Raw genomic sequence first — 263,266 nt, 5'->3', positions numbered from 1 at the left:
CATTTTATAAGGCCTGGCAGTCTTTCATCACCCACGCTGGATAACAGACTGTGGGTGTAATTATGTCTGGATGTGAATGCTGCTGAAACATGCATTAAAACTGACGACAGTATATCAGTTGCAAACAATTATAGGTATTTACAGTGACGTTATCCTTAATGTACAGGACAAATTATTTATCGTAGTAAAATTGCCATTTGACATTTACTAGTAACCAGCTGCATAAAAGCCTTTTTGTGTAGGAGTTCAGGTGTGCTCTTTATTCTCAATGATTTACGAGTAAAACAGAGTGAAAAGTATAATAGTGACTTTGCAGTCCGATAAACTGCAGAAGGTGGACATCTGTTTTGGAAAACTAAAAAAAAAAAAAGTATAAAGTCATTTTCTAATGTTCCTTTGATTACTTTCCAATGTAGCTGGCTCGAAAAATGAAACTGAAATGAGTTCTGTTTAAGATTATACCGAATGTTTAGCAGCAGGATGTTGTTGGGCTGTTGAATCTCTCATCTCGGTTCATCACAGTTTGGATTGGAGTTGTTTTGAAGAAGGTGATTGAGTTTCTTTTCATCCAAACACAGCTGCTGTCAGATAGGCGTCTCCGTTTTCTTCAACTCAAAACTTGAAGAAGAATTCCACAGATGACTCCCACCATCAAACCCCTGCTGCTCACCTTTGCCGTACAGGTTATTAAACCACAGCTCATGTGTGGAACAATTGATTCTCTGTCTCCCGTCGAGGTTGTAGTTGTGGTACGGCTTTGTAGAACAAGTTGCTCATCTGTCTTGGGCATGTCTAGTTGTCTCTCTGTCTAGCTTTATGTTTGCAGGGGTTGTACAGTCAGAACAGCTGCTGCAACTGTCTGGGAGGCAATACTGTGCAGGTTCTTCATGTAAGATGTTAAGATTGACAGGAGTGGGAAGGATTGGTTGCTAGATGTAGATTCATGTTGGCTTTGATTCATGGTAACAGAGCCATCAGTCATTGCTTCATATGCTAATAGTTGGATGTCTGAGTTTGGAAACTCCTCAGACGAAGTGAGAGCACTGGCTAATAACTGGGTGGTGCTGAGGTTTGATGATGGGTTCAGTTGGCACGAGCTACATCTGAGCTTCACAAATTCACACATACAGAATTCATTTTGAACACTTGCAGGGAATCACATTTATTACCTTTTTATTACAAAATAAAGAACAATTAAATGTTACTTGGGTTATGAGCTCTTACTTAATATTTATCTCATTAATTGTCAAACTGGTTAATTTCAAATGCATTTATTACAAAGGCTTGTGAAATACTTCGGGGTAAATACCATTAAAATAACACAGATGTCTCCAATTTATTAAAAACATAACTGTACCATTGTATATGCAAATAAAACTACTGCTAATACATTACAAAGATAAGTGTTCACTGCAGGTAGTGCAGGGTTTAAATTGGATTATATTATGTTGAAATGTTTCTAATATTTTGTCCACAACTATAGTTAGTTAAGTTTTACTTATGATGGGGACTGAATACTTAATACAGAGGATTTATATGGACCCCACGTGTGTCCAAAGATCTTTAAAATCCAAAACCCTGCTGTTAAATTAATAATACAGTCCTGAAAGCCCTTTGTAACAGAGACCTTTTTGTGTCACTGAGTTACTCAAGTATTTGTTCTACAAGAGGAAAACCAAGTACATGTTGTCTTGTCGGTTTAGTTGTTCCAGTGTCTCTGGAACATATGTCTTCTGTTTTAACGACTACCTGTTATGGACGCCACATGTCATTTAAATACACGTGCACGATACAAAATTAAATGCACGACCAGGTGTAAAAACGCCGTAAAAAATGACGCAACTACATAACGCATAACTGAGAAAACAAAACATACAGTTGTAACAGCGTGTTTGCACCAGCAGGGGACGACGTTAGGTCACGTTACCTTCCGATTATTTCACGTTAATGTTACCTTCGAAATAAAGGTGTACAAACTGTTACTGGCATTTTTAGAACATTTTCCGAAATGGGCGTGAAACAGACGTGAAACATTCATTTTGAAGAGCTTGCTGGATTTCATTTTGTGTTCGTCATTACCGGAAGACCGTCTTGTCAGTCAAGATTTTTATTTTGAAGGTCCTTATAGGATGTGCTTGACTCGATACCGGAAACGAAGGTTGACTGTGAAGGAGCGGTAAAGAGGAAGAAGAGGAACTTGCTAGCTGGCTAACTACCTTAGCATTTTTCTGGTTTTAGCGTCTTGATAATGGCGCCTTTAGACCTGGATAAGTACGTTGAAATAGCAAGACACTGCAAATATCTGCCGGAAAATGATCTAAAGGTGAGTTAAAGTAACTGGAAGGTGCGTTAATATCAGTGGAAGCTAACGCTGTGATACTAGGTTAAGTTTGTTCAACAAGCGTGGCTAGTAACTTATTTATTAACGTTACTCGTATGTAGGATTGTTGTTCCTTTATTACATTTTACCAGCGTCACAGATCATGGCGATCATCGGCTAAGTTAACGAAAGAAACGAAACGAGAAGATGTTAGTGTGGACATGAAAGTTACTCTATGCTACGAGCTAGCGTTAGCAGGTAAATGTTCCCAACGAGACACGGCAGCGCAAACCGAACAGGTATCAGCTAGTTTCATCGGCAGTTTAAATCAGTACATCGTTTCTCACCAGAGTCACTAAGAGTATTATAAACTTCAAATGTGTGTCGCTCAAATATCATTTAAAGCAGTGCTTCCCAACCTTGGGGGTCGGGACCCCCAGCAGGGGCCGCTCGATTAATCAAAGGGGTCGCGAGATTATAGGCCAGGATATAGTACAGTGGGGAAAAAAACATTCTGGAAACATAAAAATTGTTGGGGGTTTTTTAAGCTTTCTTCTGATTTTTGCTTTTCTTCTTTTGGATTTCTATTTGGTAAATGAATAATTGTTTTAGTCATATTAAAGCAAAAATGGGGGAAAAAAAGATGGTTTCAACTTCTCAACTGTGGTGATTTATGGCTTTTCTTTGTGGAACATGATGATACACTGAATATCTTTGGGCTTTGGACTGTAAGATCAAACCAGACATTTGAAGATGTAACTTTGGACTGTGGGGAACTTAAACGTAAACGATATTTTTCAGCATTTTCTGACATTTTATGGACAGAATGATTAACCAGTGAATCAAGTCAATCGTCAGTAACTTTACTGGTATACAATGCAACATGTGAAGACTTTGCTTTATTTTAAGGGGTCACAGGCCAAAAATGTTCGGAACCAATGAGTTAAAGGATAACTAGCATGAAAACACTTGTTTATGAGAGCAACAATACGTGTGTTGAACCCAGAATCTGACAAACAAGCCTTAGAATTATATCTGTCATTTCATCCTCCTCTCCAACCTGGCTGTGTCTGTGAGCATCTCATCCAGCAGTTTGCAGTTATATTTGGACTTTCTCTATTACTTTCCTGTGCATTTTATCTGTCACACTATAGTGCAGTTTGTTGGCTTCATATTTCTGCAACAGGTGTAAATTAATTTGTTTATCTACATACTTTGTTTATCTCCTGACCCACTGTGAGACCCCCACTGGTATTGAGACTTCCTGTTAAGAACTATAAATGATCTTTGTAGCACTTTGACTTCAGGTGGGCAAGTTTTTCTGAGTTAATACTTCCAACGATTATGAAAACAAACAAGATAATTGAGATAAAACTATTATTGTTTTGCAATGATGCTCTAGTTTTGTCTTGTGTGCCGCCTCATTAACAATACATACAAGGAAGTGCTGTAGTATTGATTTAGGACCAGTTTAGGATGAGGGGAGGACGTTTCTCTTTGTTGCCATGAAACAATCAGAAAATAACATTTTATTTATCTGACTCAGGCTTTGCTCTCGCCAGCACCGCTCCCTCTCTTTATTCACTCTCTGGCTCGCTCGACCACCGCTGTCTCTCTCTCTCTTTCTCTCGCCCTTTCTAAAATGAGTCAGAAAGCTGAACTTTAATTTAATGTTAGCAAACATTAGCAGTTGTCAGTAGGTTGTTGCAGAGCACTCCAACATATTCTAATTGATTTTGGTCTAATTTATTTTTATTTATTAGTGTGTGTGTGTGTGTGTGTGTGTGTGTGTGTATTTTATTTATCTCAATTTTACATTTATTTCTTTTGTTATTCAATTTAATTATATTTAAAGTTAAAGGAAATCCACTGTTAAACAGTTTTAAAGTTCAATAGATGCATGATGTTTCCAAAGTCAATGAGTAATGGTGTTAACTTTAATATAGACATAAACATTTTCTGAATACAGTGTCTCAGTTATGAGCATTATATGATAGTAAACTGAATGTCTTTTGATTTTTGATTGATGATGAGATAAAAAGGAATTTTGTGATGTCGCTTTGGGTTTTGACATTTTTATAGATAAACCGATGAATTGAGAAACTACTTGTCAGATTAATCGATAATGAAGAATAAATAAGCATTTCAGCCCTGATATAGAATGAATCTCGCTGATCATCTGGAGTTTTGAAACCTCTGTAGCTCCTACCTGTGCATCCAGCAGTTTCCATGTCAGAGTTAAACAACAGTAGTTTAATATTGAAAAGCTATCATTAATTTGAAACCATGGAGTACAACAGCTGATCAGTCAGCGTGATTCTGTAATGTAAGACCATGAAGAGTGACCTTTGTCATGTTTTTTTTTTTTTTTTTTTTTCAGAGATTATGTGATTATGTTTGTGATTTACTGCTGGAAGAATCCAATGTTCAGCCAGTCTCTACTCCAGTTACTGTTTGTGGAGATATCCATGGTCAGGTAAGCATGTCCTCTAACCGTCTATCTAAATTACTCACTTGGAAAAAAAAAATTCTGATTTGATTTTGCACATAATTTGCTTTATTGTTCTTTTCAATGGCTAATCTAGCATCTGATCAACAGTTGAAAATGAGTCTTGTGGCTAACACTGGCACATTTACAATGATTGTAATTAATGTGCATTATACCTGTAAAAACAGCCTAAGCAGATATCAGATACTTGCAATTATATTCAGCTCTTCTTAACCTTCTATCATCTAAAACACAATCCATGTAAAACACAAAATGAGTTTATTTTTATTACATGTCTAATACTGTGGTTGTTATGAACAATCATAGTCATGAATTCAAGAATAAATGAGCTGTCTTTCATTTTCTTTCTAGTTTTATGATCTTTGCGAGCTCTTCAGAACTGGAGGCCAAGTTCCAGACACAAATTACATTTTCATGGTAAGTTAGTTTTCTATCAATCATTCAACCTCCATGTTGAAAAAAACATCTGAACTCTGTCTTTCCTTTTGAATAATGACATTTTAGAGATATCATTTACACAGATATTATGATGATCGTCTTTAACTTTAACCCTAAAACATACATAGCATTGTATCCTGAGTTAACCTGTGAATTCCAGTTTTGTTGTCAAAACGCTAACACCGCACTGAATCTGTCTCTGTTTCAGTCCAATTTTACATATAAGCATGTTTCCACGTGTTGGGGAGCACTACTGCATATGTGTAAAAAGTAGTGTAAAGACTTTAGTGTTTCCAGAGGGAACTGTTTGAAATCTGATGAATTGCCTCAAGTGATGTCACTTGAGTAAGCGTGGGCTGAGGTTACCATCTCTGCTCTAGCTTGCTGCTCCCGGCTACGTTAGGGGCTACAAGCGTTAACACACCAGAATCTGCACAGTCGAGTGAATCGAGTCGAGGTGCATTGTGGGTAATGATGGTGATAGGTGGTTTTGACAAGGATGAAGATTGCCCAGAATAAAAACAAAAGGATATCTCTGGTTCCGCTGCACTGATTTGGATCTTTTTTTTTTTTTTTTTTTTTTTTTTTAAATACTGTCCATCTCAAGTCTGAAAGTGTTACAGGAGAGTGATGCTAAATCAGAGTCCTGAAGAGATGTGTTTTGAATGGATTTAGGGAGGATCTTGGCGGTCTCTGATGGTCTTTTCCTTCTCTTTTAGGGAGATTTTGTAGACCGAGGATATTATAGCTTGGAGACATTTACACATCTGCTAGCTTTAAAAGCGAAGTGGCCGGATCGTATCACGCTCCTACGAGGAAACCACGAGAGCAGGCAAATAACACAAGTGTACGGCTTTTACGGTAGGTGACACGTGATTCTCCGTCTACTATTTTACGTATGCAAATTTGTTCAGCTTTCATATTTCACAAGCTCATCCAACCACATCGCCATGTATGTTCTGCTTATTTTTAGACGAGTGCCAAACAAAATATGGAAACGCAAATGCCTGGCGGTATTGCACAAAAGTGTTTGACATGCTAACTGTGGCAGCTGTAAGTGCATTTATGGTTCTTTATGTTCTTTTTTTTTTAATTTATGGTTCACATTGGTAACATGATAACATTTGGCCGTTGGGCCTTTTTTTAATTGTCACATAGTGTGAATCTTTAATCGTAAGTAAACGTGGATAAATTCTCCCCTAAAGCAATAATTCAGAGGTCTTCACTCTGTATTGAAGACTCTTGAATTGAACTCAGACTGCTGAAGCCTCATATGAGCTTCACATCCATTTTTTAAAAATGAAAGCACATTTGAATGGGATCTTTATGAAGAGGAGGAATGATTACTGAGAGGAAAACCTCTTTCAGTGTTCATACGGACACCTGACTGCTATTTTAAGACACACTTGAAAAATTGTGAACCTGTCCTTTTTAATCAATAAAAACACATTTTCTTACTTACCTCTAGTTGTATCTAGTTATTTATCTTTAGACATTTTCAGTATCATCTACATCTGTTAGAAAAAGGGGTTTCAGCTGTGCTTTGAGCTAAATGCTAACATCTGCATTTTAGCATGCTCACAGTTACAACGCTAGTCTGTTTAGCAGGTATTATTTTTTTTACCATCTTAGCGTAGTATCTTAACATGCTAACATTTGCTAATTAACACTAAATACAAAATACAGCTGATGGGAATGTCATTAGTTTTGCAGGTATTTGGTCATAAACCAAACTAGAACAATTTGGACAAACAAATCCTGACCTGATGATGGCGCTAAATGAAAGGTCGGGGGAACAAAGTTTTTAAAATTCATCCTATGGGGACATAAATGACTCAACCAAAATTTCATGGTCAACCTCATGGTGGTGCTGGTCAGGGAATCACCAAAGTCAGTAGGAATCATCCTCTGTAGACAAGGAATGTGTGTACAATATTTGATTGCAATCCATTCAATATTTGGTGAGACATTTCAGTCTGGACCAAAGTGGTGAATGACCAACCAACATGGTCGTTCATTTAGCCAGGCCGCTAGCATGACCAAAAAGAGCCCCACAGACACAGCGCAGTTCATCATGGTGGCAACATTAGTAGCAGAACTCATTCAGGTGAGAATCTGCGTTAGATTTAAAGTGATGAAACAATGCCTGATAGTTAGTCAGCTAATAACAGGACTGTACTCCCACACTCACTGAGTAGTAGATACTGTAATCTGAGCAGTTGTTATTTACAGGGGGGAGCCTCTGCCATGCTGCCATGTCACTGATCTCCCCAAGTAATGTACAGTATGCAGTAATGCAGTATGCACCTACACATGAGCTGATATCAACAGAATCATTAAGTTTCCCCAGTGTATCATCTGATATCCTTATTTTAAGTACAATTTGTATAATCGTTGTTGTTGCTGAGCATTTAGACTCAGGTCATTTTATTGCTGAGATATTTTCAGAACTACCTGATTTTCTAATGCCATCTTTTTTATTTTTGAATTTCCAGTTGATAGATGAGCAGGTCCTGTGTGTTCACGGTGGTCTTTCACCCGACATCAAGACTTTGGACCAAATCCGCACTATCGAACGCAACCAAGAGATTCCCCACAAGGGGGCCTTCTGTGATCTGGTGTGGTCAGATCCAGAGGACGTGGACACCTGGGCTATCAGTCCTCGAGGTGCAGGCTGGCTGTTTGGTTCCAAGGTTACCAATGAGGTAAGTAACGTTTATTTTCATTATCAGTGAATCAACTGATTATGTTTTCGATTAATCAATTATTTGTGCTTTATCTAAAATATCTGAAAATTGTGAAAAAATTGCATCACAAGTACGCAGAGCTCATAGTAACTTTTCAACATGTCTTGTTTTGTCCGACCAACAGTCAAAACTCAAAGATATTCGGTTTATCATCACAGAAGAGTCTGACGCCCAGAAAATAATCCCCTTTTGGGAAGCTGGAACCAATGGATTATTGCTTAAATAATTGCTTAAATGAATATAGGGCTGCAACTAACAATTATTTTCATTATTGATTAATCTGCAGATGATTTTCATGATCAATCTTTTAATCATTTTGTGCATAAAATGTCAGAAAATAGTGAAAAATGTTGATTTGTCCAACCAACAGTCAACGATATTCACTTTACAGTCATGTATGACAAAGAAAGCATTAGATAATCACATTTGAGGAGTTAAAACCAGCAATTATTTGGCATTTTTGCTTAAAATGAATGAAAGGATTATTCTATTGTCAAAATAGTTGCAGATTAATTTTCTGTCGACCAAGTGATTGATCAACAAATCATTGCAGTTCTAGAAGTAAGTTGTATCCTCAACATTTGAAACTGAGCGGAAACTTCAGTTGTATGAAATTAATGCTCATACCTCCTTTTTGTTTTAGTTTGTTCACATCAACAACCTGAAGCTCATCTGCCGTGCACATCAGCTGGTTCACGAAGGCTACAAGTTCATGTTTGACGAGAAGCTGGTGACCGTGTGGTCAGCGCCCAACTACTGCTACCGCTGCGGGAACATCGCGTCCATCATGGTCTTCAAGGACGTGAACAGACGAGAGCCCAAGCTGTTCCGCGCCGTCCCCGACTCCGAGCGCGTCATACCTCCCCGAACAACCACTCCCTACTTCCTCTAATGACAAGAGCCAGCTCTCTCTCTCTTTTCTCTCCACCTTGTCAAACTTATTTATATGCAACATATTTTGAGAAAGTCACAAGAGTAACATCCCTTTCAGGTCTACAGTATCTTGAATAGGGTTTCTTCCAAAGCTACTGTATGTTTGCACCACACTCACTTTGTTCTGTCATAACAAAAAGAAATCCTCCTCTACCCCTGATGAGAAAATTATACTTATTTCTTCATGAATTTCTTCATATTTTAAATAAGGAAAATGTTAAATTTTGATGTCAGGCATTACTGAAGCACATTAAACATTTAAACTGGGTGCTGACTGCCAATAATACATGTTCAAATAAAGTGATATATCATTTTTTCCTTTAAGTATCAGTATACCAGTTTGGTCTTGTTGCCTTTTGAGAGACTAGTTTGCTTCTTCTCAGTGTGAAAATAAACTTGTTGAATTAGGAAGTAAATTGAGCTGTAAGTTACACCTCAGACCCATTGTATAAAGACTGTTAGCTGCTGAGCCCACCATACAGTGTCCTGTCTTAAATGCTGGTTTCATTTCAACTCAGTCTCTTTTTTTTAATTTATTGTTTTAAAAAAAGTTCTGTATCCTGTCAGCTCAAGTCAAGTCAATTTTATTTACATGGCACCAAATCATAACAGAAGTTATCTCAGGGCACTTCTCATATAGAGCAGGTATAGACCGTACTCTGTACAGACTCAACATTGCCCCATGAGCAGCACTTGGCAACAGTGGCGAGGAAAAGCCCCCTTTAACGTGAAGAAACTTCGAGCAGAACTGAGCTCTAGGTCGGTGGCCATCTGCCTTGACCAGTTGGGTTGAGAGAGAAGGAGGGAGGGAGCATATCACGATGCAAGTTCTACATAGATATGTATAGTAATAATAATAAGACTAATAATGATAATTGTAGCAGTGGGTGGCTTGCAATCACAGATTCTACAGAGAGAGAAGATGCCGAGTTAGTAACATGCATTAATGGGACGTGAATGAGTACAAATGGAGAGGGAGTGGAGGAGAGAGGAGCTCAATGCATCATGGCAAGTCTCCCGGCAGTCTAGGCCTATAGCAGCATAACTAGTTGGTCTAAGGCAAGCCTGGGCCAGCCCTAACTATAAGCTTTATCAAAACAGGAAAGTTTTACGTCTACTCTTAGACGTAGAGAAGGTGTCTGTCTCCTGAACCCAAACTGGAAGATGGTTCCACAGGACAGGAGCCTGATAGCTGAAGGTTCTGCCTCCCATTCTACTTTTGGAGACTCTAGGAACCACAAGTAAGTCTCCAGCCTGGGAGTGTAGTGTTGTAGTGGGTTAATAGAGTACTATGAGCTCTTTAAAATATGATGGTGCCTGACCATTAAGGGCTTTGTTGGTGAGGAGAAGTATTTTAAATTCAATTCTGGATTATACAGGGAGCCAATGCAAAAAAGCTAATATGGAAGCACACATAAGGTATTTTTTGTTATGACAAACATCCACAAGTGTCTTAAACTAGCAATGAATTTTGCAGTTTCTTTTCACTGTCTCTCTGACTAATTTGATAGATTGATGACTTGTTGCTGAAACAGTTCTGTGTACCTACATGTATGTAATAGGCTTTCAAAAGCAATATGAGTTACATTTTAAAGAAAACAAATCACACAGTGAAAGTGCATTTTCTTGATTAGCTCAGCTCAGTAGTTGTGTATGAAGCAGCGAACATTGCTATTTGACATTGTTCCCCTGTTTTGTAATTTGAATAAAACATTCATTAAGTCTGTGAACTAAATTTTTTTAAAAATGTTGTTACAACCAATGTAAAATGTGGGATAACATGGTTACAATGAACAGGATATGTTAGAGAGATCCATGCTTCATGTTTTGAACTGAACTAAATATCAACAAGTGGGTGTTCAGGGACTGCTTAAAGTGGAATTCAGGATAAGCTGGTGACTGTCAACATGAGGTGAGAGGCTGGAATACCTAAGAGTTACCTCAGTAGATTTAAAGCAGAATCCATTGAGATAATTGCAAGTGGTCCACTTTGTGTACACATATACACAATAAAAGTTTGGACACATCTGCTCATTCAAGGGCTTTTCTTTATTTTCAGTATTTTCTACATTGTAGAGCATACTGAAGACATCAAAACTGAAATAACACATGGAATAATGTAAACACAATAGTGTTAAACCAAAATGTATTTCATATTTTAGATTCCTCAAAGTAGCCACATGATGAGCATATGTTGGCTGCTTTTCCTTCACTCTGCGGTCCAATTCATCCCAAACCATCTCAGTTGGGTTTAGGTCAGATAATATGTAGTGGTAGCCATGCTGGTTAAGTGTGCCTTGAATTCTAAATTAATCTCCAACAGTGTCACACCTCCTCCTCCATTCTTTATGGTGGGATCCACACATGCAGATACCATCTGTTCACCTATTCTTCATCTCACAAAGACACAGCAGCTGGAACCAAAAATCTCACATCTGGACTCGTTAGACCAAAGCACAAATTTCCACTGGTCTAACGTCCATTCCTTGTGTTTCTTGGCCCAAACAATTCTCTTCTCATTTGTCTCCCTCAGTTGATCTGCAGCAATTCGGCCACAAAGGCCTGATTCGCACAGTGTCCTCTGAACAGTTGATGTTGAGATGCGTCTGCTACTTGAACTTTGGGAAGCATTGATGTCGGCTCTAATCTGAGGTGCCATTAACTGGCGATTTATGATGCTGGTAACTCTAATAAACTTAACTTCTTCAGCAGAGGTAACCCTTGGTCTTCCTTTCCTGGGATGGTCCTCATGAGAGCCAGTTTCATCACGGTGTTTGATGGTTTTTGTTGCTGTACCTAAAGAAATTTCAAAGTTCTTGAACTTTTCTGGATTGCCTGACCTTCATGTCGTAAAGTAATGATGGACTGTCATTTGTCTTTACTTAGCTTGACAGTTCTTGCCATAATATGGATTACTACAGTAGTGGAATAGGGCTATTTGCTGTATACCAACACTACCTCAGCACAATACAAGTGATGGTCTGTAACGCATTAAGAAGGCAAGAAATTCTACCACTTAACTTTTGACAAGGCACACCTGTTAATGGAAAACCATTCCAGGTAACAACCTCATGAAGCTGGTTGAGATATTGCCAAGAGTGTGCAAAGCTGTCATCAAGGCAAACAGGGGCTAATTTGAGGGATCTAAAATGTGAAACACTTTGTTGTTTACTACACGATTCCATATATGTTATTTCATAGTTTTGATGTCTTCAGTATTGTTCTACAATGTAGGAAATAGTAAAAATATCTGTGTCTTTTGACCTGACCTTTGGCACTGTAGACCGCACACCTGCAGTACATTACTTAGTCCTATTACATAACTTTGTCACTGCTTTGCTGCTCTTATCTTTATTTTAGAGATTTTACCTTTTACTTCTAAAGAAAAGGCTTGGCACATGGCAACAAGTGGATCTTAACATCATTTCAGGGTCACAACGGAAGTTGACATTTCAAGACATGGTGTAGAAAATAAACAATAAAAAAACATGCATTAAAGAGGGGGCCCAGTTAACAATGACATAAAATGAGAGGGTAAACAATCCCATATACAGGGGATTCTTAGCCATGAAAGAAATCTAGACACACACATCATCTTTTTCTAAATATTTGTCTAGAAAAAAATGTTCCAAGCTACATTTTAGTCTACTGGGTACTGACTGCTTAAGCTTTAGCTACTTTCCAGTGTCCTAGTAATAGACATGTTGCCCCTTTACAGTCATTTTGTCAATTTCAGGTTCATTTTTGTCTCATGAGAGACAAATGATTTGATCTGACCTTTAATTCCCAAGCTCTTACTTTTCACAGACTTCACCATCACATCTTTACATTCTAAAAGTTCATATATGACTCAACATTTAGTGAGTCCATGGTTGCAAAGCTAAATGCACCAGGCAGAAGCTTAATGCGATGCATCATGGGACCTTTTTTTAAACCAGGATAGTTTCACTGAGGTGAAAGAGTCTCCTCCTCAGAAACACTGTGCTTTACACTCAAATAGCCTTGCTCAAAGGCACCTCAACTGCAGTAATGAGTTAGGTGATAAGTGCAGCTATTTTATTACCAGCATAAAAGATGTAACTACTTCAAAAGTAAATAATATCAATGATGTAAATAACTATATCCCTTTTTTATTAATAGTTAAAAATACAGTAGTTGGATAGGGATAGTCTATGGTTCTACTAAACACTGATAGATCCCCTCTAGACATGTTTTCAGACATAAAAAATACTGGACTGGTTTGACGTTTTGTGTAAATGCCTGTGTGCAGGTTGACTCACAGGTCGATCTCTAAACACTTCACTCATAGAGACTGAGGATAATCTTCCAGGTTTTGTTGTTAAAAATGTGTGGAAACAATTACAGAGTTTAAAAAAACCCCTGCATTGCAGAACCTATCCAAGGTCTTTAGGGCGGCCCTTCATATTCGGGCAGTGACATGCAGTTCACTACTAATGGAGGGAGAGCATCATTTCCAATGAGCCGTGTCCTTGACAAAATCTGAGATCAGATCATCTGAGACAGGCTGAAGGTGCGGGGTGGAAGACACCTCAGCAGTCATGGCAAGACTGAGGGGAGAGGCTGAGGGGAGAGGTCTTAAGGTCACTGCCAAGTGAAGTGCGGGAGTTTTCCCTCCCTAACAGTGTCAGCTGAGACTCAAGGATGGCAGGAGGAGGGCATGGGGGGGGGGGGGGGGGGGGGGGGGGGGCTGTTGTCCTTTGCTACTCCAAGCCTTGGGAGTTTGGAGGCTGTGAAGGGAAGGCATTGCACGCAGCTGCCGTGAAGGTCAGAAACATTAGAGCTCTGCAGGACATCAGGGAGCATCAGTGGCAGGACACTCTGAGAGGGCAGACTATGGAAAGGTTTAGGTGGGGGCTTTAAAAGAACAGGGGATGTTTGGTGGAGGGTGCTTCATGAAGCCCTAGTGACTAATTTTCCTCTGTCCAAAATAGATAAGAATGTGGGAAATTGCTGTCCTTTCTGCAAATTTCCTGAGACTGTGTGGGTGTGTATGCAAACATGTGCGGTGCGGGTGAGGGGTGTGTGTGCATGTGTTTGAGGCGTGATTGGTGGATGGCTTAAAGGGTGTCTGTGAGGTGTGATTTTGGTTTATGTTACTTTCTCTCAATGGGTAGGAGCTATACCTGGTGTTATTTTTAAGTGCCTTGGTTTTTATTAAAGGGCATTAAAAGTCTCTCTATCTCTATCTCTCTCAACTCTGTCTTTTCAAACACCAACGTCAAATCCTGCATAGTATACCTTTTATGTAATAGAATAATAATTGTTCTAATCCACACTCCAATCCAGAAGGTGGCAGTAATGCAGCTGAAAGTTGTTCGCAAACCGCCATTAAACAATAAGAGAAGAAGAAGTAGCAAAAGACGCTTTTATTTTGAAAATGTTGACCCAGAAGTAGCTAGCCAGTTGTAGTGGAACGGAGCCAGCAGCTGTCCTCACCTCCTCACCTCCTCACCCTGCCTCCCACTGCCTCCCGCTGCCTCCCAAGCCTCTGTGCCTGCTACGGGACAACAGCCTTTCATACGGAGTAACATTAGGCTTCAGCAGGTTGCTGGAGGACAGGCTCAGCAGACAACGGTCCGGGTGTCAGTCACGCAGTGAGATGCCAAGAAAGGCGCCGCTTCACCGACACAGCTCGTCGTGGCTTTTGCACTGATTTGTGAGAAGCATCTCTGTGGTTCTCTGTCCTGTTCACCATCAACGTTATCCGGCTGGCGAGGTAGGAACAAATGTGAATTACACAAGCAAGGGAGGTTCAAACTGATGTAAGTTAACCAGGCGGTGTAACTGACACATATTACTGGTTATCGTCGTCAGCGTTTGTTGTCCAGGTGTTTATTTAGTTGTGACGTTAATGGAGTCGTGTCCTGACTTTAATTGAACGATGTTGGGGATGATGGAAGGCTGATATAACGTTAGATACAGAGCATTAGCCATGTCATAGCTTACGGCTAAATTAGGCTTGGTCCCATTAGTGGCTAGTTTGGTAGATTAATGTTACCTCGAGGGCATCACTGTCACAGTAGTTTACATTACACGTTCAGTATGGATATTAAATAATAAACAATTCACAACTAGCAACCATTGACCGAGTCCTTGTTATTTTCTGCACATTTGTTGTGACATGCTTTTCTTCATTAAGAAGTATTTCATGTATGTGTCCTGTCTCGCCGTGCACGGCTCATTGTAGTTTCTTTCTCCAATCGTTGCGTCCGCAGACGTCCCGTCATGTTCACGTCAAAAACCGCGGCGGCGTGAGCTCTTTTCTCGTAAACTGAATGAGAGCTGTGGGATGTGAAGTGTTCAGTCCTGCAAGGAAAATACCTGCATATTTTTTTTATCATCTTAGAACAATATGTCCGAGGCGAGAAGCGTTTATTGAGGTATAGCTACAGTATATCAGACCCTAATGAAGGATAACAGGATATACGCATGCTGGAGGTTTTATAGTAGTGCATTGGTTGGAGATAGTACTCGGGATGTACAGCAGCTGAGGTGATCCTGCAGGCTTTCTCTGGCGACACTAACAGCCTCCCACCATCATACATAAATAGGCACACACATCTCCTAAAGCTAGTCATGATACAGTCAGTCACTCATGAGGCAGAATAAACATTTTACTGGCTGCAAATGGTTCTAATAAAGTTAGTATTTAGGTGAAAAATGTGACCTGACTGTGTGCTGCCTTGACCTGATTGCACCATCTTAGCGTACTGGAGGTTGCAGTCACTGTGAAAATGAAATCTGGGACAGCCCAGGTCAACCTAAAAAAGGTGACCATGTGACGCATTTCCTCCATAGTTTCTTATTTCTATTCATATGTAAGTAGGGCACCTGTAAGACACTCTGCAACCAGCGACGTCTACTTAGATATCAGTAGTCTCTTCTCACTAATTGAAATGCATGTCTTATTTAACTTGAACATATCAGTCGTTCACATTGGTACAGATTTGCTGTGTTTGCTGCATGTTGTACTATTTTTAACCATTTATAACTAACCAGTAATTGTTTTTTTAATGCAGTACCCCCCACAGTCTATATACACTATTTCTGTTTTGTTTTTTTTGGTAATCAGGTGTGAAAAGTCACTGTCATGACTGGAGCTGAGACTGAGGATGATATTCCATTAGGCGAAAGGAAGACTGTCACAGATTTCTGCTATCTCCTGGACAAGTCCAAACAACTCTTCAATGGGCTAAGGTCAGCTTTTGTTGTATTTAATCTGCTCTGCTGTGTTGCTTCTTTTTGTAATCAAGCATTAGGGCTGTGAGATATGATATATATCATGTGATGATAGAAAAATGTATACTGTTTCATCCCAGTCTTTACGGCAATATTTTTCATCATTTGGAGTCTGTTCATCTTTTGTGCAGATTACATTAATAAATGACTCTTCTTAGCTTTTTACTCACAACGCTTTTATTTCACTTAAAGTAATGAATGTAGTTGTTATCAACTTGCGTACCTCACCTGATTCACTGTTTCTCCTCTGCTCCGTTGTGTGTGCAGCACACACATGGAGAGCTCATCTCCACCTGTGGTGAAACACAGAGCAGAGGAGAGCAGCGTTACCATAAATGACAGCAAAACGCAGTAGAGACTATGTTATTTATGTTATTTAACAAATTTATGTGCACTCGTTTCATTTCAGCTCAATAAGAGTCTCTACTGCGTTTTGCTCTCAGTTATTGTCGCGCTACTCTCCTCTACTCTCTGTGTATCACCTCTGTGAACACAGCGCAGCAGAGGAGAGACAGTGAACCAGGTTTAGTTCTCAAGTTGATGATAACTACTGTCATTACCTTACTGTAAGTGCAATAAAAGCTTTGCAAGTAGAAAGCCAAGAAGAGAAATTTATTCCATGCAAAAGATGCACCAGGGGGGTGTATCTAAAATTCTAGCCCAGTACTCTGAGGAAGTACATTCATATATGATAACTCTGCAGCACACAATTTATGTCTAGTGCCCCTGGAGGAAGTAGTGTGTCCATTATATAAGGGTGTGGAGGTTGGGAAGGTGGATGGATGTGTAAAACTGAGATTTAAGCTGAGCTCAGAGAAAATTCAAGTGCATTCCTTTCGTTCAGTCACTTGCTGAATCTCGTGCGGTCCCTGGCCTCTTGTTATCTTATATGAAAATATGTCATTCCTGTGCAGTGAGCTATACAGATTTTAAATTTGGGAAATGGTATCGGAGAGGTTCTCAGTATCTGCAGATACCCCGAGATTACGTGCCAGAATAAACATCAGGAGAAGATAATTAGGGTATCCTCTTAAAGGGGACATATTCTGCTTTTTGAAATTTTCTTTTATTTATATCCTGTTATGATGTTGTTAAACGTGGTCAAAGTTTTCCAAAACTTGAGGTATGTAGAAATGCTCCCTGCAAGTCAAAAGTCAGGCCTTCAACCTGCTCTGAAAGCTTAGTTTGTAATGTTTTTTCTGCCTTGCTGACGAGCTGACATCAGCTCGTTGCACATGCCCATAACTGTCGTTCCGTAGCCTTGGTTGTTAAGGTTGTTGCTATGGTTTTTCCATGTGTTGTTTCCGTTGTCCAGTAGGGCCGGGCGATATGACCAAAATCTCATATCCCGATATAGGTCATTTCATATCCTGATAACGATACCTATCATGATATAGCACATTTTAATTCAATGTATGAATAGTTGGTCCGTCCTTCCGCCTCCGTGTGTGCTTTTATATAGCATGCAGGTGTTCCAGATGCGTGATGAAGATCAGACTGATCAGAGCTGTAAACTCTGCCATGAGGGAGGACAAAGACGTCACTAGGACGAGGGGAGGACATTTCTCTTTGTTTGACAACATAAAAAATTAAGTTAGACTTTTCTGTTGGCTTCCCGACTCATTTTAAAAAAGACGAGAGAAAAAGAGAGAGAGCAGCTGCGGGTCATGTGAGCTAGAGAGTGAATGAAGAGAGGGAGCGCCGGTAGCGAGAAAGCCGGTGAATCAGATCAATAAAACATTATTTTCCAATTGTTTCAGAGCGGTTACTTCTAAAGCACAAACACGCCCACACCCCTCCGCTCAACACCGCGGCTATAGCAGAGACTCTCACACACTGAGCTCAAATTAACAGAGTGCACATAAATTAAGTAAATAACATAAATAAAGACAGTCTCTACTGCGTTTTGCTGTCATTTATGGTTGCTGTCTCGCTGTTACTTTGCTCTTTCTCACCGCGGCGGGTCTGAGCCTTCCGTGTGCGTGTGAAGCGCAGCGGAGGAGACTGACAGCGGTGGAGAGTTGTCGACAGCTTCGGCTCAAACTTGTACGGATCTTTTATGAGAAGTTGACATTTTGAGTAAAGAACAAGAAAAAGTAGTGAAATCCCAATACTACAGTTAGTTTCATAGTTTGTTGACGTACCCTCTGGAGTTGGCAGAAGCCTCCTGAGGGACAGCTTCCAAGAGCTGGCCAATCGGCACAGAGTGAGCTCATCAGGAGGGGCGGGGCCTCAAAGAGACAGGAGCTAAATGGCTGAACTGAGGGGCCGCATAAAGGGCCAGTATGAGTTAAATAAGGAGTTTTTTTAATGTAAATCATGCAAAGATATTCCAGTAGAGCTCCAGAATATAAATATAGACCTGGAAATGTGCAACTACAATGTACAGATATTGTAAAATGAATTGACTTTAATATGTTGTCATTGAACATAATACAGGGTTTGGCAATGATAGTTTTTGAAAGAACCTCTGCATGTAGAACTCAAACTTTCCTCATCCCCTTTGTCTGTCTTTTATGAGGAGCAGGAACCATTTATTAATGTGTGTTCCCACCAAAGCACCCATCTAATCCTGTATCTGCTTGTGACGTTTTGTTGTGAGATGATAAATATCCACACAGTGGAATTTAATCTCCCATCTTTATTGGCTTTAGTGGCACTTTCTTCCTCAGGCAGAACTGTTAATAAACATAACAGCATGTACGCCTGCTTCACTGACATTCTGCCAGCTTCTATTTATGGCAGATATTTGACTACTTTCCTGATCTGGAAATTGAAACCTTTTTCTTTTTTTTCTTTTTTTTCTCCTTGTGATTATGTAATTGAAGCAATTACCAGCTGAACATCACTGACCTATTTATATTAATAGGCTAATTGTGAATGGTTGTAGATTAACCGATGCTCCACTATCACAGTTATATACTGTCATCTTTATTTATTTTTTTTGTCACTCAGAATTTTTTATCGGCGAGACATTTTCAATATTAAATAATAGCAGTAACAAAAATGTCAACAGTTTGAGAGATATATTTCTGTCAGTCACCCATAAGTCCACTTTCCCATTTTCTTCCAGTTCCGTCTTGTAGTGTCAAAACATGTGGTGTCTCCATCAAGAAGATTTCTTCAAAAATGACAAGTTGTTGGTCCTGAGTCAAGGAAGCTACTTTTCCCTACTTTCTTGTAATCACCTGTAATACCTGCTATTAATGGCATTTTAACAACATATCTATGGTTTCCTAGTACAGTTCTTCAGAGTGAAATATCTAGAGGGCTACAACCAATGATTGGGCTATATTCATTATCGATCTTCTGATTATTTTCTCAATTGACTTATTGAGAAAACACATTAAAAAAAAAAGGGATAGGGTTAGACCAACAATCCAAAACCAAAATAATTCAGTTTACTATAATAAAGGACAAGGAGAAGCAGCAAACTGTCACGTTTAAAAAGCTGGAACAAATATTCACCTGAAAAGGGACTTAGACTATAATTTGATTATCAAAATAGTTGTTGATTCATTTTCTGACTATCGACGAATGGATAAATCAGATAATCATCTCAGCTCTAGCGATCCATATAAAAGAATCCACACTCTCTCCAAAATATCTGATGTCTATTTAACTGCTTGCATTTTATCCAGAGAATGTCCCTCCATATCTGTGAACTGGTGTACAGTATGTTTCATTTCTTTATGGTAGTAAACTCTTAGTTGCAGGTATCCAAAACAGGAGTGCTGTTTTTTTTCCTTTTTCTGCCCATCGATCTGGTTTAAACTTACTATCAAAAGCTTTCCATTGGAATACATTTTATCCTTCTGTATCTTAGACACTGTTAGTATTTTGAACCACAAACATGCACAGTTGAACACTGGCTTCAACAAATTCATTTGGTACTGTAACCTACTGACATATCTATGTAAAGTAAATGCTTGACTGCTGCTGTCAGTAATATACTCGTAATGAGATTCTCAGTTTTCAGTGTTGCAAACATTTTACTGATACACATCAACATCAGTTTAGTCATTAGCAGGAGTGCTACTGTGAAAACACTTGTATCATGTCTTCTGTGGCTCTGGAGGAGGTCTATAGAAGATCAGAAAACAGTGAAAACGCCCATCATGATTTCCTAGAGTCATCACATGTCTTGTTTTGTCCGAAGTCCAAAGAGAATCCATTTACTATAATGTAAGAAGACAAAAGGAGCACATTTTCACATTTAAGAACTCAGAACCATCACATTTTTGGCATTTTTTGCTTGAAAATTGACTTATGCGATTATTCTATTATTAAAATATATAAAAGGTTAAATTAAAGGTGATTTAGTATCACAAATAATAACCTTACCTGCCAGCATTTCTTTTGTAAATAATTGCTTTCCTCATTTAGTAATTTTTGTTTCAAGTCCAGTCCAACATATTACAGAATTTAAACTTGATTTAGAAATATAAATAAGATATTAAAAAACACTAATAGGTTTTATTTTCCCACCTACTTCTAAGTTAATTTTTTTTTCTTTGTGTCAGTCTGTTTCATATGTCAGGGATATATTAAATACATAATTTAATAAACTATTAAAATTCCAGTGAATCTACCATATACGTGCACATCATTGTGATCTCTCAGAATTTCCATTCATCGGTGATATGAAGAGCTGCCTCACCTGCTGAGAGAGCAGTAGGTTGTGAGGATGTGATCATAGAATGCAGGAGACACCTTGTCTTTGTTAAATCGATGGCATTAGGAAACCTAAAATCTCAATATCATTGTTCTTCTTCAGTTCAAATTTTTGAAAAAATGCTGCTGCTGGCACTGATTCCAGCACTGAAAACAAATAAATAACAGATTTGCCTCAAAACTGAAACTGCATCAATCTTCTTAAGACTACTCAGGTGGTTCCTACCTGAATCTAGCAGGATGTTTTATATTTGAATTCTAGATCAAATCCTCAGGTTGACTCTTGTGTGTTAAATGATCTTGAATGTTTTTGTTCTGATATGGTTCCCGTGAAAATCACAATACGCTCAGAAAGACTGTAGAGTGCAAACAGACAGACCGGCCATCTGGAGTAGCAGTTTTCCTGCTGAGCTAGTGAACCTGTCATCTGGTGAGCCAACAGGATAACACCGACAACACTGACAGAGAAACAGAAAAGCGTCAGGCCCGGAGCTTGATTGATAGATGAATGCACGAAACGATAAATCGATTTAGACAGACAAACACCCACTCCTGGTACGTCGTGTTTGTTATGATCTCAGCTGAGTGACACATCGGGTTTGTGGTGAATTAGTCAGAAGTGATGCTGCGTTCTGGTCGTGTTTGTATCACCGACAGAACGGCACGATCATCAGCTCAAAGCACCCGTTTTTAAAGGGCTCACACACTCAGAGCCATGTGAAATGATTTTTAGCGTTCACACTGAGTATTCTGACTGGCCTTACAGGGCCTGACTGATACTGGATTTTTTGGACAGATGCCATCACCAATATTAGGGAGTACAAAAAATTCCGATATCAATATATTTGCAGATAATCTTGTTTATACTGTATATATACATAAACGCACATTTTTTGCAATGATCTCTCAAATGTGGTTATCAAACACTTGTGACAGAGGTATGATATTTTACAGTTTAGTCAGTGTACTGAAACAGTAAGCTTCACTGGGAATTTCATAATTATAAATAACTATAAATAAAAAAACCCACTAACATGTACGTATATATTAACCTTGAGTTAAACAAAAGGATCAAATATATACAAAATGCTGCCTATATAACTTTAAACTGAAAATATCGACTGATCAATATATCGGACGAGCTCTATGGCTTACATTTGAATCCCATGTGTTGCAGCAAAACAAGCACTGCAACCCGAAATAAAAAAATCCAGCTGGCTGTTGCATCTTCTCCTGTCCTTCTACTGTTACAGTCATGAAATGTGATAGATGAATGGATTCATCAGATCAGATGCCGCCTGGCAACTACTCAGTAATGGTATGGTCTTTTGTAGTACATTAAAGGACGGGTCAACAGTCAGGTGTCCATATGAACGGTGAAATAGGTTTTTTCCTTGCTGTAATCATTCCTCCTGTTCCTCCCCACTTTACCCTTTAAATGTGACATTATAAGTATATTATGAAGGGATCTTCTAATGGTCAGCATGAACAGGAGGAATGATTACAGCAAGAAAAACATGTTCATGTTCAATGTTCATTTGGGCTCCTTTAATACTATGAATTCATGCAAAAAAAATTAGGGCTTTGTAAAGATAACATGGTTAAATGAAATAAGGATTTCTATTTATTATTGGAAGACAGGAATTCATAGATACCAGGACAGTAAATATTTATTGTCCCATACTATTTTCTTTTTTTTCTTTTTAAAATTTGCTAACGAGAATTTCTGTATTTCTTTGTATACCAAAATCCTGTTTTTACAAAATTCTCACATAGAGATATTATGATTTAAAAAAAACATTTAACAAAGTGGGCACCATGAGTAAAGTTTTTATCACATGATTTTGAATACTTCAGCTGACACTGAAGTGTAGAAGTCTTAATTTGGATATGTTTTTGAGGTCTGTTTTAATGTCACTACTGTGTAGAGTAATCTCCTGGTCATAAAGAAAAGTGACTGAATTGTTGACTACTAGTGTAAAGGACCAAAAGGTCAAGGCTCTTCCTTGGATGTTCCAAAGTCATTCACCGGTATCATGTGTAGAAAAGTCTGAAAACTCTCCTCACCCACAGGAACTAAAGCACCATGAATGCAAACAACTGTATTTCCTGAAATTAATTGCAGGCTGTATTTGACATTTTCTTATCTCTCCTCTGTCTGTTGTGCTCTTTGCTGCAGAGACCTTCCTCAGTATGGACACAAGCAGTGGCAGTCCTACTTTGGACGGACATTTGATGTCTACACTAAGCTGTGGAAATTTCAGCAGCAGCACAGGTTATTTCCATCTCTTACTATTGTAATAGTTCAAAGTGTTTGCAAAGTCAGAATGGATGGATGAAGAATGCTGTGTTTCTGTGAAGTGAAGGGTGGCCATTCGGAGTTGAATCAATTTGTTTGAATGAGCTTTGAGACATATACAGTGCTCACAGTTTTGCCCAAAGACAGATGTACATGTAATAGGTGTTTACCAGATGTTCTGTCACTGCCAGGTGTTAAATGACATCATTGTCTGGTGTTCAGTGTTATAATTTCTTATTTATTGACAGGCAGGTTCTGGACAGTCGCTACGGGCTGAAGAGATGGCAAATTGGGGAAGTAGCATCCAAAATTGGACAGCTTTACTACCACTACTAGTAAGTCACACTGTGTCTCAGCTGCATGCATCACGGTCTCACTGTTCAAATAGTTTTTGATATTAGAGAAAAGGCCAGAATACTTCTGCAAATAGTTAAGGCTCTAACTATAAATCATTCTACAACTTTTGGTCACGATATAATTTCTGAGATAATAGAGTTTGCCTGCAAGTGGGGCAGCTTGAGGGTGTATGAACAAAAATACATTACCTTAATTTAAAGGACCAGTGTGTAAGATTTAGTGGCATCTATCAGAAAGGCAGAAATGGAATATGATATTCATAAGTATGTGCATTAGTGTATAATCACCTGAAAGTAAGAATCATTGTGTTTTTGTTACCTTAGAACGAGCCCTTTATATCTACATAGGGAGATATAAGCCCACCATGTTGTACCGCTATGTTTCTACAGTAGCCCAGAACGGACAAACCAAACATTGACTCTAGAGAAGGCCTTTTGCGTTTTCGCGAGTTTCGTGGCCACTGTAGACTCTTCTACACACTTGGAAGGAGAGGGTGAGGGGGGTATATTCATTTGGGTGCAATCTGCAACCTCACCACTAGATGCCACTAAATCTTACACACTGGTCCTTTAATAACGAAATTATTATTATTATTAAATGAATTCTCATCGATGTATAAAATTCAAACAAATATTCAAAAACAAGAGTTATGGCACAAATAATTAAAGTTAATTTGAATGCACGACTAACTGATTAGATGTATTCACATTTGCGCACACAAGCGCAGATGAAATGTGCTCCGCAGAGACAGTAATACACTTTGTATTTTCTAATCTTTATTGACAGCCTTCGTACCTCAGAAACAAGTTACCTGAATGAGGCCTTTTCATTCTACTCAGCCATCCGTCAGCGATCCTACTACTTTCAGGTCAACAAAGAGGACAGGTAAGTTCCAAAAACACTTCTTAAAAAATGTTCTTAAAATATTGTTAGTTGCTGCTAACTACTGTAGTTGCCTTTACTTGGCATATAATAAATCGTATGGACATTCCATTTTGTTAAAGCTGCATTAATCGATTTGTTTTTACTACTTGTGCAGAGTGGAAGAAGCTGTAAACACAATATTATCACCTTTTAAAGTTGATATGTGTACATATCAGCTTCCTGCTGCTGCTGCTGGAAACAAGGTTGATCAGAGTTTGTGGGCCAGAAAACCAAAATAATAAGCTGAAAGACACTGAAAGGCCTCTCTGTGATCCCTTTCATATCTGACATAGTAATTGAATCTATTGTTAATATAAAAATATTGATCAGTGCAGCTTTAACCTTCTGACAGGTAACTAACTAACTAAATGAATGAAATGCATCAGTGAAGTTAGCTGCTGCAGACCTACATACAGGGCGCCATTTGTGAAAAAATCAGATGTTATTCATGAAAATAAATCAGAGCCACAGTGGGCCTATATAGACTATGAAGCATATTAGACTTTTTTCTTGCAGGTGTTCCAGTAACATTTATAAAATAATTATGAGCTTTAATAAAATAATTAAGAAACTTGAACTTGACCACTGCATTCGCAGAAATATTTTAATCTGTAAAAAAAAAAAAAAATCATCAAGTAGTGCAATATTTTCACTCTCAGTGATGTGATGTCAAGTTCACGTCTTGTCTTTCCTCATGCAGACACATAGATCGTACACAACAAAACAAAAGGTTAAATGCTAATTTAAAATACCAGAATGAAATCCCTCAACGCTCCTTTCAGTACTGTGGATAGCACCACTTGGCCAGACGTGCCAATACACTTAAAGTCATTCTTGCAAGTCCCTGTTTAATTCAGCTCTATGCACAGCGCGAGGCGAACTTCAATATTAAATACAAAATAATCACAACATGCAGTAGCACAATGTGCCGTCATTATAAAAATAAAAAGGCTACAGTATGTACCTACCTGTCAGACTAAGAAAACAGTCTGCTTCGATGATGGACTTCTGTCTTTATTTATGCTTTCCTGTGGAGGGGTCATTTGCGGCGTCTCGCTCCTCTTTTACCCACATCTCTGCAAATCTGCAAGTAGGGAAGGAGGCGACCCCTGACCTCCATTTACTGCATCATCACATAGCCTAGACGCCATGTCATCTCTACTGTCACGCAAGCGCTGACAGTGGAAGTCCAGTACTGACTTTATTGTCGTTGCACTATAGACTTTACTTAGATTTTTTTTCAAAGTAGCCTAGTTTTATTTTAGATATTTTTATATGGTCTATGGGTGAACATCTAGAAAAAATTGTGAACTCCTCATATATTCTGCTGTTTTAAAAATGAAGCCAAACAACACTTTTCTTGTTCCAAAGATTATGAATATGTTCAACAAATTTCAAGTCTAGGGTATTTCTTAAAATTTCTCAACCACAGACAACAACCAGTCGTATGTAAAAACACAAATTGTAATCCTCAGATTGATGAGTGAACCATAAGCTGTTATGCCTTAATGAACAAAGCTTGAAATGTGACTGTACTTTACTGTGGATTTGTTTTACCTCACAAGTTCTTATCTTCTCTCATCTTCTGTTAGGCCAGAATTAGTAGTGAAGAAGCTTCGATATTATGCTCGCTACATAGTCGTCTGTTTACTGCTCAACAAGATGGACCTAGTCAAAGTTTTGGTGAAGGTATGGAAGCAAAATTTTATGACTTGTATCATAAACACCATCCCCGCCCCTGTGTACCCCATGTAGCATTCATAGCATTCATTTCAATGTCACACTATTGGATATGGAGACACCTGGGATTCCTGTAAGAAGATTATGCTGAAATTACACACTGGAAAGGATTTTCACCGTTTCTCAAACACTCTCAACTTACAGTTATTAAGGGACCTGGTGGAGGACGCTCTCTCCGTCTCGGTTGTATAACACTTGCACTACTCATGAGCCAAGCAGCTCTGTATGACATGAGACAGCAGGTCCTTGCACAGAGGGAGGTGTCATGAACAGCCACAGAGTAGCTGCTTCTGCCAGCCAGGGCATGAACGGCCAGTGAGGAGTGATTCAAATTAGGTAAACAATTCCTCCATAATCCTGAGGCGAGTACAGGAAATGTATTCTCTGAAAAGATGTAACGGTAACACAACAGCTAACACGCAACAAGAACTGGCTCACTGCAAAAACTTTCCAGATAGAACTCTTATGTAAGAATTTGACAAGAAGACAATCACTAATCATCATCATATTGCATCATCACTGTCAGCTGTGGACTCCAACAGTAGAAAGTAGTGTATACACAGTGAAAATTCGTACCATTACACCCCTAACCTGTATGGATGCATCTACTGTCAGTGGTGTGTTCCAGTCTTTCTACAAACACGACTGCCTTTGCAATCTGTGCCCAGATCTGATTTACTATATCTTCCATTTCCTGTGCAGGGAATTGCCCCGGACAGCAGATCTGCACCTAAAATCTGAACCCTGCATTGTTCCACAGTATGGATTAGTCTACCTGCATGTGCAAATGATGGGAACACAGCTGCCCTTGATCACAGATGAAGGCCACCATGGTCATATTGTCCTTCCTCACAGTACATGATGGCCTCAGGAAATGGAAGAAAATGTTTTAGCATTGAGAAGACTGCTGATAGCAATAAATAGTTAATATGTGCATTTTTGAGATGGCATAGTCCTGGCCTTTTAGGCCAGATAGCTTTGGTATCAAGAGCTCTGATGAATGTTGCAACAAGAGCCTGAGCACTGCGGCTGTTCAGAGATGCTCACATGGGAGGTTTGGGTTGGACCTGAAAGGCACCTGGGTGAAAGTCTGACTAGAAGGCAGCTGCACCATGGCCTGCATCTTACCTGGAAGACAGAGCTGCTTGGCTTTATTCTCATGCTTCTTGGAAAAACTTGAATGTCCAAAATATCCTGCTTTTCCTTAGCGGAGAAGTGGGTCAGTTAGACCAGCCTGGCCCAAGACCACCTGGTTACAGTGCTGGACACACAAACAAATATTGGTACTTTGTAATGGTAATCTCACTAGTGGCTATGAGAACAGACACCTGATAGATCATATACAGTACATATACAACATCGAGCCCCAGCGTCAAAACGCCTGTTTGTCGTTACTCTGAAAATCCGTGATGTATCCCATAGTCCCAAATGCTTCCTTTTAAAAAAAATAGGATATTTGGGCTAATAATGTTGTACTCTCTGTAAATGTAATAAAGAAAAACATTTTGAAAGGGAGCATTTGACAGTGTTGCAAGTCCCTAGGATGCAGGAAGTATCCACAATTTTTTGGACTCAGCACCTGGACATGAAAGATGTGTGTGTTCTGCACACTGATTGAATGAAGGGGAACATTCTTGCTTAAAGTGACTACATATAACTTTTGAATGAAGATGAAACACATTTGTTGTATAAATTGCTTTAATTTGAATGGAGGTTTGAATTAACAATGGGGAAATCAGTGATTGTGTTATAACTTAGCCACCTAGCCATCTCCATCATTGGTACACCTTGGTTTTTTTTATCCGTCTTTTGTTCATCAGCAGTCTTTTCACAATTCTTACAAATGAAGCCCATATGATGCCACGTAATAACACAGAGACACAAACAGCTGGATAAGAGAATCCAGGCAGCTGGAAGTGATTGGTGACACTGGCTTCAGGAGGAAAACTAAAACTTCGTTTCAGTTTCCCAGTTTCCCCTTTCAGAATACTGGAGGAAGTTGGCCGTCATCCTGTAATGTGCATGAGACCTTCTTTTATAAATCAGTAGTCTGAAAAAAGTGTTTGTATACTTGTAAATATGCATCTTCCTACCTGTCTGCTACCTGCAGGAGTTATCTGAGGAAATCGAAGATTACACCCAGCGATTCAACACAGAGGACCAATTGGAATGGAACCTAGTGCTACAGGAAGTTGCAGCTTTTGTAGAGGTAATACACTCTCCAAAAATAAAGTAACTCAGAACGTTAACTGTTTGTTTTATTACCCAACATGCATATTACAAAATGGTTTTATTCGATGTGTCCCATAACTGTGTAGTCTGTGGCTGGGTAAGACAAAAATTCTAACATTAGTGCAACTTTTCACCTTTCTGGAAAGACAGCCAGGTAAATAAAGAAGTTCCTTTTTGTGAGTTGTCTGCTGACTGGTGTTTCTCTCCATTTGTACAACAGGCTGACCCAGTGGTCGTACTGAATGACAACAATTCTGTCGTCGTCACCAGCAACCGGCTGCAGGAGGGAAGTGTGCCTCCCCTGGAACAAGGCATGGTGGTTGGGCAGCTCGTCCTTGCAGATGCACTAATCATCGGCAACTGTAACAACCAGGTTTTAACCCACTAATTCTAATTTACAGTTCCTAACACTTCAAACACATAGACACAGTTGTTTATCTGGTTGGAGAAAAACCTATGATGTTGGAGAAAGGAAAAAAAAAAAAACCCTGAACGCTTTTCACTTTAGAACAGTGTCAGTTTTACCTGCAGCTCTGTCGTGCTTATTGCTGATATTTTCACTACTGTACTACAGTATGGGTGAAGTACTGTATGTCAGTTGTGTAAACCAACTTTTGATAGATGGTGCATGCCATGTACCGCTCCTCAAACTGTAACCCACTGTTTCTAACCACAGCCAGTAGTATTGTGACAGCTGCCGTTCATTAACAAAATAACAACAATAAAGATAGAGCCAATGGGTCTCATGCAAGAACCACTCACACGAATACATTCATTCATCTGTTACAGGTACGAGTGATTGAAGTGAACTTGAGGTATGAAGGAAATTCACAAGTGTTCCAGGCCTGATGCACTAATCACACACAGATGGTCTGCAGTTCTCAACAGGAGTAAAAGTTCCTGTTTGACTCAAAGGACTGGTGTGTTGTTTGTTTTTTTCAGGATTTAGTGGCATCTAGCAGTGAGGTTGCAGATTGCAACCAAATGAATACCCCTCACCATCCCCTTCCAAGCATGTAGGAGAACCTACGGTGGTCACAAAAAACACAAAAGGTCCTCTCTAGAGACAGTGTTTGGTTTGTCCGTTCTGGGCTACTGTAGAAACATCATGTTTTCATGGCATTATCAGTGTGATGTTAACTACATCATGGCTGCTGATTTAACTAAGCACCTGACATCCTCATCACATCTGACAGAGGAAGACCACCTGTAACACTCGTCAGGTTAAAGTAAGAAACATACAACAAGTTTGTGTAGTTAAGAGAGTTTGATAAATTTGACATAGAACAATGGTACGAGCAAACCTTGCAGAGAGGTTTAGGATAACGATATAAAACGTTCTTGCAGTAGACCTGTTGTTTAATTGTCAGCTACTTCTCGATCCACTGTCTGACGCACAGATCTGCATTTCCACTCTGGTCATAACACTAACACAACACTATGGGGAAGGGAAGTGTTCACCTACATTTTCAAGACATTGCTTCTACCAGAGCAGAATCTTCATTCATATCTTCACTGACTGATTTTTCTAATAAAAATAATGATACATACAGGATATGAATTGTCTGAGGTAGGAACCCTACTACTAAAGGGCAGCTCTATCACTTCCCCTCCCTGTAAATCTTTACAAAGCAATATGATGAGAAAGCAAAGGTCACCATATAGTTGTAGTATAATACACATTTTATGGAGCACACTGCACATTTAGCTTTTGCGACACTTTTCTAAGGATGCTTCTCATTTGTCTTAAATGTCTCCTTGTTTTCCTGACCAGCGTCTTTATGCATCCCACATGAGATGCATAATGTAAAATAGATGTTGATTATTAGTCTTAAAAAGGACTGACAAGCATCTGCACATACTAAATTAACCCTGTATTCATCCTGCACAGTTTGTACATTGACCTCCCTTCTCAGGCACTGCATGTACATGAGCCACTTCTACATATAATAATTATTTGCACCAGCATTGATAGATATTTTGCTTTTTAGCTCATCATTTGATAGTCTATGTTATAATTAGAGTGCCTGATTACATGTAGAAATAATTTATCAGCCTAAAGGGGGAAAATGGAAGTGATGAAGTGAATTCTGGTTCATATTAAAATAGTGACTGATTTATAGTGTCGCATGTGAGAAAATGTGTTTACGGATCAAAGACTGCATGTCAAAGACTTGTCTGCTCTTCCTGACTATGAACCAAAGATGCAGGCTTTCATTAAAGGAGAATCTTCATGAATGATGGGACACAGAAACAATATGAAAGTTGTTTTGTTAGTCATCCTAAAGTTACTACACATCCACTTGGGAATAAAATGATCCCAGAGTCTGTCATTTGTCTGGGTATAAAACGATGATGTCCTGATCATCTGTCTGATAAAAGACTTCCTCAAAGAACTTTGTCGCGTATCCTCACCCAACCCTCTTCAATCCTCCATCCTCAATCCCCCTGAGCAATAAAAAGGGGTTTTTTGAGACGTCCTTAATTATGGTGGACCAGATTGATTTCCAGGTCAGTCAAGGAGCAAGCAGACATGAAGTAAGGCAAATGTGAAGCACCAAGCACTCACAACATGAACCAGAAACTTGTTTGATGTCGGCCCTTCAGTTATTTTTGGGGAGGCAGTGGAGGTAAAGTGCATGTAAACCACATCTGTGTGTGTTTTCAGGCTGTGTTATAATGCAGGCAGTTTACAGAATACATATCATTCAAACAACCATCATCACACATTTACATTTGTAAGGAAATTTCAAGAAAGGTCATTCATGTTTGAGAAAGTGGTAAAGTCCCACTTTTTTAGCTGACAGTAGCTCTGTGTCCATGGAAGTGTATAGTTTATTCCCCTGACACACATTCAGGTGTTACGGAGATGTTATCTCACCCTCTCTGCTCTCTGTGTGTCTGATCTGAGGCGTCTGTACTGTATAACACCTCATCTCCTGTTGGGAGGTGCAGTGCCCCCTGCTGGCTGTAAAACCACACTGACGTAAAAATAAAATCCCTGTTTCAACTAATTCTGAGAGGATTTTTACTGCCTTTTTTTTCTCTTAGTTTTTAGCCCTGATTTGTCTTTGAATGCAGTAAACTATTGTTTTTAGCCTTCAAACTAATTTTTTGTGTTGTAAAAAACACCATGACACTGCCTAAAATCCACAAATCTCTTAATAATAAGTTGAGTCTTGCTTTCTTCCTTTTTTTTCAGGTGAAGTTCAGCGAGTTAACCATCGACATGTTCCGCATGCTTCAAGCTCTGGAGAGGGAACCCGTCAACCTGGCCACACAGACTTCTAAACAAGGAACGCTGGTGAGTTTCAGTGTGTTGTTGTTTTTCTCATGTGAATCCTCTTTTTCATTTTAGTATTTGAATGTCAAAACTCAGAGCAGAATATTCTCACCATGGCAACAGTAAACATGTTGTGTCTCATAAATAATGCAGTCTCTCTCAGGACCAGTCGGTAGCAAATGCCTGTATGTCACCTTGTTTTAGTCCGTGATAGCAGACCTGTAATTAGCTATAACTGAGTGCATCGTTCCCTCCAGAGTTGCATCATTCCCCGCTGGAGTCTGACTAATCAACAAATGAACACATAACTGCATGGATACCCTCCTAGAGACAGTGGTGGAAGAAGTACTCATCCTTTATAAGTAAAAGTAGAAATACCACAATGTAAAAATACTCCATTACAAGTAAAAGTCCCGCTTAAGTAAAAATAGAAGTAGTATTAACAAGTAAATTTACTCAAAGTATTAAAAGTAAAAGTACCTGTTTTGCAGAAAACTGGGCTGTGACTACAAATATGTTTAATGAAGTACATTAATAATACTGATGAATAAGTGCATAAGCAGCATTTTGTTGTCATTATTGGATCTTCAGGACTTAATAAGAGTCACCAGATAAATCTGAGCGACTGTCAGATGATAGTTTGTGTTGGAAAGAAGAAGAAAGTTCTGATACATTTGGACTCATTTTCCAGACCTTTTCTCTCATCTTTGTGTTTTTGTGAAATATTTCAGTTTTCCCTCTCTGGGTTTTATTAATTTGAAACGAAGTTAAAAGGGGCTAACAACTCATAGACATCTGAAACAGGACAAACAGACACAACTACAAACTGATTTCATGTGAAGTTCGGGGACCGCTGTAAAGTAATTAAAGCAGTCAGATAAATGTAGTGGAGTAGAAAGTACAAAGTAGCAGAAAATTCAAAACTTAAGTACAGTACTTGAGTAAATGTACTTAGTTGGTTTCCACTGCTGCCGAGAGGACTGATTAGCCTGTTGTACATCAAATAAACTTGAAAATATGAAGGATAATTATTTGAAATGTTTCTCCACAGGAGCCCAATGAGAAGCCAGCTAAAAGAGAAAACCCTCACAAGTATCTGCTCTACAAGCCAACATTCAGCCAGCTTTTTACTTTCTTGTCTGCCTCTTTTAAGGTCAGTACTGACTTCAATCTTAACCTCTCCCGGTTAAATGTCACTTAAGTTAATAGTTTATTATTAGACATGCAAAGTTGTCAAGATATGTCACCTTCAAGTATTACACACACTGCTGCGTTACATTGTTACTGATTGATTCTCAGCTTTCCTCTGCCGTTTTTATGTAAACATCCAAACATTGTTTTAATGGTAAGATACATGAGCTGGGAGGTCATCCTGTCTTAAGGGTCAAGTTATTTACTGACTAGGGGAGATTTGAACTATTGGGCACCCATATTTGGATAGGTTATCTTCTGCATCCCTAGCCATGAGCTATTTTTAGTCATTTCATTTGAGCCTTTCAAGTATATGTTGCACTCATATCATAGTCATATCATATATCATAGATATAGTGGTATTACTTAGCTACATTATCTTTTATTTTTCATTGCTTTAATTTCTAGGAATTGCCTGCAAACAGCGTTCTGCTCGTCTACCTGTCAGCTACTGGAGTCTTCCCTGCTGGACATTCAGATTATGAAGGTAAAATGACATTTATTAGAACAGAGTCTACCACTGTTGTTCCACCAATCAAAAGTATGTATATATATTAATATTATATTATTATACATTTACAAATTAGAAGGCGTACATGTGCATTGTTTACATTTTAGTGTACATCTGAGCACAGCATTCAGCCTCCGAGACTATGTACACACTGAAAACACTGTTAACATGTGAAAACATTTTCAAGTTGTTTTTGTAAAACTTCCCATCATACAATTGAACCAGCATGAAATAGTGATTTGATGTGGGCTCATAAGTTTCTGCCAGATGGCCTCTGACTGCATGTGAGCAGGCTGACGTCCGTGTTTTTGAGTTTTTTGGTGTGAAAAATGCCACCTTAGTGTGGACTGAAAGCCAAAACAGACTGAAAAAAAACTAAAGTCAGATCAGAAACATTTTGTTTGTTAGTGTCAAGTCATTTGTCAAAGCAATCTGTAAAACCACAATCTAAAAAAGAATGTTCTTCATCAAGTTGGATGTAGTGACCTCATCATGTGTTAAAAGCATACACACATCATGTAGAGTTACAACGATCTACATGTCACAATCTGTCTTTTCAAGTTGAAGCAATGAAGCTTTTATCTGTGGGTGTTTCTGATAGGACCATATGATTTTGGAGGAGTTCTCACGAATACGAATCGAGACGTGGTGAATGGAGAGACGGTGCAGAAGAGGAATCAGGCCCAGAAAGAAATGCACTGGTGAGAAACTAACTCATCATGTCTGATGTCATCAAATGTTCAGTTAACTTTTTTAGGAAAAGCTAAAGTTCAGATTAGTAACTCTAACTGTGTGCACAACCTGAGAAACTACTCATATATCTTCTTTCCCAGCAAGCTCACCATGAGTTTACTGGGATATAAATGGAGCTTCCTGACACTGAATAATGCTTACAATGTTGCAGCCTTCATCCTGGAGACTTGTTCCCTTTCACCCGGAAGCCACTATTTGTCATTGTGGATTCTTCAAACAGCACAGCCTACAAGGTACCTGAACACGTGTATTTCTTTGAAAAAAAATATCTGTATCATGTGATCACTCTAAGAATGTATATTCTCATTCATATAACCTTTTCTGTCTTTTGCTTATGTTAATAGAATTTCACAAATCTGTTTGGCCAGCCTCTGGTGTGCCTACTATCACCTACTGTATATCCCAAGAGTGTACAAGGTGTGTGTCACTCTACAACAACAAATCATTACAGCAAAAGTCTCTTTGTTGGTTGTGGTCTTTCATGAGATTTGTTGATGATAAGAAAAATCTAGAATATTACCTTAAAGTAAATGAAATGTTTTTACTGGTTTATGTATTTTTGTGATGTACTCAGATCACGGTATTTATGTGACCAGATAAAATGTGTCGTATGTTCTGACCGTGTGTCTTCTTACCTGTTCAGATCAGTCTCAGCGTGGGAGTCTCTTCACTCTGTTCCTCTACAGCCCACTCTTGGCTTTCTCCTCTGTGTGCGGATTAAACAACGTGCGGCGAGGACTGTGGGAGAGGGCTCAAGAATTCCTTTGCAAAGTCTACCATGACATCGGCCAGATGATAACTCGATCACGGACCATAGGTAGCATACAGTATCTCTGATCCATTCTTTTATGTCTGCTAGTATATTATGAAGAGTATGACATTAGACTGGACTGTGGATCATTTGTTTTCATGCATGTTTTAACATTTTTTTTTTAGCCATGCTAGCAGTACAGCTCCAGGTACGGCAATGTCAGTCAGTCAGTCCAGCAGCACTTGAATCCAGACTGAAATATCTCAACAACTATTAGATGGATGGATATGAAATTTGGTTCACACATTAAACTTCCTTAGAGGATGAATAGTAAGAACTTTGATCTCCTGACTTTTTATCTGGCGCCATCATCTGGTCAAAATCTCATTTTGTCCACTCCTGTAGTTTATAACCAAATATCTCTAGAACTAATGACATTCCCATCAACCTCAGCTGTGCTTTGTGGTTAATGCTAATTAGCAAATATTAGCAAGCTAACATGCTAAACCAACAGGGTGAACATGGTAAATACATATGCATGCTAGCATCGTCATTGTGAGCATGTTGATGCATGCTGATGGTAGCGTTTAGCTCAAGTACAGCCTCACTCAGTCTTTTTTCTGGAACTGATAGCTCTGAAATGGTATTGGATGGTTGTATAGACATTAGTCTGTAAAACCGTCACTACTTCAGTCTTCATAGTACTGGTTTTGTTAGAGCAACTATTCAAACCAGTGAAAATCCTCACTTTTGAGAAGCTGAAAGCAGTGAATGTTTGTTATTTTTGCTTGACAAATGATTTAAGTGTAAATGATTATCAAAAATGTCATCTCCTTGTCTCAGCACTTATTGTATCTGGCTTTCTTCACAGATCAAGCCTTTTTGCAATTCTTCGGTGACGAGTTCCTTCGGCTGCTGCTGATCCGTTTCGTTTTCTGCTCAGCTGCACTGAGACTGCATAAACTCTTCCGGGTAAGTCACTGCCGCTGAAGTTACCCCAAAGAAGTTGCATTGTTTATTTAAATGCCAAAAATGCAATGCATGGTACGGTAAGAATAGGGTCTGTCCCAGTACCCACAGTCTGGAGCACTTAAGTCACGTTCATGCACCATTAGGTACGCAGGAAAGTGTGTCCCTGCAAAATGCCAACACACAGTACACTTAAACCGACGCACACTCATCCTAACACCACTTCAGAGCATCTATTTAGAGCTAAGTGCATCCCACAGTACATCACAATCTACTGCACGTCATTGTTAATACACCTATACGCTGGTTTGCTGATCCACATCACATGCAGATAGAAGCTGATAATTCCAAGGTCATGAAGTGTGCAAATACGATGGTGCAAATGTATCTCAGTTAATGGCAGCCAGTAATAATGGAAAAACATGTCTGCTAGTCTCTAGTGTTTGTTGTGATATTCATATATATTTAATGTCGTGCTTGCAGGAGGCGCGGAGCTTCCCAGAGTCGTACCCTGAGCTCCCCAAACAAGACACAGTGGAGAGCAGCGTTTTACAGAAGCATATATTGGAGCTGGCCACCATGCTGGACGTGCAGAGCCTATTTTGGGATGATTCACTGGAGGCCTACTAACATCTCCGCACAGGGCGAAAATGGCAAAACGTGTACATACAGACACATAGGACTCAACTGCCACAGCCCTTGCAGTTGCTTTTCTTTTTTTTTTTTTTTTTTTTTTTTCTTTTTTACAGGTAATCCAATAACTGATTCACACATACAAATTCATGTCCTGCATTTAACTGTTACTTGTGCAAAATGTAGTGCAACATCAAAATGTTCACATAGGTAAGTCAGAGTTTAATATAGTGTAAATTCCCCCCATTTTTGAGTCTCAGCGGCTTGCATCGTGAGTTTAACCATCATATAAGACATAACCAACCGATAAGAGGCTATGAATAACTCTTCCACTCACCATTCCCCATTCAAACGCAAAAGTTTAAAACTGCAGCCAGTAACTTCACTCCTCGTGTCAGATAATTGTGAAGTTGGTTGTCTTGGTGGTGTTTTTTTTTTTTAAGTAATATTTACCATTGTTTATTAGAATGAAGGTTGTGTAAGCCTCAAGGATAGAGAATATGAACCTGGGCTTCTTCCAGGTGTGACTTTATCTATCTGCATGAAGGCAAAGCGTGGTGGGTGGTGCTGAACTAATCCCTTCACTGCATCAGTAAATGTTAAAAACAGTTACAATGTTGGAATTTGAAAGATTTCACCAAAAAATATAATTACTGGTCTGGATTTTTGTATTTGCCCAACAGCTGAACTTGTAGCAGGCAGAGGTTGCATGAGGTTTGTTCTGCGAGTTCTGTTGCTTGCTGTAGGCCATAATTAGTTGTAAAAATATCACACTCCTTCATGTCATCAACCAGCAATCCACTTAACACCTTTTAATCATACATCATTCAAAAAAGCCATGTGTGTTTTGAAAGTGGTATTTATCCCTTTTTGATATCACTGTGCTGTATTTGCATGCAAAAAGGCAAAGAAATGTATCTGTTTAGTTTTTATCCACATAAGTATGGCCTCCACCTTCAAGGGTACAAAAGAAATCCTTCTATAAAAGGGTTTCAGGTTTTAAAGTGGCATGCCATAGGGAGGTAAATGGAGCCAGTGCATGTGTTGAATTACTCAAAAGCTTGCATGGGCCTGTGCATTTGTAGTTGAGTCACCAAATGAAGACAATCTAGGTTGAGATTAGAGGAGATGACTTAAAGAAAAGGTATGCACACCATTTTTTTTTTCCACTAACATGCACCATTCAGCATATTACTTACATGACTATCCAAATCACCTGTGTAACCTTACGATGTCAAGATTATCATGTGACCTGCCAGTTGAGTAGCTTGAATAGAAAACCATTGGCAGCGTTACTCATCTTCCTGCAGTCATGTTATTTTCCAAACATGTCTGTTACATTGATTTGACTCTTCTGCCGTTCACCTTCAAGAATACAGATTTGTCAGTCAGTGGAACCACAAAACACAAAAAGAGAGGAAGCCTGAGTGGAGACGAGTAGGGATGAGCAAGTAGCAACCACCATGGCTAACTTTAACTGTGGAAAATTGCAACTGTGACCTTTGTGGATTTTTATTTGCTTTGTGTCTTGAGATAGAACTTGAAGATTTTTTTTTTTTTTTTTTTAACTTTTTTACTTTCACACGTACTGACCCAAACACTGGAGGCTTGACAGAGTGCCTTTCATTGGTGCGCTCCAAAAACCCGACCAGCACAGTGCCAGTTTGATTATCAGCCAGTAGAGATTCAGTGCTGCCTGCACTCCATTTAAGTGTTCCTACATAACAAGCAGCGCTCCCACACAGCCAAATGGAGCTCAGTCATTGTGAATTGAAACTCAGAATAACCTTCTAGCACGACCGCCAAGACTGAGGTGTGGCCCAGAAACATAATGTTGGGAAGCTGGGAAAGGTTTAAATACGAGACAACCAGTCTCGCTTGTGAAACAGAAGCACATGGTTGTTTTGTACTACTCAGTTGTAATGGGAGTATACTGGCAGCTTAACGCTTGAGTGGTCTGAGACTTCTTGTAGCCATCATCTTGTGGTTGTTAGAGGAGCTGCAGCTGTATGCTCTTCATCATGAGGTCATGGTGGTTGCTAATGCAAGCAAGAACACTTGAGATACTTAGAAAATGATCGTAGTGTGTAGGTAGTTTAGATTTTCTGATTCAAAGTGGATCACAGAAAGCATCATATTGTCTAAACCGACTACCTGAGTAACTGTTCTTGTGACTGAAGTATAGCGGTCAAAGACACATCCCATGATGCCTTGGGCTCTATATGGCCCAGTACCCTAATCATCTTTTTTCCTTCTTTCTCTCTCAGTGGATTCTGTCTCCACTTTCAGTTCTCAAATAGCAACACATTACAGAGCATTTGAGCCTAACTTTCAGATAGCATGAGCGCTATCCTAGCTAGCACTTGCAGAGACATGGTCTAAGTACTTTTTCATTTGCTTCATATATTGTTTTTTGTCTTTTACGTGGTGTGTTATTGTCTGCTGAGTTTCTCTGTATGCATGTAGGCAGCATCCAAACATTGTGGCATCTCACTCCTGCTCACCTGATCGCAAGTCTGTTTGAGTCTTGTTCTGCAGTAGAAAGTAGCATTTCAGAAGACTTCAGTAGTCTGCTGTCACCCTGGTGCCAAAATTAAATTCCCCGCGCAATCTCACAGGATACATATTCATCTCCACACTCATCACGGCTGATAGCGGAATTGTTATCAAATTGCTGATTTGCTGAAAAGTAGATTTCTAAAGATTTTGATACTCAAATACTTTTGTCCAAAATAAGGTATCTCCAGAACTGCTGACCAAACATTGCTGTCCATGGTTCCCAAACAATGAACACTAAAACTCCCTTGACCAAAATATTAGCTTGGCACACGTCTCACAATCTAACAAGCACATTGCCATGACATTGACTCTAGCTCAAACAATAAGGCGAGCATTATTCTGTATTTGGCTTTTTTTTGTTGTTGTTGTTTGTTGTTTTTTTTCTTAAATCCATGAAAAGACCAATGCATTAGTCCATATCTCTTCCTCCCTGGTTTGTCTCTACCCTGCCGGTCTGACAAGCCAAGGAGGAAATAGTGCATTTGTTGGGGACTATTTTCAGCGGTGGATTAATCCACATTTGGTGCTCTAGTGAGTATTTCTGGCAGCAGGAGGGTGTGTGTAGGATAAAGACAAAATAAACTACAGTGTGTGTTCATGGTAGTGAAGGAACATGTCACCCAGTGCATCAGTGTGTGGTGTCATTGATGTGATTTCAGTAGTTTTTGGACAACAATGGAGCTCTACGGCACAGAGGAATAAGATATATCAGGCTTTGACACAGTTGCCGTTGGGGATTTATTTTTGGCACCAGCAGAGAGGAGTGATCGCACAGGCACATTGTAGCGATGCTGATAGAAACCAGCTGACAGTTAACTGCCCTCGACCAAAATCATAAAATGATGCAGTGATACAGGAAGTAACCTAGCCGGCTGGTGGAAATTAAGACTTTTGAATTGACATTAATTATAAGAACACTATTTTTTAGTGTTTATTATATTTATTGATAATGTTAGAGCGTGTACAGATGATGTAAAGCGATGTTTCAGCACAGATGTGTTTGTTCAGTATTTAGTAAGTCTATCAAAATGTGTAATTGAAATATGAAGTGAACAACGAGAAAGAGCGAACCAATAACGTTAACGTGGCCAGTTTGTTCTTTGGCCGTTTTTTCTAATGATGTAACATTCCAACTTTTCAAGGACTTGAAGAGATGCAGAGGAAAACTAACCGCTGTTTTCTCCATTTTACATTTGTCTGGGAAAGTGAGACGTTTCTACATTTTCCTCTATTTTCATTGTAATATCAGCCACTACATTCCCTTGTGTTGACAGTTATGATGATTAAGATATTATAGGCTTGCACTTTATGAAGTTAAATATTGTTATGATCTTGTTTGTTGTGCTTTTAGGGGGAAGAAAAAAAAAAAAAGAGAAAAATCCTTCCATGCTATTGTTGTTCATGCCAGCCCTTCACACTGGTGACCTTTTTTTTACAAAGAGTGTGAAGTCAAGAGCGATTTCAAACATTTTCCAATCGGAACTTTTCATCCGCTGTCACTTTTTTAACGGCATCTGCCTGAAATGTGTCAAAACATGTTGGCTGATTTTTTTTAAACGTGTTGAATAGGCAACTTTAACATGTTAGTTTATGTGTGTCAAAGAATTAGAAAAAAAAATGTGTTTTATAGCCAGTGGTGCTCTAAAACGATGCTGTCAGTTGGGGATTGAAACACCAGTCATGTTTTGTTTTTTTTTTTGTTTTTTTTACTTTACAAAGGAATATCAGCAAAAAAAAAAAAAAGAAGTGAAGAAATTGTATTGATTTAAAATGTCAAATATTGCATGTTAACAAGTTGGTATGTTAAGTCTCAGAAACTCATGTTTATATGTTCATAACATGTTATTGTACGGTGTTTTCCTGAGTCTATAAAAAGAGCAAATATTGTGGCCTAATGGCACAAAATAAGCATTATGTAATGGAAAATATACACAATCAGTGTGGTGACACTGTAATCAGCTAGATAAAGAATTGAAGACATTAGATCACTTTTAGCTTCTTTTAAGAGCGTTTGCTGTAGTGATGGCTTCTGTGCTTCATATTTTAAACCAGACCAGACCATGAAGATGACCAGTTCATTCATTATGCAGCACCAGTGGGATCATTAGCGTCAAAAAAAAAAAAAAAAAGAGTACCATTTGAATTAGCTTGAAACAGGATTATGCATCAGACAGTTTTGTGAATATTTGCTTTTCATTTTATTTTGAAAATTTCACATAAGCTACCCTGCAGCATATGAAGCATGGTGCAATAGTGTAAAACTGATTGTGATGATGAATGGCATTTCCTGCTTCACCTAATCTGATTGGTGTATCAGAGTAGATTGTTATGGAGCCCTGCAGTCCTGGAAGCTGATAAGCTTTTTTTTTTCTATCACAAGATCTTTGCACTAATTCTTGAACACACAAGATAACTTGTGCAAACCTAGATATTAACTTATGCGAGCAAGAGAACAACATGTTAACATAACTTAAAAAACTTGTGTAAACAAGGTACTAACCTTTGCAAACACGATAATGTGCAAACCAGAGATTAACGTCTGCGAACAAGATATTAAGTTGTGAAAATTTGTATAAACAAGACACTTGTTTGTGCAGACAGGATATTTATTGGTCCCAAGGAGATATTAACAAGACATAGATATATATATGATAACTTGTGCAAACAAAATATTAACTGGTGCAAACAAGATATTGTGTGAAAAAGATGAGATCATAAGCTGTCTAAACATGATGCTGTACATTTTGCAAACTAGATAATAACTTGTGCACATAAAATAGTAATTAGTGCACACATGATCTTTTTGATAGTCTGAAGTGACTATTACATGTTAGAATCTGTGGCTGATCTACAGGAGCACGCTGTGTTCATATTAATATGGGATTATAAAGCTTTATGCAGGGTGGACACTGCTTCTCTGCTGTCATTGCCTTTTATTGAAATAGTTTACAAACTGCTGAGTGTCTCGGAAGTGATGCATATGTTGTAACCAGATTCAGCCTTATTGGATAAAACCTTGATTTGAAACTTTTTGGGGTATAACAATACACCCGCTGTTTAATGCATGCATCTACTGTAAAACAATACACAAATATTTTTGCAGTCCTGGACCCATACTGAGGTCTTTTCCTTATTTCTGTGAATAACTGTTAAATTTGGATAAATATAGATGATGTGATGTACTTTCCTAGCAGAAAATGCTTTAAGCATTTTATCACAGTCCCACAGAATCAACGGTTTCTTTTCTAAAGCTGCCGTTTTGCAACATTTCTACAGAGAAAAGGTGCAGAAGAAGTGATTAACCAGCATGATAGAAACTAGCAAAAGGGGAGGATTTGAAGGCTGGTGAAACCAAATCAGTGCTCGCCCTGCATAACCAGTGTTAGAATCCACCAGAGCAGATTAAATAAACTTGACATGGACGCACAAGCACAAATGGCCACTGTTCTACGTAATGGACCCACATCTATAGAGAAGCATGTTGAGCACGCCTCTCGGGAACACATCTTAAATAACTGCCGTCTGATCAATCTTGTTTTCTCCCCCCTCAGTTCTCCAGGGGTCATTTCTACTTTTTTATACTTATAAAAATGTCCAAAAGATGGGTGCAGCCCTCATTTATAGCAACACGTGTGACTTTGCTTGTTGTGATTTTCAGTCAGTGTCAAACTGTCAGTTGTATTTTGAATATTTCAGTTTAGAAAAAAAAAAAAAATGCACAGATGATAATGTCTGTAAGCAGCATGTTTGTTTAGAATAGGAAGTGCCAAAGACTGGTGTACTCTCACTTTCCCATCCTAACCATGACTGAGATCAATTATTGTATCAGATGTTTTTTTTTTTTTTTTTCCTTCTGTGTGTTGCCAGATGGAGCCAATAAAAGATAAAAGAAAATTTGGTATCATGAAAGGACCATTAAGTGTCTTTATTGTGGGACTGGGAAGGATGTTTAAATGCACTGCTTTGTTTCCCATCACTTTGCCAAGACAAGTTCAAACCTTTTTAGCAATCAAAATCAAACCATATACAGTAGAGTCCAAAAGTCTCTGTGTATGGTACTACTGTATATGGTAGTGTAATTGAATTATCAGCTTTATCTCTTACTCACTGTTTGTTAGGAGAGTGGATGATCTGGTGCATTCAATTGCACTCTTAGGCAGACACTGTCAAAATATGTGTACTGTATAAAGGGTATGTTTAGAACAATCTTGTGAGCAGTATCATTCATAGTTTGGACTTTTATCTGACTTATTGTAGTGAACTCTTAATTAGTTAAGTAGTGTATTCAGCTGATTTTTTTCCCTCAAACTTCTGACCTCTAAAACAATCCAGTGTTTGTGATCTAAATGAGGTCTATGTGTCTGTCATGGATATAACATCTGTATCAGCTGTTCCTTTAGTAAAGACCATAAAGGTTTTGGACAACTGACTAAACAGGTTCACACGACACTACGCATTTAGTTTACTTCATCTGCTAATTTGTCATAACTAAGGATTATTGTGTTGCTTGTTCTTTCATTGGTTGGTGCAGTGTTTGATTTGCCAAATACAATGCTTGGACTTTTTATTTATTTTATATTATCAATTTTCATGTGACAATGATGAAGACAGAAATCAGTGAAGTACAGAGATGAAATCTTATGACTCCGTTCCTGTACCAACATACCAATAGATGGCAACATGATACATGGATTCACTGGGGGTAAAAATATTACATCACAGAACAAACAGTTCTGCTATACTGGAACATTACCTAACCTCGGGTTTGTCTGTGTGTAGGTTTTTAGTAATTTGATTAAATACACACTCATGTGCACCATGTAAACACAATATTCAAAAAGAAAAGGAGAAAACTGACACAACAGTGTTAATATCAGTATCATCGCACCGCTAAAATGCTCTCCAATAATCTTCAATAAATACTACCAATCAGTCTTCTGTCCTTTTCATTTACATGGAACAGTTTGATCTACTTTGATCATTTGTATTTTGAAGGTTCTTACCGGACGTGTCGCTATGTGACTGTGTCTGCTTTGACCATGGTGGAGTTGTGTTGACTGCCCTCCAGTAGTCACAGTGAGGAACTACAACTTCACATTCTTCAGTAGGGAATGAGACACATTATCCTCAGTGTTTTTATTTTTCTCTTTTCTCTTTCTCATATTGTGTTCTGTCTCCTTTCTCCTCTGTTGTCTTCTGTGTGTGATGAACTGTCTTGTGTGTGAAGTGCTTTATAAATAGAGTTGAATTAGTTAATAATAATGATAATAATAATAATAATAATAATAATAATAATAATAATAATAATAATACATTTAATTTGTACCGCACTTTTCATTCATAGTGAAACTCAAAGTGCTGCAGCATTAATAACAACATAAAGAAAATAGTAATAAGAGTTAAGATGAAAAAGCCTTCCTCTACTATAAGTACTATGTTTTTCTTTCTTTCTTTCTTTCTTTTTTGGACATGATATTAATGATATTGTGGTTTTAAATAATTTTATTTTAAAGGTTTTCACCAGAATAGTTATAGGCATGTTGTTTCTGACTTGATGCCGGCTGTTGGTCATGTACTCTGCGGTAAACAAAACGACTTCAAATTATATTCTCAGGTTTCCGTTGTTAAATGTGCTTTACTGGATATTCCCGAACAAGATTTGCAGTTATTTAAAGCCATTTAACAACAGCCTTTCATCAGCCGATATTTCCCATTCGATGCATTTTAAGGGGACGATGTACGTTCAAGAGAGGATTAAATCTTCACATACTGAGTATCTTTGATACTTGCCGCAGTTTGGGGTTGTGCAGAGTGTTGCTAAGGAACGTTAGAAATTCGGCTCTTGTCCAATCACTGCTGGAGAAAGATATCACGTGCTTTAAACTGACCAACTAGAGAGCGGTCAGCGTCATTACCTGATGAAGTTTATCCAAGCTTCTGCTGTATCAGAGTTTCTATGTTAACCGAGCTGCTTATTTTGCGTGCATAACAGCAAACGCTGCTTTGCTAATGAAATATATTTTCAAGTCTTGACGAGTATAAATCGGTTTCTCATATGGTAAGACTTAGAAGTTGTTAGTTAATTGCATTGGGTATCCTCCGAGGTTGTCAAGGTTAGCTGATAAGCTAAGGCTAATGTATACTTTTAGCTAAGCTACATTGACTTTGTATATATATGTGTCCTTTTCATTATAAGACTGACTCAGCCACCACACGCAACAAAAACATTGCCGAATTCTACATGATACGAATTCACTACATGTGTTTTAAGTAAGAATTCATAGCTCTGATTATTTGTGTAGAAGTTGGCAACTCAATTTAATTTAGTTTTATTGGTAACTGTTAATGGGATTAACTAGTGTTTGCAACTACATTTATTCTACTTTATCCTCATAGTTTTTAATTATTATATTCCACATTATTCTACTCCAAAGTGATGAAACAGGTCAGAAACGCCATTCTATTTTTCACCATTTTGCTTTGTTTTGTTTAATTCACAGAGTTTGCCTGTAAGAGTCTGGACATTTAGGTAGAAGAAGAAGATAGAAGAATAGTAGAAGATAGAAGATATATTTGAGAGATAACTGTGTAACTGTGTAGATGCAGATTTACTTCATTACCTCTTGACATGATGGCATTTACACAGTTACACAGTTATCTCTCAAATATACACCAGTAGTCGTACATTTTTGTACCATGGAGATGTTAACCACTTTATCTTGAAGGAAAAGCTGAAATGTGTTGCAATCAAATTAATCTCAAATATAATATTATATGTTGTAATTTGGCCTGTCATGAGCGGAGCACTGAGCTAAACACTGATGTCTATTTTAGATTCTGATGGGAATGATTACATTGGTTGGAGACACTAATGACTCTATTTGTAACATTCTACAGAGGAAAGCAATGAGAACCCGCTCAAGTTCACCTCCAATTCATGTGCACGTCAATGATGACACACCAGTCCATGTGCATGTGAAGAGCCAGAGGACCAGTCCTGCCAGGACACCTAAGGTTAGACGTTTACAGATATTTGGACTGTGTGTCATAGTGATGTCTTTCATTATCTGCGCCTGGCGTAAGGCTGTAGGGTAGCATGTTGTTTGGTCGTGTGTGTCTGTGTGTGTATATGTCAGCAGCTAATCTCACATACTACTGGACTCATCAGCCTAATATTTATTGTGCACATTTCTAACTATATGCTCAAGGACCTCTAGTGGTTGTGGTGATTCACAATTTTTGAAAAACCTTTTTTATAACGCCGATCCGTATGAGCTTATTGTAAAGCTTAAAGGGGACCTATTATGCATTTTCTTATTTTCAGTGATATATATAATGTTACAATGTTGGATGTTCATATTAAACATGGCCAAAGTGTCAAATAATGTGGTAAACATATGTAGTAGTAATCCCTGTGAGCAAAAAGCACCGGCTCCAGACTGCTCTGAATGCTTGGTTTCCAGCGGTTTTGTCTACTTTCAGCCCAAGCTGATGTCAGCTTGTGATGAATTTCTTTATATGATCATCTGCACAGTGTGCAAGTTCACTGCTCTGCTCCACTAACATTATGGCATTTTTCCATTTCCATTCAGAAAGATGGCCAATCAGAACAGAGTGGGCTCATCATGAGGGGGGCCTTAAAGAGACAGGAACTAAAACTGCCTGTTAGAGACTGAGGCTGAACTGTGGGGCTGCATAAAGGGCCAGTATGAGATAAACCAGGAGTTTTATGAACTGTGAATCATGCAAAAGCTATTCAAGTGGAGTCCCAGAATAAAAATATAGAGCTGGAAATGAGCATAATAGGTCTTCTTTAGACTTTTGTCTTTTCAACAGTCCTCGCCATTTTATGATATGCATTGCAACATAGCAAAAGGAATTTCTGGCAATTGGTTAGGCTACAAACAAGTCTTACTTAGTCTGTTAAAGGCCACATTTTGGCCTGTCGTGGCTCAAATACTGATATCCATAGAAAAGTTTGGTCTCATCTTGAACCGGAGCATCTACTGATTAATTCCTTACCTGATATGTTATGATCCATTAAAGTTAGGCATGATATGAGATGAATAAATCCCTGTCTTTGTTATCTTCACCACCATCTTGACTGTAAACACCTGGCAGAGATCTTCTCTCTCTCTCTCTCTCTCTTTTAGTTTTTACTGTTTTCATGAATTCATTTTTCATTTTAAATGTGCACCTTTTGAAGACGTGTGCCTTCTTGATCTTTTGTCCTTGATTTTTAAAAAAATTCTTGATCAATCAATCAGTCATTATTGAATCTTATTCCACATAGTCCATAGTATACACACCATATGATGGAGATATTATGAGCAGCATAGACAAGCCTGACAGTAAGCAATGACATGCTGCTGAACACAATCTGTGTTTTAAAGGGGAAGACCAAGGTCGACAAAGGAAACCTCCGTCCTGCAGCCAAAGTCAAAACTAGAGCGCCATGGATTCCTCCAGGGAAGGCTCCCGGGATACGGGATGGGTTATACAAGTGGGAGGTAACACTCTATCCTCCATGATGATTTTTAAAAGTTTTTGTCTCTGCATTGTGAAAGAACTGATCCAGTCAAAGATGTATTGTTACTGAGAGTTTATTTTGCACAAAGGGGCCAACGCATCGCCTTGAGATCACACCATCATTCCCTGAACCAGAGCTTGAACATCCCCAGAGTGCACTGCGTTTGGCTGACCTCACATCAGAGGAAGAGGAAGGGCTGCACGGACGGATCAGCCAGTATGAGAGGAAGATTGACAGCTTACTGACCGAAGTCAGCTCTCTGAAGAATGAGGTCAGTTTGTCCTTCCTTATCAGGTCCCTGTTTATCGTTTCTGTAAAGGTGCAAAGTGCTTCACACATGTCAAAACAGTGAAATAGCAAATGATTGGTGCAATGCAAAAAAGAGGTTGATTCATACTGATGACCCCAAGCTGATCCAAAGAGTTCAAAGAGACAGGACTCAAAAAGACCACGTAACCCTTTTTAACAGACATTTAAAAGAAGTTACTGATATAGCAGATGAATTTGAACAGGAGAGCAATTCAGAGTTTGGGGGTCCTTATTGCAAACGCACAATGTTCTAGTTGTAGTCTAGACTGGGGGACACTATCAGAGATATGTTGCAGAGTAGGAATTGTTAGAGCAATCAGAACTCATTTCCATGTACATATTAGCACTGTCTGCCACATTTACAGTCTTTTTAGCATCAAATTAGCTCTTTGTGTTTCCCTGTTGAGCTGCAGTGGAAGTATAGTAACAAATGTTAAAAGATACAACTGAAGCTTCATATTAGCTTCAGTTAATGTTTAAATACATTTTTGCACAGAAGGAGGACTGTGGATTTTGTCCTCCATCACTTCCATTGTAAGGTCATTATGAAGGGATCTTCTAATAGTCAGTATGAACAGGAAGGAATGATTACAGCAAGAAAAACATGTTTCAATGTTCATTTGGGCTCCAGACTTGAAAAATTGTGAACCCGTCCTTTAATGGTAATAATATGATCCTGACAGCTGTAATAATGCTGAGGTATCACTCCTGTCATGAAGTGTCCATAAGACTGTTTTGACAATTTTACACATGGTCATTATTTTTATCGTTTTGATAGATTTCATTCAAATACTCAATATTTAGGAGCTCATTATCACTACTCCATGATGTCATTTTATGGAGTGAAGGTACAGAAAGAGCTTTTCTGATTGAATCCAAATGTCTGGACTTCCTCAAACTTCACATGTGTGCAGTGGTGAAGCACACGATTTTCCCATGTGAACTCCAGGCAGAACCATTCAGAAAAATACAGTGAGATGGATTACAGGATCAACATGTCAGCTTTGATTGAATCCATTTGTAAACGACTGAGATTTGAAGTCTTGTCTCTCTACATCTACTTGATGTGTGAACAGTGAGCGCTTCAGACACATCAGAGTTTGTATGACTGTAGTAACACACTGTATGTGTGTGTGTCTGTCCACATCTTTGTGTATGCAGGTAGAACTGCGGAAGAAGGAGCAGCTGCTAGAACGTCAGTCAGAGCAGCTGAGTGTCTCCCAGCGGGTGATCGCAGAGCAGGAGGAGGAGCTGGCTGAGGTGACCAAAGAGCTGGAGGAGACTGAGCGGGAAAACTCACGACTACGCCAATCCATGGAGAAGATGCTGGAGGACACAGACTACAGCAGGCAAATATCATACTGAACACTTTCACTTTTACACTATGTGAAGTCTTCTTCTTCTTCTTCTTCTTCTTCATCTTCTTTCTTCTTCATCATCTTATTCTTCTTCATTGTCTTCATTTTCTTCTTCTTTCTTCTTATTCTTCTTCTTCATCTTATTCTTCTTCATTGTCTTCATTTTCTTCTTCTTTCTTCTTATTCTTCTTCTTCATCTTATTCCTCTTCATTGTCTTCGTTTTCTTCTTCTTCTTCATCATCTTATCCTTCTTCATTGTCTTTGTTTTCTTCTTCTTCTTCTTCTTCTTCATCATCTTATCCTTCTTCGTTGTCTTTGTTTTCTTCTTCTTCTTCTTCTTCTTCTTCTTCTTCACCTTATTCTTCTTCATTGTCTTTGTTTTCTTCTTCTTCTTCTTCTTCTTCTTCTTCTTCTTCTTCTTCACCTTATTCTTCTTCATTGTCTTTGTTTTCTTCTTCTTCTCCCTCTCACTTTTATCTTCTTCTCAGTTATTGCCAGTGAGACAGCCAGGGTGCAGAGTTTAGGACAGAGTTGATCTCACCTTAACAAATCACACTCAGGCTCCCAGGACTCATGCTGAAAGTTCAGCTGGCACTGAAAACACTCCTAAAAACTGAGAGATAATGATGAAGACTTTCAGCAGGAGGAGGAGGGACGACTCCTGGCTAGGAGAGAGTGTGACTTTGCTGTTTTACCACATTCTTAGCTGCTGATAATTGTGGTTTGAAGTATTAGATAAGGGTTAAATTGTAAATTCGGGACATTTTCACAGTCTGAAGATTAGGGCCATTCTTGAGATGATTGATAAATACAGCACTGGACTTTTAAAAAAACAAACACTCATCGGAAATAGTGAGAATATTTGTCTGCTTTGCAGTCCGACAGGCCTTTTTTTAGCCACGTTTTTTTAAGAAATTGTATTACATCTGGCATACAGAATAAACAAATCCTGAGTGAATCCAGGGTTAAAATGTTCCAGATAAAGAACAGCTGCTCTGTCTGATGCTCCCCCCCCCGTGGGAAGAAGAATAGAAATTAGATTCTGTTTCTCCAGTGCCTGAAGGCAGATCTGATGTCATTGCTCTTCTTTAATGCTGTCCTCTATTGCAGGGTTATTATTCTGATCTGACAAAATCTCAAAACAACAACACAGCCCAGCAGTCTACTGAAGACATTTCACATACGATTTCTGTAAAAACTCAATAACAGCATCCATGTATTATATATTCATGTGGAGCTAATATTCAGTCAGAAGTGTGTGTTCACTGGTTGTAACTGTCTTTTCTTGCAGACTAGAGAGGGACAGTGTGCTACAAGACAAAGATACTCTGCTCAGGAAATTGATGGAGGCTGAGGTGGATGGGACGGCAGCTGCCAAGCAGGTGTCAGCTCTGCGAGAATCTGTGTCTAAATTGGCCGGCACTAGTGGCAGCGTGAGTATTAGCTCAGTATCCACGGCCATCAATTGTTCACGGGACTATTTTCAGACATTATGAGATTGTCTTGAAATGTTTGTTTCTTGGGTACACATGACTTTGCTCCTCTCTGTCTTTGCTGGTGAAGAGGCTGTCGGGCTCTGACTCATCAGTCTTGGCCCGTCAGAAGGAGCTGTTGCTGCAGAAACTGGAGACATTCGAGGCTACAAACAGAACTCTGCGGCTCCTTCTCCGAGAGCAGCACGGGTCCCAGGTACTGTGTGTGTTGGCAGGGGAACCGCCTTAGAATGAATCTCCAAAACACTTGCTGTGTCTCACTTTCATGCTACATACTAATTGTGTATACTTGTGTTTTTTGCAGTTAAATACTATCAGGAAATGATGCAAAACTTTTGTGGAGTCAATGTTACTTTAGATTTTGTCCAGTTGTGAGCAGCTCCTCCATTTTCTTTGTGCATTTACTTTGTGCAAAATATTGTCAACAACAGCACACTCAGAGGCTTTTTAGTTTGCAAACCAGCTGTTGAGAATATTCTTAATTTCGTCACTTTCCTGTGTTAACACACTCCATAACCTGCTTAGAATCAGTGTGTAGTCTGGATTTAATAAACAGCTCCTGTCACATCTGCTAATAAACCAGAGAGTCACATGTTGAACTGGTTACACAGATTACACTCTGGTCAAATTGTGATTTGGGTGTCTGTAGCAAGTCTTTGCAAGGTGAGTGTCTGTCCATGTTGCATATGCATTTAAGGGAGACTCGTGCAAAGTGTAGTCATGTTAACAATATGTATTGCACTGGGTCTGATAAGGTCATGCTATTTGTGATGGTCAGTTTTGCTGCAAAATCTCAGCCTCTGAAGACAGTTAGGATTTACACAAGCTGTTAGGAAGGTTGTGGTGGAAAATGAAACATGACTTGAATGTTATTACACAGAAATCTCAACAATATCACATACAGAGTAGACGCACCACAAAAATATCCATGTCATTTATCTGTATCTAGAAATAGATCAACTAACAGAAATATTGAATTCTATGTATCTAACACCAATTCTTAAAAAGCAGGAACACAATATGTGATTATTTGCAGCAAACAAATGGGATGTGGAGCTGTGGTTTGAGCTAGGAGATCACTATCTTTTATAAAATATTTACACTGACTGTTGGACTGCAGTTACCTCAGCTGTATCTATACCATCACCACCTCCACCTGCTGCACTGCTGCAGCCTCACCCTCTATCTCCACTGGTTGACTTACTGGTATCATTTTTATAAGCAATAGTTCATCTCAGCTGGAATGGAACGATGGAAGAAGTACATTTTGAAATGAAGACAGCTATATTATCACGTCTTTATGATCTTGACATTGTCTCAGATTCATCTGTGAGCTCTGCGTCATTCTACAAACACAGCTGCTAACTTTAATTCAGTTTGAGCTGTGTCATTGTTTTAGTAAAGTATTAAAGGAATTTGAAGGCTTTACATGTTGAAGCTCACTTGTCACGTTCAGTCCCTATATCAATTGATTTTATGACATCAATTGATATCATGATGTGCTAGATTGTAATTAAACTGAGAAAGTTTATATAGATGAAATAGCTTGACAGCAATGACTGTTTATAGCTGATAGTGAACTAAACACCTGACAAATCAAGATACTTCATTACACTGCAAAAAGACAACAATCCAACTCAACACAAAGCCGTCCTGCTCATTTATATACAACATTGCCTGCAATACAAGCAGAGATGTTAAAGGGATAATCATCATGTTATACACAGCAGAGAAATGCCTCTGACAAATGTATATTGCCTCATGGTATGTATTGTTATGTTGCCTTTCCCTGCTCCTTAAATAGTTGTCTTGGTTCTTCAGCAGCGATATTAAATATATAAGCAGAGTCACTAACTTCATGTGTGTTGTTTTTAACAGATGGAGTCAATGCGTCTGTCAGAGCAGAAGGATGCATTACTCAAGACTCTGGCAGATACAGAGGCAGAGAATGCTGTGAGTTGAACAGAAGCCTCAAATTTTTATTTCATTTAATTAGCCTAAATTATTTTTTGTTTCTATTTTTCTCTCACAGACAAGCTAATACCTATCAGAAGTTGGATTTACATTCTTTTACATGTTTTTTTCATCTCATCATGGAAAGCACGCTGAGTTCTCTCTGTTTATGAGATGTGCTGTATAAACAAAGCTTGCCTTGCTTTTCCTTTCACAGCATCTTATGGTGAAACTTCAAGAGAAAGAGAAAGAGGTTAATCAGCTCGGCAGACTTTTAGATACTGAAAAGGTACTGTGAGCACAGCTTTCACTATTTATGATGTGTTCTATTATAAATACAACTCTGTGCAGCCTGTCTCAAACAGGGATCCAAAACACAGAAATATCTTACTGAGGCATTTCATCTTTCACTCAAAGCACAATACATATGTGTTACTAATGTAAATTCTGCTGGATTTTGTGACCTGCAGGACAATGCAAAGAGCACAGCAGATTTATCCAAGACTCTGGAGTCAACAAGAGCACATTTACAAGGACAGCTCCGCAGCAAAGAAGCTGAGAACAACCGGCTGGCTGTGCAGATAAAGGTCTGTCATGCCATCATGTCTAATTATCTATTGTTGCTTGTGGTGACTCTATTATAGTTGAACATGAAGATGAACATAGGTGATGAAGTTTGAATGACACTTTACTGCAGTCAGATGTAATTGTTGTGCCTGCAGTCACACTGGGAGTCATTCAGTGCCAGTCTGCCTCTTGTTTATCTAGTCAGATACTCTAAGAGTGAAACCGGTTCTTTTGTCCTTTCCACTGGTTCAGAACCTGGAGCGAGCAGCCAACCAGCAGAAGGTGGAGATGGATCATCTGACAGAGCAGCTGATGAGACTGAAGGAGCAGTCCGGTTCAGACCGAGAGGCTCTGAAACGAGCCACGCGGGCCCAGAAACAGAGAGCTGAACGTAGCGAGGACACCGCAGGCCAGCTGAGCGAGCAGCTGCTGGACATGGTAGGCCTCTGTCACAGAGCAGGTAGACTGTTCTACTAAAGACACAGGCATCCTACATTCATATAGTCTTATTCAGTAGTTCTCTTATTCATTTTTAAAGAAAGCGTCAATCCTTGTCTTGTCACATACACCCACCCTTATTCTGCACTGGTGTCTGTAACAGAATCAAACAAAAACGATCCACCATGACAGTTTTTTATTTCTTGCAACAGGAGAAGCAGATGTCAGATGCACTATTAGCAGCTGAGACCTGGGAAAGTCGCCATGCACAAGAAGTGAGAGAGAAAAGTAAACTGGAGATTGAACTGTCTATGTTGAACAGGTAACTACAGATTCTGTCCTTCTGTCCAGACACCTGTGAACAACAGCAGTAGTCACAGCTGAAAGACAGTTGATCACTTCCATTAGCTTTTTTTGAGGTTTGTGGAAAAAAAAATAGAATGTTAAAATCAGTCCAAATAGTGCACCATCAACATTATATTTCATTCTACTAGGTCTGTAACTATTATTTTCATTGTCAAAGTTGCTACTAAGATTTCAAGAGCAAGCTATCTTTCTGTAATGTGATGCAGCCGTGTAGCGGAGCTGACTGAGCAGCTGCATGGCGCAGAGGATAAAGGGCGAGCAGAGAGAGAATCCCTGTTGGATCACCTGCATGGACTGACCACACAGAGTACTGCTGCCAAACTGGAGAACCAGTCTCTGAAGGTGAAACACCCAACCACCCACAGAAAGCTTTCATTCACTTTACAGTGACAACACATTCATTAAATGTTAACCTGGCCTCCTCCCAATCACAATTTGTTCATATTTACATCTTACATAATGTCCTTCCTATCCCTATTTTTTACTCTAACAGACTTAGACTGACTTATATTACATTAGGAGGATGGACTGTCCTGTTAATTTCATAACTAATGACGCATCATGTGAAACTGTGTGTCAGGCTACAGCATCTGCAGTGGAGGAGAAGCTGGCCTTGTCTCAGTCAGAGCTCCAGCACGTCAAAGCCTCCATCAAGCAATATGAAAGCCTGCTGGAAAGCTATAAGATCCAGGTATGTGAAGCAGACTGTGCTACCAGGGGGTACAGAGATCGTGATAGTACAGGAGACGCTGTTGATGTCCATGTAAAAGTCTGAAACCAGTTCTTCCCTCCGTCGACTGTTTCTGTACAGGTCGGGAAAACCCGGGCTGAGGCAGATGAGTACTGTGCTCGGCTGGCTCAGGCGGAGCAGGAGGCTCAGGCGGTGCAAAGGGAGCTGGAGCAGGAGATAGAGCAAGTGCGCAGGCAGCTGCTGGAGCGGCTGGCGGAGCTGGAGCCTCTTCCTGAAGCCTTGCGACGCTCCGAACTCCAGCTGCAGGAGGCTCAGGAGAGGGAGCGCAGCCAGGAGAGACGCAGCATGGAGCTCAGCTCAACCCTGACTGATCTCCGCATGAAGGTCACAACAGTCCTGTGCATGATGTTCAAAATAGCATCACAAAATAATTTAAATTCCAAGTTAACCTCAGATATTACCACAGCCATTTAGAGAAAACAGTAAGGCCACTGCAAACACTGGCCTCTGCACCATGCATCACATCAATCCTGCTAGAATCTATAGTCAGAGCACATTTATGTTCAATTACTTTTAGCAAGTGCACAGTAGCAGCACCAAAAAGGAAACCAAATACAGTCAGAGCCGTTCGATAAAGGACTTGTTTTATATTGTTTAAGGTGGAGACTCAGGGCAGCCAAACGGAGCTTCTCAGGCAGAAGAACAAGGTGCTGCTGGAGGAGAACAGACAGCTCCAGCAGCAAGTGGAGATTCTGGAAAGGTCCGTACCTCACCGACAGCCTCTCTGCTGGCTTCGACACTTTGTACAGACTATACAGCACATCCTTTATTTAATGATCAGCAACTTGTTTGATGAAAATTCAAAAGCTTCACTATTTAGCATCATCAAGGTCTTACAATTTAGCCAACCAAGTTTTAGGTGGATCTGGTTAACCTGATAGGAGAAGTTAGTAAAAGTAAGGGGTCTATAACTTCCTGTTGCCAGTAGGTGTTGCTATTACTATGATTCAATATTGTCCTCTACATGTCTTCAGACCAGGACTCTTATCAGACATGTGATATTTGGGAAAGATCTGACGATCTGTCAAGTAACAGTTTGTTTTTTCATGTGGAAACATTGAAATTCGCTGCATCACCATAGCAATGGCTTTCAATGAAAACTCACAAGCTTCACAATATAGCATCATTAAGGTCTTAAGGCTTTTCTAATCAAATTTGAGGTGGATCTGGTTAACCTGCAAGGCAGGGATTGTAAAAGTACAGCACCTGCAACGTCCTGCTGCCCGTAGGTGGCGCTATGACGATGACTCAATATTGAAATGTAGATGTGTTCAGGCCTGGACTCTTATTAAGCATGAGAAACTAGGGACAGATCGGACAATGTACATTTGAGTTACAAAAACTTTCTGTTTCGTGGCGAAACATCAAAATTTGATGTGTTGCCACAGCAACAGCGTTCCATGAACACTCAAGAGCGTAATAACTTTGCATCACAAAGGTCTTTAGGTGACATCCACCAAATTTGAAGTCGCTCTGGCTAATTCTCTAGGAAAAGTTTGTTATCATGCCTGTAAATGGGAAAAACATTGCACAGTAAATTCAAAATGGCTGACTTCCTGTTAGGTTTAGGGTATGGCTCCAGGAGGCTGTTTTGTAAGTCTGGATATGTTACATCTGCCTACCAGATTTCAGTCATCTATGGCAAATTTAAAGGTGGGGGGTTTGACTTTGAAAATTGTTAGGAGGCGCTATCGAGCCAACTTGCCATGCCCAAGACATCCATTTTCACCACGTCTGATGTCTGTGCCAAGTCTCATGAGTTTTCGAGCCACTCAAGCATCTCGTCTTTATGATTGAGTTCGGCAAATAACTATCATAATAATAATCCTTAGAATAACAATATCAGTTCACTGGTTGACAGTTAAACTAACTGTCTGTTTTTGTGCCATCTTACAGAAAGCTCGAGGAGGTTGGCGGTCAGAACAGTGACCTGCTGGCAGTCATCGCCAAACGGGAAGAGACCGTCCACGGCAATCAGCTCCGACTGGAAGAAAAAACAAGGGAATGTTCTTTGCTGAGCCGAAAGCTAGAAGAGGCTCTGGATGATGCTCGCCAACAGGTCTGAACCCAGCAACAGCTGGAACATGTTAAACATCAATCATACAAAAGTGTGCACTCTTAGATTGGCATTAGGTTTGCTAACGCAGAGCTTCGTTGGTAAAAAAACACAAAGTTGTCTGGCAAAAATGCTGAACCTGAGCTCTTGTATTTTCTTTAATGTAGTGCTATTTTCCATCTGAACTCAACGGCTACTGCAGTGTGGGTGTTAAGTGCTGTATGTAAATATAAGTGTGCATGTCTTGATGTGCATGTTGTTAGGGATATATATCATTGTCACCCATTAATTAAGTCCAATATGTCATACTTTCTCCAGATGTCTGCAACCGTAGAACGTGCTACAACCAAAGAACGCTCCACCCAGTCCAAGATAGAGGACCTAGAGACCCAGCTCAGCAGGACTACCTCAGAAATCAACCAACTACGACGCAGCAAAGAGGAGGTAAAGGCCCATCAACACTTCGCACAAAGGTTTTGTGTGTGTATAAGCTGTTTGTAGATCTGTAATCGGTGTATTTATGATGGTCAGGTGGAGCGGCGGTACCAGAGCAGACTGCAGGATATGAAGGATCGCCTGGAGCAGTCAGACAGCACCAACCGCAGCCTGCAGAACTACGTCCAGTTCCTCAAAGCCTCCTACGCCAATGTGTTTGGGGACTCGGCTCTAAGCAGCTCACTGCGCGCCCCCTCACCCATCTAACAACCTGTCCATCAGACGTTGAAATATATATATATATATATATATATATATATATATATATATATGTATATACGCACACATTCCAAAACAGTATGGTGAATTGTGCCTGTTACATTTAGCCTCGCTAACATGAGCTGGAGGCTGTAAGGATGACGATGTCACCCAGTTAACTGGTTGCTTGTTTCATTCCACTTTGAACCAGTTGGGTGAAGAGACACAACATCAGTGCATCACCAGTGAGGATCCTGTAAACTTTACAGGAACAATTAACCTTCACAGTATAACGGTTCACTGGGACTGAATTGGTAGACTATAACATATGTCATTAGGATAAAAAAAACAAAATTTTAAACTGAGACTCTTTTTGATTGTAGCTTTTCAAACTGAATGTTGTCTCTTCATGAATGTAATATTATATCTTGAAGTCAGTTTGCATTTTACATGCCAAACACAACGGAAATGGCAATTTTCTAAAAGAATTATACTACACACTATATTTGTACTACTATATACTAAAATTATTGTTTTGTTTTTTTACAATTATACAACTTTGTAACCAAGCCATCCATGACACATTATGTGCTTAAATGCATCTGTGCTCTTTGATTGTATGGAGCTGAAAACATTGGTGCTATCTCTGTCCTTTGGCTGGTTCAAGACAGTGTCAAAACAATGATTTTGGGTTTACAGTCTGACATATTGCATTAGATGAATCAATAGTTGTTGCTCCTATTTTTTTTCCAGAACTGTTTCATAGAGAGTATTTAATAACTGAATAATTTATATCCACTATGGGTAACTTAAAAGCAATAAAACAGTGTTTCCCACCTCAGTCACACTGACTGAAGATTAATGGTGAACGTGTCACTTTGTCATATGTTTAACAGGATACAAACCAACATACCATTTCTTCTTGTTGCTCTATCGACTCTTTGTTGTCAAGGCTTACAGCTGTCAATCAAAAAATCCTACTTAACTTATCTGTTGTCCCATAGCAGCTGTTCAATTATTCACAGTCTCCTCGCAACAGTGAGTCTCTGGTGTGTTCAGCTTAAGCAGGAAACTTAAAACTGAATTGGACAATAAATAGAACTATAAGATGAACCGTCTCCCGTTTATATGCACAACACAGAGGTGTGATTACATTTAAAAATGTACATTTTTAGATTCCATTAAGAGAAGGCAGTTACATATGGAAATTACTCAGGCTAAGGAATGTATCCACCAGTATGTAACAGCTCATGCACAGATGATGTCTTGTTTGAGGTCCTTGTGGTAGTCAGCTGATGGAGAAGCTGCTGAGGCAATTCCCACAGACAGCACTGATGGTTACAGAGAGAACCAATGTGAGCTGAACACACACTTTGCAGTGTTATAAACTGGTACTCACTGAAAGTCTGTTTACTGATACAGCGATGATATTTTGTGCATCAACAATATGCCAGAGCCTGTAGGGATGGGAGCACAGTTTCTGATCTGAGTGAAATGAAGACGCCCAGTCCTGCATTGCCCTGCACTAATTTTATAAGGCTTGACCAGCCTAATAAATGAGCAGCAAGCCTATCATAACTCCTTCAGTCCACTGACTGTACATAAATACCTGTCTCTGTACACAGTCGATGCTTCAGTCCTGTGATATTTGTATTTGTCTTACAGTGTATTCCTGTACAGTAGGGTGTAAGTATGCTTCAACATCAGAACATTTTGATAATGCAGCCCTCCGTCATTCAGCTCTCATTACTCAGTGAGTGCTGATCTCTACCAAATAATGCTGCTTCTACTAAGCATTATAATAATATGATCCTTTGTCAACTGAAGTAACAAATATGATCACATTTTGTGTTGAGCTTGTTGTGGACGCCCAGTGTTTCGGGTCCTTTCGGCATTGTTCGGTTCTTTCCGTACAGCTGCAGAAAATTACGTCACATTAGGTTAAAAAAAAAGCAGCCTCCCATCCTTCGTCGTCGATCCGCCTGGACAGCTACCACTTCGTAAGCTCTTTCGAAAAACAGACCGAGGTAATAAAAATGCTTACATTTTTTATTGAGTTTACACTATTAAAACAGATACACGACACAATGTGGACCGTGTTCTGATGATTCAATTAGTCTTCCCGGGCTGATATGGATTCGCTAGCTTGGTGGCTAACGTTAGCTAGCTGCAAGCATTCCTTTTGTTGGTGATATTTACTGTTCGGTTCGTGGCATTAAAGCGAATAACGGTAGAAGAAGTCAGTTTGTCCCTAAAGCTGTCAGAGAGTTAGATCGATATTATCTAAATAATAACATTAGCCACCCTACCAAATGACATTAGCTTGCAGCGACACCCACCGACCTGCGTTGCCTTCATACAAATGTTTAACATTCATAAGTCGATATATTTAACGATACGCTTTTCGTTTGGAAAAGGTTATAATATTACTTGTTAAGTTAAAACTGTTCAGCGACGTATCCCAGGAGTTTATCATAAGCAGCTGTCTGCTAGCTTTGTCTGTTAGTTTGCTCTGCAAATTTGCAGTAATAAAACATGATTCAGCGATATTTACTGAAATAAGTCTTCCGTCACTGTTTGTACATTGTGTGTTTTGAATCAATGAATCAAATAGCACTGGAATAAACATATCAAGGTTATGTAGGCGGCTGCATGAGCAGTCGGCCTTGACTGAATGGGAGCCGCCCAGTACAGCTAGATACCTTTGGACATATGCGGCCCCAGCTGTCAGTCCTCTTGTTACCCTGCATTTATTTAAATACGCAGAGTGTCACGGTTTATCATTCACACACATCCTCTGGCGGACTGATACATAATTTACAAATGCGTAAGCAGATTGTCAGACGGCTTTGTCAAATGTATTGTCATTAGCTACATGTTTTAATGAGTTGAACAAAGGATATGAAGACACCCTGGTATTCAACAAAGCATGACGGATCATAGTGCACATAAAGATAGAGTGTCGTTTGCATGAAGACGGCTGTGGACAGTAATAACAGCATGTCGCTATCTCACGACTGACTGCTCCAGCAACTGGCTTTGTCAGGGTGGTGCAAAGTTCCTCACATACCAGTTACCCCCTCCCCCCTATGCTATGACATATCTATGCTTCCAAGAATTTAAATGTGTTAAATTTTATAGCTCAGAAATATCCCATAGTTCTTTACTTAGGCTATGAACTCATTCAGTGGTCATACAGTTTCTTAAAGGAAAAAAAGTTATAGTTCAGAAACTTTGGATTAAACTTTACTTATGTTTATTATATTTAGTCTACATTTTGCCAGTCTGCATTCACTATTTGATGTATCAGTGTTGCATATTTGTGGGTCATGACCTTTTAGAGCAGATGTGTTTGAAGCAGTCTTTGCATTTGATAGGAAGTGGAGTGATTGGCTTTAAGATATGAGTATATATTCATCTGTCTGTCCATTCAGTCACATGTCTTAGTCAGGCTCATGGTCGCACTGCTGTGTTAGATTTATGTTATATTCGTTATTTGGCTGTTACACCCACCTTAAATGTAACAAGCCCCCTGCCAGTTCAATGTAAAATGGCAGCAACAAAGTATAGGAGAGAATTATGGACTCACACAGTAATTAATTAGTATTTTCTGAGTTCAGCCAAGCAGTTCTGTTTATTACACCATTATTATGCTTTAAAATCATGTGGGGCAAAAGTTGATGAGCTGATGATTTTGTCTTGTCATTAGATTAGACAAAGATTGTATTGTATGATAGTTTGGCAGCAGTCAGTGCAAACTCCTGGGTGATGAAAGGGTTTTGTCCACCTGTCAGACCCTCAAGTTGTGACCTTTTGCTGGCGTTGTTGGACGGCATCGGGTGAGCGCTGGAGACTGACCTGATGTTGCTGTGATACAGGAACATGGAGGCAAAATGGGACAGGTCTTTGAGCTGCACTTGCCTAAAATACTCCCCAGATATTCTCAAGACAAATGATATGTCCCTCCAGGCTGCCCCATTTTAATTGGGTTGTATTATGATCAGCACTTGAATACATGTCATATAAATATTGTTCTCCATCTTAAAACTGACAGACAGCATGATTATTGAAAAGAAATGTTTGACTCTGAACAACTGAGGTGCTTTTTACACATGCTTATGCAGACACATAGTTGAGTGTGCCTAGTTACAGTAGGGCACATGGCTGCAACGAACCATTATTTTCATTATCAATTGATCTGTTGATTGTTTTTGACTTAATAGATGAGTTGTTTGTCCATATAATGTCAGAAAATGCCCAAAATGACGTCCTCAACTGCTTGTTTTGTCCCAATCAACAGTCCCAAACCTAAAGATATTCAGTTTACTGTTACACAAACCAGAAAATAGTCACATCTGAGAAAGTTCAATCAGAAGAGAGAAAGAATTTGGACATTTTTTATTAGAGAACAATTCCAAACAATTAATCAATTATCAAAATAGTTGTCAATTAATTTAATAGTTGGCAACTAATAGATGAATCATTTACAGTAAAAACACAAGCTCATCCCATTATTTGGCAGAATACCTGGACATGGGCATCAGTTAGCAGTGCTTCCAGCCAGTGTTTGTAATGCAGGATAAACCCATCTCAACATTTAGTCTAATGTATGAGATTATTGATGGTGCTAGAAAGCTATTTAAGTAGGGCGGGGTGTATTGTTTGTGCAGGGTCAGCTCTGCAGTCATTCGTCATTGACCTCTTTGTTTTATCGTTGGTGTAATATTAATAACTTCTATCATTTGAAGATGACTAGACAACAGTCGACCTTGCCGTATGTGCTACAATGAATCAAAACCTTTTTGTATTTCTCTTCTCCAAACTCCCTCTCACCCTGTCAAGTTTCACCTAACCTGCTACAGCCTGCAAATTGTCTTTTTTTTTGCTGTAACAGTGGTGTGACCGCCATGACCCAAATAGAAAATAGGCCTCGGTGTCTCCAGGGCTGTCAGGTTTGGTGCTGGGCCTGTTAACTCATTGTCATTCTACTGCTGGCACAGACTACTTTCCAGACATTTTGTGTGGAAGAGTCTGGTTCTTTCCATCTCAAATGTACCATGATCTCTGCGTTGCATTGCTTCCTGAAACATTATCATAATGAACTTCCTGTGAAAGCATCTTCTTATTCTGACTACTCATCGCCTCTCACTGATTGTGCCATCAATGTTATGCCCTGTAGCCAGCATACACAGATACGCAACATGGCGACGTTTACTAAACCCAAACTCAAGGTAACCACCGTGTTTGTCTCACTAACTGCGTGCTTGTGTGTGTGTGTCTGTGTGTCTTTCGGGCTATACAGGGAAGAAGATTCGAGAGAGGTGTAGGGCAGCGGTGATGTTGTTTTGCTGAGTAAAGGGATGAGGGGGCGGGGGGTGGTGGGGGGGTGGGGGAGAGGGAGAGAGAGAGGGAGGGGTAGGAGCAGGGAGAGACGCATGGGCTGGGCTACATCTTGGCTTGCTCTTTTGTACAGCACAGTCACTGCAGGTGCAATGCGTCTGTCTGTGCCGTGGAGTAGATAAGACTTTGCTTCTTCAATCACTAATTATACTTTTTAAGGATTGAACAGCAGACAGCGTACAGGCTGGCGCACACTATGACTTCGCCACAGATGTAGCCTTCTGATCAGCCAAGAGACATACAAGAAAACCTGAGGATCCAGGCTAGAAAAAAATCTTGACGTGTGTATGCATTTGCTTTTTTGCATTATTTGTCTTCTTTTCATCCTGTCAAACTGTCAGCTCAGTATGTAAAATGCAGTGTTTGATTTCATTTGAATGTCACAGTTTGGTTTGGTAAGTGGCTGGTGATCTGAATTGTGCATGCATCTGTGTGTGTGTGTGTGTGTGTGTGTGTGTGTTTCTGTTGCCCTTGGCTCACACTGAGCCAGGACTGTCCTGCTCAGTATGGAATAACAGTCATTAGTGGACTTATTATACTGCATGCCTTTTGTTGCTGTGACATTCTTTGCATGGAAGTGATGTGCAGTCATACGTACCTCGCTGATTCAAGCATTTCAAAGTTGGACACAGTGATCAGTCCTTCAGGAAACACCGAAGATAGTTTGTATATTCCTTGATGCCTGCTAGTTATCAGCCTGATTTGAGTAATGAGAGGCTAGTTTAACTGACTGGACAGGAGCTTCAGTCGGCCCTCTCAGGCCAGTAAAAATGGCTGCTCTCATTATACTAGTTCTGTAACACCTTTTTACTCTTCATATAAATTCAATTTTAGCTATCAATGTCACATTTTGAAGACTTGTGGTTGGTTGCTAAAGTGTAGTTGAAGTTGTACATCACTTATCGATCTGTTTGATTTGTGATAATTCTTTGGGTGAGGCTACTTCCATAAACTCATTGAGTAGTAAACGGCCACGCTGTAAAGCAAAGGGAATGACAGTCAGCTGCAGGTTGTACAAAGTTCAGTTTGAGGAAAAGGGAGAGCCGTGTTGTTGCTGTTACATCATCGTCTTCATCCTACTCTCTCTCTCTCTCATGAGACTCTCCCATTTCCTGCAAATTCCTTTAGCTTCCATCCTCCCAGTATGGCGTCAGTGTGATTCCCTATTCAAAGCAGATGGTTCACCATAGTAACTGGGAGTTGCTAAGTGAATGACTTCATCCACTCCTCTGTGGACTTCTGATCATGACAGAAGACAATCTATTTATCTAATGGAGTAATGCTGTATTCTCAGAGAGAGTCTTAATGTCAGGGTGTAGCCTTGCTTCATGCACAGCAACACCCAATATTACTTTACACATACAGTGCTTAGCTAACAAAGCTGAGTGAATGTAGTTTAGCTTAAACATGGATTCAGTTTGGTCTATCAGGACATGTGGGATTTATCCTTTTGGGCCAGCTGACCTCTTCTGACTAATGTTCCCTGAGCTGTTGTTTAAGTTAAAGTAGCTTCACGAACTCTTAGAGACCCTGAAGGTTGTTTTGTATCAGTGTAGCAGTTTGTCGTACATCATTGTTTTACCAGGAAGGAAGCATAGACCTTGGTAGAGGCTTTCTAATGTATAATCCAGGTGCTGTTTTATGTGGGCAGTCATTTTGTTGGGAGTGAATCGATCTGTTGCCCTCCATTCATCCACCCACACACACACACAGGCATGTCTTATCTCTTTTTTTTTTCTCTTAGCACTTAGACGCAGCATGAGATCTACACAGCACCTCTAAAAATATATTTCTGTGCAGTAGCTCTTTGAGAAAAGCCTGATTTGTTGCACAGAAATGATAAAAAAAAAATTCATAATTCATTGTTTTAATACAGATTATTCTAATCATGTAATGGGATAAGAAGGATTTTATTTTTTTAAGAGCAAGAGTAAACTGAGAAATTAGACCAGAAATACACAATTACTGCTTTCCTTGAGCAAAACCAGTATTGCAACATTATTTAAACAGAATTAACATCCTCCCTTATGCTTTTTCTGAATTGCTGCATTATATTTGAGTGTTGTATCAGGGGTATATGCCACTTATAAAACAGCATGACACTACCACTACCACTTCACATCAGCTGATGCTTTCTAACACTGGTATGTGTTTAGTAGATATGACCCTTGCTGTTTCTGTGCCTGTTAAAAGTAGATAATTGAACTTTGAGAGTCACACGCAGCAAACGTCGTTTCAAAGTTCCAACTCGGCATTAAAATTTAAACATGCCTGGAAGAAATGGAAGAAAGGGTAATATGACCACAACCATCAGTGGAAGAGAAGCGCGCTGTACAGCTGGCTGCTATCAGAGTGTGTGTGGGTGTTTTGCTGGAGAGGCAGCACAGAGGTGCAGAGAGGGAACGCTGTTATCTACTGATACAAGATGGGAGGAAGGGCTATCAGCAGTTGCAGCGCTGTATTTCAGGGGCGTCAGAGAGCTGTGACGTTAGTTTTGCCTCGTTTTCCACTATATTCAAGTCCAGTTTATTCCATTCTGATTGATATCAGACTATATGAAACCAAATAATAATAATTAAGTTAATAATATGATAAAATAATGTTCCATCAGCTTATAAGGTAACTTGTCCTCTTGAAAGACTCAAGATTCAAAAAAGGGGCAAGTTTGCTTTACAGACAGTAGTTCAACACAAATGCATACATCATACACAACACAGCACAATCCATATCTCCTACACTGTCATCATGAATTATAGGAAGAAGAAAGACACCATGACATCCAAGGTTATAATGTATTTAAGACACCAATAGCAGATGGAACGAAGGATAATCTGTATCTATCAGACATGCTTGTAAAAATGTGCTGTGTCATTGCAATTTTAACACAGTGCGCCCTGGATGGCATCAGATGACTTAGATTTTGTCATGTGACAGTACTGAGAGGGTTTTTTTTTTCAGCTTTTATGATTTTTATTGGCACATTTCAGCGAAGCAACCACTACAGTTCTGTGTAGTTATAAACAGCTGCCTCTGAGCCTTTCTGCAGATTTCAGTCCAGTATCATCTTCTGTTGCACCTGACAGTGTAACATCACCTACTGTAGGCTATGATATTTTCTATATATGTATGTGACTGTCACAGGTGTTCCTTGATTGGCTTCCATCGAAATCATGGAGCGCTTTGCTTTAGAAAGATGTTTAGAGCATCTAACTTCATGTCAAACTACAGCACAGCTCTATTAACACGTCACTGGCAGCTGTATTCATATTTTCTAAATGTTTCAGGTCCTCTAATATGACTACTGACACTGCTAAATGTGTTATGTTTTTGTCTGCTTGATGAGAATTGATGCAACAATGTGTGAAATCTTTCTTTGTAGTCTGTGATGACTTTTTTTGCTAATGAAGCTTGTCCACAAATAGAGCAGAACAGGTCGTCTTATATGGCAATTTTAGGGGCACAGATTATGTTAATGATCAAATCTCATGAACAGGTGACATTCATCAAGCTGAAACAAGTGATTTATGACAAATTTTAAATTTGAGCAAACCTCACAGAAAAAAGTAAGAGAACTTTAGGATAAGAATACAAAATTTTCTTGCATGAGGCCCAATTTCTAACTACACTACTATGCAGATGATCTACCGCTATATATGTTTAGAATGAGTAGAAACTGTACTGGGAAGGTGATTGTAAAACATTGTGATGTCTAATTAAGCATGATTCTTAGTAAAAACTTTCCCAGGACAAAACACAAATTATTTATAACTGCTCAAGACTCCAACTTCATACATGGTCACCTTTTGAAAATGCCCCATGTGTCGTTAGAGTTGGGGTATGCAGGTTCAAGGCAGATACAGAACATACTTGATATTTCTGACATCTGATGATTTTGTCAGTCTGACCTATTAAATTGTAGCTATTTATGTCACCAGTCATCTACCTGAGTGTTACTAAGTCTTATTTGCTATAATTTTTAATTTAGTAAGTAATTGAGACCAGTAAAGTAACTCTCTGTCCTTATTTTCAGCCAGGTAGTAAATGGGGCAAATGGGGTTTTTGCATGTGGGGTGAACACAACTTGTAACCCTGTGCTGTTAAAGTTAGAATGAGAGTCAGTTAGATTTGTTTGTCCCCTTTTACTGACATCACTGTGTAGAATGAGGCGGAGGTCAGTTAAATCCCTCAGATGATTTAAGCTCTCTGTGAACTGGGGCAAGTTAGGAGATGGGGGAGGGGTGTTAGCTACCATTCTGGTCACTTTTTCAGGCAGTGGGTTGATGCCACTAATCGGCTTTACTGTATACACAGTGATGCTACGTTGTTGTTGTTTGTTTGATTGTGTGTTTATTTCAGTTTCAACTGCAACATGCATTAGGTGAATAATGTAGACTGAGCTCATATGATTTATTAAGACTTGAAACAAACTGGACTTAACAGAGAAGGAAGATACTTGCTCATTAACTTTACAGTATGTGCAGGCTCACCGGGATGCTTGCATGTCTGGAAAGCTAATGGTGCCTCTGGGGACCAAAGCATCTCTGTCCTCTGGCTCTGGTTTAAAAGCCAACTGCAACTGCACTGCTGACACCACTAATCCTCCCATTGAGCACAGACATGGACCAGTGGACTGTCTCACATCAGTCCATCTCTTTTTGTCTCACTGTCTGCAACATCAACAAAAACCCACGTACAAATCTACATTTAGGCCTGACAGACTGCAACCCCCCCACCCCCTCGCCCCACCATCACCCTGCACTCAGCTATTCTGCTTGGAGTTTGATTGACCTTGGGTTACGTAGACAGATCAATGTCTGTCTATGTCTTCCTGTTTGTGTGTAGCACACAAACAGAGAAGACACAATCTGGCAAAACCATCAATAGTCCCACTTTGATTAGTGTCACTGATAATCACTTTTGTTTTGAATTTCTGAATGGGTTCATCTCTTGTACTGGCTTTGCTTTTATCGATTCTGAGAAACTAGAACAACTGGTTTGGATGTCAGCTCACGACCGTGGTTTGTCATGATTCAACGGGGGCTGCTAACTAGACATTATCCACAGTTTGAGGCTACACTGGTCTGGGCCAGAGGCACAGAGGACAGAGAAGCTGACTGCAGCGATCCCATTGTTTAGTGAAGCCTGGTTACTGTTCGCATGCATGTGGAATTTCCGCCCCCACCCCCGTTTGGCATTTCAGTATTTCAGCTGCTAGCCCCTTGGTTGCTCAGCTTGAGACAGGATGGGGGAGGGTGGTGGTTGTTTACGCAAACAGCCTTGACTTTTATATCCTATATCAGGGCTTCTCAAAAGTCTGGACCGAACGGCAAGTCAGTCTGGACCCAGCCCATGCCTCATGTTAAGAGTGCAATACATTATGAAGAGTAAATAGAGTATAAATATTCTATTGCTGCCGAGTTCATGCATTAACGTTGCACCCCCCGACCTCTGACATTGAATAAAAATCAGTTGCGGACCTTTGAGTAATAAGTTTGAGAACCCTTGTCCTATATTATACTCAAATAGAGTAGAGTAGCTATCGTAACAGTAGTTGTTTGTTTAGCCAGTGTTATCAATATCTGGGTGGCCTGAGAAGGTAACTTTTTTTTTCAATGACTTTTCTGCACAAATATGTCCTGTTCTGGATGTAATTGAAACTGACGTAATAGAAAACAATTTAATGCTGTGATACATGTTACTTATAAGTCTTATCTATGGTGTGTTTTTCCCAGAAAATGGACACCGCAGGGGCCAAAGTGCTGGAGACAGCAGAAGACATCCAGGAGCGCCGGCAGCAGGTGCTGGACCGCTACCGGCGTTTCAAGGACCTGTCGATTATGCGCCGGCAGAAGCTGGAGGACTCTTACCGCTTTCAGTTCTTCCGCCGTGACGCAGATGAGTTGGAGAAGTGGATCCAGGAGAAGCTGCAGATCGCCTCTGATGAGAACTACAAGGACCCCTCCAACCTGCAGGTTTGACAGCCTGGTTTCATTGTCTCTCTATGTATTCGAACCCTGCCAGACTGTTAGGTTGCCATTGGTACTGACCCCAGAATTCATAGTTGACAAGGTAGATAAGCTTTTGCTCATCTGTGTTTTGATGGTTTTGTAAGTCACTAGTCATATGCTCTGACTACAGCAGACTTGGTCATGATTTCTATATATTTTTAGGAGTTTATATATCTTATATGTCTGTTTTCTACTCCACAGGGTAAGCTGCAGAAACATCAGGCCTTTGAAGCTGAAGTTCAGGCCAACTCTGGGGCCATTGTCAAACTGGACGACACAGGAAACCTCATGATCACCGAGGGCCACTTCGCCTCTGAGACCATCCGAGTAAGACACATAATGTTGAACATGCTGTGTATTTATGGTGGGCTGGACTGTTAGATTGCATTATTATGGACAAACAGAAACTTCCAGGCACATTGAAACATGCAGATAAACCTCACCTAGTTTTGTTCCCTGGATATCTTGTTCCCTGTTAACCCCTTCCAACCAATTCAGTCCTACACGCCTTACCGGACACAACGGAGACCCATAGTTACAAGTCTCAATATGGCTGAGTATATAAAAGTAGGTGTTGAACTGCGGTGGATAACACGACGACTCTTGAGTGCAGTGAAAATTCTTCCACTTCCACCCTTTTTTCAGCCAGCTTTCCCCTTTTTTCATTCTGTTGTTAGGAAATGAACTAATATTTTTTATTGCATGTAGTGTGTTTCATACGGGAGTTACTTAGTATAGTAAGTATTTGTAAAACTTAAAAAGAAATCAAGTAAAGATTCAGAGGAGATTTATAATTGAACACAGAAGGGAAAAAAGTTATTTGGTAATATGTTGGATTAGAGATGTTTGCCTACTAGTCTTTTACCTTTTTTTACTTATTTTCACATTTCCTTTGAGCTTCCTCTCACCACCAACAAAAAAATTCCTCTCTCCTGTGCACTAGACTCGTCTGGAGGAGCTGCATCGCCTGTGGGACCTCTTGCTGCAGAGGACCAAGGAGAAGGGCATGCGTCTGCTGCAGGCCCAGAAACTGGTTCAGTACCTGCGTGAATGTGAAGATGCTCTGGACTGGATCAGTGATAAGGTAAGACTGGCACTGACCAAATTTTACAAAACAAGAAAAATGAAAAAATATTGGTGCCAGAGTGAACAAATAAATATTTTTATTTGTAATACTTATTTTTGTATTTGATAATTGAAAGTTACATCTTTCAGTTTTCTTCTGGCCATTTGTTAGAATATAGGAAGTAGTGTTTCTGTGTTTGTTCTTAAGCTTCTCTAACAGAAAAGGTGCCTGTATTTAGCTGTCCTCATTAAAAGGAAATGATCATTGGAATGAGAAGCTAAAAAGCTGGCCTGAGGCTTAATGTACCAATTAATTTGAATGAGGAATGAGTACAAGACTATTTTGGCAGGTAGCAAAACAACCAAAGGAGAACACTTAACTTCACCAGTAACTAATAAAGAAAACTAAGCAACTTAAAATTCAGTGCAAGGTCAGTGCACAAAGAATCTTGAAGTTGTGAGATTATCCAGTTCAGTTGGTAGTAGGAGGGATTAAAAGATGCCTGTTGCTCAAATATTACTCAAAGTTTATTATGTAGTGGTCCCAACTGTTGATGACCTTCTTCAAACCTTGTAAATTAAACACAATGGTTTATATGCCATTTTCTTCTTTAACCACATAAAAGCATAAAACTTTGTCTTGGAGTGTTCATGTTGTTGGTCCATGTCCACCTATAGGAGGCCATGGCCACCTCAGAGGAGCTGGGTCAGGACCTGGAGCATGTGGAGCTTCTGCAGAAGAAGTTTGAGGAGTTCCAGACAGACCTGGCAGCCCATGAGGAGCGCGTCAATGAGGTGAACCAGCTTGCAGCCAAGCTGATACAGGAAACCCACCCTGAGGCTGAGCTGATAGTTCGCAAGCAGGACGAGGTCAATGCCGCTTGGCAGCGCCTGAAGGGTCTGGCCCAGGCGAGGCAGGGCAAGCTGTTTGGAGCTGCTGAGGTGCAGCGCTTCAACAGGTAAACAGAATCAGAGCAACATCTGGACAGCTTTCACATTTTACATATGTATCAGTTAAAATATGGATGTTTTTTTTCTCTTTACTGATTTTGACAGTAAGTGATTGTGTATTGACAGTGTAAATATAAATCTGTTTGTTTGATTCTAACAACAGGGATGTGGATGAGACCATCAGTTGGATCAAGGAGAAGGAGCAGCTGATGGCCTCAGATGACTTTGGCCGTGACCTGGCCAGTGTGCAGGCTCTCCTGCGCAAACACGAGGGTCTGGAGAGAGACCTGGCTGCCCTGGAAGATAAGGCAAGAGGATGCTTTACAGATTATCCACACATATACAGAACAATCATAAAGTTACATAAAACTTGAAATTCTAACTTCTTATTTTCTCCTCCTCTTCTTTCAATCAGGTTAACACACTGGGCGGTGATGCAGAGCGTCTACAGCAAACACATCCCCAAAACGCCTCCCAGATCCACCTGAAGAAGGATGAACTCATCACCAACTGGGAGCAGATTCGCACTCTGGCTGCTGAGCGTCACGCTCGCCTGAACGACTCCTACCGGTAAAATACCAGACACTGCTTGGATAAACTGTCAGAAGTACTGCTATTTATTCATTATTTATGTATGAAATTATCAGGTGTTGAGGGCACACATTCTCTAAAGCAGTCTGAGACTTGGGAGGTTACATAAACAACTAATAGCTGTAGGATTTCACTTCTTTATCTGGTGATTTACTCAAAATGGAAACTTATTGACAGTATACAAGGCTTGTGGTGTTACATCAAAGAGCCACTCTGTTAAACATCTCTCCACAGAAGTCTGCTCACTCCTGCCCTCTTGTGACAATATCTTTCAGGCTGCAGCGTTTCACTGCAGACTTCAGGGATCTAACCAGCTGGGTGACAGAGATGAAGGCCCTGATCAACGCTGATGAACTGGCCAATGACGTAGCTGGAGCTGAGGCTCTGCTAGACCGCCACCAGGAGCATAAGGTAAATTCACCATGAAAACCATATTAGCTTTGACCTTTTTGAAAAGCTGAATACAAAATGAAATGCAACATGTACTTGACATTTGTGTTGAATAAGCAATGTAAGGTTGGTAAGTGTGTGTCTTCTGTGCTACACAGGGAGAGATTGATGCTCATGAGGACAGCTTCAGAGCCACTGATGAAGCTGGCCAGGCTCTGCTCAATACAGGACACTACGCCTCTGACGAGGTCAAGGAAAAGGTAGGACTGTCAGAGCTTTCAGATAGAGCTTTGTTTCTTTAGTGTAATGTTATCTTGCTGTATGGACACCATGTGCCATGTTTAAAATGTGTGTGTTGTGTGTAGCTGGGCATCCTTTCTGAGGAGAAGGAGTCTCTGCTGGAGTTGTGGGAGGTTCGCAGGCAGCAATATGAGCAGTGCATGGACCTGCAGCTCTTCTACAGAGATACTGAGCAAGTTGACAACTGGATGAGCAAACAAGAGGTAACCAACTAACATCAAGACCTCTCTTCAGGCTAGTAGATGTGATTTGTCAGTTTCTAATGTTGTCTGTTCACTGTATAGGCTTTCCTCCTGAATGAAGATCTTGGAGACTCCCTGGACAGTGTGGAGGCACTGCTGAAGAAACATGAGGACTTTGAGAAGTCACTCAGTGCCCAAGAAGAGAAGATCACTGTAAGTTACACTAGTTATCTACAAGAATATTTTTCAAGCTGTACAGTCACAGCCAGATTTGACTCTTTTCCTTCGTTTAACTTCCTTTCCTTGTACATCTCCAGGCCCTTGATGAGTTTGCTACCAAATTAATCCAGAACAATCACTATGCCAAAGAGGATGTGGCCACCCGCAGAGATGCTGTAAGTGCAGTACCTTAAATCATACTAGTTCTGACTGCTACAGCAGCTAGCATGATTTTGTTATTTCTTTCAGTGGAACTAAAAACATCTTCTTTTCCTGTGCACATCTCTAGCTGCTCAGCCGCCGCAACGCCCTGCACGAGCGCGCTCAGTCCCGTCGTGCTGCCTTGGAGGACTCTTTCCACCTGCAGCAGTTCTTCAGGGACTCAGACGAGCTCAAGAGCTGGATCAACGAGAAGATGAAGACTGCCACTGATGAGGCTTACAAGGTAGTTCATCAAAGAGTTTGAGATCTTGTTGTGCAGAGATGTGTCCTCCATTTTGAAATGTGTTTGTTCATCTATGCTCAGTGTTTCTGATTTCCCCATCCTCTAATCTGTGCTCCTCTGCTCTCCTCACAACAGGACCCCTCCAACCTGCAGGGCAAGGTGCAGAAACACCAGGCCTTCGAAGCGGAGCTGTCGGCTAACCAGAGCCGCATCGATGCCCTGCAGAAGTCTGGCCAGGAGCTGCTGGATGGGAAGCACTATGCCTCTGATGAGGTGGCTGGTCGCATGGAGGAGGTCAGCTCTCAGTGGAAGAAACTGCTGGAGGCCACTGATCTCAAAGGTACCAACTAAAAAAAAAAAGCAAACTGAAGACACTGTTGATGCAAAATGGATAAATTACAGAGTACAAATGTGAAGTTACTACTCAATATCAGTGTAGGATAAAGATTTCCTACTATTTTATCATAGGCATCAAGCTCCGTGAGGCCAACCAGCAGCAGCAGTTCAACAGGAACGTAGAGGACATTGAGCTGTGGCTGTATGAGGTTGAGGGTCACCTGGCTTCAGATGACTATGGAAAAGACCTGACCAGTGTCCAGAACCTGCAGAAGAAACATGCCCTGCTGGAGGCTGACGTGGCTGCTCACCAGGTACCCGACACTACCAGACAACCTTCATGAAGGCGTGCCTGAAACTAATGGATGCTTGTTGATGTTTTGTACACCGAAGTGTAATAGTAAATCCTTACGTGAATGTCTTCTCAGGACCGAATTGACGGCATAACAATCCAGGCTCGCCAGTTCCAAGAGGCTGGACACTTTGATGCAGACAACATCCGCAAGAAACAGGAGGCTTTGGTGGTTCGTTACGAAGGTCTGCGCGAGCCCATGGCTGCACGCAAGCAGAAACTGTCCGACTCTCTTCGGCTCCAGCAGCTGTTCAGAGACGTAGAGGATGAGGAGACTTGGATCCGTGAGAAAGAGCCCATCGCTGCCTCTACTAACAGAGGTAAAACTCAGGCCACTATATTGTACAAACTAGGCTCCAGTTTTTGCTCATGTGAAGAAAACACAGAAAGGAAGCAAAGATGAAGAATGTTTCTCTTGGTATCTTCCCCAGGCAAAGATCTGATTGGTGTCCAGAACCTACTGAAGAAGCACCAGGCCCTGCAGGCTGAGATCACCGGTCATGAGCCTCGCATTAAAGCCGTCACCCAGAAAGGAGAGGCCATGGTGGAGGAAGGTATATATTTAAATTCCTAAACCCTGTTTGCTATCTTAAATGAGATGATTGTGATATTAAGCAAGTGAACATTACATACCAACATCCATGTGTGGTTCTCAGGGCACTTTGCTGGTGAGGATGTGAAATCTAAGCTGGGTGAACTACATGGACGCTGGGACACGCTGAAGGCCAAGGCCTCCCAGAGGAGACAAGACCTGGAGGACTCTCTACAGGCTCAGCAGTACTTTGCCGATGCCAACGAGGCTGAGTCTTGGATGAGGGAGAAGGAGCCCATCGTTGGAAGCACAGACTACGGCAAAGACGAGGACTCTGCTGAGGTAGACGTTACATTTATTGCACAAACCTCTCTGTGACATATGCAGTTGTGCTGAATAGTTTGTCTTCTACAGGCTCTGCTGAAGAAGCACGAAGCCCTGATGTCTGACCTGAGTGCGTACGGCAGCAGCATCCAGGCCTTGAAGGAACAGGCCCAGTCCTGCAGGGTAAAACCTCAATCCTTCTTCACACCTCAACCCTGCACATATGCTTAGATCCACGAGAGGGGTTTTACTGAGTCATACAGCTCTGAATTCTAGATCTAGAATCAAATTATCTTTTGTTTAAGCAGAGAGTATAAATCAGTGACACATACTGTTTCATTGCAGCAACAAGTGGCACCAACTGATGATGAGACCGGGAAGGAGCTGGTCCTGGCTCTGTATGACTACCAGGAGAAGAGCCCCCGTGAAGTTACCATGAAGAAGGGCGACATCCTCACCCTGCTCAACAGCACCAACAAGGTACAGATAAAACCAGACTAAACTGACCTGACATTCAGCATGGAGAAGTGTAGCTCAAGCTGTTGAGGGTTAATGTTAGGGATGACATTGATTAGAGGAGACTGATTTTTCAGACTTTGATACACACAATACTTGTTCATAGTAACAGTTCAAGAAAAATGTAGAATATTGCCAGCTTCATCCTTTGAATTTTGCCACAGGAAACAGCCACACAGGAACTTTGCCTAAATAAAATACAGTCTAACATTAGCAAACTGATGGTTTAAATCAGAAGATATCTCATTAAAGAATAAGTAAGACTCTGACAAGAGTTTTTGATACTCATTACACACACTACAGAAAAACTATCTGATGTTAGATACCCAGTCCTATATAAATCGAAGCTCAATCCATTCTTGTATCATCAAGAACAGCTGCACTGTACACATTTTTAACAACAATTAACTAAAGATCAATTAAATAACATCACTTGATGATATTACTTTCTTTCCATCTGCTGCAGGACTGGTGGAAGGTGGAGGTCAATGATCGCCAGGGCTTTGTTCCTGCTGCTTATGTGAAGAAACTGGACCCCACCCAGTCCTCTTCCAGGGAAAACCTGCTGGATGAACACGGCAGCATCGCACTGCGCCAAGACCAGATCGACAATCAGTAAGAAAGCCACTCCACCTCCTCAGTTTACAACTGAACGTACTTAACTAACTCATCTCTCCTTTTCAACTAGATTTATTTAACTATTCCTCCTAAGTGCTCTGTTTTTAAAACTTTCTTTTTTTTAACTTCCTTTACAACTCTAACTAATGACCTTGCCCGTGGCCTCTTTCTCTGTCTCCTCTGCTATCCTTGCTCTACTTAACAACTAAATCTCGCTGTGCATTCGCCTCGCCTTGCCATCGTGCAGGCTTGTTACCAAGGAGGCCTGCAGCGTGTCTGTGCGCATGAAGCAGGTGGAAGAGCTGTGAGTAGGAACCCGTGTCCCTCTGCGTGTTCTTGTGATCGTGATAAACCGCTAAACATCATCAACAGTTTTACATCCTTTCCCCACCCCAAAACTCTGAAAAAAAAAAAAAACCCATGTTCTGTGACACTGCATCTACTTCACCCTCGTCTTCTATTCAGCACAGGGATAGAAGTAACTTTGATGTAAACCCTCCACATCCTTTTCATCCCAGACTGGATGTTCATTTATCATTTTCCTCTTTTTTTTTTTTTTACTGTCTGAAATTCTGTCTTATGTATCACGGGCCATAAAGTGCCATGTCATAAGATGTCCTGTTCTGCACATATTGGACTCTGATTCATTTTAGTGATAGGTTTACCTCATATTCCAAGGCTCAAGTGCTAGTCAGAGAAATTAGCTCATACATTGGCCTGGTAACATTTGTTCAACCTATTCTGTAGAAGCACCTATAGATAAACCATGTAGGTTATAATAGTTGATGTATAGTGACTTCTCAGGGCTTTCCCTAGGAAATTGGTTAGCTTAAGTGGTAATCTGTCATGATTAATTACTTATCAATGTAGTTATTAGATGGCAGATTTGTGTGATGTGGCGCCACTGTGTGTTTTCTCTGAAGGCTCGAAGATCTCCTTCAGATATGTTTTGGGGACATATAAAATACTCTGCTTTGAACAATAATTTATGTCTGATGTAGCTTTTTTCCATCTGTTCATTTTCCCCTTCTTTAAAAAACCAGAAACTATGAATATGTAAATATTAGTCATTTTATAAGATGTCCCCTACTTCACTGTAAAGTCCATTATTGGCTCCAAACTAGTTGTGATTTGACAAAATCATGTCATACATACATGTGTTAAACTCAAACAAGCTGTACATACATTATTCTGCACAGTGAAGCTCAAACATCCAACAACTAGCAAAATTTATTTGAGTGGAGGGGCTTTAATATTTCACAAAAATATATTGATTTCTTCTGATGTTAGCAGAGACAGTGTTAGCATCAGGCTAGGTGGAACGCTTCCATTTTGAACACTGAGGGGAACCCTGCTTCTGCTTGCAAGGCATGTGTGGTCACAGTTGGGCATCACATCAACATACACTTATAACAGTGTTTGGCTGGACCCCAAACCTGCCTGGAAAAATATTTCTAATTATTGTTTAGGGACTGTGAAATAAGTTTTAGACCAGATTCCCTCATTCAAAAATACAGGTGATTTCAGTGACTGGTTAACAAAAATAATGTTTAATGTATTAGAGCTTATAACACAAAAAGCTTGAAAAATGTTATAAATGTCAATTGACTAATGGATTCAGCCCTGCAGGAGTGAGTTTGTTGTTTTGATCTTGAGATCAGTTTTTAGCAGAGAAATATGATCACAAAGAAAAATTTAAAGGAGCAGATTCTGTAAAAAATGACTCACTTTTAATCTGTAGAGAAGGACCAGAGTATGAAAGGACACATTAAATGATTTGATGGTTGCAACTTGTGAGTAAAAGCTGGTTCATGCTGTTCATTCAAAGTGTTCATGGAATAATCGTTTTCGACCATCATTTAAAAGTCATTTTTTTTACATTTAAAATTCATAAAGCTCATAAATCAGTTACACAGCAAGGCTTCCTTCTCATGTTCTATGTGTGTAATCTCTCGACACCCAGCATGTCAGTGTTTCTCCAGTGACTAACTCTTCCAGCGGTTCCCTAACGTGATGCTTCCTGTTACCTCCTTTTTCAAGATACGGCACCCTGTTAGAGCTGGGAGAGAAACGCAAGGACATGCTGGAGAAGAGCTGCAAGAAGTTCATGTTGTTCAGGGAGGCCAACGAGCTGCAGCAATGGATCAATGAGAAGGAGGGCGCCCTCACTAACGAAGAGATGGGCTCTGACCTGGAGCAGGTCGAGGTCCTGCAGAAGAAGTTTGACGACTTCCAGAAGGTAATGTCTCTCAATCTCACATTCCTGTAGACTCAGTGCGCCAATGTGGCTCCAATACTCCCCATATTTAGCATTCATAAGCAGTGTATAAACATTGAATAAATGGTTTATAACACACTGTAATGTAGTGCTTATAGTCTGTAGTATATAGTGCTTATAAATGTTAAATAGAGGGACTTACAGTTAAGTGTTACCATGTCATTTGATTGAAATTGGCTGAACTAGCTGTACATTTTGGTCCATTGTTATACAAAACCCAATCAGTAGAATTGATTGTATTCTTTAGTCATAACCAGTTTGTATGTATGGAACATGATCATTAGCTTCCAACTGGTGTTTCCTAACTGGTACTTGGATGTTCCAACACATGTTTCTGCTTGTTTCTCCTGAATTACATTTCAAGCTGCTGTGTGTATTGTTGAGATTGTTTGTACATGATCTAGATCATGTCTCACATAAAGCCTCTGATGTTCTTCTTTTTTTTTTTTTTTTGCACTCCAGGACCTGAAGGCCAACGAGTCTCGTCTGAGGGACATCAACAAAGTGGCGTCTGAGCTGGAGTCTGAAGGCCTCATGGCTGAGGAGGCCCCCATGATGCAGGCTCAGGTCAGTTCCTCCTCACTGGATCTGTCGGATCACACATATGAGCCATCTTTCATGTTTCAGCTACAATTTAATGTTGATCCTGTTTTTTTTTCCATTTGCAGCAACAAGAGCTGCTTGGCTCTGCTCCTGGCAAGGTTGTAAGCATTTCTCTCATTTCTATAACATTATGCATGATGTTTAAGAAACAGTTCTAACGTCACAACAGTGTCATTTATTCATACCAACATCACGCCTTTGTTTTTGTTTTTTTTAATAGGATGAAGCTGATTCCAAGACTGCATCTCCATGGAAGGTAAACTTCATCTAACACTGTTTAATCTGTTTCCAGAATATTCATCCAAACATTTTTTGTAAAATGTATCAACTGCAAAGACTTGACAGCCTGTCAGTCTTGATCTGATACTGTAACTGTGCATGCCTGTTCAGCATTGGGTTTGACACTGGTGTGTGTGGAATTAACTGAAATCATGCCCAATAATGTCATAATGTTATGTTACTGGCATGGGGCGTAATGTTACATGTCCTCATGGAATATGATTAGACATTGACGAGACGGCCTGGGAGTCTTTTTATATCCCTTGAATGTTAAATGACGTCTCAAGATGTCTTAATCGTTTACAAATCTCTTGTTTGATTCATCATAATCCAGTGTTGGTCGGTCGGGTCTGCTATAGTCATGGTTGCAGTGCTTACAATGTCCTGACTGGTGTAAAGTCTTGGTAGAAGACCAAGACCAACCCTGAGAGTTTCCATAACACTTGACTGGTGTGGTGTTTTTCTGTTTTTGTCCTTCCTTTTTCCCTCCTCCTTCCTTCCATGTTATTTTTTTCACCTTCAACTGTAGAATATACGCTTGGCTGTTCAAACAACGGCTAACTTTAATACTATCAAGGTAAGATTAACTAGTCCACCCTCGACCTCATTTTGAATCGTTCCTCCTCTTGATCCAGTGTCGTGCATCGTGATCAGAAAACTAACCCCATCGTCCGTCATGGTTTCCTTTTTGATGTCACATGATCTGTCTCTGCCTGTCCTCTGAAACCTGACTCTAGAGTTTGGAGTGTTCAGTCTTATTCGGTTCCATCCAGTTTCCCGCAGCTTTTGTCCGTCCTGTTATTGTCCCTCGGTTGCTGTATGTAGTATGAATGATTGCCGGCATACTACATGAGTCCTCAGCATCTTTTAGTAGATCCTGAATATTTTCTTTGTTCTTGTGCTGTGTGATGTTCTTCCCATGCATCCATCTGTTGCAACTCTCCCTCATCATCCAGCTTCCTTTGTTTGTCCATGACTGTCTGTGTCCATCAAACAGACATCAAGCACAAACTTTGCAAATACACTCACATATATTACATTATATTTGCATGGTTAGAAGTCAAATATGTTTATTTAGTGTTCCTCCAAGTTTATCTGACATTGATGCCATTTAATCCCAATTTCTCTACACATTTATAATCTTACACATGTGTATTGATCACTCGAGCCCCTCTTTGATTGAGGGTGTCTTTAGTTCACAAATAATCGCACATTTTAACGCCAAAATTAGAACACACAAGCAGAAGGAATGAGCAAATTCTGTGAAGAGTGTAGAGTGCTGGTTTAATACTGATTTCATGTACAGGAGCTGAATAATCGCTGGCGGTCCCTGCAGCAGCTGGCTGAAGAAAGGAGCAACATGCTGGGCAGTGCCCACGAGGTGCAGAGGTTCCACAGGTAGGAAAACACACATGTAGTATCTGCAACATTACCTAGTGGTTTTTGGAAGGTCTGATTCAAAGCTCACTCTCATCTGTGACAGTTATTAAAGCATTACAATTCAAATATAGGTAAGAATGGTGGAGTGATGCTGGAAACCAGCAACAGCCATGACAGTCAAAAAAAAAACTAATAACCAAATCTACATTTGGATTTGAGAGAATTTAAAGCTGACATAGTTACAAGTTAGCCTGGTTGCAGCCCTCAGTGATTCAAACAGGTCTGTTGTTCTCATGGACAGCTGCTAGCTGGAGGAAACAATTGACCAATCAGAGGTTTGTACGTGAGATTACAAATGGGGACATCATCTTCCTACATCCTTGAAAAATAGCATCAGGTTAGATCAGACCATTAGACACTTTAAATACCTGGTCATACCAGAGCAGGAAGAATGGAAACCTTATCCTGACTAGTAATAGAAACTGGCATAGACACTTGAAGTGTTGAATACATTGTTTGTGTTGTGATGTTTTGCAGAAAGGAAAGAAACACTGATAAAGTGTGAAATCCTCGGTCCTTCTCACAGCTTACTCGCACACAAGAACACGTTCTTATCACTGTTGATCACAGAGTGATTTGAGCAAAGTTGTCTTTCTCCTCAGGGATGCTGATGAAACTAAAGAGTGGATTGAGGAGAAGAACCAGGCCCTCAACACTGACAACTACGGTCACGACTTGGCCAGTGTCCAAGCTCTGCAGCGCAAACATGAAGGCTTTGAGAGAGACCTGGCGGCCCTGGGTGACAAGGTCAGATTGGCTTTTAGTCATTTATATGAGATTTTAGCTGATCTACAACCAAATCTCTAGCAAAAATGTTTATCTGATGAAGCTGTTGCTAATTTTTTCTAATCCTTGCCTAGGTGAACTCCCTTGGGGAGACAGCGGAGCGTCTGATCCAGTCCCACCCTGAAGCGGTGGACGACATCCAGGAGAAATGCACTGAGCTGAACACTGCCTGGAGCAGCCTGGTGGGACGTGCCGACCAACGCAAAGACAAGCTTGGCAACTCTCACGACCTGCAGCGCTTCCTCTCTGACTTCAGGTGAGACGAGAACTGCCACCGGATGTCACTGGGTTAGATTTGTTGTTCAGTTGAAGAACTGGATTGAAAGTGAGGTGTAGCTATTTAGGAAAATACCACAGTGAGTCAAATAGATGCAGTTAAGATGTGTGTAGTGAACAATGTGGTATGAACTGTAACTCTTCATCTGTACACAGAGATCTGATGTCCTGGATCAATGGAATTCGAGGACTGGTGTCCTCAGAGGAGCTGGCCAAAGATGTGACCGGAGCCGAGGCCCTTCTGGAAAGACACCAGGTACTGAATTCCTTCCCTCTGTTATATGATGTACAGTACTGTAAACGTCAGCACAAGTTAGTGCACATCTAAACACTCCCCACCCATCTTTCTTTCCTTGTCCATCTTTCCAGGAACACCGCACTGAGATCGACGCTCGTGCTGGTACCTTCCAGGCCTTTGAACAGTTCGGTCAGCAGCTGCTAGCACGAGGCCACTATGCCAGTCCCGAGATTCAGCAGAAACTGGAGGCTCTAGACCGTGAGCGTGCCGACCTGGAGAAGGCCTGGGTGCAGCGCCGCATGATGTTGGACCAGTGCCTTGAGCTCCAGGTAATGAAGTGCTAAGCCATGAGATGACCAGTTAGAAACGGTTATTACATAGTCACTGACAGCTGCCCGTGTCTCTCCACAGCTCTTCAACAGGGACTGTGAACAGGCTGAGAACTGGATGGCAGCTCGTGAAGCCTTCCTGGCCAGTGACGACAAGGGAGACTCCCTGGACAGCGTGGAGGCCCTCATCAAGAAACACGAAGACTTTGATAAAGCCATTAACGTGCAGGTCAGTGAGATGTTTCAGAGCTCAGTGAAAGCTTTGAAAACTGATGGCTGGCGGTGTTCTGTGAATTATTAAATGTTTGCCTTGCTGTACAGGAGGAGAAGATTGCTGCTCTGCAGTCCTTTGCTGACCAGCTGATTGGAGCTGATCATTACGCCAAACCTGAGATCTTCAATCGCCGCAACGAAGTGCTCGACAGGTAAGAAACGTTTGCATATTTAAACTACATATGCTTGTGTTTGAGCTTTCTTTTAAACGCTACACTATGATTTTTGAAAGGTGGCGTCGACTGAAGGCCCAGATGATCGAAAAGCGTTCTAAACTGGGTGAATCCCAGACCCTGCAGCAGTTCAGCCGGGATGTGGACGAGATAGAAGCCTGGATCAGCGAAAAGCTGCAGACTGCAACTGATGAGTCCTACAAGGACCCGACCAACATCCAGGTACACGTTTGTCTTCTCCTAGCATGGACCTAACCTACACAATTTAATAGCAGTGCAGTTAATGTGAAAGCAGTGCATGGGATCCCTCCAGAAGTGTGATCCAGTGAATAGAAAAGACCCTTTCTTCGCAGTTTCTTTGTCTGAGAAATATTCGAAGAAAAGTTCAGGGAAAAGAAGTTAAGAGAATATAAATTCTCACAAATTGTAACCCTGTAAGTGGTTAAACCAAAAGATAACAAAGTGTCATCCTAAATTAAAACTGCTAATCTGTTTTGTCTTGTTATATTGACGATAACTCTTCTTTAATTGTGTGAAATCCCTCCCTGTGTCCTGTCTGAAGTGAGACTGAATTTTTCTCTCACTGTCTTTATTTTTTTATAGCTGTCCAAGCTGCTGGTAAGTTTGAGTAGTGTGTCAGCTAACTAACAACCGAGCAGGTTATCCTCCATGTGTCCACGTCCTTGCTGTGTGTCTAGATACGACGTAGAACAAGCATTCCGTCCATCTTGAGTTTGTCCCTCATCAGCACTGTTGAGTGCCAGCTTCTTTTCCACTTGGGTTTTAATTTAGTTCATTTAAAAAAAAAAAAGAAAAAATATTTTTATCATTTCTGTGTTCATGTTTGTATTTTATTCTAGGTTTGTTTTTGTCATCGAAGGCTACTAGTTGTTGGGTGTGGCTTCCATTTTTATTTTTTTAATTCTGGTGGGGTCATCTTGAAAATTGCTTCAGATGTTTAATTCCTTCATTAATTCTACAGGCAAAACAAATCAAATTTACCTTGAAATGAAACTGAGAAGACTTCATATTTCTAATGATAGTGGTGTGGAGCTGAAACAGAAGCAGTCCTTGCTCCTTAATTGAATCGGATGTAAAAAGACAATATTTACTTGAGCCAGCTGAGAGGGAAGAAGAAATATAAATAGATACAAACATGAAGCAACTTTTGAAGTGACTCTTCCTTCAGTAAGTTTTCTCAAAGTCAGCTGTGTTGCAGATGTTTCCATTTTGTGTTCTTCATTCGTTTGTCATGTGTCTGTCCATGTCCAACACATTGTCTGCCATAGTCGGCGTCCTGTGTTCAATTTTTAATGTTTTTTAATATATAATTTTCAGCTACAAACACAAAATTTTTTACACACATTAATATAAGCCTCAGAATGCTTAAGATAAAAGGTTGATGAAAAAGCTTGACATTCATTTCAGCTTTTGCACTGAATGTAAGTATGAGAGCTTTGCTAGTTTTGCAGTCTTAATTGACGTCTCTCAATTGAAGAAGGGTTGTGAACATGTGCGCCATAGAGCGGGAGGTTCTCATGCTGTGTCCGTATTCCCTCCTGCTTCTGTCAGAGTAAACACCAGAAGCATCAGGCGTTCGAGGCCGAGCTGCACGCCAACGCAGACCGAATCCGCGGGGTCATCGATACCGGTAACGCCCTGATCCAGAGAGGAGCCTGTGCTGGCAGCGAGGATGCGGTCAAGGTATACTCATCATGTCTGTATACTGTGTTTGAGTTAGAATAGAATACAAGTTTATTATTTCCACTAAAATATCTAGAATATTGACAGACTTATCCTTTAATGGGGTTCTAATAAAAATGAGTAAGGCAGCATGGGATAATAATCTTATAACCAATCCTATGGTAATAGGCTATAGGTAAGAGAGATGTTCTTATATGATGGTAATGATTTATACATTTGAAATGTTAGTTTTCTGTTGATGGATCGTGCTTCTTGATTTTATTGAAAATGAAGAGGCCTTCTAGCTTTCTACAATGTATGTGTGAGAACATTATCGTAACTGCAGCAGTGTTGTGAAGTGAAAACAACTTTATTCAAACGGGACTTTTCTGTTTCTCAGGTGCGCCTCAACGCTCTGGATGAACAGTGGCAGTTCCTCGTCAACAAATCTGCAGAAAAGAGCCAGAAACTGAAAGAAGCCAACAAGCAGCAGAACTTCAATACGGGCATCAAGGACTTTGACTTCTGGCTCTCTGAGGTGACGATCTCCATGCCAGATAGAAACACAGATACACAGATGATCACAATCATCTCAAAGACTGACACATGTTGTTGTTTCTCAGGTGGAAGCCCTTCTCGCCTCTGAGGATTATGGTAAAGATCTGGCATCAGTCAACAACCTTCTGAAGAAACACCAGCTGCTGGAGGCTGATATTTCTGCCCATGAGGTACGCAGCTCGTTATCACACGAATAACTCCGCATGGGGTCAGCTGCAACACCGGAGTACATTTGTCAATTTTCAACTCACTGTCACAAATGACAGAATACATAGCAAGGCAAAAGGTCTAGTTGGTAACAAAAAAAGAGTTAGAAGTAAAACAAGGAAATCTATTCAGTTGTGACAAGACCCTCTGACCCCGCTCTTCCTCCCTGCAGGATCGTCTGAAGGATCTGAACGGCCAGGCTGACAGCCTGATGGCCAGCAACGCCTTCGACACCTCGCAGGTGAAGGACAAGCGCGATGCCGTCAACGGCCGCTTCACCAAGATCAAGAGCATGGCAGCCGGCCGCCGCGCTAAACTCAACGAGTCCCACCGCCTGCATCAGTTCTTCAGGGACCTGGATGATGAAGAGTCTTGGATCAAGTAAGAGAGCTCCCTCGGTTCATGAAGGGAATCAATAGTGGAGATGAACGTCTATATTTATCTCTCTGTCTTTATTTATGGCAAGACACTTAAAAGTACACATTTGTGCTCTGACCTCACACAGAGAAAAGAAATTGCTTGTGAGTTCGGAAGACTACGGACGTGATTTGACAGGAGTACAGAATCTGAGGAAGAAACACAAGAGGCTGGAGGCCGAGCTGGGAGCCCATGAGCCGGCCATTCAGGTACAGGAGTCATCTGTTCATCATATATAGCCTTTTGTAGATTATGTCAGACGGTCTAATTGTAACCGAATAATTCAACATTTTGGAAAATGTATTTACTTTCATTCTGAAAGTTAGATGAGAAGTGTGTGAAATCAGGACGTGGTTAGCTTAGTGTAGCATAAAGACTGGGAGCAGGGAGAAATAGGTACTAAAAGACTTTACTGTTGGAAGATACTCACTTGATTTGACTTACTCTGACTGCTGAAGCCTTATATTAACTGACCAGTATGAACAGGAGGAATAATTACAGCAAGCTAAACCTGCTTTGTGAACCTCAAGGTGATGGTAGGTGTATTTTTCCACTTTTGACAGAGCCAAGCTAGCTGTTTCCCCCCTGCTTCCAGTCCTTATGCTAAGCTAGGTTATGTGACACAGACACACAGTATCAATCTTATCACAGCAGAGAAAGAAAGAAAGGACATTTCCCTAAATGATGAACCGCCAATACTTCACATGTCTCATTTGAGGCAGCTATCAGAGCTCTAAATAGATTATACAAATGCTGATTATACTGGTATATGTCCTGCAAACCCGTCTGTAAATGAAATGACGATACAATAGCATTTTATTACTCTGACTTTGATATGCAGTGATCAGATCTTTGTTCTGTGTGCTCTCAGTCGGTGCTGGACACTGGGAAGAAGCTGTCTGATGACAACACCATCGGTCAGGAGGAGATCCAGCAGAGGCTTGCCCAGTTTGTCGACCACTGGAAGGAACTCAAAGACTTATCTGGAGCAAGGTAAGCCTGCTGTGATACACACTCAGTCTGCCAGACAGGTGCAGCCCAGGACACAAGCACACAGATAGAAACAGGAGTGTAAATGTGTATGTTTGCTTCCAGGGGACAGAGACTGGAGGAGTCGCTGGAGTACCAGCAGTTTGTGGCGAACGTGGAAGAAGAAGAAGCTTGGATTAATGAGAAGTTGAATCTAGTGGGAAGCGAAGACTATGGAGACACACTGGCTGCTGTGCAGGTGCTTTGCCGTTGCAGACAACAGAACTCTACATTCCATTACATAAAATCAGTGTTTTTAGACCGTAGTAAGTGATGATGAGTTTCAAGAAAACCTGTCTTCCCCTCAGGGCTTGCTGAAAAAACATGAAGCATTCGAGACCGACTTCACCGTGCACAGAGACAGAGTCAACGATGTGTGCGCTAACGGAGAGGAGCTTATCAAGAAGGTACCAACTCTCTAGCATGAAGAGAAACGTTTTTGTCAAAGCGGTGAAACAATCATCTACGTCCATTTGTGCAGAATGTCAACAGAATCAAAGCATTGAAACGATCTGTATGCTTCCAACAGAACAACCATCACGTGGACAACATCAGTGCCAAGATGTCGGCCCTGCGAGGTAAAGTGTCTGAGCTGGAGAGGGCAGCAGCTCAGAGGAAGGCCAAGCTGGATGAAAACTCAGCATTCCTGCAGTTCAACTGGAAGGCTGACGTGGTGGAGTCCTGGATCGGTATGAATACATTAAGACCTCCGTCCTCATTTTCAGTACAAGCAGTCTCAGTCCAAAACAAGACATCGACAAATGCCACATACCTCATACATACCTTCAGTCCTCCACAGACTAAAATCTTACTGCTACAATATATTCACTCCAAAGAATACATACATACTGTAAGGGTTTTGTATTTTTATTTGAAGCAAATGGTGATGTAATTAATGCTTAATAAAAACTACTAGGGTGGCTTTTCAACTCTTTGGTCATTGAGAAATATCTAAACCTCTGGATGTGCTTTGTGTTTAGGTGAGAAAGAGAACAGCCTGAAGACTGATGACTACGGCAGAGACTTGTCCTCTGTGCAGACCCTGCTCACCAAGCAGGTACTGCCTCCTCCTAAACACTGTTCTACATTACCTCTGTATACTGTTACTCTCTCCACTGACTGTCTTTTTCTCTCTGTGTCTGTTCGCAGGAGACATTTGATGCCGGTCTCCAGGCCTTCCAGCAGGAGGGCATCACCAACATCACGGCTCTCAAAGACCAGCTGCTGGCTGCCAAGCACGTCCAATCGAAAGCCATCGAAGCTCGTCATGCTGCCTTGATGAAGCGCTGGAACCAGCTGCTGTCCAACTCAGCCGCTCGCAAGAAGAAGCTTCTGGAGGCTCAAGAGCACTTCAGAAAGGTAAAGAGGCCTGAGGAGGGTCTTGTGTTGATGGGGTATTTTTGTTTAAAACTCTGATATGATAGAGTCCAACATACGAGCTAACATACAACTGAATCAAAGCATTTTCAGTAAATTGAACCTGTTTTTAAGGATCACATCTTCTCTCCACTCACCCCAGGTTGAGGACTTGTTCCTGACATTCGCCAAGAAGGCGTCGGCTTTCAACAGTTGGTTTGAGAACGCAGAGGAGGATCTGACGGACCCTGTGAGGTGCAACTCTCTGGAGGAGATCAGGGCGCTGCGTGAAGCCCACGAGGCCTTCCGCTCCTCGCTGAGCTCTGCTCAGGCAGACTTCAACCAGCTAGCCGAACTGGACCAGCAGATCAAGAGCTACCAGGTGGTGTCTAACCCCTACACCTGGTTCACCATGGAGGCCCTGGAGGAGACCTGGAGGAACCTGCAGAAGATCATCAAGGTCGCCACATTGAAGATTATATATACATAGTCTGCTAGTGTGCTCCTTCACTTTCAACTGTGAACCAGACACACCTTTCTGCCCCCAGCCAACATACAACATGTTCTGTCTGTCTGTAGGAGCGAGAGCTGGAGCTGCAGAAGGAGCAGAGGAGGCAGGAGGAAAACGACAAGTTGCGTCAGGAGTTTGCACAGCACGCCAACGCTTTCCACCAGTGGCTGCAGGAGACCAGGTAGAGGATGGCGTTCTTCCAGCTGAGGCTTTATAAGCCTGGGTTGAGGTTTTACAGTCTGTCAGCTCTGCTTTCAAACAGTTAGAACATTAAGAACAATCATTTCAGCCCAGGTGCTCAGCATGAATATTGTGTTTTGAAAATGAAAACATCTAAGTTGCACCATGGTCTGTAGCTGCATGCACGCTGTGTTTTTAGCACACTGCTGTTCACTGAATAAGTCCTGATGCAGATGTGTGGCGGTGTTCTCTGCAGTGTTTGTGTGTCTGTAAAGCCCTGGCCCTGGTCACACCAGTGTTTCACACATAGACTGTAAAAAACATGGACATAGTCACCACAACATCACCCATTGGTTTATGAACTGCTGTTTTGAAGCCTCGAGTTTAGTAATTTGACCGTCGCCATGTTTGATTTTTGGAGCCAGAAGTGACTATATGTGACTTTAATTGCGATAGTACTAATGCTAATGCTAATTTCCGCTAGTGAAAACCTAAAACCTTAAAACAAAATGTACTTACTGAAAAAACTGAACAGCCGACTCCTTAGAAGACTTTTTAGGCGACCAAAATGTTGCAATTAACTTTCATGAACTGAAAACACACTGAGATAGCAGCAGCTATGCCTATACTGTGTGAATCTGGGGTTACACCATGGTTACATTACGTTATCAACGTTGCCCTAGTAGCGACTTATCAATCACAAGGTACCATTTTCTCATTTTTCTCATAGATTTCCATACAATCTGACTTATTTTTGCAACCAGTGCAGTCGCCCCCTGCTGGCCATTAGAGACAATGCAGGTTTAAGTCACTTCCGCATTGGCTTCACTTTTCAAATAGGGAGCTACCTGCTTCGTTTCAAACTCGAACATTTTGTTGTAAATTCAGTTCATTCTAATGGAATCAGTGGATTTCCTACCAGAGTGAAGAATCCGCACAAGTTTTTTGCTTGAAGTTCAACTTCTGTGAACTTTGACAGGTAAATTTGAATTTCATCTCGACTAGAGATGAAGGGACGGAGAGTCAGAGACATGCTCACAAACTGTTGTACACTGAAGTAAAGGAACAGTAATGCAATTGCTGCGGTCAGTTGCTGCAGATCTTCTAACTCAACGGAACATTTCAAAAATGCAAAATGAATGAAGGTGACTTCCTGGTGTGACCACAGCTTAAGCTCAGCACAAAGCATGCTCAGTGTCTTCTCACAGTAGAACACAGCTCGTTCCACACCAGGGTTTCAGCTTGTTGTTGTGTTGTTTGCAGTGAGCACTGTGTCGTTGCCTCATGTTGTTAACATGTTGTTTTCTCTCTCTCTCTGTCCCTCCCCTTTCTCCTCTCGACTGCTTCCTCGCTGATGCTTGGGATTACTCTAATCAGGACATATCTGCTGGATGGGTTAATATCACTTTTTCTCTTTACATGTCTGAGTGTATGATCAAATGTGTGTGCTTGTGAAAAGTGTGCAGGTTATGATGATGAAAACAGATGTGTGATCTCACAGGTGGGTGTTTTTTAAATGATCAAGCTTTGTAGGACCAGTTAAAACCATGTGTTGACTATTCTCCCTTGATGTAGATGATGTTATTCCCTGTTTTCCCTCCATTTTTTTGTCTGCTGTTTAATCTCTGGTCCTCCCTCCTCCTCCCCCCCACCCTCTCTTTGAATAGCATAGCCTATCGACGGGTTATCTGTGTCTATCAGTACCAAGTTGCTGATGATCTGTCTGGAAGGTCAACCTCTCTCAAGCCTCGTTCTGGTTTCTTTTGTTTTTTCCTGACCCATGCAGTGCCCTCAGGGCCGTGTGATCTCATGCACTGTAGTCTAAAAGACACCATGTGGAGCTCTGGTGTGCTCAGTACCATCCTGCTGTACTAACCTCCACTCAGTCCTCCAACACAACCCACCCACCAGGCTTCAGTCAGCACCCTTTCAGCCAGTGGACTGGCTATTTGTCACCTTGTTTACTGAGTGTACTGCAGGGATGGAAACCGCAACTTATTGGCTTCTCTTGTACACAGACACACAGAGAGAAGTAGTATTTTTTTATGCAGCTTTTAGTGCATTTTCCTGCATGTGTGCAGTGACTTCAGGGTGCACTCGCCATGCATCTTCTGACTCATGTACATGTACCAATGCTCTGCTGCAGTTTCCAGTCCTGTGTGCAGTAGCCCTAACCCTTGCATGGTTTGGGTTACCAGTAGATTTCTGGCATGAATGCAGTTCCACTCTGTGGCAGTTAAGACTGCATCACTGTCAAATGAAGATAATTTAGTTACTATATTCACATGCCAAATGATACACCCGAGAACCAATTAATTTCACACTTCCAAACACTATACTAGAGCTGCCGCGGTATTGATTTCTTCCTTATCACACAAATTATTAGCAAAGCCATTCATACCGTTGCAGTAACCGCCATTAAAAAAAAACATTTAAACCTCCTTCAACACATCATTCTTTATGTCAAGCCTGAGAGAATAACTAATGTCCTGTAATCACTTGAGCCGCTCACTCAGCGGTGATCAGCTCGACTCATGATACGATAGCGTTAACACAGTAATGCAGTAACCGCAGCAGCTCTACACTATACAAGAGCTAACCGTAGTTAATACAGGTGTCACTGGAAACACTGGATGTTGTAGAGAATGTAAGTATTCCTAATACCAGTGTGTGTGTATGTGAGTGTGAGTGAGTTGTAGTGGTTTTCCAGAACTGTGCTGCTTCCTTTCTAACAGCAGTTTCTGTTGGCGTCAGGTCATGTATGGTGGAAGAGTCTGGCACACTGGAGTCCCAGTTGGAGGCCACCAAGGTAAATATGAATGTTAACACTGCTGCTAGAGGTGAGCGTCTGGACTCGAACATAGCACAAGCAAATCAAAAATGTGTGTGTGTGTGTGTGTGTGTGTGTAGCGTAAGCACCAGGAGATCCGGGCCATGCGCAGCCAGCTGAAGAAGATTGAAGACTTGGGTGCAGCTATGGAGGAAGCATTGATCTTAGACAACAAGTACACAGAGCACAGTACAGTGGGCCTGGCCCAGCAGTGGGACCAACTGGACCAGCTGGGAATGAGGATGCAGCACAACTTGGAGCAACAGATACAGGCCAGGTACACATTAACACACTTAATAGTTACGTGATGTTGGCAGAGTTGGTCTGGAACACTTTAATCTCATGTTTGTCCCTCTTCCTCTCTCAGGAACACCACTGGAGTGACAGAGGAGGCTCTGAAGGAGTTCAGCATGATGTTCAAGTAAGTGGTTTTCACCAGACTTCAGCTTGAGATGTTTGCGTGTCCCATCACATCCTCATCTACGACTGTTTATTTGCAGGCACTTCGACAAGGAGAAGTCCGGTCGTCTGAACCACCAGGAGTTCAAGTCGTGTCTGCGCTCGCTGGGTTACGACCTGCCCATGGTGGAAGAAGGCGAACCCGATCCTGAGTTTGAATCCATACTCGACACTGTGGATCCCAACAGGTTTGTCACATAGTTTAAAACATTACACTGAGTGTGTTTACATGCGTTAAAGTAGCCAGTTTACTCCAAGAAACGGACAACACGGCTAACATGCACTGTAGTAACCAGATAACGCAGAGGTGTTCAGCACAGGCGTATATTACAAACCTGGTAACCAGGAGAAATGCAGGAGAAGTCTAGCTGGTGAAATCAGATGTTTTGTTAAGATGACATGTAAGACATCACCTAACTGGAGAAAGCTGACTGCAACCTGCTTACTTGAGTGCATATTAACACACTGATAATGTGTAAATTTGAACAGCTGACTAACTGTGAGGAATCTTTTGCAGGGATGGCAACGTGTCGTTGCAGGAGTACATGGCGTTCATGATCAGCCGCGAGACAGAGAACGTCAAGTCCAGCGAGGAGATAGAGAGCGCCTTCAGAGCTCTCAGCACCGAGAACAAACCCTACGTGACTAAAGAAGAGCTCTATCAGGTCCGATGTGTTCCCTGCTCACTGTCTGGTTTGTGTTTCAATGTGAAATCTGCATGTAGGTCTAACTGTTACCTTCTTTCTTTCAGAACCTGACCAAGGAGCAGGCGGACTACTGCCTCTCACACATGAAGCCCTACCTCGACAGCAAGGGCCGCGAGCTGCCATCAGCTTTCGACTTTGTCGAATTCACCCGCTCGCTCTTCGTCAACTGATCCCTCGCCCACCAGTGACCAATCGGGATGCGTTTTTCCCCACACACACACTTTAACACGAACACACGGCTGAAACTGCATGACTGTGACACTGGGAATACTCACTAATAACAACTATCTGTACTATTTATCTTGCTCTACCCTTAACTCTGTGTGCTTCTCATGATAGCATAGTGGATCTGTCTGCATTTGAATGTGATTGTTTTAGCTGTTTTAGCTTGTGCTTTCGATGAATTTAAGAACCTAATAGTAACAATAATGTTGGAACACCTTAACAACTGCAGTGTGCTTTAATAAACGCTACTGGTTAGAACTGGAAACCTCTACTGTTTTTATTTCACTTCCACAATAAATATCAAACAATCTCTAAGATTTTTTTTTTTTACAAAACAGTCCAATGCTGTAGTCCATGGTAATATGTCTCATTCTGCCACTTGATTGGCTATCTGCTCCAGCTGGCTGCTCTCTCTGGGGCTCTGCTCCGTCAAATAGGTGCTCAGCTGCCAGATGCCAACTGTCCCATCTGTTCTCCCCACTGCCAGCAGATGAGGGTTCTGACAGTTGAAGGACAAACACGTTGCAGCCTGGCCGGCCCCTCCCTGGTCGATGGTGGCTGCTGGCCTCAGGGACCTGTGGCCTAGGTCGAATATCTGCACCTCACCTAAAGAGAGAGACAAACACATCTGTCTGACGCCCACAAGTGCTGCTCTATTTACATGAGATGTTGGAAATGCTGTGAGTGATGGACACATCGACGTCCTGACCCCTAGCGACTGCAATTTAGTGACCCTTTTCCCAAAATCAAGACTGATCTAAGCTCTGATCTGCTTACAATAGAATGGCATTAAGATCATCTTAGCTTTAAGATGGTCTTGAGAAATGGGGCCCAGATCTACCTCCTGATCAGAATCTGATTTGGGACATGTGTAAATCCAGTTTTGATGCTGTACCTTGTCCAGTGGCTGCAGCAAAAAGCAGCGGTCTGGTTGGAGACCACTGCACCTGGAAGATGTAGGAGTCTGAGACCCTGAGAGACAGCAGCGGGTTGGCCTGCAGCAGAGAGTGGAGGTGGGCCACGCCGTCAGTCCCTGCACTCACAAACAGGTTCCTGTAAACAGAACGACATCAGTGCTGAGTCATCACACCTCACATAGCTGCTGATCACATCTGGATTGATCACATGTTTGGGGTCACAGTGGGCTGAGTCTTCACCTGTGGAAAGGTGAGCAGTGTATGGAGTGGACAGGGCCGCTGAGAGGTCTGAATGAGAAGACGGCCGGGGCTCTCAGTGTCACACTCTGGCCTTCAGAGGACACTACCGCGGCTGGCGTTTGGGAGGAGAAGGAGCATCTGAGCAGCAGGCCGCCCTCAGAGCCCACCAGGAAGGTGTCAGAGTCCCAGGGAGACAGAGCCAGAGAAGTGACGCCCACGGTGCTGCTGCCTCGAGCCTACAAGCAACACAAACCTACAAGTGTCACTTTGTACCTCCAGTCAACACAAAGGAGCAGTTTAGGAACCATTTGAAGATTATAGAAAATGTACTTGTTTGGGTTTTTTGGGGTTTACCTACTTAATCTTCAATCAATCATATCTGTGCTTTGTTGTGTAAAATGTCAACTCTTCAGGCGCTATCAAATTTTTAGGATGCATTTATCAAAGAACAACCATCTTTATTCCCTCACTGTTCACTGCGACAGTAAGTGACCTGTGTGTACGAGCAGAATGACCCTCCATCCAACTGAACACACACAGGTGTGAAGTAGCCGTAATAAAGACAGTGAATATACAACTGTCAGGAAGAACCACACCTGAATGTCTACACTGATGCTGCAACTAACGTTTATTTTCATTCTGCATAAATCTGTAGATTATTTGCTTGATTAATCGATTAGTTGTTTTGTCCATAAAATGGTGAAACATGTTGGTCACTCTTTCCCAAAACCCAACATGACCAACAATCCACAAGCCAAAGATATTCAGTTTAGTGTCATAGACGACTAAAGAGACCAGAAAATATTCACATTTAACAAGCTGGAATCAGAGAATTTTGTCATTTATTTCTTTAAAAAGAAAATCGCTCAAAACGTTTCATCAGTTATCAAAATAGTTGGTGATTAATTTTCTGTGGATCGACTAATCATTGCAGCTCTGGACAATCCATTCATTGTTTAGATATTTCAGTCTGGATCAAAGGACAGAGCGACATCTCCATGCTGCTAGCATCCAGTATATTACCGTCTCTGAAACTGTGCCATCATACTCTGCCTAATTTACTGGCCTTTTGTTCCTTGAAGCTTCATTTCAGTAAACTATGTGGATTAGTGCCCGATCACTCCCTGGAGAGTTCTGTAGATATTATAAGCTTCATCTTTTCCACACTGACACTGGATGAATTCCACAATGTGTCAGCGTTCTGTCATCCTGAGCCTCACCTTGTAGCTGCTGCTGCTGCTGCTGTGTGGAACCTGCTGTCGCACCAAAGCGTAGGCTGCATTCAGGACGAGCCTGCCCTGGTCCGAGTCCACCGTCCACAGCAGCACCCTTCCCCCTGAGCTGGCACTCAGCACCCCAAACTCTCCTCTCTTCTGCAGGGGCACCCAGGCAACCTACACACACACACACACACACACACACACACACACACTAATTAATTAATTGACTAATCATTGCAGTTCTACCGATTGGGATATCAGTAGTGGAGCATGCTGATTGGATAATAGAGCATCAGTGGAAAGATGGACGGGCAGATTGTGTGCACTCACCTGATAAACAGGCTCTCTGTGGCTGTCTGCAGACATCCCAGTCTGGGCCAGCACAGGGTCCTGAGTCCGACTAGTATCCCAGAGCACCACCTCTCCACTGTACAGACCCCCTGCAGCCACAGCACACACACACACACACACACACACACACGATGTGGTATTTAAATACATGTGATGAACAATTCAATCACAACAGGTCCAGCAGCAGATAACAAGCAAGATCAAATCCATTCCCACCAAATGCACCATCCATAATATATATAAATCTCAATGTAAATACGTTGAAAGCATCCAGAAACAGGCTGTTATCGGCTCCGTGACGTGAGGCCGCAGACCGGTGGCGTACCTGCGATGAGGGCGGGCTGTTTGGGGTGACAGCACAGAGCGGTGACTGCGGTGGGAACATCTATGACCAGATCAGCTTGTTTGGGGTTCAGGCCTCGACGGTCCAGGTTCCACGTGCAAACATACGACTTGTCAGTGCTCCAGTCACCGTCATCTATCCTGTTGAGCCAAAACACACGGTTTTTTTTTTATCTCGTGTGAACTACACCGAGCGCATGATGACTACAGGAAAGCTACTCAAACAGAGAAGTGAGCCACCAACATACCGACCATAAGCGCAGGCGATAACTGAACCTGTACAACTCCAGGACACGCTGGTTACATGAAGATCTCTCTCTTGTGCGCTGGGATGTTGAAGGCGATGGAGGCATGAAACCTGCAAACATAACAGAGCAGTCTAACGTTATATAATATATAACAGACAAACACCTCCGCTTCTTACAGTATGTTTAATTTGTTGATCCTGCTTACCAGTTGACTATGATCCTCCCAGTTCACCTGGAACCAGTCGAAGGCATGACTCCTGGCGTTTCTCACCAACTCTCTGATGACGGCGTCCTCAACCCGCTGCAGGAAGTCCTTGAGGCCGGGTGGTTCTGGCTCATCGTGGTGTTGTTGGAGGAGCTGCTCTGTGGCCTGGTCCTGTGGCTCCGTCTGAGTACAGCTGCTGGTGGTGGACACAGTCTGGACCTCTGCCTCAGTGCTGTGAACCGCCCTGGTCTGACAGCCTCTCTGAAATACAAATAAGTTGCATCCCACATGTATTATATTCAAGTCTAAAAATACAAGACACAGCAACAGTGTTTGGTAGCTTTTTGTTTTCTGTCAAAGCAGTTAGTTTAGAAGCTAACAGCTGACGTTGTAACAATTAATGGCCGTTTACCTTGTACTGGTTTTCAAGCTGACACTAATTATTTTGTCATTCTTTAGCAAGCTACAGGTTGTTCTCCTGCAGTGTAAAGCTACTTGGTATTTTTCAAGTTTGTCTTAAAACAATAGTCAGGTGCTCGTATTAACATTGAAACATGTTTTTCATGTTGTAATCATTCCTCCTGTTCATATTGATCATAAGAGTAATGTGATGGGTGACCACAGTCCTCCTTCTGTGCAAAAATGTATTCAAAAGTTTATCTGAAGCTGATATGAAGCTTCAGCGTCCAAATGAGTCAAATCAAGTAGATATCTTTCAATGTTACAGTCTTTTTAGTGCCAAAGTTCCTCTTTTTGTTACTATACTTCCACTGCAGCTCAACAGGGAAACACTGTCTGAAGAAACCCAAAGAGGGAATTTGATGCTAAAAAGACTGTAAATGTGTCAGATATCCACTTGATATGATTAACTCTGATGACTGACTGATGAAGACTCATCAACTTTTAAATGAGGACACACTGTGGATTTTGGCCTCCATCACTTACACTGAAAACACATTTGAAGGGGATTTTTAATAGTCAGTATGAACAGGAGGGATCATTACAGTGAGGAAAACCTCTTTCACTGTTCATATGGACACCTGACTGTTGTTTTAAGACCCACTTGAAAAAATGTGAACCTGTCCTTTAATACATCCCACGATACAATAACGTTAGCTCCATCTCTGAGCGCATCTCCTGTGGTTAGCTAATTTACACTTCTGAGGAACACCTGAATGTAACAGCGTGTAAACAAATGTTAGCTTCTTTCGGGCTAACTAACGTTACCATAGGACAATGTTGTTTCTGAACTGTATGAAATATTCGGTAGCTATAACAACAAGTATATTGTCAGTCACGTTAACAAAGCACTTTGGGAGTGTTGCTCATACATACCGACTCCTGCGTGGACTGCTGAGACTTCCTCCACAGTGAGGGAACACTGACTGAGTCCAGAGCTTCGTCAGTAAACATGCTAATGAGTCTGGTTTACCCGGGCAAAAGGGAGAAAGGTTAACATTATCCACCTAAACTAACTGAGACGATGGCTTTTGGTATGTTTTTGTGATGTTAGCTGTTTTTCACTGCAGGAGCCATTTTCTACAAAGCGGACGTTACCTTGGTTACGGAGAGAGGATACCCAGAAACAAGAGAGAAATCCCGCGTTTACTTCCGTTTCCGCTTTATTCCAGGTTTGAAATCCTAGCTCTCTAAAAAAAAATTGTGTTTTAATGTGAAGCCGCTGCTGTACAGTATTTATATGAAACAACTATTTAAAGTTAATAACACATAAATATCTGTCTCCCCCATATGTTCAAGTTGTAGCTAATATGCTGTCATACTGTATATGATGGACGCATCTGTACTTCCTGTAGAGGCCCGTCCGTCTCTCCTCAGTATTAAACTCTAACATGCACAAACTGGCGTTTAAACCGTACTAAATGTCCTATGCTCTGTATGTCTCTAGAATTATTGGGATATTTACCACGTTTTATTCTAGTCAGTTTTCTCAAACAGTATTATTCTGTCATTGCTCTCCGTTTTTTTAGTCCTTGCCGGAGCGCAGAGGTCAAATGGTGGTTACTGCGGTAATGTGTTTGCTGTAGTTGAGCTGTTCTCTGCTGACACTATTTTTGAATTTTCTCTACTGTCTCTGTGGATGTATTATAAGATCTTATTACATCCAGGATTGTCTCTCAAACACAATGTAAAAGCAGGAAAGGCCTGGTCGGGATGGTGGCAGCCAAACACTTTTCTCCAAGTGTCACTTCATGTGAGAGATGTCTGACACCTATTGGTGGGAGAACTACATGACAAATGTTCATTTGTAGAAGATTAAAGAGGTTGTTTTTTTAGGTTAACAGAGATACAGAGTCACTGCTGCAGGTAGAGGGTAGTTTACTGACAATAAGCTCTGTGATAGCAGGAATCATTTCCCCAAATCCTCTACTATGTTGTGCAGAAAGATGAGCTACTTCCATAATGTAACATTCACCTGTAGAGCCTGTTACTATCCTATCAACATACACTAAGAGCCACTGTGTATCATCTTAGTGAGCCATGTAATTGCTGTTGTTTGGACCCCAATGAGAAAGGCACATACATGTCAACAAAGACAATTGACACACTGCACAGGGTCATTTTTAACTGTCTGAACAAATAAAATACCTGTCTGTTTTATCATTTATCTTTTAGTTATATGATTAAGTTCACTGTGTGACATTTCAGGTGTGTAACCAGCTAACCTCTGGACGGACACAGAAGTGATCAGCATGTGAAAAGAAAAACTATAGCGCCAAATTAGAAAATACCCAAATACGATCAAACTACTCCAAACATCATGTATACATTTATTTATTGTAACAAAGCAACTGGTACACTTAATTTAATGTGAACAGGTTTCCAGTGGAACAGGAGATTCTACAGAGATCTTTTTTTCCTCCTCCTCTCTCCCATCTCAAAATGTTAAGCCAAGCTCAAAATTAGATTTTTAGGCTGTTTTTTTTATAAAAAAATGTACATTTCAAACTTTGTTGTGGGTGCCTGAAAAACAACATAATGAAAATTTATTTAACAGAACTCCAGAGTCGGTGTCAACCCCCGCTGCCCTACCACACCCTCCCCATTAAACTGTGTACAATTAACCACTGTCTTACCAAGATACATGAATATCCCAAAAACATTTACAACAGTTGAAAGGAACAAGCTGGTGCTTTCAATCAGTTCCATTTCTACAATAAGTCACAAAGGAAAATGCAACTTCTAATAAGCCTTAGTACCCCCCAACCACTGGATATATTATAATATACATTTATATATATAAAAGTGGCTAAGGATGCTATGATTAAGTTATCACTGCACCATGGCTTATTTTTTATTGAACTCACAACTTCAACAGAAACTGTAACTTCATATCTTACATAGAAATTGCTATTGTACGTATTTTAAATCTACGTAGGATGACGTGCAGAATGCTACAAATTTTTTTTATTCTTTTGCATGTCTTTGGGAGATGTAGATAAACAATGACAGGTGAGACTTCCAGAGAGCCACCGACACCCCCACTGCACCCGATGTAGACCTGCTGTGTACAGTTGTATGCAAAAGTTTGGGCACCCCTTGACAAATAACATATTTTGGTCTTTTTTTTCCATTTAAAAGATGTAAATAGTCTCTCTAGGATATGGAGAAAAACACAACGTCATCAGCAAACATGAATGCATAGTTAGTTTTTATCTCATAAATTGAACAAAAGTTATTTAAAAAAAAAAATAAAAAAACTGACATGTATAAGTTTGGGCACCTTAAGAGTTCTGAAGTATCTGATTCTTTTTACAAGGTCTCAGATCTTGATCAGCTGGTTAGGCCTGAGGCATGTCAACAATTGTCATTAGGAAATGTCAGCTGATGCCAATGTCAGAGCTTTACAAATACTCTGACTCATCAAGTCTTGTGTGAACACTCAGCAACCAGGACTTCCTCTAAACAGCTGTGTGAGACTGTAATGAAAGATATTGACATCCACAATACAGAGGAAGGCTACAAGACAGCACAGTGTTGTCAGCTTGCAGTTTCCACAGTGTGAAATGTAATTAAGAGATGGTAGTTTAGGGCAACTGTGGAGATCAAGATGAGATCTGGAAGACCAAGAAAACTCTCAGAGAGGACTGCTCATGTACTGGTCAGAAAATCAAAACCCCCATTTGACTGCAAAAATCCTGCAGCAAGATTTAGCAGACACAGGAGCGGCGGTGCACTGTTCCACCGTGCAGCGATGCTCGGTGCACAAACAAGACCTTCATGGAGGAGTCAGTAGAAGAAAACCTTACCTGTGTCCTCATCATAAAATCCAACGTCAGAAAAGTATGAAAAGGAACATCTACAGAAGCCTGACGTGTTTTGGAAACAAGTTCTGCAGACCGATGAAGTTAAAAAAAGAATTCTTTGGCCACAGTCAGCAAAGGTATGTTTAGAGAAAAACAGGAGCAGCATTTCATGAAAAGAAAATCTTGCCAACTGTTAAGCATGGGGGTGGATCTATCATGCTTCAGGGTTGTGTTGCAGCCAGAGGTGCAGGAAACACTGCACAGGTCCAGGGAGGAATGGATTCCACTAAATGCCAGCAAATTCTGGAGGCAAAAATCCAACCGACTGTAAAAAAAGAAAAAAAAAAAAAAATGCTGAAGCTGAAAAGAGGACGGCTTCTACAACAGGATGATGATCCTAAACATACCTCGAAATCCACGTGGACTACCTCAAGAGACGCAAACGGTTTAGGTATATCAGCTCAGGGGACTGAGATACACATTTCTATTACAGATGAGACAGACTGGTCCAAAAACATGGCCGCCATCAACCAAAATATCTTTGCAAGTGGCGGGGCTTAGAGAATATTGGTCATAACTCATTAACCATTTGTCCAATCATCATAAATGTTGGTAAATAACAGTCTGTCATTGGGAACAGGTCTAGCAAAGCATTTGGAGCCTGACCCATAGGGGGCGCCACAAATGTCTATCTGAAAACCCGGTGCACAGAACCTCACCAAAATTAGGGTGCACGCTCTGAAGACAATTATTAACCAAAATCTGAAGCACCATATTGATTGGTGCAAGTGGGCGTGGCCTATCACATATTTGCTCATAACTCAAGATGCCTTTGAGCAATCCTGACTAAACTCACTGGAGACATCCTGCACTAGCTCCTGAACACACTCACACAAAGATTCATTCACATCGGATGAAGGGAGGACAAATAGTGGAACTTTGAGTGTGCAATTCTTGAAATACTGCAGGCTTTGTGATGATGAAACAAGTGTGTGATTGGTCTCACTCCTCCTTCAAACAGAATCAAACTAGCTGAGGACACTTTACTCATGTTTGTGCAGCCTGAAACCTGCTTTCATTTGGGCTGATTGAGCTGCTTCCTCCTGTTGAGCACAAAAAGCTTTGGACCCATGAATTGCCATTTGCAGCTATATTTATTTTTGTTCAATTCATGACATAAAAAGTAACTATGCATTAATGTTTGCTGAAAATACTGTTTTAAGTTCCATATCCTAGAGAGCCTGTGTTTACATCTTTTCAATTAAAAAACTAAAAAAAAAAAAAACAAACAAACAAACAAATATGTTATTTGTCAAGGGGTGCCCAAACTTTTGCATACAACTGTATGGAGCTGGTCTTGAGACATGGCATTATGGACAGGCTGTGGCTGCAGAGGAAGAGGACGGACAGGCTGACGACACACAGGGAAAAAAAAAAAAGTTTTGTTTTTGTTTTTTTTTTTACAAAATCCCCCTCCCCAAAACAAACAAAATATTTTGCTCCCATGGGTTGTAGGATGATCACGAAGGGAGGACTGGGAAAAGATGTTGGCTGAAACGTTTAATCGTCCTCACCATCATCCTGAAAGAAAAAATAAAGATTTCACTGATTGTTCCAAGAAAACGTTTCAGAAGTCCTTTGAGTTACCATTGAAATGTCGAAGTCTTCTATTGGACAGAATGTTTTCATTAGGGCCTGACCCATACTGAATTTATGAGGCCAATACCGATATTAGAAAGTAAAAAAATTCTGATATCAATATAACGGTCAACAATCTTATATATATATATATACACAGAATATAATGCATGTTTTTTGCAATGATCCCTAAAATGTTGTTATCAAACACTTGTGACAAAGATATGTCATGGAGACAGAATATTTACAGTGTAACAATAAACTTTATTGTATAAAATGACATCAGTGCACTTCAAATAAAAAACATGTGCGTATGTATTAAACTTGAGTTAAGAAAAAGGATCAAATATACATAAAATGCTGCCTATATAACTAATTTTATATATTTATATAAATATGCACATATCAGACAACATATATGCCGATACTGATATATCTGCGGTAGTCAAATATCGGCCAATAATATCGGCCGATCGATATATCGGTCAGGCTCAAGTTGTCACTGATTACAGTCACTAGTTCAACACTACAGAGAATGGCAAGAAAGTTGCTTTGTGATCAGCTCTGTCCTTACCTCTCCATCTTCTCCATCACCATCCTCATCTTCATCTTCACCTTCTTCTTCCTCCCCCTCGTCAATATCTTCCAGACCCTCCTCTTCATCGTCGTCGTCATCACCGTCACCTTCCTCGTCCTCCATGTCGGGGACCTTGGTAACATTTAGACATTAACCACCTGGTACTGGTTTCTTGAGTGTAAAGTGACAGTAGAAGAAAACATTGTGACCAAGATGCTGGTCGGTTCTTCTCTGGTAGACTATGTTATGGAGGTTCTGTTTCTAAATGACATCACACTTCAATGTTTTGGCATTTCTGTGCTGCAAGCTCTTGTTACTTCAGCCAACATATATCTACATTGATACATAGACTCACCAAACACTTTATTAATGCTATCCTATACAACAGCTCTGCCATAAATTATACTTTTACCAAGCGCATACACTTTCAGATTTTGTTGACATTGTCAGAATGGTGATAATTCTACTTGATGTTTATTACTGAGGTCGTAGTGGGTGCTGGTGGTGTAACTGGAGTCATGTATGTTTATGAGTGGATGAAACATTAGGAACACTTCTCAATATAATACAACATGAAAGCTTCCTCAGAGAGAGCTCCTCATTCCTGTCTATCTTTCTGACCTTAATACAACATCACAAGGAATTTAGCAAACTCAACCAACCCTGCTGTGCCTACTTTGGGATGTGAGCTGCCGGTTCATAAAGTACCGCCATGTGATTGGTTGGAAACAGCTTTGTTCCTGTGATGTGGTTGGTTGTTTCGACATTGTCAACCAATGTTACTTCAATATATTGAGGAAATTCTCTGTCTCAATCAGTGTTTATATCACTGTCCTAACATATAACAATAATAAAGGTTGCATGGTAACTGATGAACCATCGCCATGACAATGAAGCAACTTTCATGTGAACTTAAAAACAACATTAAAAAAATGTAAGTGTGTGTCAGAAGTGTGATTGGAGGGCCAGTGTGTGGCCAGCTCAGAGTGAAGTTAAGACTAAAAGGAGAGCGAGGTGAAAGTGATCATCCTACCAGGTAGTACTGCAGCGGGTTGGGCCAGATGTCGTCTTTGATCACTTCTCCCAGCTCGTCAGCTCCTGCATCCGAGTGGTCAGTAAACCAGGTGAAGAAGCTCTCTGGCTCCTCATGCTGCCTTTTCTTCCCGGCTTTGTTTGGCGTCTGGCCTGTGCGCTTTGTCAGGTCCTGAGGAGGAAAACGTGTTCAGAGAAAAAGAAGTGTAAGCAAACAGAAACAAGAAGAAAACCCAACGGGGAGATGAGAGAGAGGCAGTAAAAAGTTTTCTCACTCCTTACATTAATGTGTTGTAGTATTAAATACGTCAGTAAATCTTTCATCAAACCAACATACAACCCAAAGAAAAAAAAAAACAAACCAACCTTTCCAGCTTTCCATTTGATTTCAGTCGATTTGGAAACTGGATCTCCGCTCTCATTTACATTAAACTCTTTGGAGAGGGCTTTGTTCTCAAAGTACGGATTCTCATCAAAATACTGGAAAAAAAAAAAAGGACATCTGAGTCAATTTCCATCAGCGTACGGCCGTTAAGAATGTACGACGACAAAGTGGACATGACTACTCACAAAATCTATTCTATATCCTGACTTGATATCCTCGAACTCGGTGACCTCCACCCTCGACAAGTAATGAAGTGCTTCCTCGTCTTCCTCCCCCAGAAGAGCTGAAACTACATGTCGCCGTGCAAAACACAAGCACAAGACTGTTAGCTGCTGATCCCACACTTCTCTGTGTCCAATGTCAACATGTACAAATAATGTCACATTTAAAAGCAGTAAATACAACAAGACAATTACTCTTTACTCCACTGATGATCATTTGTGTTATAAGCAAAGTTTGTTCTTTACAGAGTCATGCACATGCAGACATAACAACAACAAAACAGTAACTTACCTTGTGGATGGTTGACGAATGTTGTGACCCAGAAGTTGGGGATTTTGGCTATGAGTTCTGATCGCTTCTGAAAGAATGGCTGGCGTAATTTGTTGTACTTCTGCTCTACTTTTAAAATTTCTTCACTTGCCTGTTCATTCAGTCTGAGGAGGCAAAAACACACGAGTAAGAAAACTTTCTCCACACATACACACATTTACCATAGCTTAAAAAGACCAAACTCACCTGTCAATTTCATTCTGTACTTCATCAATGTGTTCGATTGCTTCCTGTTGCTCTTTTTCTGAAAAGGAAAAAGAAACTTAGGGATCTTGGAACGAACGCCGCATACTCCTGCCACCAATAACAAATATGGCTGACTCAAGTTACTAGGTAACTGAGGTTACTGTAATCTAAGGCTGAGGGATTCTGATTAAAAATAATAAATAATGTGACAGAACAAAGGTATGCAAAAAACCACATGAATTTAATTGATGCTTGTTGCATCCTGGACATCCTTATATTATTAACAGGAATTGTGACCTTTCCTTCATCCGTTCTCTTGCAGCAACTATTAAGGTGTGGCTCACAAAGCAAATATACACTGTCCACCACACTCTCATCCAACCATTGTCAGAAAAACTAATCTCAGCCTCACACAGACATGTTTAATCATATGATTAATGACGCAGCTGCTGTTTATTTATGTGAATACCACATTTTTCACTGCAAGTGTGATGAATGGAATTAAATGTCTTCTGACTAATACAGTTTATAGTTGCTGCGAGGGAAAACGAAAGTCAGTAGTACTGAAGGATTAACAGCAGCACTTCATTTACTTGCTTCTACTCAAGTTCTGCTTATTTTAAACATTGAATATGTTTTATTAATCTTGTCTTGGTTTTCAACACTATCTTGCTTTCATCTATTTTGAAGTCATGTTTACAATTTCTTGACATGAAATGCACTCACAAAATGCAATCATGTGCAATGAATCTATTTCAAAACGAGCACAGAAAAAAAGTTTTGCTGCCGTCTTCTGAAGCATGATAAATAAACTGACTTTTTTAATGACTATAATCACATTTCTCATTATCAGATTTTTTTTAAAACTGTCAATGTCGGTACAGACGTCAGGCATCCATCAGCAATTCGGGACACATTTAAACAACCAAAACTTAACTTTGCAAAAACATCACCCTTTAAAGGTTAAACGATCCCCCAAGTAATTCATCACAATGTTTAACGTACATTTTAGCGATTGCAGACGAACTCTTTTCTCGGTCATTTCTCCACAGTACACACGGTGTGTTTAATAGTGTGTGTTTGTGTGTGTGTGTGTGGTGGATCCAGGCAGACAGACCCTCTGCCTCCTGCAGTCTGGAGCTTCCTGTTGCTGCTAAAGGCGGCCTGGTTTGAATGAGACGCTGTCCGCTTCACGCTGATAATTACACACTCCGAGGTCCTCCAGAGCTTATTTACGCATTATAAACACACATTAACATTCGTAATGCCACCAAATAGCGATGCTTCAACTGTATGAGCGAATAAAAAGTGGTTGTTTACATTTTGTCCAGCTACTAACTCGCACACTAAAGCCAAGCTAGCACGCATGGTTATTAAAGTTATTATCATTATTCGAGTTATCAGTGCTCGGCCTCTCCTGGCTGCTGGGACTCTGAATACAGTCAATGTTGCACTAACGTCAGCTACTAATGTCGAAAACAACCGTTTAGGAAGCTCCGGACACAAACGTGTTGTAAAGGAAACGCTCAGCTGCACGCGTTTTCATCAATACCACTCAAAAACAAACCTCCCACATGTGGCTGAATGAACAACAATCACGCAAAATGCAGGCTGTGCAGCACAAAAACCGGCCTCCTTCATGTGAACTACTAGCTAGTGTAAGCTAATGTAGCTAATGTTAACCACTCACGTTGACTAAACAGTTAGCACATGCTAGCATGCTACATCACTGTACAGTCCTACAAGGCTAAATTAAACTCCATACACACATGTATCATTTGAACTCAGCAGTCCACTGAAAATAACAAAATGACGAAAAACAAATGAAAATGGCGTTGTGCGGGATAACCGCCATTCCTTCACGTTACCGGAGGTCTCGTCCGCTCCGTCGTGATTTGAATTCTCCTTTCTGCTGACTTTCGCCGATGAAGCCGACATGGTTATCGTTTGCCGTGAGTCTTTAGACCAGATGTATATCCCGGGTGGTTTCTAACTCTTCTCTGGAGGATAAAAGTTTCTTCCACCTTACAGAGTGCGTGTTTCTCGGAGCCCACGATGAGGAGGACTGATGTTTCCCTCGGCGGCGCTCGGTCGGTGAACACATTTATGGTGCTCTGCTGCCGCCAGCTGGCTGGAGTGCGACACAACAGGCAGGACATTAAACTCCTCTTCAGCGCGCTAGTTATTAGAGACGGCAGGTTCGACTCTTTTCACTCACTAAAGAGAATCGAGTTTTCGAGTCATTCGAGTCACCGAGTTAGTCACCCAAAGCCCGGAGAATCTAACACTCCTCCACTGATTACAGCCTGCAACCCGGGCCCTGACTAGTTCAAATAAATACATCTCATGAAATATTTCTCTTGGAGAATGTTGGTGATTTGAATAGAGGTGTCTGATGGTTCAAACTTTTCACCCTCCTCTCATTTTCACCTCTACCCATCATACTTTTTGCACTTTTGAAAGGCAGAGTTGTTCAGGTTTTGTGTTATCTATGATGGAAGGAGTGAAGGTGTATATGTGTGGTGATGCTATGGAGACCTTTGGGACCCCATGGGTGGTTAATTCGTGGTCACTGGGGAGGCCTGAATTACTTCACTCATGCGGATATATATGTACTCAATTCTAATGCAGTGAGTCTGCTAATCAGAAATTGCAGACTGTTGAATTTCATGATTGATCAATCAGAATCAAGTAGTAGTACATTACTTAAAAAGGACAAATTAAACTTCATGGACAGCTGACGGTGGCAAAGAACTTGTGGGTGAGTGATTTGTGCTGAGTCAGACCTTCAGCTCTGAGCTGGGAGAGCGAGTACTGAGTTGAAACAAATGCCAGAGTGGTTGCTTTTCTCACAGGTCTAGGTTAATACAGTAATTCACTTGATACATCTCCACAAATACAGTTACATTACAGTTGTCTTCATAGTTCCCACTAGCTAGCTAGCAAGTAGGAGGGGGCAGTGAACAAGTTAGTGGAGACAAAGACTTGTCACTCAGTAAAAAGAGTCTTTCTTTTCAAACGATTCGTTCATGACTCACACATCACTACTGGTTCTGTACTTTGCTTGTCCATCCAGGACAACTACATATTCAGTAAACTAAGTGTTATACTTACAAAAAAATAATTTGCAAGCATAGTCACATTTTCAAACAATTTCCATACATTTATCCCTTTTCTTCAATTTAACATTTTCCTGTTCAGAATTAATGTAATTATTCATTGTTCTTGTTGAATGAAGAATTTCCAAAAGATCCAAATGGGTCAAAACTGTTCCCATTGCACTTAATTACAAGCTATATGACCATGCTACAGTATCACATAGCATTTCTGTATTTATTTTAGGAAACTAGCTGTTAATATAAATGTAAAGCTGACACATGATACCTACTATGTGTATGTAAAGTAGCATGTCATTTTTTTTTTTTACCAAATATCATTATTTTGTGTGGGTACACTGAGAGCTACTAAACATTAGTCAATCTCCCTGTATGTGTAAAGATACCTGGCCAGTAAAGATGATTCTGATTCTGTATGGGTTGTGGCAAACTGCAGTGTCCATATACAGTCAATTGAAATGTCAAGATCATTATTACAAAGTATAATCGCTGGCCAAACAATACCAAATCAAATACACAGTGTGCGGCCAACACTGCAACATTTTTCCTGTCGTATTCAAGCCTCCAGTCTATGCAAAATCCAAACCCTCCCCTTTACCACACCCATGTATGGGTGTCTTTTACTGTTGCTCACTGGTTCTCTCTAGCAAGCCTCAGGAATCATTTTTCTTGCTTACAGCTTTGGGTTCACATTCATGATTTATACATTTACAGATTTTTTTTGAACTCATGATATGTTTTTTACTTTTACACTAAGCTGGACTTGATTTGATGCTGTATTATCTGATACAATAGCAAAACACACTGTTTTTTCTAGTCAGGGCTAGTCAGTTTTCATTCTTCAACAGAACCAGCTCTATTGTAATACTGACTCTATTCCCTGTAGTGTAAGTAGATTAACTGGCAGCAAGGCAGCATCACATGTTTTGTTTTGTTTTTTCTAGCCTTTCATATTTAACTGATGTTTGAAATGTTGAGACTAACAAACTTTTAAGTATAACTATATTACATCATAGCCATATCCTATTACAAGGAGAAAGTGAGCTGCATATTCAGAACTTTCACTGGTGTCTTCATTAGCCACAGTAGGCTGTGTAGTGTTCACATGCTACTGGTACAAATCAAAATAAAAAGCTGAGAACACTTAAATCACCAACAAAGTCAAGTTGGTGGGCGGCTGGTATTCCTGGTGAAACCTTGTGACAGCGTGCTGATATGTTGTGTAGTTTACCTTTATTTCTACTCTATTTAACTCTATTTAACCTTTAGCTCAACTCAACTGTTATTGTTGTACTGTTATTCGGTTTCTTGTTGGTTTTTTTTTAACCCAGTCGTTTTTCTTCTTAGCTGTTCATAGAAACAGGACAACACTCAAAACCATGTTTACATAAAGTGCAGAGACTCTGCCAGTACTGTAACCTCATGGAGAAAAAGATGAGAGCACACTTTTTATTTACATGACATGCCCAAGGTACAACAAGAATTAGACACAATTTCCATCACCACCCACTCTGAGTGTGTGTGTCTTGGCGAAATGACAGGCAGCTGGACAAGTAACTTTTCACATGTGAAAAGGAGTCTCTGTCAGCCACCACAGACTGCAGCAACAGATTATGTTAAAAAACCAATTAATGGCTCTGACAGAAGTTTCAATTCTAGTTCATTTTTAAAACTTTATTTATGTATACTCATAACTACAACAGAAAGACGAAGGGGTGGTCTTTACATAACACATTAACAGAAATGAATGTTATTTAAAGAGAAGATTATGTTAATCTAGCTACTTTTTGTTTTCAATAATGATTAAGTTAAATAAATGTGTGGATATGGTATTTCGCCAGTCTAAATTTTAAATTAATTAATTGTGTTTCTCTCTGTTTGTTTCTCTGAGGGCTGTAGGCTAGACCCAAAACAAAAACCTAACGTAAGTGCAGTCTTCCTCACAAGGAGTACGTGCAGGTGTATTGAATACTTGAATGTGATTGGTTCCTGAGGAGTATTTGTCATTAACCGACTGCCAATCAATCCTGCCGCCGTGTCCTGACGTCAGCTTTACGTTAAGCCCCAGTTTAACTCAATTCAAATTTCAGGCAGATTTGTTTCCAGTATGAACACAAGTACACCTGCATGGAGAGCTCGTGAGCAGCCGTAGCAGACTTTGACTGTCACCTGCCGCCGTCAGGTTACCTGCTCTCGTGTCGTTCCTCTTGGAGCTGTTTCCTGCTTTCTGGCCCGAAGAAGACCGATAAAAAAACAGCCACCATGTCAGGTTTAACGCTACAGGTAAATTTAATGTCACTGCTTGTCTCATTCGTCGAATGCAGTTTCGTTGTTTCGGGGACATTAGAAGAACTCTTTCCCTGACGTTTAGGTTATTTAAATAAGCTCTTTGGTGGACAGTCACACTGGATTTTCCTGTTTGTCTTGTTTGGTTTTCTTCAGAGTTCCTCTGTCATTGTGGCAGTCAGACACATATAACGTCCAGCCCCTTGTTTACTGGTTAGTTTCTTAAAGAAAACATGTTCATAATAGTTATGTTATCTACCGGACATAACTTTAAAAGTTCTTCCAGAATCGTTTAACGCTAGTGAGTTTGTTATTTGAGCTAACATCCAGTCCCAAAAGGCGTTTATTTCAATAGCTACCTCACATTTGGAATCTTTTTTGTGTTGTGTTGTTGAAAGAAGATGGATTGCTTTAGAAACGTTTTAAACCATAGGTTGATATGTTATGAAAATAAGTCCTTTTTTATTATTAAAAGAATACAGCCTGTAGTCTAATTCAAACAAATCATTTTAGAGCTAAGGCGGCATCCATTGGTCACTTGATATAAATACATTCTGGTTTCACTGTCTTTAATGGAATCCAGACTTTACAGCACTTCCTAGAACCAAAACAGGTCTGCTTGTTTTGATTGGTGGGATGTGTCCTTTTGTTAATACAGTAGCTAGATAACACTCATAGAAATGAATAAATACCAGTGATACCAAACACAAAGGACAGCTCACCTGCTGCCTACCTGCTGTCATTTAGCTAACGCCTAAGCCACTAACATAGTAGCAAAGTAATGATCTAGTAGTTAGTGTAGGGTGATAATTGTTTAGGTATTTGGCTTTGTATCCAGTGGTGGAGTAGATGTACAGTAAAGGCTTAAAAGCTGACCTAAACTAATATGAAACAAATTCAGTAATTTTGTCATAAAATGTTCCTATAAAGCTTTTTTTCATGTAACCGAATTCAGTTTAGTTTTTTGATTAATCGAAAAACTTTTTATTCACTTAAGTGTCAGACAATAGAAAAACATGCCCAACATCATTTTATAAAGTCTAAAGTGATGTCAACACATTTCTTGTTTTGTCTGATCAACAGTCCAAATGTTTGGAAGATATTAACAAAAAAAAGCCAAAAAAATGCTTTTAGGATCTACTATCAATTTCATTTTGAGGAAGATGTGAAGAGTTTACTTATAATGTGAATTTACTTACAATAAGTCATAATTTACTTGGAGCTATCTATCTATTTCATTTTTCAGATTCAATCAAAAGCTAATCTGTAAATACCTTTTACATGCAGATTACATACAATTTAAGGGCAAAGTAACTTCAGTCTGTTCTTCTATGAATATTTTGACAAGGACAAATATCTTAAAAACTTATTAGGGCTTATCATAATAGGCTAATAAGTTCAGTTTGCTAGCCTGTGTAGGTCTCTTTGGAGTGTGCTGGTCTTCTATAATCCAAAGACATGCAAGAAAGCTGAACTGGAAACTAGAAACTAGTCATTCAGTAGGTGTGAATGTGTCTGTGTGTGTGTTAGCCCTGTGGTCGACAGGCAACATGTTGAGAGTGTAGGATGCCTCTTACCAATGCATGCTGGGATAGACACCAGCCCCACATTACCTGATCAAGACAAGGGGTTTAAAAAATGGATACAAGAATGTGCTGCTTCTCGCACTCACAAATGTCACCTGGGTTGAGGAAGGGTGCAGCTACTGTCAAGAGTCACTGTGTAATTATATGAAGGCGTTAGTGCAGTACAACAGGTAAGGCTGTCACTCAAACCAAACTCTCACTTTAGCAAAGTTTACTGAAATTTGAACTGTGCGACTAGCTGCTCAGTGTAGATATAGTTTTGGTTTTGTCCTTCTCTTAAATCTCTGCTTCCAGCCCGATTTAATGCACCGAAAACCAAAGAAATCAGTGTGTCACTCCAGGACGGTGGTTTGACAGTGATGTAAGACACAAAATGAACTAAAAGAATTTATCTTGTAGAGCTGAAACAATGAGTTGATTAGCCAATCAAAAACAACTTCCATAAATGACAGATATTCTGTGGTACGAGCTTCTAAAATGTGAAGGTTTGCTGCTTTTGAATGAAAGATTTTTGGGTTTTGGACTGTTGGTTGTAGAACTGCAACTAAAGATTGTTTTCATAACCGGTTTATCTGTTGTTTATTTTCTGGATTGATTGATTAATTGTTTGCTCTATAGAACACCAGAAAACAGTGAAAAATGCCCATCAAAGTTTCCCAGAGCTCACTGTGACGTCTTCAAATGTTTTTTTTTTGTTTGTTTTTTTGTCTAACCAACAGTTCTAACCCCAAAAATATCTAATTTATTGTCATAAGACAAGGAAAAGCTGCACATGTTCACATTTTAGAAGCTGGAACCATCAAGTTTGGCATATTTGCTTGAGAAATGACATTAACAATTAATTAATTATGAGGGTAGTTGCAAACTTATTTAATCAATACATCGACTAATTGTTGCAGTTCTAGTTCTAATTGAACAAAACAAGACATTTGAAAACCGCACATTGAACACCCAGAACATAAGCATTTTTAGTTGGAAACTAAACAATTACTCAAAAAAAAACAACAACCCAACAGATGAATGGATAATGAAAATAATCATGAGTTGCAGCCCTACTCTTGACACAGCTGCTGGTTTCCTGACACTGAGAGGATGCTTATTTATGAATGAAATGACTGCTGTAATAGTTCCACTGGGATTAATGAGGTATGCTATCCAGAAAGCTCAGCTGATCTGTAGCCACAAGAGGGAAGCATTGTGTCATTTATTGTTGTTGATGCATTGTTGGTTTGACTGTCACAGGTTGGTTGAACTTAACAGTCAGGTATCCATATGAACAGTGAAAGAGGTTTTCCTCGTTGTAATCATTCCTCCTGTTCATACTGACTGTTAAAAGATCCTTCAAATGTGCTTTCAATGTAAGTGATGGAGGCCAAAATCCACAGTGTGTCCACACAGTCATTTAAAAGTTGATGTGAAGCTTATATGAGGCTTCAGTAGTCTGAGTTAGTCATATCAAGTGGATATCTGACACATATACAGTCTTTTTAGCATCAAATTAAAAATAACAAGGTCAGTGATTGAAGCTGTTGTTGTGTTGTTTCCTTCAGAACGGCTGCCTGCAGGGGCTTGATGAAGGGGATATTCTTGACCCACAGTTTCAGCAGCGATTGGAAGATGCCCGTACTCTGCTCAGGCAGGAGATCCAGCGAGAGCTGAAGATCAAGGAGGCTGCTGAGAGGCTGCGACGGGCAGTCACCAATCGCAAGAGCGCGGCCGACGTGGAAGGCCAACTCAAGGCCTCGAGCCGCAAGCTGGAGAAGTTGCACTGGGAACTACAGGAGCTCAACGCCAGGTCTATGGCCACAGAGAAGGACAACACCACAGGTAGCTGAAATACAATGCTTGTGTTGTTGTCTGATAAAAGTGTCCTGAATTTATTGCCTGGGGAAAAGCAGATGTAAAATCTGTGGCACTGGTTTGTTGGACACATATAGGTGGAAAGACAGGCAGCAAGACAATGTCCTCCAATGTCAGAAAATACTTTCTCTCCAGACGTGCACAACATATGTCAAAACATCTTGGCATCACATGTTGTTTAGTTGCTCTTCATGCAGACCAGATGAAATGTGTCTGTGACTCATTTACATCTGTAGTCTTTATTAATGTTCCACTGAAGATGAAAAAACGCAGTGGATCAAAGTGTTTTCCGCCCCTAACAGTGATTTGGGACAGGCTTAGTAAATATCACTGATAGTCTTGGAGAACCTACTGTAGATCCTCATTTATTAATAAATACATTCATAAAGTTATATAACAGTATTTATCATATGCCTGCTGTAAAATGCTTGAAACCAGGGTTTTTCTATTGTTTTTTTCCTGCTATTTGAGTGTTTTGTAGTGTCTTATAAACTACTCTAGCACTGATGAGCCACTTCTGTCTCTAATTATGCATCTAGGCTGGATTATAAGTAGCAGCCTTGGTAAATTGTAATCCATCTACCTTGCATTTGTAAATTTATATCTAGGTCCATATTTACTGCCTCTTCATTTTCCAAGTGGCATCAACAGTAGTGTGAATCAGCAACAAGTAGTAGACTGGTTTCTTACCAGGCAATTATATCTAACATCCCTATTTATTTGAACTCTCTAACTCTGGCAAAGATGTGTCTTTTGTGGTAAACCAGATGTTTATTCTCTCCCCTAAGAATAGCATGCAGGTACACAATAGTGAGGCAGTGTTCACATTGAGAAGCAAGCAACAACAACCAACAGTTTCAACATTCTCTTCCCCACCTCGGCTTGTTTTTGATCCTAGATGGACACGAGTGTACCTAAAGCTTATACCATAGGTTTAGTTAGTTTAAAGGACAGGTCCACAAAAGTTAATCTGAAGCTAAAATAAAGCGTTATGAGTTAAATCAAGTAGATATGTTTCAATGTTACAGTCTTTTTAGTGCCAAAGTTCCTCTTTTTGTCACTATACTTCCACCACAGCTCAACAGGTAAACACTGCCAGAGGAAACACAAAGAGGGAATTTGATACTAAAAAGACTGTAAATGTGTCAGATATCCACTTGATATGACTAACTCAGACTACTGAAGCAAACATTTGAAGGATCTTTTAACAGTCAGTATGAACAGGAGGAATCATTACAGTGAGGAAAACCTCTTTCACTGTTCATATGGACACCTGACTGTTGTTTTGACACACTTGAAGAATTGTGAACCTGTCCTTTTAAAACCACTATGTGTTGAATTTGAACATTTTTGGACGTTAGCGTCTCCCAGTGGTAGTTTCAAAAAAAGACACCATGGCAGAGAGCAATGCACACCCTGGGATTGAGTTGGGATACAAAAAATGTACGCCATCAATGCTACACAGTGTCTTCAACCAGTTATTCAACTTTCACCAATCAATCACCACTAATGAAAGAGAATTATTTCCCAAGATATCCAAATCCTTACTCATATTATTATTTTTACGCAGGCTGCTCGGAAGAAGAAGACAACCTGTCACCAGAATCGTGCCAGTGGGAAGAGATCACATCACCACTGGCAGGGCGAGTCAGAACCCTGAAGAAACAGCTCACCATGGAAACCAAAGTCAAACAGGGTGCTGAGAACATCATCCAGACCTACAACAACAGTTCAGTCAAGGTAAACACACACACATACATCAGTGACTTGACGGTGACTCAAGTGGTGAATTGCTAGCAGCAGCAGACAGCATCTCTGATGTGTAAGGAGGGACAGGAATGGACTGCAGAGAGTGTACTTGGGGACACAGCAGCTCCTCAGGGGGGAGGATGGTACTAGCATGAGATCAGGCCTTTGTCTGCTTACTTTACATCCTGAACTCCATTGCTATTTCATTTTATCTTTTCATCTTTTAATTTCTTTATAATTTTGTCTCTATCCTTTTGTGTTGTGTAAATGTATTATGCTACATTCTTATTTAAGTTTATGTGAAGCATAATTAAGTGTAAAATGTGGTAATTGTGTGTATTGATATAAAGAATGCTGCCTGAGGAAGCACATTGAGCTTGAAACACAACACCTAACACATCTGTATTCTCAGTATCTTATGTTTATATTTCTTTGTTGCTTCTCTCTTGGTCTGTTGGAAGTCCTGTATTTTACATAGATAATTGTATGTATTAATAAGTCATTCAAAGTATAGAAAACAGAATTTACAGCCATGCTAGTAGCTCTGTGAGGCTACATGTTCACACTGATAATGCTAGCATGTTCACCATGGTAAACAGGTATTTGGTCAAAAAACCAAGTACTGGACACAATCTCATTTATAGCACCAGATGAAAAGTAAGGAGATCAAAGTTACAATTCCTCATGTGAACCAAATTTCACAGCTATCCCTCCGATAGTTGGAGATATTTCAATAAAGAAGTCAAACGCTGACCTCATGGTGGCACCAGAGGAAAAGTCAGAGAATAACCAAAATCATAAGACTTCATCATGTAGGAACCCTGAATGTTTAAACCAAATTTTTGTGCCAATCTATTGAGGAAATGTTGAGCTTAAGTGAAAGTGTACAGCATAAGTGAAAGTTTTGACTCGCTGGTGGTCTTAACTCGTCCATTTTATTTTACAGGACAGGAAGATGCTGTCTTCAGCCCAGCAGATGGTGCAGGACAGCCGCACTAAGATTGAGCTGCTCCGCATGCAGATTATCAAAGTCAGTCAAGCCAAAGACGGGGAACGAGATGGTATACATGGTAAATCGCCCTGGCCTTATAATCTCCATCAGTACACTCTATAAAACACACGTTATCTGTCTGCTGCATTGATTTTCTTTTGCATTGTGAGTCTGAAAATGTTATATGAGTGCAGAATACTCTTTTCTGTGATTACAATTCATGAAAGCTAATTGGACCACAAAATGACACATCTGACAGCATTTAAGAAAATCATGAAATGGATATAATGCAGGAACTGGAATATAAAACAGCATGAGTTCATTCATTGAGGTCAAGTACAATATAAATATGCAATAGCTGAGATGAGATCCAGAGGTCTAGCTCTGTCAGACCTCTTGGCTAACCTGCTGATGATGTTCCCTCAGGTCATCCTTTGGAGTTGATCAGTCCTCTGGAGCTGCGGGTGGCTGAACTCATGCACCACATGAAGATTGAATCAGCCGTAGCAGAAGGCGCCAAAAATGTGGTGAGACAGTTGAGTGGGCGTAAGATCCAGGACCGCCGCATACTTGCAGAGGTGGGTACCAGCTGGAAAGTCCTCAGTTACACCAGCTGTTAGTCTGTGACCTGAGATCAGGTCACCTCTGTGTCTGCATACAGGGAAACATCAGCTGCAGCTAACAAAATCATACAAGAGTCATGATTGTTTAGAGACTAAACGGTATAAATGTTTCTAGGGACTCTTTATCTGCCATGTTGATTTTAAGAATTATTGAGAGAAAAAAAAACAACCTGGCAGATGTATCTTAGAGTGAGATTAATGGGTTAGCTGGATATCTGTGGGCTTAACTCAGCCTTTCATGTGAACAGTGTTCATCAGATGAAGTTTGTCTTTGTTATATCTTATTTTACTGTAAGTGCACTTGACAGATACAGTAGGTGAAATTTACAAGTAGTCTAGACTCTAGATTGTAGTCTAGACTTGTAAAAAAAACTGCTATGTGTCTCTGAAGAACAAATCTGGTTGTTGGAGTGCTTCTTGCATGCAGCTTGGTGTCTTTTACTAGAAAGTAATCCACTGTAAGTATAAATAAATTACAGTCTTACATTACTTTTACGTTTTTATGTGCATCACATATTCAGAATGGTTTGTTCACCATCAGGAAAATGTTGCGCTCTATACTACTGAACATACTGAAAATATCAAACACATATAATTCCCACAATGGTTCATAGCTTTACCCTTACTTTTGATTTTTCTATCCTATCCTTTTAAACATTTCACTTCTTTAAATATCACTTTTTGTTGCCACCATTACCTAATTTCCCCCACTGGTATCACTGTTTCATGTCATGCCACATTAAGCACTTCACTCTTGGTTCTGCTGATGTAGTTTGTCATTAAAAATGATATTCATGTGAACGTGCTCAGAGCTGTATAGGAAACTCAGTCAGTTGATAACCAGCTTCATGATACCGGTTATCCAGGATCACCAATGTTGGGCTCAGTGAAGCCAGCTGACCCAAAGAGAGCCTGACTCAGTTAAACTTACAGGCCACTAGTTAACTTTTATGTAACCAGGATGATCTCTACAGATCCAAATTTTTTTGTCAACTGAGTCCTGCCAAAAGTTTATTTTTGCTAACATTAAATGAAGTCCCCACCAGCTTATATACTCAGTGTATAATGTGTGGATGTAATAAATGCTAAAGGTCTGATTAGGATGTGAATGTGAATTTTTGTGGAAGGTATATTCATATACAGGTTGACTCACCATCCTTTTAGTGATATGCATGTTGTGTTAATAGATATCTTCCACTCTGAGGAAATAATGTTGTGTGTCCTTCAGGCCCAGGCACGAATGCAAGAGTCGTCTCAGAAGGTGGATCTGTTACGTCTCTCTCTGGAAAGACGTTTGAACGAGCTGCCTCAGGACCATCCCAAACACACTGCCATTAAAGAGGAACTACTGTTGAGAACCTCGCCTACCTATGGCACACCAAAGAAGCAACCTCCGTCTTCTTCCTCCTTCTTCAAACCAGCTAGTTTAACAGGTAGCCACCAACATATTTCAATATGTATTCATTTAATTTCCTTGCTGAATAACTTCTCATCTGACCTCATCTTTTTATTTGATTGCAATAAATGTTTTCCGTTAAATTTGAGTATTTTCTCAAGACTGAATCGGTTACCTCTCCTCAGGGCGGTTAGAAGTATGTTTGATGGGCTGCCAAGACCTGTTGGAGTCTGTTCCGGGCCGTGGTCGTGTGACCAGTGTCTCAGCTACTCCTGGAAGCCTGTCAGATGGAAAGTCTCTGAAGGTGAGAGCGGGACTCTCAGGACGTAATGCCAACGGCAAGACAACCAAGGCTGATGACCTGTCCTGTAAGTGTCCAACTAACTGCCCCTCATTTTACTTCCCTTTGTGTAGATCATTTGTCTGCTTGTTAGTATGTTTGTGTTTTGCATGAATTCCTGTAGATGGATTTACAATGAATTTACAAGTCTACAGCTGTAGTTTCAGGATGGACGGTAGGGGAGGTGGGGGTGGTGGCACAATGGAACTTGGGGTTGTTCAACCTGACAAAACACACAAAAAATCTTATATTAACTTAGCAAATAACAGATTATAATGAAATTGGTCCACATGTCTAACAAAGGAATTAAAAATGAGGCTTAAAGCTTTGTGTTATTGACACTAACAATATATTGGAACACTGACAAATGTGTTTTCATAGAAGAAGTTATGATTGTTGACAATTATAATACATTCATAAACACTTAACCTGTCCTTATATCTGCTTATAACTACATGATAGTGTGTTATAATGTAGATGTTTGTATACTGTGTATAAATGCTAAATACTGTCTATTTAACACTGTCTATTTAAAATATCCACACAGCCTGTTACAACCTCAACTAGTATGTTAGTTTCTGTCTGTATTATTTTTGAACTTGAGTATTTTTGTGTCTCAGCTGAGATAAGCGCCGTGCTGAAGGTGGACAACATGATAGTGGGACGCACTCACTGGAGACAGCTGGGGAAAGAAGCCTGGGGCCAGAGCTTCAGCATTGAACTGGAACGGGTCAGTGGCTTTCACTTCAGCAAGCAACTCAAATTACAACACAACACTTACTCCACTAACCTGCTTTTGGGAAGACATGAAAACATCCTCATTATTGAGCTACTGTCTCTCGACGAAATGAGGGAAATAATAATAATAATAAAAATATTCCTCTCTCTAGGCACTAATGCCTCTACATGAGTTAGTATCTTAATTACTAACAAACAACATTTTATTCACTGTGTTAGATGTTATCACAGATAAACAGGGTCATGATGTTGCTTTGGAGAATTGAAGAATGAAAGGCTCATTTGAGTAATCTGTATGCATAAAATGTGACAAAAGCTGCCTTTTGTCATCATTATTTGTCATGTGAATAATTAATAATTGTATAATTATGTCATGTGTTAGTACACTGATGTACTGCATTATTGCTTTTGGGTGGTGATGCCTCTGTGAATCACTACCAGCTGACAGACTCCTGTGTCTTGCTTTTAAAGAATTACTGAAGATGGTCATTGACTCATATGTGGCACATAATTAATATATTCTCTGCTTAAGCTTTAACCATAATTTATATTGTGCAGCAAAATGCTTCATTTTGCAAATCTGTTTGATTAATACTGACTATAAGCTATTTTCAAAAATATTAGCAGTATTCTAACAGAAACAAGAACATTGAATTCATCCAGATGAGTGGGATGACTTTAATCTAACATTATAATGAAGCTACTACAAATAGTGCAAAACATCAGTATCAATATATTGCAATATCACTGGATGCTGAGAAAGCATTTTACAGGATTGAATGGATACATGAGTTAAAACCCAGAAGGCAGCAAAGCACTGTATAATGAACCAGTCTCAACAACTACTCTCAACTGCTTTCAGCTCAACCGTTACACTAGACAAGGGTGTCTCTTGTCTGTGTCGATGTTCATATCTGGCTCGGTGCTGTCGGCATACAATTATATGCTGCTCATAGACTAGAAACAGATGTTACAGGTGTTCCAGTAGCTTTGCTGAGTTCCATTAAGGACAATCCTTTTATCTGCAGAGGTGTTGATGATGAACATCCTTCCAAGGTTGAGTTTTTGTTTGTCTGGACCGTCCGCTTGTCCTCTTTTTGACTATTTGAATGAAGAGAAATATATTTAATATTGAATGTGATATATATAAATCAGTATTAGTATTAATGTCATTTTTAGTGATGGTGGCTGTTTTTTTTCCAGATTGAGTCTAGTTTTAATGTAGTAATCAAATTGAACTGAACACTCATTTGACAGTAGATTTCTTGTCTTGCTGGCTGCACTGTATCAGTGTAGTTTGCTGTTGTCTCTTGGTTCAACTAAAAACTGTTAATGCCTTTTTAGCCAGATTATTTATCCCAGAATCTCTGTCGCCTCTAATGGTGAACATCTGTTAGCAACTCAACAACAATAACAGAGCTGTGACTCCTCATCACTCTGTGAGTCAGAATGACTAAAGTATGTCTTTGATACTCTGTCAAACTTGTTCTCCCCACATGTAATCCCACTGCTAATCCTTTGACATTTGCTCTAATCTGGTTTTACCCGTACAAGCCCAGCAGCACTCAAGCTCTCTTTTGAAGTCACTGATTTTGTACAAACAGGTCAGTTTACATTAGATGCTAGGAGCACAGAGTTTGAAACACTTGGGCGTTTGCTAGACACAGAGGTGGATTGCTAAATTTCTGACTCTCAAAATATTTCTCAGGCTGGTGTCATTTTTATTTTGTTTATTGTTATTTATATTATTTTATTTTTACTATTTTTCTCAAGTGTTCCAGTGAGTGAAATCCCATCATTTGTACATCAGACAAATTTGTCTATTACCTCTTTTTAGTAATTTGAGAGATGAAGCCATTCTGCCACAGCAATCCAGTTTCAAAATAAAAATGTATTGAAATATAAAATGATGAACATGTATGAATATTTGTAATGTGTGTGTTGATCCAGTCCAGGGAGCTGGAAATTGCTGTGTACTGGAGAGACTGGCGAGCGTTAAGTGGGGTGAAGTTCCTGCGGCTGGAGGATTTCCTGGATAATCGGAGACACGGCATGTGTCTGCAGCTGGAGCCTCAGGGCATCCTCTTCATTGAGGTTCTCACTCTCATATCTAACCTCTCAACAGTTTAATTACTGCATGACACCTGCATCTCTTTCTAATCAAACTACACTTAAAATCATCACCAAGCAAATCCTAAATAATAAACAATACAATTTTACAGCTGGGCTTTTAACACAGTGTGCTGAATCATAATGCACTCCTCTGTTTGTTTCCAGGTGACGTTTATCAATCCTGTCATTGAACGGCGCTCCAAGCTCCAGAGGCAGAGAAGAATTTTCCCTAAAGAAAAAGGTAGTGACAGCAGACATTTCTTCAGATGTTATCTTCTTGTTGATAGAAATTGTATTATCAGAATTTGCCAAGTTGTATCAGTCTCTAACTGTCAATTGATTCATTAACAGAAGAGCTATTGCTGTGTAGACATACATCAGTTCATATTATGAAGATGATAAATGACACAGATTAAAGATGGAGGTTGTGTCTAATTTGTATTTGACATTATGAAAAGGACATTAAATCACACACATCTACAAAAATGGCAAAGACATTACAAAACCCAAGACTTATTTCCATTGTGGTGCTTGATGTACAGAGAGAAACACCTGACTGTTGTTTTATGACAGACTTGTCCTGTCCTTTAAGCTGTAGCGCAGTAGCGAGTGATTTGCGGACTACTTTTGCCCTGAGTTTCACCTCTCAGGCAACATACACACTGTCCTATTGTCTTGGTGGAAGACTACAGACAACACTCAGGGTTGAAAACATTATTTGAAACATTATGTTTTGGGTTTAATGGTTCATTGTTGAAATTTGAAATAGTTTTTGATTGTGATTATGTTTTTAGAAGCATCATAAACTCATTTATCATATCAGTATCTGGTGTTTGTCAAGGAAATTATAGATGATTTCATAATGCAGTAATCTGATGACCAATTTAGTCATTCATTGTGCCGCAAACACACACACACACACACACACACACACACACACTTCTGAAAGCAGATCTACGCCCTTGGGTAGAAGTATTATGAACCACACTGACTTGTAGTTGTGTTTGGCTCTAACCACAAAGCGAAGCCACCCAAGTGGTTTGTGCTCCTGAGTTCACACCCTCACAACCCAGACTAACCTGTTCTGTTGTTGTCATTTGTCTTTAAGTGTTTTTCTCAGACACACCACAAACAGACTGAATTGTCAAAACAACTCAAAAAAAGAGAACTGACCAACTTCATTTATCAATGAAGTATTTCTACCCAAAAACCTGTTGAGATCCAGTTGAAGTATATTATAAATGAATATATTTTCCTTTTCATTAAATGCAATCCTGAGATAGACAGGCTAACTGTAGCATTCCACAGCCACTAAACATTAGACACTAATGTGTCCGTGCAGTAAATCCCTTTAAAACAGTCTTTCTCATCTCACTACTAACACGCTCACAGGGAAGGACTTTCTGCGAGCTGCCCAGATGAACATGAACTTTGCCACTTGGGGCCGTCTGATGATGAGCATCCTGCCTCCCTGCAGCTCCCTTGAGCCTATGAGCCCTCCATTAACAGGCCCTAACAGTGGCCCCACATCATCCACCACCTCTCCAGCACGGTAAGACACTGTGACCCAGAAACATCTCTTTGTCACTTCTATGAAAGAACAGTTACAAAAGTCAGCTATTAACTTCTTTCCATAGCTTCCCAAAATGACTTGAGGCTATTTTTCTGCCCTCTTGTTGTCTGAGACTAGAGAGAATGTGACTGCAGTGAAGGGCTGATAGCAACATTATCACTGATCCTGCATCCACAGTTAAGAGAAGTGAGTCAGTGGTTGAATGATAAAAATGAGGTGATATTTATATGTATTTTTCTCATTGTCAGCAAAACTAATGGAAAGACTCTACTGTCAAAGCCTGATATATCTTATTCCTCTGTGCTATAGAGCTCCATTGTTGTCCAAAACTATTAAAAACACATCCATGAGCACACACACACACACACACACACACACACAGCGTCTCATAGTTATAAACACTCACTAGAGCACCAAACACGGATTCATCCACAGCTAAAAATAGTCCCCAACAAACACTGTTTCCTCCTGTTTCAGTAACGTTTGGTAAAACTACAGTGACCAGCTGTTTAGGAAATAACTCATCTTTTTTTTCAACTTAAATTTGTGAGATGTTTTTGAAGCTTTATGTCTCCAGTAGGAATAAAAGGCTAAGAGATGAACTGATGCTCAGTTGGTTTTGGTCTTTTTATGGATTTGTAGACGATACAAAATTATAGAACAACACCAGTCTGACCCTTACAAGACAAGAGCATAACACCTTCCAATAAATACAAAAAACCAGACATACTTAAAAAATCAGTATATATCTATGTTAAATGATAAAAGAAAGACCTGATAAACTGGTAACAAAGAAGAAACAAATGATTTTGAGACTCTAGACCTTTTATGAAAGCAACACAAAATCTAACAGTTATGCAGGAGAGCATGCCAAGGTTCTGGAGATGCCAACTGCAGATGAAAACATGAAAGGCCTTCAGTGTTTGTTTGTTTTTTGTGTTCCTTATGCACTAGTACTTTTTTGGCTAGTTTCTTCATTGAAACAGTTATGCAAAAATTATATTTAACACTGTGGCAATATGTCAGTGGTTTTGAGACGGTAACTTTTTGACTGTTTGCTGTGGAGATGCTGCATAAGGGAACAAAGGACTAAAGCTAGCAATACTTAGCTTAGCAATACTCGACATGAGACCACATTAAAACCAGTAAGAATAATCAACATCAGTGTAAAAGCTGGTCTTCTTGGTTTTCAGAGAACCTGCTGTGGTGAGTCTGAATTTTACTGAGGAACAACCAGGCAGATCTCCACATCGCACCAGAAAGAACACTAAAGACTCTCCACTGGTAAGCACGTCAGCTTTACTGGTGAATATAGTTGTATGAGGGTAAAACCAGTTAAACATTGTATAATTAACTTTGTATAATGTTAAAACCAAGTTTAGAGCAGTGGTTGTTTCTGTTGCTCTGCAAATCAAGGTTGTTTGTTATTGTTATTGTTATTTTTTCTTTGTGTTTGAGTGATTCAGTTTCAGTTTTTCTTTTGTCTGTTTACATCATGGCAAAAACCAGTCTCCCAGTATGAAGAAGAGCCCAACGCCTGTACGACAACCCTCCATCCATCCACCTCCAAAGTAAGTCATACTGAGCAGGAATGTGAAAAATAAATAATCCTAAATTTACTTTAATATATTTTGTTTGTTGTAAACTGAAACTGCAACTGTCAAGTTTACAACTCAGCCTGACATTTAAATAAAGACTCCAGAGTAGTAGGAATATTCCCACTCTCATCAGCACCTGTCTGATAATATAACACAGAGTAGCTGACAGCAGTCTGGAAGTAAGAAAGGTTTGTTTCTTTCTTCTTTGCAGAGCTGGATGTCAGGAACTAAATAATGTACATTTAGTGGTAGTTTTTCATGTTATGAGTGCAGAGAACACAATTCAAACATGTAGGAAATGATTCATAACACATTTTTCATTCCTAAAATATTTGTGCATTTTTGTGTTTTGATGAAGGAGGCATGAAGGGCTACAGCTGGAAGACTTCAACTGCATTTCAGTTCTAGGAAGAGGTCATTTTGGAAAGGTACACATGTTCTTCTGTCCACTAGACCTTTGACGTCCCTCATTTCAGCTGAGCTCTCTACTGTACTCACTAATAAAGGCAAACACATGCCTAAAATGTAGAAATGAAGGTTAATATGGATCCAACACTTCTCCTATGTTTTCTAACTGAACCAAGGTGCTGCTAGCAGAGTATAAGAAGTCTGGAAAACTGTTTGCCATCAAAGCCCTGAAGAAAGGAGACATCGTGACACGTGATGAAGTTGACAGGTTGGAAACCTAATCCTAGTGGAAATGCTTCTCTCCAGTTCTCTGATATGTTTCTAATGGATATGATGATGTTTTGTAAAGCAAGTCTTAGGTTGATCTCTCATGTTCCAGACAGCCGTTTGTTTCAGTTCATGTCTCTGCAGTATGAAGAAGAGACTTGAACCTTTCAGGACACAGTTAATCCATCACTGTGAACTTTTTGCCTGCCAGTGTTTTTCCTGGACAAAGTTACATTAGCACTGAGTGGTAATGAGGTTAGAGTTAATATGAGAGGCGGTCAGTCAGAGTATTATAGGCTACAGTAGGTGATGTTACACTGTCAGCTGCAACATGAGATGATGGACTGGACAGAGAGCTACTGACAGACACAGAGCCAGCTGTTTACTACTACTACTGAAATGCTGCTGTGCTGAAATATCACAATTAAATCTAAAAAAAATTACTCTCAAACCATTATAATGATAATATTGTGAACAGAATATTAATTGAGCACCTCCAAACCTCCAAATTCATTCAGATTAGGACATTATGATTCTAAAGAATATTAGAAAATGATGAGTCTGATGTGTTTTTGCCCTTTGAATAAAGGCAGGTGTGCACCAGTGAATCCAACACATTCTGTGAAGTCATCTGTACAGTATGTGCCACTAAAGCATTAACCACACTCCACCAGATTTTACACATGAAAATCACTTGTCATGATTAGTACTATTAAACCTATGAAATCAGTTGTATGATGTCTTCTGTGGCTCTGGAGGAGTTTTGTCAGAGTCAACAAAAATAACTCCTGATGATGTCATGAGGGTCATCTCAACTTGGGGGAAATTTGTACTTTCTACTTAACTACATCTATTTGACAGCTTGACACAATGGATAATATAACAAGCTTTTAAAATACAACACATTGTTAAAGATGAAACCAGTGGTTTCCAACCTTTTTGTCTTTTGACGTCTTACAAAAAGCAGTGTGTAGTCGGGGTCACATTTCACATGTCTATGAGTTGTTAACAGCTCCACCAAATAGTGATTTTTCCCTCTAAACTTCTCACATGCTTTCATTTCAATAAATGTTCAACTGATCCAATATTTCACCAAAATCAAAGATTAGAGAACAAGTCCAAAAACTGAAAACAGATTTATGTATGTTCCCAAGTTCATAACATATAACTTAACTGCTACAAATAGCCTATTATGCTGAATAAAAAGTTAATAATACAGCACATGCTGGATAAGTTAAGTTAAATATGACAAATGTGTGTGTGTGTGTGTGTGTTTGTGTTCAGCCTCACATGTGAAAAGAGGATCTTTGAAGTCATCAACGCGTCACATCATCCTTTCCTGGTGAACCTGCATGGCTGCTTCCAGACTGCAGACCACGTGTGCTTTGTGATGGCCTACTCCCCCGGAGGAGACCTGATGAAGCACATTCACACCAGCATCTTCACTGAGAAACAGACCCGGTGAGCAGACAGCACTGGAATGTCATGTACAGAAATCCAGGATGTTGTTGTTGTCATGTCTGCATCATCTTCACTTCTGCTTTGTTTTTAAGGTTTTATTCATCGTGCGTGCTGCTGGGTCTGGAGTTTCTCCACCAAAACAAAATAGTTTACAGGTGAGTTTTCTCAAGCTGTTTTCACCACGGTCGTACCTGAGAGCTTGTAGCATCATTGATCTCTTTTTTTACCCGTCTGTGTGTATCTCAGGGATCTGAAGCTGGATAACCTGCTAATGGATGCAGACGGCTTTGTCAGGATAGCAGACTTTGGTTTGTGTAAAGAGGGTAAAAGACAAAAGAATTAAATTGTTAAACTTCAATCTGCTGACTACATGTACTACTAATGCAAATAGTATTTTTCCAATTCATTATGTGATGTAACTTCTTATCTTCAGTACGTTTTTTTTGCTAAATCTCAATATACTCACGATGATATGCAAGTGAAGCTGTACTGTGTGTAGGTATGGGCCACGGGGATCGCACCTCAACGTTCTGTGGAACACCAGAGTTTCTGGCTCCAGAGGTGCTGACAGACAACAACTACACCCGCAGTGTGGACTGGTGGGGACTGGGAGTCCTCATCTATGAGATGCTGGTGGGGGAGGTCAGTGTAAACAAGCAGCATGATTTGACAAAAGATTTCTGTCAGTGTGGAAACGGATCCAGATGTTTAGTGAGTAAGGTCCCTCAGACTAACTGGCAGTTATTGTTTTTTGGTTGAACAATAAGTCATAAAACATTTTAGCACTAAACACATCTCTGAAGACAGAGACAGGAGTTACAGGTTGTCCAGTGAATCCTGAATGACTGACACCTGCTCACAGGTAGCTGCTGCAAGTAATGAAGAAAAATACCAAAATATTGATGTTTTTAAAAGCAGATTTTCATGTCGGGTAATAAGTTTCCATGCAGCTCATCAACAAGTCCAAACAAATCAATAACACAAGTGTTGACTGCACAAGTCTGCACTACTGTGACTCTGGAAAAAGGCAGTTTGCAGAGCTTTCTGTCAGTTATTCCTCAAACTAAACACGCTCTCCTCAACATCAGATGTTTGACAGTTCATTAGATAATCACTCACTGCAGTGAATACAAAAATAAACTAGATTTCATGGCCATTACCACATTAGCCAGTAAAATTAGCATGATATGTAGAATTATCTCACCATTTCAAGTCAAACATTCAGCTGTAATAATATATCATACTATCAACATGCAGATGATGTCAGATAGATAGACTCATGTATGAAATCTGTGATAAAGCCAAACCACTGATACAACCCTTCACTGTGGACGTAATGAGCTTCGTGAAAAGGACTTCAGAGGAAACTTTTAGTGTCTTTTAGAGGACTCCTGGTGGTAAGATAAGATACTTGTGAATCTGGAGATCAGAGCTTATATTCATGAAGGATAATTCATCAGTAAATATTTTATAAACTGTGTCACAGATGTCATACATGATACAAAAAACTAACAGCTTGTGTCTGGCATCAAACACATCTGCATGTTGATTCTGTGATATTTGTTCCAGTTGACTGAGCAAATCTTCATCCATTGATGTTCTACATAAAGCACTTTTTTTTTTAATCAGATAATCAAGCTGTGGCCACAACATCAGCTTTCTATCTTGTGGTACAAGGTTGAGTGTAAAGGTCACATGTCAGTGTGGTGAATAATTTGAACATATTCATCAGTGCTGTCCAACAAGTGTTAGTGTATTGTTTAAATATTTTGTTGAGCTGATTGGATCCTTGGCCCTCCATCAAAATATGTTTTCAAAAGTTCAAAAGACTGACTGAGTGGATAGTGACTCCCTCTAACTTCTCTCAGATGTGGGAGCTGATTTTAGTGCTGAAATGTTTTGGGAATAAATCCAATTAGAGCAAAAACAGGATTCCTAAAGTTAGGACTGACATGCTCCTTATTTTTAATTTTCTCCTAACGCAGCCAGTTAGGAGTTACTTTTAGCCTTAGGATGTTTTAGTGGAACACTAAATACAAAATATATTTTGGTCATGTTGTACACCTTGCTCTCCTGTTTTAAAAGAAACAACACTGTAATATTTTATAACTGGAGGTTTGCAGGAAATCCCACAGTGGAGAGAGTAAACAGCCTCCAGTATGAAAGAATGGAACCACACATCTGATTCACTGCCAGCAGCATCGATCCATTAATGCAAAACCTGAAAAAGGATTTGATAGCATCACTGTGTTGCCTGACTGTAAACCTGCTCCTGCTCAGGATTAGGGTTAGACCCTAATGTTGAGTGCTGTGTTTTGCTGGGATGGAAGTTAATTCTGAGAATATATTCTGCGGTTTGTGTTTGTTGTTCTCCAGTCAAATCAGATGAGAGTTCTAAAGCCTGAATCATTTATCGCTCTATGAACGGGGCCAAGAAAGTCTGACACTGTAATATAACCACAGAGGGAGCAGAATAGTTTGAAATATGTGCTTTTTTTCAGTCGCCCTTCCCCGGTGATGATGAAGAAGAAGTGTTTGACAGCATCGTCAACGATGACGTGCGCTACCCTCGCTTCCTCTCACCTGAGTCCGTGTCCCTCATGCAAAAGGTCGGCGTCTTGTCAAATGGATATGAATTCTCCATATGCGGTTTATTTCATGATCTTTTCAGACGACTGACTCACTCTGGAGTGTTAAAACGTATGTGTGTCCTGTTGTTTTGACTCCTATCTGCTGCTCTCGCTGTGTTTCAGCTGCTGCAGAAAAATCCTGAGATGAGACTCGGAGGAGGACAGGAAGACGCCTCACAGATCAAAAAACACAAATTCTTCCAGGTCATTATACAGCCAGGCGCTGCTCACCTCCCTGCACTGTCACCTCTTTCCTCCAAAACATCTCAAGTGTCTGACTGGCTTTAGAGTAGATATTAGTGCTGAGTGAAGTTCAAGTGGAAGTTATAGCTGTAAACCATAGTTTGACCAGGTCTGCTATGATATGTTGACAGATAATACACATCTACATACAGATTTCATATCATAATGGCAGGTGTTTTTCAGTTTAATCATCTTTTTTGTGTGTGTGTGTGACCTCCCAGTGATTTCTTGTGTTCATGAAGCTGTGGTCTGTTAACAGGGAGTGGACTGGGACGCTCTCCTGGCCAAGAAGGTGAAGCCGCCCTTCCTGCCGGTCATCAGAGCGCAGCAGGACGTCAGTAACTTCGACGAGGAGTTCACTCGCCTCAAGCCGGTCCTCACCCTCCCGCGAACACCCTGCGTCCTCACCGCCGAGCAACAAGAAGTCTTTGCTGACTTTGACTTCTCTTTCATCAGTTGACCAGAAGGGATTCCACCCTCCGTGCTGCCGCATCACCGTCAAAAGTCGTACCTGCTTTTATTTGCCAAAAAGCTCCTCTGATTCAACAGAAGCTGAGAAACTGGTCCTGCCTTTTTTCACGTCCAACGCAGTTCCACATTTCCAGGTTCACATCATCTCTGTCTGCGGCTGGTTTACTGCAGTCCTTCAGATACACTGTACAAACTCAGCCTGACACTTCATGCTGAGATGTTGGATCAAAAGGATATTTACTGTTTCCACTCTGAATGAACTCAGTCTCAAGAGCAATAATGGGTTTTTTGCTTTTTTTTTTAACAAACAGGCATTGTGCCAGTGATGCTCAGAACATCATTACTGCTTTCACAATCTGAAGTACTACACTGTAAATATTTATGATCTCAATGAAGGAGGCTGAAGCACTGAATGTACCGTCTGCTACTCAGTGTGACCGTTACAACTGTTGTTAACCTCTTATGTTGTTGGGATGTAATATACTGAAAAAAGCCATATTTGTTAATTTAAGCTCTTTCATAGATATTGTTTTGTAGTATCAGTTGTATTTGGAGTTTTTAATCACTGCTATCATGTAGATTATGCTTATACAGAATAAACCAGCTTATATGTAAAGTGTAAACGACATGAAGGAAAATATGAATGAATAAATTTATATCTGCTGGACTTTAAATGACCAGGAATGTTTTCATGAAACATTTATTTATTAATGTATACAGTATTTTCAAAGTAGTAAAAAACATTGCATGACAGTATTGCATATAACTTCAAAAGTACACGACATGAATTAAATGTTAATTCATATAAACCACAGCTCAAACTGGAGGCAATCTGCATTTAGTCCAACACTACTGCTGTACATTAAACGTATCACCACATTTATTGCTCTCTTACAAGGTTACTATTGCACAAGGAAAAGCTCATATGGAAATACCAAACTACTGTATATATTGCACTCAAAGCTCTCTACTTCCTCTTACTGCTCCACAGTATTCTTTGAGTTACTCTGTTAAAACAGTCAATACAAAAATCTAAAGCCGTTTTCTGGTTCAAAATAGTTTAAAAATGATTTACAATATAAAACAGCTTGAAATGCTGTCCGTTGAAAGTCGAAGCATCCTGTACATCATGGTTAGATTAAATGTAAGGAACAGTACGCTTCAGTTTTCACACCTTCAAATATCAAACCAGCTCAGGTTCGCTGAATAAATAAATAAATAATGTGTCGTTCTCTCACTTTAACAGCTTTTTCTTTCAAAACAAAAAGCTGTTGAAGCAAGTGGACCCTGTAAACCTCTCTGTAGAGTAAATAACATACAGCAAGTTATCACATGAAACAATAAAACTTTCTACACTAAAAATGACAAATGTACCAATTTTAAAAAAATCAGAAGAGAGAAACCATAGATCAAGATTGTCTACACATGCATCTAAAACAAGTCTTTTTTTCACTCAAATGCAGTATTTGACATGTATATAAAAAAAAGTAAACTTCAGAATTGATTAACAGTCCATCAGTCGGGATTACCATGTGAGTTAAAGCATGTCGTTCCAGTGGGGGCGAAGCAGGAGTGAGGTCAAAGTGGGATGTGGGTGCATCAACAAAGACTAAGCTTGAGTCAACAGGGATTTATGACTGATTTCACTCAGAGCCTTTAAACACAGCAGTAAAGTGCCTGCAGATAATGTGGATGGTTTCCTATTTTTAGGGCAATGCTATACTTGAATGATTGCAAACAACAGTTGGGACGAGGAGAAAAGCGACGTAGTGCTGGTAACCTGTTGTCCACACAGATGGTAACTAGGAGCAGGAAGCTCTTTCTGGGCACATGTTGGGACAATTTGTAGTGTATTGACAGCGAGAGAGATTTAAAAAAAAACAAAACAACACAAGTAAGCAATGTGCTGCAGTACAGAACCACTGACAGGAGAGATGTTCAAGAAGATAGGAAGTGTTACAAAGTTATGGCACAACAATACAAGTGCCTATATAAAGGTAACCTGCACACAAGGATAGTTTTATCGCCCAACTTTGTGGTCATATGTGATTCCTCAATCCAGAAAGGTTTTTGGGAAGTTGTTAATGAGTGGAATCCAGTCTAGACTTGGTCGCTGCCCTCTCTGAAGTACACCTGTTCCCACACCACCGAGCCCCACACACAGAAGAAACCCCAGAGGTTGTGGAAGGTGCCGCGGTCGAACGGGTTTTCGTCGGCACCGCAGTGTTTGAGGTAGGAGATGCGGTGGCGTGACATGAACTCCCAGGTGGTGGTGTTGAGAGAGACCAGGTAGAGGTGGGAGCCGAGCAGTAGCAGCACGATCAGCGAGAGCAGAGCCACCAGCATGGCGACGGCCAGCAGCATGCCGTTAGTACGCAGCCACAGCTGCCAGGTGGGCACGTAGCTGAAACCCGTCCTGAGGAAACGAGAAAGGAAGCTGCGATTGGTGAACGGTGACATCATGGACCGCGGAGACGGTCTCACTGAATAGGGTGTTACTCACCAGGCTATGTGCAGACCCCACAGCAGCACCAGCAGCTGCACGGCCAGATAAAGCACAAACCAGCGGTGGTTTCTCTCGCCCACACAGTTCTCGATCCACGGGCAGTGATGGTCGTAACGCCGGACACAGTGCTGACACGTCTGGCAGTGCTTTGATCTCATTGGCTGCTGCTTGAAATAAAGGTCATTGTAGTTAGAAAGACACTTTTTTCTGTCACATGAATAAACATCTGTATTAAAAACCACACAAGTTAAACTCTGTTGTTGTGACACTTTGACTAATCGGTCAGGTGTGATGTGAAGTAGTCCTGGCCAGTCTTCTGTAAAGCTCATTCATCTTGACCATCGGTGTGAAAAATAGCTGCTGCTGCTGCTCATCAGTGCAGAAAAAATGTTCTAATTTCATTTCTGAAGCTGCAGACCTTCACTGAGCCACAGTGCACCTGAGTCTCAGTGGAGAATGTTTGGGAGTGTGGAACAGCACTCTCTGTCCTGGGAAAACAGCCATATGAACCATCTGTTAAGTCACACACAGCCACAAAGCATCCAGGGAGCTGGAGAGCTCTCATCTCTGCGTTCACAGCTCCATCATGAGAAAAAAATAGAGCATGTTAATCTCAGTGTAAGGAGGAGGAGGAAGAGCTGCCTGCTAAGAAAACGAAAAAGGCTCATGATCATCCTCAGTTGTGAGATATAGAACAGAAATCAGGACAGAGATGAAGCTTTTTTGGGTGCTGATGTGTCTTTCCACACACAGAGACACTAAAGGGTTGTATGTAGAGTGTACATTTATGTTGAAACATCAAGATTCATTCTTGACCTTTGATGCAGACTGTGAGATGTGGCTGAAAGCTCCGGCAAAGGCACCTTGAGTTAGGATTTTTCTGCCACAATGGAAGTGGCTTCACAAGTTCTTAATGTTTTGGTTGAAATCATTTCTCAGCTGCTCATAACTGAAAATCTTAAATAGCATTAGATTTAGTCGTTGTCTTGTTGTAAAAGACTGTCGATCAATCTGAATTATACCAGCTTGCAATCCTGTGTTTTGATTTTTCATAGTCGGATTAAACTTGGGTTTACATTTGGATTATAGACTGTGACCTTAAAGCGAAAGACAACATACAGACATATCTCTGTACATAAAGAGCTGCCTGTGTGAATAACTCCTGCTCCTGGATCATAGGATGTTTTGTGTGGACTGGAGTAGTACAGGTGTGTAACATAGAACTGTGCTGCTTGGCAACCCATCTGTTATTCTATACCACTAAGGGATCCTACAAGTACTGTAGAACTTCAAGTGTCACATTTCATCCTGAGAGGCAGACTAGCACAAAGACAAGTTACAAACACCACATACACACACAATCAGTGACTCCTAAAAAAAAAAAAAAAACTGCAGAATTTTTCGTGAAAAGTACAAAAAAAAAACCCACAGTGACAAAAATATCAACAGACTCTGACACTCTTTCGCTTCTGAATCTGTGAAAGTGTGTCATCCTGAAAAAAAAAACCAACCACATGAGCCCACAGCAGCCTGCTGACACGGTGGCGGGTGGCGTACCTGAAGCAGACAGTGGCCACAGCGCCGCTGTCGCAGGGATTTGGAAGTGGGTGGGATCATGTCCTGCTGCTCCTCAGTCACTCCCAGCGTGAACTGGCACAACACAGGAGACAGAACTGGTCAGGGGAGCCTACTGCCCGTTTTCAGTTCAAGCTTTTTTTTTTTCCATCACCTGCTGTTTAGCTTGTATGTTCTAGTGTGTGCTCGTTTGTTACTTCAGTGTTTCCCCACAGGTGTGATACACACATACTCCTGGGTCTTTATCATGAGTTGTTTATCAGAACAGTTTTAATATTTAAATAATTAGCAAATGAAGCAGCTTAACATTCTCCAGGATACTATGAATTATATTCATATATTTCACACACAGCATTATCTTTAAACATAAGTCAATATCACTGTTTTTTAACCAGAAACATCTATTCAATTGCCTTGCTCCTAGTCCCTGTCAAACCATTATAGCTGCTCCTTTGACTCCTGATACAAACAAAGAGTTATTGTACGTGTGATGATAGAGATATACATTAGGATCACTGTTCACCTGCAAATCGCTGTCATCAGACAAGATGAACCCAGGGTCCATCAGAGAAACAGCAAAGTAGAGCAACACAGACACCAACACCAGCAGGACGAAGAGCACCGGCTGGACGAGCTGGCCTGTCTCCTCCTGCTTCCTCAGCTCTTCAACCGAAAACACACAAGAGAGACGGTTTGAACTCAATAACACATCAGAGGCCAGCTAGGATCCTACAGGCTCCTCACACGCAAAGTTCATTTCAAAAATTACAGCTGCTGACAGACGATGCTGAAGTTAGATTCTGATTTGGGGTTAAGTGGGACGTTAAGGGAAATATAAATAATGATATTTAGCAGCTGATTCTCCATTTTTCACCACTTATGAAAAAAAAGGGTGATTTCACTGACATATCTCTAGACCACATTAAACCAGGCCCAGATTAAAAACCACTGTATTTGTCAAATCTAGACTAGATTACCAATGAGACTCCAGAGAACTCATTAGAATACAGTTGCAGATTTGTGAAACCTTAATTCTATTTGTGATAAAAATTTTTAAAAAAGTCATGCTTTTTCTCCCATCCAGACCACATCAGACCAAGTCTAGACCTAAAACCACTATATTTAGACATGTCAAATCTGGACTAGATTATGATTAAGATTTGACAAGTCTAAGTATAGTGGTTGATTTAGGCTTGGTTTAATGTGGTCTGGATGGGGAAAAAAGCAGTGAAATCGCCCTTTTTTGTGTTTTTATAAGCCAAGTAAAGGTTCACAAATCTGTGTTTAATCAGCGTCACGGCTTTTGCTAAGATGTCTAACACTTTTTCACAAGTGGTGAAAAAACGGAGAATCAGCCGCTAAATATCATTATTTATGTTTAGCTTAACTTTCCCCTTAACCTCGAATCAGAAGCTAACTTCAGCGTCGTTACAAATAGTGTAAATGTCAACTTGCCAGCAGCTTTCTTACTCAGCTCACATCAGTATTTATGGCATCATCATTAGTTATACATGGAGAATTAGTCATTCAACATGTTATATATTAAATATTACTTTAAACCTACAGCGAACATGATGTAGTTTAGTGCTATAATGCGTTATGATGTATAGGAATGTGACAGGCTTACCTGTATCATGTAGAAAGAGTATTAACGTTATGACCCATGTCAGAATCACATGAGCTGTTCTCACCAGAAACCCTGAGCCGAAAACATTTTTGAACATGGTTCTAGCATGTTACAGCATCCATCGCAGTCTGCAGACTGACAGGACGGTCAGTGTACAGTGACAACTGGCATCCTGCGTACAACAAGAGACCAAGCGCGTCCTGTCGGCAAGCGAGCTAACAGTTAATGTCGTCAGAGAATTAACGGTTAGCAATATTGGGACCGTCTGAGCAAGCCTGCGACGTTGGAGTTATTTGTTTCGCGGTACTGGACCAAACATTGAATTAAATGCAAGTCAAAAAACATAATTAATGAATGTCAGCGTTTTATTTAGGCCCTAATAACTATATTGACACCGAATCTGTAATTTTAACGCAAACCGTCCGCTTCGATGCACTTGTTTTGTGTTGTCGTCCTAATATAGTGTCCGGTGTGATTGGCCAGCGTCGATCACGAGACAGTCCAGGATTGGGTGGCCGGGAGGGACAGGTACGTACTGTACGTGCTGTACGTACTGTACGTACTGCTGTTAGTTCACCTCTGGCATGCAAACACTTAACTTCAAACAGAATGGGGATGAGTGAAGGAATGACAGTAGAGGATAAAACGCAGCTTTTTCAGATTGGTAGATGATATATGTTTATCTGTAAGAATGTCAGATAGTTAATATTGGAATTTACATTCAGTTACATTTAATTTACATTTCACTGTTACAAAGGGCAAGTTGAAAAGGTGAAAATAACGTTCATTACACTCTATTTACTTATTTCAAATTAAGTTATTTTTAAAATTCTGTGTTTGTGTATTTTCTCCTGTTTTATCTGTCTCATTCTACTTTAGCTTATTTTTATTTTCTCTTTAATTGTTAACTGTAATTGTATTTAAATGTCTTTTTGTATTGCGTTATGTTCCTTTTACATTTTGTCTTGATGCTTTTTATGTTTTATGTAAAGTACTTTGAATTGCCTTGTAGTTGAAATGTGCTATACAAATAAATTTGACTTGTCTTGCTCTGTCAGTTCAGACTTTGGACCCAAAGGTACACAATTGAAATCATGCTAATTTAAAACCCATCAACTTTTACATCACAGTAAAGGCTCTATGTTCCATCTCTCATTTTGTTATCTACTACTTTTCCTGCTTTTATTAATTAACTTCTTGTGTGTTATATTGATCAAAACAGATGTCGAGCTGGTATGGATCATTCACAGCTCCACAGCCCAGACCTTCTACTGAAGCTGTTGGGCTTAGTTAACTACATTTCCTTCATAAATATCATGAAACATTCTCATACGTATCCTGAAACAATTGAAAATTGACTTCTGGAAATTGTGGACCTTTCAAAATTAAAAAGGTAATAAATATAGAAGAGAGAAGAATCACCATAATTTCCTAAAAAAATATCAGGGAAGGACACAAGGTCATGTATTTTGATTATATTTTTTGTTACATGTAAAACAAAACAATGTTCATATAAATTCCCATAGATCATAGAGTCCCTTATTTGAAGCATTTGTTTTCAAGTGATCACATCACATGCTTTGTGGCAAAGTGACAATTACATGAGATGCATGACATGGCAGTTTGATATGATTATCTTCACACAGGCCTACTGTTCAAATATTCATTTAAACAACTGCACATTCTCAGGCTGAAACTACCAAAACACATCCATCCAGGGTTGTATCTCCATACTGTACTCCACTGTAGTGGGATCTCTACTGCCATCACATAATATTTCATTCATCAGAAAAATGTTACAGAGCCTGCAGCTCTTTGGCTCGTTTTTCATCCAGAATGAAGGGAGTTGGCAGTGTCTTCCCTTTAAGCAGCGGCTCCAGGCCCTGGCAGAGGAAATAAGAATGAAGTTCAATTACAGCAGCTTATTGAAGAAGGAATAGAATATTCACTGTCCACGAATAGTCTTGAATAATCTCAATCTAAAAATGAAAACAATATTTTTTTTTCAATTAAGGGAACAACCTATAACTGCTTTATATGTTTAACACTGTAACCCAACAATGTGTTTTGGCCTGTGGCACTATAAAGTGTTCTTACCTCTCCAAAGTAAGAGACCAGTGGTGAAATCTCACATTGTGCTGGAGGATTGTCTCCTGCTGACACACTATGGGGAAAAAACACATATTTTTAGATCTCAAGAATAGATTCAGTCTATCTTAATACAACACCCACAAGCAAAGTGAAACAGCCATTGGTTGCTGTGTATCATTTCTCATCACCATAGTAGGAATTTTGTACTAAAAAGGGTTGTCAAGTCTGCTGAAGCCACCTATTAGCTTTGGCTCAAATTCAGAATGAATTTTTGTGCAGAACTAGGACTGTGACTGTCCCACGTCATTTGTTACAGTGTTGTCCCCTTAGGAAGGGATCACTTCATGGCCAGCATGGAAAGTTCTTTTTACAGTAAGATCTGCATTTTGTTCCCCTCATAGTTAAAGCCACTATGTACTAGAGCACTAGAGTTGTTTTACACGATTACAGCATCTTTCATATTATTCTGATGTCATCCATTTTTGTTTGTGGACTGTCTACCACAATGTCAAACTACCACCAAATAGCACCACAGTAAGGATTTAGATCAGGAAGTGGAGAATGAGGGGAAAATAAACAAATGAGAAATGCCAGGCAACCAGTCACTGCACCCGGCCAAGAAACAGCTCCAGCTCTAACTCCCCATAAAACTACTTCTTATCATTTTTACATTTCAGTTTATGTGCATATTATACAAACATGTTAATTAGTGAGCTTTAGTGGTGCTGGTATGTGATCTTTTTTCACTTTGATCAGAGCCAGGCTAGCAGTTTCCCCCTGCTTCCTGTCTGTATGCTAAGCTAAGCTAACCAGCTGCTGGCTGTAGTTTCATATTTACCTTAAAGACATGAGTGTGGTATCAATATTCTCATCTAACTGTTGGCTAGAAGGCATATTTCCCAACATTATTCCTGAGTAGTCAAATTGTCTGCCGTGAAAAAAGTCCCCAACCAACCCGGGGGAACAGAATAAATGGACTTTTTCTTACATTTTGACCAGGGTTAGGGTTCATGTTCTGACATAATCTGTTGCTGCAGGGTGTAAATAGAACATTTGCCTCTGACCTGGCTGTAGGAGGAAGGGTATTCCCATGTTCATCCAGCAGTGTGGCTTCTGCAGCTATGGCCCAGCGGCAGTGTTGAGCTAGCAAAGAGTTTCTGGCGGTGGTTGGATTGTCTGTGGCTGCCCCGTCAGCATTTTTCAGAGGGGAGAACTCATCCTGCCTCTCAACCTCAAACGCAACAAAGTTCCTTCCAAAGACAGATAGTAGATGTTTTAACTTTTTAACTAGCTGTAGAGACACAATGTTATGACCCAAGTCATTTTATGTACAGTAAAACAATATAATAATGAACAATACCTTGAGAATGGAAAGACATCAAACACAAATTTTTCCATCTTTATGCCATTAGGTTTGGTGGGTTTGACTTGATTGCCACATGTGTCCACAAAGGGCACTTTCTTCATTGCAACATGTTGTTTCAGTTGGCTTTCAAATTTCCTGTAAGATAACAAAAACATAGTAGGGAATCAAAAACTAAACTTACAGGACCTAACAGCATGTAAAGGAACATAGATACAGATGTTTAAAGCCTGCAAGAGCATTTGAGCTAGCAATAAGCCAAAAAAACCCCTGCTTACTCTCACTTATGAGAGTCTGAATCCTGTGAGCACAAACTCAAACTGTAGATTAGTTTCTGGCACAACTTCACCTGCTTTCAAGATGCACTGAGAAGGGAAAAAAGTCTAAAGAGGTCAGAACTTCTGCAACACTTGTAGTATATAGAACAACTTTATTGTTAGACCAAAGCGTTTCGGCTTGTGGCCTTCATATGGGTCATCATGCAAACATTTAAATAGGATATGTATGAAGCAGAAAAAAAATCAAAAAGGTAAAAAAATATATAAAAGACAACCAATCATGTACATCCAGACACATATCAGCCAATGGGGCACCTACAAAGATGGGTTGGGTATATGGTCATGTGCCTTCAGGCCAATCGTTGTCCCAGACTGGTAGAGAAACTAGGGGAGTGTCCAATACACAAGCCCAAACTGACAGCAAAGCGTATACTGCTCGGGTTGACCTGGAAGTTATTGAAGTTATTCTTTTAGATCCCTTTGTCAATAAAATTAAACCTGGGACAATGGCTTTTTTTAACCACTCAATGGCGAGAAAGAGAATATCTGGTGTCTGAATTATAACAGTCTAAATGTGTTAACAGTAAATGACTAAAAACCCATTCCATTATATACAGTACAACCTGATTTTCAACATTTTTTATTGCTTTGTTTTCAAATCCAGGTGATTTGCTTAATAGATATGAAAGGTAATTCTATATTTTTACTATATTTATTCTGTGCAGGCTGGCTCAAAACTGATAATGTTTACAAATCTGTGCTTGTGCGCTCTCAAATTAACTGAATGGCAGTCAAATTTGTTGTTGTTCACTCATGACTCTTGTCATCTATGTCTCTGTAACCCCCTAATCTGTGGCTCTTTTCACTCAAATCAGTGTAATTTGATTTGCTATGACTCCCATGTTGTGCTGTCAGAAGTATCCTACCAACACGTGCCGTATGTGACAATAAAGGCTCTTACTCTGCCACGTCCTGCAGGAAAGCCCTGGTAAAGAAGTGATTGCAGATGTTTCCAGCACTGTAGACCAACTCCCCTCCAGGTCCTCGGAGTTCAGCCGTCTCTGGTTGGATCTCGCTGTACTCCACCACCTGGGAAACACCTTGCACCCTGCAAACCACGCCCACTGGCTCTGCAGGGTATGCCTTCTCCACCACCTGACACATAAGATGTGTGTTAGGTATGGAAAAGGTGATTAGCCTTGCTTAGCATAAAGAGTGGAAATACCATACATACATAGAAATGTAAAAATCACAGTTTGTGTTGAGGAGAGTTCTACGTATTGTAACTATTTCTTGGCGAACAACAGTTTATCCATCCACCTTGTATTACTGTGCAGCATGTCCAGTTACAGGTAAGCACATGGTTTAGTATTGATCTTTATTCAAGCTGGACAGCACCAAACCTGGCAACCTTGCGCTGATGACTGGACTCCTGGAAAGTCACTGCATTCAGCTGTTGTTTGCCAAGAAATAGTACCAGCAGGAAACTTCCTAGAATTGCAAATTCGTTTTACATTTTTGTGTGGATGCAGATTAAACGAACAAGATATAATGTGTAAATTAGTGAGTCTGAGAGGTGTTGGTAGGTATGTTTTTAAATTTTGGACAGTCAGGCTAGCGACTTCCACTTCACTGAAGTTCATGCACTCTACTGTCTAATATTACTCTACCTTGGCTCCACAGTCAGCCCCTTTGCTAACACAAAACCCAATAAACACGGGGTCAGCCATCTTGACCAGGATGTTGTCCACACAGTACACATGCAGGTACTCCACTCCCCTCTTCTTCATGTCCTCCAGCACCTTGTTTTCCACCAACGCCCGGTACAGACCACCATTCCCATCTGACAGACAGTGCAGTGGTTTTTGAAACAAACTATCCTGGACATATATATGTGGCATTAAGTGAAAGCACTGATGATTCCACTGGTATTTGTTGCTGGATGTTGTGACCGAGCTGATATGCACCTACCTGGGGCCATGGCTATCTTCCCTTTACTCTGCAGGATGACCTTTCCATCAAAGGTGACTGCTGGGATCATCCTTTGCTCAAACATAACAATGTTTGATGGCTCCAGACCAAAGTAGTTGTTGTCCTTGAAGAACTGCTCAGTGGGAGCCAGAGTGAACTCACTGGTCATTATGTACCTGAGGAGTTGCAATAGTACACACAATAGTTTTAAGATTATATTTTCTTGCTATAATCTTCTCATAAAACGTCTCTAAGGTTAGTCATAGAGGCAATGACAGCCATGTTTTTATCACCTTATATTCCACAAATGATCAGAGTAGTGGAGTAAGGTTCATCATAGTCTTACCATGGAACGGTGCATTTTGAACCATGCTTGGCGTCTGCCAGCTCCTGGATTTTGTGAATGCGCTCTGCCTGTATTTGATACAAGGTTTTGCCACTTGGTAGCCCAACGTTATACATCCCTTTGGGATACTGAACGCCAAGACGGGTCCCCTGACCGCCAGCCAAGAGCAGGACTCCAACTCGATTCTGTGAGATTTGCAACAGCCCTGTCAAAAAATAGTAATACTATGAGCAATAGTACAGTAGGATGTATTGTACGTAAGTGAACTTTACTAATTTGTGATCAAGGCCTTTAAACTTTACAACAGCCTTAATAGAACACTATCACCCTTTGACATACTCTTAAAGTGAAAACTTTTATAAAACTTTACTAGCTTGCTATTAACCTTTAACTTATGACTGCTTTCACAATACTGTGGTAGAGTTGTTCAGTGGTTTAAAGGACAGGTTCACAGTTTTTCAAGTGTGTCTTAAAACAACAGTCAGGAGCCCAAATGAACACTGAAACATGTTTTTCTTGCTGTTATCATTCCCCCTGTTCATACTGACCATTAGAAGATCTCTTCATAATGCACTTATAATGGAAGAAATGGGGGACAAAATCACTTGATATGACTAACTCAGACTGCTGAAGCCTCATATAAGCTTCAGACCAACATTTAAATGCATGCTTGCACAAAATGACGATTGTAAAAATAGAAAAAACACTTTATTTTAAGCAATGGAAATGTTGTTTCTTCTTTTTTACTTTCCGGTTAATCCTGTTGCAAGATGTGATGTGAGATGGTGATACATGTTCAGGATGAATTGATTAATCTCAAGACATTTCTAAGTATATACAAGTAAATGTTCATGGTGTTAAGAAAAACAGGGAGACAATGGCTGCCTGCAAAGCAGAAACACACTTTCATAAATCTCATGTGTATTAGTGGTGAGATCAGCAAGCAGGGAAACAGTTTTAACATATCTGACAAAAATACAAAGTCTTGTTTGTTATGTTGTTATTTGTTATTCAGTTATCTGACTTTTCCTCTTCTTTTATTCTACACACTTTCGCAATTTACAAATTACCGTAATCCCTCTAAAATACTGCACCGGTGATGTTGAAATTCACCTTCATTTTCCCACTCTGCAAGAGACTTTTTGTCACTTTTCCTCACGCTGCCGATGAACTCTGGAGGGACTGGCTCTATGTGTTGGTCCAGGCTGTCAGGCGGGGAGGCTGCAGCCCTCACAGCCCCATCACAGTGACCCTTCAGTCCCTTTAGATCCAGCTGAGACAGCTCCAGGAGAAAACTGTCCCTCTCCTCTTCACACAGCTCCGGCCAAAACTGCAGGATGTGAGCCTGTCCCGCTCTCTCTAAACTCTGCTTCACTTGCTCCAAAGAAAGCATGTTGTCTCTCTGTAACAAAGCAAACCGTGGAGTAAATCAACAGATGCACACATCAAACTTCCCTCTGCCAGTAGGATGAAGGTACTGTAGGACTGTGGCTACTAGTTTGGAGGAAATGACTGTGTGTCATGAGCAACTCGTGACCGTACTCTCGGATCCAAACAAGGATCCTGCGGTGTAATACTCAAATATAACAGGATATACTTCTCCAGCCGAATGAAAGACGTCTTTATGCTGCTACAGGTTTACACACGCGGACAAACATGTCTGAAATAGCTTTCTGAAAAAAAATGACTTCCTGTCAGTCTGCACCGAGCCATTAGACCAGAGGTTAAAATGTGCTGACTCAGCGTCGGCATCAGCTGATGCCGCCCGATATTCAAACCAGTCAGTGCAGCATAAAGTAACAATATATATGTAACAATATATCAATATATTTACAGACGGCATCAAACGTTCTACGCTTTACGGCCCCTTGCCGTTACGCGTCAATAACTAGCTGCGTAGGGACCGTCTCCAAATTTCACACCAAGAAAAAAACATTTACCCAAGGTGGTAATGTCATTCAATGTTCATTTCATTTCAGCTAAAATATAATTAATAGATAATTAACTACAATTACACGCACTTATTACCAAATTAGGCATCAAATGTGGAAAGTAAAAAAAGTACATAAAATATTACTAATTTGTACTACGTGATAATTATAATGTAATTAATTCAAATACAGTGGACTACTTAGAGAATCACAAAATGTCCATATATATATGTGTGTGTTTTTGAAAAAAGTGCATATTCACAGATTCCGGATTTTTCAATGAGGGGGAGGTAGCAGATGTAATTTCAAGAATTTTAGCTCAGAAATCAAACTTTTTGTTGTGGAAGCAGAGCATTTTATACGTCTTCCTCCAGACATAGAGGAAGACTTATGAAATGCTCTGCTTGGAATAATAATTTTATATAAAATCCAGAATCTGTGAATATGCACTTTTTAAAAAAGCATATATATTTTTGGTCATTTTGTGCTTTTTATTTGATAGTGAAGAGATGGCAGGAAGCTAGGGGAGAGAGAGATGGGTTACAGCATGCAGCAAAGGTCTGCTCCTGAAATTGAACCGCAGATGTTGCAGCAATGTGGCACGCATCCCAACCAGCTGCAAATATTTTTTATTTCAAACATTTAACTGCTGGATACAAGATGTCTCCTACGCCACACTTGTGTAAGTTTAATACTGGACCACAATTGGTTCCAGACTAGTTGTGATGTCACAAATCATGCTCATATGAACAGGTGTTACACTGGGATTTAAGGTGAACACAGAGAAACTTTCCTCCTTCAGCAGATGACTCTGCACATACATCATTCTGCACAGAGAAGCTCAAACATCCAACTGCAGGAACAAGAAGAAAAAACATATTTTTGAGTGGAAGTGTTTTACTTTAGTCAAATGTTGAGTGCAAGACTTTTACTGGTAATTACAGGTGTGAAAGAAAAGATCCACGTGTAAATCATGTGCCCAGGGATTTACAATCTTTTCAATAGCTTCCATGTCATGTGACCAAACTCCGAATCAATACTGTATTGTATTACTACACTTGACAAATAAGATACACTTCTTTTTTTATTGGATTTTAATGCCTAATTGTTCAGTTTGGCCGGGTGGCCAGATTTAGGAAGACTGTTGTTGGTTCCAAACTTCTTCAGTTTGAGAATGATGGAGGATACTGTGCTCTTGGGCACTTTCAATACTGCAGAAATTTTCTTGTATCCTTCCCCAGAACTGTGCCTTGACACAGTCCTGTCTCAGAGAGCTACGGACAATTCTCTCAACCTCATGACTTGCTTTTCACTCTGACATACACCATCAACTGTGAGACCTTATACAGACAGGTGTGTGCCTTTCCTAATCATGTCCAATGAATTCAATTAGGCACAGGTGGACTCCAATCAAGTTGTAGAAGCTTCTCAAGGACCATTGATAGAAGAAGAATGAATCAGAGCTCAATTGCGAGTGTCATAAAAAAAGGGTCTGAATACTTGTGTAAATGACATATTTCAGTATTTTATCTTTTATTAATGAACAAAACACTCCAAAAACCTGTTTTTGCTTTGTCATTGTGGTGTGTTGTATGTAGAGAGTGATGATGGGAGAAAAAAATGATTTGAATCCATTTTAAGATAGAAGTAGGATGGAAGATTTTTTATTAAACACTAATAAAACGTTTAATGTGGGAGTTTAATGTCAAATGAACCCAAATGAAAACACTCAACCAGTTCAATGCTGAACTAATTTATTTAACAGCTGATCTCAAACAAGCATAAATATTATTGTCAGCATAACATTCTTTCATTGGATGCATCTACACACTGACAACTACTGTACAAGTTCTCACATACTCATACATCTTGGTCACTTACAGCTAGCATAGTAAAATAAATTAGAAATATATATATATTGAATACATTTAGTAAACTATGCCACCATTTACCAATATACATTGTAGCCTTCAGTTTGTATAGTCTAGTAGTTCCTGTACATTTAAAGTTCCACTGGCGATTTGCCCCACTGCCTGTTGGTCAGTACAACATCCAGTAAAGGCGACTTTTAAGACATCAGAACGCTACTGTTCACTGTACAAAATATGGAAAAAAAACATTTACACGCAGCCACAGAGTGACATCATTCTGTGTCACTGCTTTATGCATATATATCAGTATTGAGCAAATGTAATCTTTTCTTCTCCACCAGTTACAAAGACACAGCGCGGTTTTTCAAAAGCAAGTAAGGCAGCTGACAAAAGCAGCCTGACATTCTGCATTATACACTGATTGTACAGTCCAATGGTTTGTACAGCAGGGGAGCTGGCCTTTTAAATGAACACACACTCATTCAGTCCCGAGAGATCCTGTTCAGATAGTGTCAGTCAGATGAAATGCAGGGTTTGTAGCTTTTTTTGTTGAACTGTCTCTGATGTGAAAAAAATCAGACGGCGTCATCAGAGGAATCTTGAATATTAAACCATACCAAAAGTCGCATCTATCACTCCAAAAACAAACCACGAGCCTCAGTTTACTCTAAAATATCAAAGAGCCACCTGAATATGAAATCATTCAGCACAACCAACAGATCAAATTCAGTCAATCAATCCATTTTTTTGTAAAAATAAATACATAAATACAGTCATAAATAAATTAAAAAAAAAAAAAACACAGGAAGTAAAGCAGAGTAAAGTAAAGTGCAAACAACGTCCCACAGACTCCACCTTTTACAGTGTTCAGGTGCTTTACAGAGAGGCTCGGCACCCAAGGCACTCACGGGAATCTGATCATTTGACACAGGCAGCAGTCGTGTTGAGTGTTACCTCTGCTCGGATGTCATGCCATTTGACTATAAGGAGTGTTTATTTGCATCGTACAAGCCGGTGAAGTCAGATGTATCCCACAACCGGCTTCTGTTCACAGCTCTAAACTTTACAACAACGACCTGTTATTACTGAACAAACCACAGATCATTGTGATGTTTGAAGAGAGGAGCTCTGTGCGGTAGTGTAATCCTCCCGACAATATGTAGAACAGCGTCTTCCTGTTTGATTTCTATTTTTTTTTCTGAGATTTGAAAGAAGTATTTTTTAATTCCATTAGTCCCATATTCACGTTATAATATTTTCTATTCTATCTGAAGCGTACTGCAGTTGAAGCCGTAATCAGATTAACATTATTAAAACTAAAGTTTCATGACTTGTGTTCTGTAAAAAATCAGGATTATTTCATTTGTTAAAGACCAGATTGTTGCTCTGGAGGCAAAGTTAAAGCAGCTTAAGCCTGCTGCTATGGCAACAATAAAATCACTACAAATCCTACAGAGCACATGGAAGAACAGACACAGATTTGTAAATGGTGCTTTGCCTGATTGGAAATTTCTACAATTATGGCAAGAATTCAAGCTTTTACTTGGTAGGGAGTGCAAAGTTTTCCAGTGCTTCACAGCAACCACATGACATCATATATAACATCAAAAATAGGGGAAGCTGTTCTCCTGATCTTTAGTATTAAAGACTACTTCTGTTTATAATCCTCCCTCACTATGATGACCAGCCCCCCAAACCTATCCAAGTAGCTTCAGTCAGAGTTGGTCTCATGGTGCTGTTTCTCTTGCTGTCACTCAGTTTACAGGGAAATTTATAATTCACAATAATGCACAATAACTGTGTGTTCAGACAGAGAATCTTGGGGAACAAATTCAATGTGGATTAGCACAACCAAACATAAATGAATACCTTTTTTTTCCATCCGCTCTTCAAAGCGTCCTCGCTAGCAGCCACGTTCGTTACACACCGCAGTGCAAAAGTGCAGCTCGGAACAAAACATAATAACAGTTGTGCTATTTCTAGATCCTCGGCTTGATAATGTTTCAAAATAAAAAGGATTCCTTCCTTTGGAAGCATGAATGTGTTCAAGTAATTTCTTGACAAAATGTCTATGGAAAGTTCATATTTGGGCCTGAGGGGGGCGCCGCAGTGTCCATGATAGAAAGCTTCATCCTCTGGGGGAGAATGAATGGAAATATTGAGATATTGAAAATGACAAACACACAAAGCATTGTGATTGTTTTGTGTGTGTGGCTGATCTATTCTGCAGGAGGTGTGTGCTTTCACAAAGTCAATGTTTTTTTTAGAATGCTGTCACAACCTTCATGCAAGGTAGTGGACGTAAGAATAAACAGTGGCGATAAAAAGTAGATGAAAAAAAATAAAGATCTTGACCTGTCAGAAGCTAGCTGCAGCTGAATCTATTTTACATAATATGACACATGCACAGTGGAAAGCTACATACCTTAAAGGGTTACATCCTCATCGGCTATGGTCAGAGTCACTGTACTTTTGATAAGTAGTGTGCAGGTCTTCCAGTAGGGAGACATGGGAAATGCTTTTGTGATTTGTCTTAGCAAAGCCCTTCAAGACAAAGACGATACCCACCCAGCAGCACAGTCAGTGCCCACATTAAGCGAGTACATGTTACTGGAACACCAGTAAACCACTTCAATGAATTCAATGTAAACGTTTGTCTTTTAAGATAAAGTGAACAGGTGTTGAAGCAGTGCTGGATATTTAGAATGCTTTAAATAAGAGAGCAAACAACAGAAAAAAGCTTCAATCAAGTTTTCGTCCATCCAGGAAGTCTTCATTCCTACTTTCAGATTCTCGTCCCTCTTGGATCACATATCCTATTTATCCTTTAACCCTGGAAATTGATCATTTGACATAAATGTCTTTCGTTTCAGCTGCTTTTCAATCTTCGGCCCCAAAGAAAAGCAAAAAAAAAAAACCTTTGGCCCTTGATCTCCTGTGTCCGCTTCCCTCCTCACTGTGACTGGACACCCAGCGTGATCTTGAGGTACTCGTAGACCACATAGCTGATGCTGACGGATGGAATGACCTTCATGAAGTTGGGTGCCAGGCCTCGGTAGAGTCCCATGGCCCCTTCGGTCCTGACGATGTGTCTGAACAGGCTTGTCATGTTCATCTGAGGGCCTCCTTCCAGGGTAGCTGAGGAAAAACGGAGGAAAGACCGTCTGACCAAACACTACGCCAGCTTCACTACTTCAACATATTTTGGCTTTCTAGAGGCTGCTGTTCACACAGCGAAATTTCCTGATTATTAAATAATATTACATTATAATGTTTCTTCATAGCAGCCGTCTAGACTAGACACAGTAGAGTTACCTTGCGCCTGCATTCGAGTCCTGACCAGGGCGAGCGGGTAGCTGGCGAGCTGTCCACACGTGCTGGAGGTGGTCCCGCAAGCCAGGAGCACGAACACTCCTGGATTAGCGCTGTCTGTGGCGTAGCGCTGCAGCCAGGAATTCTTCAGAGTCTGAGGAGAGGAGGAAAAAAGAGTCAGATTCAACTAGAAAAAAAAAAAAACAGATAAGCCATCCCCACACACCTGACAACTTTTGTATCAAATTGTTGCAGAAAAAGGTACCAGAGCAAAAAAACTCTCTCTTGATAATAAAAAGGGAGTCAGAGGTCCAAGCAGCAAAGTGTTCTTTTATTGCCGGCAAAAAAAAGGGGAGCAAGTAGCACTTTTACAAAGAACCAAATCGCTCCAAAGCTTTTTCTTTGGGGTTCATTGTTTTTATGTCCTTGGGTCAGCTTAGGTCACACCTTATCATCCACCCTCCCTAATTTTTGACCAATTATTATGTTACTTTTATCTCCGTCACTCGTTGTTGGTCAAAACTCTTCAAGACAGGTTTTGAGCTGTTTGAGGATATGTACTGGCATATTCAATTCTACCTGATTATATCCAATTTTTATATAAGTATTGGGAATCATTTTACACCATTATTGCCAAGTTGTCTTCTGGCCTTTTATTTTTTTTTATAATGACATTTAATGAAAATACACCACACAACCACACACCTCATATACAGCCAAGTCGATGCCAGCGTAGGGGATGATGCCCAGCATGTTGGGGACGTAGCCCTTATAGAAAGCAGCCACACCCTCCTTCTGGAAGATGTGTTTGGCACAATGCAAGATGCCCGAGTACTGGCCCGTCTTCCTCAGGGCTAACCGTGTCTTCAGGACCTGAGACGAACAGGAAGTGATGTCAGGCCTTCCGGCGGATGAGAGTAAACTCCACTTCTAGTCGCAGAACATCTTTCATACTTGTACATACATGTAAGCGTGCATTATCTCCCATATTAAAATAAGTTGGGTGTTATGAACCTCGTTTACATAAATGACTTGCTCACACTTTGTGCATAACTGAAGGTCTGTGAGTCTGCGTGTGAAGGTCTGTTTTCCTCCAGATAAGAGGTCACAGTACTGTTTCACATGATGGGTTCAAGGCTAAAAGTTAAAATGGGCAGTCAGTCACAAGACAAACATAATCCATGTGGATATTTCTGCATACAAACACAATGTATCAAGAGTTGCCACATAGCATTTATAGAATTTATACAAAACTTATGACCACTTATTTTTTTATTTTTAAGGTGATGCTTAAATTATTGTTTCATTCTTTCTGTGTTATGTGCTCTCTCACCTCCATGGGGTAGATGCTGCTCTGAGCGATGGCTCCAGCCAGAGAGCCTGCCACCAGTCTCTCCGCGATGCCCAGCGTCTCCTGGTTACTTCCGATTAATCGTTTAATCTGACAGACAAGACGTCCTCTTTTGTTAAGCAGTAAAACACTCATAAATGCTTACTGAAGCCAGAGCTATACTACCAGTGCGTACCTGTTCGTAGGCCATGAACTTGATAGCAGACTCGGGGGCGATTTTGATAACATTGATGCCGTTCCCTCGCCACAGTGACCTCACGCCGCCCTCCCTGATCATCTGGCCGAAGCCACCGGCCATGTGCATGCTGTTGCTCTTGGAGGCGTGAACCTGTGCAGGCAGGGAGCGGGACAAACATGTATTCACACAGTGATTTACAAAAATCATTGTCCTCTTCAGTTGGTCTATAATGAAAACGTCAGCTGTGTTTTTACCTGCATGAGTACTTTGAGCCTATCCAGTGGTGCAGTGCAGGTTCGAGACACCGCGCCGGCTCCTCCTCCGGCCACTAGGTGTCGCCACCACATGCCTGTATTCTTCTCTTCTGCTGTGAACTCATCGGGCACCATCAAACTCTCCCCGACATCGAAGATCTGCAGAGGAAGCAGAGTTTTTCAGCCTGGTGACACTATGATCCTGAAGACATAGACAGAGCTGGTGACAGGAGAACACCATGAAGAAGGTAAAGTAATCAACATGAACTGTTGCTGCGAGGTGTTTACTGTAATGACACTGCAATGTTACTGCTCCTCAGCAGCTGCTTCTGTATAAACAAGAATGTGCTGCTGGAAAATCATGTGACCCTCATCCCTGATGGGGTTATTTAAGTATTCAATACTAGTATAAATATTAGTACTATTCCAATATTTACCAGTAATTTAATCACCTGTGAGATGACACTAAGACGGCTCTTTGATGTGCTTGCAGGGACTTGTTCGTTAATGGTTGTCTTTTGTTTCCGACATCACATTAGTTATGAACAAGCTGGTGTGTGCCCCGGTTATTAAAATCGATTCCTATTAGAGCTACGAGTTACAGATATAGAGTTACACTTTTAAAATGATAATAATTAGAAGTGAGATACGGCACCTGTCACCTGATCTCCCCTAGACAAATCAATCCCACCTGAGCTGGTCTTTAGTCAACGATTTATTGCTGTACCAGAGCTGACACAAACTGATTTTAGTAGAAAAAGATTTTGACTTGATTTTGATTGTGACGAGCGGAGAGGAAGACTGTGTACCGTGGAGTGTTTCCAGTAGAGGATGATCTCAGGAATGTTGTCTGCTGGATGTAGGAGGTGGTAATCCCGCCACTCATTCCAGTCAATTGTCATTGTTCCGTTTTTGTCCATACTGGGGATGTAAAATAACACAGCGGATACAGACTGTTAAGAGATGTGTGACAGTTTTTGGACAGTGAAGCACAAAGCTTTCTGCTTACATGCACATTAATGGTGACATTTTGTTCTTGTGTATTCTGTTGTAGCAGGATACTTTCATTTGTGATTTCATTTCTTCTGAAAGTACCAGCTGGTGACTGAATGAGACAGTGTTTAGTGCAGCGCGGGCTGAGAAAGCAGACTATAGAAGCTACTACTTACTACACGATAGGGGCCCAGATATGACCCCTCCTTATTCTGAGACCAGCCAGAGAGAAGAACAGACAGACACACACAGACAGGAGGTTAGAGGAACGACACAAGGATCACACTGAGCGATAACAAACACAAGCCAGAAAATCCTCAGCTGGAAGCCAGGGGTTGAGCTGAGGAGGGACGAAGCAGCAGCAAGCACCCTGGTGGACTGTGATAGGCTGAGAAACCTGTCAATCTGGCTACTATTATGTGCATGTTGGGGAACTGAACATACCTGTCCTCGGGTCTAAATATCATCTTAAAAATAGCTACCAAAAACCCATCAGAAGAAGCTGTTGAGACTTTCTACTTGTAGATATGTTGGAGGATTTCACATGGACATCCATATAGTCAGAGTTTTCTTAAAGCCAGTGTGCATCTAGAGACCCTGAACACATCAGGCTTCAACAGTCACTATGGTGGCTGCTGCCAGATAAACATGAGTAGTGACAGGCGCCATACAGCTGAAAAGCTTTTTCAGACACGGAATATGTAACCTTGCTGGTTTCACTGAGCTGTTAAAGTGATGGATTTCTGTCATTCGGTTATGTTATGTTAATGTTATGTAGGGTTTTATTCACACATGACAGCACTGTTATAAAAAAAGAGCCACAACGCTGATGTGATATTTGGTTCTACCCACGTTTCCTGTTTCTCTGCACTGTGCATATTTAACCTGCTGCTGCTGCTGCTGCTGTAGCCTTTATGTTAATGTCACGGTATTTAATTCAGACTTGTGTTGGAGGTGTTACAGGTCAGACCTAAACCAACCAACATGTTATAAACTGAAAGAGATGCATGTGTGAAAGAGAAGAGTGCTGCTTTAACTTCAACAGATATGAAAAAAAAACTGGTCCTTTGTGAGGGGGGTATACTGTACTACAATACCTACAACAGCTCATCAGAATCAGATAACACATAAAAATGAGAGTTATAATATTATAAAATGAAAAGAAGGGAGACATCACACACTCACAAACAGAGACTGAACGGAGCATACAGTATCAGAGGCTGTGGATCACAGCATCACTCTCACCTTTTGAGAATCTTGTCAGCCTGTTCCTCAGAGATGTTCACTCCCAGGTCACGCAGAGACTGCATGATTTCTTGTGAGTCGATCCGACCTGCACCACAGAAATGAATTAGTTATTTATTCATTTAAGTGTGACACATGGTAGCATTTTGGTAGACAGTTAAGTAGTCACAGAGAGTACAACTCAGCCTGTGAGAACAGTTGTATAAAGATATGGATATTTACCAGGCAGTGAGGGTCTAACAAAAAAAGGTGCCTTATGGCTGATGGGAAATGTAGGATCCAGCAACTACAAGTCAGGATATCTCTGCCTTTGCTGCTTCACTGTTCAATATTCTTCTTTAATCTCTCTCTTTGTATGGACGTGCAACACTTAATTGCCCTTTAATTATTTTATGATCTTGGTTCGATCTGTTCTCAGTACCCTACAGCAGACATGAAAAGTTGTAACAAGTTTCCTCACCATCGTTCTTCTTGTCCAGACTCTTGAAGACCAGCCGCAGTTTCTTCTCATGGTCTCTGAGATAATGAACAAACTCCTCAAAGTCTAATTGTCCATCCAGGTCTTTGTCTCCGGCTTTTACTATTTTCTGAAAAGGAGAGCAGACACAGGAGAACCCTTGAGAGGACTTGCATCCGGTTTCAGACACAAACATGTGAGGAAAGCAGCTGTGGAGAACGGAGCCTGCTGTTAAAAATGTTGGCTCATTTTTGTATTTAAGCAATGTCTACATGTGTCAGTAAGCATGATGCATTAGGGGTTTATACAGTAAGATAATTAACTTGAACTAATTCACCATGGTTGTTAAAGATGTGACAAACAGCAGTAGAAGTCAGAGCATCTCCTGCCATCTGTGCAATGTTGACTCAGTCTGCAATTTAGAGCACTTAACAGCCTTCACACATATCAGGTTAAGAGTCATCTTAGACAATCCAGGGAACCTTCTGTCAAGCCAACTGGAACCAGAGTTTCCTGGAACATATTGGAAGGAAAAGGCTACCTGAAGGAAGGAGCAGCTGGGTGTGCAGGGTAGAGAGGAAATCCACATGATGCACCTGAGCAATACTTTACCAAATGACTTGCTCTGTTAGCGAGGGGGCAAAAATGACTGAGCATCACACACACACACAAAAAAAAAAAAAATCAACCATGTGCACCACTGGACTCACAGGATGGAGCCCAGTACATGTTCCACTGTTTGATGGACTGGCTGTGTCTTTCCACTGAAGAGCAACTATTTGAACAAGTGTTTTCTCATGTTTCAGCCATTTACGTCTGCTTTTAGACACACTATGTTGTCATAGCACTGTAATGTAAGTGCAGTGGTGAGTAAACATATCAGCAGCAAAATGTTGGTTAAGTATCAAAGTCAAAGTCTCATAATGAGCAAAGTACCTTAAAACTCTGCTTAAGTACAGTAACAGTACTAAATGTATTTAGTTACTTTCAACCACCTCTGCAATCAGTAGATATTTATGCTGTAAGTTCAAACATCATGACTGCCTTAAAAAAAGATAGAAAAACCACAGTAAAAACTTTGCAGAGTTGGTTGGTCATAATATGAACATGGTCATGTGATCTGTAAAAAATTGGTGTAAATCTGTTTATTTGTTGTTGTCTATATGTCTGTTCTTCCAAGAGTGCATACGTGTTGTAAAGTCATTCAAATCTTTTAAAGTAATAGACACACTGAAGTAATTTAATCAAGCTACAAAAGTACATGATAGATCAGAAATTTGGAGAACTGAAAATTTCAGACTTTGGCACAATCTAGTGAATCTAAAAAAAAACACTTTGTACACCCACACACTCCTTCACTGACACCACTGTTTTGTCATTTGTTCTCAAATCAGACCTCTGAGCAGTTTACAGTAATATTCCTACTGTAAAGAACCACCAGACAGCAGACTGACTGTTTCCCAGAGACATTACAATGCAGTAGGGATGTGCAGAGAGTCCAGTATTTGTATTTGTGTCTGTATAAAAGTGGAAAGAGGCTTACAAATCCTGTTTTTGCTTTTATTACGCTTTTAATTTTAGAAAAGTAAAGTGTTACAATAAGTGTTTATGAATAAACTACCTTATGAAGGAGGTCCCAAAACTGGGTCTCGAACTGGAGTCTCCAAGATCATAGACGACTGTGCTGACTACTGAAGTAAAACTTTACTCTTCACCTCTTTGCAGACAGACCTCTAACTAACAATTTTAAAAAAATATTTGTATGAAACAAATATTCGTAAAAAAACCCCCCACTATTTGTGCTTTGCCAAATAATGTATTTGTATTCCGGCACACCCCTACAATGCAGGTTCCCAGGTTGGTAACATTACTATTGCTTCTAATTCAGTCTAACTTAAAACATGGTTCAAAAGACGCTACTTAACATAAAAATTCACTAATTTGCATAGATTTGTTGACAATGGCAAAGCACCATATCCTTGGCAACAATGAGTAGAAATGATTATACAAATACATGACGGCACATTTAAAATGATACTTTTATGAATTTGCATTCTAGACAGAATTTGAGAAACAACTTCTAATTAAAGCCACACTGGTGTTCATCATTTGACAAAAACTATTAGTAAAGACAGGTCACATCATTATTACACTGAGACACATCTTCCATACAAGACAAAAAGAACATAAACTCTGCACCTAATTAAGCCTTAAAGGTAAATCACACCATTAGAATGATTAGTATTCATTCATACCTTTTTCCACATATGATATGTCGTCAGTTCATGTGAGGGGAGAAATAAACTCAGCTTGAACACTGATTTTATTTCAGATGGTAATCCATTTGTTTCAAAGTATTCAAATTCATTGTGGCCCACATTGGACACTGGCACATAGAGACACAGACACATCAGGTTTACTCTATAGTCCAACAGAAAGTACTAAAGGATACACAGACTGGAGAGAGCTGGTTGTAATACTGAAAACCAGTATCATTAGACTACAGATATACAGCAGTGGGAACTCTACACCCGCCCACCAAGACACCAGCCTGCCAGTCATTGGATCCATTTACAGAGATTAAACAGCACTCCCATTGGATCATCAACGGTTCACTAAGTAATCTCTTAGAGAGCACAACAGCAGAAAATGTGACTCCATCATTGACTGTACAAGTATTAAGGACAAAACAAACATGGGTAATACATTTTATAAAAAAGATACACAAATCATTTCTCAGAGTGTGAACACTGAGCTTCAAGGCAGAGAAGTAGTGACAAAGCAAAGTCTTACAGTCATTACACACAAAACACTGAAAAACAGTGACACTGATCACTGCAAGAAAGCTCATTTATCAGTGAGATGATTCAAACTGTACAGACCTTATTATATATAAATGAGTTAATCTATCATGTGCTAATAGATGTACAGATAACCACTGTTAATCTTGGTTCAAAATAGAAGTGGTTTGAAAAACGAAAACTATCATTTTAGATTTTAAAAATGTTCAAGTTAAAGTTAGAGTTGAAAATACAGTTTTAGTTTTTATTCCATATTATTACAATGATCAGCAATGAGGTGGAGCACTCTCATACTACTCAATAAATGACTGAACACAGCGGACAATGGTTGAGTAAGCGGCAACAATGACATCATCATCTACTGTATGTGAGCAGACCGAGGTTGAATACATTGTGTTTCACCTGAAGCAGTCAGAGGATGTCGTGCCTTTTCTCAGGAACAGAGCGTACGAGTTAAATGCAGCGAGGTGAAATTAGTTACTCAATAAACCATTTAAACAAATGTATTCAAACAGTTGAGTCACTGCATTTCATGATTTTCTAAGGAAGTGAGGGTCTGTGAGTAAAACAGCAATGCAAACTGTGCAGCTGTTATGAGATGTTTTGACCAAAGCTGCTTGCTGCTTGATTTTATCTAAGGCAACTTTACTTCTCCCACATGATCATTATTGAGGAGCAACATATGGTGAAACCACAGTGGCAGCTCATTTCAAACACAATGCCTCATTCCTTTGATGCTTGAATAAATTGGCCACCATTCAACAGCCAAAACAGTTGTGTAACCGGTGAATATTCAACCACATCAATCTCTAAACATAAGTGGTCATTTGGGCAAAGACCAGAGAGGAAAGCCAACATCTCTAATGAATGTTTGTTACAGTGACCTTTACCTTTAAAAGTCTTTAAAAGTCCATTTCAGAACAGTTTTCAACAGTGTATAAAGAATGGAAAACAGGTTGTTTCTGCAAGCAACTGCACATGATCAGCTTTGGATGGACTAGTCTTATGAAGCGATGGGAAAAAGTCTGTACAGCAAGTAGGAGCAAATCAAAGGAAGGAAAATATGGTACTTTGGAAAGAGTTAAAAAGCAGTGAAGATAAAAATGCATGCTAAGCTCATTGAATGAATAGAAGACAAAAAAAGAAAAAAAAACAGCAGTCCAAGCAAAGGCTCCTGTTTAATCCCTAGAGTGGCACAAACATTCTGCAGTGCTTCTGCAGCGTAAGCAGCACTTTGCTCAAGGCCACCTTCACAACCGAGCAAAGGCACACATCCCTTCACAGCTCTAAGGGAGCTGCTCGGCTGCCAAAAGATCAGTGTGGTTGTACTTGTGAATGCGTGAGTGAGGAGCAGTGTGTTCCTAGAAAAAAGTTCAGTGAATCAACACTGGGTAAAGAAAGGTTAACAAGACCGAGAGTCTACATCCATGCTAGCGGCTCTGTGAGGCAGTACTTAGGCCTTAGGTCATTGATTTGAATGAGAGCAGTGTGTTGATGCAGTGGGGGTGCCAACATAAAGGGTCGTCTGGCAAAAAAGTTGAATCTGGATCAACTTTTACAACAACGCAGTGCAACGTCATCCAGCAAGGTGCTACGCTGACCAATTATATACATGAATATGGACTTTGGTGGATTTGATGGATGTAATGTGAATGTTGTATTTCTACTGTTTAAATGGTAAATTGACTGTACTTGTATAGTGCCTTTCTAGTCCTCCGACCACTCAAAGAGCTTTTACACTACAAATCACATTCACCCATTCACACACATTCATATGCTGAATGGGTACAGGGGCGTTTTGGTGTCTGATAAGACATTACTTCACCTGGACTTCCTGGATATTATTTCATTGTCTCTGCGGTACCTTACACAACATTCCCCCACCAGCACAGCCCCCTGTGCTGTGCTTCAGGGCTGATTTCAGCCTGAACTCAGCCTTTGGCACAGCAATGGGAATGCCAATAATTGTACAGATATAAGTCATAAACCAAAGCATTGGGAAAATTGAAATGTTGACCCAATGGTGGTGCTACATGAGAAGTCAGTGGATCAGCAAAGGTATAACTATTTATCCTGAGGGGAACATGAAAGTCTGAATTGCAATCTATCCAAAAGTTTTTGAGACGTTCCACTCAAAACCAAAAGTATCTCACTGAGGGTGGGACTGAAAAATCAGGGGATCATCAAAGTAATTAGGATCCATTGTCTGGGAACTGTGAAAGTCTCTACCAAATTTTGTGCCACTCCATCCAGCAGATGTTCCGGACAATTTAAATCTCTGACGGGATGGTTTTGCGGGATAAAAAGTCAAGGCATGAACAAAGTCGTTAAGATTCATCCTCTATATTTACTCATGCCTGTACCAAGTTTTCTTTGCAATCCATCGTGTAAGATATCTTAACAACAAAAGCTGTGGACCGACAGACATAGCCATCTCCAGAGCCTCACACTAGAGTGACTTTCTCTAATATAATCAAGAGTAGACATGAACCTGACATGAGATTCATAAACACTTCAATCCTAAAAAAAGAACATGACAGATTTGGTAAGTATCAGGTTTAATCAGTTCTCATCACCTGTAATTTATTGTTGTTATTCAACTATGGAGGAAAGGTTCATTCATAAATAATCCTCATCAGAAAGTTGAGCAGTAGCTCTCCTTATAGAAACTATCCTTTGAGTGAGATGTGGTTGAAAGCTCTGGTAAAAGGTAATAAGTTGACCTTGAACTGAGATGTTATTTTTTGGAGGGGAGGGGGCATGGTCAAGAGTGAACTTTCACATTCAGTTCTACATATCAGACCTTGATCTACGGTACAGTATACTACTGTAATATGAGAGGAAGAGGATGCAGACAGCTAATTTATCCTACCTGTTGAAGATCTGTAGGTGGTGCCACCATGATTAATACTGTGGTCTTCTTTGGAGTAACATTACTCCTGCTGATTTCTTTACCGTCAGAGGAGTGTGTGGTCTTTCCCTGGGGATCGGTTTGCAGCTCTCTGCGGGTGCCAGTCGCCTCAGTCTCTTTCTCCTCTGGCAACTGGGTTTCAGCAGGCTTACATTGTGTCCTGCCAAAAAGTCTCTGGCACAGGAAACTCAGCATGTCCTTCAGCATCCTCAGACTGGGATCTACTGTGTGAGAGTGTGTGATGAATGTGCAGACTGCCCTCTGCTCGAACACAAAGAGGCCGCTTAACCGTGTCTGTCGGCTAAAGCAAAGAGTTGAACTAGCAGAGCAAGTGTAGAGAGGTCAGCTGAGGACACGCGGGACTCACTGCACTTCACTGCTCCAGCTCAGCGTCTCATCTTCTTACGATATCACACGTCCAGGCTCAAGTACACAGGCATCAAATGCAGCAGGAAAAAAAAAAAAGAAATCCTCCTAGCTAACTCTTACCATGTAACTTGTGAGACATGAATAGTTCTCCAATGATCAAAGCAATAATTTCCCGCTGTAGATATTTCATGCTGAGTATGTTAAAATGATGGCAGCAGCAGCAGACAGGACTTGCCACTTAGCCGGCTTCAGTATGAGCAGCCAGAAAAATGCAGCAAAGAGAGCCTCCAGAAACCTGCATCCTCACTGCAGCTGAGCCCGACCAATCACTGCAGTCCGTACTGGCAGGTCCGACTGTTGAGCCATGGAACGAGCCCCTCAGCCAATAGAGGACAGGCTAGCAGCATGGAAATTAATTTATGCCTTCAGTTGTCGGTCAGAGTAGAGGGAGGGGGTAGGATGAAGCCGAGGGTTTCCCCTCAGTTGCACCTCCCTCTCTGTAGAAAATCCGCTGAGTGATGACTCCCTCCCTCCCTCCCTCGCGGTCCTCTGAATCATTCCAAGCACATCGTCAGCATCCAGCAGGCGATCCCATCCACAGCGATGACCGGAGCTCCGCCGCGTTTCAAGTCTGAGCACGTATTGGGTTCCTCCTGCTGGGAGGACTACAGTATGACGCAGCAAAGTAGGTCCATCTCTGCATAAAACCCTCATTACCTCCAGCTGCTCTCTGCAGTCCTGCTTTGCTGACTGCACTGCTTGCAGTGTAACTGATTACTGACAGAAACAGGAATTCTCAATTACAGTACGTCCACTGTAAAAGCTGCAAGAAGTCTCTACTCCCAAGTCTCTACCCACCAACACGAGAGATTTTCACCATTAAGCAAAGAAACACTTTTAGGTATTGATGGTTAAGGCTGGTTTTATTCTATTTCTATTTCTTATTGTCAACAAATACAATAAAAATAGCACTAACAACAATGTGTTAGTCTGTCTTCACTACCCTGTCTGTCTATTGGTCTATTGGTTAGTGCTGAAAATAAAAATCTTTAAAAATAGCTCACAATAATATAATTTTGTAACAACTGTTGTTTTTAGCAAACAAACAGGAAAATACTCAATTTGTTGGGGGGGGGACTATTTTCAATGGTGGATGAATTCACATTTGTTGTTCTAGTGAGTATTTCTGGCAGCAGGGCGGTGTGTGTGTGTGTGTGTGGGATTGAGTGAAAATAAACTACAGTGTGTGTGTGTTCATGATAATGAAGGAACATGTCAGTGCAGCAGTGTGGCTCACTGATGTGTTTTAATAGTTTTTGGAGAATAATGCAGCTGTACAGCACAGAGGAGTAAGATACATCAGGCTTTGATACACACACAGTACTGGAGAGGATCACGATGGAAATAAGCCTTCAGGCTTTATTGCGTTTTCATCCTTGGTGATTTTTTAGTGTGTGTAATGACTGCAGTGCAGTATTATATGTGTTGTTTAAAATCGTCAAATAAATTCATTCACTCACAGTGGTTCTGGTCTTTCGTAGGATTTGTATAGAATGTTTTTTGACAACCTGGGTTTTTATTTATCTCTGCAGGTCTAAACTTCACTCCTATTGGTTATGTTTATATTTTAATCAACAATTTAACTGCTGTAGTTTGAGGATCTGGGCACATTTCTAGAGTCCAGAGGGGAAAGTAACACCAGCATGCAGACAATCAGACTGGTTGTTAACTATTTCCCAGTTTTATAGACTATCTAGTCTTAATTATTTGGAAGAAGAAATGCTCTTGGGTAAAAACCTTAACAAATATGTAAGTCTTTCCTAACAGATGATTTGGTTCAGATGCTAGGGGTGACAGGAAATAAGTGTTGCTTGCTACAACATGGAAAAAACACTTTCAGTTTGGGTTCAGGGGGGAAATTCTCCACATTTTCTTATGATCAGAATTACAGATTTAGATGATTATGCAGCCTCTCTGTGTTTCTGTTGGACAGTATTCGGTGTCCGTGTGGTTTACAGTATTTTACACTAAAGGCATTTTGTTAGGACAAACACACATTCCCAGCCGTAGACTTTGAGCAGCTGTGTGATAAGAGAACAAGGTCTGCTGCAGGTAGATGAGCTGTTGTCTGTTTTACTGGCTGACAGCAGTGAGTTGGCGGTAGATTATTATCTGTGAAGAGGCGTGGAGAGGCCTGGAGAGTCTCCTTCATGGAGAAATGCTTCTTATCTCGCAGGAAGAGGAAGCGTCACAGCGTTTACTACGCTGAGTGTTTGTCTTGAAAGGGGAGCGCGTTACATGTAAGGCTGTAAAGATATGAAGGTTCACAGTGGCTGATCAGCACACTGTTCAACACTGGTCAACTACAGTCATGTGACTTAAAAACCTTAAAACTCCATTTATGAGAGTGACGGGGAACGTTTGATCCATCTTCTTATCTGCAGCACAGGAGAACTTTTCATCATATAAACAGCAGATTCTCAGTTGAATCAACACTGAGAGCAACTACAGACAGACAGAAAGGAGTTCCTACATTGTTTCTTTACGTCATCTAATTGTGCTGTATGTCTGTATGGCAACGACCAACAATTGTCTTCTTCAGTCAATTAATCTTTTGATCAATTAAGTAACCCACAGTCCGCAAAACCCCAAAATATCAATCACCTGAATGATCGTATATGACAAAGAACAGCAGCACATCCTCACATTTTTAGCTGCTGTTTGATAAATGACTGACACAGTTACTTAATTATCAAAATAATTGCAGATTTATTTTCTGTCAATTGACCAATCCATCATCTAATCATTTCAGCTCTTATTGGACAGGAGTAGACTCATCTGAGCCAAATAATAAAATGATGAAACACATAAAATGATGCCAACTGTAATTCCTTTTCCTCCTCTAGTAAAACACAAAGTGTTTGTAAGCAATGATGCATGTTAATGTGGTCAGAAAAGCAGCCAGTTTCAGACAGGAAGCTTCTGTCTCTCCTGGCACAGTCACACATTAACAATAGATGAGGCAGTGACACACTAATTAAATAACTTGTCACAAACTGGCTTCAACGTTACACTTGTGCTCCAACAACACTGAACATGAGCGCTTTCATTATGCAGCGATCAATCTGCACTCAAGAGCTAATTACTGCTAATTGGTTTATCCACACAATGGACAAATATTAACTGATACATTCACTCAGGTCTGTGATTAATTTGCATTTAGCTGCCTGCTCCACCAGTCTTTACACCTGTCAATCAAACAATCGGTAATAGAAGAAGCGTGGTTTCACAGATTGTGTTGGACCAACGAGGTTCTCCAACAGCCAGCACAGCTTTCATTACACGTGGCTGTGCGGTTCTTTATATCATCAATGTCATTAATTCATCACATGGACCTGTAAACCATCGTTAGTAGTGATATCCCAGAAATGTTATCAATGATAAGTTTGTAGCTCTTGTATCTGAACCGACTTTACAAGGTGTGACACGACTACCTATAAAAAGATAACAGCAAAATAAAATGTTTACTCCTATGTAATCAAAAGAAAGCGTGAGATACATTCTCACCACATATTCTGTGTTTCATTCTGTGTCTGTCGGGGGTTGGAGTGTGAAAGGAAGGTGAAGAGATGAACCATGGGACACCTATGGGTTCATCCCTCCAGTAGAGTTCAGAGGAAATCAGTGCCACAGCGGATGAACACCATTCTTCCAAAAGATATTCCCTCATCTGGTGTTTTGATGATGGTGGTGGAGAGCACTGTCTAACAAGTCGGTCAAAAATCTCCCATAGGTATTCAACTGGGTTGAGATCTGGTGATTGTGAAGGCCATAGCCTATGATTCACATCATTTTCATACTCAAACCATTCCGTGTCCCCTCGTGTCCTGTGAATCGGGGCATTGTCATCCTGGAAGAGACCACTCCCATCAGGATAGAAATGTTTCATCATAGGATAAAGGTGATCACTCACAACAAGTTTGTATTGATTTGCAGTGATCCTTCCCTCTAAGGGGACAAGTGGACCCAAACAATGCCAGCAAAATGTCCCCCACAGCATAACAGAGCCACCAGATCCCCTCACTGTAAGGGTCAAGCATTCAGACCTGCACCAGTCCATAAAAAAGTTATGTTTTTTAACATCCAAGTGTTCTATTTTCACATGGTCATTGATAATATGTTAATGTTTTACAATGATGTGTTGACACATGGTGATATGAGTGTGTGTTGGTTCATGCTAAGCTATATCTTCAGACTGATTATTTTACAAATTCTAAAGATAAATGAACCGATCGACAAACTGTGACTGAGCAATAAAAGCATTTAACTTGGAGATTTGACTTTGCATGGTTCTGCAGGTTATGTGTTGATGGCAGAAGGGTCTAAATCTTTAAGAGGTCTGCTCTTAGAAAAAACAGCTTGAAAACTGATTTTCTGAGACGAAATTTCAGTCACGGATAAAAAGGATTTTGAAGGAAAACAACAGTAATAATGTAGGTCAACAGGAGGCAGTCTGTCTCATACTGTATTTGGACTTGGCTAAAAGCTGCTAGATTCCTGACAGGGATGTTATGACCCTGGACTGTGGCTGGGAAACACAGCCAACCATAAGAGCTGCTGTCAGTTAAGGTTTAGAACATCATGCTGTGTGTGCATGCTTATGTATGAAGCATGTGTGTGTACATGTGCATCAGCAGCACACACCTCCTTACTTACAATGTCCTAGACCGGTTTATAGTTTAACCCTATGAGTATGAACATTAGCTGTTACGTAACAGCCTGGGGGATATCCCTGTACCTCTGAACCCAGAACAAATCAGCAGAGTGCAGCCTTCACACCCCACTTCCTAGTCGTGTTACAGTTGACACTCAAATGTCAAATCAGACAAACTTGAATGATGTTCATCATATGGCCCGGGGGAAAGCAGCAGCACACAACTTTTTATATCCTACTGATGACTTTCTTGTCAAACCTGCGTTAGCTGATTTTATGCCCACTAGGTGGCAGCGAAAACAAGTCGAGAACACAACGTTGACATATCATCACCTGTTCAATTGATATGGCAGACCTGTTAGCAAACAGTTGCTTATTTCTGCATCCAGCAGTTGCAGAGCAACATCATCATTAATTTGGAGTCGTGTTTCTGTTCACCTGGTGAATGTAAGTCCAGTATTCACTCTCCTGTTCCCCAGCTGGTCTACAGCTAACTGTGTCTGTTTGGCTTTTGGTGTTTCAGAAAGCAGGTTCAACAAACTCTGAGTTTAACAATGAACTCTGAGTTGATGAACGCTGAGATGGGCAACTCCAAGTTTTCGGTTTCAGAACAGCTCATCAGAATCAGTTCAATCAACTCTGAGTATGTTTACGCTGAGTTAAGCGCATGAATGAAAAAAGCCATCATCAATGGAGCTCCGATACTACAATTCACCATGGCAACAGGTAAATAAAAAGGCAGAGCCTCCATTTGAATCCAGTGAACGTAGAGATATTAGTGTATGTGAACATTCATACGCTGCACATTTATCTTTAAAAATAGAGCCTGAGTCAGAACGGGAAAAATGTCAATAAGTTAACACAATAAAGTTTTATTCAGTGTCGATCATTACTTCATCATTTACCAGACTTACATTTCCTTAGTGATGATAAAGTGGAATCTGATTGTGTATCAGGCTGCAGCTACATTACATTTTAAATATATTTGTTCAGCTTTAATCTGACGGACAAAACACAGAGAGCAACAACTAAAGATGAAAAATATAGTTAAAGAAAAGCTATATAGATCAAAGACATAGAGACATGACTGTAAGCTCACAGTCTGATCAGTAATAATGTGTTTGGTGATTTGTACTTGCTGTGTAATATCTGAATGTGAGAGAAAAAAAACGCTGTTCAAAGAAATGACTGACGCACATTAAAGCAGTAACTTTGGAAAGTCCTTGAGTAACTAAACTAATATCCAACCAGGAATTAGATTCTGACAGATAGTGACCCTCCGCTAATGAATGCACTTTGATACAGACTGAATGAATGAGGAAATGAAACAGCGTGTCTGGCTCTGTAAGAAGGAGGAGACAGAGAGAGAGACTCAGGGTTTATTGAGGAAAACCTTCCAGTGAGCAGGTTAACTTCACAGAGTCAGTTACTGCGGTGACTGACCCCAAGTTTAAGTTAGCTCTCTTTCTGGAACTGAAAACCCAGAGTTTCCCTCAACTCAGGGTGAACAAACTCAGAGTTTTCACTAAACCTGCTTTCTGAAAGAGGACCCTGGTAGTGTACAGTGGCTTTTTAGAGCTTTTTCTCTGAAAACAGCTGCCTGCTGCGACTGAAAACGACATTATGAGAGCGCTGAGAATGAACCAAAAACAGTAAAGTTACAGCTGGACAGCTCAACAAAAGTACATCGCACTGCTTGGTGTGAAATGTGAGATGTTATCATCTGTGTTGATCACACACACACAGCAGGATTGATCCATAGATCCAAGCTGTTTAAAGGCTTCTTCTTCTTCTTCTGGCGCTGCTGAAGCCAATCATAAACGTTCAACTATTCGTGTGTTCAAATGTTTGTTGCACGGAGCTGTTATTTGTCTTCTTGAGGCTTTCCTGTTAGCTTTCCATTTTCCCAGCTATTCCACACAACAACCGCTGACATTTTGTCCATCTTCATTCTAAACTCGGAGGACGACTGCATTTCTGAGACGCTGACACACACTGACGTTTCACAATTATTCTGGCACCAACAACGAAACCATGTTCAGCCACTGAGATAATGACTCTCACCCATTCTAATGTTTAGTCAAGCAGTAACTGAAATTTGACTGCAGGCAATCATTGACTCTTTCACTGAAATGGAAAAGCATTGATGAGTATGTGTACCTTCTGTATATTCAATACTGAAAAAAAAACATAACTCTCAAATCTCAAAGGAAACTTCTTTATTTATATCCAGTGTATTTCAAAATATTTTTTAAATTTTAAATTGTAAAGTATTATTTTGAAATACACTGGAGCAAACCTCCTTCTCTGTGGTCTGACAGTTTCAAGTTGCAGATACAGAAGCTGGAAACAATGGATTGTTCTTAGAGGTTAATCCTGTGACCTCTGTGGTCTTGGACATTTGCCACCATGTCAAACCGCATGCAGAAAGTACCGTAATCCAGGATTATGTGACTATCCTCAACAAAGAAAAGAGAAATTTCCAGAGAAGCAGAGATTTCCACAACTTTGCTCTGCCTACAGACCAGATGAGTTGAGGAGGGATTCACTCAGTTACTATTTCTGCTAAGTAGCTGTTATTATAACAAAGCTTCATTACATGACAGCGATGGCTACCCTGTCTCCACCACTTTTCCTAATTTACTGATGTTGACAGATGTGTCATGGTGACAGCTTTACTTCCTTTATAGAAGATTCATTCACCAAATTCCAGTCAAATAGCAAAGAAACTGTGTTTCCTCTCAGTATGATACAGCAAGTACAACACACCACATCTAATGTGTTTTAAATTTCCATAGCTCATGGAAAAACAATTGCACATAAACCCACGATGGTTAGCTTGTCTTTCAGGTACTGTAGCTGTTTTATTTATTTAAATAAAACATCATAATAAAAGGTTGTGATGTCAAACGCTGGCTCCCGTTCAGGCTGTCCTGTCACACTTTGTATGCAGACAGAACTTGACTGAAATCTGTTAAATCCCTGCATGTGTTCAAAACTTAAAGTTAAAAGCAGGTTAAGTTTGGCTAAAAATGTTTTTTTTTTTTTTTTTTTAGATGTCTTGGTTACATACAGTATATTTTTCTATTAGTTTCTTCACATTGAAATATGTGTTGAAACAACATCTATATCCTAGATGTCTAAAACACTTTCACTTTTCTACCAAACTTGTTTCTAAATGAGACATCTAAATGTCTTCTGGCCTACAAAGATAACCAAATTATTGCTTGCCAAGTCACTAATATATCTGATTCAAAGTGCTGTGAGTCTTCATGTTTCCCAAAATGTTCCATCTGTTTTACTGTACATTTGTCCGTTTCTACTCATGCTTTCAGTATTAGTACTATCCCTGCTGTTGTACTGTGTCTTTGTAAGTAACACCCAACAGGTTGTCTGTTTCTTCTCTTCTATCCAGCATTCATCATTTTCTTTTCCATTATATAAATATATGTATGCACTGTGTTATCTTCCAACTGGAAACGCATTTTTAATTTTGCACGTGGAAACAATAAGGGACAGCAACGCAACCAGATGACAGGGAGAGGGAACAGGGAAAAAAAGCATTACGACATCTCAACTGAGCTGAAACATGTTGACTTACCATTAGCTCGTGTTCAGTGCGATGAACCCCTAGTTTCTTGAGCCCAATCGTCAGGTCGTTGACACAAATGCCCCCATCACCGTTCACATCCAGGACCTGGAAGAGCACTTTCAGCCTGTGCTCCTGCTCAGGGCCTCCACATATGTCGCATGGATGAGCTGCTTGGCTGGGGTCCGAGTTCCAGTCACCGGCCACCGGCTGCCGTGTGACCGGTTTAAATGGTGAAGCTGAGGGGGGGTCCTCGGCGTGCCCCCCTCCGCCGCCAGGGTCGACCCCTGGGTGGGTCTCGGCCGACCGGCACTGGCAGAACACATCACTGAGCAAGGCGGGCATCAAGGAGCCCTGCTGGTGCATCATCAATGTCCGTCACTGTTCAGCTGTTGTATAGCTCGAACATAGACTGTCTATCAAGATATATAAAGATAAATACAGTCTAAGCTCGACTCGTAGCTTCGTCAGAGAGCAGAGGCCACTGTTCACCTCGAGCCCGGACTACCACGTCACATGTCCCTCCATTTCAGCCGGCTCTGAAAGCATAAAAACTACAACTGCCGGTGAGCTTAAACCCGGCTTTTCACCACTAACACATCTAATCATTCGCGGAGCTCACCTGAGACAGAAAAGCGACCTCTCGGTAATTCCTCTTGCTCACTTGGCGCGGCTACCGAGCGTTTTCAACGTAACCTAATGTGATGTTGTATTAGCGAAGGATACGTGGTGCCGGGTGTTTCGTTTCAACGAGTGACCGTGTTAATTGGTGACTCTCAGCAGAATGCATTTGTGGTTGTCGTAGTGACGGCAGCTGTGGAAAACACGACCAGAACACGTAGTTGTCCTCGTAAAAGCCTTAAATTCTCTTAAATTGAATGTTCAGTATAGTATATATTCGTCTGGTCCTGTTTGTGGAGAAAAGACATGGATTAGCAGAGCAGCTAGCGTCTTCTGAGGAATTTGACATTATACAGATTAATTGGTTGAATATGGGCCACTTTCCAATTGAGGATAACAGCATAAAATCCCAAAATAAACTATATGTTTGTTTCCCACATTATAAGAAACGTTACTTAGGGTGGTTGCGTCTTGCTGAGCACAATTTAACTTACATAAACGAGTGGCGTAGATAATACACACAAATGAGTATGTATTTAAAATTGTTTAAAGTAAAACTGAAGGCTGTTCTTGTATTTTTCAATAGCTGCTGTCCCTAGGGGCAACCCAGACTCATTCGGTTGAGAGTCACCAGTTAACACGGTCACTCGTTAAACCGCAACACCGGGATGAGGAGGACCCTGAGCTGTCAGCGCCCTGACTGAAAATACTGACTGAAAATACTTTAAATACTGACTGAAAATACCTTCACAGCAGAACGTTAGAGTTCATACGGAGCTTGTGTGTCGCACATCACGCACAATACGTTTCCTGTTATAAACACCGTAATGGAGAAGTGTTCATCCCGATGTTTGAATACCGTTAACTTCCCGACCGTTGAAGAGAAAACGATATTTGGCTCCGGGAACCGGGTGCGCCCAACGTCTCGCTTTAAAACGCGAGATTAGAGCGTGATCGCATCAGGAGTCTAGATGCAGACCTACACGACACACCCACTTTACTACATGACACGCCCACTTTACTAGACGACACTTTACTGCGCGACATGTCCTTCAGCAAATAACTCGTGAAAAACAGAGAATGTTTAAAGACAATATAAGAATATAGAATAAAAGTCAGAGAATATTGGGAAATCTGGTGACAATTATTTCAGGATGAAACACTTTGTACTGTGGCCAGTGCAACATTTCTCCCAGCATCAGCTTTTTTTTTAAATTGTGAGTTTCAAGCAATTAGCACTGTACTTATTTCATGTCAATGAATAAAAGGTAATTCACACCAGAAACCTTGTAGCTGAATTTATCTAATATGTAAAACTTTGGTGGAACATGGGCAAACATGTGCTCCCTGTTGTTAGATAATGCATGTATGATGCAATGTTATGATATAACAAGACAAAGTTAAACATTTTCTGAAAAAAAGATTTGAATGGAAAACCCTCTTCAAGACCTTTCCTTCTTCTATATTATTTTATTTGAGAAACATGGATCTATTTTTTTCTTTGTAAAGTTAAATTAGGTATTGGCAGTGTTGGGTGATTTGACCATAAACACAGTGAAACAAAGGGATTTCGTCATTGTTGTTATTTTTGTCATGTTTTTTTTTTTTTTTTTTTTTTTTTTTAGCTATACTGTAAATAGCTAGGAAATGTAAATCAGGATTTACAGGATTCATGTATTGAAGTATCTTTATTTGTCAGGTATTGAAATAACTGGATAAGCTAAAAGCAGACATCATCTGGATGTTTATATATATAATATAATATAAAATTAAGATTTTATCTATATTGCCCAATTATTATTACATAAAAAGTCAAAAATGTGGGCACACTTTCTCATTCAAGTACTATACTTCAAATGATACTAGTAATCCGTCTATTAGATCTTTGTCATTTTAGTGCTCTATTTAGCACTACAACTATTGCTGAAATGGCTCCAGCAAAACTTTTTTACAGCAGACATTTTGACATGTGACAATAGGAAAATAATAAACGTAATGATGGCTGAATTGCATTCAGGTTCAGGGTCTTGGTATTGTTTATGCTGGATCACTGTCACAGTGTCATGGCTTACTGGGACAGAGCCATGGTTAATGTTATTTTGTAACACCTGTGCTTTTCCTATTATGACAAGTCTAAATGTCTGCTGTGAAAAAGGCCTGTATGCAACTGCTGCCACTCTTCCTGCTGTTAATTATTAATACTATTACTACTGTTAATACTAGTATATTTACTGCCAGTAAAGATACATATGTTATTTTATGTAGATAACACATCTTTAGATTGCTTTTTTTAGTACTTCTGCTCCTGCTTGTTTAAGTTACTACTACTATTACTGTTAATACTTGCCTGACTATTGGTACTGCAAGTACTGCTATGCATTGACTGCTGTTTGCTGTGCTGTGGCAAACTCATTCTAATGACTCAGTAACAAATGGAAGGACTTCAGGAGGGTCTGACCCTCCCTAACCCTTTGACAATGTCCCTTCCAAATACGTGCTTCCTGTTGTCCAGAATTCAATATAAACAGGTTTATTTGAATTCTCTATTTTTATCTTGTATTTATGAAGAAACAGTAGCTAAGCTGCTAACTGGAAATGTGTTCTACTAGTTTCAGCCACAAGAGCTCAGGAGTGCACAGTTGTACAAGCTCCTTTAAAAGTTCCTTGTGGAGTTTTTGATTACTAGTGCAGTTATGGAGCAGTGTTTTGATGACTAATTTCCTGTTCTGTTTGTATCTTGTGCTCCACTAACATGTGCACGAGGACACACGCATACACTCATGAGCATGTGAGTGACTACATACACATCACTGCTGACAGTTTCACACTGTTAAACCCACTGAGAGTTGATGGTGGTATTGTACCAAAACACGTAGCAAGAGGCAGGACAAAGACTGCCCACTGATGTAAACAACACAGCTTTCACAATATGTAAAAAATGCACTCAACAGGTTTGTTAGGTCTCAAGGATACACACAGTAGAATGAGAAACACTAAATATAAATAATATTACTCCACAGAATACCTTGAAGCTCACCACAATGTCTAAACTGTTGTCTGAATCATTCCATAAATACATTCCTACTTTTCCCAACATTACACATTTTGTAAATATCAAGCATTAAGCCTTTAGTGTAAGTAAGTGAAATATGATAAAGACAGAAGTAAAAAATATTAAACTGAGCAAGAAAAAAATTATACTTGTTTGTTAAATGGTTGGTTGGTGTAAAATGTTATGAAGGAGAAGTTCATCATTTTGGGATATTTGCTTTCATTCTGAGAGTGAGATGAGACGATCAATATCAATCCCATGTCTATGCATCAAGTACAGAACTGCAGTGGTTAGCCTAGCTTAGCATAAAGACACCAAACACAGATTTATCTCACACTACTGCATCAGTCTGAGAGGGATCTAAATGGACTAGTTTGACATGGTTTTTCATTTTATCCCTCTTTCCATCTCTCTAACAGGAAAACAAAAAGAGGGAGCAGGAGAGCAGCTTCAGGGGCCCTTGAGGGGCCCCCACAAAAAAAAGATCTAGTGAAGACTAGCTGTTGAGCCAGAGAGGAGATCCAGACCTCAACCTTCCACCTCTGGACCATCGCAACCAGATAAATGATCCAGTGTGAATTAGGATTTTGTAAGCATATGAGCTATAAGAAACGGTGTTAGTTTGACAGATGTAGTTATCACAAGATCAGAGGTTAAACTATTTTAGTTTCAAACTAAAAGTGCTATGCTTAAAGCCTGTCCACTTGAGCCAAACTTCAAACTGGCCCAACATGTTTTCATATACCACTGATCAGTCTGTCATGTTATTTTTCTTCCAACAGAACACTATATATTTTTTAAGTTCTTAACAAAATGATGGTGTTTATTTTGCTTCCTGACTGCTGATCCCCCACATGCCCCCTGTTGCTGCCCCCTGCTGTAAGCCAGGTGAGGGTGTAGACCACCATGTTCCTCCTCCAGTCTATTTGCACCATCATCACACAGACAGAACTAACTCTGATAGGTCACAGGAGCCATGTTGTTCACTCTTTGGTCTGGGTCTTACTGAGACACTGTCACAATTTGTCCATTGGAAGGAAATGAAGGAATTTGAGTGATTATTGAAATCTTTGCCGCAAAGCTCAATACTGCTGACACAGAAGTGAGGGCAAGTGGAGATTCTGTGTGTTACAGTTTGTCAGAAATTGTGTGCAATATTTTGTATATACGACTTGCAGAGGTGTAGACTCAAGTCAGACTCAAGTCATGAATTTGATGACTTAACAAAATCAAAAAATACGATCATGATCATTCATAGATATGCTAGCCTATCTATGAAAGTGTGTTGTTATGATTAACTCTTTGTTTTCCTAAGAGCCAACTATGTTGCATGCGTTGGAGGTAAGGTACACTCGGCATTTCAGACCAGCAGATAAACAACAGATGATACCTCAAATGATTACATATGGATTAAAGACTATGCTGATCATACAGTACCAATCAAAAGTTTGGGCACGCCTTCCTATTCACTTATAATACATTTCATAAAGTTTATTTGAAAGTAATGAATTAAAACTCACATTTAAAAAGCATCCTGCATTTCTGTAATTTTACTGTTTTTCTGTTTAAAAATATAAATTGTTTTTTAAAATTCTATATTTGGTGCATAGTGACTTGTGTGTCACAAAACTTGCAAAACAGAGTGTTACTAATTGTAATGAACTAACATTAACAATGGATCTATTCATTTTATTATTTACTCTTGTGCTTTTCCTACAGTCACATATTAAAATGTCTTCTGTGAAAAGGGCCTATGACTGTTCCACCTCTGACTACTTCTGTACACAGGAGAGGTGATACAAAGCTATCCTAATGCAAACAACAATATTATTGGGAAAAAATTCCAAAATTGATCATTTAAAGCTGCATTTCTCAACTTCAACAGAATGTAAGTGAGATATTTCAGGTCTGAAAAATGTAGGAATAAAAAGTGTTTACTGTTGTTGTCTGGTTCATTGACATCAATTCACCTTCGCTGAGAGATATTTGACCTTCATCATTTACTGCTGTCCAGGACTAAAGGACACTGTCTCTCTACTGCAAAGTGATCTGTTTCAGTGTTTTCCCTATACTTCACTGTTAATTAAGTTAATTGTTATAAATCTACTCATATTGATTTATTGATTGTCAATATTATCCACTTATTCAATTTTAGGTAAATTCTGGGGGCTGTACAAAACTGTGGACATTTAAAGGTTGTTACGAAAATGGTTTGAAACTTTTGAAATGCCTTGACATAATTAATAAAAGATGGTAATGTACCTTGTGAAATTCGCAATTCTCGCGCGCGCGCGCGCGCGCATACACACACACACACACACACACACAAACACACACAAACAAATGCATCTCTTTCTTTTTTTGAATCTTTGTTTATTGGGTTTTCAGAGCACAAAATGCATTTCTTACGGCACGTGCAGTGTGTCCATCCTTCTGTCTACATGTAAACAGTATTTTCAATAGTTTTTTTTTTTTTTTTTTTAATGTGTTTATCTGATTGATGATTTTACAGGTTACTGCTGCTTGGAGTACTTCCTGCAAGTCTCTATGTTGTTGTTATTCAAATATTGAAATCCAAAAGAGGAAAAAACGACTCTATTCACCAACTACGACGATAAAGTAGGATGGGTGAGGATCTTTATTTGGCGTTTAACTGACATAGTTTGTTTGGCTCGCTGATTGATTGGCGTTTGGTTTAACCAATAGTAACAGAGCAAATAGCATAACCGCGAGACACTGAACCAATGAGGTGTCAGTGGGCGGGGCTTAATGCCAAGCTAACGTAAGCGTTGTTAGTAGGAAGAAGAAGCCGATTCTGGAAGCCATTACGTTGCGCACATCTATTGAGTAAATCCTACTATTTTTGCGTACAATACGCACAATTACCTCTCCAAAAGAGGAATTTCTGCAATTATGGCATCGGTCGCGAAAAAGAGAAAAATGAATTTCTCGGAGAGAGAGGTGGAAATTATTGTGGAAGAAATAGAGAAACAAAAGCATACACTGGTTAACCACTTCAATGCTGGAGTCACCCACATGGCAAAGAATAACGCGTGGGTGGATATACTGAAAAAGGTGAACGCTGTCACCACCTGTCCCAGAGAGTTGCCAGAGGTGAAAAAGAAGTGGTCTGATATGAAGACGGAGGTCCGGCGGAAAGTGGCCCAGGCGCGGGCTGCTATAGAGGGGACCTCCGCTGACTGCACTCCGGTTCCCGTCATCCTCACTGCCATGCAGCAGAGGATCTGTAACCTCCTGGGGGAAGCCACCATCATCAGTTTACCTGCGGGAGACTCGGATGCTGAGATCACTTTACCTGTTACAGTGAACACCGCTGCCACGGTCACACTAGCAGACAGTAAGTTGACTAAACTTTCACTCTGAGCATGCACAGGATGCAGTTACAGTCAGAGGAGATGTACTCACTGAGAAGTTCATATGTTGCCCTCTGGTGGATCCAGCCTCACAGCTCAGTCAGTGCCTTTATTATTATCTGAGTGTGTTCCCACAGCCCTGTTACATTGACTCAGTGCCCATTAAACCACACCACCCAACATGTTCCAGTGTGTTCATGTGAATACATTTTAAACAGCTCATTTCAGCTACATATATCAAATGTTTCTTCTTTACTTTAAGCTACGTATTTAAAAAAATAAATCCATTACTTTTAGCTGTTGCAACTCTTTATCTGTTAAATTAACCTAACAATTTAAACTGTTTATTCATTACGTTTAGTTAACCATTTTAACCATTTATCCAGACAAAGACCAATCAGCTGTGTGACCACTGAGTCTAGTTTGCACTGTTAGTTTCTTTTTGACATTGTGAGTGTATGTAACATGCTGTTGTGTGTAGCTTTGAATTTTGTGTTTTGTATGGTGGGTTCTGTGTGGGTTTTTTTGTTTTGTTTTTTGTTTGTTTTTGTTTGTTTGTTTGTTTTTGTTTTGTACTGTTTTTTGTTGTACTGTTGTTTTGATTGTGGGGGACTACGGATGCAAATTAGCTTCGAGCTAACTCCAGTGCAGTGCATCTTTAATGTTTAAAACTGCACACTGCCCCAATCAATAAATCAAATCAACATACAGTTACTTTTAGCTAACTGTTTAGACTTCTATGCTTGCTTGCTAATATTATAATATCTAATTTTTCAAATTAGTTGAGCTACAATCTTTCTATGTACTCCCTGGAACCTGCAGCGGTAGCCCCTGGGGTACAAGCACCCCTCGTTGGCTGAAGTAAACTGTTCAGGCTATGACACATTATTATTATTATGTATAAGATTCAGTTCAAACTACACTGTTCACTGGTCTTGGAAATACATATCCAGCTGTAGAACAGATGTTGCACCACTTACAGTAGCTCCTGAGAAAAAAAATGACAATAAACATGCAACCAGAGAAAAGATGAGCACATCAATATGGTTATCTTTGGGTCACAGGATTACATGTATTTCACTTGTTTTATTGAACTCGAGAAACCAGGCCTGGTAAGGATTAGGGGTAAGAGAAAATGCGCCACAGTTAGTGTGATAAGAAGTCAAATGAAGAGGGCATGAATTCAGGATTTGATCTCACTCATTAGGCCCTCATCTCCCTCACTGAAGCAACATGAAATCAATGAAATCACTGTTTGGTTGGAAGGTAAAACTCACCCCAAAACTCCCTACTGTCCTTCCAATTTTTTATCGCACTCTCATAAAGTCGGGGGACTCATAAAAGAAATGTAATTGTAGCAGAGGCTGAGATTTCCTTACAAGCTCCAACAACGCTGTATCCTACAATTCCCATAACGCAACACCACAGTGTATTTCTGTTAGACCCTCCTTTCCTGGTAAACAGCTTGTAACACAAGCTTTCACTTACACATTCATAGTCTCCAGTCCCAAGCTGAGTTTTTTTTTTTCTCAGAGCTCTCAATGACAAAACTCTCAATGTTTTCACCAGCAAACTGACATGTAAAAATCAGTGGAATGCCCCTTTAAGTGAAGAGGTGTCCTTTATTAAAGCTTAATATCCACACTGATCAGAAACGACACCTGTAGTTGACAAATAAAATGCAGTTAATATGAAATTTCACATTTACAGAAATACAGACTTAAACTGTATAAAGAGTAACCATTCCTGTGATTGGCTCCTGTCTTCTGCTCTTGTTCATCACCTTTTCCTTGTCACGTCCTGGTAGCTGACGACTAGGTGTAGTGAGGTAGGAGAGGACATGTAGCACTTTTAGGAGAAAATTATCAAAGGGCCATACAAATGTTTCTGCAGGTTTTAATTGCTTTATGATTGAGTGTTTTTAGATTGTGTCTTTTTTTTTCTGTGATTGCCGGTTTACTACAGTCTTGTGTTTTTCGCTCATATTCTATCTGTGTGTATTTTAGCTCTTCCAGCAGGCACAGGCGCAGTTTGTGATGAAGCGAAGCCATTGAACGGTGAGTTTTTTTTTTTTACCTTCTGCAAAAATTCCTCCATACATGCAAGAAATGGGACGAATTTTGAGCAGTCAGTGTATTTCCTCACTCTATCCACATGATACAAAGTAAGGTCTCCCGACATTGATTTGATCATTGCATATGATTTCTGATCAGCACAGACTACTGTGTGATAGCCTTGAAATGACATCTATTGCTTCTCCCTTTGAAGAATCTATGAATATATGAAACGAAATGTGTCTCTCTCAATGTATAGGCTTCAAGCTTCCACATCACACTTGTGTAAGTTGTATACTGAACCACGATTGGTGCTAAGCTAGTTGTGCTGTCATAAATCTTGCTCATAGATACACACCTTAAACTGGAGGTGAGAAACGTTCCCCCTTCAGCAGATGAAAACAAACTCTGCACCTACATCAAGCAAAACATATGTTTTGAGTGGAGGGGGACTTTAAGTTTCCTTCTCATGGAAAACAGTACAAACATTTAGATATTCCTCAAAAAAAAAAATAACAAAATGAGTGAAGAACACTCTTAGACAAGAGGGCATCAATAAAATGGCTTTGAGAATAAATCTTGAGATGAGACATACAAAAACTCACTGATACATGGTGGAGTCAAATTACATGAAGTCTGAAACTGAAACTGAAATCCACAATAATTCTGTTGGTTGGGACAGTTTGTGCTGATTTTCTGTCCCTTTTCCAGCTGAAACAACTTACCACACACTGGAGGACGGAGGCGTGGTGGAGTACTGCACCACCACCGTAGGCGATTCTGCTCCCACTGTTGTGGCGGCTGTCGAGGCTCCAGTGGAGATGCTGGCCTCGTCTTCAGCTTCCCCACCGCCGCCTCAGGGTCAGGCCAAACCCCAGGAACTGAAGAGCCGCATCGCCCTCAACTCAGCCCGCCTGCTGCAGGAGCAGAGAGTCACCAACGTCCACATCCGACAGATCGCCCAGCACCTGGAGGGCCAGAACGAGCTGCTGCAGATGATGCGGCGCTCCCAGGAGGCTCAGGCGTTTGCCCAGGAAAGACAGGCCCAGGCCCTGGAAGGTACCCAGGCTGCCCTGCTCGCATTAGTGCAGATGCTCAGGCCTGCTCTAAAAGACTTGCGCAAATTCCTTCAGAGTGGGACTGAGGTCGCAAACTCCAGCAGCACAGCAGTGGGAGCGCCGGCTGACGGGGCAGGAACAGAGGACCAGAGCAGGCCCAAAACACCGCCTCCGCCTCCACAGCCAGCTGAGGAGACACAATAGACTGTTTGTGTGTGTGTGTGTGTGTGTGTGTGTGTGTGTGTGTGTGTGTGTTTGTGCTTGTGTTTGTGTGTGTGTGTGTTTGTGTGTGGTGCACTGACTCCTGCCTGCATTGCACTTACTGTAGAGGAGTCCATGGACACAGACTTCAAAGAACCATGAAAAACACGTCAGGAGTTGCCTTAGGAAGAGCATGTACAGAATTTTATCTGTTTTATGATTTGTTACAGGAGCCAGAAAAAGTTATGTTACCACATTATTTTTTACTTTTTACATTCTGTCAGTGTTTGGCAGCATGTTTATGTTATTTAATTCATTGGATTTGATATTGAAATGATGTTTTTAATGCGAGGTCATCCCCCTGATGTGGGCTGAAGATGAAGAAGTCATCCTGCAGTTTTGCCTAAAATGAAGAACAATCAGTCTTGTTTTTAAGATTATAGTCATTTAGGTTCTTCAGTTAGTGTGCACCACGACTTCAGAACTGAATAAAATTTGAAGAAATATGAGCTGCCTGTGTTTTCCCTATAGGCTGCATCACTAATAATCAATCAGAAGAGGTCAGTGTGTAAGCACGTTTCATCACTGGTGGATCAGCAGGAAAAACTGGGAAGGGTGTGTTATGTGAAATAGAGTATATGCTTTTTAATCAGGAGCACTGGAGTCATATACCTTGATTTTTTTGTAAAGTGAGTCAGATTTAACAGACAGGTTAAGCTGGTGTATGGTCTGATTTTATACATCAAGAAGGCTACATTATATCAACAAAAGACAATGTAAGAAACACTGAAAACAGGGTCAGAAAACATTTCTACATGTTTATAGCCCTCTACCAACAACAACCTAAAGACATTACTTAATTAACTATTTTAATTAATCAAACACTGAAAACGGACTAAAATAATGTTCCAGTTGCATATCATTTGCTCCATATCAGCTGGATGTATAAATAGATAACTGTCTGCTAACATGTTAGCCATTACAACTTTATAAATGATATGTCAGATATTGTGTTTTCAGGGTTTTTTCGGAGTTCTTCTGCCCCCAGGTGGCCATTATTGTAGCTTTGACAAGGAGTATATAGCGCCAAGGTATAATACTTATGTTTATATCCTTAGCACAGGTGGGCTTCAATAATCCACTTCAGCCCTGTGGCCATGAAAAACAATGCACTCCAAAGAACCTGAGTAATGTGTTGTGTTTGTTATCCAGTAACCATGAGGCTCATCCTGGATTATTCTCTACATGTCATCTATATTTATGGACCATACCTGTGTGTTAGCCAGCGCATATGTCAGCATATCACACAAAGCTCACCACATTTTCTCATTGGTGTTCATTATCTATCAATATGTATCATAAGATCAGTGGGGGAACAAAACAATTCTGAGAAACTCAAAAAAAAATAAAATAAAATAAAATCTGAGATTTATTTATTTTAACGCCACTCCCACTAATCAGACTTCTAAAATCAAGTCAACAACTAAAGTTGGTATTTTGAGCAAATTTGATTCTAATAAATTCATATTTTTTGTTTAATATTTTTTTTATTAATATTAATTAATTAATTTTCTATTCATTAATAGCGGTGGTAATAGTAGTGTTTTATTTATTTTTTATGTTTTGACGTGGCTCTGATTCTCTTCTACACACACACACACCTACTCGAACTTTGTGGACGGCCCCTAACCGGCCCCGTGAGATTTGAGACGTTCACGGAGCCTCTCTTGACTGACTGTTGAACTCTACTGGGGAGGGAAGAGTTGAGAAGAATTGGTGAAGATGCATTGAAGCTGAGAAACTGCCAAGTACCCGGACTCCAGTTCTCTGCCGCGGTGCACAGCTGTACTGTTTACTAAGTATGAGGAGCAGCAGACCGACGGAACGGTAAGCTTTAGTGGACGTTTGCATAATAACAAAGTTACAGCGAGTCGCCGAGTCGTTCTGGTGTTTGCGTGGCAGCTGTCTGCACTGGGAGAGTCTGTTAATGTTGGAGAAAAGACGAACAGCCACACCAATTTTTGGGCATAGTGTCTAAAACTATCATTTGAAAACACTTAATTCATTAGCCAACACTGGTGTTATAACCAGTGTGGAAGTGTTGTCATATACATGCAATGTAGTGAAGAAAATGACCGCATGATTTCCACAGCTGTCATTGCTGCAAAACCCTCAACATGCAGTTGCAAATGAAACCCAGTTTATATTGTTTAACAGTCTTTTTTTTTTTTTTTTTTTAAATTCCAGGTCTAAACAACACTACAGAAATGATTAACCCAAATGCAAAGAAGGATTTTCAACCTCCACTTTGAAGCCAAATACACTTTATTTATCTTTTTTTTTGTTGTTGTTTTCATTCATTGGTGTTCATCATACAATGAGCACACTCCAGCAGCTGGGGACAATGTCTTTTTTGATGAAAAAGAAGAAGTTCAAGTTTCAAGTGCATTTCACGTTGGAGGAGCTTACAGCAGTGCCCTTTGTCAACGGAGTGCTTTTCTGCAAGATCCGGCTGACTGATGGTGGGGACTTTGCCATCTTGTCATCCAGGTATCTAGAACAACCTTTCACTTCCTTGTTGTAACCCATGAAAACCTCTACTGCATGCAGAGTATTGACACATTTGGGCATTGAGCTTCCTGTCGAAAGTAACTGACTTTGCCTCCACAGGTGTTATATTCAATAGTTTCAATAGTTGATACTTTGCTGTTTTCTACAAATAGAGCTTGAGTGGATTATGCTCTATGCCCTGCTCTGTTTCAAAGGATTCACCTCTGTTTGTTGTTGGTTTTCCACCTCAGATAAGGGAGGTAATGCATTGTGACAGCTGTAAAACTGGTATGAAACTGAATGTCTTGCAGTTCAACCTTTAGTACACTTTGTGTAATTCCTGGGAAAGTTGCCTTCGTGCTGTTTCTCAGCTCCACCCTGTCGCACATTCACACTGGGAGCTGCCCAGTATCGTCTTTGAGCCGCTCTGCTGGAGTATGTTGAGATTAAGTGGTTTGCTCAAGGGCCCGTGGGCAAAGTTGTTGAGGGAGTCAGGAACAATAATCATTCAATCCTTCATACTGTTGGGATTCAAACTGGAAACCTTCCAGTCCCAGCTGGCTTCTCTTAACGTCTAGACAGTCCATGGTCGGTTCACTGAAACTACAAAAACACAGGGGCTATTTCTTGGTTTAAAATGAGTTCCTATAAAAACTGTTCACAGCAAGGTCTGTGGACTACTTAAAGTTGCTATTAATTTTTTAAAAATGTGTATATATATATTTTAATACTGTGATCACCTCCTCTGTGTTGGGCTGGAGGCAGAAAGCTCAGACAACTTCAACAAATGAAACTAAATAAATGTAAGTTTAGTTTTTTGTAGTTTGAGTGAACTGACCCTTTAATTATTAGCAATTAGTGGTTTCATAACAAATCAAAAGGTGACAGAATCACACACCCCCATCCTCTAGTGATTGGTATACACACCGCTCTGGCATGACTTAAGTAAGACTCAATCTAATTACATTTGAGGCCAAAATGAGTAAGCTTTGGGGAACTGCCCTGACAGGTCTGCAGGTCTGCAAGAATAACAGACAAACCTTTAATGGGCCTCATCAAAGTTTTTGTTCGTGGTAACCCATTTGGAACATTCCCCAAAGTTTCAGATTTTAAAAAATCAGATTTCCTCCCCTCCAGGCAGCCATCATTTTTCATTCTTTTCTTTACAATTAGTAAATCAGCTCGCAGACACTATAAAGTTTCTTGCTTGAAATAGTTATGCAAATTACCACTCAACAATAACTTTACTTTGACAGTTAAATAGTTAATCGTCAACATTTTGACAAATATGCTTATTTGCTTTCTTTCCAAGAGTGACATGAGAGGATTGATATCACATCTCGGTCAGGGCGTAGTTAGCCTAGCTTAAGTAGCAGTAACAGATAGTTCCAGCACACAACCCCCTCACTTGTTTATTAGTGAGCTTTAGAGGTGTTGGTAGGCATTTTTTTCCCACTTTGGACAGAGCATCTACTCCCAGTCTTTATGCTAAGCTAGGCTAATCGCCTCCCAGCTCCAACGCACTGAAACTATTCCTTTAAAGCAGATGCTCACTGTGATGAATAATCTAAACAAGGCACGTTTCAAGTCAGTGCACGTTGAATTTCATACAATAGTGAAGTGAATAGAAACCAGTGGCTGCCTGGGAAATATGGTTAGCAGTTTATAACAGCACTTTGCAAAGTGAGGAAAGACATAACCTCTTGAAAGACAGAACTGAAATGAAATGAAAATGGTAAAAAACACACCCAGCTGAGGACAAAATAAGCAGAATAAATAACGAATAAGGCAACATGGATGAAATGAATAAAAGTTTATAGAAAGTATGAAACTGTCTCAGACGCTCCTCACACAAGCTGCAGAGTGGAAGCTGTGTCACCTTGAATGTAAATTCATGCTTTCATATCGTCCCATCTTGACTATTGTAACTCCCTTTTCAACTAAACTATTGACCAGGTCCTCCAAAAGGTCTCATGTTACACTGATTGCTCTTCACTGTCTCCCCATCAAATTTAGAATCCAATTCAAAGTTCTTGTGATCACCTATAGAGCTCTGCATGGTCAGGCACCTGCCTACATTAGAGATCCACTGCGGAGCTATGTTACCAGCAGGTCTCTAAGGTTTTCTAATCAGGGTTTGCTGGTTCTTCCTAGACCTAGGCTTAAAATTAAAGGAGACTGTGCTTTTGAGGTTGTGGCTCCTAAACTTTGGAACTCTCTCCCATTGGATTTAAGATCTATGGATTCTGTGGACACCTTTAAAAAGCACATCAATACCCATTTGTTCAGACTTTCCTTTGTGTATTTTTTTCTGTTTTTATTGTGTTTTATGTTTGTATGTATGTTTATGCTTTATTTCCTCTGTGAAGCACTTTGTGATGTCGAAAGTTACTCACTCACTTACTTACTTACTTTGGTCTTTAACCTGGACACAGGAGCAGTCAGGAGCTTCCTGCATGAGGGTCAACAATTCAGACAGATAACTGGGCCGAGTAGTGCAAAGCCTTTTTAAAATAATCGCTAAGATCTGTAGGCCAGTGCTAAAATGGACGAGCAACTAGCAGATCCGGTTCTGCGCCAGCACATTTACCTGCATGCAAATAACTCAGTTACTGTTTGAATACCAAGTATTTATGACACACAGTTACCTAACTTCCCCAGTAACCAAAGTTTATATGAAATACGTCACGTTCATGGCTGGACGAATGAGCAGTGAGCAGTGAGCCCTCTGGGTAGGGCTGCAACTAATGATTATTTTCATTATTGATTAATCTCTCCATTATTTTCTCAATGAATCAATTAGTTGTTTGGTCTTTAAAATGGTGATAATGTCTTCTTTTGTTCCAATCAACAGTCCACAACCCAAAGATTTTCAGTTTACTATATAGAAGACTAAATAAACCAGAAAATATTCGTATTTAAGAAGCTGGAAACAGAGAATTTGGACATTTAGAAAAAAAGACTCAAAACAATTTATTGATTATCAAAATAGTTAAATTGTTGGCAACTAATTGGTTCATCGACCAATCCTTGCAGCTTTATCTCTGGGTATAGTTGCTATAGCTATAGTATATCCATCCAAAGAACAGTGAATGATGTCAGTCAGTTATTCAACATTAAAGCCAATCACATAATCCACTAATCATGATGGAAAGTGCCCCAGAATGGGCCATATTTTTTGACTTGTTTGTATTTTTACATTATTTAAAGATCATTGCTCACCAACATAAGGAAAAGCATCAGCCCACTTTAAGCAGTATTGCTTTGCTGACATATAAAAACAACTACTCTTTCTTTAATGCTCCTTGAATTCTTCAATCAAAAAGGTAATCTAACTGTACTGGAGCTGGTGCCCCTAAGATCATGATACTGTTCATCTGCTGCCAACATTTAAGTCAGAGACACTTGAAAAAATTTCACTCCTATACTTAATTCAATAGAACACAGGCGTTGCCCCTGACATCCGGCACTGTTGCATAATGGACAAATAACAGCAGAGAGAGATTCAATAAAGACCTTCAACTCCTCAGCACAACACAAGGGACTGATTTTGTCAACAGGATCCTTCACAGTGTAGTAGTAGGTCTTTGTCAGTAACGTGCAATGTTCAGATGTCAAGAATAACTTTTTTATACAGTCAGACTTTTAAAAACATGCAAAGGCACTGAGTCTTGAAAGAAACAATGCACTTTCTGCCAAAGCACTTACAGGTGCCTGATTAGACCAACATTTAGTTGTGTTTACTTTGCTGGTATGAAGGAGAATTGGTCTTCTTTATCTTATATTTGCCTGCTGATTAATATCTTGCACTTGACTGCATATTTTTCTCTGTACACTGCAAGGGCCAAACACCGCAGATGCAGACTGATAGACTGAGTTAATATTAGGTACCTGGGATAGCTAGTTACTTTAAAAACGTCTTTGGCTCAGTACCCACAACTAATGAAAGCATTCAGCTTCATTAAAGGAATAGTTTGACATTTTGAGAAGTACACTTATTTGCTTTCTTGCTGAGATTTAGATGAGAAGATCAACACCACTTTCATGTTTGTACACTAAATATGAAGCTAGAGCCAGCTGGAAATAAACTTAGCTTCCCTGAAAGCAGGGAAACAGTTAGCCTGGTTGCTCAAATTTTAGACGTTTTATACAAAGTTTTGTCAGAGCTCTTTGGTGTTCCACATCATTTGGCATCTCATCCCAAATCTTGCTCTTGGACTCTGTTTGATCTTATCTTGATTAAATTTCCTAAGCTAGTGAAATGGGAGATACTGTTGGTTGTTGGTTTCCACTACCAATTTGCATTTGAAGATTAACTATTATTATGTTAGCGTCATGGGTCTCGAGATGGCATTGTCAGTCAGTTGGTTGGTCTTGTCCAACACTTTGGTCCAGACTGAAATGTCTAAACAACTACTGGATGGATTGCCATGCAAGTCTGTACGTTCATGGTTCCCACAGGATGAAGATGAGGTCATAAGTGCGGTGATCCCTTGACTGGTCAAATTTGTAATTTGTCCAATACAATATTATCGACTGTACTTGTGCTAATTAGTAGGTGTTAGCATGCCACATTATAAACCTTGTACCTGCTTCACATCCACGTGTTAGAATTGTCATCGAAAGTGTGTTAGCATGCTCACATTAGCAGTTAGCTCAAAGCATTGCTATGTATAAGTACAGCCTCACAGAGCTGCTAGCATGGCTGAAGAGTTTTGTAGGTTATAGATCGTCATTACTGATAAATTACATTTTCCCCTCAGATCAGCTCATTGATTGGGTTGGAGCCCCTCTGAGACTTGTAGTAGACTTCTCTCTTAAAGTTGTTACATATGCAGTCTTGTACCTTGACCTTTCTCACTGAGTCATGTCTTTTAAGTTGCAGTGTCTAATTGTTTGTACTGATGATTCAAACAGGAGAGTCAAGCCCAACCAAACGTTGTCTGTGCAACAAATGAGTAGAACTGCAAGTAATAACCCTAACTATTTAGCTTCTTATTCTGCCAAGCATTAAAGGATATTGCTGGCAATTTTCAGTACTTTTCTTATAGTGTGCAGAGCCAAACCAACAACTGTTCCTACTTACAAGTATTGTTTATGTATCCAAAGCCTGATATATCTTATTCCTCTGTGCTGTAGAGCTCCGTCAGTGAGCCACAATGTTGCACTGGGTGACATGTTCCTTCACCACGAAGATTACGGTCACAGAAGTTTGTTTAGAAACGGCTCCAAAGAGTTATAACAGCGATCGAGTTTTCAGTCTCTGGAGAGGAGATCTATGTAAGGCAGATTCCACTGCGCATTGGTGTGGCTACCCCCAAAAATGTGTGTCAGTTTCACACTTCATAAAAACCTAGACAAAGAAATTTTCAGTTTTTTACATTGTTTAATATCCTTCACATTTTAAACAGTAAAATTAACATTTTGACACCTGTTTAAATGAACACAGATCATGTTATTTTATTACCTCAGACCACTAATTTCCAGTGGTTGTGTAAGGACTAAGGCTATAATTCCGTGTACTAGTGTTCAGATGTCTCACACGTGTGTTTATCCTAAGAATGGATGGTTTGCTTTGTAAATCAATCACACTGACCTCAGCCAATGTCCTTACTCAGCATAGTTTGGGTCGGCTGTGTGTATGCGTCATGTAGGCTCATGGCTTGACTTTTGAATTGAGGAGAACTCAGGAGCAGCTGAGAAGCTGTTTCTAGTTGTAGTAGTAGCTCTAGAAAAGGGAAGTATAACCAGTCTGATCTGATAGTCACTAACCAGTGAGTCTGCCCCATCTTCTGTCTCCTATGACTAGAAATTCGGCCTTTTCTGCTTTCACTATTTAGTGTCAGGTGTGTTTACACCTTTGGAAAGATCAGACTGGAAATATCCTACAAAGATATATATAAATATAATGTTACATTTAGAAATGTTATATTATGTTTAAACATAGATATATACTCTTATAATTGTCTCAAAGCTGAACATGTCTGCTTTAGTCAGCTTTCATAGCCATGTGGAAAAGGGAACCTACACAGTGAACTCAACATATTTTTATCAAATTACTACAATCTTGATTGTTGCTGATAGATGTTCTAAATCAAATGTGCCAAGATATGAGTCATAAACCTCATTTTTGATTGCTTTTCCACTTCCTGTTTCTGTTTTCAGAGCTGGATATCTCTTCAAAGATGCTTAAAAAAACAAACCTGAATGCTCCTCTGCGTCACTGCACTGTTATCATGAGTTTGAGCAAATCATATTGTGTCAACTTTGCCACTATGTAACCTGTGAAAGTAACACTTCAGCTACAATGTGTCAAGTACTGTAGTTCTGAAAGGTGACTTTAAAATGTTTGTATCTTGCTCCTTTGCAGGGCTGCAGCTGTAGTCAACATGGATTTACAGCAGTTACAGTAGATTCCAGCTATATAAGATATAATGATGTTTATAATACCATGTGTTCCAGCTTTAGCTCTAAATAATTCTGGTGGGGAGAGGCTGACTTAGTGTCATTAAATGGGAATTATGCATTTGTTACTCAGTCATGACATTACATGTGGTTCATAGATTTTTTATGCCTCCGTGCCAGCAACAGCCATGGCCGGAGGCATGTTTTCTGGTTGTCTGTCTGTCCATCCCATTCTCGTGAACAAATATCTCAGGAACGCCTCTCTTCACATTTGACACAAACGTCCACTTGGACTCAAGGATAAACTGATTAGATTTTGGTGGTCACAAGTCAAAGATCAAGGTCACTGTGACCATAACTCAAGAATTCATACGCTAATTATAACAAAGTTTCACACAAATGTCTAATAGGATAAAATGATAAAGTGATGAGATTTTATATCCAAAAGGTCAAAGATCAGCTTCACTGTGACATCATAATGTTCTGCAAAAAGATTTTTCTGGCCATTATTCAACGTCATAACTCTATAACATAAGGGGAGATTGTGATCATATTTTACATTTTGTCAGATACTGAATTGGTGACACTAATCTTAGGTGCCCACCTTGAAACTGTGGTGATTGTATAGATCTTCTGTGCTGCTGGGTTGAAGATGTGTGTGAAGCATCCACGTTTTAGAATTTGTAGCTTCTTTGCATTTTGCTTTCCCAAGGTACTTAAATGAGTCCACCCTCTTCACTTCCTCTCCCTGGATGACAACCAGGACAGGGGGCCTCCTGTTCCTCTGCTAGTCCACCACAAGCTCATTGGTTTTGCTGATACTGAGGTTCAGGTGATTATCGTTGCACCATGAGACAAAACTCTCTATCAGTCCTCTGTACTTCTCATTAAAAATAGTTAGTGAAGACTGCATGTTTCTCACTGGAAATCATTCACTGGAATCATACATGTCAATATAGTGATAACTTCCATTTTGCCAAAAAATACACTTAATACCTTTTATTAAATTCCTTCAAAGTCTTCACTACAAATTTTATATTTGATTCTAGACAGACATGGATGTAAACTGCAACTTAAAATGGAAAAGTAATGCACACCAAGGGTTGTAGGGTTAGGTGCTGATCACTGGAAATAGACTCGAAAGTAGGAAAAAAGTGTCGCACATTCTGCCTTCATTTGCATTTCTCTTTTATTCAGATGATGTTTCAGCTGAACTGTTGAGAATCCTACTACTTTGTTTCATGGTTTGTTGATGTAGCCCCTGGAGCCAACAGATGTCTCCTGAGGAGCAATTTTGAAGAGCTGGCCAATCAGAACAGAGTGGGCTTCTTGGGGGAGGGGGGGTTCTTAAAGAGACAGGATTTAAAACAGCCTGTTTCAGACAGAGGCTGAACTGAGGGCCAGAATAAGATAAATAAGGAGATTTTTGAACTTTCTATCATGCGAAGACATTCCATTAGAGCCCCAGATGAAAAATAAAGACCTGGAAATGTGCATGATATGTCCCCTTTAATGTTGTATAAGAATCCAGGGACTGCTCCTTTCAGTCTCAAACCCACATTTAACCTTTAAGCTGCCTCCATCTTAGGGCATACATTTACTAACTAAAGTACCTACACATCATACTCTACCAGTTAACAGATCTAATAAAAACACACCTAAACACACACACACGGCAACCAGAAGACACACACTCACTAGTTGCATGTCATTTCAAATTATTGAAAATGTAATAGCCTGGTTAGGAGATTTTAAATGTGAATGTGTGTGTGTGTGTTTGCATGTGTCTGCTTGTGTGGGTGTGTATGTCAGGCTCATTTTCAACTCCCTCTCATTCCTCCACCAGAAAAAAAAACAGAGACAAACCAATGGGAAGGCAGAATTTGTGAAGTGGGGAGTTTTTAACCTAAACACATTTGTAACAGCACTTAAATGTTCATGGAAAACACATTCATATCCACTTGACATAAGTGAGTATTTCCTACAGTATGTAAGTAAAGAAGTGCAGATCCTGTGTGGTTCCAAGTTGGTACGAGAGTGAAGATACCATGGTCTTAAAATACAGTTTAAAAAGTACGCTCATATACTGAATTGCCATTCCGTTTCACTTCATTCATTCAGCCTGACATTGTGCTCATCTTAGTCATTTTCTGTCTGGGAGGGGCTTACTTTCTCCTGTTTTTTCCTAACCAATTAGTAGCTAGTAATGAATCTGCTGATGTCAGTCGACATTTAAGCTGCAGTAATGGTTATCAGGAGGAGTTAATGTTTCCATGACGATTGAAGAAAAGTGTTGATTTAAGAAATGATCCCTATTCTTAAAAGTGCCCTGTAGACTTTTCTGGTAAACAAACAGAGGATATGTTAACATTCACTTCTTCTTCTACCAAAATGCATTGTGTGTATCCTTGAGGACTGACACACATGTAGAGTGCATTTTCTTCATTATAAAACATTAGCAAAACCGATTTTTTACATATTGTAAATCTTTCTTTGTTTACATCTATGTTTGCTAGCTAGCAGTTTTCTTCTTCACTGCCTTTGTTGGTTCACTGCTGCATTTGTTAGCAGAAAAGCATGAAACAAACTTTGTGAGTGTGCATAATGCAAACAAACAGGGACCCACTTGTAAAAACATTGTTTCATAGTTCTATGTAATAATCATCATTTTCCCATTCACAAACTATAATCAAGCAACGATGTCTACTGGATTTAAAAAGCATGTATTGGTCACTAAGACTGACTATGACCCTTATAAGCAGTCATAAAGGTTGTAACCAAGCAGCCATGTAAAGCATAGCCTCATGGTGAGAGAAAGTGTTGCTTGTATCTACCTGCCGCACAATGGTGTGTTTGTAAAGGCAGGTTGGGCTCTAAGAAAAGAAGTGGCAGAACCTGTTTGGTCATTTTCTGCCTCTCTCCCTCCAGGCTTGTTGTTTCAAGAGCTGTAAACTTCTGGTCAACCTTTAGATAAGTGCAGTGGGAAAAGTCCCTCTGATAAAGTTAATGTGAATGGAAAAGAATGCCTGAAGATACCGAATTCAAGCTCTTATCATAGTGTGTGTAAAAACAAATATGGGTAAGAAACGTAAAAGTTATAGTACACGTCATCATTGCGTCTTTCACTCCATTACAACAATGATGAATGCCACTTAAAAATATGACGAAGAAAAAGGAGATAAAAAGAGACTGGGAATATAGGAAGAGCAAAACAAGGCTTAAGGGCCATGCTCCAACACGCAGCAAACCTGCTTTATGATAACTGATAGTATGAGCAGACTTTAATTTTAGTGTATCTCAGCTATTTCTGTATTTCTTCTTCGGTGTTTGAAATCGAGTTGAAGAAGTAATTAGAATAGAATATAACAGTACAGACTTAAATTTGTAGACAGTTTGTGTTTTTTCTATTAGCATTCAGTCAAGATAACATTCAACAGTTAATGTTCCTTTTTACCTTAAAGGAAAACTATGAGTTATTACATTTTTGGTTTTATTTTCCCAGCTCTGGCCATCAATTCTCTTGGTTATGATGACATTAATTGCTTAGATCTGGGAAGGTGGCAACACTGCTACAAATGAAGGTCAGATGGGACAAGAAATGCAACCATTAACCTAAACGTATTTGGCAGAGAAAACAATGGTAAATGGTAAAATTATTACACATACTTTCTGTTATAAACATCCGTCACCATTTACAGACAGGGATTTTTAGTGACATTACTGGTGGGCTCACTTTGGTTTTATCTCAAAATAAAGTTGCAACTAATATGGCTAACTGTTGGCTTGTTTCCAAATGTGTTTGTTCACGTACTGGACTTGTTCTGAGGTCTTAGCATGAATTTATCATAACTGAATGAACTGAACCCAGTTAATGCTACACAAATGTTTATATTAACAATAGATCAAATGGCTATGTGCAAAGTAAAAAGGTCCGCTCATTGGGATGAAAACATAGAGGAGACAATTATCACCCAACTCTACATTTCCCCTCAGATCTACTGAACATTTTAGCCTCTTTTAGCTCATTGTTTTGGTTTTATGGCCCACATATCAACCTGGTTTCCAGCAGCAGCAGGCAGCTTTCTAACAGTTGCTGAAAAATTAGCAGCTGGACCAATATTTTTCTCAGGAGTTGGTGAAGACCAAAACAGAGCTAAAAGAAGGGTGAATATTGGACTTACATTCATCAGGTGGACACAAACAAGACTCCAAATGAATGCTAATGTTGCTCTGTGTCTGCTGGATGTGTAAATAACTCACTATTTCCTAACTTATCCACCATAACAACTTTATAAGGTGATAATATGTTTTGTTTTCAGCTTGTTCTGCTGCCCCCAAGTGGCTAAAACAGTTAATGCAGCTTTAATTTAGCAGTTAAAATACTTTGGTTGAAAACCAAGAAACTTGGTTTTGCAGTTTCAATATTTTCAGGATTTATTCCTTAAGTAGCCTAACTGTGCAGACATACACCCATGGAACAGACTAAAACTTGAGAAAATGATGCATGCAGTTGTGAGAGAGAGTGTGCATGTACATAAGAATATAAATGGCTATCATAATAAAAGTTGTTAGTGAGGTGTACCTTGCTGGTTGGCAGATTTTCATGTTTGCATTGCACTTCCTACATTTTGACATCACATTCCAAAGAACAAGCACATGGAACTATCTGTTATCAGCAAAGCGGCAGGCTGAGTCTGCACTTCTGCGTTGTGCAACTGAAGTGCTGATCATGTAGAGAGCTGGATGATTCTCCTGTAATGTTTCCTCTGACATGAGCTGGGTAGAGACAGATAACATCAGAGTTCACCATCCAAGTTGAGACAAGTCCAGTGTGTGTGTGTGTGTGTGTGTGTGTGTGTGTGTGTGTGTATGTGTGTGTGTGTTGTGAGAATAAAGTGTGGTGTGTAGTGAAATGAGTAAACTCTATTGATCGCTTAAGCATTCATTTCCTGATAACACTGTTGTGATTTCAGCTGGAATAGCTTACCTCTGCTTCTTATTCATCAGTTTAGTGAGAAAAGCCTGTTTGCAGGCTGGGAGGTACAAGCTCATGGGACATAATCCCATGAGGCCTTATTTCACTCCGTGGCCTCCCAAATTCCACAAGTGAAAAGATGAAGAGTACACATTCTTTTTTGGCCTTCATTTCTCTAGCTAAAGTAGTCTGAGCTCCAGGCTGTTTCCTGGCTCCACCCTGCTTCACATCCACTGTTTGAGGCTGAGTGCCTTCCACAAGGAAATGTCAGTAGTTGTTGATGGAGGAAAGAACTCTACTCGTGTAGGTATAAACCACTGTCGTTTGAGATCAACATGCTAGTTACACATATCATCACCATTCACTGTTGGCTGGCTGCGATGACAAACATTGGCTTAATATCTACAGTATCTACGGTTGCTTGAACAAAACCTGAAGACTACAAGTTTGAAAAATGAAACAAATCTGGGGATGTGAAGTTAGACCAGACCTCTGTAGCCCGTTGCTCAACTCAGCTGGAGGTTAGCAGCTACCGGCAACATTAACTGCTACTAGCATAACACACCCAAATCTCCAACCTAATGCCACTTTCACGCATTGCCGCATTGGATGGAAAGGATCGGAAAAATATGCAAACGTTCATGCCATCTGACAGCTCAGGATGGTTGTATGATAACTGAGTTGGTTTTATGAGGGTTTAAAACACTTTGCATTGTCATAATTATGTAATATACATTAAATTTAGGTTTCATTACGTTGAACCACAGACATTGGCTGACGTGGCGTCCATGTTTTTTTTGCCAAGTCAGATACATCAGAGCTCTCAGTGCACATTATTACATAGATTCTTGTTGGAATATAAGGTTGATTTTCCATCAATACACATGTTGTGTGCAAGGTCAATTAAGGCAAATTCTGTGGCCCTTCCTCAACTGTGACCAAATATCCAGCAAAATGCTTTACTTACATTGTGTGAATGGCACTGTTGGACCGGATAAGATAGGCAACAAAACATACGTGCTCTTCCTAGAGCATTTATGTAAAAGTGACTTAAATTTGAATGACAAAAAGCCACCATTTCTACAAACTGATGAAGCTTGCAGTGTTAAGTATTCTATGTCTGAAAAGCTGAAAAGGGCTTAAGAAACATGCCACTATAAATGGTTTTCATCAGTAGTTTTTAAGTTTTCTTGTTTATCTGTTAGTTTTGTGAATATCTAATAAACCCATAAAGAAATTGGACGTAAAGAAAGGCCATGGTTAAAGGAACAGGATGGGGAGAGCGAGAAATGTCCCACACCAAGTTACATGCAGATAAACACCAAATCTGTTTTCAATCTGTGCAAGTGGAAAACCCCTTAACAGACTGCTTAGTCTGACGTGTGACATCCCAGGATGAGATCATCTGGACCATCAACTGTGGCCTTGTGTATTTTTTTCAAAGAAAAGGCGAGAAATAGAGTTAATTCCTTACTGTTGATTCAGGGCTTTAGAAAATTAAAAATTAAAAATTCTTTTAATGTCATTTTCAAATACACATTCAAATACATTTAATCTTTCACATGAGCAGTTTGCAACATATTTGGTGGGAGGTTGTTTCCTGCTCTTCAGATAGGATTTTTCATCCATCTCTTTGGCAACAGTTGCTCATCAGGTGTGACAATACCCACAATTCATGTTGTTTACTTTTTAGCCCATAAGTCAAATGTACTGTGGCCTTGTTTGTTTTCTCTTGTATGATGCAGGACAGAGGCTATGTACCTGCTTCAAGGGTTATCTCCTACTGGAAGGCAGAACAAACAGCTCACCTTTTAGTTTAGTTAGTGGTCTCCATTTAATTCTTGTAACCTCTTTGACTCATCATTTGAATCCCACAGATACAGTGGCCTTGGAACAGGGAGTATAGATATTTATTGTGTCAGAGGTGTTGTTGTAGCTTTACACAAAACTGTATGCTTTGTTAAACATTTGTCTTCCAACAGTCTAATCTGATCCATGTGTGTGTGTGTGTGTGTGTGTGTGTGTGTGTGTGTGTGTGTGTGTATGTGCAGGGAGGAGGTGCAGCAGAACTGTGTTCGATGGAGGAAGAAGTTCTCTTTTGTGTGTAAAATGAGCGCTAATCCAATCACTGGAGTGTTGGACCCCTGCATCTGTAGGGTCTCTGTACGCAAGGTAAACTGCAATTCCCAGCAGCCATCTCTCTTTGATTCTCTGGGTTATGAATTCAAAGGCAATGCTATTCCCACCCCACTACCCAGTAATGCAATAATGGTTCCTCACTGTTTTGGTTTTTATCTTTACAGGAGCTCAAAGGAGGAAAGACCTTCTCCAAGGTAAGTTTATTTTCTCATTATGTGATTAGCAACTGCTTGTATACATTATAACATCTGTAGCTCAAATCCATTTCAAGATATGAAAATTCCAGAAATCCAGCTCAGCACAACTGCACTAACCTGTTGGACCTGTGGACTGTGGATCATAAAGTTGAGAGAGCCTCGCTTCCTTTATAAAACACACTTTTACAGTGTCAGTGATGGTAAAAGCTGTGTTAAATGCCAACCATGTTACAGAGGCATGTGACAGAGCACAGTCAGAGGGTAATAACTGTGTGAAGTGGCCTATAACACATCACAGTGTGTGTGTGTTTGTGTGTAGTGACAGCTGAACTTGAAAACTTGAAGCTGCTGTTTGAGCTACATACTGTAAGTGCTCAAGCAATGACAAATAATTTCAATAATGTCAAGGCCCACACTGATTATAGTTATTTTGTTTTATTCTTCCAGGTTAATGATTAGGGTCCCTCGATGCTGAGTAATGTGTGAGCAATGTGTTTGTCATAGCAGTTTGGAATGTCTCCACTGTCTTGTGATGTTAAAACATCATTAAATATCAGTCAAAGTAATGGTTAATAGAAGAAGTTAAGAGTATATGTCTAAAGTCCCCACAGGCAGGAAGGTAACTAAAAAGATTATTAGTCTATTTTGTTTTCCCTTAAACATGTTGTTTCAGTGAGGTCAGATACTGCCATCAGAAGTGAATATAGCATCAAGATAGGTGTACTGTAAAAGAACCAAGGTCAAATCACCTTTAGATCTTTTTACCTTGAATTTTGTTTTGCTCATATTTACAACCATGCCTTAATTGCTACAATACACCTCAAGGTATTCAAGTTTATTCAATACATTTTTCTGTGGTTGTTGTCAAAATGATACATTCTTCCATTATGCATCCATGAGAAGTAAAGATAGATGGCAACAAGGAGTAAGACTGAACATATTGTAAGTACGGTGTACACTTATAGAAATAACTGTGTATTACAAATAGACATGTTTCTTTGATTGAAGTTAACTGTTCCTGGTCTCAACTGAAAATGACATTGATGGGACAGAGTTCTCGCTTGGTACTGATTGGTCAGAGCAAAATAAATAATACTACCCCTCCCAAACAGAACCAGCTAACGTTAACCCAATGTCAGTGTGTGACTGAATGATGAAGTTACAAGACAACAACAGGACATTGACCATCTTGTGGGTCAAGAACAATAAAGTAAAGAAATGACTAGCATATATGGTAATTTATAAGAGAAGTTTGCTTAGAATCAGCCAGTGCTTAAGGAGCTGCAGCAGCAACTCTGCAGAAAAAAATGACCACCGTCTCAACAAAGAGTTTTAGGAAGCACAGACATGACGAATTTGCACAAATATGTTAATAGGAACAACAAAGACAATGCAACACACTTACACACACACACACACTCACACATCCTCACCACAAGCTGTGGCCCCTCAAGTGGGAAGAAGTGCTGACTGGACAGAAAATCATGAATGAGGAGGTTAAAGGAGGTTATTGACTTTTACATAAAGTCACTTTCTCCTGTTTCCCTTCATTCGCGGAGAAAATGAGATCTTAACCAAAAAGGATGTTTGAAAAAAATCTCATAAGAAGAAGAAGAAGCGTTCCTGCTGATTCAGAAGGGAACATAAATAAAAAGAAGTGAACCAGACTTGACCTGGATGGTCTTTCCATCTCAAATCCTTTCATTTTCTGTTGTTTTATTGTGTCTGTCTGTCTGTCTGTCTTTCTGACTCTAGCTAGGCTTTGCTGATCTGAACATTGCAGAGTTCGCTGGTTCTGGTTCCACAGTTCGCTGTTGCATCCTGGAGGGCTATGACACCAAAAACACTCGGCAGGACAACTCTATCCTCAAGGCAGGGCAAACACAGACACACACACACAGACACACACCCAGACACACACCGGGCACCTACACTTAGTAACACACATCTGTGTCGTTTGTACAGGTAACAATTGGGATGACTCTTCTTTCTGGGGATCCCTGCTTTAAAACGTGAGTTCTTCTTTGTTTTCTTGGACTGACCCACACATCTATAAACATGTTGAATGTGATTATGGTCACTTTTTGTCAGCTTCATTATGTTTTATGCATGTGGTTTTTCCATCAGGCCTCCCAGCACAGCCAAATCTGTCTCCACTGGGGACGAGGACCCCACCCTGCAGCTGGACTGTAAGGGTGAGAGCACTGATGACAAAGTGCAACCACTAGGGAGCGTCATGGAGGGACACCGAGCCTTCAAACCCAGACAGTCGTCAGTACGTAGCTCAGGTAACTGCTCAGCATTACCAATATTGTTCCCTGTGTCTTCTAACTGAGTTGGCTTTCACAGAGACAGCTGACTGCCCAAATGCAGTGCAACGAAATGGTCTGGTACAATCATGTGTAGAGGATATTCTGGAGGATCTAATAGAACTTACTGAGCAAGTGTACACAAAGTCACATAGTGGATGAGGGGCCAAACCATTTAAAATTTTATAAACCAGGCACAAATTTTAGAATAATCTAAAATTGTCAAAGCTCAGTAAATTGTATTTCTCCAGTACCCTACAGTGATGGAAATGCATTGGCTTTTTGTCCAGAGTATTTAGAGTTTGCATCATTGACGCTGACGATGGTGTCCTGGAACGTGCTCCAGATTGTGTCATGTAGTGCAGACTGTAGGGCAGTCTCTGATTGGCCTGACCACTTCCTGACCGCTCATGTAGTTCCATAGTTCCATAGTTCCTCAGAAAGATGGCCGCGTGGTTGTTCTTCCCTAATATGGGTAGCGATTCTGTTCTGTTGCCGTTTTTGAATGGCGTATAGCAGTGATCCACAGTATTTATTCTCTGTGTGGTGCGGTCAATATGTTGATGGAAGTCAGGCATAACCTTCTTAATATTAGCCTGATTGAAGTCTCCAGTACAATGAGTACAGCATCAGGTTTACCAGTCTCTTAGCAGTTCAAGTCTTTGAAAAGATCTATAATAATATTAGAATATAATATTGATGAAATGACTGCATATATGCCACACATAGTAAAATGATGCTTATAGTATCTGTGATACCTGTTTTTGGTGATATCCTGCTATCAGATGTCAGTGTGTGTTTGCTGTATGTGTGTTTGCAGGGCTGCCTGAGGAAGGAGAGAGTGTATCCAGCCCAGACGAGGTCTTTCACACTGGTCATTTCCGCAGCTCCAGCTATGCCAGCCAGCACAGCAAGATATCAGGTCAGAGAGCTTTCCTTCCTCATCCTCCCATCAGGGTCAGGAGCATTTACTTCCTCATGTTGAGACCAGAGAGATGCTCTGATAGAACAGTCTCTTCGACCTGAGATTGCTGTGACTAATATGATTTATGAAAACAGAAAACTGACCTGGAGGTGAATATGATCCACATGCCCACAAACAGACGTCTGTTCTATAGTCTTTGATGCTTTAGGTTGTTCATGTTGTCCACTCAGGTATTTTGGATCGAATTCTGGCTTGTATGGATGTATTTGAGAAGTTTCCATTTCCAGTAAATAACAACAAAAAGTAGTAGCTCTCTTAACCCCTGGAAATTGGCTGAAATGTATATATGTGATGTACAAAAACTACATACAAGCAACTGCAGTTGGGCCTGATTTCAGAGCCAGATTGTTGTTGTCACGTGATTCCAGCTGAAGTGCTCTTCAGTGCAGCCACACTGGAGGAACTACAGTGACTGCAGGAGCTTCTGTTCATTCACATTAGAGATTTCATTTATTGTTTGATAACTTTCCTCTCATCTTTTTTCTTCTCCTCCCCTGTCATCTTCTCTTTAGGTTACAGCACAGGTCACTCTCGATCCTCCAGCCTGACTGACCTCAGTCACCATAGGAACGCCTCCTCCAGCAGCAGCGCCTCATGCGGCTTCGCCCACCCGGCCCAGCTGCCTCCCTCCACCCCCACCGAGCCGCGCCAACAAGCAACTCCCACCAGACCAGAGAGACCTCCTCCCCCCTCTGCAGCAGCCCTCATGTCCAACAGATCCTCCAGGTAGATACACACACACACCTGTGCTTTTAACAAAACACACCTGCGCCTGCACGTTTTCCACAACAGTGTCACACAGGTGAGAAAGCAGAGGATCTCACTGTGAGGCATGTCTGGACTCCATCACCCCGATAGAAGTCGAAGTTGAATCCCAGGCATGTGTAAACGTACATGCCTGAAATTCTCCAAGAATTCATCCTAGTCTGAGAAGAGGAGTGTGTGTGTGTGTGTGTGTGTGTGTGTGTGTGTTCTGTTGGTCACATGGAGGGGCCTCAATTTGGAAGTGAAGCAGTACAAAAACAGGAGTGGAGCAGCTTCATACCCTGAACACATCATCTTCTGTTGTCTAGGAGATACTGTAAAAATAAAGATGCGTCAGAGCATGTAAATAACTGGACTAAAATACACTCACAGTATGTGTTTCAGTGTTTGTATTCATTCCTATTTGTATTCAGTCAGTCAAAATGACAATCAGCACCCTCACAAGTGTTGTCAATTAGTCTGGTTGATTAGGCCTCCACTCAGGTTGAAGTTGGATGAAATTATTAGGACATGTACAAACAAATCTTAAACATCACCTCTTCAAAGTGAGCTGTCTATACTGAATCACCATTGTCAATGACTCAATCAGTAGTGTTTAGCTGTAGGGCTACTCACTGGTGACTCAGCTGTGGCGAGCAATTCATTTCTTCCTCATTTAAAACTCATAAAACTGCAAAACCCACAGAAATAATCATCATGTGATAACTGTTGCTATTACCCTTATGAACAGTGCTTGTATAGGCCATTGCTGCTGTGTGGGACCGAACACATTTCCACTGAGAGTGAAAGCAGAGATGTTTGGGTCTGCATTCACCCTGTCTTACAGATGAAGGTAGTCTGTGTGAATGTGGAAGTTGACATTAATTAGGATGCTAACGTAGCACTTCTCTCTGACCTCCACAGTCTGTGTGCAGTACAGTAACTTAGCTTATTTTACCCAGCAGGAATAACTTGCTAGCCTGTTATTTAATTAATCGAACTACATTGTTTCTTGCATTTTAATCAGAATAGAAGCATCATTTAAGCTAGTAATAGATCAGACACACAGGACACTGTAAAAGTGGAACTTTGGCTAGGAAACGTAACATAGCAACAAGCTAACAGAAATCAGCGGGGTGCCAGCTCACCATCAGCCCTGTGTAAGCAGATCACTTGATCTTCAGTGTTACCTGGTCAGTCAAAATGTGATTAAAACATGAGGATTTAATGGAGATAAATTAAACTAAAACTGATTTCATGGAGCAGAGGCTTGTAACTTAGGCCTACACTTCCCATTTTTTTAAAGACTCAGTTTCTTTTTAGAGCAGCTGATAACAGAACAGCTCACAGTGAAGAGACGTCTGTAAAAACTGGACTAGTGGTTCAATTTTGTTGAAATATAAAGTTTAGTAGATTAAACCTATATTTTAATGGCATATGATGACTATATTTTCAACATATAACTGCTTTTATTAGATCAGCTGGACATATTTCTTGGCACGCACATCCAGTGAGATCCTCCTACATAAATCACAGGGTTATATGTGAAGTGCCGCCTCAGTAATGACGACTGGGCTACATCCTCCTGCAACCTGGATTTGTCTATTGTAGTACCTGTGCATTTGAACAGTGAACTAATTACATAGTGATTACGAAACCATTCAAAACAGCGAAGTGATACCACTAGAAGCTATTCAACAAACTATGGGCCAAATCCACAAATGGATTACGCCTGCCAATAGTACTGTGAATTATGCAGCATTTGCACCTGCATTCTGCTCAGTTTTAAGGTCCTGTTCACAAAAGAATTTTGCCCTCATTTTGCATCTTGAATATGACCTAATTTACATACATGCAAATGGCACAGGCACACCATGACGCTATTTGCTTGGCAGCGCAGTTTGTAGTGCATTTCACCTTTTGCGGATGCCTTCTTGTCTAATTTGCACAGATTTGTCCGCAAAAGCCGCACAACCCTTTTGTGGATTTGGCCCTAACTGTATTAATATAAATGATAAAGATTTGATTTGTCCTGCCCTAACAGGTGCAACAAAACTATCAGAACATAGAGAGCTGAAGAAAGTGTTTCCTGTGTGTTATTTTGTGCAGTAGTAGCTCCCCTTCGTGTTCAAGCAATTAACATGATTAAAGGATCAAGCTGGAGATATTCTACATTTTTCTTATTGTCAACAAATTTCATGAAAAAACCCAGACCCACAATGTGTTGGTCTGTCTCTCAATACTTTCTGACCTCATTATACTGTCTTTGGCTCTCAGCCTCAAGTGCACTGGTTCCTACTGAAGTAAAAAATCGACTCATAAATCTATAGTGTCATTTTAAATAAAACTCAGTTATTTACTAAAGCAGCTGGGCACTGTAGTTTTTTTTAACAAACATTACTCAAACAGGAGGAAATAGTGCATTTGTTGGGGACTATTTTCAGCGGTGGATGAATCCACATTTGGTGCTCTTGTGAGTATTTCTGGCAGCAGGAGGGTGTGTGTAGGATTAAGTCAAAATAAACTACAGTGTGTGTTCATGGTAGTGAAGGAACATGTCACCTAGTGCACCAATGTGACTCATTTACATGTTTTTACTAGTTTTTGGACAACAATGGAGCTCTATGGCACAGAGGAATAAGATATATCAGGCTTTGATACTCAGACAATACTTGTTAGTAGATCAATTGTTGGTTTGGGTCAGACAATAAGAAAAATATAGAATATCATCAAATTTTAAGGGGATGATTGGTGCTGCTGTGTTTTCAGATATGAATCTTCTTTGTCTTGACCAACAACAGGAGGAAGAAGGACACTGTGGAGAGGCAGCCCAGCTGTGTGGATGACACCCGCATCGATGCTGATGACATTGTGGAGAAGATAGTTCAGAGCCAGAACTTTTCTGACAGCAGCAACAATGAAGGTTGGACAGAGTTTCAGCTTATGAGATTGAAGTTCAGTAGAACTTTTGAGTTTTATTGTAGTAACTTCTCCTCTGCTTCCTTGTTCCCCTCAGACAGCAACTTGAGATTGTTTGTCAGCAAAGACGGGACCACGGCCCTCAGTGGGACACAGCTCGCCAACAGGTACACTGTAGTCTATTTCCTTGATCTTTTTGTAACTTTTGATCAATCCAGTTGCTCATCTACATGATCATGTGTTTCTGTGTTCTCCCAGAGTGACACCCGGTATCTTTGAAGCAGTTGTCATTGAGACTCACTGAGAGATGCACCCTTTCATCTCCAGCCTGGTCAACTGGTTAATGATTCTATGACATCTGATTGTCCATGACTGTGTATGTATGTACATACCTGTCTCCGGTGCACACAGCTTGATATAAGACTACTATGATATATTGAGCCTATATAGTATATTTAATCAGGTGGAGGGAGATGTGTTACACATGATTACCGTATTTTCTCAAATAGTGGACAGGGCCTTTTTTTTTTAGCTTATATAAAAAGGGAACCAGGCCGTGATTTGTAATTTGACTTGTTTTATAAGTACATTTGAAAATATTCTGATCTGCTCTGGTGTCCCATATTAACTAGCAGTTCCTGTTGTTTGCTGTTAATGCAAATTCAACATATACTCTGTCTGTTTCACATTAAAATGCCTCCAGCAGTCCAGAAGGAACAGTTTCTTCCCTTCCCTGGGAAGCTTTTATTGTGGAACATCTACAGGAAGTGTTGGATTATATTAACACTAGCTGATTGTGGGCAAAGTGCATTGGCAAATATTTTTAGACTCATGTACAGGTTAGTAATTAATGCTCTAAAATGATAATGTATGTGCACCAATTACCACTTCCTTCTCTCTCATTAATGTCATGTTATGCCATAAATAGCAGGAACTGAAGGTTGTTGTGGCTACTACATTTCAGTAATAGTGGCCGGCTTTGGCAGCTATCCATTTAGTGCATAATACAGTGCAAAAGAAACACTAAAAGTCATTAAGAAAATCTAACCTAAATGAGCCGTCATGTTCCCTTAATTCATGTGCATACTTTTTTTTTGGGAGCTTTCATTACTAATTTTACTAATTACTGAGTTAGTATTTTCCCTCCTTAGACTGAGAGATGAATATTTCACTTTTTCAAGGCTGTTATTTAGTGCCGGGTGCTATTTGAGAATTTACAGTAATCCAATAATCATTTTCTTTACATTGGGTGTGTCTCAAACTAGTCCCTCGTTCAGTAGTTCGTCATTTTCTACCAAGATCCACTAGACAATTTGTAGAAACTTTGTTTCCATTCAAATGTAGTGCAAATTTGAAGCAAAATTACAGGAAATCTGCAAAAGAAAGTGCAAGTGAACATGTTTCCATCCACTACTGTTATGTGAGTTTTAAGAATTGGTCTCATCAAGATAAAGAGTTGGTGACATTAATTCTCCAGTCTGTGCCATTAAACCATTGCAGATGAAAAGGGCGAAATCATTAAAGACCACCAGTCAAAGCTCAAATGATAGAAAATCATGTAGAAAACATGATGGAAATACGACATTCCTGTTAGTTTCATGTATTCTCTTGAGGAATGTTACTGTCTCCTCATTGCTCCACACAGATCTGATGTTTTCATGTATCATGTGCACCATCATTTATTCATTTATTATTTGGTTTCCATTGCACCAACTTTTACACCTCAGCCAAGTGCAAAACATTCTTGCACTATTTTGACTTTGACTTTTATTTTATTTAGAACTTTCACCACATTTTCATGTGGAAATTGAAAATGTGCATAAAACATGAGGATACACTTACAAACATACAAGATCCCGCACCATACTTTATTTAAAATATATTGTAAGCATTGTTACATCTACAGGTGTAGATACTGTATGTTGCTGATGTGACATCATTGTCCTGCGCTGCCTTAAAACTATGTGACATGTCACTGACCGATCAGTGTTCAGTTGATCAGTGAATTAGTCAGAAATCTACTTCGCCTTCACCTTCACCTTGTTCAATACTATGTACTGAACAAGGGACCAGTCTGAATCACACCCACTGAAACTTTAATGAGTTCTACTTGCACAAATTACTTGAACAATACCCTGAAAACCACTGCATTGTGGGAATCGTAGTGCAACACTGAAATGATGATGCATTGGAGAGGTCCTCGTCAACTCGTAAAATGGAACATTTCTTAGTTTACCACCAGGAAGTGGTACCTGATCAACTGACAAAATACAACAATGTACCAGGTTAATTTCAATATAACTTGGATGTCTCTATCATAAGATATATTATCAAATGTAACAGCCTACATGCAGTGATGAACATCATGTTCAGGCTGCTAACAGGGACAAAGAGTGCAGTTTATGTCTGGCTTTTTGACTTTTCGACTGGTCCAGTTCACATGATGGATTAACCAGTGACTGATGACCACTTGAATCAAATTCCTGGTAAATATGACTTCATCAGATAATTTAACGAGCTGACAAGGACCCAACAAATGCGAGAGCCATCAGTGGCTCTCACAGAGGGCAGACGCTCTGTAGAAAGAGTGAGTCAAAATCAGCCTGAAACTGGAACAGAAACATAAATCCTTTTATTATATTTTTATGTTATTTGATCACTGTATATACATATTATATATATTATACTATTTTGCACACGTGTACTTTCTGAGGAGGATTGTTAGAAACCACTAAAGGGAAATTGAGATGACATTGTTTTCTGAAATGACTTAAGGACATGTTATGGGTGTTTTTTTTTAATTTCTTTATTTTTTTCTGTTACATTTTAATGCTTGAGCTCTTGTTAAAGGACAAACTGTCATTTGGTGAATCTGTCAAAGGCTGTAACAAAGCCTGTGTTCATATGGCTGGCCATATGTAACCATCCATCCTGTGCACTTACTAAGTACTTATTCACTCTTTGGATTTGAATTCTCTTGTAAACTCAAATCAAGAATGTGAGATTTTCTGGTGATGTACTTGCTTACCTGAACTCTATCTGCTATTCACCCAGCAGTTTTTAAACTTTGGTCAGATTAACTCATCCCTGTCACAGCCTTTGATATACATTACAGTAAGTACACACAGATTAGTCGAACCCAGAAGGCAGGTATTTCATGAACGTTAAAAGCATGTTACATTGCAACAGGCTGGATAAAAAAGGTTACTTAAAACTGAATTCATTATTTTTTTAGCCACTAGGAGGCAGCAGAACAAGCTGTAAACACAACATTGCCATGTTATCACCTTTATAAAGTTATTATAAGGAACATATTAGCATTTACTCAACCAGCAGACATGGAGCAACATTAGCATTCATCATTTAAAGTTGTGTTTCTGGCCTCCTGGTAAATATAAGTATTTATTCTAATTTTAACTCAGTTTTTGGTCTCCAGCAACTCCTGAGGGACATATCTGATGCTTTAGCTGCTAAATGCCCCACTATGCGAACTTTGCTTGTCTGCCATTTGGTGCTGGGCAGGTAGGGCACATTAGGTTTATCAGAGCTTTTTCACTGAATACAGCTTCCTGCTGGCACTGCAAACATGGTTGATGGGCTGGAAACCCAAAGAAATGAGCAAAAAGACACTAACAAGCTCCATAGAGCTGAGGAAAAGTGCAGAGATGGGTGATAATTTCCTGTTGATTTGTCACTACAACTGACCCCTTTCGTATTACACAGTCATTTGATTTTTTATTGATGTATAAAAAAAATTGTTGACTTGGTTTGGATCCACAGCTTGTGCTGTTTTGGAGAATCTGATCTCTATATTGGCAGATGGATCACTGATTGGTGATCGGTTGACTGCTGCAGGACCAAATAGTTTCAGGGTATTTATTTAAGTTAGTCAGCCAACTCATTTATCAGTGAGACAGGCTCATGTTAATGGACCTGACCAGATGAATACTAGCCTGCTATCGGCTGTTGCCCTGCTTACATTCTGGCTTCACAGTGACCGCACAGCAGTTACCGAAAAGACAAACTGGAGGACTCATTGCACTTTGTAGTATTAGCGGTTTTTGTTCTGTGAGGATGCTGCAATATAGCCTACTGCAAGTTGTAATTCAAGAAATTCCTGTTTTCAATATCATATTTGAATGACATGTGTAAACTCAATCCCTGCCACTTTGTGTAGGGGGCTAACAGTGATACTGTGGCCCTGATGTTGTGAGGTCAGGCCCACAGCTGCAGCAGCACAAAGCCTCTGTTGTACCAGAACGGACAATATACAATGGATCCTCACTGTGTGTTTGTGTGTCTGCAGTATGTGAATGTTAATGCTGATACTGTATAGTCAGTGAGTGTGCCGTATGCATGCAGGTCATGCATATTCGACGGTCAGAGAATGGAAAGCTTCCTTTTAATTTTTGCTCTGATCCCTCAAACCCTGGTTACTACTGGGTAAATACTGCATAAGAATTAGGATCAATTGTAGGTAAATACTGGTGAACACTGGGGATACTGGTGTTAACTTTGCAACTGCTGTTTATGCTTCATAAGGGATTCCAGCCACAGCAGTTTTCCATTGCCGTCCACACTAAAACACAAAAAACTAGGAATGTATACGGTATACAGTTCAGTGCCTATAAAAAGTATTTTCTCTTTCTGCTTTTCTCTTGCAATAGCTGTCTAAATTTATCATTTCATGGTTATATAAGGTTATATTCCATATGTACATGGGCTCAGTCCTTCCCTGTACATATGGAAAATACTGTACATGGTGGAGAGATCTCATCTCAGTGTCATTACACACATAACCCTCTAATCTATTTACTTTCCTTTACTTTCAGACCAGCAGGCTGGTCTACAGATTTGTACAGAATTGTCTGTAAAAGTAAATACTGTATGGTGAGATGGGAGTGAAAGGATAAAGTCATTATTTAACATTGAAGGGCATGTTCATTAGAGAATACTTACAGTAAAGGGAACAGTTGTGTTGGTGAGTTGACCGCTACTGTGATTTGTTCTAGAAAACCTTTTTCCTTCCTTTGTACTTGACAGTATAACCTGTGATGTTATTAACTACATTTATTCAACTTTCAAAGCTTTCTGCATGTGGTGAAAGGGTTTTTTTTCTTTCCTGATCATTGCATAATTAGATTGTCATTTTATTGCATTTGTAGCTGTGACATGGATTTGATTTGCATAGGAAGGAGGTTTTGGTAAAGAGAATATAGAAACTACTCTAACTTTTGTAACTTATTAAATTCAGTTTGTACCTATACTTGTCAAATTAATATATGAAATATATAAAACACTTCTCTTAGCATAAATATATTAAATAAACACCATTCTGTCTACATTTTAGGTATACTTTTGTTTTGTTTTCTTTAGAAGTTAACTTGTGAATGGAAAATTTTTATTATGTTTTTTTTTCAAATTCCACATACAAATATTTTCTCTCTTTTTATCAAAAGGTCAGGAAATACATGTAAAAGTCACATCAAGAGTTGAGATGATCTGTCCTATTAATAACTGTGTGTAAACAAAGGAGCAATGGATTATGAATTATTTGCATTAACATGCACACCAAATAAAATTGCAAAGAATTATCATCATTCTGTGTTTAATGTGGATTTATTTAAGACCACACATCATTATGCAATCAAATAAACTGTAAATTGTTGAAGGTGGTGAATTTATTCAACAAAGCAGTGTAACAGATCATACCCGAGATCTCATAATAATAATAATTAATGTCAATTAACAATATCAGGTCATAACTTGTGATGGTGATAACATAAGTGTGTTGTACCAGTGTAACAGAAATGTCAGTGTGTGACCAAATATGGTGAAAGTTGGCAGTAATGACAATTTAAGGCATAACATTTATATTCCCTTCATAGAACAGCCATTTTAAATGGTTGTTGTTGATTGTATGGTCATATTAAGTGATATATAATCAATACTGTAGCATGATTACAATATATTATTGGATCAAAGATGTAGAACATCATTTTGGTCGCATCTGAAAGCAAGTTGGTTGTGTATAAGAGACATTGTATACACACTATTAAAGTATTTGAATAGAAAAAAGTTCAAACTGCAAGGAGTCGTGGACTTCAACATGACATATGTGCAGTTTTTAATTCCAAATTTTATGATCAGTATATATATAAATTAATTAGTCACATTTTAGTCGTTTATTTTTGTATTTATTTAGAATGTATAGTTTAGATGGAACCAAAATATAAGATATTGAATGGGAACCTGCCAGTCAATTAAAGTCAGTACATTTACTCAAGTACTGTACTTGACTTTACTTGAGTATTTTCATTTGATGCTACTTTATACTCCTACTACACTACATTTCAGAAGGAAATTGTGTTCTTTGTCTTCACTGCAGGTATTTAATAGCTATAGTTATTAGTTGCTTTTCAGATTCAAGATTTAACATAAAATATGTGTTCAGGTTAAACTACCCAACAGTGTATAAAACAGTTCAAATAGACTCCATCTTGACCAGCTACAACATTATACTGCTTACATGTTAATGCATTAACAATAATAAGAGTAACAGTGCTTATAATCGATTATCTTTATAGCGTTATATTGCTACTTTCGCTTATTGATCAGAATACTTTTTCCTCCTCTGGATATTGTACATGGAGCTGCAGCTGCTGCAGTTCGCAGATTTACCAGCAGACGGCAGCAGAGACTCTCAGATGCATTTTGTCAGCCGGATTTATCACCAGGAAGAAGAACAGCAGGAAACGTCAGCAAACAACAATACCTGTCCGAAATGGTAAGAAAGATAAGCTGATTAAACTTAAACAGGTGAAATAAAGGCAGCTATTTGAAGCTGTAACTCATTAAATCTTAGGCCGGCTAACGCATAAGTTAGTGGAAGACATTTTCACATGTTAGAGACATTCATGTTAACGTTAGCTTACACTTTGGTAGTTTGCGATACTTAAATCGTTTCTAATGACAACATACTTTCGTCTCTATCTCTAAAACGAATTTGCTTGATATTCGCCAACTGTAGAAAGTCCGTAAACAACTCAAGATCTTCACGACTCTCGACTTTACATCAGCTTTTTAACGCCAGTCAGTCATGTAAACCAAGAGGTTTTATAGGAATTATCCGGATAATTATGTAAAGTCTTCTACGCCGAATTTACAAGAGCGCACTGTTCATTCATAAATGAAATGTATTTGAGGCTGTGCTGCATTCGTATGTTGGCAAATAAGCGAACCCGCTTTTATTCTTCAGATATTTGAATGGAGTTTGGCGTGGCTCCCTATACGAAGACTGAACTGTGAGAGCTGTGCTCTCACTGCAGTTATGTCCCATGTCCAACCACTTTCTCAGTAATATTGAGTGGATGAAGATATTTCAGCTCAGCCACATGTACTCTTCAGACAGAAGCAGAGCCTATGGTACTTGAGAAATGGGACTTTATTCCGCCCTGAAATTTTATACTGAAAAGAATTATATGAGCAAGTTTTGTTCATTTAAAGGGGCACTCCACCAATTTTACACACAAAGGTCAGTTTACTAATCATGAGGACTACTACTCAGTCTGTGAAAACAGTTGTGTCTTTTGTGGCCCTGGAGGAGCTTTCTAAAGTCTGAGAAAATTACTCTTATGATGTCATCAAGGTTATCTTGAATGAGGCCTAAAACTCAAGCATGGGTATGGAGGTTGCATGATGGGAAATGTAGGACCCAGCATTTTTAAAGTTTGACTCATACTAGGGGCTAAAAGCCAGGATATGCCACTTTTAAATCAGTTTCACACCTTTACTGTCCCCCAACTTTATGGAAGTGCAGTACTACATTATGTCACTGAAGTATTCCTTTAAGTCAAACACTATGTATCTTGCAACAAGCACTTTTATCCTCGAATCATTCATGATTAGATTTTACATATAAGCTGCCAAATGCTTTCTGTTCAGTCGGTATTTGTGTGTTTTCAGGCTACAGGAGTGGATCAAGCAGCTGGCATGAGTCTCGTCGTCTTCAGCCTCCTGCTGTTTACATACTATTCTGTCTGGGTCATTGTCCTGGTAGGTGCCGCTTCTGCCCCTAAATTCCCATTTGGGGACCATCACTCTAATGTCCAGATCAACACAAGGCTTATTTCAAGGCATTTCAGACCTTGAACTTTGTCTCCCAAACCACACACTACGATTCATCAAACAACCAAAAGCAGGAGGCCGTTGCTTAAAGTTTGCATCACTCCTGGTCCTGTTGCATATATTTGTCTGTCAACAGGACACACTAACTGGAATTTCAATGTAAGCAAACCTTTTAAATGAAATATAGAGTATGATGTGGTATTTTGCCCTTTTGCAGCCTTTCGTGGACAGTGATCACGTACTGCACAAGTATTTTCTTCCCCGGGAGTACTCAGTCATTATTCCTGGCGTTGCAGCAGTAATACTGCTCCTCTGTATAGGTGAGTAGACTATCTGTACCTTAAAACACAGCACACACACACCCCAATGTTCACACTTATATATGGACTCTGCAGTCAACTCCTTTAAATTTTCTACACACAGTGCTGCTTGAAAGTTTGTGAAACCTTTAGAACTTACTCTATTTCTGCATGAATATGACCTAAACGTGATCAGATTTTTACACAAGTCCTAAAACTAGATAAAGGGAACCCAATTAAACGAATGAGACAAAAACATTAAACTTATTCATTTATTTATTGAGGAAAATTATCCAATCTTACATATTTGTGTAAGGCAAAAGTATGTGAACCCTTGCTTCCACTAATTGGTGTGATTTTTACTTTTGTGTCCACTAACGTTCCCAGTAACTGTTTATCAGCTCTGCACATCAGCTTGGAGGAATTTTAGTCCGTCCCTCCTTATACAACAGTCTCAACTCAGAGATGTTGGTGGGCTTCTCAACATGAACCACATGCTTCAGGTCCTTCCACAGCATTTCTATCAGATAAAGGTCAGGACTTTGATTCAGCCGTTCCAAAACATTAACTTTCTTCTGATCTCACTATTCTTTGGTAGAGTGACTTGTGTGTTTAGGGTCGTTGTCTTACTGCATGACCGACTTTCTGTTGAGCTTTAGTTCACAGACATCTTATTGTAGAATTTGCTGATACAACTCAGAATTCGGCGCCTTCAATGATTGCAAGCTGTTCTAGTCCAGAGGCCATAAAGCAGCCCAAACCATGATACTACCACAATCATGTGTCACAGATGAGTTAAGGTTCTTATGCCGGAATGCAGTGTTTGCTCATCACCAAACATAAAACTTCTCATTCAAGCTAAAAAGTTTGATTTCGGTCTCATCAATCCACAGAACGTTTTTCCAATCACCTTCTGGTTTATCCACGTGGTCTTGAGCAAACCGTAGATGGCAGCAATGTTCTTTGTGGAGAGTATTGGGTTTCTCCTTGCAACTCTGCCATGCACACCACTGATGTTCAATGTTCTCATGATGGTGGACTCATGAACACTGACTGTAGCCACTGCAAGAGAGACCTTTAGTTTCCTAGACGTTACCCTGGGGTCTCTTATGGCCTCCTGGACTATTACACATCTGCTCTTGGTGTGATTTTTGTTGTTCGACCTCTCCTGGGGAGGGTAACAATGGTGTCTTCCATTTGTACACAATCTGCCTGACAGTAGACTGGTGGAGTCCAAACTCTTCAGAAATGGTTTTGTAACCCTTTCCAGCTTGGTGAACATCAACAACTCTTCTTCTAAGATCCTAAGAAATCTCCTTTGTTCCAGGCATGACACACTTCTACAAACCTGTGTTGTGAAGCTCAGAGTTTGACAGTGAAGACCCAGATCTCTTTTCTTTAAATAAGGCAGAGCCTCCAAGACTCACACTTGTCATCCCATTGATTGAAACACACGACTCTAATTTCCCCCTCAAATGAATTGATAATCCTCAAGGTTCATGTACTTTTGCCACACACAAATATGTAACATTGGATAATTTTCCTCAATGAATACGTTAACAAGTGTAAGGATTTTGTCTCATTTGTTTAACTGATGTCTCTTTATCTAGTTTTAGGACTTGAATGGAAATCTGATCACATTTTAGGTCATATTTATGCAGAAATAGGGAAAATGTTAAAGGGTTCACAAACTTTCAAGCACTGTATGAAATTAAATGAGGTGTGAGAGTGTATCATTTCCACTTCGAACTTAATACCATACTTGTCTTCTCCACAGGGGCCTTCACTGCAGTCATCATATGGAAGAATCGCAAGCCAAAGAAAGTGGACTAATCAGGATATTAGAGTGACTACTGTGGATTTAAGTATGAGATGATGGAGTAGCGCCACAGCTATTTTTAGGCCCTGTTTACACCTGACATTAACATCCGTCTTGGGTGATCTGATCACAAGTGGACAGCTTTAAGTATGTCTGTTTACACCTGGTATTAACACGCATCTCCACATGCGTCTTGAGTGACCACTTGTGATCGGATCCCACTTCCCTGCTCAATATGCATATAAACACGTGCATCATTTCCGTTTGCAAAGACCAAATTCGTTGTTGTTTTTAACTGACTGGCGGGAGGACCGTGGGTCTGTATACCCTCCATCCACAGCTGTGTTCAACTTGTGTGATAACAGGATAAATAAATATACGATGCATAGGAAATTCAAATGCGTGTCCTATTGATTTACTCTAGCGCCACTTCTGAGCATATATATATATATATATGTAAAAAATACAGAGTTATATACAGCGATCTCCCCGCAGCGAGAGAGAGAAGCTGTGCGAATTTACGCACGAGGCACAGCAGCTTTACCTCATTGATCATTTAAATCTCCAACACGCCGACAGGGTCGGTCAGGATCTAATGTTAATAATGTTCTGTGTTCTTCTACACATCCAGTAGGTCAGCTGTTACACACACAGTCCAGGTTCATACAGTGAAACTGTTTGGAGTAAAGCAGTCGTCCTCTCGATAAATCCTGAGCTCATCATGTCGAGCAACGCAGCAAAACTAAAAACTGTCGTTATCAACTTGACAGGAAAGAAGAAACTATCCAGCAACGTTTAACTTCTGAAATATTCTTTTAGACAGACAAGCGAAAAATGAATGGTTTTATTTCAATTCAAATTGATTTGATGAGGGAAACGGGTTAGGGGAACGGGAAAAATGGGAAGTGGTTTACGTTTTTTAATTCACATGAAAAATGGAAAAAGAAAATAATGACTTTCTTCCTGTTGTCAAACAAGTTGAACAGCTTTGGACGGAGGGTTCACGGACTGGGAGGCAGCAATAGGCGCTCCTTCAATGTGGTCCAGGCCGCATTGTGTTTACACTGCTAAATGAATGTGGCCACATGCGGCCCAGACCACCCACGAATGTGGTCTGAGTGATCGGAACTCAATTCATCCTCAATGCATCTTGGGTGCGTTTACACCTGTATTTAGAGCTGTCCACTTGTGATCGGATCACCCAAGACAGATGTTAATACCAGGTGTAAACAGAGCCTAAAACTCTCTCTGGTGGCCCGACACACAAAAGTCATTCCTCCAGTCTCTGATAATGTCTCCTTAACAGCTGACATTCATGCTTACAAAGTTATATTTGTTAAACAAAATGATCTCTTGAGATTTATTTTATATTTTGGTTCTATTTTCAGTTTAATTAGAGTTGATAGAATTAGTAGTAGTATGATTTTAAAGCTACTGTGTGTCGAATGAGAAAACATTTGACATTTCTTTAAAGCCAGGGATAGTGACAGTGAATGTGCTGAAAGCAATACATAGAGTGCACCAGCTCACTGAGATTATCTATTTTCTTTTACAAACTAAAACTCAATAACTTGAGAGGTAACATAAATGAATCAACATATAGCGGCTTTAAATTTGTCCAAAGGTCTTGATAATGCTCAGTGATTACTGTTATCTGTTGGGTAGTGTTTAGATCAGTCACTGTTTTTCCCTCTTGTAGGGAGAGGACAGTGTTACTGGAAAGTTGTTTAACTCAAGGGTTTACGACATTGTGAGTTCTTATATCTTAATATCTTATTTCATTGGGATCCAGTACATAATCCCTCAGACCATCTACTGCAAAGGGAGAACCCCCTTGGAAGTTTGCAGGAGTCTGAATGGACTGATGTCACTTGTGTGTCCTCAGATACCGCACTGACCCAAACATAAGATGATCCTGATGATAAGACACTTCCCCTGTCTGACAGATGTTTTTTTTTTGAAAAATACCACCTGAAGATCCAAAACACTTTGAGATTGATCCTGTTGGGAAAACATCCCAGAGACACTTCCCCTGCAAGAGTGGAACATAAAACACTTCTGGGCAGAATGTAAATGTCAATCTCACGTTTGTGTAGCTTGTTTGATGTTCTTAAGTGGAGCTGAATGGATTTTAGCATTTTTCATCATCTATCTCCTCATTGTGACATTCCATGGCAGCGTTATTTCTTGGCTGCTTGCCAGATGATTCAGTACTCAATCTGTTTCTGCACTAAGGACATCACAGGGAGCTTACCACTCATTTTGAGTCATCAGGAATTTTTTTTTTACCGTGGAAATAAAAAATGTTAAATGAGCAGTCAGAAGCTCCTGCAGGCTAAACCGGGCTTCCTGAACACTTTTAGAGTGAATTAACTCACTACAAACTGACTTGAGGAAACTCGCTACTCGCAACTTTAAAGGATAGGTTCACAATTTCTCGAGTGTGTCTTAAAACAACAGTCAGGTGTCCATATGAACAGTGAAAGAGGTTTTCCTCGCTGTAAACGTTCCCCCTGTTCATACTGGCTATTAAAGATCCCCTTCAAATGTGCTTTCAATGTAAGTGATGGCAGTGTGTCCACACAGTTGTTTAGTGCAAAAAAGTAAAGCTTATATGAGGCCTCAGCAGTCTGATGTAGTCATATCAAGTGGATATCTGCCACATTTACAGTCTTTTTAGCATCAAATTCCCTCTTTGTGTTTCCTCAGTGTTTCCCTGTTGAGCTGCAGGTGGAAGTATAGTAACAAAAAGAGGAACTTTGGCTCTAAAAAGACTGTAATGTTGAAAGATATCTACTTGATTTGACTCATTTGGACAACTGAAGCTTCATATTAGCTTCAGATAAACTTTTAAATACATTTTTGCACAGAAGGAGGACTGTGGATTTTGTCCCCCATCACTTCCATTATAAGTGCATTATGAAGGGATCTTCTAATGGTCAGTATGAACAGGACGAGTGATTACAGCAAAAAAAAAAAAAAAAAAAAAGCATGTTTCACTGTTGTTTTAGAGGAACTTCAAAATACTTTGAAAGTCCTTTAAGGCTACAAACAACCCATAATGCAACACTGTAGGAGATGGCATCCTCCTGCTAGAATATGTGGTGATGAGAATGTGTAAATGTCCAGTCCTCAAACATGATAAGACCCCCACTATTTGCAGCATAATTTCCAGAAACAAAGTACTGTCTTATATTTGGGTTCATGTGGTGATTGACAGTAACACAGCAGGATGGAAGGAGGTGAATATGTGTCACTGTGTGAAGAAATGTCAGAATTCCAACTTCAGTAAAAGTAGCATGGCTCTTAAGTTCTGTCTTTACTATGACTTACTGTATGGGAGTCTATTTTAGTACTCTGTGAAAGTGTGAATTCTGTTAATTGTGAATGGTTTTGGATGCAAACAAGCATTTTGTCTGCAGTCTGTAGCACAAAGATACAGTTTGTGGTTTCTCTGTTGAATAAAATATTCCTGCTGGGAAACATGTTGTGTTTATTGAATTACAAATGTTCAGTTTATATAGAGCTATAACAGCTTTAGTCATGGTGGTAGTGACAATAGCTGTAAATACCTACAGATAAGTGTGTCTTCTGGTGTTGTACTGCTGCCTCCTTTATTCAGTGGGGGGGAAACCACAGCTGAAACAGTACTTGGATAATATTTCAATATTTCATTAACCATTGGATGGATTGCCATGAAAATTTGTACGGATATTCATGTTTAATAATAATATATCGCAATGAGTTTGGTGACCACACGACTTTTCTTCTAGCTCCACCATGAGGTTGACATTTGTGGTTCGAAGTGAAATATTTCAACAACTATTGGAAGGATTTCCATGAAATTTGACATGGACATTCATGTTTCCCTCTGGATGAATTGTTACAACTTTGGTGACTGCTTCACTTTTCATCTAACACCAGCATCAAGTAAAAAAAAATCCACTTCATCCAATACTTTGGTTTACCATTAAATACCTGCAAACTAATGACATACCCATTAGCCTCAGCTGTAATTTAGCACTTTGTGTTCAATGATAATTAGCATATGTTAGCATGCTAACAAGTTATACTAAGATGTAAACATGATGAGTATTATCTGCTAAACATCAGCGTGTTAACATTGTGAGCATGTTAGCACGCTGATGTTAGCATTTAGCTCAAAGCACCTTTGTGCCTGAGTACAGCTTCACAGAGCTGCTAGCTTGGCTGTAGTCTCTTAACGATAATTCTGGTTTATTTTAACCCAGCATATTACCAATAAATGTAGCCATTGTGGCTCTATGGGTCATGCTAACTTGCGCTCACCTGGTCCATTATAGAGATTATGGGAAATGAGGACTCACTCAGAACAACATATATCGGGGCAAGCTGTATGAGCCTCCTATAGATTTTTCCAAATAAGATTTGTACATGAATCATTTCAAACACTTGTCTCTGAGAAAGTTGAGATGCTCTGAGATAATGAGCAGCTGGTGTGCCTGTTGCCTTGTGACATCAATGTTATATATTTTGGAATAAGTTCACAATTTTTCATGTCTGTCTTAAAACAACAGTCAGGAGCCCAAATGAACATTGAAAAATGTTTTTCTTGCTGTAATCATTCCTCCTGTTCATACTGACCATTAGAAGATCCCTTCATGATGCACTTCCAATGTAAGTGATGGGGGACAAAATCCACAGTCTTCCTTCTATGCAAAAATGTATTTAAAAGTTTATCTAAAGCTAATATGAAGCTCCAGCGTCCAAATGAGTCAAATCAAGTAGATATCTTTGATGCTAAATGTGGCAGATATCCACTTCATGTGACTAACTCAGTCTGCTCCAGATAATTGACACACTGTGGATTTTGGCCTTCATCACTTACATTTAAAACACATTTATGGGGATCTTTTAACAGCCAGTATGAACAGGAGGAATGATTACAACGAGGAAAACCTCTTTCACTGTTCATATGGACACCTGACTGTTGTTTCAACAACTTGTACTATACACCAAATTGAATATGTTGAACCATCACTCTCCTTGCTGCTGCTGCTGCTGCCACCGCCCTCTGCAGCACGGCTGCAGTCGTGTTTACACTGAAAACAATGGAGGCGATGGCAGCAACCACTCACTGTCTGAAAAAACCTTTTGTCTTGTTTTAGGTTAAAGGTCTTATTCATTATGGATTATCATCAAACCAGTTAGTACACCTTCACCCTCTCACTCATCTCCCTTATGCGCTGCTAGAGAAAGGTCATGTCTCCATCCTGTTTCCTTGTTTGTTCTGTACTCCAAACAAGGTGACAGGATGAAGAGTAAACTCTCCAACAAACCACCACTCTGTCTGCTGTCTCCTTGTTTATACCGTCTCCAATGGGATGGTTTCCTCAACTGTTTGATTTGATGCCATGAGAAGTGTTTTTCACAGGCACTGTAGATCTGCAAAATATTCTTCATTCAGGATGCTGGAAAAGGTGACAAGTGGTAGACCAGGACCAAGCACAAACTGTACATTTCCATTAGATGCATAGTTGCAGTTAGAACATCTGACTTTTAAGAAGAGCACCAAGGATCATAATATGGTTTATCTCTATTTTGAACTACCCAAATAATGATCATTTAGCCTCAGTCTTGTATAAGTTGACAGCAAATACAATATTTAGGAATTGTAAGAATTGAGGGTTAATCTGGGAGGAATTTCTGAATTTCGACATCAATATGGATAGCTGGGTAATGTAGTATCTCTCTGGAGGGTTAATCAAAGGGGAACATCACTGATTTTATGTTAATTACAGAGAATACACAGGGTGGTCTTTGTGTGTGTGTGGGCTCTTATTTAGAGTAAATTCATGAATCATTTTTTAATGTTGTACTGGTGCCGTGATAATGGACTTCAGCTGTTTTTTTTTGTGTTGTTAGGCTTTTTTTATTATGTCTTTTCTGTTGTTTGTTGTTTGTATTCCTCTTTCTCTTAAATGAAAAACCTTTAATAACACTAACAAAAAAGACGGGTATGAGTGTTTTGATTGACTCTAGGGCTGCAACTCACGATTATTTTCATCATTGATTTATCTGATGACTTTTTTTCACAATTAATTGATTAGTTGTTTGGTCTATGAAATGTCCACAAATGAGGAAAAATGACTATCTTTGTTTCCTAAAGCTCACATTTGAGAGGCTGTAATCTGAGAATGTGGACATTTTCTCTTGAGTAATGACTGATAAAACTCATTAATCTATTATCAAAATAGTTGCCAATTAATTTTCTGTTGATTATCTAATTGATTAATCGACAAATCGTTGCAGCTCTAACTGACTTGGCAGTAAGAGTGGTGAGATCAGTGTGGAACAAAGGGTTTGGGATTTCACATATGTACACAGCTACATGTGCCCTGTTTCAGATTATGCTTCTGGCATGTGGGGTTTCTGTCGAAAGTGTAACATGATTGATTGCAGAGCTGTTCCTGTTTCTGGCAGTTCATGAATTTTGGGCGTTAGTGGTAATTATTGTCTGTTTTGGTTTTGGATCAGACTTACATAAATCATAAATGCCTGAAGAGCAGCTCACCAGAGAGGTCTGTAAGACATTTTCCATGAACATTCTTGGACTTATTTTTATTTTATCAATCAATCTTTATTTATATAGCGCCACATCACAACAGAAGTCATCTCAAGGCACTTTTCACATAGAGCAGGTCAAGACCGTACTCTTTAATTTACAGAGACCCAATAATCCCCCCATGAGCAGCGGTAAGGAAAAACTCCCCTTATATGATCCCTGCAGTCAACAAAAGCAAATAAGTTGCTTGCTACAGAGGGAAGGCACTTTAGCCTCCACAGTTATGTTATTCTTTTTCTCTGTGTCTTTCTCTGTCTCCCTTTTGTTGTGCATCCCTACACTATCCTGATGCCCCTAGCTTTTGCCTATACTGCCAGCTGCTGGCTCTGAGGGACCCACAGCTATATTTATACCCTAGAAATACTTATCTTCTTTCTTATCTTCATCATCTTCTTTCACTGGAGCCCTGGTAGCTGGAGCATAACCAGCTTTCATCAGATGACTGCATGACTCAGCAGGGTTTATTTCCTTTCTATCTTTGGTCACTTTGTCATCATCCTAACAAACATTTTTACTCTTAATCCTTCTTTGAATGTATTTATTCAGTTAATTGATGTATTAATGATAATTTACTAATCCTTTAAGTTGTTGTTTTTTTTTTATTTTAAATCTCATAATTGCCAGCTAATTACTGCATTTGTGTGACGTAAACCTCTCAGAGTCAGATAGTCGTATGCGTGGCGCAGTGCGCGCGGCTGGCCGGTCAGTCGGTGACAGTGTGTGGGTGTGATCTGAACCGCAGGGTGAGCCAGACTCTCCTCCGTATCATCACACTGCAGGCTGACATGTGACACACACACACACACACACACACACACACACACACACACACACACACACACACACACACACACACGCTGTCACATACAGACTGACACGGACAGACCGAGCCGGACGGCTGCGCATCGACCTCTGCTCTGCTCTGCGTCCACGCGCCACACCGAGGCAAGTAAAACGCATTTATCTGAGGATATCAGTCCCTATGCAGTACTACATTTTATGAATAGTAGTTAATTTGTAGCTTGGGTAATGTTTTTTTTTTTTATGTTGGCATATCTTCTGTGTTGCCTGTCACTGCTACAGAGAAGAGAGGTAATGAACTTTATAGCGATACATCCTTTAATATCTTCCTCCTTAAACTCAGAGAATTCTCTCAACATGCTGATACTGAGTGGCAATAGTCTATAGGTTCACATACGATGTCACGGTGTGGGATGTCATTGTGGGACAGCAGAATCAGGTTTTGTTATCCTCACTGACTAAGCATTTTGATAATCCTCATCAGCTATAGGAGGCATTTCACCAAACATATGTAGGCTCCCATATACAGCTGCAAATACCTTTCTGAAACAATCACAATGAACTTGTCTTTCATTAATACATTCAATACTAGTGATTCATTGTGAAATAGCTCCTGCAACACATACTATAACTGTAGAAGTGGTTAAACCATGACATGCAGTCAGTCATCATAGGGAAAACACCCTTAAATGGAAAAGCTGAATTAGTTGAGATGGATAACTTGAATGTTGGAGTGTAAGGGTGAGTAAAAGTGAATTTTAGGGGCTACAGCCCAGATCCAGGACTTGAAAAGACAGCCTCTATCCTTGCCGTTTACCAGTTACCAACATGTGTGCCATGTGAAAGGGATGGCAGCTGTTGACTCAAGAACATGTTATTAGACCCAATGTCAAATTGCCAGGCTGAAAAAAAAGATAGAAATGTCACATTTTATCTCAAATTTCTGTATGTCCAAAAACATGAGATCATATGTACAAGTTTCCCCTCACTTGGCCAGTCCCTCTGAAATAACTCCGTGAAGTCTGCTGTCTATAAGGCTGCCTAATATTCTGCATCTAAATGATGGGCCGATTCATGAAGTCTATTAACGACATAAAGCCAAGAACCCAGGTTTACTCCACATCTTTGGGTCTACGTAACTTGATTGATCTCAGGTTATTTTGACTTATCCATATGGTGGGTGCACATTATAAGATAACAGTAGAACTGCTTTTGTTAAGCACATAAAAAGGAAGGAGAATGCTGCATATGCATCACTCATCAAGGCTCTCGATTCTTGTCCTAAAGATATTTTTCTTAACTAAATTCAACTACTGAAAGCAACTATTACTCTGCCCATGAAAGTTGAATGGTAGAAATTCTATTCTCCATTATAAACTAGATTAAAACATAGCTAAGCATTCTTGTTGACAAGAAGTTGTCAAGATGTGCAACTTTAATTCCAAAGAGAGACCAAAGAGACACTGGACTATAATGACATAATACATCCTCTACCCACTAGTGCATCTTATGTATATTATTATATTGGTGAAATCATCACAGTTACTTGGGAGGACATTAAATAGATTACAGTCAGGCCTTAGTTCTCAGTGGAGGAGTGCTGCCAACAGTTTGTATGCCTGTATGACCATCAACTGGATCATTCTGCAGGAATTTCCCTTTTATTGCAGGTGGGCACATGCCTGGGAAGTCCTCAGAATCACAGGGAATGTTACAATGGAGGTTTGTGGCGAAACTGTAGATTCAGATGAGATAGTCATGTGCAACCATGTCACAGACATTTCACAGGAACAAAGAGCGTGACATAAACAGTGGCTGTAATAGCCAAGTTTATTTTTCTTTTTAGGATCTGGTGTTATGACCTCATTTGGCGGGGGAGTAACAGTGAGATTGTGGCTGAGATTTCAGAATTTTGTTGCTGCAGAAGTGCCTCCCTTGTGTTGTTTTGAATTACACAAGCTAACAAAGGGCCAACTGTCACACATACTATTTATAACCTTTGTAAAATCAATGATAGATATGTTACAAAAATAAAAACTATCAAGTGTCAGGCATTGTATGGAAATAATTATTTTCTAAAGGCACATAAACTTCCTGTTCCCGCATGTCCAAGCTCTGCCTGACTAAATGTTTTGATAATTATGCTATTAATATTAAGAATAAGGCTTGTTACAGCACACATTTTGGCATGACTACTGGAAGTAACATTGTGAATATGTTGCATGTGACACCACAGTTGCACTTACAGCAGCTATAATCAATATTTTCATTTTAACAATGGATCACACTTGTATATGAAATGGGTCACTTGTAGTGACAAACCCACAGAGAATTATTACCAGCTCTGCAGGTCCCCTGCAATCAATCAATCAATCAATCATGCAGGATGAGAGAGATGTACTGCGTGGTACAAAAGTGGTGATGCAACGTGTGACTGATGGTGAACAGTCATGATGAATAGTGACTGAAAAGTCAATATCACTCTGCTTTTAGCACTGTTGTTTCCACCAACTCCTGAGGGAAATATCTGGAATATCTTTTAGCCGCTAAATGCTCCACTATGTTTATATAATTAGACATTAAAGTTGCAGGCCATAAAACCAAAACAATAAGCTAAAAAGCTCTGTAGAGCAGAAGGGAATTGCAGAGATGGTGATAAATTTAGCACTTAAACACAGTGGGACAACATGAAACAAAGGTACCCAGGATTCAAACTAGGAGTGAAGAGGTCAGTGGTCACTGTCTCAATGTACATGTGTACATGTCTTTCAACATGTGACATGTAAACTGGTAGATTTAGATATAAATGCATATTATTATAGACACTTTTTGTCAACTCTAGTGTGTCTAGGCTTTTTTGAGTGTTTTCAACTTACATACTTCTTATGATAAGAAGTATGTATGGCAACTTTTCTAAATTCTGCTTTAATAACACGAGGTAGTATTGACAACAGAATGATTCTAAATGAGAATTTTATCCAGCATCAGGTGTCGTTCCAGAAATAATGACTCTGCCTATCTGCACTGCACTTAAAGATGTGATGTGTTCAAACCCCTCGCAGACTAAACACTCAAGCGGACCATCAAACGGGGTCACATAAGGTTATGATCAGACAGGAAGCCTTTGTTTCATGGCCAAATGCAAAGGGAAGCTGTGAGCGTCGCTAGTAACAGAGAGAAGAGCTCAAAAGCCGCAAGGAGCGTCACATCATGCTTGTTGCTATGGAACTATCCAATGGCATAGCTGGTTAACTCACAAAAGGGGTTGATCTACTGATGTGATTACAGTGGCAACTGAAGAAGTGGTGGTTGAGTTTTAAGGTGGACATTAGCTCTGGTTGTTGAGAAATCATCAGTAATGTTTAACATAATTATAATTAAATGGGTGTTACCATCAGTATAAGAGGATATAAATGCATTTTGACATATTTTTTTCAAATCAGCTAATTTTTTCCCCTCTTAGTGTAACAGGGAGTCATCTTAGTAATGCACACAAAGCAGAAGTAGTTCAACATCCTTCTTTATTAGTGTTTAAAAAGGAGCCAATGAGTTTTGTATTCACTTGATGGAGGTTAAAGAGTCACTTCACCCAATTAACAAAAAAAAAATAAAATAAAAAATGAAGAAACAAACTGAAGATATAAACATTAAAAAGTGGGTCACAAATATATAGTTTAATTTCAGTCAATGTTACTCAAACAGGAGGAAATAGTGCATTTGTTTCAGCAGTGGATGAATCCACATTTGGTGTTCTAGTGAGTATTTCCAGCAGCGGGACAATGTGTGTGGGATTGTGTGAAAGTAGACTACTACACACTGTGTGTGTTCTGGTGATGAAGGAACATGTCACCCAGTGTAACAGTGTGACTCATTGATGTGCTTTTAATAGTTTTTGAACAACAGTGGAGCTCTATGACTCCGGGGGTGATGATATATCAGCCTCTGATACACACATTATACTTGTTAGTAGATCAATTTATTGCTGAATTGGGACTTTTTATGAGATTTGTTGACAGTAAGATGAATACAGAATATTGTCAGATTTGTGGGTAGTGTTTTTCTTAAACATTTTGCACTTGCACCATTGTTGTCCGCTATTCTGCTGATTCTTTGTCTTTGTCTTCATGTTCATTTACTGTCTTATGCTTCCAAAGATACATTAAATCATGTGGTATTATTGTACTTTTGCTGTCTTTCTCCACTTACTGTTAAAATGTAGACATAGTTGAACATTTCAAATGTGTTTTAATGAAGAGTTCTTTTGGTTGGAGGACCAGCGTTATGCCATTAACCACAGCATGGCCTATGAAGCTATTATCCCTTTGTGTCTGTCTCCATAGTTACCTTGTTAAAGACTCAACTGAGAGTCAGCTGTCTTTTGTGTTTGTCACTAGCCTCTCTGGCCTCTACTTACTCTTTGATTTCTCTTTGCTGGAGCTTTGAAAACCTTGTCTGCAATCACAGTGCCGTGTCAGGTAATAATAATAATACATTAATTAATACATTAATAATTTGTACATTTGCTGCAGTATTAATAACAGAACACACAACATAAAGAGAATAGTCATGAGAGTTAAGATGAAAAGGTTAGGGTAAAAGTGACTGCACAGCAGTCATATATTCTTGATTTGTATATTTTTCTGTAACCCAGATGGCGGCTGAGTCAGCAGCTGCGGGTGGCCTGAGGATGTCTGGTCACCGTCAGCGCTCCGGTGAGGTGAAAAGGAGGAGGTGGGGAGGTTTGAGGCAGCAGTGGAAGCTTCTGGGCTTATTTGAGATCGATCAACACCATGAGTTCTACAGCCTGACCTGCATGATGAAGGAGGGATTGGCAGCAGCCATCCAAATCACAATCGAAAAAGCACCTACAGTGAGTACGGGTCAGCAGTGGCAACATTTCACCTAATCACCTCATTGCATATATATATACAGATGTCACTCCGTTCAACTGGCGCACTTCCTGCCATGTTACCGGTGATGTTGTGGCGGTAAAGAGGGGGGTTAAGTGTGGGCTGCACTTGATAACACAGATGCTGGGCGGCAGCAGAGTTCTTGAATCCTGTTGACAGGGTTTTAGGATAATACACCCTCCGACCACAATGTGGGTTGCAATGGCAGAGTGGCGCTGTCCTTATTTCCACTTGTTGACTCCACGGGAAGTGAAGACTGTAGAAGCAGTGATTCAAAGTTTATGACGAGCCTAACTTCGCTGAAAACTTAAACCAAAATATGAGATATTTGTGTCTTTTATGTTTATGGTGAATGAAACTTGCACTTTTCTTTGTTTAAGCTGATATTTATCTGCTGGCCTTGAGTAGGGCCAGCAGTAGGTAAATGTTCCTGGCATTTATTCAGCTGTTTCTTCACTGTGGAGCCAGATGAACGGTAAGATACAGTGTTGATTTATCTATCTACATTGCCTTCTACCTCCATCTAAGCAATCATATTCATAACGTAACATTATTGATAATCTCTCCACGTGATAACATTGGTAATATTAATTACCAAACAAATGAACGTACTGCTCTGTCTTCTATATTTGTGACTGACAATAAACCACTGTAGCATTATTGTCTCTGATGTAGTCAGACAGATAAACTGATTCAGATAAACAAAGCCACACCAGGCTTTGTCTGATAAACAGTAGACAGAGATGTGTACAATGTAATTCAGTAAATAAATGATAATATAACTCAGTAATATTTGAAGTGTGAGTTATATAAATGACCTGTGTGGGAATTCTGCACCTTGTTGTCTGAGCTGTCAGAAACTGATCTGGAATCTTTCCAGAATGATACTGACACAAAACAGAAGAGTATAGTTTGTTTTTCCTTTTATGGAATACACATGCACTCTGAGATTTAACTAAGTTGTTGACCATTTATTCTGAAATGTATTATTTAATTTAATTTCTCTCGTTTCGATAATAGGCTGCCTTTCATGCTAACACCCTACCCCTAATCTGTCTTCCATGTTTTTATAACAGCAGATTCAGTAAATCAGTTCAATTTTAGGCTTATCTTGGACTTTTAGCTACTTGAAAATCGGTGCAGTTCAGGTATGAGGCAGCATGTAGAGCAGCAGGACTGACTGATATGTTTGTGATTGTATTAATGTATTTTATATCTGTGGTTATATTTTTTTCTTGGTAAAAGCAGAGTCACCTCCTCTTGTCAGACTGCAGCCTCACCCCCCAGCTCTGACAGTACTACAACCAGCCAGACTTTTTGTTTTTCAACATCATCAACATATGCACAGGCCAACATTATTGTTGGTGTTATGTATGATTTGATCAAATATATTGAATTATAAGCCCAATAAATGTCTTCAAGATATCTATTGTCTGCCTTGATTAGTTGCGCGAATAACATTCAGTGATCTTTACACAGATTATATAATATTTATCAAAAATGACAAAGTTAAGAAAATGTATGAATGAAAGGATGAGAACCAACAAATAGTTAATAATGATCATTAGTTGATAGTAGTGATCATCGTCACTCTGGTCCAGGACACTGCTAGTTGTTATTATTATTATTATTATTTTTAGTTCTAGAAAACACCTTCTGGTGCTACTTGGACATGTCTTCAGTGATGAACCCAGGCTCATAGGATGTTTCAGGTCTTTAATCATCAGACACCCTCACCTGGGCGACCCAGCAGGGGATGATCAGCCCCCACCTGGTGTCCAAGCGGATCCCCCTCCAGAGTAAGTTCCAGCAGGCCCACTTGCTTTGTAGACTCCAATGTTAACACCATGGGTGGGGCAGAGTGGTTGTGATGTTTTCTGGGAACTTGAGCTGCCTTCCTAGGTTGACTTGGAGCTGCCTGTCCCATGTGGTGGCAAGAAGCCCTCTCAAGGAGCTAGGCTGATGAAGGTGAGGGACTGTTTGGGGGCATGCTGATTCTTGCTGTTTTGAATTACTGTGCTGATTGTGTCCACAAAAGACCTAAGGACTTGGTCATGGCGCCAGTGGTATTGCCCTTCCCCCAACACCTTTGGGCAATAACTAAGAATGTGCTCCAAGGTACCCCTCTTCTGGCATAGAGTGTTGCCATGCCTCAGCTATGCAGGTTGGCTGAGCTTGGGAGAACGTCATAGACTGATTGGATGAAATAAATGATGTGCGATGGTTCGGCTCTCCAGAGCTTTGTCCAGGTGATCTTGTGAGGTTCCGCATGCGCCCATGTGGCTGTGGCTCAGGAGGTGGAGCGGGTCATCCACTAATTGGAAGATCGGCAGTTTGATTCCTGGCTCCTCCAGTCCACATGTCGATGTGTCCTTGGGCAAGATACTTAACCCCATATTGCTCCTAATGGCTGTGCCATCAGTGTGTGAGTGTGTGTGAATGGTTAGTGTCCTCTGATGGGCAGGTTGGGACCTTGCATGGTAGCCCCTGTACCCATTCAGCATATGAATGTGTGTGAATGGGTGAATGTGATGTGCGCTTTGAGTGGTCGGAAGACTAGAAAGGCGCTATACAAGTATGGTCCATTTACCATTTACCACTTACCCATCTGGTCCAGGTGCCTTGTTTGTACATGCCAACCATCTTGCTGCAGCGTTCTTCCTCCATCTCTGCTCGTATCTCATCCTGAACCAGTTGATGCTTCTGCTTTCCACAGGCTTTGTTGTAGTGTGGTTTGGGAAAACTGCCCAGTCCTGCCCACCCCACTGCCACAGTGTACACCATGATATTGTGCCCCAGTCATGCCTCCGCTCTGCCAACAGCTTCCTGTGCCTTCCACTTCCTTCCAGTCTTAACATGGATTCCTGCTGAAGTGACTTTAACATCAGAGGAGTCTCGCTACATCATAACCTCCATGGCTTGGGTGACTTTGAATTCTTCTGATAGGCCGCTGATGGGGAGATGCAGCTTGGTGGAATGCCCATACAGGGCAAAGCTGCTTAATGACCAAGTGAACCCCAACCACCTCCGGAGAAACTCACTGATGGTCTTCTCTAGTGTGTCCACTGTTGTCATTGGCACCTTGTAGACTAGAAGGGGCCAGAGTTACCTTGGCTGGACTCCATGTTGGTATGTCCAAGCTTCCTGGAAGCCCTGATTTGTCAATCGCAGTGAGCCAGGTTGTCAAGTCGCTCCTTGTTTGTTGAAGCACAGCTGTGTCTCTCAGGGAGCTGTTGAAGATCTTGCCCAAGCTCTTGACCAATTTTTCTGTCACCATTGGAATCTGGGTCCTTCCAGGGTAAAGCGGAACTGGCTGGCCACTCTTCCCTTCTTCATGACCAGAGACCTGGGCTTGGCTGGTTTAAATCTCATCCTTGCCCCTGAGATCAGCTGTTTGAGCCCTTGAAGGAGCCATCTGCACCCAGGAATGGATGTTGCTGTCACCATTAGGTCATCCATGAATGCTCTTATGGGGGGCTGCCGTGTACCAGCTAAAAAAGATTGTAATATTTTGCCCCCGTCATGTATGTTAATAGAGTGGACAAAATATTAGGAACACTATCAATATAATGCACTCCAGTACACCACCACCACCACCACCCACTACAACCTCAATAATAAACATAAAGTAATATTATCACCTTTCTGACAATGTCAAAAAAGCTGAAAATGTATAAGCTTTGTAAAAGTAGAATTTATGGCAGAGCTGTTATATTGGATTGCATTAGATTGCACATGTGTAGTGCCAGTGAGGGTATATATTAGGGATGTGCAGAGAGCCCAGTATTTGTATTTGTATCTATATTGGTTGAGGCAGCAAAAATATATATATTTGTATTTGTATTTTAATAAAAGTGGAAATAGGCATAAAAATCCAGTTTTGGTTTTTATTATGCTTTTAATTTTAGGATGTTGAAGTGTTAAAATAAGTGTTTATGAAAAAACTATCTTATGAAGGAGATCCCAACACTGGGTCTCAAACTCAAGTCTCCCAGATCATAGACGACTGCACTGACCTCTGAGCTAAACCAAGTGCATTGCCAACATGCAGACAGACCTCTACTTATACAACCATAACACAGAGACAGCACAGTGTGTAATGTGTACAGAGGAACTTCAAAGGCGATTCTTGCTTTGCACATTTCATTGACTGCCTATTTTTTACAACCTCACTTTGTGGAAAGGAGAAGGGGAACAACGGGTTATGGAGAGTCCCTTGAGAGCACGTTACTTGTGTCAGTAGCTCAGCTTTATCTCTGGCGAACACCCCCAACTCCAGGAGTGATGTCCAAATAATGAAATGTGCGTCATGCAGCAGATGGGTGTGACTCCCCTTGTTGAGACCTGCTGATAGATGTAACAGCGGAGCAGAAGAGAGAGACTGAGATAGTCATTTAACTGACCTGTGTGCTGGTGTTTGACATGATTTTTTTCCTTCCTGAAAACAAATAATTTCTAAAGTATTTGTATGAAATAAATGTTTGAAAAAAACACTATTTTTGCTTTGCCAAATAACATATTTGGATTTGGGCACACCCCTTGTGTATATACAGTGGAAACCACTGATACTGATCACGGTTACAGTGATCAACTGCTTATATGGATCAAAAAGCTTGGGACAGAATAATTCCTATACAAATACTATTTAAATAATTTGTTTATAGTAATCAAGTAATCCGCTTACAGTGTCTTTGTCTTTGCATACATGACAACATATGGAAAAAATTTTAATAACTATGGTAATTTTATTTATTTATTTTTTACTTTACTCCCATGATACATGTACGTGTGCTTAGTGGCTGCCATGAGACAGGTTACTGTGAGTGACTCAAAAGAAAAGAAAGTAATTTTCTCTCAGTGAAAAATACAGTCTCCTTGAAGCTTATGACAAGCTGCCAAAAACGAGACGAGCTGCAGCAGTGAAACAACAAGCATTTGAAACAGTTGTACTGTGTTTTGAAACAGTCAATAAAATTCAGTAAATAGTGAATCTGTCCGTTTCATTACTTTATATTCAAGTAATAAATATACAATTGTCAATTAAATGGTAATCTGAATGAAAAGGAAAAGAAAATATTTTTGGTTATAATAATAATCTGCTTATAGTGATCAATTTGACCTGGACAGACGTGATTACTATAAGTGGTTTCCACTGTACATACTGTATATATATAATGTTTATTTACTCTATATATACACTCTCATATATACTCTGCTCATGCTATACTCTTGTGCCTTGCTTCAGTTTGTCTGTCATTAAGTTTGTGGTTCTTTAATTAAACCTGAAAAAAATAATAAATGTCTTAAGTGCAGCACACCCTGTCTGTGCTGCATTATCATGTGAACACACTGAACACACAAGTCATACAGACAGGACAAGTACTCACTAGTCACAGGATCACTTGCCATGATCCGCGGTTCTAGGGAGTGAATGTGATGATGTGTTAAGATGCCACTGATGTGTAGGCTCAAACAGAAAACAATAGGTGGAGATGGGCAGTTGCTTAGACAGGCAGTCTGTACAAATGCCGTTTTCCCATCTTGTCCTTTCTACCTGTGTGTCAATATGTCATACATTTTCCAACTAATTCTACTGTACTGGGACAAGATGTACCAGCTGTCATTCTGGGGAAAGCACGCAGTCATTGTGCAGTACCACTACACCTGATGTATCTATCCCTGTGATACCACTGGTTAGGGTTAGACCATGTTACAAATCAGTGAACAGCATAAGTGAAGTACTTTGATTTATCAGGTATTTAATTCACTCAATTAGAAAAACTAATCAAATTGATCACTATGAGATGATTATTATAACCGTTTTTGTTTTTGTTTTCTTTTTCTTTTTCTTAACTTCTCATGCAGATTACCATCTAATTGACATTTGTATATCTATTACGTAATAGAAAGTAATGAAACGGGCAGCGTCGTTATTTACTGAATTTTATTGACTGTTTCAAAATACAGTACAGCTGTTTCTAATGCTTGTTGTTTCACTGCTGCATCTCATTGGCTCATTTTTGTCAGTTTGTCATGAGCTTCAAGGAGACTTTGTTTTTCATTGAGAGAAAACGACTTTCTTTTTCCCATCATGATTTCAGTGTGTATGCAGCACCAGTCTCAGGTCACCAGCTGGCAGCAGACGGGTTGTGTGTTTAGGCTGTGGGGGTGGGGCCTGCAGCGAGAAAGTTGAACCAGAATCAACTTTTGGAGAAACGCAACCTGTAACGCTGTTTTAAAAAGATGAGAGAGAGAATGAGAGAGAGAGAGAGAAAGAGAGGGCGAACAGTGGTAGCCAGAAAGCTGGTTAATGAGAGGAATAAAACGTTATTTTCTGATTGTTTCATGGTGGTTACAAATGAACACGCCCACACCCCGCACCTCCACACAGACCTGCAGAGGTTCCCTGCAACGCCTGATAACGGTGCCGCAGCTGCTAAGTACATATCATACGTGTATCATGGGGGAAGTTAATGAATTACCATAGTAATTCATTCTTTTTTTTTCCATATGTTGTCATGTATGAAAAGACCCAAAATGAACACTGTAAGCGGACTACTTGATTACTATAAGTAAATTATTTAAACAGCATTTGTAAAGGAATGATTCTGTCCTGAACTTTTTGATCCATATAAGCGGTTGATCACTGTAACCATGATCACTATAAGCGGTTTCCACTGTATATTTAAACAGTTTTTATTTGCCATTATTTTTCCTTCTGTCCTGCTAATATCTATATAACTCTTCAGCAGTCTCAATTATCCAAAGAATGTGGGTATCTACCAAACTTACTGTCATTTTCAAATAAAATTATCTCTTTATTTTACTATATCTGTCTTGGGAAACTCAAAGAGGGAATTTTGTACTAAAAAGACTGTAACTTTGGAAGATATCCACTGAGACTGCTGAAGCCTCATATCAGCTTCAATTGAACTTTAGAGTGTATTTTTTACACAGAACTAAGACTTTAGATTTTGACCCCCTTCTCTTTCATTTGAATCCAGTAGGGTGGGATCTCTTGATGACCAGTACGGACAGGGGCTGTAGTAAGATAGAGTATGAACATCTCATTAAAGAGAACTAGATGCTGCATGGCCAGTCATCTTGGTTGCCAACAACAAAAAAAAACCCCACAACCCAAAAAGTATTTCCCTATGACTACTATTATAAAATAGCTGGCTTGATGCCTTAAATTGAAAGCATAGTCAATTATTACTCTTTGTATAATTTTGATCCATGATGGTTTAATATTTAGAGATATTTAGAGTTTAGAAAAGTTATTTTGAAGGTATAAAAGTCATTTTTGTTAAAACTATAGTCAGATCAACTTTGAAGGACTGTGGACACACTGTGGATATTGACCCCCAACACTTACATTGAAAGCATATTTGAAGGGAATCTTTTAATAGCCAGTATGAACAGGAGGAATGATAACAGTGAGGAAAAGTTCTGTCACCGTTCATGTTGGCACCTGACTGTTATTTTAAGACAGACTTGAAAAATTGTGAACCTGTCCTTTAATGTGTGTGACATCATCCCAGTGTAAGCTCCAGTGAAGGAGCACCAATGGGTGAAACTTGAAGCTAAGCCAAAGCTCCCAGGCTGCTCTACACCTGCAGCATCTCAGCCTTGGTCCATTCAGGCAGGCAAATGTGGGTCATTCAGGCCCACGTCCCCCCGCCACTCTTGTGGTGGGGTCTTCCATTTTTCAAAATGTTTCTCTGCAGATTCTTGTTTTCTGGGCACAGTGCTATCTATGTAAACATCCATCAGCCTCATGTCTAATAGTTCATTCGGGCTCCTACGACCTGAAACTCCCAACAATCAGAAAAGCTCAAGGAGGATTTTAAAGACTTCCTCAACACCCTTATAGACTAAGATAATCTCCGGCCCCCTGCTTTCCCCTCATTTTGGTGATATTAAATTCAGTCGTGTTTGGCAACTTCACATTTGGCTGAAAGGTTACAGCAGTTCTATTGGCATCCCCTTTGTTAACGACTTCACCACCTTCCTGAACCGACCATATCTCTTCAGAAGAGATGGTCTACATCCTAATAGATCAGGCTCACAACTGCTCTCACTCCACTTGGACCTTGCATTAAAATCCTGCATATCTCAAACTCATGCAATCTCATGACATTATACTGCAATCCCTATTCCTGTTCACATTACTCAGAGATATGTGAGATTTACTGATAAATGTACACTACACTCAGTTCGCCCTGTACCCACTGGTTTGTGGGTCATCAGATCAGATTGTAACTGTTAAGTATGGTCTCCTCGAAGTGAGATCTCTGAATAACAAGTATTTTATGTGTCATGATATTATTTCCTCCCATAATCTTAATTTTCTCATGTTAACAGAGACATGGTTAAAATGTAATGATGCCAACTCCTTGACTGAAGCTTCCCCTCCTAACTATTCTCACCTATCTAAACGTCGGCCGTCAGGCCAAGGAGGTGGTGTAGCTGCAATATATGGCATTAAGTTTAAATGTACTCCTATTTCCTTTGGTGAATTTACCTAATTTTAATATCTACTGTTCTCCATTAATAACAGACAAGAACTAATTGTCTGTGTGGTACTGTACTGCCCAACTCAACAAAAACCTAACTGTCCTTTCGAAGCTCTTATCATTTATAATCATTTATAATGTCCAGATCATTTATAATGTCCAGATGAGAAAACTGTTATTATGGTATTATTAATAAGTGAGTATTAATAGACATTAATGCTGAATAAGAAAAGAACAGAACTGTTGATGGAGTAGTATACATCTACATAGGTTACAAGAAATTGCAGTACAGAAGTGTCCAAATGATGTTTGAGGTCATGTAGAAACACCGACTCCATTACAAAATCTGTCCACTAGAGGGCACTGACAAGATTATTTTTGTACTGTAAAATAGTCCACGGTCACAATTCTATTCAATAACCAAATTTTAGGATGTTCTTTTCAAAAATAGTTGTTATGTCATGCAGTCATTTTTTTTTGAAGGGGCACAGTTTCATGCATATGTTAATGTTCACCCTAAACATAAGCCCCTTTGATGCATGCAGTCTATCCCTGAAATGTTCAGGAACATTTCCTGCATGGGGTCATGTGTCAATGGGAGCAGGGATTGATATTCAGGGAAATCTGTGTCGCCAATTTCCTACTAGTAACATTTCAGGGGAAATGTTGGTCCTAAAAATCACTAGCGGTGCCTGAAAGGTTATCTCAGGGGTACTCAGTGGTAATGTAAGCTGTTTAGCTAGCAGCACCGTTGATTATTTGAAGTGAAGTAAAGAAAGCTCACAAAAATGAAGCTACTGTTTTTACTGACACTATTTATATACACTGTTTTTTAGAACGCATTTCAGTGCTGCAAATTTGTTTGGACAAAAATAATAATTTAGCTTCTAATAATAATAAATGACAACAAGCTAACACTAATGTTAATGAATTGAGAGTTATAAAGTGTTTGCACCTATGTCACAGTTTGGTCAATAACCCGGATGGTACCTGGATGATACAGGCATTACGGAGGTACTGGGATGTAAACAACAGAATGGGTTGCATGCTGAATGTTCAATTTAAGCTGATTTTAGGATGTTTAAACCACAGAAAACTTCAGGAAAATGTGTGGGAGCTACTAAAACTTACAGAGAAGGACTTAGTCAGCAGGAAAGGGTGTGATATTTTGAGAAACTAAGGTTAATAGGTGGTGAAGAGCCGTACGAGCTGGCTCCTTCATCTTGGAATGATGACCCAACAAATTCTGCCTTCTATTTCCTATCCCGACATAGTGAACTATCTTATTTTTTCACCAAGCCCATACACAGCTGAAGACCTTAAATGTTACAAAGGTTTGGAGGCCTACAACCAGATGGTGTGTGGATGGGTGAGAGAGGCACAGTATCAGTGCATCAACGATGTGTAGTGAAAGCCAAGGTAGGTGATGCAATAACGTCACCAGATCAACTGTTCTTTACATTTAAAAAAAAAATAATTTAAATTTAGAATTTCAAGTCTAATAGTCTACTAGTAATTTTTGGATCAAAATTCTGATCAGTCATAAACATATAAACAATTAAAACCTCCCTCTTCAACCAATTTATTAAAGAAGTCTATTGATGAGAAACTAGTTTGTTATTCTTACAAGCTTATATCTGGTTGTCTTGTCTTTTATTCATGTACTCCATTCCCAACAAGTACAAGAAAAACCCCTGGAACCCTGGATAATTGCTGAACATGTATGTATGGCTGGCCATACACATACTGTGTGACCACCCAGTCTTCTAAACTGTGGTTTCAATTTCATGCTGGTCGAATTACAGCATGTTGCACTGATCCAAACAAACCAGCCCATAGCTTGATCAAAAGTGTATGCTATCCCAAATAATGCAAATTTACACCAAAAGCCAGCAGATGTTTGAGAGTGCACAACACAGATTTCTTTATAAATCCAAGTGTGCCATTCTTGGGTGCTTCCCTAGATGGCCTCGTTTCTTGTGATGTTTTGGTGTCAGTTTACTTGAAATTAAATGTCCATTCTGTGTAAAAAGTGATAAGTTAGACAATGTTATGGGATTTTACTTGCAGAAGGATGGTGAAGGGAAACTGACACTAAATAGAAACCACCAGTATTTCTGTTCAGTACCAGGTGTAAACTCAGCTTGGTGTGTGCAGACTAGAATCTGCCTATTTTGTTGTTTGGACAGAGAAAGATCTGCATGCTGAGCACATTTTATTTGATGAAGAGTTCTGGGACATGATATATCAGAAAAGCAAGCACATTTTTGCCACAGCCATTATGCCAGAGTTAGTTGGCAAGTTCTAAACTAGGCTTTCATCCACCATGGCTAACGTGTCCCCACAACCTGGCGTATCTGTCCCTGTTGACTCAGATGGTTCTGATAATGTCATGAGTACCAGCGGGCAAGAAAAAACCTGGTGTTCCTGTGGCCAGGTTGAGTTTAGTCAGGCGATTTTGTGTGACAATGTGAAAAAGTCATATTCAGTGGTTTCACTATTCATGTGTTTATGTTGAGGTTGCGCCAAAAGGAAAATGATACTGTCCCAACTGCCATAGGTTCCCTCAGTTTCTGCCAAAAAGGGTCAAGAAACATGTTAAGTAAAAAACCTCAGTTATGCTATTTTCAGTAAACCATTATGTAGCTTCATACATTTTTATTGACATGTCTTCATTTATATCTGTGATGTACAGCCTAATTCAATCGAGGTGCCTGAAGTGCTTAAGGACAAGTTTCTGGACTGTGGTTGAGCAATTGGCTTGGTGTAGCCAATCACAGTTCAGAAACTTGTCCTTAAGTACTTCAGACACTTTGTTTAAATTATGCTGAAAGATTTATTTAAATATTTTATTTAATTTATTTCCGAATTGTACCTTTTGAAAATTTAATGTGTGTTTTTTGAATAACTTTCATTGATAATTGTTTTTGTGATAATTTTATTTCATAATTACTTGAGTACATTTTTTTGTACAACTCAGAATGCTATTCTGGATCGAACTGCGACTTCCTGCAAGTAAAGGCTGGGATTTTTACCTGAGCCATTATACAACCCAAAGTGTCCTGAATATCAAAACCTCAGTCAATGAGAATGAAATCACCAGGAACAATGTTGTCCAAAATGCCACAGTTTTCTGTTATGTACTTATCACTGACTCCTCCTCCCCATGCATTTGATATGTAAGAGACTGAGCCCTGTGGTGTAATACCAATCAAAAACTGTGTATTGGTGCTTGTAGGAAGATCATGTTTCTGCCCTGGTTTTAAGGTTAGATGGACAATCTATAAAAACCTCAAAGCAGTCAATAATAGCAACACATTTTTTCCCAAAATGTTTTCCAAATTGCATTGGCATGGTTTTTGCAACTGTTCTCTTTCTGGCCATATAACAAGTGGTTTCATGCGAATAAACATGACATCAATGACATCAGTGAATAGCCTAGAAGCAGCGGTTATTGACACATTGAATGCATAAGACACGTTGTACAGGTCAGACTTTTTACCTGGAATACAATAATGAGAAGTATAGCACACTTTTGAGGCTAGATTTTATGAAAATTTTACATAAACAATAGAACTCTCGTACTGCTGTAGTAGGCTATGAAATGAGATCAGACATATGGATGGATATGGATATTCAGCCAAGAATGCAAAAAACAGCTTTCTAATATCAATATGCTTGCATACTATTATACTATAAAATTAGTTAATAGTTGCAGTTATTAATACTTCACCTACCTGACAAGAAATGCACAGAACAAACTTGAATCTTGTCAAGATTCTTGCCCTGAAAATCCTGGTTCAGTTTGGCTAACCACGGAAGCCTCCTTTCTTCAGACAATTTTTTGCACTATTGTCCCTGATTTGTAATAATTTTTGGCAGTGTGTGTAATAGGAGAGTTAAATACCATACTGAAAAGCAACTTTTGTTTATTTTCTATATTATTAAAGCTAATTTAAAAACACTTATTGTGAAAATAGAATTCAACAATATCTAAAGCCATCCACTCTCACTTAAATCTTAATTTTGGTGTTGATAGATGTCTGTCAACTCTAGCTCATTAAAATGACAGAAAGAACTCCAGAGAAAAATGGCAGTTACTAGCAGTAATACCTAATAGCTAACCCAGACTACAGCAGCTGTTTTACTCCCTTGTGTACAAATGTACAAATGACACAGCTGAATGGGGGTAATTCCTTCTGAACAAGGCCTTAAACCTGTGAGTGGAATGCAGTGTCCACCCCGCTGCTGCTGCTTCACACCTAATCCCAGCCAAACACAGCCCGCTGACTCAGCAGGTTATTTCATGACTGTTCTGTCTGTTGTCTGTAAAAACACAACACGGACACATACCTTTTACGTGGAACATACAGTGGTGTGTTCATTAACCCTTAACTTTTTATCTTACTGCTTTAAAATAAAGTGAATGCTGTCATCAACTCACACACATTCATTGATAATGATCATAATGACTGATATTTAATTTCAGACCCCTCAGACTGCTGTGCTGCTGGCCAGCCATAAACCCACCAGGAAACTGCCAATGAACAGGTTTTGCTTCCCAAGACAGTTTGGACCTCAGTAGTGAGAGTTGCAACCGAGAACAAACGATTTTTTACGTTCTACACACCTCAGCACTCTGAGCTTGTATTGTCAACCACCTTGTAGCTTAGCCGCTGTTGCTCATAAAGATTTCCACTCACAAACAGCCTTTACAGTTGAGTGGGGCAAATGGGGACATTTTAGAAACTGACTTTGTCAGATGATGTCACATTGCGTTCTGAATATGGACTTTGTCGTGTTGTAGGCTATTTGTTAGCAATGGGTGTGGCTCAGGCAGTTAAAACCCATTAATTAGAGATAAATTCCACATGCTGTAATTTTGGAGATGTAATGTAGTTGTTCTGTAGTAGTTTTGTCCAATTAATAGAAGCAGATATGGACTATAAACTTAATCATAACAAATGTAATCGATTTCTACAGACATCTCAAAAGTGATCAAACGGAATGAATTTGTGTCAGTGTGTTAGCATATGGTCTAAGTACATGCTAATGTGAATTAATAATTTCTGTATTTCAGCTGTATAATATTTTTAAAATGAGTAAGGATTGTGTGTAGGCTGATGGCTTCATGGATTAAAAAAAACATTGTTTAAAAATTAAAGAATTCAGATTTCTACTGAGAACTGAATACTACTTTTCCAATCTCAATCTCTTTCTAAATTATGTATGTAGTTATTATATGTATATATATGTGTATACACACACACACACACACACACACACACACACACACACACACACATATATATATATCTCAATGACATCTTTGCTCTTTCCCCCGCTCTAGAATGAACTGTCGGATGATGATTTCAGATTAGAGATCACTCAGATTCATAAGGTAGGTGGATGCGTTTGTTTCTTAACTAACAAATTCATTACTATGTTAAATGCTACTGCCTGCTTAGTTAGTTGTGTGTGTGTGTGCAGGATTTTGCAATGGAGACGTTTGCAGGCCCGGTGTTTGCCAGTCTGCGTGGCTCTTTAGGAATGACAGAGCAGGAGTATCAGCAGTCGCTCTGCTCTGAAAACTGCTACCTCCAGTTCATCAGCAACTCTAAGAGCAAGGCTGACTTCTTCCTGACGTAAGTCAACACGCACCAACTGTTACTCACACACACACACACATGACTGTTCATGCTCTTTTCATGATATTGTATTTTGGACTGAAATCCTATTTGCCTAACCTCTAAGCCCTGAATTTAACTCTGACCATAACTCTGTCCCTAACCCCAACCTGTAACCTCAGCCTTAAACCTAACACCATGTCCAGAAGAACTAAAAATCACCTTACACATGCATAATCATGGTAGTGTACCTAAGTGTACACAGTGCTGCTTATATTATCTTAAATTATATGAAAGTAAGTTGTTGCAGCTCTAAAGCAGGGTGGGGAATTATATGACTATGTCTGGTAGTCTCTTGTTGGGAAAATTTGGTGGAATAACAACTTTTTATTGTGAAAAGGTCAGAGTTACAGTTACAGTTTTTCTTTATTGACAAGATAGAAATCTACTTACTCTGTGCCTTTTAACTTCTAGAAATGATAAACGCTTCTTTTTGAAGACCCAGAACAAAAGGGAAATAAGATTCCTTCTGGCCAACCTGAAGATATACATGGAACACTTGAGGAAATACCCCCATTCACTGCTTGTCAGGTTCCTAGGTATACACACACACACACACACACACACACACACACACGCAGAGTACACACACACACACGCAGAGCACATACGCACACGCACAATGCCAAATTGTATTTGATCAATATCTAAACAGCGTAGAGAGTGAGAATGTGCCATATTATCACATTTGTGATGTGGAGATTCAAAAAAATCTCAGTGTTACATGTGGCCTTTTGACCAGAACACCACATGATGTCACAGCAGCTGGTGGGAACCCCCCCCTCCCAACCCACACACATACACACTCAAAAATATTAATGGGCTGCATTTATATAGTGCCTCTCTAGTCTTCCGCCCACTCAAAGCGCTTTTACACTACATTCACCCATTCATTCATATGCTGATGTCACAGGCTTTCATGCAACGTGCCAACCTGCTCATCAGGAGGAGTTTGTAATCATTAACACACACACATACACACACTGATGGCACAGCCTACAGGAGCAATTCGGGGTTCAGTATCTTGTCTAAGGATACTTTGACATGCGGACTGGAGGAGCCAGGAATCAAACTTGTGAGTAGTTGAAGACTCACTCTACCTCCTGAGACACAGCCGCCCCAGTGTGTTTTGCTCATTGTTCCTTCACTGTTCAGATTTCACATTTATCTGCCGAAGAAGTAAAGTTTTTCTGTTCTCACCTTAAACCTGCAAGCATGATTTGTGACATCACAACTAGTTTGTAGCCAATTGTGATCCAGCAACTTGCATAAGTGTGATGTGGAAACTTAATGCCTCAACTACACATACACTGAGAATGGACTTCACAGTAACGTAGGAGATAACTTGTATCCAGCAGCAACATGTCTCCTTAACAGAGACTTTTTAAATGCAGGACCTGACAAACTGGTATTTTCCATTAGTGATTTTGTTTGTGGTCTTGGTTTAATTTTCACTCAATGTAAATTATTAATGCAATGCTTTTTAGCCATGCTAATGGCGTTGCTCTAGGGGTGGCAATGTCTGTCCACTACCTTGTCATATGTAGAACCTAATATTTTCTGTGGCAGAGCACACAAGGCATATAGTGTCTGTATTTAAGTTCAGCCCCTGACAACAAGATTTCAGATTTCTGATGTGGTCCTCTGTAGAAAACTGTTGCCTACTCCTGCTGTAGACTCTTTTTTCATTTTGTTTAGCAAAGTGCCATACATCTGCTGGATGTGTAAATATGTTTAAGTCAGATTTGTTACAATCAACTGAGATACTTCTGTTTTTTCAAGGTGTTCACAGGATCAAAATCCCACACAGACGAAAGGTACTGATCAAATCTAATCACTTTTGTCTACGTAACACTATAATTATAGAATTTTACAAAGCATTACAAAACACCTGTCCACCTGTCCTTTGCAGAAATACTTCATTGTTATGCAAAGTGTGTTTTATCCAGATGATCGAATCAATGCCAGGTAAGCTTGGCTTTCTTTCGCCCAGAAATACAAAGCAAATTAGTACTATTAGTTTGGTTTTAACAACACAGAAACAGAGAGTGTAGCCTCTTTGCATGGTGTGATGTGTGCTTTGTGTTACCAGGTATGACATTAAGGGCTGTGAGGTGAGCCGCTGGACAGATCCTGCACCAGAGGGAAGCCAGATTATTGTGGTTCTCAAAGACCTTAACTTTGAAGGCCAGTACATCACTCTGGGTAAGTTAACAGAGTGTGATGTTTGTGTGTGATGTAACTAATATGCCACTGTGTAATAGTAATAAGGGTAGCATTATTGCTCCCCCTTCAGGCCAATCCATATGTGTTTCTATCTGCCAAAATACAGATGGGTGACAAATTAAAGGAAAAACCAATATAAAGAGTCTTAGCAAGGTGTTGGGCCACCATGTGCCGCCAGAACAGCTTCAATGTGCCTTGGCATTGATTCTACAGTCTCTGAACTCTTCTGGAGGGATGAACACCATTCTTCCAAAACATATTCCCTCATCTGGTGTTTTGATGACAGTGGTGGAGAGCGCTGTCTAACACATCGGTCCAAAATCTCCCATAGGTGTTCAGTAGGGTTGAGATCTGGTGACTGTGAAGGCCATAACATATGATTCACATCATTTTCATACTCATCAAACGATTCAGTGACCCTTCGTGTCCTGTGAATTTGGGCATTGTCATCCTGGAAGAGACCACTCCCATCAGGATAGAAATGTTTCATCATAGGATAAAGGTGATGACTCAGAACAACTTTGTATTGATCCGCAGTGATCCTTCCCTCTAAGGGGACAAGTGGACCCAAACCATGCCAGCAAAATGCCCCCCAAAGCATAACAGAGCCACCAGATCCCCTCACTGTAGGGGTCAAGCATTCACACCTGTACTGGTTTTTCCTTTAATTTGTCACCTGTCTGTACATCCCTCTATCTTGGATGAACTATCTGCAACATCTAATTTAAATAAATCTCATTCAAATCAATACTGAAGATGTGTGTAAATGCCAGCAGTAATATATGGAGACTTATTGTACATGTTTGCTGTGTATATTGTAATGTTCAGAGTTGTAATACTATTATATGTGTTGTGTGTATGTGCCCAGACCAGCAGCGTCCCTGGCTCCTGCGGCAGATGGAGATTGACACACAATTCCTCCGGAGGCTCAATGTGTTGGACTACAGTCTCCTCCTGGCCCATCAGCCCTTACACCATGATGAGCGCCACCAGAGCCTCTCCTTCGCTACTCTCATAATGAGAACCAAAAAGTCAGTGTTTTTTAGTTGTTTTTCCTGAATTTTATGGTTGGGGTTCTCAACATATTGTGGCCTGTGACCCTGTTTTTTTATAGTGCAATTAGAGGTATAATCTATATACACTTACCTGATTGTCAGTATACACTAGTGTCAGTCTAAGAAATATGTCCTGTATTGTGAAAAGAATATCAATAAGTCGATCAGTACTGTAGAAAAGTAATCAACCTTTAAACATTAATTGTTTAAGTCATTTATTAAGCAATAACAGTCTACAGCCATGCTAGCAGCTCTGTGAGGATGTATTCAAGCACAGCAGTGTTGTGAGCTATATGCTAAAAGCAGCATGCTAACATGCTCACAATTCAAGATTCAAGATCTTCTATTGTGAGCAACACAGCGGTTGGCAACACTGAGGGAAGTGAGATTTGTTGTCTCCTAGCTTTAGTTCCAATTGAGTAAAATATTTACAATTATATAGAAAAAGGAGAGAGAGAAAGATAAGAGCTAGAGAAAGATATACATTATATTGCACATTGTGTGAAAGTGTGGGATTGCACATAAGTGATATATATGTGATTGATTCTTCTGTTAAAAATATAAATATTAGCTAGAAGGGAAGAGAGAGAGAGTGAGTGTATGTGTGTTACAGTGCTATGGCTTGTGGATAGAAGCCATCTCTGAGCCTGCTGGATCTGGCTCTGATGTTTCTATACCGCTTGCCTGATGGTAGCAGTAAAGAGTCTGTGACTGGGCTGGTTGGGGTCCTTGATGATTTTTTCAGCTTTCCTCATACTCCTCTGGATGTAGAGCTCCTAAATGGGTGGGAGTTCAGACCTGGTGATGCACTGAGCAGCTTTGATGACTCTCCACAGAGCTTTGTGGTCCTGCTTGGAGTTGCTCCCATATCAGGCTGTGATGCAGCTGGAGAGGACAGAGGCTGGTTTGCTGTCCTCACCACCAACTGATTATGACTCGTCACTCCTGGTGATCAGCTGATGATGGTGGTGATGAGGCCGATGACAGTGGTGATGAGGCTGATGATGGTGGTGTCATTCGCAAACTTAAAGACGGTGTTGGAGCTGTGTGTTGCCACACAGTCGTTGGTGAAGAGGGTGTATAGGACTGGATTTATCTCACACCTCTGGGGTACTCTGGTGCTGAGCATGATGGTGGAAGAAGTGATGTCACCAAGCCTTCTGGGGCCTGTTTGTCAGGAGGTCCAGGATCCAGCTGCATAGGGCAATGCTGAGTCCAAGGCCCCTGAGCTTGATGACCAGCTGAGAGGGCACACTGGTGAACTGTAGTCCACAAACAGCATTCTCCCCCTCTGCTCCAGGTGGATGAGGGCAGTGTGGAGGGCAAGTGAGATGGACCTGTTTTGCTTGTATGCAAACTGTAGGGGGTCCAGTGAGTCCAGCAGGAAAGAGGTAATATGGGCTTTGACTAGTCACTCAAAGCACTTCATAATAACAATGACAATTTTTACATTCATCCATCCATTAACTATACTTACTTATTCTTTTGAGGGTGGTAGTCGTGGTTGGGGGCTAATGCTAACATGCTTTTCTCTAGCAGGTGTAATGTTTACCATGTTCACCGTCTTAGTTTAGAGTGTTAGCATGCAAAAAATTAGCTAAAAAATACTAAGCACAAGCTACAGCTGAGGCTGATGGGAATGTCATCAGTTCTGCATAAACCAAACTATTGGACTGACAGAATGGAGTGAAATTTTGACCTGATGATGGCACTAGAGGAAAAGATAAGGGATGACCAAAGTTATTACAACTCGTACTGTGGAGAAATGAATGTCTGGATCAAATTTAAATATTTTTTCTCAGATATTTCAGATATATGCTCTGTATCATAGTAGTGGACCAAATGACTTAATCTAATATTTTTTATTTACAGTCAAATTTAAATTTAAAGCTAGAAATACTATATATATTTTTCTCAGTTAACAAATCCCATGAAAAGACCCAAACCAACAATGAACTGATTTGTGTGTGTATCCAAAGTCCGATATGTTATTCTGTTATGCCATAGACCTCCATTGTTGCCCAAAAACACACTGGTTTAGTAATGGTTATGCTCATTTTATTTTGACCCACTTCCACATACATACATTCTCATGCACACTCACTAGATGTTTTACTCTGCTGTTTAAGGAGTTGTACTGATAAATACTGAGGCTTTTTAGGAAATTAAACCATGATTATTTTTTTTAACGTTTTTAAAGATTTACGTCTTTGACTTCATTAAACAGCAACAGAAACGATAAGCGCGTCTTTAAATTGAGAGAGTGATGTGCGCATTTACGCACGCGGCACAGCAGCGGTAACCTCGTTAAAATGATCAGTCAGGATCTATTGGTAATTAATGTTCTGTGTTCTGCTGCACATCTACACCATTGAGTTTATATAAAGAGGCCACACAGATTCCAGGTTCATGTGCTGGAATTGTTTGTAAGCCTTTATGATGAAAAAACAGTCCTGTGTAAAACAATAAGGTGCTGCGTTTGTGCGGATGTACTGTTTAAAGTGTCGTGACAATGAATTATGATCCAGAAGTCTGGTTGGAGTATCACACACACACACGCAGAAACTTTTTGGCTCCTGCACTTCTGTATTGAATGAGGTGCCCCTGCCGCAGGCATAGTTGGGAAAGTAATCTTTTGACCACTTTTCCTGTATTTTTATGGTTTACCTTCATGGGACAGCTAACAGTGTGCAAAAGAAGTGAAACTGCTTTCATAAGCTTTATGATGTTCTTTGTGGAGTGCAGTCTATGAATAAACAAGCAGAGATTAGTCTGTGACTGTCACACCATGCCTAGACTTTGTGTGTGGGTTTTTTGATCTTTTTATGTTCTTGTGTTCTTTCTGGTCTCCTGGTTTGCACTTCTGTTTAGTCCTTCAGGTCATATGGGTTTTCTTGTTATATTTGGGTGGTGGGTTTGGACTGCCTTTTGTTGTTTAGCCTGGTGTGTTGTATTCTTTAATTTAGGTTCATGGTGGTTCTTGGACAGGTTGGTGTGGGTTGTATTTAGAATATTGTGTTTTCTGGGTTTTAGGTTTGTTACTGTGTTTCCCTTGTGCGTTCATGTACTCCTCCTCATCTGCCCTGCTTCACCCTTGTTAGCCCTGCTCTGCTCAGAGTCTTCCCTACACCTGCCCTGTATCAGTCTTGTCAGCCCTGCCCTGCTTCCTGTGTTTCCTCAGCCAATTGCTCCCTTGTGTAATGTCATCTGTCCCCCATTCCCTCATTAGTTTAGTCTGTATTTAAGTCTCATTTTGAGTTGAGTCTTTGTTGGATCTTTCGTTTTGTTTCGTCTGCTAGTTCTGTTTGCCTGTTCATGACCACCCACGATTAAAGGAGATTTTTTCATCAAATCTGCATTCCGGCCTCTGCGTTTGGGTCCACTCCTGCTTCCCCAACCTGACAGTGACAGCAGTATCAATAAACATAGATCCCTTTATTGTATAAAATAGGTTTAAGTGGACCAACGTACCAGGATCTGTATTAGACCCCACTACAAAAATACAGTTTGTTGCCTGCCTAATATGTTGATGCCACATAGCTGGCCTCTTTATATTCTTATTTCTGTGATGTTTTCTTCTAACTTCTTCTAAATAGTGTTAAAGGCAATACAAATAGAGAAAAACATATTTTTCATAGAGTGACATGTTAAAGCTAAAGATTCAAAGCCAGAAATCATGATTCCCACTCAAGTGTGACTCAGCTGTAACAAACTGCTTGCTGCCACGGCTAGTGTATGGGATCCTGATGTGCTAGGACCCCCCTAAGTTTGGTAGGCAGGGTTGTGTACTAAACCAAACTGATTACACACACACAATTTTGAAATTGAAGCAATCTGACTCATACATAGTCCTCTGATGTTTTAGAAACGTTGTGGAATCAGCACTGTCTGCCCATGACAAATTCAATGTTTCAGACAAAAGGAGCAGACACTGAGTCAATGTCTAACTAAAAGGACTGGCGACATTCTCCTCAGCCTCAGATATACTTTGTGTTCAGTGCTAATTTGCAAATGTTAACATGCTAACACCAACTAAGGGTCGATTTCAAGTGTCTTATTCAATCGTTCCTTGCTCCTCGCTTGAACCACCAATTTGAAGGCCGTCCCAAAGCTCTTATTTCTGCTCTGAAGGAGCGAGGAGTGAGGAATGAGGAGGGATCTCTGAGGAGCCATGAGGGAGGATACACAAGAGCAGCCTTCTCTGATCTATGGAGGTCTTTTACCAGAAATTTCTATAAGTGCCGGCTGCCGGCCAATCCGCCCACTACTCATTTGCCTATCTCATTTGTCTATCTGTCTGTATCAGTTCCAACATGCGCTATATGAATGTGTGTGTGTGTGTACTCAGCTGAGAGGTTGTGTTCTGCTGAGCAGAGAGTGGAGAGTCAGCACAACGAATGTTGATCCAGGACCACATTGTGATGTTGATCCAGGAACACGTTCTACTTGGCTAAATCACATTGTGCTGGAGAGTCATCTTCAGTGTTTGACAAATATTAGCAAAATAATTGATGACAAACCACAGTAAGAATTGCATTGATTGCACAGACGGGGGACATCAGCTACTTTGGAAAACATCGGTGGCAGCAAGTTGATGATTGCACAGTAAATATTAAAAGGTCCACTGAAAGTGCTGCATTTGCCATGTACACCACACAGATGTTTATGGGCTTAATGAATGAACAAATTATCTTTATTTACATTGCGCTTTTTACAGCAAAGCCATCTCTAAGACGCATTGCAAACACACACTAAAACAGGCAATATTGTCAAAATAACAGGCTTGTTTCCTGTGAGGAAAATGTAGGCTGTGCCTCAGCCTCACGCTGTAATTTTACAGTTTAAAATTTGTATTCTTTCCCACTGTCCAATCCTGCAAACTAATGTCAGATGCCCCAAATCATGTTTTAAAAATAAAATATGATGTAATGGAACTTCCTGCAGTAATATATATGATATATATGTTTTTCCACATCATACATTTTATCCATGGTTTACATTTTTGGCTATCCTGTCACTGAATAATTTTCTCCTGCTTTGTGTGTAACTAAGTGAATATTCATTCTTAAATTATACCTGCATACTACCCATAGGTGTGGAGTATATCAATAGAGAAGAAAAGGGAGAGGAAAGATGCCAGCCAAAAGGAAGCAAGCAAACTTATTAAAATATGCAATAATTAAGATCAGTGTATATGATGGAATAGTGGCATTAGAATGTGCCAGAGGCCACCAAATTTCTGTCTTAAAACAACAGTCAGAAACCCAAATAAACATTGAAATAGGTTTTCTTGCCATAATCATTCCTCCTGTTCATATTGACCATTAGAAGATCCCTTCATAATACACTTACAATGTAAGTGATGGGGGACAAAATGAACAGTCCTCCTTCTGTGCAAATATGAAGCTTCAGCATCCAAATGAGTCAAAACAAGTAGATATCTTTTAACATTACAGTCTTTTTAGTGCCAAAGTCCCTCTTTTTGTTACTATACTTCCACTGCAGCTCAACAGGGAAACACTGTCCGAGGGAAGAGGGAATTTGATGCTAAAAAGACTGTAAATGTGTCAGATATCCACTCGATATGACTAACTCAGACTGATAAAGCCTCATATAAGCTTCTGCTCTGCACATGAGATTTGTTGACAATAAGAAAAATACAGAAAATCACCAGCAAAATCAGTTATGTATTTTATTAAATCCTGCATTGTCCATGCTTATTAGCTTGAAGTCTTCCTCTTCCCTGCCTCTGCTGGCGCATTGCTTCATTTTTTCACGCATTACCGAAACCTGTAGGTCAGTGGAATAATGTGCATGTGCTCCATGGGACAAACAAATTGGGGGCACACTGATAAAAAACTGCTCCATCGTGCTGCTAGAGGACAGACGTTCCACAGGGTACAACAATTTCGCCTTGCATCATTTGTGCAAATTTGACTGCTGTACCATTTATATGTTTGTTTACCCTAAACAGACAATTTACCAACTAAACATTAGCTGTAAGGTAGCTAGCAATGGACACACTGACCAGGTCTGTAGGAATACTTGTGTGTTTGTGTTCAGCTCAGCTTCTTACTGAACTTGCCAAAAACTCTGTTTCTTTCTGTTGTACATTTATGAAGCAGATTAATTGAGCCTTGGCATACTTGCACATTTTTCACTCAAGTTGAAACATTTTCAATTCATATGCTCTGGATAAATTTGCATCTATTCACCTCTTTGCATGTTGCAATTGTGCTGCCTCTAAAATTCAATTCACACAAACTGTCACATAAACACACATTCACAGAAAATGGCTGCTAGCATGGCTGTAGACTCAGTCTTCTTTATAGTACTCCTGCAAAATAATCCACAATAAGGCTCATTCTCACAATACATGGTGAGCAGTAACACTGTTGTTCATTAGCTGAGCCTTTTTTTTCCAAATGAGAGAGCATGCTTTTTGATACTTTCCCTTTCAAAGTATGTTATTGTTATATGGTTATACTGTATGATGTTGTGGAAATGTTCTCACGTTTGTTGTTCTCAATCTCACCTTGTACTTTTAGCCCAGGGGACTCTAACCCCTATAGCTTTTATCAAGGACTTTAACCTGGAAAGGGACCTTGGCAGTAGACTCTAACCCTGCCTCTTTTCTGTGCACTTTTTAGGCAAGAGAACACTTTTCTCTCCCTTTGGGCAAATTCACTAGGAATTCCCCCCCTAAGCTCAGAGTATCTATGACACCATAAACACTTCAAAAACCACCGATGCATGCCTTTGAACAAAACTCCCTATCTTCTAAAATTTTGGAAGCAAATAACAAATGAAATTTCCACAGAATGAATCACAATTGTCAAGCATCCCTGGGTGAAAGCCCCCAAATGTTGTGGGAATTTTCTTGATAAAGAGGCACATGGACACATAAAGAAAGCATTAAACATTGTTACTTGTTGAAGCAGTTGTAGACACTGTACAATCCATCACAACATCAGTAACAATTATACAAATGTCCAAACACAAACAAAAATACAATCATCTTGTATTTTTGGAGAGAAAGCATGTTGTTCAACTGGCCCTTTCTCTAAAGATTGTGAACCCAAACTAGACAGCTTTATACCTCTCCAGAAACAAAGCTAAAAACAGTCTGGTCCCTAAACAGACACTTCCACAAACCGTGGACCTTCTTACAAACAAGTATGGTCACAAAATCTAACAGACCTCATGGTCAATCAATACCTTCAAACATGGCAATTCTTCAATTTTAACTTGTCTAGGTACCTCCACACAGTCTCTAAAACAGTAGGCTTAAGACAAAGATATCTCTAGCTAACTCCAGAGGTCAGCAAGCAACCCTCAGATAGAAACAGGTTCAAGAGTTCAACTAGCCTAGGAGAAGGATTTCTTCACCAACATGTATCCCCAAAATGACAATGACATTACATCACATTCAGTTGATAACAAACATTGACTCTTTAGTTTAAAAACATTTGTAACATATATACAAAAGATTTATAAAATAATAACCTACTATTCAATTTCCTTTCACATTCCCTCCTTTTATCATTTGATAATCCTTTGTACATATCAGAACTCAAGAGACCCCAAACTCAATACATTTTCTTTGAAACCTAAGCACCTTAACACTTAATCATCATTACATTGCAACAAAAACACTACATCTGATGTAAGATTAAACCTCTTTCAACACATTCCAAAAAGGTGAACATGACATGCCCATTTGACAACCCACAAATCCTTGACTCTTCTTACATGAAGACATTCTCAAACATGAAACTGCATGTATTATACAACAATCAGTCTACAATAACTAGATGAAAAGTGTCCCATGATGATGAACAATGTCCCTTGCTGTGATGTTTCTTCTTGTCCCAGAGTCATATACCTTGGTACAATAATGACACTCTTACCAAACCTCTAAATACTGTCCCAGAAACTTGAGTTTGCTTGTCCCAGCCTTGTGAGACCAACTCTTGCAGTCGCCTCGCCTCTGTGTAGGCCTCTCTGCTTACTCTGCCCCACAAAACCTTTCAAAATGACTTGACACTAGATGACGTCTTCAACAGTCCCATTTTGTCCAACCAAACTGTCCAAAACTCAAACACAGTTAATTAATAATAACATCACAGTTGAAACACAGTTGATAACAAACACTGACTCTTTAGTTTAAAAACATTTGTAACATATATACAAAAGATTTATGAAATGATAACCTACTATTCAATTTTCTTTCACAATGACCATGCAACAATAACATCACTTTGTATGATGATAATATTGTATATATATATATTAGAGAACTCTGTCTTAGTGGTATGTTTATGTGCTTGTGGGAAGGAAGCAAAAACACAAAACGTGCCATGTTTTGGAAATCATACATGTTAATTATTGTATTGCATTGCCAAACCAGATTTGAATTGAATAATTCTGCGATACATTAAGTTGGTTTTTTGCCTTGATTCTTCTGAAGGTTTGCCTCACTCTCTGGAACTTATGACATAAGTCATAAAATGAAAAAATATCCTCTACTACATCATTTTAAATATGATCTTTTTGGCATTTTGCCTTTATTTGACAGTCAGTGGAGAGAGACAGTAAACACAGGGCATGTCATACTCCTAGTATGACATGCAACAAAAGTCCCCTCATCACGGAGTTGCCCTGTGAACGTTGTGATTGCATGGTATGTGCAACCACACCACTGTAGAGGCAGACTGAGCTATTATACTTCTGAGCTGTTACTTTATCTTGTCTAGACAGATCAAAACATGTTTGATGAATTGATAGATGAACACAGATGAATTGAGAGCATAGCTGCATTATTGTGCTGAATCATTCTCATTCTCTTCCCTGTAAATCATTGGTTTCAGATCTGTGAATCCAGGCTCCAGCCCCATCCACGCAGGTGTTGCTGCTGTTCCAGGGGCAGTCCCAGAAGATGATTCCTCTTTACTTTTATCTGAAACACATGGCGGCTGTTTGACACAAGCACAGGTGGGAGATGCACCAAGTGGTGGCACTCTGCTGCCTCACTGTCTGTCTGGGCCAGGCAGTGAGGCAGCAGAGCTTCCAGACTTCAGGGCCCAAAACCGTCGTTTACTGCCCAACTTAAAGAATCCTCTGCACATCATCGATGGGCCTGACCAGCGCTACTTCATTGGCATCATTGACATTTTCACAGTTTACAGTTTTAAGAAGAGGTTGGAGCATTTATGGAAGAGGCTGAGACATCCAGGCCGGACCTTCTCCACTGTCAGTCCACAGACTTACTGTGTCAGGCTATGTCAGTGGGTGCAGAACCATACCAAGTAAACCCTGTAGACCTGATATGAGTGGGGGGCACTGTCAAACTGAGCATGTCCAAACAACCAAATGTCAACCAAAGTTCACACTCATGCACACACATGAATCAAGAAACAAATTTATATACTGTACATCTGTTCAATGGTTCCAATCCTTTCGTCTTTCCACATGTTCAGGACACATCCTGTTCATTCTCACGGGTGTTGAATTAAAGTTACTGATGGGAACAAATTGAAGATGAGAAACAAAAATTCCTAAATAAACCTTCTCTGTAAATAAGGCTCAGGAGCAAACATGTGCATTCATCAACGAAAGTCATTTATGTATAAAGATTAGCCTCAGCAGCTGCAAATGCACATCGTCACAGCTGTAACAGCCCGGATCAATGTGTGCCAAAGTGGATGATCTGCACATACTGACATGGGTAGATGGCAAATTTTACATCATGAACATGCAGATGCTTAAGCAGTAGAGGTCTTAGGTCCTAAATAACCCCCTGAGAAAAGAGTCGCTGGGGCACACTTTCTAGTCCACCATGGTTCCAGGTTGGGTCTAACTTTTCAGATTTATAGTTGGTTTGCGCTGGTCTGAATTGGTAAACATGTTGCATTTTCTCCTCAGTGCAGTTTCTTTTCACACAGAAAAAAAATCTACCACAATGCTTCAGTAAAAGCCACATGAGAATGTTGACTCAACTCATAGTCTAGAGTGGGAGTCCTAAAGAAGGTCCTATCTGAAGAATAATTTGTTTTGATTTGTTTTGTTCCACAGCCAATTACCTGATACAATTGCTATTTTCAGATATGCCCAAATGCAGGGCTGGCTCTGACTATGTTGGTGCCCTAGGTGAGATTTTAATTTGAAGCCCCTAAAGATTTAGATTGGAGCCCCCCAAAAAGTGCAAACTCCAGTCCAAGAACTTCAGATATGAATTCACACTACAATCAATTGCCACAATGGTACCTCCAGCCCAGACAAGGTCCTCCCAGTCCTCCAGAGAAAAAGAGTGTTTAGTGGCATTGCCTGAGGTAGCACATGAAGTTCGGTGGCTTTCATGCGAAAACTGACTGAACAGTAAGGCTTTGGAAAATCTAATCAGATGACAATGCAAGTTAATGAGACAAAAGGCAGGAAAAACATAGGGAATAAGAACATAGGGGATAAGAAGGGAAACTTTCCAAAAAAAAAAAACCCTTCCCTTATTTGGAGCCCTTAGCAACTGCTTAGGTCAGCCCTGCCCAAATGAACTGTGCTGAAAACCATTCAACTAGATTAAACAACACTGGTCAGAAAATACTTTTAAATATCTGTCACAAGTGTGAAAGGAGTGGGGGAAAGTTGGATATAATGTGCATCACATAGTGCCTGTTTAGACAGCCAGTTGATTAGGGCCTAATTGAGAAACATTGAATGAAGTGCTATACATGTGTACAATGTAAGGTTTGAAAGTACCCCTAAAAGCCAGAGATTCACCCAATACACTACACACTACATTACAATGTTGTCTGGTTTTATTGCCAGGAATCTCCAGTTTAGCTTTTAATCTCTTCAGAATTTCTTGATTTTAACCTTTTTGTGTTGATGATACAGTGTTCTTTAATTAAACTGTAAAGACTTGTGCTTTCTCTTCATCCTGAAAAAAATGCACATCCTGAATCACAGGGCATGCAATGCTTTTTATTATTTGTCATTTTGACATAGTCTCAAATTCAGCAGTGGCTCTTTAGAAAATGATTTTTAAAATTCACCTTTAACCTTGAAATATGAAACTTCAATTAAAAATGTTTTATTTCTGATTTACCACCGAGTCAGATTTCTGTGATCATGTATAAATGTCTGAATAGAATGAAAAGAATGAAACTGTGATAAAACTCAGAGGTTGCATATTACTTTTGTTGATGCTACAGTCGGTCAGCAGCTTTACAGAACTGTTTTTGCTGTTTAACTTACACAATACATGCCTGTGCCTGATGTCTGCAATTACTGGAGAAAATACATTCTGTAACCTTTGCCTTGTGGATAAAGGGTAAATAGGGTGTTTAAGTTGTTTATGAATGTTTGTTATTTGATGTCAGTTTCTTTTGGTCATTCATTATCTCACACAGGCAGCACATTCACTGACAAGCATAAACAGGACCTGAATATTCAAGTCTTAGTCAGTGTGGGCGATTCCCCATCAAGTGTTTTGTAAAAATTCCATTATGTTCTCATTGGAACAAGACAGTACTCCAGCAGCTGCGTAGGATGTGACTAATAGTATGTCCCCAGGAATGGTTACTGTGCAGCCCATATGGAGTGAAAATACATGTTAACTCATGAGGAGCTTATGCAACATTAGTGCTGCAATATTAATTTCAATAGAACAATAGAACACAGCACATTTAACAGTTAATGACTTCAGTGTAAATTATATGGGACGGGTTCACGATTTTTCAAGTCTGTCTTAAAACAACAGTCAGGAGCCCAAATAAACATTGAAATAGGTTTGTTTTTTCATGTTGTAATCATTCCTCCTGTTCATACTGACCATTAGAAGATCCATTCATAATGCATTTAAAATGTAAGTGATGGAGGACAAAATTCACAGTCCTCCTTCTGTGCAAAAATGTCTTTAAAAGTTTATCTGAAGCTAATATGAAGCTTCAGAGTCCAAATGAGTCAAATCGAGAAGATATCTTTGATGCTAAAAAGACTGTAAATGTGGCAGATATCCACTTGATATAACTAACTCATACTGATGAAGCCTCATATAAGCTTTGGATAAACTTTTAAATGCATTTAAAAGCAATGTGTGGACACATTGTGGATTTTGGCCCCCATCACTTTCACTCAAAACACATTTGAGTGTGATCTTTAATAGCCAGTATGAACAGGAGAAATTATTACAGTGAGGAAAACCTCATGGTTTTCATGTAACATTCAAGTTTTAACAAATACACTGAATGAAGGCCTACACAAAACCAATTGAATATATTTCCTGAAAAGTAATAACGGTGAGAAAGACCATAATGTTTGAGGGGTGGTTGTTTCTAACAGTGACAGAAAATGCAATGTCATCATGACATATAGTTTCTGACCACATGATTATTTTTTTCATCTGCTGTTTGGTTTAGAAGGGTGTGCAGGTAAGCCAAGAAAAAGAGGAAGTATGTACTCAATTTGTTTGAATTACCGTCCTGTTAACATGATGATACATAACCACACACTTCTGGATGGTTAAGATTAAGGGGAATGCAAGGAATCATCATCCAACTGTGCAGCTCTACTAAGTTTAGCTAAGTGTTTTGGTTTTACATTGTATTGGTTAGACACACTGCTCTCAAACCAGCCGCAGTAGGCAGATGTTTTTAGCAAATAAGCTCTGATAAACCCACTGTATGCTACCTGCTCAGTACCAAACTGCTAACAAACTTAGCAACTAGCTGGTGAAGGAAGTCAGACGGTTAAAGAGTCACATATTTTCCTCAAGAATTGGTGAAGACCAAAACAGAATTTTGGACTGACATTCATCCAATGACCAGAAAAATGACTCCAAATTAATGCCAAGGTAGTTCCATATCTGCTGGATGTGTAAATGCAGAACTTAAAATGTCACTATCGTGTCTGTCAGCTTATTGTGAAACCCTCAAGTGGCCAAAAAAATAATGCAGCTTCATTCATAACGACGTAAAATACCCAGTGTATAAAACATGACAGGGCTGTCAGTCTCACTGTGACATTTTTGTAGTTATCATCTCTGACTTAAGACCCAGTTTTGATGCCACACACATAAGCCTCTTGACACAGCAGTGATACAATAATTGTTTTCCCAACATCAGGCCAACTAGTCATCTGGATTTAAATTTCCTGAGACTGGCTGACTCCAAGATCTGACTCAGAACAGCAACAGGAAATAAAACAGAAACAGAAATTCCCTTGTGTTTAATATTTTTGCATTAGACTAACCAGCTCCATTCAGAACTGTTGATGAAGTAGGAGCCAAAGTCAAAGTGGTTTAAGGATGTGAAGAGAAAAGGCCAGCCTACCCTGGCAAATGCCTTTTCAGCATCTAGTGTTAACGTGATGGCAGAATTTTTAATCTCTGTAATTATGTAATTATGTAATTATGAGAGGGAGGGAGAGAGAGTAATTATGTTAAATAATCTTTGCATGTTTTCTGAGGAATGTCTCCCTTTGATGAAACCAGATCTGCAAGTTCATGTTGGTGTGGGTGAAAGGGTGGGAGGCGTGGAGTACAGTAAACATTTTGTCACAGTTAATGATATATGTAGATATGTATATCAAATGGGATTCATAGGTCCTTTGATATGGCAGGGCTGACCTAATACTGTAGAGGAAACAAAAGAAAAGTAAATAAATAAATAAAGACAGCAACAAAAAAGGAAAAAGAGGTACTGTGAACGGGGTTGGAGAGAGGAGCTAAGTGGTCTAATGAGGGATAGTACTGAAATGGGATCATTGGACATATAAAGTGGGGTAAGGAGTTTATAAATAATATAATATTATGTAATCTATTATAATATGACATTAAATAATATGATGATATAACAATATAATAATACAATACAATATAACATAAAATTATACAACATATGACTGTGAATGAAGAGGGTAAGGGATTTAAGGGGAGGAGGGAGATTAAGGGAAAAGGAAAATTTATATATATATCTGCTGTAACAGACACAGCCATTAATAGTAGCTTCAATTATATATTAATGAATCACTTTTAGGCCATCGCTATACATATTTACCTATTTTACAGAGCCACACATCTGCAAATGCAGCACCATTCATTGTCTGAAAATAGGCATAGAGGTATAACATACCAACTGTCAATAACTTTGTGGCACATGATGAGCAATTATATAAAATCAGGTTTAACTTGACAGCCTGTTGACAGCCTGTGCACAACTTCTTATGTAGGTCTATAAGAGGAACAGTCTCAAGTTGTTTGATCAGTCTTTGCTGAGCCTGTTGACAGGAATACAAGTTGTTTTTGTTCAGACCACTGAGCTGGATACATAAGGGGGACATAACAAGCAAAGGCATTAGGATAAAGTAAACTGTTAACTTCATTTCCCAAATTCCCTCTTAGTTTAGTATATGCAACGGTTCAGACTACTGAGCAGGATAAATAAGGGGGATATAAACAAAATCTTCAAAAAGTGAATGCGTGAATTATTTCAAAAGTGGAGTTGGCTTCTATTAAATATATATTTTCAATTACATAATTCATCTAGAAATAATTTATTGGGGGGGACCACAACCCCCCTGGGATCTGCACCCAAGGATACAACCAGGAGTGAGACTGGGGTCCCTAAATAGGGTGTTATTGATGAACAGTCTGTTGCAGTTCAGACTCATCTGATTGTTCTTGGCCTTGTTGGAGTAGAAAATGGGGAACAGCACTTTCCTTCCGTCCTTTATCTCCAGAGCGTACTGTTCATTTACTCCGAAGGGTTTGTTCTTTAAATGTTCGAATTTCGCTGCAACAATGAGTCAAGGTCTTCCTGTCTCACTAGAGGATCAGGTCAGTGTCTCAACATATGATTTTCTGCCTGAAGAAATCCTTCAGTAGGTCATCTGGGATTTTGTTGGTTGTCTCTCTGATTCCGTGGAATAAATTGTGGTTAAATTGTCTCTCATCAACTAGTGTTTCTATGGTGTCATTTTCTTTGGTCAGTTTTACAAGGTTGGCACATAGTATAGTGATTGTTTTAGCTTCTTTATTTCAGCTTGGTACATTTGGGCAGAGTTTCTGAGCTCCGACACCTCAGCAAGTATATAGTCTAACTTGTCCAACTTACTTAGCTGCTCTAGGGGCTTCAGCTTTTCCTCAATGAGCTGAATAATACTGTGTCAGTGTCCGTGAGATCTGGGTTTCCTAACAGCTCCCAACTGGAAAGTCTTTTTGATGCCGATCGTGGGCCATATGGAAACGGGAATGGGTCCTCTTTGTTTATTTTGGAGTGCTAAATTGCATAACAGTGTGATCTGAATTTCTAGGGAATCGCTCATGGATGCTTGAGTGCTGCATCTGTATGTCGTTTGGAAGTTTAAATAAGAACCAAAGAAAGAGTGCGCTGAGTCCAAAGTTCTCAGGATCCATTTTGTTTTTTCTTGTAATGATATTATGGGAGTGATGTAAGAGATCAATCCATAAGAATTTAAAGGTGTGTAGGATTTAGTGGTATCTAATGGTGAGGCTGCAAATTGCAACCAACTGAATATTGTGCTCCATATGTAGATCAACGGGCTCATTCTAAAGTAACGGAAACACAACAATTCTTATTTTCAGATGATTATACACTAATTAAAACATACTTATGAATATTATATTCAATTTTTGCCAAGTCCATTCCGCTAGATGCCACTAAATTCTAAACACTGCACCTTTAATTGTTCTTCATTTGTTTGACTAATAGACTCTGGACATAGCCACCATGACACCACCCATTGGTTTCTAAAGAGCGTACAGCGAGCGGCTCCGGCCAACTCCCAACTAATCCAAAGTGGTCAAAGAGGTAGAGCTGAGGTGGGCCAAATGAAGCCTGGTTCCTGAAACACACCCACCTAGCTCAAAGCTTCCAAGCTAGCTAAGGCTAACAAGCTATGCTATGGGGCTAACCCTGTGGTCTTCTTGCTACCAGTTGCCACTGTCACCATCGCGGCTTACGTTACTTGAGGTAAATTAACCTGAAACTATACATTAAAACTTGAAATAATGATTTATGTTATTGAGATTATACTACAGTTTAAACTTAACTTAAACGTTTTTTAAATATACAACTGTGGTAATTTGCAACGCTAAATTTTGTTGAGAGTTGCGATTAGGAATGATACTGTGAATCAGCATAACGTTTATTTAATACATGTTTTTAAGTACATTAGCTAATTGCCATAAAAACCACCTCCAAAAGCAGTGAACTGCTTACAGTTGGCAGTGTCACTGCTTTGGAATTTGGCCTTTAGGGCCTATTTTGTTAGGCCTAAACCCAGCCCTGACCGTCATCGCTAAATTACAACAAAATTTGTAAAAAAGGGGATCAGTTATGATACTGTGAATCAGCATAACGTTTATTTAATACATGTTTTTAAGTACATTAGCTAATTGCCATAAAAACCACCTCCAAAAGCAGTGAACTGCTTACAGTTGGCAGTGTCACTGCTTTGGAATTTGGCCTTTAGGGCCTATTTTGTTAGGCCTAAACCCAGCCCTGACCGTCATCGCTAAATTACAACAAAATTTGTAAAAAAGGGGATCAGTTATGATACTGTGAATCAGCATAACGTTTATTTAATACATATTTAAACAACAATTTGAAGCAAATCAATTAACCTGAAATTAGACTTCCTCATAACTTTAGTTACGAGTCATTTTTGGATGTCACTTAATTATACTTTTAATAAGTTAACGTTAATAGGCTAAGTTGCATGTGATAGTAGCTATTTGGTATTCTTACAGTAATTTTTTTATTGATACTGGCTTGAATAGTTTTTTTTGCCTATTAAAGAATTATACCAAACAAGAAATTCAAAAACCTGTAGTTCAAATCTTAGTGTGTGTAATGGCTTACATTAAAGATTAGTACTATTGCAAACAGTGTGCATATTTATGGTTTTGACACTGATAGAAGTCCGTGGGGGACTGAAACGTATGTGTACTGCTATCAACAGCACTGTGTGAGATTATTATCTTGAATATGACTGTTGAGAAAGAAAAGTCACTTTTATATTTGTTACAAGATGCTTATTTCTTTCAGTACATTGGTCCTTGAGCCCATTGCTACCTGTGATGCCTCCACCATGCCTGCTACACACAGTATAAACTGTAAGTACCAGTCTTGGCTACTTGATTTTAGACAACTGATATTACATTGTTTGTCTTCAAAGGACAAAAAAATGTATTTAAAGACTGTCATCTATATTTCGAGTTGCGCCCTTGTTCCATTTTATCCCAAAGATATGACATATTAGGATTGTCAACATAAAAAACCTAGCCACCCGTTATAATTAACTTTATATTTTTCGTTACCTGAAGCATTTATCACATTTATTTTCCTCTCATATTCACAGTGTGGATCATTGGTGACAGCTGGTGCCCTAAGAGATGAAGAGACTAATGGAAAGCAACCTCAGCATGCTGGATGTCCCTCACATTAGATATGACTGTTCTGGGCTATTTTTGAAAGATGAAGTTCATGTCACACTTAGGGGAATATAATAATGCCAAATCACAACAAAATCACATCTGTGGGCACTTTTCACATGGAACAGGTCTAGACCATACTCATACTCATTTATAGATAGAGAGACCCAACAATTTCCTCATGCGCAAGCACTTGGCGACAGCGACAAAGAAAAACAAAATCACTATTCCCTCAGTTTGTGGCCACAAACTGAGTCTGTAATTTTTATGTTTAGATTTGCTACTTTTACTGTAAAATTTTTAGCCAACATCCGTTCTTGTCATAAGTATAAAATATCCATTCCTTTTTTAAACCTTCAAATGCCAGTTTGTTTGCGCAATGCGCTTGTTGAAAAACAACCTCAAAATCAACTATTATCCATATTCTCAGTGCTAGTGTTTTCTCTTGTATAATGAATAACACAGTCTGGGATATGTAACTAATTAACAACAACACTAATTATTATGCCTTGTTATTTTTATGTAAGAAAATCATCAGAGCAGGTCAATACCTATCAATAAGTAGCAGTAACAATGACTTTTTTGCATAATTACTTCTTTTGAGCAGTGACAAAAAAAGGATAAAACTCCCTCTCAGGTTGTTTGTGGCCAAAAATGGCCACCTCTTGTTTACGTTCTGAAAATGCTATAGAAACGCTATATATTAATATTATTTTCTACTTTCACTGGTTATTTTTTTAATTGGCATCAGTCCTGATCATGGAATCCAAAATTTTATCAATGCCAGAATTTTAATCCTTTAAATACCACATCCATCCACTCCTCAAACCTCCGCCTCCCATGCAGGTTTGTGTGGGTGCGCAGTAGCTGAACCATCTCCTGTGTTATAAACAGGTCAAAAGCAGACCTCAGGCTGTTGATGCGGGCAACTGCATGCAGGGTGGGCCCTTGGGTGGGTGTAGCGCAGAGTCTCCTCAGCGGTGGGAAACCATACAGTTTTCCCATTGAGAGACATCCACCCAGCCGAAAGCTCCCCAGTCTCCGCACAACCCAATCGCCTGAAGAAAAAGTTGGCATTGAACGTTTCTGCAAACCACAGAAACGTTGAATATATATGTTTCAACACATGTAATACGTATCATATCAACATTTCTACAAATGTACCATACTAACATTTCTACCCGTTGAATAATGTTTTATGGTGTGACAATGCTGTGGTTAAGGTCTGGTTAGGTTTAGGCACAAAGACCACTTGGTTAGGGTTAGGGAAAGATCAAGGTTTGGGTTAAAATAAAAAATAAAATAAAAAGGCTACTTGATTTTAGACAACTGATATTACATTGTTTGTCTTCAAAGGACAAAAAAATGTATTTAAAGACTGTCATCTATATTTCCAGTTGCGCCCTTGTTCCATTTTATCCCAAAGATATGACATATTAGGATTGTCAACATAAAAAACCTAGCCACCCGTTATAATTAACTTTATATTTTTCGTTACCTGAAGCATTTATCACATTTATTTTCCTCTCATATTCACAGTGTGGATCATTGGTGACAGCTGGTGCCCTAATAGATGAAGAGACTAATGGAAAGCAACCTCAGCATGCTGGATGTCCCTCACATTAGATATGACTGTTCTGGGCTATTTTTGAAAGATGAAGTTCATGTCACACCTAGGGGAATATAATAATGCCAAATTACAACAAAATCACATCTGTGGGCACTTTTCACATGGAACAGGTCTAGACCATACTCATACTCATTTATAGATAGAGAGACCCAACAATTACCTCATGCGCAAGCACTTGGCGACAGCGGTAAAGAAAAACAAAATCACTATTCCCTCAGTTTGTGGCCACAAACTGAGTCTGTAATTTTTATGTTTAGATTTGCTACTTTTACTGTAAAATTTTTAGCCAACATCTGTTCTTGTCATAAGTATAAAATATCCATTCCTTTTTTAAACCTTCAAATGCCAGTTTGTTTGCGCAATGCGCTTGTTGAAAAACAACCTCAAAATCAACTATTATCCATATTCTCAGTGCTAGTGTTTTCTCTTGTATAATGAATAACACAGTCTGGGATATGTAACTAATTAACAACAACACTAATTATTATGCTTTGTTATTTTTATGTAAGGAAATCATCAGAGCAGGTCAATACCTATCAATAAGTAGCAGTAACAATGACTTTTTTGCATAATTACTTCTTTTGAGCAGTGACAAAAAAAGGATAAAACTCCCTCTCAGGTTGTTTGTGGCCAAAAATGGCCACCTCTTGTTTACGTTCTGAAAATGCTATAGAAACACTATATATTAATATTATTTTCTACTTTCACTGGTTATTTTTTTAATTGGCATCAGTCCTGATCATGGAATCCAAAATTTTATCAATGCCAGAATTTTAATCCTTTAAATACCACATCCATCCACTCCTCAAACCTCCGCCTCCCATGCAGGTTTGTGTGGGTGCGCAGTAGCTGAACCATCTCCTGTGTTATAAACAGGTCAAAAGCAGACCTCAGGCTGTTGATGCGGGCAACTGCATGCAGGGTGGGCCCTTGGGTGGGTGTAGCGCAGAGTCTCCTCAGCGGTGGGAAACCATACAGTTTTCCCATTGAGAGACATCCACCCAGCCGAAAGCTCCCCAGTCTCCGCACAACCCAATCGCCTGAAGAAAAAGTTGGCATTGAACGTTTCTGCAAACCACAGAAACGTTGAATATATATGTTTCAACACATGTAATACGTATCATATCAACATTTCTACAAATGTACCATACTAACATTTCTACCCGTTGAATAATGTTTTATGGTGTGACAATGCTGTGGTTAAGGTCTGGTTAGGTTTAGGCACAAAGACCACTTGGTTAGGGTTAGGGAAAGATCATGGTTTGGGTTAAAATAAAAAATAAAATAAAAAGGGCCGATGTCTCACTAAAAACACCCGCTTTTGTCAGTTGAAACAGGAAGCAGGCATTGATTTCGAGGTGGTCCCGAATCGTGTTCTCAGCTGATTTCCAACTTGCTGCCGAGAAACTTACTAAACATCCACCAACCTCTCCTCCTCCTCCTAATAGGAAAGATCAACTCATATAGAAATGGTGTGAACTACGTCACTTTAGAAATGTTGAGATGATGTGTATTATGGAAATGTTGATATGATACGTTTTGTTGAAATGTTGAGATGATACGTTTTGCTGAAATGTTAATATGCTACATATTTCACGTGTTGAAATGTAGATAAATGCAGACTGTGTAAAGCAACAATAAATATGTCTTCTGAGTTTGTCACCACCAGAGCCAGAATCCAATTCTGAGCCAGAAGACACTGACCTACCTGAGTATCAACCAAACGAGTTAGCAATATGTATTACTGTCTAGCATAACCTAACGTTAGCCACATAAAGTTGGGCTATCAATAAACATAGCAAACATATTTTGTCACTTTATCAGATAGTTTTGTCTATATAGTCACAGATCAAACTGGCAGCCATCATGTGTTTTGTTTCATGCATATTACCAAATATATATATGTGCAAGAATCCCCACCATAATCAATATTAGACTAAAGTAAAATGTAACACGTATTGTCAGTTTCATTCAAATACACATATCTGCAGCTCTTCTCAATGTTTTATGTGGTTTGCTGAATGTCATCATTGCAACACACAAGCTGAGCAACAAAATATGCTCTAATCTGTTCAGATAACTGTAAGATTATTCATAATATAGAATTTAAAACTCATATAGTTGACAATCTTTAGTCACACTGTGTATTGAACTGTACTTGTACAGGTGCACCTGTGGAGAATGCAAAACGATGCCCACGGAGGATCAGAATGTCTGCTGCAAGGAGATTAACGCCGTATGTAAAGAAAAACAAATGTATGAATACATAACCGGTAGAGCACTATATCTCTAGCACCTATACACATACTCCAACAGGTTCAGAATAGATGTGGAGAGCTACCTGAGGAGCCATGGTGCATGACGCTTCATCCAGGCCTTGAGCCTGTCTGCCTGAACCCCTACTCCCTGCAGAATGCCCTGAACATATACCAGGCAGACCATGGGCTACTGGACATTAATATAAGATAAGATAATGACAATAAGATATTTTTTATTTGTTTGGAATTTATACGAATTACATTTGTGTTGATCAAATGAAATGCTTGTCTTTCAA

At 39.9% G+C, this 263,266-nt stretch overlaps 14 protein-coding genes and 1 long non-coding RNA gene across 28 annotated transcripts; 10 read left to right on the top strand and 5 right to left on the bottom strand.

Moving 5' to 3' along the window:
- Nucleotides 1-2,127: 2,127 nt before the first annotated feature.
- Nucleotides 2,128-9,460, top strand: ppp6c (protein phosphatase 6, catalytic subunit). The gene is made up of 7 exons (XM_044333979.1): nt 2,128-2,323; nt 4,701-4,796; nt 5,181-5,246; nt 5,987-6,128; nt 6,241-6,320; nt 7,763-7,972; nt 8,658-9,460. The coding sequence occupies exons 1-7, from the start codon at nt 2,249-2,251 to the stop codon at nt 8,904-8,906; spliced, it is 918 nt and encodes a 305-aa protein (XP_044189914.1). The 5' UTR covers nt 2,128-2,248; the 3' UTR covers nt 8,907-9,460.
- Nucleotides 9,461-14,342: 4,882 nt separating this feature from the next.
- Nucleotides 14,343-41,531, top strand: scai (suppressor of cancer cell invasion). Of its 2 annotated transcripts, none has more exons than XM_044334043.1 (17): nt 14,343-14,684; nt 16,041-16,165; nt 23,061-23,156; nt 23,429-23,515; nt 24,324-24,422; nt 26,054-26,150; nt 28,312-28,410; nt 28,654-28,806; nt 31,636-31,737; nt 32,768-32,869; nt 33,316-33,394; nt 34,020-34,119; nt 34,323-34,404; nt 34,516-34,588; nt 34,815-34,988; nt 35,794-35,894; nt 36,375-41,531. In XM_044334043.1, exons 2-17 carry the CDS (start codon nt 16,059-16,061, stop codon nt 36,519-36,521), a joined length of 1,698 nt encoding a protein of 565 aa, XP_044189978.1. In that variant the 5' UTR covers nt 14,343-14,684; nt 16,041-16,058; the 3' UTR covers nt 36,522-41,531. The 2 variants fall into 2 exon arrangements, with proteins under 2 accessions (XP_044189978.1, XP_044189980.1); XM_044334045.1 differs by lacking the exon at nt 14,343-14,684 and adding an exon at nt 15,395-15,460.
- A 3,447-nt stretch (nt 41,532-44,978) lies between these two features.
- On the top strand, nt 44,979-58,460 carry odf2a (outer dense fiber of sperm tails 2a). 2 transcript variants are annotated; one of them, XM_044334315.1, is made up of 20 exons: nt 44,979-45,141; nt 45,981-46,097; nt 47,477-47,593; nt 47,702-47,884; nt 49,084-49,271; nt 50,573-50,714; nt 50,845-50,970; nt 52,653-52,727; nt 52,945-53,016; nt 53,198-53,314; nt 53,547-53,732; nt 53,945-54,054; nt 54,305-54,440; nt 54,679-54,789; nt 54,910-55,173; nt 55,449-55,549; nt 56,746-56,908; nt 57,224-57,349; nt 57,437-57,638; nt 57,677-58,460. In XM_044334315.1, the coding sequence occupies exons 1-19, from the start codon at nt 45,139-45,141 to the stop codon at nt 57,605-57,607; spliced, it is 2,508 nt and encodes an 835-aa protein (XP_044190250.1). In that variant the 5' UTR covers nt 44,979-45,138; the 3' UTR covers nt 57,608-57,638; nt 57,677-58,460. The 2 variants fall into 2 exon arrangements, with proteins under 2 accessions (XP_044190250.1, XP_044190249.1); XM_044334314.1 differs by having other exon boundaries at nt 57,437-57,642.
- Nucleotides 58,461-68,712: 10,252 nt separating this feature from the next.
- Nucleotides 68,713-92,929, top strand: sptan1 (spectrin alpha, non-erythrocytic 1). 5 transcript variants are annotated; one of them, XM_044334078.1, is made up of 55 exons: nt 68,713-68,970; nt 69,208-69,333; nt 69,950-70,090; nt 70,750-71,030; nt 71,186-71,330; nt 71,438-71,592; nt 71,889-72,024; nt 72,162-72,263; nt 72,369-72,506; nt 72,588-72,698; nt 72,803-72,880; nt 72,994-73,149; nt 73,285-73,489; nt 73,618-73,799; nt 73,914-74,157; nt 74,269-74,391; nt 74,494-74,711; nt 74,784-74,876; nt 75,039-75,173; nt 75,676-75,824; nt 77,868-78,066; nt 78,568-78,672; nt 78,774-78,806; nt 78,929-78,964; nt 79,517-79,564; nt 80,294-80,385; nt 81,030-81,174; nt 81,288-81,469; nt 81,646-81,745; nt 81,859-82,056; nt 82,139-82,285; nt 82,378-82,481; nt 82,562-82,724; nt 83,106-83,120; nt 84,075-84,206; nt 84,586-84,723; nt 84,809-84,913; nt 85,123-85,331; nt 85,456-85,576; nt 86,239-86,360; nt 86,463-86,595; nt 86,705-86,803; nt 86,926-87,085; nt 87,377-87,453; nt 87,546-87,755; nt 87,916-88,212; nt 88,332-88,444; nt 89,821-89,838; nt 90,111-90,173; nt 91,198-91,252; nt 91,354-91,550; nt 91,641-91,694; nt 91,774-91,920; nt 92,250-92,397; nt 92,484-92,929. In XM_044334078.1, exons 1-55 carry the CDS (start codon nt 68,713-68,715, stop codon nt 92,607-92,609), a joined length of 7,467 nt encoding a protein of 2,488 aa, XP_044190013.1. In that variant the 3' UTR covers nt 92,610-92,929. The 5 variants fall into 5 exon arrangements, with proteins under 5 accessions (XP_044190013.1, XP_044190012.1, XP_044190015.1 ...); XM_044334077.1 differs by having other exon boundaries at nt 78,774-78,809; XM_044334080.1 differs by lacking the exon at nt 90,111-90,173.
- A 6-nt stretch (nt 92,930-92,935) lies between these two features.
- Nucleotides 92,936-98,362, bottom strand: dync2i2 (dynein 2 intermediate chain 2). 2 transcript variants are annotated; one of them, XM_044334083.1, is made up of 10 exons: nt 98,112-98,362; nt 97,523-97,836; nt 96,188-96,448; nt 95,983-96,092; nt 95,718-95,875; nt 95,372-95,481; nt 95,042-95,215; nt 93,822-94,057; nt 93,560-93,717; nt 92,936-93,270 (listed from the first exon to the last, which is right to left on the bottom strand). In XM_044334083.1, exons 2-10 carry the CDS (start codon nt 97,598-97,600, stop codon nt 93,032-93,034), a joined length of 1,524 nt encoding a protein of 507 aa, XP_044190018.1. In that variant the 5' UTR covers nt 97,601-97,836; nt 98,112-98,362; the 3' UTR covers nt 92,936-93,031. The 2 variants fall into 2 exon arrangements, with proteins under 2 accessions (XP_044190018.1, XP_044190017.1); XM_044334082.1 differs by having other exon boundaries at nt 97,523-98,362.
- A 602-nt stretch (nt 98,363-98,964) lies between these two features.
- Nucleotides 98,965-106,919, bottom strand: LOC122968442 (protein SET-like). Its single transcript, XM_044333665.1, has 8 exons — nt 106,691-106,919; nt 104,823-104,880; nt 104,598-104,740; nt 104,270-104,373; nt 104,066-104,179; nt 103,701-103,871; nt 102,665-102,799; nt 98,965-102,033 (listed from the first exon to the last, which is right to left on the bottom strand). The coding sequence occupies exons 1-8, from the start codon at nt 106,758-106,760 to the stop codon at nt 102,013-102,015; spliced, it is 816 nt and encodes a 271-aa protein (XP_044189600.1). The 5' UTR covers nt 106,761-106,919; the 3' UTR covers nt 98,965-102,012.
- Nucleotides 106,920-109,983: 3,064 nt separating this feature from the next.
- pkn3 (protein kinase N3) lies at nt 109,984-130,948 on the top strand. Its single transcript, XM_044333948.1, has 22 exons — nt 109,984-110,221; nt 113,361-113,637; nt 115,241-115,410; nt 116,366-116,489; nt 116,837-116,988; nt 118,262-118,466; nt 118,615-118,797; nt 119,390-119,499; nt 121,458-121,601; nt 121,785-121,860; nt 123,012-123,171; nt 124,386-124,476; nt 124,702-124,763; nt 125,149-125,218; nt 125,375-125,466; nt 126,750-126,926; nt 127,019-127,081; nt 127,173-127,249; nt 127,426-127,568; nt 129,428-129,535; nt 129,680-129,760; nt 130,059-130,948. The coding sequence occupies exons 1-22, from the start codon at nt 110,201-110,203 to the stop codon at nt 130,257-130,259; spliced, it is 2,787 nt and encodes a 928-aa protein (XP_044189883.1). The 5' UTR covers nt 109,984-110,200; the 3' UTR covers nt 130,260-130,948.
- A 6-nt stretch (nt 130,949-130,954) lies between these two features.
- zdhhc12b (zinc finger DHHC-type palmitoyltransferase 12b) lies at nt 130,955-136,461 on the bottom strand. The gene is made up of 5 exons (XM_044333949.1): nt 135,979-136,461; nt 134,875-135,014; nt 134,334-134,426; nt 132,774-132,940; nt 130,955-132,686 (listed from the first exon to the last, which is right to left on the bottom strand). The coding sequence occupies exons 1-5, from the start codon at nt 136,073-136,075 to the stop codon at nt 132,371-132,373; spliced, it is 813 nt and encodes a 270-aa protein (XP_044189884.1). The 5' UTR covers nt 136,076-136,461; the 3' UTR covers nt 130,955-132,370.
- A 979-nt stretch (nt 136,462-137,440) lies between these two features.
- Nucleotides 137,441-143,848, bottom strand: uap1l1 (UDP-N-acetylglucosamine pyrophosphorylase 1, like 1). Of its 2 annotated transcripts, none has more exons than XM_044334474.1 (10): nt 143,570-143,848; nt 143,141-143,429; nt 142,028-142,232; nt 141,682-141,857; nt 141,381-141,553; nt 140,672-140,865; nt 139,430-139,570; nt 139,134-139,319; nt 138,076-138,142; nt 137,441-137,861 (listed from the first exon to the last, which is right to left on the bottom strand). In XM_044334474.1, exons 2-10 carry the CDS (start codon nt 143,418-143,420, stop codon nt 137,775-137,777), a joined length of 1,509 nt encoding a protein of 502 aa, XP_044190409.1. In that variant the 5' UTR covers nt 143,421-143,429; nt 143,570-143,848; the 3' UTR covers nt 137,441-137,774. The 2 variants fall into 2 exon arrangements, with proteins under 2 accessions (XP_044190409.1, XP_044190410.1); XM_044334475.1 differs by having other exon boundaries at nt 143,625-143,848.
- Nucleotides 143,849-145,695: 1,847 nt separating this feature from the next.
- LOC122968512 (calcium-binding mitochondrial carrier protein SCaMC-2-B) lies at nt 145,696-169,566 on the bottom strand. 5 transcript variants are annotated; one of them, XR_006398837.1, is made up of 11 exons: nt 168,016-169,566; nt 153,623-153,749; nt 153,163-153,250; nt 151,734-151,845; nt 150,925-151,083; nt 150,668-150,820; nt 150,475-150,582; nt 149,847-150,014; nt 149,145-149,295; nt 148,255-148,967; nt 145,696-147,964 (listed from the first exon to the last, which is right to left on the bottom strand). XR_006398837.1 is itself a non-coding variant. In XM_044333816.1 (11 exons), the coding sequence occupies exons 2-11, from the start codon at nt 168,346-168,348 to the stop codon at nt 148,783-148,785; spliced, it is 1,584 nt and encodes a 527-aa protein (XP_044189751.1). In that variant the 5' UTR covers nt 168,349-168,357; nt 168,626-169,566; the 3' UTR covers nt 145,696-148,782. The 5 variants fall into 5 exon arrangements, 4 of the variants coding, with proteins under 4 accessions (XP_044189751.1, XP_044189750.1, XP_044189749.1 ...); XM_044333816.1 differs by having other exon boundaries at nt 145,696-148,967; nt 168,016-168,357; nt 168,626-169,566; XM_044333815.1 differs by having other exon boundaries at nt 145,696-148,967; nt 168,016-168,817; nt 169,370-169,566.
- Nucleotides 169,567-174,122: 4,556 nt separating this feature from the next.
- Nucleotides 174,123-178,872, top strand: naif1 (nuclear apoptosis inducing factor 1). The gene is made up of 3 exons (XM_044333586.1): nt 174,123-175,034; nt 177,057-177,107; nt 177,816-178,872. The coding sequence occupies exons 1-3, from the start codon at nt 174,590-174,592 to the stop codon at nt 178,364-178,366; spliced, it is 1,047 nt and encodes a 348-aa protein (XP_044189521.1). The 5' UTR covers nt 174,123-174,589; the 3' UTR covers nt 178,367-178,872.
- Nucleotides 178,873-180,088: 1,216 nt separating this feature from the next.
- fam102ab (family with sequence similarity 102 member Ab) lies at nt 180,089-207,186 on the top strand. The gene is made up of 12 exons (XM_044333585.1): nt 180,089-180,250; nt 180,611-180,913; nt 194,345-194,465; nt 194,597-194,626; nt 196,385-196,501; nt 196,595-196,641; nt 196,757-196,917; nt 197,759-197,860; nt 198,436-198,649; nt 201,469-201,590; nt 201,684-201,753; nt 201,845-207,186. Exons 2-12 carry the CDS (start codon nt 180,741-180,743, stop codon nt 201,888-201,890), a joined length of 1,203 nt encoding a protein of 400 aa, XP_044189520.1. The 5' UTR covers nt 180,089-180,250; nt 180,611-180,740; the 3' UTR covers nt 201,891-207,186.
- A 1,108-nt stretch (nt 207,187-208,294) lies between these two features.
- On the top strand, nt 208,295-213,787 carry dpm2 (dolichyl-phosphate mannosyltransferase subunit 2, regulatory). The gene is made up of 5 exons (XM_044333587.1): nt 208,295-208,373; nt 209,552-209,641; nt 209,931-210,033; nt 211,790-211,877; nt 213,717-213,787. The coding sequence occupies exons 1-4, from the start codon at nt 208,371-208,373 to the stop codon at nt 211,843-211,845; spliced, it is 252 nt and encodes an 83-aa protein (XP_044189522.1). The 5' UTR covers nt 208,295-208,370; the 3' UTR covers nt 211,846-211,877; nt 213,717-213,787.
- A 9,166-nt stretch (nt 213,788-222,953) lies between these two features.
- On the top strand, nt 222,954-252,976 carry pip5kl1 (phosphatidylinositol-4-phosphate 5-kinase-like 1). Of its 2 annotated transcripts, XM_044334421.1 has the most exons (10): nt 222,954-223,711; nt 223,888-224,106; nt 238,013-238,063; nt 238,153-238,307; nt 238,764-238,888; nt 240,132-240,166; nt 240,262-240,317; nt 240,442-240,554; nt 241,444-241,606; nt 250,501-252,976. In XM_044334421.1, exons 2-10 carry the CDS (start codon nt 223,888-223,890, stop codon nt 250,940-250,942), a joined length of 1,359 nt encoding a protein of 452 aa, XP_044190356.1. In that variant the 5' UTR covers nt 222,954-223,711; the 3' UTR covers nt 250,943-252,976. The 2 variants fall into 2 exon arrangements, with proteins under 2 accessions (XP_044190356.1, XP_044190357.1); XM_044334422.1 differs by lacking the exons at nt 222,954-223,711; nt 223,888-224,106 and adding an exon at nt 224,113-225,945.
- A 4,347-nt stretch (nt 252,977-257,323) lies between these two features.
- On the top strand, nt 257,324-259,211 carry LOC122968846. Its single transcript, XR_006398902.1, has 3 exons — nt 257,324-257,619; nt 258,697-258,764; nt 259,010-259,211. It is a non-coding gene; the product is annotated as an uncharacterized LOC122968846 (long non-coding RNA).
- Nucleotides 259,212-263,266: the final 4,055 nt, after the last annotated feature.

This window comes from Thunnus albacares, chromosome 18, assembly GCF_914725855.1.
Source record: "Thunnus albacares chromosome 18, fThuAlb1.1, whole genome shotgun sequence".
Taxonomy (NCBI): Eukaryota; Metazoa; Chordata; class Actinopteri; order Scombriformes; family Scombridae; genus Thunnus; species Thunnus albacares.
The sequence above is the reverse complement of the archived record's forward strand: the minus strand, read 5'-3'. Positions and strand labels throughout refer to the sequence as shown.

Excerpts from the sequence above, each read along its gene's own strand:
- pip5kl1 (XM_044334421.1), top strand. The coding sequence starts at position 223,888 with ATGGCGGCTGAGTCAGCAGCTGCGGGTGGCCTGAGGATGTCTGGTCAC. Across the intron at positions 238,889-240,131 it reads ACTGCTTGTCAGGTTCCTAG|GTGTTCACAGGATCAAAATC; the intron begins GTATACACACAC and ends TGTTTTTTCAAG. Across the intron at positions 241,607-250,500 it reads CTCATAATGAGAACCAAAAA|ATCTGTGAATCCAGGCTCCA; the intron begins GTCAGTGTTTTT and ends CATTGGTTTCAG.
- zdhhc12b (XM_044333949.1), bottom strand. The coding sequence starts at position 136,075 with ATGTTCAAAAATGTTTTCGGCTCAGGGTTTCTGGTGAGAACAGCTCAT. Across the intron at positions 135,015-135,978 it reads ACTCTTTCTACATGATACAG|AGCTGAGGAAGCAGGAGGAG; the intron begins GTAAGCCTGTCA and ends TTTCGGTTGAAG. Across the intron at positions 134,427-134,874 it reads CTGATGACAGCGATTTGCAG|TTCACGCTGGGAGTGACTGA; the intron begins GTGAACAGTGAT and ends GTGTTGTGCCAG.
- fam102ab (XM_044333585.1), top strand. The coding sequence starts at position 180,741 with ATGAGCACACTCCAGCAGCTGGGGACAATGTCTTTTTTGATGAAAAAG. Across the intron at positions 196,918-197,758 it reads GTCGTCAGTACGTAGCTCAG|GGCTGCCTGAGGAAGGAGAG; the intron begins GTAACTGCTCAG and ends GTGTGTTTGCAG. Across the intron at positions 197,861-198,435 it reads CCAGCACAGCAAGATATCAG|GTTACAGCACAGGTCACTCT; the intron begins GTCAGAGAGCTT and ends TCTTCTCTTTAG.
- ppp6c (XM_044333979.1), top strand. The coding sequence starts at position 2,249 with ATGGCGCCTTTAGACCTGGATAAGTACGTTGAAATAGCAAGACACTGC. Across the intron at positions 2,324-4,700 it reads TGCCGGAAAATGATCTAAAG|AGATTATGTGATTATGTTTG; the intron begins GTGAGTTAAAGT and ends TTTTTTTTTCAG. Across the intron at positions 4,797-5,180 it reads GTGGAGATATCCATGGTCAG|TTTTATGATCTTTGCGAGCT; the intron begins GTAAGCATGTCC and ends TTTTCTTTCTAG.
- dpm2 (XM_044333587.1), top strand. Across the intron at positions 209,642-209,930 it reads CTGTCTGGGTCATTGTCCTG|CCTTTCGTGGACAGTGATCA; the intron begins GTAGGTGCCGCT and ends GCCCTTTTGCAG. Across the intron at positions 210,034-211,789 it reads AATACTGCTCCTCTGTATAG|GGGCCTTCACTGCAGTCATC; the intron begins GTGAGTAGACTA and ends TCTTCTCCACAG.
- scai (XM_044334043.1), top strand. The coding sequence starts at position 16,059 with ATGACTGGAGCTGAGACTGAGGATGATATTCCATTAGGCGAAAGGAAG. Across the intron at positions 28,807-31,635 it reads TCGGCAACTGTAACAACCAG|GTGAAGTTCAGCGAGTTAAC; the intron begins GTTTTAACCCAC and ends CTTTTTTTTCAG. Across the intron at positions 34,405-34,515 it reads CAAACAGCACAGCCTACAAG|AATTTCACAAATCTGTTTGG; the intron begins GTACCTGAACAC and ends TTATGTTAATAG.
- dync2i2 (XM_044334082.1), bottom strand. The coding sequence starts at position 97,600 with ATGTTTACTGACGAAGCTCTGGACTCAGTCAGTGTTCCCTCACTGTGG. Across the intron at positions 95,482-95,717 it reads ACAGCCCGCCCTCATCGCAG|GGGGTCTGTACAGTGGAGAG; the intron begins GTACGCCACCGG and ends CTGTGGCTGCAG. Across the intron at positions 94,058-95,041 it reads GCAGCAGCAGCAGCTACAAG|GCTCGAGGCAGCAGCACCGT; the intron begins GTGAGGCTCAGG and ends TGTTGCTTGTAG.
- uap1l1 (XM_044334474.1), bottom strand. The coding sequence starts at position 143,420 with ATGCTTTCTTTGGAGCAAGTGAAGCAGAGTTTAGAGAGAGCGGGACAG. Across the intron at positions 140,866-141,380 it reads GGGCTGACTGTGGAGCCAAG|GTGGTGGAGAAGGCATACCC; the intron begins GTAGAGTAATAT and ends CTTATGTGTCAG. Across the intron at positions 138,143-139,133 it reads ACCCTTCCTCCTACAGCCAG|TGTGTCAGCAGGAGACAATC; the intron begins GTCAGAGGCAAA and ends TTTTCCCCATAG.
- naif1 (XM_044333586.1), top strand. The coding sequence starts at position 174,590 with ATGGCATCGGTCGCGAAAAAGAGAAAAATGAATTTCTCGGAGAGAGAG. Across the intron at positions 175,035-177,056 it reads CACGGTCACACTAGCAGACA|CTCTTCCAGCAGGCACAGGC; the intron begins GTAAGTTGACTA and ends TGTGTATTTTAG. Across the intron at positions 177,108-177,815 it reads TGAAGCGAAGCCATTGAACG|CTGAAACAACTTACCACACA; the intron begins GTGAGTTTTTTT and ends TCCCTTTTCCAG.
- pkn3 (XM_044333948.1), top strand. The coding sequence starts at position 110,201 with ATGTCAGGTTTAACGCTACAG. Across the intron at positions 126,927-127,018 it reads TTCACTGAGAAACAGACCCG|GTTTTATTCATCGTGCGTGC; the intron begins GTGAGCAGACAG and ends TTTGTTTTTAAG. Across the intron at positions 127,569-129,427 it reads ATGAGATGCTGGTGGGGGAG|TCGCCCTTCCCCGGTGATGA; the intron begins GTCAGTGTAAAC and ends GCTTTTTTTCAG.
- LOC122968512 (XM_044333814.1), bottom strand. The coding sequence starts at position 168,372 with ATGATGCACCAGCAGGGCTCCTTGATGCCCGCCTTGCTCAGTGATGTG. Across the intron at positions 151,846-153,162 it reads GCTGACAAGATTCTCAAAAG|TATGGACAAAAACGGAACAA; the intron begins GTGAGAGTGATG and ends TTACATCCCCAG. Across the intron at positions 151,084-151,733 it reads TCTACTGGAAACACTCCACG|ATCTTCGATGTCGGGGAGAG; the intron begins GTACACAGTCTT and ends CTTCCTCTGCAG.
- sptan1 (XM_044334077.1), top strand. The coding sequence starts at position 68,713 with ATGGTGTGTTTTTCCCAGAAAATGGACACCGCAGGGGCCAAAGTGCTG. Across the intron at positions 79,565-80,293 it reads CTAACTTTAATACTATCAAG|GAGCTGAATAATCGCTGGCG; the intron begins GTAAGATTAACT and ends TTTCATGTACAG. Across the intron at positions 91,551-91,640 it reads GAGCAACAGATACAGGCCAG|GAACACCACTGGAGTGACAG; the intron begins GTACACATTAAC and ends TTCCTCTCTCAG.
- odf2a (XM_044334315.1), top strand. Across the intron at positions 53,315-53,546 it reads GGCTGGCTGTGCAGATAAAG|AACCTGGAGCGAGCAGCCAA; the intron begins GTCTGTCATGCC and ends CCACTGGTTCAG. Across the intron at positions 57,350-57,436 it reads TACGACGCAGCAAAGAGGAG|GTGGAGCGGCGGTACCAGAG; the intron begins GTAAAGGCCCAT and ends TATGATGGTCAG.
- LOC122968442 (XM_044333665.1), bottom strand. The coding sequence starts at position 106,760 with ATGTCGGCTTCATCGGCGAAAGTCAGCAGAAAGGAGAATTCAAATCAC. Across the intron at positions 104,180-104,269 it reads CAGGATATAGAATAGATTTT|TATTTTGATGAGAATCCGTA; the intron begins GTGAGTAGTCAT and ends TTTTTTTTCCAG. Across the intron at positions 103,872-104,065 it reads TCAAATGGAAAGCTGGAAAG|GACCTGACAAAGCGCACAGG; the intron begins GTTGGTTTGTTT and ends TTTCCTCCTCAG.